Source organism: Heterocephalus glaber, unplaced genomic scaffold (assembly GCF_053883595.1).
Source record: "Heterocephalus glaber isolate CG9 unplaced genomic scaffold, H.glaber_assembly_v1.0 deba00001606, whole genome shotgun sequence".
Lineage (NCBI taxonomy): Eukaryota > Metazoa > Chordata > Mammalia > Rodentia > Bathyergidae > Heterocephalus > Heterocephalus glaber.
In genome coordinates this window covers 38,970,079-39,257,788 of record NW_028258377.1, presented here as the reverse complement: position 1 = coordinate 39,257,788, position 287,710 = coordinate 38,970,079, and the positions used below count along the sequence as shown (strand labels likewise).

The 287,710-nt window shown below is 44.9% G+C and overlaps 4 protein-coding genes and 4 long non-coding RNA genes across 34 annotated transcripts; 4 read left to right on the top strand and 4 right to left on the bottom strand.

Annotated features, from left to right (window-relative positions):
* Positions 1–6,342: 6,342 nt before the first annotated feature.
* Positions 6,343–28,153, bottom strand: LOC147823016 (uncharacterized). The gene is made up of 2 exons (XR_015444869.1): positions 24,086–28,153; positions 6,343–22,865 (listed from the first exon to the last, which is right to left on the bottom strand). It is a non-coding gene; the product is annotated as an uncharacterized LOC147823016 (long non-coding RNA).
* Positions 28,154–71,763: 43,610 nt separating this feature from the next.
* On the bottom strand, positions 71,764–102,885 carry P4ha2 (prolyl 4-hydroxylase subunit alpha 2). 15 transcript variants are annotated; one of them, XM_021241601.2, is made up of 17 exons: positions 102,792–102,877; positions 102,215–102,329; positions 101,186–101,340; positions 94,477–94,576; positions 93,773–93,869; positions 93,245–93,396; positions 90,731–90,868; positions 87,303–87,542; positions 86,022–86,215; positions 85,246–85,422; positions 81,535–81,605; positions 81,214–81,313; positions 76,910–76,963; positions 76,266–76,331; positions 74,241–74,309; positions 73,754–73,850; positions 71,764–72,238 (listed from the first exon to the last, which is right to left on the bottom strand). In XM_021241601.2, exons 3-17 carry the CDS (start codon positions 101,234–101,236, stop codon positions 72,168–72,170), a joined length of 1,677 nt encoding a protein of 558 aa, XP_021097260.1. In that variant the 5' UTR covers positions 101,237–101,340; positions 102,215–102,329; positions 102,792–102,877; the 3' UTR covers positions 71,764–72,167. The 15 variants fall into 15 exon arrangements, with proteins under 15 accessions (XP_021097260.1, XP_087051108.1, XP_021097258.1 ...); XM_087194982.1 differs by lacking the exon at positions 101,186–101,340 and adding an exon at positions 96,086–96,253; XM_021241599.2 differs by having other exon boundaries at positions 102,215–102,326; positions 102,792–102,873.
* A 19,608-nt stretch (positions 102,886–122,493) lies between these two features.
* Positions 122,494–133,566, bottom strand: LOC110345157 (uncharacterized). 3 transcript variants are annotated; one of them, XR_015444868.1, is made up of 3 exons: positions 131,858–133,564; positions 128,020–128,082; positions 122,494–124,819 (listed from the first exon to the last, which is right to left on the bottom strand). It is a non-coding gene; the product is annotated as an uncharacterized LOC110345157 (long non-coding RNA). The 3 variants fall into 3 exon arrangements; XR_015444867.1 differs by lacking the exon at positions 131,858–133,564 and adding an exon at positions 128,363–131,847; XR_015444866.1 differs by lacking the exon at positions 122,494–124,819 and having other exon boundaries at positions 128,019–128,082; positions 131,858–133,566.
* Positions 133,567–133,735: 169 nt separating this feature from the next.
* On the top strand, positions 133,736–147,343 carry Pdlim4 (PDZ and LIM domain 4). Of its 2 annotated transcripts, none has more exons than XM_004836625.3 (7): positions 133,736–133,892; positions 138,016–138,167; positions 141,882–141,960; positions 146,094–146,275; positions 146,494–146,657; positions 146,830–146,947; positions 147,044–147,343. In XM_004836625.3, exons 1-7 carry the CDS (start codon positions 133,800–133,802, stop codon positions 147,246–147,248), a joined length of 993 nt encoding a protein of 330 aa, XP_004836682.1. In that variant the 5' UTR covers positions 133,736–133,799; the 3' UTR covers positions 147,249–147,343. The 2 variants fall into 2 exon arrangements, with proteins under 2 accessions (XP_004836682.1, XP_021097245.1); XM_021241586.2 differs by lacking the exon at positions 133,736–133,892 and adding an exon at positions 135,216–137,345.
* Positions 147,344–165,034: 17,691 nt separating this feature from the next.
* On the top strand, positions 165,035–223,275 carry LOC101721755 (solute carrier family 22 member 4). Of its 4 annotated transcripts, none has more exons than XM_013079055.3 (10): positions 165,035–165,625; positions 192,811–192,914; positions 195,026–195,180; positions 203,422–203,593; positions 208,403–208,529; positions 212,068–212,168; positions 213,491–213,705; positions 214,559–214,741; positions 219,922–220,057; positions 222,827–223,275. In XM_013079055.3, exons 1-10 carry the CDS (start codon positions 165,041–165,043, stop codon positions 222,915–222,917), a joined length of 1,869 nt encoding a protein of 622 aa, XP_012934509.3. In that variant the 5' UTR covers positions 165,035–165,040; the 3' UTR covers positions 222,918–223,275. The 4 variants fall into 4 exon arrangements, with proteins under 4 accessions (XP_012934509.3, XP_012934512.3, XP_087050682.1 ...); XM_013079058.3 differs by having other exon boundaries at positions 165,038–165,625; positions 222,842–223,275; XM_087194556.1 differs by lacking the exon at positions 165,035–165,625 and adding an exon at positions 169,292–170,286.
* Positions 213,042–235,569, bottom strand: LOC106010945 (uncharacterized). 3 transcript variants are annotated; one of them, XR_001184634.3, is made up of 3 exons: positions 234,922–235,569; positions 224,210–229,716; positions 213,042–216,674 (listed from the first exon to the last, which is right to left on the bottom strand). It is a non-coding gene; the product is annotated as an uncharacterized LOC106010945 (long non-coding RNA). The 3 variants fall into 3 exon arrangements; XR_002388299.2 differs by having other exon boundaries at positions 235,119–235,569; XR_002388298.2 differs by lacking the exon at positions 234,922–235,569 and adding an exon at positions 232,471–233,037.
* On the top strand, positions 232,254–236,243 carry LOC147823015 (uncharacterized). The gene is made up of 2 exons (XR_015444668.1): positions 232,254–232,439; positions 233,035–236,243. It is a non-coding gene; the product is annotated as an uncharacterized LOC147823015 (long non-coding RNA).
* A 10,024-nt stretch (positions 236,244–246,267) lies between these two features.
* On the top strand, positions 246,268–285,193 carry Slc22a5 (solute carrier family 22 member 5). 5 transcript variants are annotated; one of them, XR_002388290.2, is made up of 11 exons: positions 246,268–246,870; positions 255,184–255,287; positions 263,411–263,565; positions 264,537–264,708; positions 265,989–266,115; positions 268,260–268,360; positions 270,501–270,715; positions 272,478–272,660; positions 273,884–274,019; positions 276,635–276,767; positions 283,203–285,193. XR_002388290.2 is itself a non-coding variant. In XM_004836616.3 (10 exons), exons 1-10 carry the CDS (start codon positions 246,478–246,480, stop codon positions 276,681–276,683), a joined length of 1,635 nt encoding a protein of 544 aa, XP_004836673.1. In that variant the 5' UTR covers positions 246,268–246,477; the 3' UTR covers positions 276,684–278,267. The 5 variants fall into 5 exon arrangements, 3 of the variants coding, with proteins under 3 accessions (XP_004836673.1, XP_012934498.1, XP_087050679.1); XR_204819.4 differs by lacking the exon at positions 283,203–285,193 and adding an exon at positions 275,728–275,803 and having other exon boundaries at positions 276,635–278,267; XM_004836616.3 differs by lacking the exon at positions 283,203–285,193 and having other exon boundaries at positions 276,635–278,267.
* Positions 285,194–287,710: the final 2,517 nt, after the last annotated feature.

The window sequence follows — 287,710 nt, the reverse complement described above, 5'->3', positions numbered from 1 at the left end:
TGGATCCACTTTTCAAATTATAAGCACACATTGCAACAAATAGAATAAGTTGTGATCAAAAAACTCCTATAAGAAAACTTGCCCAAACAAGCCTTTTTTTCTGATCAGTGACGCTGTTAATAAAAGATCCGCAGAAGATCATATTATACCAACCTCAAATTGGGTAAAGGAATACAACAGAATTTTAATATTGCCAATAATGACCTCTTTTAAGAAAAGAGCCAGAGGGGCTGGGGATTTAGCTCAGTGGTTCCAGTGCCTGCCTCACAAGTGCAAGGTCCTGAGTTCCATCCTGGTACCAAAATAAACAAACAAACAAACAAACAAAAAGAGCCAGAAATCCTTCTCTTTTAACAGATAAGAGGAAAATTCTCTAGAGCTCTTACCCACAAAAGTGGAAGTCTAAGCCTGATATAAACATTGGAAATAAGAAATCTTAAAAGTAGTATGATAATATCTGAACATTATTTAACACACTTTTGGGTAGAAAGGAGCAACAGCAGAAAAATGTTTGGCAGACGTGTAGGTAGCCTGAGGATATTTCCCCCTTCACTGCTCATTTCAAAAATTAGCTTAAAATAAAATAATTATTTTAAGAATTTAAAAAAATCAGTTCTATTCCATATGAGGAAATTACACTTGATTAGCAAAACAAATGGTTTTGAATCTTCACTCCTCAGTGGTGCCGCCACCTGCCTCCCAAGCGCAAGGTCCTTAGTTCGATCCCCAGTACCAAAAAAAAAAGGAGGAGGAGGAAGAAGAGGAAGAAAAAAGAGAAGGAGGAGGAGGAGGAGGAGGAGGAGAAGAGGAAGAGGAAGAAGAAGGAGAGGAGAAGAAGAAACAGAGCTCTGTATAATAGGAAAAAGTCCTCTGGGTGATTCGGCAGTACTTTCTTTTCTCTCCCTCCTCCTCTTTCCACCTCTAATTATCATGTGATTTAGGTGCTTTATGAAGTTAATCATTAGAATTATGCAATGTGATATAAGCCAGGCATAAAAAGGTGAATATCACACCTCTCTCATACGTGGACGCTTAAAAAGAAGTTGACTTGAACTTAAGATAATGACTACTGGAGACTGGGAGGGGTAAGGAAAGGGTTGGAGGTGGTAGAACCAATACCAACATGCAATCAAATAGAAGGAATAAATTCTGGTGTTCTGTAGCACAGTGAAATGACTCATTGAGAATAACCTGCTGTATATTTTACAAAGCCACAGAAGAAAGGAGCTCAAACACTCTAAAGAAAGAAATGATAAGGAAAGAGAAATGCTAACTACTGATTCGATCAGTGCGCATTGTATATGCATGGACCGAAATACCACACTGAACCCTACTTATATGTACAACTAATACAAATTAACAAAAATAAAATAAATTTAAAATAAGTTTTCTGGGGAGTTCTAAAAAATATAAATCCTTGGGTCTCAACCCTCAAGATTTTGATTCACTACAAACCATTCCAGCCAACGCACGATATGCCTGTGGGGCAGTCCAGCATATGGCCATACATACATAGATCATGACTGTGGCCAAACAATTCCCCATTTCAACAGGCTCCAAAGTTCATTCTCAAATCCCCATAAATTCTAAGTGAAAATAAATATGCAGATCTTAGACATACCTTGTTAAAAAACATGGAGAACAGTTACTTTGCAATCCATTATAATTTAGGATATAAAGTGAAATTGAGAAATCCTCCCAGCCAAAAAGTGATGACCCCACCCCTTCAGGATGAAGGACATACACAGACAGGCAGGTGAGAGTGGAACCCAGGCAGGAAGAGCAGATACAGGAACTAAATATTGCATTCACAGAACAAACACCAATTTATGCGTTTGTCCATAATGGAAACAAAATTCAACACATGAAGTGGGTCAGAAAAGTTGGCTGAAAGGAATGCCACTCGTAGAAAACATTTTATCCTAAGGCCTGCCAGGTGAAGAACAGTTCATAGACTGGACCCCCCAGAGGGGTCTGCCCATAAGAAGCTGGCTCTTGCTTTCAAGCCTATGTGGTTTTCTCAGAGAAGGCTGTTACTGCAGCACTAAGTATGCGCTTTTCCAGACCCAGTCCAGGGATTCTGAATGCAGTCATCTGCTTTCAGAACTATCCTCTGGCAGTAGCGAGAGGGGTTTGATTCAGGGACATCTTCTGGGGGAGAGGATAAGTCCAGCGTAGACTTAGCTCTTCTAGGACCCCCCACACACAAATGCTTAGGCTGCATATCTCTTTTTTTAGTTTTAAAAATGATTTTCATTTTTTTAAAGTTAATATGTGCATCACAGGAAACAGAAATACAAGAAGCAAAGAACAAAGTCATTTCGCAGTCATAAGCAGCTTAGCTGGATGTGTTCTTCTAGGTCCTGGGTGTACCTGCATGACATGCCGTGCCATTTTGTGTAACTGAGGTTGTACAGTGCGTGTCATGCTTTTGCACACATCATGAATATTCACCAATTCAAAATCCCAAAGCTACAAGAGTATTTTTTGGGCGGGGGGGGGGGGGCGGATTCCAAGGATTGAACACAAGACCTTGTGCTTGTGAGGCAGGCACAGCACCACTGAGCTAAACCCCTGACCCCCTACAAGAGTATTTTGGATAACCAAGAACACACTACACCAACTCAATCTGTTAGAAAAAAACTATAATCCTGCCCTTCTTGGGAATAAAAATTTCACTAAAGATAAAAATGGCAGCAGGCCTCTTGATAGAAGTACTGGCAAAGTTACAATTACAATACTGCATCTACTTAATGCTCAATTTAAAACGAGACATAAAGCAACAGAGTACACCAAGCATGTGTCTGACAGTTATCAGATCGCTTCTCTTAAAATATTAGCAAAAACATATGTTCCCACTGAATTATTCAGGTATTTCTACAATACAGCCAGAAGATGCACACACACTGATTCCTCTCACTAAACTACATCTGAATACTCTGCACACATCTCTCCTTGTATGCTTATTTCCACCCCCTCTCCAGCCGGCCTAATGGCAAGTCCTGATACACACTGGTTTGTAACAATTCCAAGTCCAAGATGCATCTTTCTCTCAATTATAATAAAAACGTACTTAAATGTCTAACTCACTACCTCTAGTTTTTATCATACATTTCCACCTCAGTACATCTGTAAAGCTTAGATGCTGTGCAATAGAGTATGAACTTTGGGCACAATAAGCCCACGTACTTCATCAAAAATGCACATACAGGCGCCTAGGGTTATAATCTAAAATCATCTTCCAGATACAGAGATACTAGCAAAGAGCTCTTACCACCCTCACCCACCCTTTTCCCTCTTCACCACTTCAGTGACTAAGCTCAGGAACACATCTAGCTCCAAGAGGTGGCTTTATCAAAGGTCACTTCCAGAAGACAATTCTTCCTGAAAACTAATAAAAGAACATTTATACAGAGATTATTTTGCTACTTCTAACATCATTTGGGCAGAAGGACCTCCCCTTTAATACTCAGTAATATTAACTAAAAGGTACATATTTATAAAACAACAGCAAAACAATTTGAACTCACTTAACTTCCCCCTCTGCATACTTCTCCTCCCGCACCCCATGAATAGCCAGCATACTCTCCAAGACATCAAGTTTGATAATTCCATTCCCAAAATACAACCACTCCTGTGAAGCAACAAAATATATTTAAAGCACGTTACACTGGCCCTTGACTTTTACATGTGTGAACTTTGAACATCTAGAAAGACTGGATGTTTCCAATAAGCCTAAAAATGTCCCATATGTCCAGTGGCACTGAGTAAACTGCACACATATACTGTATGTACTTAACAAGGGCTATAATTTTAAAGAGTTATCTAAATAATTTTCAAGTGTCATCTTAAAGTATTATCTAAATAAGAACACTCTGGTCTAGAACCCTTTCCCCTTTCCATCTTTTTTAACACAGGGGACAGATACATGCATATGTAATACTAAGAGGAAACTTTAACCATTTCACTTCCTAAGTGGTTTTAAGAACATTCTTTCTAATGAATTTTAACACAAAGCATACTCAACATGTTAATTTACTAATTCTACTTCTGTCATACACTGGCAACCTCTTTAACATCTAGAAAGACTAGATATAAACTAGGACTCTTTTGTCCTTTCTATTCAGCTATACACATAGGAAAGTAAAACAAAATGCACAGACATAAAGGTCAGTGGTCAAACCTGCTTCACCAAAGCCACACTGATTTGCAGCCCTTTGCACTTTCTTTTCCTCCCTCCTCTCTAACTGGCACAAATATATTTACTGCTCAGATCAGTGATGTGATCATTCCATTTCCTAAAGAAAGTATTTCATTATTAACTTTAACAAAAGGATATCTACAAAATGTGTTGTTTACTATCTCTACTTTTAACATGCTTTGTGCACTTCTATACATCTAGAAAGACTAAATGTTTCAAATATGGACTTATGCTTGTCTACTATATCTATAGCATTGTTAAATAAACTACACACATGTAACAATGGTTATATCTGAAAGTGTCTTCTAAGCAGGAGCATTGTGGCCTAGAATCCTTCATTTCTTCTCTCCTTGTCACATGTAATATAGACATATGTGTCACTCAAATATGATTTTACAATTACACTTCCAAAGTCCTTTTCAGAAGACAGCCTTTCTATGAATTATAACACAAAGTATACAAAATGCATTAGCTTACTAACTCTACTTTTATCATATATTGGCAACCTCTTTAATATCTAGAGACTAGATAGTAGAAAATTAGAACTCATATGTCCAGTATATACACTGTATATACAGTATAGCAAAGTTAAATGAAATGCATGTAACATAAGAGCAATGGCTATGCTGAAATTTTCTACCATACACTTAACACCTTTCACAATTTCTTCCTTCCCACCTCCCTCAACCCAGTGACCAAGTACACACAGTATACTGTTTAGAGGTGGTTTAACCATTCTATTTGAAAACATAGTATTTCCTATCAGTTCTTAAAAGCTATTAGCAGAAAGTGTTATTCTACTACTTCTACTTTTTAAAATATCAAGCAAGGGACTTCTACATATCTAGAACTAGATTTTTCATATAAGAACTTATCTACTATCATAAAGCACTGAAAAAAGTGCCCATGGAGCAATGGTTTCCATCTCAGGTATCTTCTAAATATGACCATTTTGGCCTTGAACCATGCCTTCCTCGCTTCCTTCTCCCTTCAACCCAGTGGACAAGTACAGACATACATAATGTTAGAGATGGCTGAATCCAAACTTCATTTACAAAGGACAAGCTTTTCTGTGTGTTTCGACATAAAGTATACAAAAATGTGCACTAACTACTTCATCATACACTGGCAACTTCTTTAACATTTAGGGACTAGATGTTGCAAAATTTGGACTTATTTCCCCATGATATTCACTATGTACACAGCAAAACAAAACTCACAAAACATATAGAAAAATGATGTCTGAAAATGTCCAAGTACAAACACACTAACATACTTTTGGCAATTGCTTCCCTTACCCCTTCCCCAAACCACTGAGCAAGTACAGACAGTACCATATTGCTCAAGAGGTGGTTTAACCATTCCATTTCCAAAAGACAATATTTCATATGAATTTTAGCAAAAAAGACATTTACAAAGTGACGCTTTACTACCTCCACATTTAATATACATTGGGAACTTGTAAACATCTAGATAAGACTAGATGTTTCAAGTAAGGACTCAATTTGTTCCTTGTATATACACAACAGTCTTGATTAAACTACACATATGTAACAATAGTTGAAAGTGTATTGAAAATACGAGCATGCTAGTCTAGAACCCTTCCCTTCTCCACTAATCCAGTGGGCTAAAATGCTCAAATTTTCAGAAGACAATCTTTCCTAGGAATTTTAACACAAAATGTACAAAACAGTTTAGTAACTCTACTTTGTCAAAACTGACAACCTCTTTAATATCTAGGAAGACTACAGGTGAAAGGTCTCATTTGTCCTTTGCGTGTCCTACATACACAGCAAAGAAAATCAAAATGCACAGACACAAGCAACAATGGTAATTTGCCTTGCTAGGGTTCACTAGCACAGCACTGTGCATTTCCTTTTCTTCCGAGAACCAGTGCACAAGCACAACACTTCCGACTCAAGAAGGGTTTGCCTATTCCCCACACAAAATAACGCTTGATGTGAGTTCTAACAAAAAGAAATTTACAGAATGCGTTATTTTACTACTTCTACCTTTTAACATGTATCAGGCCCTTTAGAATATCTAGGAAGAACAGATATCTCAATAAAGCACTTAGCACTGTCATATTCATATACATATATATAATCAAATGCACACACAAAATAATGGTTACAGTACGAACCATATCTTCTACATGTGACGAGTCTGGTACTGATCCTTCTCCTCTGTCTCCTGCTTCGTGTCCTCTAAGCCAAGGTACAAATGTGGACAAGTACCAATCCTCGCGCCGCTTCTTCGGAGGTCTAACGAGCTCCATTTCAAAGAGTCACTTCCAGAAGATGTTTCTTCTCTGTCATGTTTTTCAAACAAATGGGCATTTCCAAGGCGTGCGGTTTTTCTAACTACTTTGTCATACGTTGGCAACGTCTTTCCATCTATACTGTCCACAAGCAGCAAATTTTCTTTTAAAAGGTTGGGGGAATGTTGAGAGCAGCTTTTTCACATTATATTCACAGGCCTTCTAAAACCGGCCAGTAAATCTTCCCAGGGCTGGTGGGCATTTCCAGTTACCCGAACGTGGGTGTCACTTTACGGTTTCTCTTCGGCGACCGCCCATGGCCCGCTGGCCATTCCACCGTCCTCTCCTGGGCTCCCGAGGCCTGTATTCGTCCTCATGGCAACCAGGTGCGGCCTCCTCCAGCCCAGACACAGCCGGCACCCAAACCGGATCGACACAGTTCTATGACCGGAAGTGGCCGAGCTTTCAGACCCTCTTCCGGCCCTCTGCTGGGCTCGGGGGCAGCCATTTTCTCACCAGGCTGGCTGCAGCCGCTGCAATGCACGGCATCCTCCAGGCTGGCAGGTTTGGGCCCGGAGACCCCAGTGGTTGTAGCTCCAAGGCCTCCACTTTCATCAGGTCATTGAGGTGGGCTGGGGGAGCGGCTCACCTGTGCTTCAAAGCCTGGGCCCAGCCAGGGCAGGCACAGCGAGATGTCCGGGGGCCTGCAGGGCCCCGGCGGAGCAGGCCGTGCTGTCTTTCTCCTTGTACTCTCTGCCAGCCAGGCTGCACATATATTCTCTGGGCCTCAGGAGTACTGTCTACATCCTTCATTTATAACACGTATGCAGATATTTTGAAAGTGCCTGTTTATATGTACAGAAGGAATCCAACCACCTCCATTCTGGTCTGAACAGAGACCACTTTAAAATCCCTTCCGCTTCCTACGCTTTTATATCTGCTGTAGATGTATAGTTATGGGCTGATAAGATCCAGTCAGCACAGCTAGACCCTGTAATTCCTAATCATCGGTCAGCCCTGCTCTTGACAAACAAAATACAACTCCTTGTACGTTTTCAAGCCCTGTCCCAAGAACATAGCCACAATTCCATTGTACTGAACTCTTCCCCCTCGAAAGTCCCATTGTGACTTTTTTCCTTTTTTTATGCTCATGACCCTATAAAGACCTTATAGCCTGTGTGAGAGTTAGCTGGTCTAGTCTCTAGTGCCAGAGCTGACCCTCTCAGGTTTGTTCTGAAATAAACCTGTCCTATTTAGCTTATACCTGTGAGGCTTTTTTTTTTCTTTTTTCTTAGCATGTACATCTCCCAAAAAATGATGGTCTATGTATGGCAACACATATTGTCTTCTTTGCCTTCCTAGTCCCAATTCTCAAAAGAGTAACCAGAACATTCCAAGTGCTAAAGAACATTTGTTGTTTTGTCTATTGACTCATTTTGTCCTTTCCAAAGCTTAAATTGTCCATTTTCACTGCTTACCTCAGCCACGCTAGAGATTTGTGCTGGGTTAAAGTAGTGAAGGTCAGAGCAACAAATGAAGGGCATTGCCTGTCAACAGAAGACTGGGGTCTTCCTGAACAAAATGGCAGGAAAAGCTAGCACAGGAGGGAAGAAAGGACCTTGTGTGGGCCTCTCCCCATACCAGGAACTAATATCAATTCCAGGTGTCTGGAGGGGATAGCATCATGTTAGGAGTAGGGAGTAAAAGGTATTTTCTAAGTCTAATTTTAAAATAGTCCCCCTGCCTCACAAGTGCAAGGTCCTGAGTTCCATGGTACAAAAAGAAAAAAGTCCCCAAAGATTTATCCTTAAGAAGTTAAAGGTCCCTAGAAGCCATATGAGTTTGAACCTTTTCCTGCCACTTGGGACACAGTCAAATGAATAACATCCTGTCCTTAGAAAAAATAATCTAAATCTTCCAACTATAATCAACAACCTGGTAGTAAAAAAAACAAACAAAGCCAGACGGGTTGGGAAATGAAGGAAGTGGGAGGCTGGTGGATGTCCAGGTGGGGACCCGGCCCCCAGGACTAATGGCTCATAGTGGCCAAGGCCCAGCAGTACTAGCAGTTGAACCTAGTACCTAGACCAGAATGAAACTCTCACATGAAAACATACACATATCCCAGGATGCACTACAAAGAGAAAGCCACCTACAAAAGGAGAAACACAAAAAGTGGAAGAGACCTTCTGCCCAACAGTTCTATAAACCTCAGTAAAGAAACACAGCTAAAATGAGAAAAACAAGCAAGAAGAAAGATGCCTACAAAAAAAACCTCGCAAAGCTAATCCAACAGACACTGAAATGGATGAAATTCCAGGCAAAGAATTTTAAAAACTGTTAATTATCAAAATTAAACTACTCAATAAGAAAAAAAACCTGTTAAAATGATCAATGAGATCAAAGAACAGACAAGCTGCTGAATGAATCAGTTACTAGAATGATCACTGAGTTCAAAGAATATGCAAATAAGAAGCTGGTTGAGTTAAAGAAGACAAGGCAGGATATGAAAGACCACTTCAGTAAAAAAAGAGAAGTTCTGAAAAAGAAGTAAGCAGAAATCCTAGAAGTGAAAACCTCAACAACTCAAATAAAAACTTAAATTGAAAATCTAGGAAGTAGACAGGATCATTCAGAAGAAAAGAGTTTAGGGAATTGAAGACAGGGTAGAAATGCTAGAGCCTTCAGACAGTATCAAAGAAAAGAAGATAACACCAAGCAGACTATAAAAGAGATCCTGAATAAAACCCAAAAGAAATAAGGCTCACTGAACTGGAAGAAGGCACTGAAAAAAAGACTAATGATTTTTAAAATCCATTTACCAGAACTACAGCAGAAATTTTCCCAAAACTGGGGAATGAAACTGATACCCAGGTAAAGGAGGCATTTACAATCCCAAATAGGTACAGCTGTAAAAGAACTTTTCCATGTGATGTATCACACTTGAAATATCAGAAATCCGGAAGGAAGAATGTTAAAAGTTGTCAGAAGAAAGAGCCAAATCACTTACTAGAGCAAAAAACACCAGAATAAAGGATTTCTCAAAAGAAACCTTAAAGGCTAAGAGCACTTGAAGTTTTCCAAGCCCTGAAAGAATAATTGCCAATCCATATTACTATATCCTGCAAACCTATCCTTTAAAATCAAAGGAGAAATAATGACTTTCCATGATAAATATACAAGGTGTAATGGAAGTATACAGTGCGTGTTTAACTTTAAAATTTTTATTATAGTAAGCCCCCTCAAAATATTCCTCCTCACTTCAATCACACTTACGCCATACTTCTTGCCACTTTCTCTCATCCAAGTACTAACTAGGCCTGAACTGGCTTAGTTTCTGAGATCAGACAGATTGGGTACATTAAGGGTGGTACGACTAGGCAGTTCTTGCCACTTTCTGAAGCAGTTCTGGAAAGTCCTCTTTTGTGCATGTCTTTATGAGGTGTGATAAGAACATGTTCTTCCTACTTTCCAATATCTATCCTCCATTGTGCTACTTATTTACCCTTTGGGTTTCTCACACAAGAGATTTAAATTTGTGTGTCCAATTTATCTCACTTAACATCATTGTCTCAAAGTGCATCATTTTCCTACAAATGACTCAAGTTTATCATATTTATGGCAGAGTAGTACTTCATTGTTCATAAATACCACGTTTCTTCATTCATTCATCTTTTGATAGGGTTATGGGCTGTTCCCATGATTTAGCTATTATAAATTGTGCTGCTATAAACATGGGTATGCATATATCACTGGGTTATGACACTTTTAACTCTTTCAGGAAGATATCTAGAAAGGGAATACCTGGGTCAAATGGAACCTCTAGTTTTAGTTTTTTGAAGAATCTCTACACTGATTTCTATAGTGGTTGTACCAGTTTGCACTCCAGCCAATAATGGAGAAGGGTTCCTTTTCCCCCACAGCTGCACTAGCATTTGTTACTGGTTGATTTCTTGACAATAGCCATTTTTTTCTAGAGTGAGATGGAATCTCAGTGTTGTTTTCATTTGCATTTCTTGATTGACCAGTGATGTTGAGCATTTTTTCATATAATTATTTGCTGTTTGTATTTCTTCATCTGAGAAATGTCTATTCATTTCAGAGGCCCATTTTTGGATTGGGACTTTAAATTTGGGGGTTTGATTTTTTTTTTTAATTCTTTATGTATTCTAGGGGTTAGTCATTTGTCTGAAGAGTAGCTGGTAAAATTTTTTTCTCATTTTGTCTCTTCACTCTGTTGGCGGTTTGTTTTGCTGGGCAAAAGCTTTTTAATTTGATGTGACCCCAGTTGTTGATTCTTTGTAATATTTCCTGTGAATGAAGGTTTTGTTCTTAAGGTCTTTGCCTACACCTATGTCTTCTAGAGTCTTACCTGTTCCATCTTCCAGCAGATTGTTTCTGTTTTTATATTTAGATCTTTGATCCATTTTGATTTTAGTTTAGTGCATGATGAGAGATGTGGATCTAAGTTCAGTTTTTGCCATGTGGAAAGCCAGTTTTCCCTGCACCATTTATTAAAGAGGCTCTCTTTCTTCCAGTGAAGGTGTTTGGTCCCTTTGTCAAAGATAAGGTAGCTGAGTGTGCTTGGAGTTGTTTCTGCATCTTTTCTTTGGTTCCATTGATTCTCAGATCTGTTTTGGTTTTTTGTTTTGTTTTGTTTTGTTTTGTTTTGTTTTGCCAGGACCAAGCTGTTTTTATCATAGGAGCTTTGTAGTATAACTTCAAATCAAGGATTGTGATGCCCCCTGCATTGGCCTTTTTGCCCAGAATGGACTTTGCCATTCTAGCTCCAAATAAATTATAGAATTGTTCTCTCGTTCTGTGAGGTGTGCTAATGCTGATGGTATTTTGACTGAGATTACATTAAGTGTGTATAACAATTTTGAAAGTATAACCATTTAGTATATTGGTTCTTACTATCCAAGAACAGGGGATAGCTTTCCATTTTCTCATATCCTCTTTGACCTTCTTTTTCAGAGTACTATAGTTTTCAATGTCTTTCACTTCCTTTGTTAGATTGATTTCTAAGTATTTCATTTTTTTATGCTGTTGTGTAAGGTGTTGTTTCCCTAATTTTGTTATTTGTCTACAAGAATGCTATTGTTTTTTGAGTACTGAATTTGTATCTTTCTCTGCTGGTGAGTTTGGTTGTAATTATAGGAGTCTTTTGGTGGCGTTTTGGGGGTCTTCTATGTAGAGTATCATGTCATCAGTAAATAATGATAATTTAACTTCTTCGTTTCCCATCCATATTTCTTTTATTTCTTTCTCTTGTCTAATTGCTCTGGCTAATGTTTCCACAAATATATTGAACAGGAAGGGTAATAGTGGGCATGCTTGTCTTGTTCCTGATCACAGTTTTTGACCATTTAGTATGATGTTGGCTGTTGGTTTGTCATAGATGGCTTTTATCAGATTGAGATAAAGACTTATTCAAATTTTCTGTGGTGTTTTTATCATGACTGGGTGTTGGACTTTGTAAAATGCTTTTTCTGCGTCTATCGAGATGATCAATTTTTCCTTGGCTCTGTTAATATAGTGTATTCCATTTATTGATTTGCATATGTTGAACCCTCCCTGCATCCCTGGGATGAATCCTACTTTGTCATGGTGTATAATCTTCTTGATGATTTGCTCCATTTTGTTTGCCAGTATCTTAATGAGGATTTTTTTTGATTTATGTTCATTAAGAACATTGGGCTGTAGTTCTCTTTTTCGATTGAATTCTTCTCTGGTTTTGGTATCTGGGTAGTGCTTGCTTCCAGGAATGATTTTGGGAGTACTGCTTTACTTTCACTTTCATTAAAGAGTTTGTGGAGTAATGGCATTAGATTTTCTGTACAGTTCTTATAGAATTCAACAGTGAATCCATCAATACTTGGGCTTTTCTTTGTTTGTAGTTTTTAAAATTCCTTCTTCAGTTTCATGACTGATATTGGGTTATTTAGAATTTTTATATTTTCTTGATTCAGGTTTGGTAATTTATATGTATCTAGAAATCTGTACATTTCTTCTGAGTTTTATATCTTATTAGAGTAGCGGTTCTCAAGGTATTGATGATCTGGATTTCTGCAGGATCCATTGTGATTTGCCCTTTTCATTCCTAATTGCATTGTTTTGGGTCTTTTCTTTCCCTTTCTTTTTTTTTTTTTTTTTTTTTTTTTTTTTTGGTACCAGGGAACAAACTCGGGACCTTGCACTTGCGTGGTAGGTGTCGGCACCACTGAGCTAAATCCCCGGCCCGTCTTTCCTTTTTTTAATGTAAGATTGGCTAAAGGTTTGTCTATTTTATCTTTCAAAGAACCAATTCAATTCATCGATTCTTTGTATTGTTTTCTTAGTCTCAATTGCATTAATTTTTGCACTGATCTTTATAATTTCCTCTCTCATACACACTTTGGGTTTAAGTTGCTCTTCTTTCTCTAGAACCTTGAGGTTCAACATTAGGTTATTTATTTGAGCTTCCTCTTTTTCTGATGTGGGAATTCACCCCTATAAATTTCACTTGTAGGACTGCTTTCATTGTGTCCAATAAGTTCTGGTATGTGATACTGGAATTTTTGTTTAATTTAGAAACTGTCTAATTTCTTCTTTATTCACCTGTGACCCATTGGTTGTTCAGGAGGGTGTTACTTAATTTCCATGCGTTTATGTAGTTTTTGTTGTTTCTTTTGCCATTGATTTCCAATTTCATTGCACTATGGTCTGATAATCTGCATGGGATAATTTCAATTCCTTTGCATTTACTTAAGCATGTTCTATGAGGTAGTATGTGGTCTATTTGGGAAAAAGTCCTGTGTGCTGAGAAGAATGTGTATTCTGTTGTTGTAGGATGGAACACTCTGTAGATATCTGCTAAGTCTATTTTTTCAAAGCTTTGGTTAAGCTCTGATACTTCTTTGTTGAATTTTTTTGTATAATTGAGCTATTTGTAACAGTGAGGTATTGAGATTCCCTATTACAATTGTATTAGTGCTTATCTGATTTTTCATATCCATTAGTGTTTGTTTTATATTTAGGTGTGCCAGTATTTGGTGCATATATATTTATGGTTGTTATTTTTTCCTTTTGGATCGTTCCCTTGACAAGTACGTAGTGACTTTCTTTGTCTCTTCTGATCAGTCTTGGCTTGAAGTTTACTTTGCAAATAGAATAGCTATCTTGCTTTTTTCCAGGTTCCTGTCACATGGGGTACTCTTTTCCATCTTTGACTTTCAGTCTATGAATTTCTTTTTGAGTTAAATGTGTTTCTGGTATGCAACACATTGTTGGATATTGTTTCTTGATCCATTCCGCCAATCTTTTTCTTTTTTTTGATTGGTGAATTAAGACCATTTACATTTATGGTTATAACTGATATGCATTGACTTATCCTTGACATACTGTGTTCCTATTGTTGGTTTTCTTTCTTTTCCTTCTGTTTGATTGCTTGCCTTTCCTGGTCAATTCACTGTATTGAGATCTTTGGAATTGTTGTTTTCATTGTCTTTTTTCTAGGATATCCTTCAGAACTTCCTTCAGAATATCCTTCAATCTGGTTTGGCGATTGTGAATTTCTTTGGGTGTTCTTTATCATGGAAATACTATCAATTTTGTAAGATAATTTTGTGGGGCACATCAATCTGGGTTGGAGGTTGTTTTGTTTTAGGGCTTGAGATACTTCACTCCAAGCTCTCCTTGACTTAAGGGTTTGTTTCAAGAAGTCTGGTGTGATTCTGATAGGTTTTTCCCTTATAAATGATTTGTTTCTTTAACACTTTTAAATATTCTGTTCTTGTGTTGAATTTCTGGAATCTTGACTATCATATGCCTTAGTATAGTTTTTTTCTGATCATGACTATTTGAAGTTGTATATGCCTCACTTATCTGTATCTCATGTTCTTTTTTTTTTTTTTTGTACCAGGAATTGAACTCAGGACCTTGAGACTGCAAGGCAGGTGTGGTGCCACTGAGCTAAATCCCCAGCCCTCATGTTCTGTTTTCATGCGTGGAAAGTTTTCTGCTACTACTTCTATGAACATGTGTTTTATGGCCTTTGTGCTGTCTTCTGATTCTTCATTGATTCCAGTTACCCTTATATTAGTCTTTTTTGCATCATCTAGCAGCTGTTGGATTGATTTTCATGGTCCTTTGCTATTTTTTAGAGGTCTTTCATTTGATGAGCACCAACTACACGCCTGTCTTCTAGATCTGATATTCTGTCTTCACATTGGTTGACTCTGCTGCATAAATTTCAGTAGAGTTTTTAATGTCCTGGATTTGAGTCTGTTTTATAGAATTCAATCCTTTTCTAGGTTGGAAATTCATGGTTTCCATGTCTTTTTTTAGTTATTGGTTTTTTGAGACAGGGACTTCCTTTGTAGTTCAGGCTGGCCCTGAACTCACTATATGGCCCAGGCTTGCCTTGAACTTGAGATGATCCTCCTGTCTCAGCCTCCTAAGTGCTGGTATTACAGGCGTGCACCACCATGCTTGGCTCTTCCATGTCTTTTCTAAGATCCTCTATTTTTAAAAATCTGTAACTGCTCTAGAGTCACGAATCAAATCATTGCCTTTATTATGATCATCTTCTTTTTTATCTCCATTTTGTTTTTGTCAAGAGACTTACTGACCTGTTTTGTTACTTCCACTGCTACAATTTCATAAAATTCAGCTGGGTGGTTTTTTATTTCCTCCACTTCAATGACCCCTTGATTTGCCTTAGGCAAGTTGGGAGTTATGGTTTGCATCTTGCTTCCATGTTTTCTCATTTTCTTTTTTGTTTACTTGTTTGTTTTCTGCATTGAGGCTTTTAAATTGCCTATGGTAGGTAGCTTCACTACTAGCATTGAGACCACTTTAGGAAATGACTACTCCTCAGAGATGTCTTCTAGGCATAGCTGACCTTTGGCTTCTGAGTCTGTCCCAAGATCCTGTCTCTTCAGTTTATTAGTGAGGAAAGTTTGCTACCTATTTGGCCTAGAACCCAGTTCTTTGGTACTGGACTGTAGTGTTGTTTATGACACACAGACAATCAAGGTATTGGCATACAAGGAATACAAATTGACCACAACAACTATGTTACCTTGGCTAATGTAGCACAATAAGTGATAACAATAGTGTCAAGCGCCTACTGGAAAATAGCAAACTGTGATAACTATTAATTTTCAGCCTTTAACCATAGGTACAAGATTTATAGTTATATAACAAAATGTAAGACAAATTAGAAAATTATATACAGTAAATATCCACACGATAGAGTGATTTTACCCTAAGGGGAATAAAATTAAAAGGGATAAAATGAAATAATAGAAAAATAAAAGAAGAGAAAAAGATCAGAAGCAAGGCTGAAGGACAAAGGAAGATTATTCAAGCCTCAGGAAACTGGTGAAGAAAATAGGAGGGAAATAAAGAAGGGGAAAAGAACCAACAAAACAAAACAGAAGAACGAAAAACAAAATGTTCACACCCACAAAAGCACAAAAACAATTTTTTTTTTTACAAAAACAATTTTGAAAGAGAATAAAAGGAAAAATGGAAATAAAGCTTTTGTAAATAAGGAGCAGAAAAGAGATTGAAGGGAGGGAAGGGAATGGGAAAAAAGAAGAAGCAAGATATGTACAAGTACAAATTCCCTGTCATGAATGTTATTATGTACATCTAAAATGTGCCCATAAATGTTTTGCTTCCAAAAAAAGAGAACAAAACAAAACTAAAAACAATGTTCATACTCATAAAAACACAAAAACAATTTTTTAAAAAACACCAAAAGTGGCGGGGGTGGGGTGGAGCCAAAAGCAAAAGAAAAAAGCCAAAAGCAAAGGAAGAGAGAGAGAGAGAGAGAGAGAGCGAGAGAGATTGATTTTTTCTGTGCATTCAATCCTGTGGTTATCTTCTGGAGTCTACAGTTTTGTGGTAGTGTCCGTTTCAGGGTGTGACTCTGCTCTCATTGGTATAGAAAAGAGGCAGTCAGAGTCCAGATTCATGCTGGATAATCCTAGCAAGTCTGCAGTAGGATTAGGGTCGGGTGATGGATAATTCCAGCAAGGATGCAGTAGGATTAGAGTGAGGTACCTGGTTCTGGTACTTTGAAATCCCCAGAAGTTAAGGCTGATCCTAGCTTCTAGTAGTGGGGTTGGGGCCTGGGTCATTCCGCCTACAACACTCTGTGCACCTCTTGCCAGCCTGACCATGACTTCTTGACCCTGGATGTCTCTCATGGTTACCCCTCACCCAGTCACTGCTGGATTTCAAAACTGGAAGCCCTGAGATGAAGCCAACGCATGGCTACTTCCAAGTCCCAGTTTCAGTTGGCCAGTCTTTAAAATGGCATCCAATCAAGCATCCTCTGCAGGGGACACAGCAGTCACTTGGACTGGAGTCACTCACCAGCTGTTGTAGGGGGCAGTATCCACTACTCGATTCTACTGGTTCATTTCTCCCTGGAGGCCCCTGGAGTCACCCACCCTCACTGTGTCTGTAGATTTGATCCATCTCTCTCATGCCAGGAGCCAGGAGCAAGGCACACTGACCCCTTCTTTTTCTGCATTGAGGTCTGTCTCTTCACTTTTTCTGTGGTCTGCAATTTTCCCTTCAAACCCTTCCTGGGTCCTTGGGATCTACTTCTCTCTTTCTTTGCTTTCCCAAGTTGTTATTTTCCAGTGTCTGGATTCCAGATCTTAGAGAGGTTGATTTGTTTCTACTTACTGCTGCACTATCTTTCCAGAAGTGTCTCTCATTGAGTGTTTTGATCACACCTTATAAACTATAGAAATTCATGACTATGAAGTCAGCATTCAGAAAATGCTTAGGGAAATCCTAAACACACACCAAGAAGACAACTGCAGGACAGAGGGAAAGAGTAAAGCTCATTGGGAGAGATGATAAACAAATAAATAAGAGCAATCAAACATCAGAAAAAATCATTTAAAAAATTATGGGAATTAGTAGACACCTTTCAATATAACAATTTATGTGAATGATCTTAACTCTCCAGTTAAAAGGTACAGATTGGCAGACCAGGTCAAAAAACAAAACACATTCATTACACTTGCAATGGGCCGGGGATTTAGCTCAGTGGTTCGCTGCCTGCTGCCCAAGCGCAAGGACCTGAGTTCGATCCCCAGTACCAAAAAAAAAAAAAAAAGAATTACACTTGCAGACAACTTAAACCTAGCCCTAACCCTAACCCGGATCCTCACAATATGCACCAGCATATATTAAAGTCCAGACCACCATAATTTCCTTTTTCAAATGTTATGCTCTGTTATATGATATAGCATAATTATCATATTCAGTAATTCTCAAAATACAGTATAACTTTTCTAACTGTACATTTACATATGGTTTGGCATATGTAATGTCTCATATTTTCCACAAAGAAATTTAGCTCACGTTTTTCCTTGTGAACTCTCATTCCTTTGTTTTATAGTAGAGTCAATTACCTCTTCTATGCTACTGCTATATTTTGTACATACCACTACTGTATAAAAGTTATTGATTTGCATTTTAATTAACAGAGTATATGCCTCTGGGCAAGGGCCATATTTTATTCATTTTTATACATGTATCACTAATATTGAGTCAGAAACAGTTTGTATATACTACGGTTACTCATAACCAAATATAGGCAAAGAAAAACTTTCTAAAAGCAGTAAACTAACAAACTAAAAAAAAGTCCAAGAATTAATCAAAGTATTGTGCAATAAAGATATGATAAAGGTCTGAAAAATCTCTCCCCCATAGGCACATAATTAAAAATGGTGAGGGCTGGGGATTTAGCTCAGTGGTGCTGCCACCTGCCTCAAAAGTCCAAGGTCCCAAGTTCGATCCCTGGTACAAAAAAAAAATGGTAAATACATGTAATGCTTTTAATTCCTAGCACCCAACTAGCCATTAAAAACTTTGTTAAATATAACTAACACTGAAAAAGACTTAATGTGCGTTCAATGGCTAGGTCCGATTTTCTCAATCAAATCTGCCTTTCCAGGAGTCTCAGAGCCCCAGCATGCACACTGCCAAATGATTTGAAGGTTTTTCAAGGACTCTGAGTAACCTCTTTGGTCCTATCAATGCCCTTGCCATTTAAGTCCATCCAGAATGCTATAACAAATATCAGAGACTGAGCAACTTACAAACAACAGAAATTTATTTCCCACAGTTTTGGGAGGCTAGAAAGTCCAAAATCTCCAAAAGCCAGGAGATCCAGTGTCCAATGAGGGCCGCTTTCCTCATTCAGAGATGGCACCTTCTCACTGTATCCTCCCAGGTAGGAAGCAGCAAACAAGTCCTCCCTGGTTATTCATTATCCTGCCATGAGTCTATTTTATAAAGGCACCACTCCCACTCATGAGGGCTCTGCTCTCACAACTTCACCATCTTCCAAAAGGACCAACCTCCTGACACCATCGTCTTGGGATTAGGATTCCCCACAGGAATTCTGAGCAGGCGCAAACGTTCAGCCCACAGCAGCCATCAGTTTGCCACCCTCTCCACAGCAGAATCCCTCATAGAACTCCTGCGGGTTCGATGTCCCAGGGAATCCTCAGGGACTGCTCAGTGACTTCTTGGTCTCCTATGCCCCATTGGCTAACTTTCCTGCCCTTAGTCCCTCCAATAATCTCACATGTTACAGATTCAACTCAGCTTGTTCGTGAGAAGGGTCTGGTCAGAGAAAAGAGAAGGAAGGAAATGGCTAACAATCAGGGAGGTCATTTAAGGAATCCCTGAAAATCCCCTCTTTCAAATCAGTCTGACAAATGTGTATGGAATTTGAACACCATCCAGAATAAGAACTTCGAGATAAACAAAGCCTAGTGTGGAGAAAACTACCAGTACTGTGAATTCTAGGAACAGACAAGTAGCCAGAGTCCTGGCTGTCACAACTCAGCCTTATGCTGATCATACCTGCTTGCTGGTAGATTAACATTGTGATGCTACACATCATGCACTCACCAAAGTTAGAATGTATGCCAGAATCTCAGATATATCTTCCCAGAGAACTTCTCCAGGTGCCACGACCTCCTGGGCCCTCATAAGATCCAGAAGACCAACTGTGGGCAGGATTTTGAATCCCCATTTCTCAGATAATAAAATGGGATCCCACAGTAATCAAAGAACTTAGGTCAAGGCCATACAGAAAAAAGAGAAAAACAGCAAATCGTAACTAGTACCCAGATGTTTAACTCCTAGTCCGAAGCTCTTACCAAAATACTCAGTAAATCTACAAAGCTTATTTCAAATAACAGTCATGAAGGAACTTCCATGCTAACCAGAGTCAAAGAAAGGGCTCTGTAATAGTGCCAGCACAAGATTTTCTTCACCTGACTCAGCGCAACAAAATCTAACAGTGAAATCTTTCTAAGCTTATGAATATAAAACAAGTTTTCGTGATGGTGTAACTGCTCTTAAAGAAAACATATTACAAGTTAGAAGTGGCCCATTGGTCATGAGAGTGTTATGAATCCAGCATCAGAGTACTGTTCTCTGAACTCTTACAGTGCTCTGAACCTTCATCATAGCATTTTTGACAATCCATTGGACTGGTCTGTCTACATACCTATCCCACCCCTTTCATCCCCATTAGACTAGATACTCTGGGCACAGCTCATAAACATTTCCCTTTTGGGGACTAGTACAGCATCTAGCATGATGCAGAACTCAATAAATTTGCTGATTAAAAAGTAGGTGGTTCCATAACGTCCCCACTTGTTGGATGTCTACTCCAGGCCTGAATATCTCTTTGCAAAGGAAGAAGGGGATGCTCCATCTGTCAGAAGCTCCCTGGCTTCCCAGCAATTTTGTTAGATTTCTCTTCACAAAGAACCCAAGTATATTTGTCTGCTTATTCCACTCACATTCTTTAAACTCTCAACTGCTATGATTCTTTAGTTCACCCTTCCATCAATAACTCAATGATTCATTTAATACATATAAAAGTGTTTAGCACTACAATGGGGCTTGAAAATGCAAAATGACAACCATTACTTACTACTTGGGAAAGCAATTTAATAAAGGTGAGCTGACATAAAGGAACAATAAAAATAAAACATATCACACTTTTGTGGTAGAAAGAAGTACGGGCTAATATAGTATATCTTTGTGAAGATATATAGGGGAAGAAGGATATCAGTAGATTTATCAGAAGACAGAATGCCTCCGTTGTGAGCCCTGTTATTTGAAACTTTATGCACCAGTTGTTTCTTTTCCTTACTGTATGTCTGTTTCATATGCTGTTTCTTGTACTACGTTCACACAGTCATTTAACATCCAGGGTTTTTCTCATGAATTTATGCTGTTCAGCTATGAAGTGTGATGAAAATATGCATTGAATGTTTAAATTTTTAAAACACTTATTACAGTAGGAGGCACTTTGGCACTAATCACCCTCAAAAGACTCCCCACCGCTTGGAAAATACTTATTCCATTGCTTTTGCCACTTTCTGAAGCAGTTCTGGAAGAACTCCCTTTTTTCGTTTGGTTTTTTTTGTTGGCGGGGAAGAGACAAGGTCCTGCTATATAGTTGAGGCTAGCCTTGATCTCACTATGGAGCCCAATTTGGCCTTGAACTTGAGGTGATCCTCCTGCCTCAGCCTCCTGAGTGCTGGGATTACAGGCATGTGCCACCACACAGGGCTTGTAAGTCCCATTTTGTGAGTGTCTTTATGAGGTATGATTTCTTTTAAATGTGGTTAACGCCGTTGCTGAGTGTCATCCAATGGAAAGGGAGACCCATAAAATCATTATGGTGAGTCCTCATCCACCTATTCACTAGATCTGCAACATATGAATTCTAGTTCTTCCCCAAAGTCAAACTGACCGTGAAAGATAAATATCTTGAATCAATTCAGGACACCAAGGCAGCCATCAGAGCACAACTAAAGACGCTCAGTGAAGGCACACTTGCTTGGGAAAGAACAATGGGATCAGCGTGCCTGAAGTGAGGGCAATATTGGGAGGGAATATAATGGTATTGTCTTTAACTGTAATAAATTTTTAAAAATTTAAGCGTTCACTGTAATTTTGATGACTATATATAGATACATAGATGATACAGATACAGACACAGGTATAGATATCTATATGACTGAATTGGGAAACTGCCACCTCTTCTCCATTGTAGACAGCCTGTGGAAATTGTCCTTTTCCTTGTTTTGAAAATCGTATGACACTTGCCAGACTTACTCTTTTAGTATATTTCTCATTGTCTGTAATACTCAAAGGTCACACAAAGTCCTGGCTTTTTAATTTCTAGTGAAATTCATTTGTCCAGATGAAAGAAATGCATTTAAGGCAATCTTAGGCTTTCTTATAAGAACTTACCACATAATAGACAACTATTTTCCTTGACAACATTTATTCTGCTCTTTTAAACCCTGCTCATGCAGTTACAGAAGAGGGCAGAAATCAACCTATGAGGTCTGCCTTTTCTGAACCATCCATTTACATTATTTCACAATCCCAAGCAGAAATCTAATGCAATGGATGGTTTGAACATTATGTCCCTCCAAAATTAATGCTGAAACTTTATTTCCAATGCAACAGTATTAAGAAGTGGGGCTTTTTAGGGAGGTGGTTAAGTCTTGTCTCCTTTGGGAATGGGGTTGAGGCCCTTCTCAGAGAGGTTTCCCATGGTATCCACTCCTTTTTTGCCCTTTTATGTCTTCCCTCATATGAGGACTCAGTGTTCACTCCATTCTAGGACACAACAGGGCGCCATCTTGGAAGCAGCTCTTACCAGACATTGAATCTGTCCACACCTAGATCTTGGGTTTCTTAGCCTCTAATACATTTTTATCATTTATAAATTACCCAATCAGTAGGTATTTTCTGATAGCTGAACTAACAGACCAAGACAACTGCCATAATTTTAATATCTGAAACTAATTTTAAAAACTTGGGAGGAGGATGCTAAGGATTGAACTCATGGCCTTGCACATACTAAGCACCGTGCTCTACAAACCTCTGATTTTAAAAATAAGCCTCTGACTTTAAAAATATTTTGATGTTTTTAACAAATTTTGGCCTTGTCTTCTTATATTAATTGCTGACTGGGTGCACTGTGAATAATTTTTCATATTTTAAAATAGAAACTGTCCATTCATTCATTCTAAAAATAAATACTGAGGATGTATTTTAAGATCTAAAAAAGCCTAAACATTTCAATGCCATACACAAAGAAAGAAGTTAAGTTCAGGGTGTTTGGTATACAAAGAGATGACTATTTAATTCAATTTGGAGGGAAAGCAGTTGGATCCCAAATTTCAAGTAGTTTTTTTCCTAGGCCTCATTTTCTTCTATGCATTTTTTGAAATCTGCATTCCAAAGGTGTGGATGCAGCCTCTGTCTTACCAGCAACTAATTGTGGTTTTAGATCAACAGTTTCCTCCTCAGGTCTGCAGTCTGTCTTCGCAGTCTGACTGCCAGCTAGAGAGAGGAAAACGTGACTGAATTATTTTAGTTCCTCCATAGTCAATGGCAGGCATCAATGAGGCTTCTGAAATTGAATTAGAATTAAAAGTACTCATCATCTATATGCTACTAATCCTCTCCCGTTGCTTTAAAGGTAAATGGAGAAGATAAACTAACCCCCTCCCTCCCTCCTTATCCCTCTCTTTCACAGTCCTGGGGACTGAACCCAGGGGCTGTGGGCACGCTGAACTACACCCTGAGCCCCCTTTTCTTTTTATTTTGAAACCAGGTCTTGCTAAGCTGTTAAATTGCCCAGGCTGGGCTTGATCTTGTGATCCCCTGCCTCAGTCTCCCAGAGTGCTGGGATCACAGCTGTGCACCACCACGCTCAGCCCTCTTTTCTCTTGAAGGTATAATTCTTAGCAAGTCAATGTGCTGTGCTCACTTAATTTTTCAAGTTTACTTAAGCGTCCTAACCACGGCGTGTAGACTTCATGTCCTTCCTTTCTCCCTTCTTCCCGCCTTCCCTTCCCTTCTCTTTCTTTTCCCTCTCCTCCACTCTCCTCCTCTCCTTTTCCTTCTGTTTTCTTTTCTTTCTTTTTGTTGTGCTTAGAATTAAATCTAGGGTCTCGTGCATGTTAGGCAAGGGCTTTAGTGTCCCGTTACATCTCAAGCTCTTGTTTGTTTGTTTGTTTGTTTGTTTTGAGACAGGGTTTCACTAACTTGACAGGCTGGCCTTATAGTTGAGATTCTCCTGTCTCTATCTTCCTGGGAACAGGGATTAGAGGAGTGCACGACCATACCTGGGTTCCTTTTCGTTTTCTTTTCAAATTTCATTTTTTATCAAACTTGTACATGCCTGGCTATGGATGCAGCTCAGTGATAGAATACTTAGCTAGCATGCACAAGGCTCTGGGTTTGATTCCTTGCACTGGAAAATATTGTACATGCCTGTACATTATATTGTGTACGTTTATATGTATTTTCCAGGACTAGGGCTTGAATCTAGGACCTTTATGCTAGGCTACATCCCTAGCCCTTTTTTTTCATTTTTAAGACAGGGTCTCATTAAGCAATGCAGTTGCCCAGGCTGGGGCCAGAGTTGTGCACCTCCCACCATGGCCTCCCACAGTGTGGGTGGGGATCACAGGTGTATACCACTATACCCAGGCTACATCTCTATATTTTAAATTCATTTGTCTCTAAAGATGTGAAGCAGAAAATTGTCAAGTTACCATTTGTGATAGTTAATTGTGGCATCAACTTGAATAAGAAACACCTAGCAGGTTGGTTTAGCACAGCTCTGGGTGTGTCTGGATGACTGACTTACTGAAGAGGGAAGGCCCACCTTGGACGTGGGTGGCACCAGCCAATAGCCTTGTATCCTGGATGGAATAAAAAGGGAAAAGAGAAAAAAGCCTCACTTCTGCTTCTTTGGAGGAGCCCCGGTCCTCACCATGGCCTTTGGACATTGGTCACCAGGCTTCTGGTGTAAACTCTTCAGCCTTTCAGTGCAGATGTGTTAGCTTTCAAATGCAGTCCTTTTGGGTTCCCAATACAGACCTATGCGGGACTCTGCAGTGAGCTCCAGGTCTTTGACCTGTGAATAGATCCTCTGGCTCTCGAGCACACATATGGCCCTTTTGCATTGTTCCATACCTGACTCTGCAGAAAGCCATTGTAAGCCTACCTTATAAATCCTGTACTTATAAATTTTTATATTAAACCTGTCTACGTTTATTTATGGCCTTAAAAAACAGTAAACTTCTACAGCAACCATGTTTTTAGGAGGACGATGCATGAACTGATTATGACCACACCAAAACACAGAAGTTTTCAGTGTACATACAGCTCTGTAATAAATTTCTCCTAGTCTGTCAAAGACCAGCTAATCACCAATCCTGTTTCATTTCCCTGGGAGAAGAGACGCTCTTCATTTCTCAACTTACATTGAAATGAGACAGATTAACATGTCTCCTGAAATCCCCCAGGTTTCTAGGATAAAGGGCTTCAGTGCCTATAGGATCCAAAGCATTGAGCAGGGGAACTCACTTGTGCTGTGGACTATCTGACCCAATGTGAAGCAATCATCAATGCTCAGGATGGAGCGATACAATGATGTTCTTGGGGAAAAAAGAACATTTAGAGTGGTCTTTGGGATAGATAATAAAGACCACTCATCACATTCCATGACCACCCCATAAACATGGCCAGTTTTTCACCAGTTTCCTTTGCACATTTTGTCTCAAGCACGTATGTCTAGAAGTGATAAGCTTCTCTTTCGAACTATGTTTGGTTAAGGTAAGGGATTGAGCCACAGAAAAGGCACTGAAATGAGAGCTCATGAGCCAGCTTTTTATGGGGATGTTTTTGTTTTAAAAAGTAGCACAGGGTGAGAAGAATAAACTGAATCAAAACATTTGGGTAGGTTCTTATTCAAAATATGTCCTTCTCTAATTTAAAAAGTCCATATTTGATGAAGAAAGGTCTTGTTAATTGTCTGTCTGTCATAAAGCCACTCAGGCAGAGCTTTTCAATTTCTTTTGAATTTCCTACTCAGATCACAGCACAAAGGTCCTAGTTTCTCCACATCACTGTTCACATTTGTTACTTTATGTTTTTTAAGCAGCTATTCGAATTAGATAGCTTTCCTGCCACTGAGACGCAATACCTGATACCTGCACCATAAGGAGGAAAAGTTTAATTTGGCTCAGAGTTTCAGTCCTTGATCAGCTGACTCCAGGCAGAGATTGGTAGCAGAAGGGCCTGGCAGAGTAAAGCCAGTGAGTTCATGGCAGCCAGGAAGCAGAGCAGAGACAGAGTGTCAGACCAGAAAGGCCAAAAGAGGGCCGGGGATGTAGCCCAGTGGCACTGCACCTGCCTCACAAGCGCGAGGTCCTGAGTTCGATCACCAGTACCAAAAAAAAAAAGGGCAAATGACCAGAGTGGATTCCAAGGCCACGCCCACATGACCCGCCCACCTAGATGGAGCTGATACCAAATCCAGTCAAGTTGAAACTCTGCCCTAACCACCACACCATCCTAATGGAACGAGGTGGTGTCTCCCTGTGGCTTTTTTTTTTTTTGGTACCAGAGATCGAACTCAGGTCCTTGTGCTTGCGCAGCAGGTAACAAAACCACTGAGCTAAATCCCCGGCCCTCTCCCTTTGGTTTTGATTTGCAGTTACTTTATGATGAATGATGTTGAAGATCTTTACATATGCTGGTTGGCTATCTATTTTCTTTGGTGTCTAGGCAAGTTCTTTGACCACTTCTCAATTGGGTTACTTATTGCACATTTAACCTTACGGCATGCATGTCACTCCTAATATTACCTGCATTTTTTCCTCTTTTTTCTTGTCCAAACCCTGGCATAGGGTTGACTATTTTGTTAGTATTTGCAAATAGTACCAGCTTCTGGTTTTGATGATTTTCTAAATTGCATCATTTTTTCTTCTTCATTAATTTCTGCATTATTCTGTTTCCTTTCTTCCACTTTCTTGGGAGTTTTCTATTGCTATTTTTCTCACTTTTTGACAGAACACTGTGGAAATCAATAACGATAAACCCCCAAATTGCTAACTCAGTTTGCCTGTAAAAGTATATCTAATGTAAAGTCAGGAGATGTAGGACTTCACTAATGGCTGTTACAAATCTTAAAAGCATAGAAGATTGTTAACAAAAGTATTCTGAAGAGACAATTCCTAAACTATGACTGAAATTAGGTAAATGGGCAAGGAGAAAGTGTTCAAATCTTCAGTATCCATTTTCACAAAATTTAACTTGTTTCTATACCTATTGTATAACTTATCACCAACAGTCAAGGTTCTAACTTGATTAAAAGTTCCTTTTAATAATCCCAAAGTATGTTTAACTTATAATTTTAAGACTTTAAGTGCTTCCTACAGAAAGGACAGTTGTTAAAATAATTATTGTAGAAAAAAAGAGTATTCTCACTGAAGTTGTAAACTATGTTCATCATAGGAGACTTTATTTTCCTTGGTAATAGAAATATGATGATTAGGTCTTCGTATTCTAATTAAAACCATTTAAAAGAATTTATAAAGATTTTCCTCAAAATGCAAAATCAGCATTAAAAAAATCAATAGCTTTTTTACATACCAATAATGAACTAGATGAAAAAGAAATCAGGAAAACAGTACCATTAACAGTAGCCTCAAAAAAATTAAATACTTAGGGATCAAGATAACTAAGGCGGTGAACAACCTGTACAATGAAAATTACAGAAGACTTAAGAAAGAAATTGGACACTAGAAGACAGAAAGAACTCTCATCTTCAGGGATTGGTAGAATTAATATTGTTTAATTGCCATATTACCAAAAGTGATCTACATATTAATGCAGTCCCTATCAAAATTACAATACCATTTTTCACAGAGCTACAAAAAACAATCCGGAGTTTCATATGGAAATTTGAAGACTCAGAATAGCCAAAGCAGTCCTAAGCAAAAAGACAGAGGCAGAGACATCACAATACTCGATTTCGGGCCAGGCGTTTAGCTCAGTGGTTCTGCTGCCTGCCTCACAAGCAGAAGGGCCCGAATTCAATCCCCGGTACCAAAAACAAAAAATGACAACAAGCCCGCTGCAGACAGGCAGGTCTGCACACGCCCTACCAAGGTCCCGAGTCGCATGGAACATGCAGAATCAGCCCACGTCCCGGCAACAATCCACTGGACACCCCACCCCCGCTCCTCTGTACAACCACCTGGTTCCACACTACAAAGACGCAGAGGACACTGGACCACCAGACCACGGTACTGAGTCCCGCTGCTCCCAGCCCAGAGGTAGGGGGTTCTGAGCCGCCATCCCGCTGCTCCTGGTCCAGAGGAAGGGGCTTCCTGGCTACCATCCCTCCCGCTGCCCCCAGACCAGAGGATAGGGATTTTGGGCCACCTTCTGTCCCGCCACTCCTTGCCCAGAGGAAGGGGCTTCTGGGCCACCATCCCTCCCACCGCTCCCGGCCCAGAGGTAGGGGCTGCTGAGCCGCCATCCCACTGCTTCTGGACCAAAGGAAGGGGCTTTCTGGCCACCATCCCTCCCGCTGCTCCCAGCCCACAGGAAAGGGCTTTTGGGCCACCATCCCTACCGCTGCTCCCGGCCCCTGTCCCACCTCTCCCAGCTCAGAGGAGGTAATCCATGCAGGTGCCAACAGCCCCCACCCCAGTCGAAATGAGAAAACATGTAAATAAGTCTCAAAACCAGACTTCCAGATCACCTACAGCAATCCCAAAGGGAAATGAGATGGAACACTCTGATACTCAACCACCTGGAACCACTGAACTGGCAACAAAAGGGGATCTGGAAAAAATGAAATCAGAAATAATTTCTCAGATAACAGGAGAAATTGTGCTCCTAGTGCAAGACATGATTAATAAATCTAGAGAGGAGCTCAGGAACATGATGGAATCCCAACATAGGAAACAAATGGAATCCATAAAACAGATCCAAATAGATTTCCAGGACATGAAAAACTCCACTGAAAGTCTACACAGCAGAATGAGCCAATGTGAGGACAGAATTTCAGATATAGAAGATAAGATTGCAATTAATGACCAGGAAAAGAAAAATTGCTTCAAAATTATAAGGGAACTTGAGAAATCAATCCAGCAGCTGCTAGATGATGCAAAGAAGAATAACATAAGACTGATTGGAGTCAATGAAGAAACAGGAGAGAGTGCAGATGACATAAAAAAATCTCTTCACAGAAATAATGGCAGAAAACTTCCCAAGCAGGTGAAAAGAGCTTGACATATAGATAAGTGAGGCATATAGGACTCCAAATAGCCTTGATCAAAAAAAATGTACACATAGGCATATAATTGTTAAGATTCCAGAAACTCAACAGAAGAACAGAGTTCTACAAGCAGTTAGAGAAAAGACACAAATCACATACAAAGGAAAGCCCATCAGAATCACAGCACACTTCTCAACACAAACCATCAAGGCAAGAAGAGCTTGGAGTGACATATTCCAAGCCCTAAAAGAAAACAGCCTCCAACCCAGATTGGTGTACCCTGCAAAACTATCTTTCAAAATGGATGGAGAAATAAGATACTTTCATGACAAAGAGCACCTTAGGAACTTCATGAATACCAAATCAGCACTCCAAAGAATTTTACACAATAGCCTAGGAACAGACATGGAGGATCACAACCCCAGGAAGCAAAGCAGAATGAACCCATCTGGCATGACAAGAAATTAAATCGAAAGGGGGAGAACCCAACAAAAAGAAAAAGTCATGGCAATGACAAGTCAATACGTTTCAGTTATAACCATCAATGTTATAGGTCTCAATTCACCAATCAAAAGAAATAGACTGGCAGAATGGGTCAAGAAGCAAAATCCAACAATATGCTGCATACAAGAAACACACTTAATTCAAAAGGAAACTCATAGACTGAAAGTTAAAGGGTGGAAAACAATACTCCATGTGACAGGAACCCGAAAAAAAGCAGAAGTAGCTATCCTCTTTGCAGATCAAGTCGATTTCAAACCAACACTGATTAAGAGAGACAAAGAAGGACACTACATCCTTGTAAAGGGAACAATCCAAGAGGAAGAGATGACAATTATAAATATCTATGCACCAAACACTAGTGCACCCAACTATATAAAGCAAATACTAACGGTCATGAAAAGTCATATATCCACTAATACAATTGTAGTGGGGGACCTCAACACCTCACTGTCACAAATAGATAGATCAACTAGACAAAAAATAAGTGATGAAATACTAGAACTCAAGCAAACTCTTGAACAAATGAACTTAACAGATGTTTACAGAGTTTTCCACCCCACAAAATCAGAATACACATTCTTCTCAGCTGCACATGGGTCATTCACCAAAATAGACCACATACTCACACATAGAGCACGTTTAAGTAAGTGCAAAAGAATTGAAGTTATCCCCTGTATATTATCAGACCATAGTGCGATGAAATTGGAGATCCATAGCAAAAGAAATTCATAAACACGTGGAAATTGAACAACACACTTCTGAATAACCAATAGGTCACAGAGGAAATTAAAGAAGAAATCAGACAGTTCCTTCAATTAAATGACAATGACAATACAACATATTGGAATCTATGGGACACAATGAAAGCAGTCTTATGAGGGAAATTCATAGCAGTGAATATGCATATTAGGAAAACAGAATGAGCCCAATTAAACAACCTGATGCTCAACCTCAAGCTTCTAGAAAAAGAAGAACAGGACAACCCCAAAGCTCATACAAGGGAGGAAATTATAAAGATCAGAGGAGAAATCAATGCAATGGAGACTAAGAGAACAATACAAAAAATCAATGAAACCAAGAGTTGGTTCTTCGAAAGAATCAACAAAATTGATAAACCCTTAGCCAACCTTGTCAGAAAAAGGAAAGAAAAGGCCCAAATCCATGCAATTAGGAAGGAAAAGGGTGAAATGACAACAGACCCAGCAGAAATCCAGAGGATCATCAATACCTACTTCCAGAACCTATATGCCAATAAGATGGACAACACAGAAGAAATGGAGAGATTCCTAAATACATATGAATTACCAAAGTTGAACGAAGAAGACCTAAAAATTCTGAACAACCCAATATCAACCAATGAAATTGAAAATGTAATTAAAAACTTATTAACTAAGAAAAGCCCGGGCCCTGATGGCTTCACTGCTGAATTCTACAAGACATTTAGAGAGGAACTACTGCCACTACTGTTTAAACTCTTCAATAACATTGAAAGGGAAGTAATACTCCCAAATTCATTCCTGGAAGCAAGCATCACCTTGATCCCCAAAGCAGAGAAAGACCCAACCAAAAAGCAGAACTATAGTCCAATCTCACTAATGAACATAGATGCAAAACTCCTTAATAAGATAATGGCAAACAGAATGCAGAAGATCATCAAGAAGATCATACACCCTGATCAAGTGGGATTCATCCCAGGGATGCAGGGATGGTTCAACCTACGCAAATCAATCAGTGTAATACACTATATCAATAGACCCAAGGACAAAAACCATATGATTATCTCCATAGATGCAGAAAAAGCATTTGACAAAATCCAACATGCATTTATGATAAAAACCCTACAAAAAATTGGAATAGATAGTCACTACCTCGAACTGATAAAAGCCATCTATGAAAAATCAACAGCCAATATCATACTAAAGGGTCAAAAACTGAAATCCTTCACACTCAAATCAGGAACAAGACAAGGATGTCCACTATCACCACTCTTGTTCAATATAGTTCTGAAAACATTAGCCACGGCAATTAGACAAGAGAAAGAAATAAAAGGAATAAAGATAGGAAATGAAGTCAAATTGTCATTCTTTGCAGATGACATGATACTCTATATAGAAGACCCCAAGAACTCCACCAAAAGTCTTCTAGACTTAATAACCAAATTCAGTCAAGTAGCTGGTTACAAGGTCAACACACAAAAATCAATAGCTTTCCTCTACACCAATGACAGACTCACTGAGAGAGAAATAGGGCAAATAATTCCTTTCACAATAGCATCCAAAAAACTAAAATACCTAGAAATCAACCTAATGAAAGAAATCAAAGACCTCTTCTCTGAAAACTATGGCACTCTGAAAAGAGAGATTGAAGATGATATCAGAAAATGGACAGACATCCCCTGCTCATGGGTAGGAAGGATTAATAGAGTGAAAATGGCCATACTTCCAAAACTGCTATATAGATTTAATGCAATTCCAATTGAGATCCCAGCAGCATACTTCATAGACCTCGAGATTAGAATGAATAATCGATAATGCAAAATAGGAAGAAAAGGTCCAAAGGGGTAGGGGTAGTGGGAGGGGCAGGGGAAAGGAAAGAAGGGAAAGGAAAAATGCTGAGAAATGGAAAAAATGGAAATAAAGTCTTTGTAAATAGGGAAGGGTGGAGGGTGTGAAGGGAGGGCTAGGAAGGGGGAAAAAATAAGAACCAAGATGCATCATGTAAGGGTACAATTCCCAATGAGAAATGTAATTGTGTTGTATACCTAAAATGTACCAATAAAAGAATTTAATAAAAAAAAGAAATTATCCTACAATAATCATGTGAAAGTTGATGAGCAAATGACAAAAATAAAATAATTTTGATTAAAAAAAGACAACAACAACCAAAAAAGTACTTGATTTCAAATTATACTACAAAATCATAGTGATATAGGGGAAAATATGATATAGATGTCAAATACGCCGAGTTTGTGTCTCTTGAAATCGAAGAATGAATTTTAAAGGACAAAGGAAGTTAAGAGTAGGAAAGGTTCATTGGGGAATAGGAATAGCTTCTGAGATATAGGAGGGGTCCTGGAAGTGGGCTGTCTCCAAAGCCTTTTGTTGGGGGTAATTTATATAACAAAGTCACAATGTGAGTACAACATGGGTTAAACTACACTCAACCTATTACAAGTATAACTGCTTAGCTAATATTGATCTAATAAGGAGGTGTGTCACGGAGCAAAGGTACATGGAATGAACAAAGGCACATTTGGGAGGGGATGGGTCTGGATTCTCTGGTCATCCACTGGGTGACTGATGTTTCTCTGGACTTTCTGGACCAGGTGGTGCTAATTATAGTATAATTTCAATTTACTGTTTTTCCCTTAGGAAGGCATATGGGCCTGACCATCCTATTTTTACCTTGAGGCCTGGTCTGCAGATGTGCCTTTAGCCACAACTTTGATGTCTTTAATTTTTCTGCTGACTTCCTTGAGAGCCTAGTGCCTCTCTGACTGTATATTAATTTCTATCCAACTTAGCTGCCTATAATATTCCCTGCTCTGAAGAGCAATGTCTAACTGTAGTTAGGGGAGAACGGGCAAAGTTTCAATCTAGCTCTTTTAAGCTGAGAAGCGTTGGTGGGAGACTGCAGTCAGGGCCCTTTTCTAGTGGGCTGATCTGATGGGCTTTGCTTGGATAGCAGTCATGCTGTAGTTTAGCAGTTATGAACTCTCTTTGTAAGGTTCATCTAGTGGATCTTGGTAAAAGGAGTTTTGCACATTTGCTGTTGATTCCATCTCTATGATCATTTGGAGTTTGTCATCCTCTAGGCGAGAATAAACAAAATTCTCAAGAAACTACAACATGTATAATCAAAGCACAAGCACTAGAATGGGAAGGCAGATTGGGGAAAAGAGCCATGTCTAGAGGCTATTTTAAAAGGACTGAAATACTAAGTGTAGCCAGCTGGCTCTTAGGCTGCTCTATTGGTGGAGCTTACCTGTAAGTCTGGTATTTTGTCACAAGTCTCTAGTTTTTTGTGTACCGGGAATCCAACCCAGAACCTTGCGCTTGCGCGGCAGGCAAGGGAACCACTGAGCTAAATCCCTGGCCTTCTCTTTAGTTTTAAGAAGATGGAGAGTTAGGTGGGTTTGAAGGACAATTTTAGCTAAGGAATTTAGACTCTTGTTGAGCTTTTCTGGCTTTTATTGTAGCTTTTTGGCCTCGATGAACCATGACAGTGGTCAGCTACAGGCGGAAACTGCCAGCAAGGCTCAGTGATTGAGTCCCCTTTTTACATCTAGACTTTATGATTATAGGGGGGTTTTTTGGTACTGAGGATCAAACTCGGGACTTGCACTTGCCAGGCAGGCAGCGGAACCACTGAGCTAAATCCCCGGCCCTATGGTATTGCTTTATATATCTTCTGGTTATACTTTTTGTTGGATGTTTAAGACCAAGTTAAAGTGAGAGCTGTGTTAATCAAAATTAATCTCTTGTAATTTTAAAAATGTATAACTGATATCGTGTAACAGGAAAAAAGGTCTAAAAGAGCAGGGGAATTGGGAGGGGTAGAGGAAGGGAAAAAAGGGAAAGGAAAAAATATGAGAAGAGGAAAAAAATGGAAACAAAGTCTTTGCAAATAGGGAAGGGTGGAGGGGGTGAAGGGAGGGCAGGGGAAGGGGAAACAAAATAAGAACCAAGAGACTCATGTAAAGGTACAAGATCCTAATGATGAATGTAACTGTATTGTATACCTAAAATGTACCAATAAAGTTAATGGGGGAAAAAAAGAAAAGAAAAGAAATTACATTGATTCCATTAAAAAAAAAGGTATTAAATAACATAAAGAAACTTTTACTTAATTTGTTACCTTTTAACTATTTTTTGTTACCATGGTAACATTTAAGTAGAATGTATTTGTTGTTTGGGGGTTTTTTTGGGGTTTTTTGGTACCGGGGATCGATTGAACTCGGGACCTTGCGCTTGCAAGGCAGGCGCCAGAACCACTGAGCTAAATCCCCAGCCCCAGAATGTATTTGTTTACAGATATACTTTATAGATTATTAATGTCTAATCTTTAATCATTGTAGGGACATTGTCTGGACTGTATAGTGGTTAGGTACCTCTAACTTATAACACAATTACATAACAATCATACAGGCACAAGCCTGAAAACATATCTGCCTCATCCTGCTATCTGTCTCACGCTGGATTGGCATGTATATTACATCATGACTAGCTGGAGCACAAGTAAGGGAACGCTAGATGTTTGAGCCTAAAAAGTTTACCCCAATAAACAACTTTCATGAGTAAGATATTTTTAGTTTTGTATCTTTGAAGGCTTGTATACTTGGGAAACACAAATGTATCATTTAATATATCATGAGGTTAACAGTAATTGGTATGATAGCTATACAGAAATTTGTATAGCTCTGATAAGTTTAGGAAACAGTGCTAAGGACCACAAATAGACTTATTACCCAATGTACAAGCGTATCTCATTTATATAATAACAAAATGTTTGTTTAATCAAAACCAGTATATGTAGATCAAGTTTAAACGTCAGGACTAAATTTAATGAGATGTCAAATTTTGATAATTTTACATGTTTAAGGTCTAAACATATATTGTATAAAAGAGAGTACCTGTTAGTTATTTTGTATGTATTAAACTTACATAATCTTAACTATCAATTTAACATTAAAACTTAGACTCATAGCACATCTTGTATTTATCCATTTATTTATTTATTTTTGTACTGGGGATCGAACTCAGGACCTTGCACTTGTGAGGCAGGCACGATGCCACTGATCTAAATCCCCAGCCCTCTTGTATTTAGATGTATACCTACATATATCTAAATATGTTATGTCATAAACTAAGATAATAGTTGTTTATTTAACCAATGATGAACTGATTATTGAAAACATTTTGTAGGCTTAACACTTAAATATTCTTTTACTCTGAAAGCCCACTTTTTACTAAAAGCCTAATGAGGACCAGGGATTTAGCTGTGGTTCAGCTGCCTGCCTCGAAAGCACAAGGTCCCAAGTTTGATCCCCAGTATCAAAAAAATTAAAAGCCTAATGATGTGAACCCAAGATACTTATTTTAGTAAAATATACTACCTTTTGCTTTTAAATCTAGTTTTGTAAGTTTAACCAAGAGCATCTCAATATATTAAGAAAATCTTGGTTCAGGGATTGAGCTCAGTGGTTCCGCCACCTGCCCCACAAACGCAAGGACCACAGTTTGATCCCCAGTACCAAAAAAAGAGAGAGAGAGAAAAAAAGAAAACCTTATTATTTTAAACCTAGAAAACTTAACCTTTTAATTACAGCCAATTTAAATATATCTTTATAATAGTTTTAGATGACTTATGAGAACCAAATCATAACATTTAAACACTTTAAGCTATAAATATATATTTTTTTTTAGTGGTAGAGGGCATATGGTCAGACTTGAGTTTTATTTTTTATCATTAAGTTTATTGGTACAATTTAGATATACATAATGATCACATTTATCATATGGAACTTGGATCTGTACATGGTATATCTTGATTCATATTTTTCCTATTCTCCTCCACTCTCTTGTACTCCTCTGCCCTATCTTATGTACAAGAGTATTGTTTCCATTTTATCATTCTTTTCGCATTTTTTTCTTTTCTCTTCCTTCCTTTCTCTCTCCTCCTCCCTTATCCCCCTTTTCATTTGAACATTTTCTTCCTATTTCATAAGATCTATTATACAATTTGATCCTTATTTACACTTTCAGTTTCTCACACCAGAGAAACAATGCAATATTTACAAATGTGTCTGATTTGTTTCACTTAAGAGTGTGGTGTCTAGGTGCATCCATTTAGCTATAAACGTCTCAAGTTTATCCTTCTCTATGACTGAGTGGTACCCCATAGTATAAAAAAACTACATCTTCTAGGGCTGGGGATTTAGCTCAGTGGCACTGTGCCTGCCTTAAAAATGCAAGGTCCTAAGTTTGATCCCAGTACCAAAAAGTGCCCCCCAAAACAAAAAAACTACATCTTTATCCATTCGTTGGTTGTTGGGCATATTGGTTGTTTCCAAGATTTAGCTATTACACACTGTGCTGGTATGAACATGAGTGTGCATATATCACGTTGGTATGATGCTTTTAATTCTTTTGGGAAGATACTGACAAGGGGAGTAGCTGAGTCAAATAGAACCACTAGTCCTAGTTCTTTGAGGAATCTCCATACTGATTTCCACAGTGGTTGCACCAGTCTACACTCCTATGAACAGGGGAGAAGGGTGCCCTTTTTCCCACAGCCCCGCCAGCATTTGTTACTGATTGAATTTCTTTTTTGTTTGTTTATTTTTTTGGTACCAGGGATCAAACTCGGTTCCTTGCGCTTGCAAGGCAGGCAGCAGAACCACTGAGCTAAATCCCTGGCTGATTGATTTCTTGTTTAAAGTTTTTATTTATTATTTATTTATTTTTTCCCCATTAAGTTTATTGGTACATTTTAGGTATAAAATACAGTTACATACATCATTGGGATCTTGTACCATTACATGAGTATCTTGGTTCTTATTTTTTTTCCCTTCCCCTGCCCTCCCTTCACCCCCTCCACCCTTCCCTATTTGCAAAGACCTTGTTTCCATTTTTTTCCTTTTCTCATATTTTTTCTTTTCCCTTCGTTCCTTTCCCCTACCCCCCCACTTCCCTGACTCCTTTAGACCTTTTCTTCCTATTATACAATATCAATTATACATTTTAAAACTTAAAATATCAAGACCTAGGAGACATTACCACAGATTTTTCAGAATTTAAAAGGATATAGAAAGCATATTGCAAAAATCTTTTTTGAAATAAATTGGACAACTTCTAAGAAGTACCTTGGAAGACAAATTAATGAAACTAACTCTGGAGGAAATATAAAATTTAAATAGCACCTATTAAAGAAAGTATATTCCTAGCTTGAAAAGCTACCTATATGACAACAGGCTCGTATACATTTTAACTGATAAATTATATCAAACATTGGAAGCAGAAAAAAAAGGAACACTTCTCCCCTCATTTTAGAAAATCAGCATTGTGCTAATCCTAAAGCTGGATAAAGATAATAGAAAAAAGTATGAACGTAGATAAAAATTTGTTTAACAAGACAAACTATTAGAAGTCAGATCTGGCAGGATGTAGGAAGTGGTTTTGTTATAGGGATGGCAGTGTTGGTTCAGCATTGGAAGATCCACCCCCAAAAGTCATCATTTTAACAGAGGAAAGGAAAAAGCCATACGATCCTGTCACTAGTTGGAGAAAAAGTATTGGGCTAAATTCCACAGCTGTTCATGGTAAAAGCTATCAGGAAACTAGAAGTAGAACAGAACCTTCTCAACAGATTAAAGACATGTACTCCATACTTCCAGTGAGAACACCTTATATGAATGGAGAAGATACAATGCTTTCTCCTTAAGGTGAGGAACAAGGGCAGATATGCTTACTCTTTATCTGTCCATTAAACTTTGAAACCTAGGCCCAAACCAAAATAGTCTGGCAATAAAATGACACAATTAGGATAGGATTGGCAAGGTAGAAGCAAAATCTTTATATGTAGATGAAATGATCATCTACAGAGAAAATACTAAGAAATCTCTAGGAGCCCCTAGAACTTGTACTTGAATTTAGCAGGATTAGAAAACACAAGGTATATATAAAAATTCAGGTCTGTGTATACTTGCTATAAATGAAGAATTGGATATTGAAATTTAAAAGTTATGTAGGAGTACAAAAGACCTAGAAAAGTAAAAAGAGAAAAAAAACAAAAAACCAGTGTTGGAAGACATTTAGTACCTAATTTTAAGACTTCTTCTAAAGCTACAGTAATCAAGGCAGTGTTGGTGTAAGGAAAGACCTATAGATCATTGGAATAAAACAGAGAATCTAGAAATAGAACCACTCATATATGGTCCACTGAGTTTTCAAAGATTATTTAACCTTAGCATCTTATAGAATATAAACTCAATTCAAGAGCCGAGGAAGAGATAGTGTTTTCAGCAAACGGCACTAGAACACCTGGTATCCGTATATAAAAAATTAACCTCAATCCTTTATTTCCATACATAAAAATAACTTGAAGGGATCTATGAACCTAAATATGAAAGCCTAAAGGTATAAAACTTTAAGAAGAAATTATAAGGGAAAATGTTCATGAACTTAGAGTAGGCAAGAACTACCTAGTATACAAAAGACATGATGTATAAAAGAAAAAAATTGATAAATGAGATTCCATCAAAATTTAGAACTTTAAATGACATCATTAATATGAAAAGTAGTCCTTAAATAGAACATATTTACAATGCATATAACCTATGACCAGAATATATAAAGAACTCTTACAGCTCATTAATAGACAACCTATTAAAAAGTAGACATAAGAAGATGATAAATAGCAAGTACAGTACAAGGAAAGGTTAGCAACTCTAGAATCAGAAAAATATTAATCAATACAATAACAAGATTGAATTATACCCTCATTAGGGAGATGAAGTTAAAAGTTTTAAAAGCCTTGTCATGACTTTTTCTTTTTGTTGGATTCTCCTCCTTTGTGTTTAATTTGTCACGCCCGATGGATTTATTCTGCTGGGTTTCCTGGGGTTGTGATCCTGATTGTCTTTTCCTAGGATACTGTCTAAAATTTTTTGGAGTGCTGGTTTGGTATTCTTGAAGTTCCCGAGGTGCTCTTTATCATGAAAGTATCTTATTTCTCCATCAATTTTGAAAGATAGTTTTGCAGGGTACATCAATCTGGGTTGCAGGCTGTTTTCCTTTAGGGCTTGTAATACATCACTCCAATCTCTTCTTGCCTTGAGGGTTTGTACTGAGAAGTCTGCTGTGATTCTGACGGGCTTTCCTTTGTATGTGATATGTTTCTTTTCACTCACTGCTTGTAGAATTTTGTTCTTCTGTTGGGTTTCTGGAATCCTAACTATTATATGCCTATGTGTAGATTATTTTTTATCAGGGCTAGTTGGAGTCCTATATGCCTCACTTATCTGCATGTCAAGTTCTTTTCCCCTGCTTGGGAAGTTTTCTGCCATCACTTCTGTGAAAAGTTTTTTTTATGTCATCTGGACTCTCTCCTCTCTCTTCATTGACTCCAATCAGTCTTATGTTATTCTTCTTTGCATCGTCTGGCAGCTGCTGGATTGATTTCTCGTGTTCCCTTACAATTTTAAAGCAATTTTTCTTTTCCTCCTCACTAATTGCAATCTTATCTTCTATATGTGAAATTCTATCCTCACAGTGGTTCATTCTGCTGTGCAGACTTTCGATGGAGTTTTTAATCTCCTGGAAATCTGTTTGCATCTGTTTTATGGATTCCATTTGTTTCCTATGTTGGGATTCCATCATGTTCCTCAGCTCCTCTATTTTTTTAATCTGTGTCCCCTCTAGATTTATTAATCATGTCTTGCACTATGGGCACAATCTCTGCTGTTATCTGAGAAATTATTTCTGATTTCATTTTTCCCAGATCCTCTTTTGTTGCCAGTTCAGGGAGCCCAGGGGGTTGAGAAATCAGATTGTTCCATCTCATTTCCCTTTGGGGTTGCTTTAGGTGATCTGGAAGTCTGGTTTTGAGACTTGTTTATATGTCTTCTCATTTCAACGGGGTGGGGGAGGGGCAGTGTGCTGCTGGTGCCCACGTGGCTCACCTCCTCGGTACTGGGGGGGGGGTATGGCCACCCAGGAAATTCACCTCCTCTGCACTGGGGGCAGCTCTACTTCTTGGAGCTGGGAGGAGTGGTACTGTGGCAACTACAAAACTTATATGTATATGTTACTTCAGTGAACATCTGCATTCCCAGAACTCTAAGTTTAGTCATAAGCAGCCACATTAATCTGGTGGCTGTGCCAGGGACTCTGTTGCAGGTAGCAACACCTCTGCTCCACCAGAGCACCATGGAGAACTGAGGGGTATATAATCTTCTTGATGATTTGTTGCATTGTTTCCCAGTATCCAATCAAAGATTTTTTCATCTACATTCATTAGGGAGATTGGCTTGTAGTTCTCTTTTTTGGTTGGATCCTTCTCTGGTTTTGGTATCAGGGTATTACTTGCTTCAAGGAATGAATTTGGGAGTATTGCTTCCCTTTCAATTTCATCAAGTTTTTTTTTCAATTTCTTCAAGTTTGACTAGTGGTATTAGATCTTCTCTAAATTTCTTATAGAATTCAGCATTGAATCTAATGAGACCTGGGCTTTTCTTTGTTGGGCAGTTTTTAATTACCTCTTCAATTCCATTGACTGATATTGGGTTATTTAGAATTTTTATGTCTTCTTGACTCAACTCTGGTATTTCATATGTATCTAGAAATCTTTCCATTTCTTCTGTGATTTCTATCTTATTAGAATAAAGGTTCTCAAAATAGGTGTTGATGATGTTCTGGATTTCTGCAGGATCCATTGTGATTTCACCCTTTTCATTCCTAATTGCATGGATTTGAGTCTTTTCTTTCCTTCTTTTGATAATATTGGCTAAGAGTTTATCAACTTCATTTAATCTTTAAAACAACCAACTCTTTGATTCCTTGATTCTTTGTATTGTTTTCTTAGTCCCAATGCATTAATTTCTGCTCTAATCTATAATTTCCTCCCTTGTACAAGCATTGGGCTTGACTTGTTCTTCTTTTTCTAGAAGTTTGAGGTTCAACATTAGGTTGTTTATTTGAGCTCACTCTGTTTTGCTGATGTGAGCATTCACTACTAAAAATTTCCCTCATAGGTCTGCCTTCACTGTGTCCCGTAAGTTCTAGTATGTTGTATTGGCATTATCATTTAATTGTAGAAACTGTCTAATTTCTTCTTTAATTTCATCTGTGACCTATTGGTTGTTCAGGAGAGTGTTATTTAGTTTCCATGTGTTCATGTAGTTTTTGTGGTTTCTTTTGCCATTGATTTCCAATTTCATTGCACTATGGTCTGGTAATATGGATGGGATAATTTCAATTCCTTTGCATTTACTTAAGCATGTTCTAGCAGCTAGTATGTGGTCTATTTTAGAGAACATCCCATGTACAGCTGATAAGGATGTATATACTGATGTTGTGGGGTGGAACATTCTGTAGACATCTACTAAGTCCATTAGTTCACAGGTTTGGTTCTGTTCTGATATTTCTTTGTTCATTTTTTTGCCTAGTTGATTTGTGACAGTGGAATATTAAGGTCCCCCTTTACAACTGTGTTAGTGCTCATTTGATTTTCCATGTCCATTAATATTTGTTTTGGTGCCTATATATTTATTGTTATCTCTTCTTCTTGGAGCTTTCCCTTAACAGGTATGTAGTGACTCTCTTTGCCTCTTTTGATCAGTCTTGGCCTGAAGTTCACTTTGTCTGCAAATGGAATAGCTACCCCTGCTTTTTTCCCAAGTTCCTGTCACATGAAGTATTGTTTTCCATCCTTTGAATTTCAATTATGAATTTCTTTTTGAGTTAAATGTGTCCTATCTGCAGCAAACTGTTGGATCTTGTTTCTTGATCCATTTTGTGAGTCTGTTTCTTGTCATTGGTGAATTGAGACCATTTACATTGATGGTCATTACTGATCTGTATTGGCTTACCCTTGTCATATTATTTTCCTGTTGTTGGTTCCCTGCCTTTCCCCTCTGTTTAATTGCTTACCTTGCCTGGTAGCTTCTTTCTATTGGTGTTCTTGGAATTGTGGTCTTTGTTATCTCTTTCTAAAATATCTTTCAGAATATCTCATAGAGCTGCTTTGGTGGTCATGAACTTCTTCAGTTGTTCTTTGTCATGGAAGCATTTTATTTCTCCATTGATTCTGAAAGATAGTTGTGTATGGTGCATCAATCTGGGTTGGAGGTTTTCTTGCAGAAAATGTTACACACCTGTAATCCCAGATTGGAAGGATCACAAGTTCAAGTCAGCCTGGACAACTTAGTGATTTAGGGAGAGCCTGTTTTAAAATTTAAAAATTAAAGAGGGGCTAAGGATGTAGCTCAGTGTAAAGTCCTAGGTTCAATTTCCAGTAAAAAAAATAATTCAAGAAATAAATGGGGTTTTTTACTAGTACATGTTTGCACTACATAGTGATTACATTCCTTGTGGGGAGTTGGTACACATACACAACACATCTTAATTCTTTTTTACCCCCTTTCCTGCCCCTCTGCTCCCTATCCCCCCCCCCTTGATCTCCTTTCCTGTTTCTCATCATCTATCTTTTATGTTGCTCTTTCATTTATTTTTACTTTGAGTTTGTCATATAAGAGAAACCATGCAATGTTTGAGCTTGTGTCTCTGATTTACTTCACTTAAACTTCTGGTCTCAAGGTGCATCCATTTTCCTACAAATGACTCAAGTTTATCTTCTTATGTCAGAGTAATTCTCCACTGAATATAAATATTTTCTTTCCTTTATTTTATTTATACTTTGGTTTATTCATTTTAAATTTTTTAATAAATTTTATTTTATCCCATACCCCCTTCAAGCCCCCTCCCCTCCCTATGTGCAAAAGTGTTGTTTCCATTTTTCCCTTCTATTTTTACTTTTTTCTTGTCCCTTCCTTCCTTTCTCCCACCCTCCTCTGTTGTTCCCCTTCCCATTTGAACACTTTCTTCCCATTTCCCAACATCCATTAATACATTCTAGTACTTATTTCCACTACTGGTTTCTCACACCAGAGAAAAAATGCAGTATTTAAACATGTATGTCTGATTTATTTCACTTAAGAGTATAGTGTCAAGGTCCATCCATTTAGCTATAAATGTCTGAAGCTCATTCTTCTTCGTAGCAGAGTAGTACTCCATTGTATTAAAAAAAAAGCACATCTTCTTTATCCACTTGTCAGTTGATGGGCATTTGGGCTGTTTTACTTCGGTTTTCACGTATGAGGGAAACTATATAGTATTTAAGCTTGTGTGTCTGATCTATTTCACTGAGCATTTTATTTTCAAGGTACACTTATCTTCCTATAAAATGGTTCAAATTTATCCTACTCATAGCAGAATAGTATTCTATTGTGCAGAAATACCATATTTTTAAAAACTGTTTGGCTACTGACGGACATAGAGGCTGCTTTCAAGATCTGGCTATTACAAATTGTGCTGCATGTATTGTTGTAAAATGATGTCTTTAAGTCTTTTGGGAAGATACCTAGAAGGGGAATAGTTGGATTGAATGAAATTTCTGGTTTTAGTTTTTTGAGGAATCCCCATACTGTTTTCCTTAATGGTTGTACTAGTTTACATTCCCATCAACAATACTGGAGGGTTCTTTTCTCACTACAGTCTTGGCAACATGTTATTATTTGATTTTTTGATGTTTGCCATTCTAATTGGAGTAAGGTGAAATCTCACTGTTGTTTTAATTTGCATTTCTCTAATAGCAAATGATGTTGTATATCTTGTCATGTATTTATGGGCCACTTAAATTTTTCCACAAAGTGCCTATTTATTTCAATTGCCCATTTTTTGACTGATCCTTTTATTTTGGAAGTCTAGGATTTTTAGTTCTTTAGTCTAGATATTAGTTCTCTGTCCAAGAGGTAGCTGGCAAAAACATTCTTCCCCATTCTGTAGGTTGGGGTTTTTTTCCCACTCTGTTGGCTGTTTCCTTTGCTGTGCAGAAGCTTTTGATTTGATCCCACTTTTTGATTCTTCATGTTATCTCTTGTACAGTTGGTGTTCTGTTAAGAAAGTCCTTGATTATGCCTGTACTTCAAGAGTTTTGTCTGTCTTATCTTCCAGCAGATCAAGTGTTTCTGTTTTAATATTTAGATCTTTGATACATTTTGATTTTTAATTTAGTATATGGTGAAAGATATGGGTCTACTGTCAATCTTCTATATGTGGGTGGCCAATTTCCCCAGCATCATTTGCTAAAGAGGCTATCTTACCTCTAGGGTATTTTTTGGCCCCTTTGTCAAAGATCAGGCAGCTGAGTGTGTCTGGGATTTTTTTCTACATCCTCTAACTCTGGTCCACTGATCCATCTGTTTTTGTGCCATACCATGCTGTTTTTATCATGGTAGCTTTGTAATATAACTTCAAATCCAGGATTGTGATGCCTCCTGTTTTGCTCTTGTTACTCAATATTACTGTGCTATTCCAGATCTCTCCTGGATTCCATGTGAGTTTCAGGATTATTTTCCCTATTTTTGTGAGGCATGTGGTTGGCATTTTGATTTCGATTGTGTTAAACCTATATATCAGTTGTGGAAGTATGGTTACTTTGATTACATTGGTTCTGCTGATCCAGGAACAGGGGATATCTTTCTATTTTCTGATGTCCTTTCTAATCTTCTTTTTCGGAGTACTGTAGTTTTCATTGTAAAGGTCTTTCACCTCATTGGTTAGGTTAATTCCTAAGTAATTTTTTTATGCTGTTGAGAATGGTATTCTTTTCCTAATTTCTTTTTTGGTGTGTTCATTATTGGTATACAGAAACATTGTTGATTTTTGTCTGTTGATTCTACATTGATGAATTTGGTTATTCTAGCAGTCTTTGGTGGAACTCTTTGAGTCTTTAATATAAAGGATCATGTCATCCACAAATAGTGATAATTTGACTTCTTCCTTTCTTATACATATCTCTTTTTTAACTCTCTCTTGGCTCATTGCTCTAGCTAATCAAGTAATATATTGAATAGGAGTGGTGATATTGAACATCCTTGTCTTGTTCCTGATTTTAGAGAGAAAGCTTCCAGCTTCTCCACATTTAATATGATGTTGGCTGCTGGCTTACTGTAAATGACTTTTGCCTAATGGAGTTAAAGTCCTCCTATACCTATTTTCTTCTGGGTTTTTTTAAAAATCATAAATCAATGTTGGATTATGTCAAGAGTTTCCTGCATCTGTCGATATGATCGTGTGATTTTTGTCCTTGCTTCTGTTCATGTGGTGTATTACATTTATAGATTTATATATGTTGAACCATCTTTGCATCCCCGGGAAAAAACCGACTTTGTCATAATGTATGATCCTTTTGATGATTTGTTATATTCTATTCATCAATATCTCATTGAGGATTTTTCCAACTATGTTTAAAGAGATGGGCCTGTGGTTTCCTTTTTCGGTTGAGTCCTTGTCTGGTTTTGGAATCAGAGTGATGTTGGCTTCCATGAATGAGTTTTGATTCCCTTTCAATTTCATTAAAGAATCTGAGGAGCGTTGGTGTTATAACCTCCCTGAAGTTATACAGAATTTAGCAGTGAATCCATCAGGTCCTGGAATTTGCTTAGTTGTTAGGCCTTTTATGATTGCCTCAATGTAACTGCCTATTATTGGATTGTTCAGTGTTTTTATGTCTTCTTGGTTCAACTTTGGTAATTCATATGTGTCTAGGGATGTGTCCCTTTTTTCAAGATTCTCTAATTTATTGGAATTCAAAGTTTCATAAAAGTTACTGATGATCTTCTGGATTTTGGTAGTGTCTGTTTTGATTTCACCTTTCTCATTTCTTTCTTTTCTTTTCTTTTTTTTTTTTTTTGTTACCAGGGATCGAACTCAGGTCCTTATGCTTGTGCAGCAGGCAGCGAAACCACTGAGCTAAATCCCCAGCCCCCACCTTTTTCATTTCTAATTGCATTGATACATGTCTTTTCTCTTCTTCTTTTGGTAAGTTTGACCAAGGGTTTATCTATTTTTTCTTTCAAAAAACCAGATCTTCAATTCAATGATCTTTGCATTTTTTAAAGTCTCAATTTCATTAATTTCTGTTTTGAATATTACAATGTCCTCCTTAAAATATGTTTGAGTTTAGGCTTTTTTAAAAAAAAGTATCCTGAGAGTCATCATTAGGTTATTTATTTGAGTTTACTCTGTTTTCATAATGTGAGTATTGACTGTAATAAACTTTCCTCTTAAGACTGCTTTCCTCGTGTCCCATAGGTTTCGGTGTGTCATACTGACAGGAATTGTTTAATTTCTTCCTTGATTTCTTCTATGACTCACTGAGTATTTAGGAGCATGCTATTAAGTTTCCAGGCGTTTATAAAGTTTCTGTGGTTTCTTTTATGATTGATTTCTAGTTTCAGTGCATAATGATCTGATAGCATACATGGGGTGATTTCAGCTCTTTTGTACTTATTTAAGATGGCTTTGTGGACTAGTATGTGGTCTATTTTGGAGAAAGTTACATGTGCTGCTAAGTGTAATATGTATTCTGTTGTAGCAGGGTAGAACACTCTGTAGATATCTCTTAAGTCCATTTGTTTGAAGATGCACTTCCACTCTGATATTTCTTTTTAATTTATCTGTCTCTTTGTGAAAATGTGGTATTGAGGTCACCCACTATGATTGTGTGGGTGTTTATTTGATCTTTTTTATGGCCAGTAGTGTTTATGAAGCTAGGTACATACTCCAATATTTGGCACATATATATTTACAATTGTTATCTCTGACTGTTGAATTGTTCCCTTAACTAACTTGTAGTGACCCTCTTTGCCTCGTAGGATCAGTTTTAGCTTGAAATTTACATTCACTGAGAATAAAATTGCTACTTCTGCTCGCTTTTGGGGAGTTGGTGCATGGATATTGTTTTCAAGCCTTTGATTTTTAGTCTATGGAATTCTTTTCGGACTAGATGAGTTTCTTAAGTGCAACAGACTGTTGGATTCTATTTTTGATCCAGTCTTTTTACTGGGGTACTGAGGTCATTTACATTGAAATGAAAGCTATTACTGAAAGGTATTGATTGATTCTTGTCATTGCATTATTTTTCTGTTGATGACTAATTTTTTCTTTCTTTGTTTTTTAACTACTTCCCTTGCTTTATGTATTCATTCCATCTGATTTTTTTAGCTTTGTTGCTTCTGTCTAGGATATTCTTGAGTATTTTATTTTTGGAATGCTGGCTTGGTTTCATATATCTCTTAAGATGTACTTTGTTGTTGTTTTTAAGGTGTTTTGATGTCCTTATTTCTCCATTAATTTTGAAAGATAGTTTTGCAGGATATATTAGTCTGGGTTAAAGTTGTTCGCTTTTAGGGCTTGAAACACTTTGCTCCAAGCTCTCTTGGTCTTTAAAATTTGTGTTAAAAGGTATGCTGTAATCCTCATGGGTTTACCCTTATACTGTTTATGATTTTTTGCTTTTCTCTGACTGCTTTCAAGATTTTGTTGGACATCTGGGATTTTGACCATGATGTTGTGGGGAGGTTCTTTTTTCACTGTAGTTAATTGGTGTTCTATAAGCCCCAATTACCTGTGTTGGAATCTTTTTTTATACTTAGAAATTTTTTATAATGATTTCTGTAAATAATTTTTTAATTCCATGTGTGCTGCCTTCTAATTTTCTTCTAATGCTAATTAGCCATAGATTAGTCTTCTTCGCATCATCTAGTAGCTGTTGGATAATTTTTTCTTGTTCTTTCATTGTTTTTAAGGCTTTGAGTAATTCATTGTGATTTTTCACTTTTTCCTCAATTTCAGAAACTCTGTTTTCACACTGGCCATTTCTGTAGTTTATGAATTCTATATAATTTTTTACCCCTGAAATTTGTGACACTTTCTCATAGATAGCTTTGGTTAATTTATCATTCATGGATTATTTCACTCAGCTCTTCCAATTTTTTATTAGTTTCTCTCACATCTACATTGGTCATTTTGTATGTTAGTTCCACCATCTTTTGGGTTGAGTCCTCTTTGAACTCACCTCCTTTTTTTCACTCTTCTTTAATCATTTTGTATAGCTTCATTACCTGGTGTTTCCGCTCCATCAGTGCCCTTTGACTCTGTTTTGGGAGTGTTGGGAATCTCTGAGGGCTTTTTGTTGCCTTGTTTTTTTCTCATTCCTGTGTAAATGTAAATATATATTCAGAATACATATACATATTCTGGTTACAAACTGAATTGGATAAGAATCAAATCAAACTTCCCCATAAGGTCATTGAAACTAACCATGGAATTTGATTTGGCTCTTGTACAATCCGGTTTGTGACAAGAATTGTAGAAAGAAAAGTTGGTGAACTGACGTATATATATTTGTTGAAGTTTGAGGTTAAATAGAGAAGAATTGTTGTTGATACAAGGATGTCTTTGTTAGATTCTGTTTTCCAGTGATGTATTCATAGCTTTATTTGTCTAGGGATATTTTTCACCCCTACAAGCCTTTCAATTTAATTAAGTTGATCCTGTCACTATGTCATAACAAAAAACTTCTACTGTTAAAACTACATCAACAGAACCAGGCACACATCAATCATAAACATAAGAGCTTGTTTTGATAATTTCATTCTTTTGTTATACCCCTTACAGACTATACTGTGCTGGGACAGGTGAGGTGTGGGGATGTGAAGAGGAAAGGTAAATGGAAGGGGATATGTCAATGGGAACAGAGCGATATAAGAGATATGTCAATAGACAAAAAGAAACAGGATGTCAGACTCTGTTGGAGTTATTTTATAGCTAGGCTAAAGGGCTGATGTAGATGGGTTTGGGAGAGTATTTTTGAAGTCGACAGGATGTTTGTAGATGGGAGGGAATGTATTTAGAGTTTGAGGGAGGCTCTGAGTCTGCTGCTGCCTATTAATATGTTGGTAGTTTCATTAGTTCTTCTAAGTCCAATTTTCTTGAGGATTGCCCTGACATACCCTTAAATGTCACTGTTTAATTTACAGCACTAGTTATTTCTTATTCTCTAATGCACTTTTAGAATCCCATTATATTATCCTGTTAGATGGAGGAGGGGGAAAGCAAGAAGGCATGATAGTGAGGATTAGAGGGGGCCAAACAATAAAGCAGGGAGAGTTGAAGAACAGAAGGGAAGACACACTACAAGAGGGAGAGGGAGCAGGTCAAAGAGGAAACTTAAAGCTATAATTATCCAATAAAAAACTTAAAGCTATAATTACCCAATAAAAAGAAAGTAAGAAAAATGAAAACAATAGAAAAAGAAAAGAAAAAAGAAACAACAAAAGCCAACCAGGATAGCCCAAGTCTAACAAATTAATAAGGTCTAACAAATAACAGTAAGAATAAAAACCTTCACACGGTTGCTACAGCAACAACTCAGATCTCCCACACATCGCCCCCTCCGCGAGCGTCGGGCTTTGCTTAGCCGCGCAGTTTCCCCGTGGGTGAGGCGGTGGCCTGCCTGAAGCCTTAGGCTCTCCTGGCCCGCGTGCCCCGGGGGCCTCTGTGGAGGCGGTGGCCTCGCTCAGTTTCTCCCCTTCCTCTAACGGGCCTTTCTCCTAGGAGAGCGAAGGCCTCTATCCCCGGTGCTGACCGCGTCGCGTCGGCGCCGCGAGAGGGCGCCCGTGCTCTCCCGGCGGCGTTTCCTTTGGCCCCGAGCGGGGTCCCGCTCCCCGCGTGGGAGGCCCACGGCCGTGCGTGCGGGAGGGATCGGCCTTGTGCACGACCCGACTCGCGCCCGTGTCCGCCCCGCCCCGGCCCCTCCTCACCCGGCCCGGCCGGCCTCCCCGCTCCAGCTCTGCGCTCTGGGTGTGATCCCGGCCGGTTTCCTTTCCTTTACCGGCCGCGTCAGACTCTGCCTTTCTACCGCGCCTGCTGCTCGGCAGGGCCGGGTTGGAGGGGCTCACCCTCACGGGCGCCCCCTACGGGCCACCGCGAATATAAATCAGTAACAAAAGACCCTGTTCTTCACTTCTGAGGCTGACGTTAAAACCAGCGGCGGGAGGGCTTTAAAAAAAAAAAATACTCACTGCGCGCTTGAGTTGAGCCTGCAGATTCTATACATGCCCATTTTTTCAGACTTGCTAAATGTATTACTCAAATTACCTACCATCTTAATGTGTTTTGATTTGCTTGGTCTATCAGACTATGATTGGCACGTTAAAATATTCTACAATAATTACAGCTTTATCAATTCTTCCCCACAAGTTTGGAAGTATCCATTTTAATGTTTGACGCTGCCCTACAATGCTCGAACAAGTTTAGAATCCCTAGTACCAGGACTTGTCTTAAAGACCTGTTGTCTACATTAACACTGACATACTGATGTTTTTACTATTTGTCTAGCGTATATTTTATAATTTTTACATTCAACTTTTCCAAATTCTTAAGTTTTATATGTCTGAGAATACAACATTAAACTGCAAATTCCTAGCATCTCCAGCCTCCCTCTTTTTACCCTATTTCTCTCCTAACGCTTGTTATATTTTAGCATATTATGTGACATACTTATCCAGGATATTTTATTCTCTTTTCTCTTTAACTAGAATGTTAGTTCCATGAGCATGGGAATTCTATTCTGCTTGCTGACGTCAAAGTGCTTAAAACAGAGCCTGGCCTATAATGGACACTTGGTGATATATAATAGACCTATATAGGTCTAATAATAGACACTTCATAAATATTAGTGAATATTTCTCTTCTAATTGCTAAGTTTGACGCATTATATTTCCTGTGATAAGTATTCAGAGTTATTTCTACAATCTTTTTTTTAAAGAGAGACAGTCTTGCTGTGTTGCTAAGGCTGGCCTCAAACTCCAGGGTTCAGCTTCCTGAGTAGCTGGGACCAGAGGCACAACCCATTATGCCAAGTGACAACCACATTTTTAGTGCATATTTCAGAATAGTAGCTGAGGAACAAAATAATAAATTTTTGAAGAAATATAGCTTTCTCTTTCCTAGCCAAGATGTAGTTTCTTCATCATATAATTCAAGAATTGATGGAATCCTTCATCAAAATGTTCTTTGGTCAATGTATGGACTTGTTCCAATGTATGGAAAGGTGCTCTGGTATCTACCACGATTGCAGATCTTTAATAAAAAAATTGAGTGGATTTACTTTTTTCATGACAGCTTTGTTGGCATGTATTTTACGGACATAAAATGCTTTTATCTAAACAATTTAATTTGACAGTTTCTTAGTTTATTCACAGAGCTGTACAACCATCACCTCAAAAATAGACCCTGTATTTATCAGCACTCTGTCATCCCCCATCCTCACCCAAGCCCTAGGCAACCGCTAATCTATATCCATCTCTATGGACTTGCCTATGCTAGATATTTCATACACATGGATTATACAATGCATGTTCTTTTGTCTCTGGTTATTTCACTCAGCATAATTTTTCTATGTTTCATGCGTGTTGTAGCATGTATCAATAATTAATTCCTTTTTAATTGGTGAATATTGTGGAGATATATTTTATTGATCAGCTGAAAAACATTCAGATTGTTTCTACTCTGCTATGAATAATGCTGCTATGAATAGTCGTGTACAAGTTTTTCTTGTAGGCGTATGTTTTCACTCCTCTTGGAATACAGTACATCTAGGAATGGACTTATGGGACATATGGCAAGTCTATGTTTAGCCTTCTGAAGAACGGTCAATCTGTTTTCCAAAGCGACTGCACTACTTTACAATTCCACTAGCAATAATGAGGGCTCAAGCTTCTCTATGTCATCACCCTTATGTTTATGTTTCAACCTTCATACCAGTTGTGAAAGTGTCTCACTGTGCTTTTGATTTGTACTTCTTTAATTGGTCATGTTGAGCAAAATTTTAAAATTTTTATAAAGTCCCAAATATCTATTTTCTTTGGTCTGTGTACTTCCCATGTCATATCCAAGATACCACTGCCTAACTGAAGGTTGAGAAGATATACTCCAATATTTCCTTCTAATAATAACTTGAATCTTCTGATTTCTTTGCCAGTCTAATTAAAGCTCTGTGAAATTTGTTGATCCTTTCACAAAAATCAATTTTTGCTTTTACTTTTTTCTCTTTTTTTCCATTTTATCTAGTTCTGCACTATGCTTTACTATTTCCTTGTTTCTGTGTGCTTTGGGTTAAGTTTGTTCTGTCCTAATTTCCTAAACTAAAAGATTCAGTTATTGATTGATAGCTTTTTTTTTTTTTTTTGGTACTGGGGTACTGGGGATCAAACTCGGGACCTTCTGCTTGCGAGGCAGGCAGCGGAACCACTGAGTTAAATCCCCGGGCCAGATAACTTTTTTTAAAAATAAAGGTGTTTATACCTATAAAGTTCCCTTTAAGCATGCATTAGCTACCTCTCTCAGGTTTTGATATGTTCTATTTTTCCTTATCTCAAAAAAATTTTTTTAATTTCTTCTTTGATCTACTAATTACATAAGAATATGTTAATTTCCACATATTTGTGAATCTCCCAAATGTATATCTGTTCTTTATTTCTAATGCAGTCCATTGTATGGAAACATAGTTTGTATTTCAATTTCTAGAGCACTACTGCCACTTATTTTATGGCCAGACATGTGATGTGTTCCAAATGAACAATGTTCCATGTACCTTGAGAAGAATGTGTATCTACTGTTCAGCAGAGTTTTATAGGTGTCTATTAGTCTATCTGGCTCATTATGTTGTCCATCTCTTCTGTTTCCTTACTGATCTACTGCCAAGAAAGTGAGGTACTGATGTCTCCAACTATTATTGTTGAATTCTGTATTTCCCTTTAATTCTGCCAGTTTAAATGCTTCATGTATTTCAGGGCTCTGCTCTTGGGTGTATATTATATTTATAACTGTCGTATCTTCCTGATGAACTGACTTTTCTTATAAAATTTTCTTGTCTCTAGTAACTTTTGTCTCAAAGTCTATTCTGTTAGTATAGCTTCTCTAGTTGTTTTTTGAAGAGATGTTGCATCCTATATCTTTGTCCAACCTTTTAAATTTCTACCTATTTATGCTATGTTTATTTCTTGTAGACACCATATAGTTGAGATGTGCTGTTTTGTACAGTTTGTCAATTTCTGCCTTTGGACTGTAATGTTACCCAATGTCATGTAATTGCTGAGAGGATTTATATTGGCTATCTATGTATGTCTCTCTCTATCATGTATCTATATCCCTGTTTGCTCTACTCTTTCATTAATATCTTTTGGATAGTTTTTTAGTACATCATTCTAATTCCTGTATTATTTTTTTACTATGTTTTTTGAAGTTCTTTTTTATTAGCGTCTGACTTTGGGACTGAAATCTGCTAGTAAACAATTCTATTTTTATTTATCCAGGAATATCTTAATTTTTGAAGAACAGCTTTGCTGGACATAGGATTTTTGGTGACAGTTTTTTCCTTTTAGCTCTTTGTGTATGTCATCCCACTGCCTGCTGGCCTCATAATTTCTAATAAATCAGCTATTAATCTTAATGAAGTTCCCTGCTTCCTTCACTTTCTGTACTGAAGGTTATCTCTTGATATTTGGCTTCCAAAGCTTGACTGTAACCTCTGTAAACTTTATCCAGTTAGGAGTTCTCTGAGCTTTTCAAGTGTGCAGATTAGTGTTTCCCATCAAATTTTCAAAGTTTCCTGGAATTATTTATTAAAATATTATTTCTTCGCCTTTCTCTTTCTCTTCTTCATAAAGTGCCTTTATGCAACACTTGCTGATTTCCCAAGTTCTGTAAAGCTCTGTTCATCTTTCTCCATTCCTTTTTCTTTCCATGCCTCAGGTTGGGTGATTTCAACTCACTTGTCTTCAAAGTCACTGATTTTTTCTTCTGCCAGTTAAAACCCGATGGTATGTTTTAGTTACAATATTTTCCAACTCCCACGTTTCCATTTGGTTCTTTTTTATAATTTCTATTTTTTTACTGGCACTCGCTGTTTGATGAAACATCACTTACAGTTTAATTCTTTAGAGTTGCTTTTAGTTCTTTGAAAATATTTATAACAGCTGGTTTAATATTCTTGTTCAGTAAATTCAACATCTGGGCTTCTATTTTTTTCCCCCAAGAACCTTGCTTCCCTGTTTGTTCTGCATGTCTTGTGCTTCTGACATCTGGGCATTTTAAATAGTATGATATGGGAGCTCCAATAGATTCCCTGATGTCTTGCTCCCCATGATTGATATTATGGTCAGTACTATGTATTTATTAACTTTGCTGAACTTAAAGCTTTATGGACTTTTTGTCATATGTGGCAAATGAAGTCTCTGATCAGATTAGCTTAATGGTCAGCTAATGATTGCCCAAATATTTCCTTAGATGCCATGAAACCGTAAGTTTTTTGGCCTCTGTCAAAGGGTACGTGCATTGGAGTATGCCTTCATACTCTGGGAAGCATTTTCAACAGTCAAGAGGGAGTGTTGGTCCAAAACAACCGAGTTCAGTTTTGTTGAAAGAGGAACTCCTGGGCCAAGGATTTAGCTCAGTGGTTCCGCCGCCTGCCTCGCAAGCGAAAGGGCCCGAGTTTGATCCCCGGTATCAAAGAAAAAAGAAAGAGGAACTCCTCAGAACCTGTTACCCTCATTCTTGGTTTGTTTGGGGTTTTTTTTTTTCTTTTTTCCTTGGTACCAGAGATTGAACCCAGGTCCTTGCGCTTGCCGGGCAGGCGCAGAACCACTGAGCTAAATCCCCTCCCCCTCCCCTCCCCCACCCTCATTCTTATTTTCTTTTTATCTCTTCGTACTACACTGATTAATTGCCCTAGGAAATCTTCCAGGTCATTCATTCTCTCATCAGCTCTCCCTAATCTAATGTGTATCATCCTGCTGCAAAAACAGAAGCCATATAATGAAATCAAAGAGAAAGAAACAGGGAACACACCATGCAACCAAAAAGAATTCACTACAGGGAATGAAAAGGCAGAAAGGCAACTCTGATAAAAGACACAGATACAACTACTGAAAGCAGCTTCCACTCTTAGGAGTAGGGAGACAAGAGAAGAGGTGTAAGTGTTAAACCTGGGGCCATGATTGCAACCTAAGGGTTCCACAGAGCTGTAGGCTGGACCTCTGAAGAGTATGATACTTTCTAAACACTCCTGGAGCTGGTAAGGGGGACATCAAAGGTGTTAGAATTGGCCTCTAAGGAATCAGCACCAGACTTAAGGGCACTGCCGTTCATGAACAGGCACAAAAAAGTTGCTTCTTGAAGATGGGAAAATAGAAAACTAAAAACTACCCTCCCAGTTGGGGTGCAGGACTATTGCTGGATTAATCCTGACAGGAATGGCAAGCAAAACAGAAGGAGCAGGCCTTTCTTCTTTTGCTGCATTTCAGTCTAACGCTACTGCCCCCTTTTGGCAGACTCTGACAAGAAGCCGAGTGATGAAGGAGAAATGTAGTTTGCCAAGAATTGGTTCCAGTATCTACCATAGCAGAGTCTAGGACCGTAAATTTGCATCCCAGAGACAGCAGTGTAATAACTGGTATATGCTGTTTATCCCTTCAAGGGAGTTTTCAATTTCAAAAACTGTTTTTCACTTTTAGAAAATATATTTGGGGGCTGGGGATTTAGCTCAGTGGTCCCGCCGCCTGCTTTGCAAGCTCAAGGTCTTGAGTTCAATCCCCGGTAACAAAAACAAAAACAAAACAAAACAAAACAACAACAACAAAAACTGCATAGTCTTTTTGATAGATCTGTGTTGCTTTCTTATATTTTTATGTCTTTTATATATCAAATCTTTTTTTTTTTTTGGTAGGGGGGGATCGAACTTGGGACCTTGCACTTGCGAGGCAGGTGGCGAAACCACTGAGCTGAATCCCCAACCCTACATCTAATCATTTTAAACATAGTTCTCTTAGACGCCTCTATTACCTGAAGTTTTGGGGAGTATAATTTTAATTGTTTTCTGTCATTTCTGCTAACACTTATGCTGAACTGTTTTTGTCATGTGGGATTGTGACCTGGTGTTCAGTAAGCCTGGAAGGCCTGGCTTCAGTGTGTGTGACCCTGCAGAGATCCGCATTTACTTTTGCTCGATACCCTAAAGACTGCTGTCTTGAACTGTCTCACATTAATCCCTTTGGAGAAGGAGAGAAAGGAAAGGTCCTAGGTACACTGTGAGACTAACAGATTGTGTTTACTTGCACCATAGAAAATTTGGCTTCATCCAGAAGGAAACACTCTTCTAAATGTTTTCCCACAGAAATTAACCCAGTCGTGTGCCTTGCAAAGAGACAGAAGAATCAGCCAGAATCAGATAAATTCTAAACTTGCTTCACTGAACACAAGAGCTCCAATGAGAGACAGGTCCTCTGCCCCAGAAGAGGTTCTTTCTTTATTATTGGATCTTACAGCTAAGAAGATCTGATGGTCAAATTGTTCTACTCTCTGGCTTCAAAAGGGAGAGAGAAGGGCCGGGAATTTAGCTCAGTGGTTTCACCGCCTGCTGCACAAGCGCAAGAACCTGAGTTTGATCCCCAGTACCAAAAAAAAAATAATAATTAAAAAACAAAAAGAGACAGAGAAGAACTCTCACAGAGATATTTAAGACTTCAAACTTCACAGTACACTCAATCTTAAAGGAGGGACCTATAACTTAACCTTTCTTAACCTTTCTATATCTTAACCTAATTATGTCATATGGGGCATGGTAATTCTGAGGGATAAAAACACTTCACCACACAGGAGTAAACTTTTTCAGGAAAGGAAAAAGAGCAGACAGGGCTCTTGTGCCACAGAATATATTCTTCCCATAAACAGTAACATTCCACAAAAAGTACCTGAGTATTTCTAGGAGCCTGGAGAATATCTACACTTCACAAAAAAAGAATATACCTCAGTTATTTGTTCTCCACCAAAATAAACAAAAACAAAAAACCTTGGCCTGTAAAGATCCACTCCCTTATTAACATGCAAAAGAAGAAGTATCAACATCTGGAAACTTGTCCCTGTTTTCTCACTGTGGGTGAAAATACTTGGGTGAGACTCTTCTATCCTGATGGACAGCAGGTTGGCTATGCCTGGTGTGAGAGCTAAGAATCATTTGTACAAAATACTACCCAGCCAGGCCCATGCCAACATATACAAAGACATCAGCCATGTGCAACCCAGGAGGCTGAACCAAGGAATCACCACCATGAATGTCTCCTATGATTCCTATGATCAGCATCTGCAAGGCATTTAGTAGCATTCATTATATCATTATATCATTATGTTTTTTAAAAAGTGACTAATATGGGGCCAGGGATTTAGCTCAGTAGTTTTGCCTCCTGCTGCACAAGTGCAAGGACCCAAGTTCGATCCCCAGTACTCAAAAAAAAGTGACTAATATGAGGAGATTAATACACAAATACATGCATGTGTGGAAGCACACACACACACAGAGTCCAAAATAACTGACTTACACTGTAAAAGCTTAAAGGAATCCATTGGATTATATGCCCCTCAGAAAGCCAGACAATACAGGGGGAGAAACTAGCTAGGATGCAGATGTAGGACCAGGAGTGTTTTAATGTCAGGGTGAACAAGGTGAGCTGGCTGCCGGGAGCCATCACTAAAACATGTTATGAATAGTTTAGTCTACAAATGAAGTAGGCAGAGCTGAGCAGCACACAATTCATACCAAAGTCACCTCCAATCTGTTAACTGGAACTCCGGGCCCTCAAAGTCTATGATTATCAAAAATGACAGAGTTCAACAAGAAAACAGGTCACAATAGACAAAAAAATTAATCTAGATTTCACAGATTACTAAGCTTTCTCTATTTTTTAAAATAGAGACAATTTTTTGGTCCCAAGGTCAAGGGGGGTGGGGCATATATTAGAAAATGTCAGCTCTCATTGACAGAATAAGCAGAAATATGATAACAGATTAGAGCCATACAATTAGACCTAAGAAATACAGAATAGCCACCTACCCTTCAAAGGAAAAAATTCTTCATCAGTATCCAGATATCATGATCACCAAGGCCACCTCTGGTTCATACAGTCTATCGTTGTCAAAACCCAGTTCAAAGAAGAAATACAGGTATATACTGTGGTAGCTCTGGAGTAAATTTTTCATTTGCTAGTGCCGTGTCTCAAGCAAGTTAATTCGCCTTTATAAGATCTGTTTTTTTACTTTCAGTGTGGTTAGTGTAATGAAGATTAAACAACAGATATAACTGGTACACAGCCGTCCTTTCATTATTATTATAATACCTGGTACACAGCCATCCTTTCATTATTATTATACCCATTATTGTTTCATAAATGTAGAAAATATCTGATTTTTAATAACTTTTAGTCATTTCCCAATTGATGAGACAAAATATCCAACACCCACAACTGAAAGGAAGAGAGATTTATTTGGCTCCCAATTGCCAGTGGGTCTAGTCTTTGGTTGGCTGGCTCCAAGCCAGAAATGACATGGTAGAAGGGCGTGGCAATAGAAGGCTGCTCATCCTGGGCCGCCAGGAAGCAGAGAGAAGTTAGGAGCCAGGCACAATTTACCCCTCCAGGTCACACCCCCAGTGACCCACCTCTTCCCACCAGGCCCCACTTCCTAAATAGCAAGTCAGCGAGAAACTCACCAGTGACCACTCCATAGTGACTGTGATTTCCCTGTCAATCAATCACGTGCCTAAGCCCCACCTCTGAATACATAAGACTTGAGATCTAAACCACACACATTTCTACATTTCCCAATTCTCTCCTTGGATCACTCCCTCTTTATATTTTTAATAATGAGAGCAGCTAATCTTTACTGAGTGGTTACCACAAGCCACTCAGTATACATACACTGGATACACATACCTGGATAAACTCATTGAATCGTCACAATTCTATAAGAGTATAAATTCCTATTATCATCATTTTCTAAGCGTGGAGGCTATGCAAAGAGTTTAATAACTTATTCAAGGTCACATAGTAAAGTGCCAAAGCCAAACGATGGCCTTCGTGTTTTTAAGCATTATGACATAACTACCTATATTAGTTAGGGTTCTCCAGAGGAGCAGAAAAAATATAAATTATAGGTATAATTATACAGAAGAACTTATTGGGTAGGCTTACCGAATCCAAGATGGAAGGGTCACAATGGCCAGCCTGCGGGGCCATAGGTATAAGAATCCAAAATGGCTGTTTGCATGCTAGAGAGTGGAGGATCCAATAGCAGTTGAAAGCTGAAGGCTTGAAAGCTCACTGTAGAGTCACCAGCACAAATCAATGTCATTAATAATCAGAAAAATGTAAAACAAAGCCACGAGGTAAAATTACACACCACCAGAAGGTTTGGAATTTAAAACTCTGACAAATAACAAAGATATTGCTAAAGATGCAGTGCAGTGGGATCTCTCACACACGGCTGGTGAGAGTGACAACCACTGTGAGAAGGGGCACACACTGGTTAATGTCCTTGGCTTGGCAATTCCATTTACATGTATGAACTGCACATAAATACATATATAGAAGATAAATACAGGGCCCGGGATTTAGCTCGGTGGTGCTGCCACCTGCCTCGCAAGCGCAAGGTCCCAAGTTCGATCTCCAGTATGCCCCCAGAAAAGAAAAGAAATACAGAATACTCATTCCACCATTTTCTTTACATCCTAAAACTGGAACCAATTCAAATGCCATCAAGAATAGAATTAATATGAAGTGGTATAGTCATCCAATAACTACTATATAGTACTTAAAGGAATAAACTATATGCTTTATTCAGCCACCAGTAAAGGAAAAAGAAAAAAATGAATGAATTATATATATAAACAGCACATATACATCTTAAAAATATAATATTGAATGAAATAAACCAAAGAAAAGTTCAGTACTGTATAAGATTATATATACAAATTTTCCAAAAGGCAAAAGTAATCTATACTGCTTTAAATTTAATAAATTCAATAAAATATTATAAATTTAATAAGACTGAATAAATTACATCATGAGTCTACTAAATGTAATCAGTTTTATATATATTTATAAAGATGGAAGATCTTTAAGAATTAAGAAAACTATAGACAATATAATGATTCTATTCATGTAAAACAAAATCTATTTGTATGATATATAGCTAAAGCACTATTGAATTAGTTCAATTTGTATCACTATGATGAAATACCTGAGAACTTTATAAAAAAAAAAAAAAGGAGGTACAAAGTCTAGGAGTCTCATCTGGCCACCTCGCTTGGCAGAGTCCCAAGGCAACTCGGAGCAGCACACAGCAAGCAGAGAACTTGTGTGTGTACCTGTCTGATCGCTCACTCTTCTTATAAAGTCACCAAACTCAATCGTGAGAATGATATCCAGATGACCTTATTTAACCCTGACCACTTCCCTAAAGCCCTACCTCTAAAAACCATAGTCACATTAAGTTTCTGCTTTCTTAATAGCTCACAATAAATATTAAATATCAGCATGAATTTGGGAGTGACAGACCACATTTAAAACCATAGCAACTGTCCAATAAAACTTACTATAATAAAGGAAATGTTCTATATTCTATACTATTTAATTCAGTAGGTACAGTGGCTATTAAACCATTAAAATGTAGTTAATATCACTGAAGAACTGAATTTTAATGTAATTTTATACAATTTCAATTTAAGTAACCTTGTGAGGCTAATGGGTAGAGTATTATACTGGGCATTTATGGACAATTACATACAATACAGTGATTACTTCTAGAACAGGGTTTCTAGACCTGGGTGTTATTAACAGTAGTACAGCACAGTAGTAGTAGGAATGATTTGTTGTACAGATGCTGTCCTCTGCACTGTACATGTTGAACTACCCAGACTTCTACCCTCTAGGTTTCAGTAGTAACCCTTCTATATTAATCAACTTTCCCATCAATAAGGCACGATACAGTACTTAACAGCACAACTTGGAGGAGGAGAGGTTTAATTGAGACTCATAGTTTCAGGGATTCAGTCAATAATAGCTGGCTGATTCCAAGGGAGAGACCTTATGGCAGAAGGTGTGGCAGAGCAAAGACGCTTAATTCATATTGGCCGAGAAGCAAAGTGGAGGACCAGTGTCAGAGAATAACAAAGAAGGGACCATATATAGTATCCAAGATCATGCCTCCATGACCCTCCCAGGCATACCCAGGGGTAAGCTTTAATCTGCTAGGTATTTCTTAATCCAGTGAAATTGACATATCAAGGTTAATAGTCACAATACAACCCCTGTCAACTTTATACCCAAACCTATCCCCTTAAACCATACTTAATTTCCAAATAAAGACAATAGCAAATTCATAATTCCCCATAACATAATGCAACTATGCCATGTACAAGTGGAAACACAATAATCCCTTCCCCAAAGTCTCAACAGTTCCAGCATTTTTCAAAAGTCCAAGTTCAGGGCTGAGGATTTAGCTCAGTGGTTCCGCTGCATGCCTCACAAGCGAAAGGTCCCAAGTTTGATCCCTGGTACCAAAAAAAATAAAAAAGTCCAAGTTCAAGTCTCTTCTGAAACTCAGTAGTGAGTGCTTGCCTGGCATGCACAAGGCCCTGGGTTCGATCCCCAGTACAGGAAAAACAGAACATAAACATATATAAAAATGAAAGACTACTATAATTCTTTTGTGCAATTAAATAAATTCACAATATTCTTATGTGTTTAATTCTGTTTTACAGAACTATGTTTTGATTTTTGCAAATGTCTGGTCATTAAGCAAGATTATTTAATGTCTACTGTGTAGATAGAAAGCTTTATTAGATGTGGTATACCTAAATTATTTTTTATTTTGCTAAAACATGTATACCAATTCTGCATATACCCAATTCATGTTTTTCCAGAGAAAGTTGATTTCAGTTGTTACTTGTTGGTTTAATGTGTTGAAATAAACTGCATCATAGTCACACACACAAAAAATTAAATTAAAAAAAAATACATCATCATCTAGGCATGGTGGTACACACCTAGAATCCCACCACTTGGGAGACCGAGGTAGGAAGGCTGCTGCCAGTTCAAAGTAGTCTGGGCTACACAGTGAGTTCAAAGCTGGCCTGAACCACATAAGGGAACCCTGTCTCATAAAAACCAAAATAAATAAAATAATCTACATGGTCAGGTACAGTCACAGAAATGACCCCATTTCTCTGGTATAAAGTTTTATATTAGTCAGCTTTCCCATTGCTAAGACACAATACCCAACATTCACAACTTAAAAGAGGAAAGCTTAATTTGACTCACTGTTTCGGTGACTCAATCCATGGTCAGCTGGCTCCAAGGCAAAAACATCATGGTAGAAGGCATGGTGGAATAAAGATGCTTAGTTCATGGCAGCTGGGAAGTACAGCAGAGGAACAACACCGGAGAGGAATAGGCAAGGGACTACATATAGAACCCAAGGTCACTCCTCCATCACACACACACACACACACACACACACACACCCCTAGCCTGCTAAGTGTCTCTTGACCCAATGAAGTTGACATATCCAGTTTAATGGTCACACTCTCAGTGAAGACAATCAAAATCTCCAGATCTTTCTAAATGTAACCTAAGGGGCAAAAATGCCTTCAGTTGAGAACCACTGCTCTAAAAGTAAGACAGAAAAAAGTAGGGAAAGAGTATTGTTACATTTTGTCTATTTTTGTTTTGCCTTAATTTGTTTATAGGGACCATGTACACACATACTATTTGTACAATAACAATACTGTAATAACAATTTCAAAAGAAAGCATGACTTCTCTTGGGTAAAATGGGAAATGTATACTTCAACCTTAAGATTGTTCTAAATATTGTTCCAGTGCCTGCCATGCAAGCGCAAGGTCCCGAGTTCAATTCCTGGTACCAAAAAAAAAAGATTGTTCTAAATATTAAGGGAAAAATATAAATAAGTGACCAATTTATTGGTATAGTGGGGAAAAAACAATAAAAGAAAATTCACATGAACAGTTATCAAAAGCAGTAGAGAATAAAAGGAATTTCCTCCTCTCTGAGTCTGTGGCTTAGAGAAATATTCAATTATTTTTGCCATTCACAAAGCTAGGTAAAACAGAAACAAGAACTATTTATAGAAGAACAGTTGACCTTAGTATTCACAGAGGATTGGTTTCAGGACACTCATCAACCATACCAAAATCTGAGGGTGCTCGAGACCCTCATAAAGAATAGAATGGTATTTGCGTATAACCTACACACATTGTCCTCAACACTTGAAATCATGTCTAGATGACTTCTAATACCTAAATATGATGTAAATGCTATGGAAATACTTGTTATGCTGTATTGTTTAGGGAATAATGGCAAGGAAAAAGTCTGTACATGTTCAGGACAAATGCATTTAATTTTGGGGGGCGGTACCAGGGATTAAACTCAAGGCCTTTCCATCAAACTATATCCCCAGACCTTCCACTCCACTTTTTTGGAGTTTCTTAGGCTGGGCTCAAACTTGGGATCCTTCTGTCTCAGGTCCTCAGAGTGCTGGAATTGCAGGCATGTGCTACCACACCTGGTTTAAAAAATATTCTCAGTGCACAGCTGGTTGAAACTGCAAATGCATAACCCATGGATACAGAAAGCTAACTATATAATATCCCTAATTTGTGATGTATTAAAATGGAAGAATGGGAAATGCAAATCAAAACTTCATTGAGATTCCATCTCCCTTCAAGTCAGAATGGCTATCATCAAAAAACAATAAATACTGACAAGAATGCAGGGAAAAAGAAACCCTTTTACACTGCTGGTGGGAATGAAAATTAGCATAGCGATTATGGAAATCAGTATGAAAGTTCCTCAAAAAAGTAAAGTCAGAGCTACCATTTGACCTGTTATACTACTCCTTGGTAAATACTGAAGCAATTAAAGTCAGCAAACTCTAGGGATATCTTCATATCATGTTTATTATGACATAATTCACAACAGGCAAGACGTGAAACCAGTCTAGGTTCCCATCAACAGATGACTGGATAAAGGAAAACCATTTTTAAGAGGGCTTCTTGATGCTTACCAAGGACCATTCAGTGCACTAGGGTAAAAAGCCCCTCAGGGGGCTTATGTACCAGTTGGGGGAAACAGACCATACAGTGATATACACATTTTTAACAGGTGGCAATGAGTGCTATAAAGAAAAACAAAGCAGGGTAAAGAGGCAGAGAATGAGGCACAAATCATTCACAGTGTCACCAGCTTACACGGGTCCTTGATTCAGTGATGATGGAAATTAAAACTGAAGCAACAGTACAATCTTTAATTGGAAAGTTTATTATAGGAAAGCAAAAAAGGAAGGAGAGGGAGGGAGGGAGAGAAGGAGAGAGAAGGAGAGAGAGGGAGAGAGAGGGAGAGAGAGGGAGAAAGAGAGCATGCCTATAATCCCAGCACTTGAGAGGCTGAGGCAGGAGGGTCCCAAGTCTGAGCTCAGCCTGGGCCACTTAGTGACTTAGCAAAACCCTGTCTCAAACTAATAAAAAAAGAAAAAAGAGAGATGAAAAGGGCTGAGACTGTAGCTCAGTGTGAAGGCTCTGGGTTCAATCCCCAGTACCACAGTAAATAAATATTTTTAATAAGTTTATTGATAATTTTAGGCATACAATATGATGACATTCACCATTGGGAATTTGTACCTTTACATGATATGTCTTGGTTCTTATTTTTTCCCCAAAGTGACAGAGAAGTGTACTGAGAAAAATTTGTGAATCAGTTTTACAGGATCTAAATATGATGCTGATATTATAAGTTATTGATGTGGAATGCTTTGTAAAACTACTTCAGATGAAATATCCACAGGATTTAAATCACCAGGATATTAAAAATAAATAAAGCACTGGACTGCTGAGAGTCAAATCAGTGGCTGCCTTTTATAAGTCAGAGGCATTCATAGAAAATAACTTTTTCTAGGTAAACATTCAAAATCTGAAGGTACTTCATTTGATTTTTTATATCTCCATAGATATCTATAATGTCTTTAATTTCTATTTGATAAACTTTCCCCCCAGTAATCAATACATTCATCCAGTGACTCGTTCATTTCCAATTTTTCTTTTTCTTTTTCTGTTCAGGTACGTCAACCTCTCTTGCTAAAGTTTTACATTAATCAACACATTTTTTTTTTCTGGCACTGGGGATTAAAACCAGGGCCTTTGCACTGAGCTACATCCCAGCCCTTCTTTGAGACAGGGTCTTCCTCAGTCTCTAAACTGCCCAGGCTGGACCAAACTTGTGATTCTCCTGCCTCAGCCTTCCGGAGTGCTGGGATTACAAGTGTGCACCACTATAGCCAATTGCAACACACTTCCAGAGTTACTTTCTTTCATTATTAGCAAAAGGATAAGCCATTATTTGTGCATCCAGTTTTGTATGTATTCATTTTTTAGTTATAAACCTTTATTTATTTATTTATTTTTGGTACCAGAGATCGAACTCGGGACCTTGCACTTGCAAGGCAGGTGGAGGAACCACTGAGCTAAATGCTTGGCCCTAAACCTTTATTTTTTTACCTAGTTCAAAATATCCCATATGGGGCCAGGGATTTAGCTCAGTGGTTTTGCCACCTGCTGCGCAAGCAGCAAGGACCCAAGTTCGATCCCCGGTGCCAAAAAATAAAAAAATATAAAGAGAAAATAAAAAACAAAATATCCCATGTGGATAAGTTGCACAAAAATTTGTGACCTATTTGCACCAAGATGTTTTCTATTTCAGGATATATTTTTTATTTGATGTTATATTTTTAAATATTTGACAAACATCTTTAATTGTGTAAAGTGCTTTGATTATATTTGATTTGATGATTTTCAAGATTCACATGTGGTTTTTTTTTTTGGTACTAGGGATCGAACTCAGGTTCTTGTACTTATGCAGCAGGTGGCAAAACCACTGAGCTAAATCCCCAGCCCTCATGTGTGTTTTTCATGTACTTTTTAGAATATGCATAATATTCCATCTGCTCAATGAACTCACAAGAAATTATACAGCCTTTGTATAATACTAAAATTAAGACTATATTGGAATTCATAGCATAATTTTGATAATTAGAAATATGAACTTATTTGGCATAATTGTTGGGGGCAATGGCCTTTACATTCGCATATGTACACCTGCTATATTTGTTCCATGGTCATATTCATGGCTTCAAATATATTTCATGTCAATATCATTTTTCCAGTTTATTAGTTTCACGAGATAGCCTATATCACCTTTCAAAATTTCATTTCAATAAAAACCAATAACTTTGTTCTAGTGTCATGACATTATTCATATGCAAAAATTACTTAATAATTTGACTTAATGTACTTATTTAAATAATTTTTTCATGATGCACTATATCCAATGTATGAAGAGTAAGGAAATATATTTTTGCTTCTTTTATTCACAACAGTATTTCAGATCTAACAAAATTTCTTAGTAGCATTATGGTGCTTTTTGGGTTTTTTTGGTACCGGGGATTGAACTCGGGACCTTGCACTTTTGAGACAGGCAGCGGCACCACTGAGCTAAATCCCCGGCCCCTTAGTAGCATTATGTATTCCTCCAAAATTCATATGTTGAAGTCTTACCTAGTCTGTGACTATATTCGGAGACAAGGCCCTACAGATGTAGGCACAGCCAAATGAGGTCAGACGGTTGAAACTCAGTCTGATCAGACTGGTGTCCTCAGAGCAGATCAGAACACAGATAGCACGTGGTCCAGGGGTGACCATCTGCAGGTCTCAGAAGACGCCCAAACTCCTGACACCTTCGCCTTGGACTCCAAGCCTCTAGAATGGCGAGAAAACTTTTCTGCTATTAAACCTACCTCATCTATGATATATTGTTATGGCAGCCCCAGCAAAACAATATGCATGTTATGAACTTGGTTTTATTAATTAAAAAGTCACAGATTCCTTTCTGTGCTTAGCTATATCAACATTATAATTACTATTAGTTCAACTAAACTAAGAAACATAGCATTTAGGATTTCAACTTTGAGAAGCAACTTATCGTGGACACTAAAAGTCCAAAGGATAACTGATAGAAGTTTAAATGTGACAGTTAAGTTTATGCATCAAGTTGGTTAGACTATAGTGAGCAGTTGTTTACTAAAATGCTAGTCTAGATCTTCTTCTCGCATATAAAAATGTCAGAGATAACATCTCAGGTTTATCAAACAAAAAGAAGATTTATGCTGCCAGGAAACCAAAAGGAATATAGATAATATAACTATCAATAAGTGGCAAAGGGAGAAGAGAGGTACAATGGAGATAGTGAATATAAGTTAAATGATTAACTCTCAAATTTCTAAAATAGAAAAATCAAGGAACAGCACTTTATAAGAATATAATTTATAGCTTGGAAAATTAAAATCAAAGACAATTATAACAGTTTCCTCCAGGAAGTGGGCCTAGGACTGGGGAGCACGGTGGACAGAATTTTCCATAATAAACCAGGCATAGTGGCACAAACCTGTAGACCTAGTACTCTAGGAGGCTGAGGCTAGAGGATCGTAAATTCAAGCCCAACTTGGGCAGTTTAGCAACTAGAGAGACGCTGTCTCAAACCAAAAATAGAAAGGTCTAGAGATGTAGTTCAGTGCAAGGGCCCTGGGTTCAATCCTCAGTACTGTAAAAAGGAAAAATATTATAATAAACTCTTTTGTCCTTTATTTTAAAAAACCATTTGTATCTATTTTAAACAAGGTTAGCATAGAAAGCAAAGCTTACTCATTCTTTAAGACTGAACCCCAATGCCGCCTCCACAGTGCCCCTTCCCTGGTTAAAGTGAACTGTCCCTCCACCGTGCTTCTTAAGCACAAGGCCCTCCTGTTATCTGACCTCTCTCATTCCATACATCTATTTGTGAGTTATTTCCGTTTCTCTTAATTCTTTAAAAACAGAATTTATCTTTCTTTTCCCATCAGACCTTTAATAACTAACTGTTGAATGAATAAAAACTTTATTTTTTAGAGTTTGGCTCTGGGGATCTACCAGATCAGGGTTTGGTTCCCAGGTTGTAATTGTGAGCTTTCCCATTACTAGCACAAAATAACTGACATTGGCAACTTAAAAGAGGAGAGATTTAATTGGGCTCATGGTTCAGATGGTTCAGTCCATGGTCAGCTGGCTCCAAGGAAGGAACATCAGGGCAGAAGGGCACAGCAGCTCTGCTAAGCTGCTTAGTTCATGGCAGCCTCCAGGAAGCAGAGCAGGAAAACAGTGCCAGAGAGGAAGAGGCCAGGGACCAGATACAGAGTCCAAGGTCAGGTCTGTATGACCCACCCGGACACCTAGGTGGCTCTCAAGCCAATTGAGGTGACAATCCAGCTTAACTGTCACACAGGCCTTCCACCTACCAGTAATGGGACCTCATGTGACTTCCGTGACATTGCCTAACCGTTCTGACCTTCAGCTTCTTCATCACTTATTCTGAAGAGCTGCTGTATGAAAATAAGACTGTAACATCCCTATAACAACACCAAATGCACACTGAAAACATTCAACTCTTGGGTGCCACAGTGAACATGTTAATGCCAAGCTAAGTAGGTTTACTTAAAGGATTACTAAAAGCAATGCCCTGCTTCTAAGGTAAAAGTTATCTTGTGTTACCCCAGGACCGTGCTGAGATTGACGAGCAGTTACCAACACATACCAGATTCCTCACTGGCTGATTCTATGATCAAGAAATGCTCAAATGAACGTGTAACTGCTTATACCGGATAATAAAGGAAGGTATCAAAGACAGGGTTTTCTGTATTTATATTTTATTTTACATCAAAAAAGAATTTTTTTTGAATCAAAGTAAATGCCTATAATCCCAGCACTCCAGAAGGCTGAGGAAGGAGGATCATAAGTTCAAGCCCAGCCTAAGAAACTTACTGATTTGGTGAGACCCTGTCTCAAAATTTTCTAAATAAATGAATAGGGCTAGGGATGTAGTTTAGAATGAAGGCCCTGTGTCTAATCCCCAGTACTGAAAAATATATATATAACAACAACAACCAAAAAAACCAAAAACTGGTAAGACTTCCACTTCAAGTCAACCAATTCCACTTTCACTTCCAGTAAACCAATTTTCATGCCAAAAAGCCCCACCGAGGCCCCAAAAAATGTGAAATACAGATAAAATCTCTTAAAAATCTGTTTGAAGGCATCAATGAATTGCTTAAGCCAAACGCACTTAAGTATCAAGACTGTGGTGAAATTAAATCAAAAAAAGCTTTAGCAGAAGATAGAAAAGTATAAGACATATCAATAGGAAATATGTAGTCTAAAGAATAATGGAAAAAAGAGCTAGAAGACACAATGAAAAGTTTTTAACATCCACATTATTGAAGTCTCAGAAAGTGGAGAGAAAAAAACAGGACAATACCTGGAAGATATAATGTCAGAAACAAACAAAAACAAAAAGAAATTTCCAAAATTCATCAAATTTAAGAAGCTCTGTAATGCCAAGCAGGAAAATAACAAAAAGAATACCATATTAGGTACATCCGTAGTTAAACTACTGAAAACTAAAATAAAGAGAAACATCTTAAAAGCAGTTAGAAAGGGGGGGGCGGGGATTGAGCTCAGTGGTTCTGCTGCCTGCCTCACAAGCACAAGGTCTGAGTTCGATCCTCAGTACAAAAAGAAAAAAAAACCCAAACAGCTACAAAGGAAAGAATGGGTCACCTTCAAAAGAGCAGCAAACAACCAAGATAGTGGACTTTTTAAGAGAAATGATGTAATGCAGAAAACAATGAAATTGCACCTTTTACGTCTTTAAAGAAAAATTCCAAAATGCAGTTAATAAAATTTTTAAACTACAAGAAAGCTATAAAAAAATCTGAAAATAGAAAATAGAAAAGACAGGTTAAGAGACAAGTGTAGCATGATACGGTCTAGCATTTAATCAGAGTTTCAGATGGAACACACAATACTGGAAGAGAAAATGTTTTACTAATTTTCCAAAATTTATTAAAAATAGCACTGAACAGACTCAAGAAGCCAAAAAAGGTCTCTAAGAAGGGAAAAAAATCCACCTCATGCACCAGGTGTTTTCTGTCATTTTCCAGCTCAAGCCCACCTTCCCATTCTCTAGTCTGATTCACTGGAGCAGTAACTGCAAATTACATTTCTCAGAGTCCCTTACCACTGCTTTCTTTTTGGGCTCTGCCAATGAAAGCCACCGAGGCATTAGATGGCATAGCTCTAGACCCCATGGTTTTCTGCATGAGAGATAGTTTTATACATTAAGCCCCTGAGACTTAAGGATTATTTATTACTGTAGCATAAGCCTATCTTAATAAAATACACAACAAAAAGTGACAGACGAAGACTCACCTATTAAGACTCCACATTCCACTCCAAGGTACATATCCTAAAGAAATGTGTTTATGTACAGCAGAAATCATGTATAAAAATGCTTACCACAGCATTAATCATAATACACAAAGATCGAAACCAATTCAAATGTTCAACAATGTATTGGTTGCATAATGTTATACTCCTACAATATACATCAATAAAACTAAATGAACCATAAAAATCAAACTACACAATATGGTCTTTTTTTGGGGGGGTGCACTATGTACGAGAGATTGAACTCAGGGCCTTCACACTGATGAACATTCCCAGCCCTTATTAAGTTTTAAAATTTGAGACAGGACCTGAGTTCGATCCCCAGTACCAAAAAAAAAAAAGAACCACCAAAATTTGAGACAGTTTTACTAATTTGCTACATTGCCCAGGCTGGGCTCAAACTTTTGATCCTCTTGTCTCAGCCTCCTAAAGTGCTGGGATTACACACACGCATGACAATGTCTAGCTAGAAACTTTTAATCTAATTTTACTCTTCATGTACTTCATTATTGAAAATAGTTAAATTCATAAATGTATGTACTGCAAAAAAGTGATGATATGGACAAGGTAAAAATGTGAGCCAAAGGATATTTCTTTCTGGGAAGAGAGGTCTTATAAAAGTCTAGTCAAAGCTGGGCATGGCTGCAAATGTCTGTAATCCCAACACTCTGGGAGGCTGAGGCAGGACCACAAGTTCAAGCCTAACCTAGGCAATTTAGCAACTTAGCAAGATACAGTCTCAAAAAAATAAAAATAAAAAAGGGGCCGGGGATTTAGCTCAGTGGTTCTGCCGTCTGCTGCGTAAGCGCAAGGACCTGAGTTCAATCCCCAGTACCAAAAAAATAAGAAAGAAAAGGCCCAGGATATAGCTCAGTGGGAAGGGCTCTGGGTTCTGGGTCAATCCTCAGTATCATCAAAAAAAAAACCCATAAGCAACCATTTATTTCTGTAGTACTAGTGATGTTGTTCATGTAATCATAAAAATGTCATACACACAAAAAACTATTGGACACATTTTTGTACTTCCTATACCACTAAAAACTATTTTATTTTATAAAAGTCGGCCACATATAAAGTATACAATATAGTTCACGTGTATAATAAAACTTTCTTTATTTTTATATTTCAACTTATTAAATTATCTTATGAAGACAAATCAAGTTTAATAATTAATTAAGCAAACACAATGTCTGTGAATACCAATGAACACCTGGCTTCACAGCCACATGGGTATGTAGAACCAAACACTGTTACCCGGAACTTCAGTGCATCTGGCCAGCTGAACAAACACATTTGCGACAGAAGTGTGGTTTTGATCTGACTGTGTGTGTGGGCACAGGACGTGGAGTCTGCACTGCACTGTGCCCTGTCCTACACAACACAACACTGTTGCATACCAAGTCCACACTGCAGTACCACACAAGTGAGTCCTGCAAAATACAGCTCAAAATCACATCATAAGGTTCAGAATTTCATTGTCAGCTGCACACAGGCCACAGGCAAAGACAAGCCTGCCTGAAGTACACTCCATGTGCCATGAACAATTCTGCATGTAGATCTCAAGTTTTAAGAATTTCCAAATAATAGCAGCATCACAATCATGAACATTCATGCACTCTACATTCTCTGGGAGACAAGAAGACATCATTTACCCCTGATTTCCAGGACACAGAAGCTTGGAGAGACGTGTTAAAGCCAGGTCTAGAATCCAAGGCCACGGTTTCACCACTAAAGCATTCTCAGGCACACGGACTGCTGAGTAGGGCAAAAGCTCTCTGGTCTTAAAAAAAACCACTCCAAATAAGGCTCTTTAAGGCTTCTGGCAAGGACATTTTATTTTCTGGTTAAAGCCACAACTTATAGAAACACTATAAAAACAAACATGTAAACAAGGTATCAGAACTTTGGTTCACTGAAACATCTCTCACCTACAACATCTGAGGTACAAAGGCACCTTCTGAGGTGCCAGACAGCCTGGCTCTGCTGCAGCTGCTCCAATGCTACCCTTGGAGCCAGGGGTGGCACAGGCTGACAAAGAGTCTGGGACCAGGTCATACAGGACCAGCGCAGTGTACTCGCTCCCACTCCAGACAAACATGGACTCCTCCAAAGCCCTGCCTGACAGGAGCTGGAACACAGAAAGGTGTCTGTCGTGCTGAACTTGAAGATGACTCCAGCTGCGGGGCCAGGGAGGGGAAGGGCAGGAAAGGACATCAGTCAACTTCTGTTGATCCACAAGGCCTCAAGAACTCCTGTCCTCGTTCATGGAACCACTTATTGGAGACTGTGAACAGAAAGCAAGTACGTTACAATCCCATTGGTCAGTTCAGCAGCAAAAATTAACGACTCCACCATGATGACCTCTGCTCTGTGCTTTGGGAATCAGACTTGAATTAAGACATGGTCTCAAGCTCAAAGCTGCCCACGAACTATTGAGAAAGACACATGGTGAACAGGTTAAGTGTTCAAACTTCTACGAGGAACATGATACACATGTGCAGGTTGCCATGGGAATAGAGCCAAAGGGCATCTAACCATGTTAGGGAGGAAGTGGCCTCAGGGCTGGAATATGAAACTGAGCACACATTATCTTGGGAAGAAGATGGACACATAAAAACACACAAAGATGTTGCCACACCAAGGGGGGATGCAGAAAGCAGGAACAGGATGAGAAAGTCCTCAAGGCAGGAACCACTCTGACATATGTCAAGGAGCTCAAGAAGCCTGATATTACTGGAAGGTGCCAGGTGAAAACAGAGAGGCAGGGGCGGAGGGAGCTGTCTGCACTGCGGAGGTTATGGCCTTACACCCCAGGCTCTGCAGGCCAAGGAGATACAACTTCTATAAAAAACCAGAGCTGGTGCTAGAGTGCTCACTTAAAGCTGAGTCTCAAATACATATGAACAGTTCACTGTTCCTAAACACAGGCTCTCTCATAATGAATACAAACTTATTTTAATGCACTTCGCAAGTCACACAGACTAAAGTACAGCTGAATTTAAAGTAACATGTATTTAACACTGGAAATGCCTACAAGGTTTAGAACAGCATATACAGTTAAATAATAAATTTTAGCTAACATTAATAGGGAGTGTTCACATCGTTATGTAACATTAATGCTATATTGAGCCATCTAGATTATACTCATTTTCTTTTTGTACAACTGCCCCCCATCAGCAACTTCATCTTCTTTTTCATTAATTTTCTGTAAATCCATCACTATTCACCCTCCAAACTCCAAAGGGTTATAAACTGGTGTGATTACTTCTTGTCACATTCCAGTTCCAGCCTCTTGCTCACCACAGCCACATAAAAGACAAGGTTCAAGCCTCAGCCTCTGGAGTCCAGCCCCACCCTCTAACATCATGTCTTGGTCCCTGTGCCACAGGCCTTCCCTTCTTCAGGTGACAAGGTCCCCCAGCACCACACCTACGAGGGCCTGTGCCTTGTCCCACAGGGGTCTTGCCTGCCTGGGACAGCCCTTCCCCTCTGCTCCCTCAGAACCCCTGCCAGACCCTACTCCTCTGCAGAGCCCCTGGATATATGCCGCTGTGTGGCTCAGGGTTTCTGCAGCTCCCTGGGCATCACTGAGAGTTCCTAGCCAGCTGTCTAGGCACAGAAGCAGCTGAGCAGATACGACTGCATGGTACATCATTTCACAGAGAGAACCTTCAGAAGGGAGACAGTCATGCCTATGTGCGAACTTGGCAGCAGTTGTCTGCCGGCTCTAAGTCTAAAGCCAACCATCGAAGTCCAGGCTGAGACCACCATGGCCAACACCACCTCCCAAGCCACTCACCCCACTTGCAACCCACAAGCACGGGGCAGGCCGCATGTCTTGTTCGGTAGTCACCTTCTCCACTTCGCAAAAGGTTGTACCAAAATACAGCTGTGCCCTAGGAGGAGACAGCCTCCTGTCAGAAGACATCCTTGGACACCAGGTTCAGAGACCTGACCACAGGCACAGAGGAACCTCTGCCCTAAGCAGAAAAACCCTCACTTTCCTGTGTATAGGAAACAGGGCTCTGGGGCTCTTCTGATAGAGAAGATTCCTGGAATGTACTTCCCTTCATGGTGACTTGGGAGGTTTAGAAATTCACCCACCCCTGAGGAGACTTCCCTCCTGTCCCTCCTGCCTAGGTAGAAGCTGGACCACAAGTCCACAGTGCGTGTAGGAAGCGCTAAAGGCGCATCACAGCGACAGTCAAGTCGGGCAGGAAATGGGGCTGGGGGTCACACACAAGATCTGAGCCCTGTGACATCTGACCACAGGACTCAGAGCTTACCTTCTTAGGCCAAAGTGCAGCTCCCAGATCCGGGAAGACGGTGGCTCCACCAGCTTCTACATCACTCATCTGAGAACACACAAGGCACAGAGCTTGGCCCCTCTCCCCAAGGATCTCCGAACAACGAGCCCTCAAAGCTGCGACGAGTATGCAGAGCGGCACCCTCTGCGCATGCGCGGCTCTTCCGGGGCCAGGAAGGCCCTTTTCACCCGACTCGGTCTGCAAGGCCCATTGGGACAGTCTTGCGCTGCGGGCTTTCAGCGCTGAGGCCCACTGGAGACTCACACATGAGCTCTGCTTGAATGGAACAACCTGACCCTGTACGCAGAAAAGGCAGATCCTGGCCCCACCCCTGCGGTCCCTATCCAGCCTGGACCTTGCGTACGCCACTGCCCGGCAAACTGCCTGACCAGGAGCTCCCTGCTGCTTCTAACACCAGGTGTCCTCCCCATAGGAGCTGTTTTTCTGGCTCTAGCAGCCCACTGCTCTCGTCAAACCCCCACTTTCCCAGAACAGCCACCCTCAGGTGGGCGGGGGCCTCAGAGGCCCTGCTCTGGCCCACAGTGAAGCTTCGAACCGAACTCTCTGCGGAGCCAAACGAAGGCCACACTGGCCCACAAGGGCGCGCCTCGACTCACACTCAAGTACCACTCCCTCCTCATTTCTCTTTCACTTCAAGCTATTGCCGATTGTGTCCGAAAAACTGGAGCTAAAAAACATTTCCGCAGGACACACACCAGACGGACTGAAGGGCACTCGACAGACACACGGTAAACGAAAAACACGAAAAGCCCCTGGGGCCTCGCACAGCCCTGGGGATCCGACGCAGGGAAACCTCGAGGCTCACTCACTAGCTTCTCCCTTCAGAGCACTGGGTTTCTCTCTTTGCAACATTTCAAGCTCCTTCTCCTTTCTGCCAGAAACAGGTTCCACCAGCTGACTTCCACCCAACCTTCAAGGGGGGCCTTCTCTGAACTCCAAGCCTGAACTGGTTTTTCACGGCACTGTCTCAATGGAAACTAAACATCGATCTGTCCTCTGTTCAATGAAAGCCTCCCATGTGAGACCTCACGCGCCACAAGAGGAGACGTGCACATCCCGCTCAGCAGCGTGCACACCACGTGCACATCCCGCTCAGCAGCGTGCCCTCAGCACAGTCTCTGTAACCACATAATGAAAATTTAAAAGGAAAAGACGAACTTCTGGTTCTAGGTTTCTCGACAGCCTCAGCGGTGTCTCTGTAGAGTAGGCTCTCCTAGCAGGGGAAGGGAAACTGTTCCTCACGAGAAAGGGAAAGACGACAGCCTTTGGAGGGAGTAGAGGCAGCACTGGGCACGGGAGGCAGGCACCAGCCTCTGGGGAAACCAAGGCCGCTTTTACCTCAGAGCACCTCGTGGCTGCCTCTTCACGCTGCTACCAAGAAGTCACCCTCTGAAGCGCTCACCCAAGAGCCAGTGTAGCGCCGGGCCCACCAAGAAGCCAGCATAACATGCTACAACACGGGTGAACTTTGAAGAGGTTACGCTAAGGGAAATACGCCGGTCACAAAAAGAGAAATACTCTCTGACTCTATGTGCACGAGGTCATGTGGTGTGAGCTACCAAAATCACAGAGTGGTGGCTGGGGCGGGCAGCCTGGAATCACTGTTTAGTGGGAACAGAGTTTCAGTTTTACAGCATGAGTAGGGCTATGGTGATGGATGGTAGAGATGGTCACGTTAACATCAGGAATATATTGAATGCTGCTGAAGTACACTTTAAAATGGTTAAGGTGGTAAATTTTAGGGTGTATGTATTTTACAACACATTTAAAAAGCTGAAAACAAGTAGCCAGGGATAGCCTTGGGGAGTGTGGACGGAAGGCTACGCAGACGGGAAAAGGTGCCAGCTCCCTACTCTTCGAGAGGAGGTGAGGGACAGAGGAAGCAGTACGCAGCCGCGGTGGGTATCAGCCCTGATGGGCTGGGATATGAGGCCTCTGGATCAGGCCCCCTCAGACCCCGAGAGCTGCACACATCATACTCACGTAGTTTAGGAATGTGGCCACACGGTTCCCAGTCCCTAAACGCTTGAAAGCATCTCGCTCATGGTTCTATAAAATTAAGTGAGAGTGAAACAGGTGGGCCTGGACCCAGTACTTACGTAGTTAAGAAACGTCGCTAACCTATTCCCCTCCGTTTTGAGGCCGCTGTCAAAAGGTCGCTGCAATAGACAACAACTTTCACCCAAGTTTGCAACCACCTTGCTCCCCACCCAGAGGTCTGGGGCCTAATGGGTCAGGGGAAGCCAGGAAGCATGCACACCATTCAACAGCCTACGACGCAGACCAAGGCGACACTCGAGACTCTGCCTAGGGCACGGGGCAGGGGAGGAGTACAGGAAAAATTTTCACAAAGACCTAGTGAGGTCCTTTGCCTTAGAATCCGGGCAAAGAGCACCGTGTTAGGGCGGGGGAAACACTCCCACATCTACAGGAAAAGAGCCAGGTTCCCCCGGGCTCCCCAGGCCCTGTGGTTCCAGATTTGGGCTTCACCAGTAACAATCAGTTTCCCCTGGTGAGGCAGGAGGTCGGGTGGAGTGAAGTGGAGCCTGAAGTGGTTCTAGGAGCTCCGGCCTTCTCTAGTCAGTCAGGGAGGGGCCACTGGGCTGCACCTGTGATTTGGACCTTACCCTGGAGAAGTCAAAGTGTGGCTCATACTGTCCTCCCATTCCATAATTTGCAACCTGGTGAGAAACAACAGCATGGATCTTGTCAGCAGCATGAACAGCCTCACAGCAACCCATCTTCCCAAGGGTACCATCTCCCTCAGCCTGAAGACAAGCAGAGCCCAAGAGCAGCCTGTAAAGCAAAGGATAACCACGTTCAGCCAGCACAGGCAGCTCAAGGGTAGCAAGCATCTCTACAGCCACGTCAGAGAGGAGGGCCGCTGCAGGACAACTGTGGTTTCCAAGAACAGAGGATTGACCATCCTCAGGCGCCAGCAGCAGCAGAAGCTTGTCTCCTCCTCTTTCTCTCTCTCTCTTCATTTTTTTTGAGACAGAGTCTTACTACATAGCACAGGCGGGCCTGGAACTCACAATCCTGCCTCAGCCTCCCAAGTGCTGGGATTATAGGCATGCACCACCATGCCTAGGTAATGGGGCCTTTCTGGAGGCAAGCCCCAGCCTAGGCCCTGTTTGGGAGACAATGAGAAGGTACTCCTGAGAAAATCTCACAATAACCTCAAGACTTGGGTTTTTTGTGTTTTTTGTTTCTTGAAACACGGTCTTGCTATGTTGCCCAGGCTGGACTTGAACTTATAAGCTCAAGAGATGGTCCTGCCTCAGCCTACCAAGGAGTAGAACCACAAGCACATACCACCACACCAGGCTTGAGGCTATTCCTTTTATCTATTTATTTATTTATTTCTATTTTTTGGTACTGGGGATCGAACTTGGGTCCTTGAGCTTTTGAGGCAGGCGGCGTGACCACTGAGCTAAATCCCCAGCCCCTGGGGCTATTCTTTTCAAATACTACTTTTCCACCTACTCTGTATCTGGTACTGCCCCTGCCACTGTCTCCCAGCGTCTCTTTATAATCAGCCTAAAGGGGCAAGCATATCTCACCCTCCCCTCCTGCAGGGTCCACCACATGTAGTACTTCTGCATCCAAGCAAAACAGCAGGACAAGGGTGGCCAAGAACTGCTACACCATCTCACCACCCCAGAGTGAGCCTGGACCTGCAGGGAGACCTGAGCCACGGCAGCCTTGGCAACCACCCGGAGTCATTAATAGGGCTGGAAATTGTAAATGCCTTTGAAACGCTTACAGCACAATGCACATTCTAAATCACAATGGTTACTTTCTACAGCAGATACAATGAGAGATGAGGTTAGAGACTCATGGATCAACTTGGGACCACCAATGTCTACCAGGAAGAGCTACTGTGTCTCGCCAGAACCCTAAAAACCTTTGGGGCTCTGCTATTAGTTCTCAGAAAGTTGGTATCTTTCTGTATGTCCTTTTTGGCGATTCCAATAGTCAAGTAAGACATACTAAAACTGGGGATTTAGCTCAATGGTTTGGCCGCCTGCTGCACAAGCACAAGGACCAGAGTTCGATCGCCGGCACCAAAAGAAAAAAAAAAAAAAGAGATACTAAACTGGCACTAATGGACACCTTTAGTTGTGGGGGAAAAACGGGATGATGAATCTTTAAGAAAGGAAATCTTTTTGTTGCAGTACAAACACTATTTGCGAAATATGAGGAAATGCAAAGTTGGACATTATTATCTTCAGCACCTATAAAAATCACAATTTTGATATGAAGAATCAGTGGATGAAAATATGCTGTCATCTCTGGTGCATCAGCCTTCGAGTTCCTGTGCACAGGACAGGCAGGTGGAGCAGCAGGTGGACGTAAGGCTGGGGAGAGTTTAAGAAGGGAAAAGCTGGATAGGGCAGATCATAAACTCCTACTAGAAATGCTTCCACAAAGACATCCACTGTAGTCCAGAACTTGAGGAAAATGTTAGGCATGCCTATGACTGGTATGCCCCAGCACTTAAGAAAGTAGCTGCTTGTTGCTAGGGCCTCAAAGCACAACCAGTTTGTAACACTTCCACTCACTGGATAGAGTGCTTAAACTTTCAGATCCTAGGTAGGGAAAGAAGTTGGTCGCTATAGCTGGCTCACCTTTTAACAGTTTGATCACGATGCTGCTGTCACTGCACCTACTCTCCTTAAGAATATCCCCAAATAAGTACAAAAGCTATGGGAACTTCTGGTTTCACACCAAGCAGATTCTTCACCCTAGCACACCCAAACCCCAGATTCATACCTTTAGTAACAAGCAACTGTATGTCAAAACTGATTCCCATGAGGTGGTATTCATGTCAATCTTTATGCTTTTGTTGTTACAGGATAGAGTCGGTCATGTGAAAGACATGGGCATTCATGATGCGGAGGTCAAGTGAAGGCAGAAAAATAAAAGGATTAGAAATCACTTTCCTTATGAGGCTGAGACATCTTTGAGCCAGAAGTCTTGAGTCTTAGAGAATTATGGAGGCGCAGCATCTCCTCTATGAGACAGGCCCTCAGCCAACTCCCAAGAAAGCCTCAACTGCCCATCTTCCCAGAGGTGCACAGCTGACATCAATTAGAGCGGAAACAGCGCTGACAGCAGGAGAGCTGCAGCTCCTTCGCAGAAGCCTGCAGCATTCCCAAAGGGACCCTGAGGCGGGCTGGTGCTGGTGCCTCACCGCTTGCCACACTGCAAGCAGTCCCTGTTGAGCGAGCATTCAGGGACAGGTGCTAAGCCCAGATCAAAGCTTTCATAATACTATTGGCTGGCAGAGGAAATGCCAAGGCAGCTCCTAGAGGAAAAATGCAAACAAAATGGTGTCTCAGCACCTGGCATTTATGGGCAAGATCTCCTCAAAGAGCCATGAGTGTAAGAGGCCCTCCACCGAGAATTTGCACATTCAGACCCCGGTCCGTAGAGAGGCCTGACAGGGGAAGCCAAGGGTGTAGCAGAGAAGCCAGTCAGTCCATGGCCAAAAGCTGCTGTCTTCTGAGGCTGAGGGTGAGAAAGGGTGACAGGCAGCTGAGAAATTAGCCAGGAAAGCAAGTGGGACGGGTCTTGTCTATTCACCCCCACGGTCAGGGTATGAAACCAGTCAATCAAGCCGACTGCTGTCTGATCAGGGCCACGAGAATCCTCAACACTGGCTTTGACATGAAAGAAGCAGTGGCTGATGTCTTAAAACAACCAAAAACTAATTGTAAAAACATTAAAAAACCAAAACTGCTCCAAGAAGACATGATTCAAGATAAGCCCACAGGGACGAAATGGTGACAAGGCAAGTGGGGGGAGCAGCAGAGGTCCTCTATTGATGAGCTTGTCTGGAGAATTTATTCAGAAATTAGAGAATACTAAGCTAAGCTGAACTAAATTATTTCAAATGTTCCTAATACTGTTTTCAAGGTAATCAGCATGTTTTTGAAAACTCTGGTGGGCTTCATACAAATCCATAATGATGGCCTTCAAAATTGGTTTTCTGATTGCTGATGCAGCTACCTAAAGAAAAAGAATGACTGCTGATTTGCTTCAATGTGTCCAGACAAAGGGTCAGTAAATCTTTTCCAATTTATCATTAGTCAATATCCTAATGAATCCACGGCTGTTCAGACCCAAATGCGAAGTCTAAAGGTGACAGCTGCTATCTTTTTTTTTTTGGTACCAGGGATCAAACTCCAGACCTTGCGCTTTCGAGGCAGGTGGGAGAACCACTGAGCTAAATCCCCGTCCCAACAGCTGCTATCTTAACAGGAAGTCTGACCCGGGAGATGCAGAGCACTGTAGAAAGACACCAGAGAAGCTCTGCCGTGTCTCAGGGCATCAGTGTTAGGAAGGACCCAGAAGTCCCACTGCTCGGGAGGGCACACAGCCAGCGCTGAGACACACTGAAGGAGCTCTACCCAAAACCTCCTCTCATCCAACGCTGCCACGTTTCTCCAGTCACCTTTAAAAAACAGCAGAAAGCCAAGGCCCCAGCAGGAGTCCTAGGACAAGAGCATTCCACCTTCACCAGACAGCTAGTCCAGGCCTCTCATTCTCCTAGCAACGGAACACTTTGCTGTCTCTCAAGTGCATTTGACTATGACACAACCATAACCTCTAGAGGTATTTTTAGTCCTCTTAGAAATGTCCCTGGAACAATTCAGAATTTGAGCTTCTGAAATCAGGAATATATGAATGAGCCTGCCGTGCTCCCACTGGTTGTAGCTCCTAGCATACTTGGGCACACGGTAGATGCTTAATTGACCCCCAGAGCACTAAACTGTTGAATGTGGCAGGCGTGGTTAATCTTGGTTTCCCAAGATGGGAGGTACCGTGCAGTTGTACAGTTTATTAGCTAGCCTTCTGACCTTGGGAGCCCACCTAGACAGATACGCCCCCTTCCCAGCTCCCACAGTCCCAGGGACAGCCGTACCTGTAATAGTTCTGCAGTCTGTACTGTTAGCCCTGTGATATACTGCATCCGGCGATTGACTCGGGCCACAACAGGGTCATCGTCTTCCTCCAGCCAGGAGCTGGGCCACAAGAGAGCAAAGACAATGGGGAAGGCGGCCTTAGACGGGGTCCTGTGCTGTCTTGCCAACCTCAGGGCCAGGACTGGGTACAAGGTGAGTGCTACAAGACGATGAGGGGGTCCCAGCAGGCAGGGTAAGCCAGGCCACCCTCCCTCAAGAGGCACGGGGAGCTCTGGAGCTGGGACTCGAGCAGCCACCCCACCAGCACCACCTCTGCTTACCTTTTGGAAACCCTGTAGCTGGCGACAGTGAGGACCCCTGTCTTGGGATCACGTACGGTGGCTCGTGCAAGCTGGAAGTAAGAAGAAAAGGCAGACTTATCCTTTTCAGCCTCGTGTGTCTTTCCACATAGCACCAGCACCAGATCTGCCAGCCACATTTGTTGCGGGGAGCAGCTTTGTATGACGTGGCTCAAGCCAAGACCCTATCGTCCTTTTTGTAAATATAACAATAAGACACAATTTCATAACAAAATAATAAAGTAGTAAGAAGACACAGACAAAAGATTCTACCTCACAAAAAAGAAACACACAAACAAAGAAACAAACAGATAATTACACAAAACTTTCTTTTCAGGGCCAGGGATTTAGCTCAGTGGTTCTGGCAATGCCCTCACAAGCGCAAGGTCCTGAGTTCGATCCTCAGTACCAAAAAAAAAACCTTTCTTTTCAATGAACTAAGAAAAATGAGTACTACAGATGAAACAAATTCATCCTGTACGTCAGATTAGAGCAGCAGTCTGGGGCAGCCACTTTCCCTCTCTGGCCACTTAGCCCAGTCTCTCAGGACTCATCCTTCCTCCTACCTAGGTCTGAGCTGTCTGCACAGTTATGCCAATGTCTCTCCTCTACACATCCATGCATCTTCCCGAACAGCTCCCTTCCTTGCAGTCCCACATACCACTGAGCTTAGCTGTTCCCGCCGTATTCAGAGTCACCATCCCTGGGCCTCAACTTGTGTGCTTCTCTTGACTCAGTCAAGGCCCACCATCCTTCTGAGCCACCGAGCACTCTCCGGCTGCACCACCTCACACTGGCCTCCCACTGCTGCAAGGAGGAAAGGCAGCACCGCTTTCCCCCACCCGGGAGCCTCACACGGTCAGATGACAAAACCACAGAACTCAACAAGTGAACCACTGCCTGGAAGCCATGCACCCACACACTTGTACGTACATGACACACACATACTTGTCCCTCATCTATCTCAGCTCCCCAGTGTCCTAAAGAGGCTTGATGACGGTGCCAGGAGGAACCTACTGCCTCAAGCCAGCCCTGAAGGACTGACTGCCCTAGTGCTCTCGCCCGGGTGAGACCAGAGGCCCAGATACGCCCCCCTCGACAGCACTTCCCTTGATTTCAGTGCATATTTGGGAAGTGCCTGCCGTGTACCGGGCACTATGCTGGGTGACAGACATGGCCTTTTCCTCATGTAACTCGATCAGGTGGGGAAGGCAGAAAACCAGCCAGGTAACTGTACCCCAGCATCACAGAGCTTCATGTTCTGGAGAAACTCAGCCAAATGCTCAATTATGTTTTCCTAGAGGAGGGGGCCGCCTGGCTGAGATCTTAAAGATAGAGAGGCGTCAGCCAAGTACGGGAGCACGGCAGGAACAGGGAAGGAGCAGTGATGCAGAGCCTGGCACTGACTACAGGTCACTGGGGATCAGAGGTTACGCAAAGCAGTGAGAGGAGAACGGCCTGAAGGCACAAGCAGGACTAGAACAGCCTCATGGCAAATGGAAACAAGGAAGACTTTGCAGGTGGGAGGGATAATCACAATTAAATGTAAGAAGGATCGAGTGTTGACTATGGAGGGGCTGGAGTGGGAAGAAGCTAGAGAGGAGGCCGCAGCAGTGGTCAGGGCAGGAGATGACAGTTCCCTGGGCCAGGAGGTTACTGAGGAATGAAGAGGAAAGACAGATTAGACGTCTTGCCTGGGGGTAAAACCGGCCCGCCTGGACACTGCACTGCTACACATTCTAATAACACGGCCAGCAGACTCGGGACAGACGGCTTTACCTGTGGGCCCTTCCTGAGCTCAGCTGAATACAGGTCCTCCCCGATGACAACTACTGCCACAAAAGACCCCGGCTAAACAGCTGAGCTGCAGCATGGGCCTGGTGCCCACAGAAAAGACTCCAGGCAGCTGCCCTTGGGGACAATCAGAGCTATTTTGAAAGAGGCCTGGGGACGCACAGGCAACTGCCAGACATTCCCCACAGGCCAAGTTAAGCTCATTGGCCCCACTTCAAAGCCAGAATAGCATCTGTCCCTCATGGCCTCTGGAAAGGGGAGGTCAGCTTATGACAGCCAGCAGGTTTGGCTCTTCACAGGGCTCCTGTTCAAAGAGAAGTTTTCCCAACGCTCACCCCTGCCCCCATCTGTCTGTCTGTCTGTCTGTCTCTCTCTCTCTCTGTCTCACTCTCTCTCTCTCTCTCTCTCTCTGTCTCTCTCTCTGTCTCTCTCTCTCTCTCTCACACACACACACACACACACACACACACACACACACACACACACACAGAAAGGTTCTCCATGCCTAGGACTGAGTGACAACAGGTAAGGAATACTTCGGGAGATTTGGTATGATAGTGCCTCCCTCACCTGGAAACCCAAAAAGCAGTTTTCTTCCCTGGTGAACTTTGGAGGCAACCCTGAGAGTGGAAAGAGGGGTCCTGGCCACCATTCTCCACATCCCGACTACATCAGCAATGCCAATCATCAACCCTGAGGGACCCAAGCCAAGGCAGAACAGGGACTATGTCAGGTCTCTCCAGGAGTGCTAGGGCTCCTGGCCGCTCCAGTTCCATGAGGAGCAGAGCAATAAAGAATCTAGCTATGCTGGCCGTGGTGCACGCCGGTAATCCCAGCACTCTGGGAGACTGAGGCAGGAGGGCAAATTTGAGCCCTGCCTGGACAACTTAGGGAGAATCTGTCTCAAAAAACAGATATGGGGGGGGGGCCCTGAAGATACAGTAAATGACAGTGAATTTTTTAGGAACTAGAAACAGAAGAATACTTGTATAACATGACATATATAGAAAACCAATAGCCAAGTGCTTGCTTACCAGCAAAATAGTAAAAGAATTTCCAGGAAACTCAGAAATAAGACAAATATGCTTATTGTGATAATGCTCTAGAGGTTTTGGGCAGTTCAGTAAGACAATAAACACAAAAGGAACTGTAAGTATGAGGAAGGAGAAAACAAAATTTTCCTTACTTACAGGTGATAACACAATGTGAGCAACCCGAGAAGGTCAGTGTAAAACCACAGAAGGACAAAGTAAGCTCAACCTCTCCTGTGACTCAGCTTGCCTCATACATGTGATAGTTAACGCATGTTAGCACTGAAGACAGGTTGGCCACACGTAAGAACTCAGTAAGAATCAGCTACCACTATGGGATCTATTTTAAAATCAATAGCTAAGCAGAGAATAGTAAGCTAATATAATAATCAGTTTCAACATGGAAAAAGAGTAAAGTTACAGTAACAAAAATAAACTACCTAGAGATAGACTTAACAAAAAATGTGCAAGGCCTATACAAAAAAGAGAAAGAAATGAATAAACAGAGCGGCCTGGAGAGTCCCTGGGGAAGAAGGCCCCAGCTGTACCGACTCTCGCCCCTCTGGGCCGCTCGGGTCACCTGCAGTCCTGAGGACAGAGCCACAGGGCCCAGCCGCACAGCGTACCACGCTGAAGTTTCTGAACACTCTTCCCACAGCAGCCCCCAGCCAGGTGAGCGCACGCTTCTCACTGCGGGCCTGCCCTGTTCCCATCACGACCCGCAGTTGCAGCACCTGGCTGTCCACATCGCTTCCCGGGTTTTTCTGCCCTGCTGGACCACGAACCCAGTGATACAGACTAACAGTGCCAGAGACGAGGCAGAGGAGCCGGGCCTGCAGGGCCCAGGGAGGACCCCAGGGATACCCACCTTGGGCTTGGCGAGCTCCTTGATCCTGTCGATCTCCTCGTCGGACATGACGTTGTAGTACCTGACGATGTGCGGGCTGTCCCACTCGTCCTCTTCTTTGAAGGGGGCAATCAGCAGCTCTGGCGCCCTGTTGCCATGGTGGTACCTACAGAAGAGCCTTTTCTGCCTCTGGGGTGTCTGGGGAGCACAGAGCGGCACACAGTGAGCTGAGTGGATCCTGGCCCTCGGTCCCAGTCCAGCACCTGCTCCCGCCCATACTGCCGCAGGAGGACACCAAAGCTCCTCCCCTTGACTGCCATGAAGGTGCCACCCCCACAATCACACCACGTTTCTTCTCCCTCAAGGTCACCTCAGGCTCCCGCGGCACAGGGTATTTGAGACCCTTTCACAGAGACCCAGCAGGTCTGCGGGGAACAGGGAGAAGCTCTTCCAGCTGAGGACCCGTGGGAGCCAGGTGGAAGGCATGGAAAGGGCAAGCACCTGCCTCACGGCCAGGCCTCTGTGAGGAAGCACTGGGACCGCAGGCCACATCCACACCAAGTCCAGGAAGAGCTTCGTCTTTACCACACAGGCTTCTCCCCACTTAGGACTGAAACTCTACCTGGGGCATTGGGCAAGTTAGTCTCCTATTCTACATCACGCCCACATATCAGCCTCAGCAATGCTGTCACTGACTTACAGTGTTAGCTCCAAGAACTGGAGCAGAGGCTAAGAGAGGCACCTACACACCGACCTGTCCGCCACAGCCCAGGAGCCCTGCCCGCCTCTGCTCTCACCAGTTTGACACCCTCTCCGCGGCAGAGGCTCTCGTACACCTCCCGCTCGGGCAGGTAATCCATCGGCCTGTCATACACGCCTTCCTGGGCTGCAAGCGTAGCTTCTGTCTGATTGGACAACGGTTTTCTTCTTTCTTCCTCCAACAACCGCTCAAAGTACCGCAGATTCCCTCCAGCTCGCTCATGGCTCGGGTCTAGAAAAAGCAAAGAACAGGAAGGAAAAGGAAATCGCAAACATCTGTTAGGTCACTTAGAGAAATTATCTGTACTTGGCTACTCTTGGTCACAGGGGAGAGAGGAACATCATCAAAGCAGAGGACACCTCGCCAGCCACCAGGGGGCATGCTTCTCAGGCATCCCTAGGGGGCCCCAAGGTCCCAGGTTCACAGCAGCAGTCCTGAGTCCTGTGTCCTCCTCACTCCTGCCTCTGTGCCACTCACAGCCACTCCCTGGAGTGAGTGCTACACGCGGCTCACAGCTATAAGGCAAGCTGAAATACTGACTATTCACAGCTCTCCGTGGCTATTCCAGGATGCTAAAAAGCAGGCATGGATTTCAGTGCCCCTCCTTGGATAACTGACTTAAACTGATGTTACATAGAACAAGAATTCAGGTATCCTGACTCCCTGGCCACAGCTCTTAGGAACTCACTTGACAGAATTTACAGAAGTCTTCTCACTGGTCATATGCTAGCTGACATCAGACTCGGGGCCCCATGGAAAGCAGCAGCCTAAGAGTCTTTGCTGGGGATGACAGTCCCGTGTTTTAGCAAGAGATTTTTCCTGTTTCTGTTTACAACAGATAGGTTGTAAAACTACACTGCTGTTGGCCTCCTTCAGTCCCACATCATAAGCAACAATGGCATGGCAAGTCCTGCTCTGAGACTCTGGGCCACTAACATAATAGCTGGGTCACTGTCACTGCAGCCACCCCGAAGTGCAGCTTGCCCCTCAAGCTGCTCTCGACACAGTGAAGGTTCCCCCTGCATAGTCATGGATGCACCACTGGACCAAGTCCTTACTGAAAAAGGAGCCTGCAGGGCCGGCCATAGATGGCACAGGTCTGGTCTGAGTATACCTGTCAGCAACGAGGCAAGAGCTCACACCAGGCCTGGGGTGCTAAGGAGGTAGCTGGCAGCTGGTTTAGATCTGAAGTCATTACAGGCCAGATGAAAGGTCAAACTGATTCAGTCCCAGGAGCAGGATCAAGGAGTATAACCGGCAGCGTCCAGTTCCTCTCCCAGCTCCCCAGTCTCATCTTGCCTTCCCTTAATCTCCTTACCCAGGGAGACCAGGCGCCGGGTAAGTTCCAGGGCACGGTCCAGGTCACCCAACTGGAAGACAGCATAACTAAGGTAGTCCAGCACCTCAGACTTGGCGACAGTGGCCTCTTCCCCAGCATCAAGCTGCTTTAGCACCTGTTCCATCCACAGCACCGTATGGTAATAGTCCCCTTCGTTGTAGGCTGAGCGGCCCATCCCAAAGCAGTCGTCTACACTCAGCATTGCCTGGTACTTGGTTCCTGCCGCAGAAGCCAACAGTCAGGCTCCAAAGAGCTGGAGGAAAAGTCCAGCCCCTGAAGGAGAGCATTATCCAACCAGAACCCCCACCAGGGCCTTAGACCTCACATCCTGGGGTCCCACTGACACCAGTGAGCAGACAGGTTGGTCTTGCCCTGGGCCACCGTTCACAATCTCCTAGCTTTAGACTCCCCTTTTCCCAAGGGGCCAAGTGCTCTGTCATGGGGGAGCTAACGAAGTCCAACAAGCAGTAGTACTGAGGACAGCAGAAAGGTGCTGTGGTTCAGGGATGTGTGGTTGGCAGCTGACCACGAGTCTGGGGTCTAGAAAAATTAGCCGAATAGAAGAAACAGAATTTAGGAGGCACCAAAAGCCACAGATGGGAATAATCTCTTGTAGGGAAGGGTCTGAGGAAAGAGTAGACAGGCGGCAGAGGCTGATACCCCGGGAATACCTGCACAGAAAAGACAGAACGAGTAACACCAGGAAGAAACTACGAGGTAGAGGAAACAGAGGGCGCAGGAGTGGAATGACAGACACCACGGCAGGCAAAAGCCAAAGCTGTTAGGTAACAGGAAGCTTGGTGAGCACCAGCTCGCCAGGCCTTGTGACCATGGATCACTTGCTGTGGGCTGAGTACTTAGAGTATGACCCTGAAGACAGTTTCAGGCCAAGAAGAAGCAGCAGGAATCAGGACAGGCTCGAGATGGAAAGGACTTCGCATACATGTGCGTTCCTCAGAGACTGAGAAAGCAGATCCTAGGGGGAGAAAGAGGCCTGTGACCCACCCTGAAAACAAACTCCCTTAACAGTCACCCGGACATGGCTGGCATGAAAGAAAGGCCTCAGAATGGGCGCTTTCTGCCGGAGATCCAAGACAGGTCTTTATGCAGAATGAAGTCCTTACTGCAGTAGGTTATCTACTTCAGAGACCAAGATCTGGTCACCCCAGGGGCTCAGAAGCACCCATGTGGGACAGGAAGTTTGGGAGATTAAACACAAGATGGAGTTGTAGGTAGGCCACGCAGTAGCAAGTTCCTGGGTCCCCTTTCCCCTCTCTGTGGGCCTCCACAGATCTCCTCTGGCCCAGGGACCTATCCTGATGGAGACTGCATAACACAGAAAGGTCGGCTGAAGCTCTGCCACGGCAGAAAGGTAGGTGTGAATAGGTCTCACCGTGCAACCACCCTCCTGTGACTATGGACAACTTACCGGGTCTTGGTCTCAGGCTCCTATCAAAACAGAGATAACATCTGTCTAAATCTATCAAAACAGAGACAACAGAGATGAACTTTTAGGCACTTGTGCCAAGGAAGAGATGACCTATGATCTTCAGGATGCTAATGACCGATAGCTATTACCGCCATGTCTCACCAAGAATGCCAAGAATGGTAAGAATGGCTCCCATGTGCCAACTTGAATGTCTACTCCCTTGAGAGCGACAGCCGAGCTGAGTGCCCAAGGGCAATCAGACATGAAGTAGTCCACATGTCATGGGTAAATTGCTCCTGCAGAGGGGTGGGGTGAACAAGAGAGCTAAGTGACAAGGAAGCTGAGAACAACAGGCAAGGAGGGAGGGGAGACAATGGAACCCCCAGGCCACACACAGGAGAAGTTTGCTTTATCCCTCAAAGTGAAGCATGGTGATCAGAACGCACGTGAACAGATATGTGCGGAAGACCACAGCAGGAGATCTTAAGTGAGCTGCAGGTATGACACAAGTCAGAATGGTATCTTAATAATCCAGTTGAGAACGAAGTAGTCGTGAACCTGGAGACAGAGGACAAGTACAGAAGACATCAGGCAGGTAGAATCCATAGGCCTTAGAATTCTGGCTTAGGCTGCCACTAGGAGTTGCTTTTTGCTGAGATAAGGGGTGAGGCAGGAAAGTAAACAGTTCAAAAGGAGATGGGGATTCAATTTGGGACATCTGAAGTTTGAGAAGCCCATGGAAGACCCAAGTAGAGACATCCCAGAAGCCCTTGCTTTCACTGGCTGGTAGCTGAGGAGACATGCCACAGAAGGAAACACACTGGAAGAGCTCACCGTGAACTCGAGTAGGGCTGGAGTCCTTCTGCTCTCTCACCCACTCAGGACCTCAATGGGTCTGCTAACTGAATGTGAAAGGTCAAGGCTCTCCTTTCACCCACCAGTCTCACAGCTGTAGGGGAACAGATCTTGCAGGTACCCTGAGCTGCCTTCTCTCTATGGCCTCAGGCATGGCTTGGTCCAAGACTCACTGAGGCAGGAAAGAAAAGTCCACACCTCTTCCTGCTAGCTCATCAGACTCCTTCACACCTACATCTCAGACCTTGGCCAGCCAATAACAGAATACCTGAAGAGGAGGAAAGCTTCCACATACCACGGATCTCTCTGCTTGAGTCTCCTCCGGGGTTCCCATTGACTAGGTGCATCCTAGTCTATCCAGTTGGGGTCCAACTGAATACCAGCTATTACTGGGGCTCGTTTAAAAAAGAAAAAGGATAGAAAACAAGAAAGAATGACCAGAGGGGTCTAAGATTAATGCCTTGGTTTTATCGGTCCAATGGTCACTGGTGACTTCACAGGGCTTGGATCAGGGGATGGTAGGGACCAGGGCACTGTGGGTTCAGGAGTCCACAGGAACCAGGAAAGTGAGAGCAGAACGTATATCACTCTATCCAGCAGCCTAGCCAGGAGGGAAGAAAAGACTGCCCAGCAGCAGAGACTCAAAAGAGCCTTGGACTTTAGGGAGAAGTCTGAAACATAAATGAGAGCAGAGTCTATGTGTAGGCTCAGGAAGAGAGCCCAGCAGGTGGGAGAGAATGAAAAGGGGTTCAGACTATAACAGGGCAGGGCGGGGACATAGAAGAAGGGGAAAGAGTCCAGAGATCAGCTTCGGACAAAGAGACCAGAAGGTAGGGGATGGAAGTGGGTTGGCAGCAGACCTGTGGTGCTCTGAAAGCAGAGGCCGAGGGATCCCGAACAGCAGCCTTGGCTTTCTCTGAGACACAGGAGGAGAGGCCTTCGGCTATCACCTGGGGCGGAGGGAAGGCAGCTGCCATGGAATAGGAGACTGGCACCAAAGAGGGATGCAAGAAGGGTCAGTACCAGAGGGAACAGAGCACCTGAGAGACCGTAAGTTGGTCTCTGACTCATCCAGCCACCAGAGATGCACACAGCACAGGCAAAGCTTACAGGGGTGAGTTACCTGGAAGTTCCCCTCTGGAAATCATGCCTGGATCTAGTTTATATGTGTCCTGAAGTCTCAGCAGGGCTTTGGCAGCTCCCGACTCATCCTCATCAGTGGGAAAGAACTGCCGCTGCACGGAGAGGTTGGCAATAAAACCTGCCGAGAAAGAATAAGAAGAGCTGGTCACCTTTAATCCAGGGGTAGAATCCCATCTGGGACCAGAGAGGCAGCTACTAGAAGATCTCTTGCTAATAGAATCTCCCTGTCCCTTCCCAAAAAGTGTTTTGGTGGGCTGGGAGCTATCAGTGGAAGGGGACTTATCTAGTATGTTCAAAGCCCTGGGTATGATCCCTAGCATTGAAAAAAAACCAAAAAACTTCCCTGATCACAAGATTTCTCCTTTCGTACACTTCTTTTCTAACTGCCTGTGCTGCTCATTTGGAACTGAACAGAAACAGCATGCATACTGCTTAGCATTTGGGAGTCTAGGAGTCACAATCAGGGGATAAAGCTCCCCGCTTATGGTGCCAAATTCCACAGCCTGGAGCCTGGGAGAGTCTCTGACCCCTCAACACCCCAAGAAGGCTCTTCTGGGACTCCAAGCAAGAGATCACCTCTTACAAGCCCAGGACTCAGGTGGGGCCCCGTCCTCCCAAACTCACTGAGGCCTTCAGTTCTGCTGAGAATGAGAATTAGGAAGAGAATTAGAGGGAGACTTAGAGCTGAGAATTAGGAGGGAAACCCCAAGACCTTCCTTCTCTGGCCCTTTCCCAAGAGCAGCAGCACCCACGGTGGGCTACTCTTACAACATGAGACTCAAACACCCATTTCTAGCCAATCCTTCAGACCCAGAAGGTATCAAGAAGCTGCTATCTTGTTTTCCTCGTGGCCAGGGACTTAAGAGTTTAGAATCCAGAAACAGAACGCATGACCCTAGAAGGAAACACACTACACTATCAGTGTGTCCCCCTTATTTCAGGGGCAAGAACTCAAAAGTCAGAGATGAAAACAACCTAATCCTCTCTGAGCCTGTCTGGTCCCCTTCCAGGTAATTATGAGGCTTTCCAGATGTGGACGGGGAGGGGAGGACGCACAGAACAAGATTAGAGTGGAGATCCAGTGCGCAGGCTCGGGCTCCTGCAGCGCAGGCGGAACAGCCTGTTCTGAGCCACAGCCCCGGCCGGGAGGCGTCGGCTCAGAAGGCAGCAATGGTTTCTGGAGACAGTGAGCTCACTGGGCACAGCTCCAGGCTGGCCAAGCTCACCAGTCCCTCCCTGGAGGCGTTCCTGCCCAGCAAAGTCCAACCCCGCCTGGCCACATGGGCTAGACTGTCTCAGCCGGAGAGACAGCTCGTCTGAGGTTCATCAGCACTCCCAGCTCAGGGACAGGACTCACGGCTGACCAGGGCTGGGCATCCACGAGGCCTGCTTCCTGGGCCGCCCCACCATCAGTGCATGTTGACAGGAAAGTGTTAGAGCACAGAGAGTGCTACCGCAGAAAAAGCTTTTTTAAAATTTGTGCTCTGACCTGTAAATACCATTTCTAGTTTCTCTAGAAAAATGATCTGAGATAGATATCAAGACATACATAAAAAAACGCAAGGTCCCGAGTTCAATCCCCAGTACCAAAAAAAAAAAAAGACATACATAAAAGATTGCTGATAATTTGGAAACAATCCCATGCCCGATGACCTGACCAATCTTACAGTGTAACGTCATGACAGATTATCATCCAGCCACTAAAATCATGCGGCAGAAGAACAGTTTAATACCACACAGAGAAGCTGGCGCTGGGTGTGGTGGCACATGCCTATAATCCCCAGCACTCGGGAGGCTGAGCCAGGAGGTTGAGAGTTCAAGGCCAGCCAAGGCTACAAAGCAAGACCCAGTCTCAAACCTCTGCTACTCCTTCCAACCAAAAAGAGATTCAGGGAAGAGGACACTCTTGTCACAAACCCACCAAAAGATCTGTTTTGTCTGTAAAAGACATAAATAGTTAAGAATTCAGATGGGGCTTAGCTTCCCAGCTTGCCTTGGTCCCAACACCCAGCTCAATTCACTAATTTTAATTAATTTGTCTCTTGAAGCAAATGAGTTTTCACCCCCTAGTAAATGCACGGCTCCTTTTTAAAAATGAATGTGTAGGAAGATTATAATTTTAACACTGCTCATCACCAGGCACTGCATCACTCCAGGCACCAGGAGTAAAAATACAATTTTCATGTGGGGTTCCGTCGTGTTTCCTAATGTTTCTATAAAAACATGTATAACTAAAGTATAATCATAAGAAATTCATTACAAAAAAATGGTACGTGAGGTGGGGGGAACAAAACACTACAAAAAGGCAAACACTGATTACTATTGTACATCTGCAAAAAAACAAGGACAGTCAACTGGCAGGACTCACGGAGAAGGGAGACAGCAGGACAGGCAGGTCTGCGGGCCCACACTGCCCTGTGCACAGATCCAAGCCCGCTCGGCACGACAGCCCAGGCAGAGGCACACACCTGGGCCACCTGCTCCCGGCCCTCACCTGCAGCGGAGTCCTGCAGAACAAGGTCCTCCAGGGCAGCCCAGTCTGTGTTCAGCCGCTTCACCAGCTTGTAGGCGTTCACAGGGTGGGCCACGTAGCCCTCAGGGTCCGCAGCTGACTTGCTGGTCAGGGCTTCCATTTTGCTGGCCCAACTGTGCAACCAGAGGAAAAGAAGAATAACACTCCACCCCCACGAGTCCTGTAGCAACTTTCCTGGTGAGACTGTTTTACCTTCATAAAGAGATAATAAAACATGAATATAGTAATCCCCACAGATCTCTCCAGCTCCTTCATCTAGGTAAAAGCTGGGAACTCTAATATAAGTACAAAAAAAAGTCTTAAGTAGAAAGGAAAAACACAGCCACTCCTTCACCTGCGTACTTAGCTATTCCGGAGGACTGGCAGGAAGAAACCTCCAGGCCAGCCTCACGTCCCCCAGCTCTCTCCTATCCTGGATTCCTGGGTGGGTTCGGGGTAGGGGCAGAAGGCCCGGCTCAGGCTGGCTGTAGGGCCTTAGGACACTTTCACCTCTTAATCTTGGCGAGCTTGGCTTCTTCCACAAGGATGTACTCCTTCAGAGACTGCACCAGGTCTTTCTCTGCATAAATGAGGTCAGTCATGTGCCCTGCAGGAGGAAAGTAAAGGCCAGTATGAAACGGGTGAGGGATGTCAGCCCCTTTCCTTGGGGCATAAACATGAACACAAAAGCAAGTCCTTTGGGCCAAGGGTGTAACAGCTCTCTGGGAACCATGGAGATTTGGAGGAAAGGGGTCCAGGCACACATAAGGTCTCGGGCCTAACTCAGGAAGAGAAAGGCAGAGGTTCCAAGAATACAAGCAGGATAAGTGCACCAGGGGCTGCTCAAAGCAGAAGCCCCAAATCTCACTCTCCTGCCATTGCCCAGCTGATCTTGTTACTGGCACGGATATCCTAGGGCTCTGAAACTTCAGATGAGAAGGAGAGGAGGAGCTAAATCCTTAGGACACAGAGTTCACCACTCTCTGGCCCAGGGGAAGGTGGTCAAAGAGCCAAAGAGCCCATGTGTGGGTGCACTTCCCGGACGGGAAGGCATCATTCAGAGAGCTGGCTTGCAAGACATCAAGACATCAGGATCGCTGCTGGGAAAAGTAACTTTGAAAGTTCCACTCTCCTAAAACTGGGCAAAACCAATGGACGAGGCCATCCCACCCGAAGTGAGAACAGGCAGTGACAATAGTCTCGCTGCCACGTACCAACAGAAGTGAAGAATTCAGCCTGCACGGAGCTCAGGACACCAAACCAGGCCATCAGCAACGCAGACACCTGGAACTTCATGGTCAGAGAGGGCAGCATCTGCAAGGAATTCGGGACATTCCTTAGATCAACACAGTGAAAAAGAACAACTTAGATGAGGAGACACATACACTTGTGCACATAAACTCCTGGCCTAGCAAAAACTTCGAAGGGCATTCAGAATTAGCATGGAAAGAACACAGGGTATGAAATCAGGGATGTGTGCTCAATTCTGGCCCCTGCTCTGGGAAGCCATGTGCCCTTGGGAGGCCCCAGCCTCTCAACTCCTGGCAAAATAAGAAGACTGAATCAAGATGGGATACAGTCACTTATCAGTCCAAGACTGTGGCCCGCCCACCCCTCCTCATTTCACAGACTGTGTCTCTGTTTCTAACCTTCAACACATGTGTCAGGGTAGCACCAGGAGATCGGGATTTACCCTCTGCCAAAAGATCCTAACAGAACAGGAGAGACAATGACAGAAAGAGAACTTGATACAATACGCTCTGGGGACCCGACCCAAACTGAAGTGTATGGCAGATGGTCAGCCAGCAGAGAATAAACAGACTCTGCCAGTCTGCACCTGCAGAGACAGGGCCGTCCGGGGAGTGGCACTCCAGGGCAGACACTGCTGTAGTGAGCTCTTCCTGTAGTGAGCTCCTTGGCAGACACTATCTTGTCCTCATGGTCAGTTACCATTCATTCACAAATATCTACTGAGAGATGCCAGGCACCGAGCTAGGTACTGGGGATACAACCATCCAGCAGCCACACATGGCCAAAACCTCAGGCTGGACTGCTGACATGAGAAGAGGCCAGCTCCTGACATGCAGTGGCCTAGAAATAGACACAGCTCTGGGGGAGGCAGGTACAACCTGAAGCAACCCTCACTGGCACAGGGACTACAGGCACAATGGAAGCTTCAGACATCATCTCCCAGCTCAGCTCTCAGACTAGAACGTGCTGGAAGCCCAGTACTCATCTAAATTCCTGCTCTGTCTGTCCTTCCCCTTCTTGCTCCACTTCAGCCAAGTCCCATGGGAATGTTCAATTGGAAATTTACTGAGAAAATAAAGGAAATACAAATGCTTTGCCCAAAAATGTAAGCCTTCTCCAGCAGAATTCTAAGCCTGAGCTAATGTTCACCACTTTCTGCCTGCCATGGTCAATCAGACACACAGTCACTCTTACCATTCCTCATCTGACCCTTGCAGAAGAAATCCCAACCTGCTATGGCTCCAGGTTAGGCTCAAAGATCACCCCAAACCCCCATCCCCAAACAAGTTGCTCTGTCAGGAAGAGGACAGCATAACCAAATGGCCCTGTGTTCAGAACTGACTGCATGCCTATCACAGCCCAGCTGTCGGGCTCCAGAGACACACAGGGGAATTATCTTCCAAGCCAGAACTTGCTGTTGGGCATGGCCTACTGGGCTAAGGGGTCCATTATGGGATAAGGGCAGCAGAACAAAGCAAGTCACTGAGAGACGATAAGCAAGCCTGGGCGAGCCCTGCGGCAGACCCAGGCCCTCTGGGTCCGTCTGGTCTGCTTCCAGGCCTCACTCCTCACCTCCTCCAGGCCAGGATTCCAGAAGGCACTCTTCTTGCTTCCCTGAGGCCGTTTCACTAAGGGAAATGGGTTTCTGTTTCTTGTCCTTGAAGACACTTGACCATCTCAGGATAGTAGCTTTTGTGCATATACAGGGAAGGCGCAGGAAAAATTCAGAGCCAGGAGGATCTGTGAACAGTGGGGGACCAGCCAGCTGCCCCTCAGAGCGGGGGCGGTAGGAGAGCAGAGTCTAGGCAGGAGACCAGACTAGACAGGGTTGGAAGAGGAAACCCCAGCACTTCTTCCCCGGTGTGTTGCCACCCACAGTTGTATAACTCACAGAGATTAGGCAACAAATTCATGCGAAAGGGAAGCTGCTCTATTCCTTTCAAATCACCCCAATGATACCATCCATGATTTGTACCTTACAGCATTCAGGAGAAAGCAGCCAGGTTTCTTTATTACAAGAATACCAGCTGTCATTTCTCTGGAATGTGCTGTTTGGCTTAGACTAAGCCCATCTATGAATCCAGGCCTGGACTCAGGGCCTCAAAGAATCACAGATGGGTTTTAGGAAACGACTTTCCAAGAGCCTGCAAAGTCCTGCTCTGGCAGGAGAGGGGGAAGATGACTCTGCCGGCCCAAGCACCTGCACACCTCCAAGCAGCTCCCAGACTGCCACATCCACACTGCCATCCCAAGCAGGGGCATCTTGGAGCCTACCCCATTCTGATCCTGGGCCCCTGAACTCATCTTGGAACAAAAGGTCACCTCAATTAGGGTCACGCTGGGAGAAGGATCCAAGAGGGACTACGTCCTACACTATGGGAAAGGATAACCCCCATCCCACCTTCCACCTGCAGCCAAAGCTTGTTTAGGATAAAGCAGGTTGGAATATCCTTCCCAGTTCCCCACAAAGTATCCAGTGCTGTCAAAAGCAACCCCAGGAACCCTCAGAAATCCATGCAGAGGGCTGGGGATATAGCTCAGCAACAGAGAACCTGCTTAAAATGTTTGAGGCCCTAGGTTCCACCCCGAGCACAACAAATTAAAAAAAGATAAGGAAGAAGAGGAGGAAGGGGAGGGGAGAAGAAGACAATAAATAAATCTAGGCAGATTAGGTCTGAAGATGGACAATGTCAAACCCCCTTTCATGAGAACCAAAGTGGTACTAAGCCTGAGCAGAAAACCTGGACAGAGCTTTATCTGACCTATATTTAGAGTAATAGAATAATGCCTGTCCATATCATGTGCCTGACAAATAATTCTTCATCACAGATTTGTTCAAATTAGGAACTACAACAGATTTTACATTTCTTCCATACAGTGAATTCTTAAGGAGTACATAAGAACAAAAACATGCAGAGATCAAAGCATACTGTGAGAAAAGCAGGTTTCCCCAAAATATTGATTTGATTTTGGTGAAGAAAAACTAATGCGTGCATATATGTGCAAGTAGAGAGCTGTCTTTTAACTGTGTCTTGGTAATTTTATTTTTCTTTTTTATGCTGTTTATTTTCCTAATCTTTCTACAAGGAATTATACAAGAACTTTAAAAATATTTTATAATATGCTTAAAATGTAAAGGAAACAAAGCAGGCCCTTCTCAGGCCAAAACGGGCCCTGGCAACTCCAGATTTAGAGCCCCCACAGGGAGGTCCTGAAAAACCTGCCAACACCCAGCAACAGTGATTCACCCACCAGGCAACTGGCACTGTTTCTAAGCGCAGGACAATTCCAAGACATACAACCAGAGGTCCTCCCAAGCCTGCTCTTTGGAAAGGACATTTACAAGCTGGCCAAAGACCATGAAAAGATGCTTCCAGCTGCAAACCAGGAGAATTCTTAAGCTTCTCCCCTTGCCTCATCAGGCAGGGCCCTCTGCCAGCCTCCCAGCTGCAGCCCAAATCCAACAGCCTGAGTTGTAACAATGTACTTAACAGCCTAGAGACAGAACATGAGTTTGCTGAGAACAAACAGGTCTTTCTCAGCACTGAATGGACAAAACCCTGCCTGCATTCTGTGAAGAGGCAACCTCTCTGAACAGGGCTCCTGAGGCCCAAGCCCTGCCATACACCACGCACCATGGCCCTGCCTCCCATTGCTGTGGCCAACTCCAGCACTGCAAAGCTGAAAAGACCTGCACGCTCAGCCTAGAAGGAGTTATACAAAAGCTCCAGGAAGGCCCACTACCAAAGCACACGGATGCCCATTCAGGCCTAGAAGCTACTGGCACTGGCTCCCTGGGGAAGGGTGAGAGGCACCAACTCTTCTCACCTAACGTCGTGCCTCAGTCACCACCCTGATGTGAGCCACCCCAAACCCCCTTACAGCCAATGTGCTCTGACCTCTCCACATCTCATCCGGCTTTGCTCCCAACTCTGTCCCAGGAAGTACTCAGCACGGCTTACTGGATGGAGCTCTCGACCAGCAGCAGAATAACGTCCAAACCCCTTAGCCTGAAGGGCCCTTGTAACTGTGTGGCCTTACTCTGCTGGCCCCGCCAGGCCCAGTTCACAACCCCAGGTATCCTATCTTCAACAACTCCTTCACCAAGAACCTAGTGAAACCTAGATCTGTGCTCAATGTGTGTTCTTCCCTTTCCCCAAATGTTTTTTTGAATCCCATCCCTTGCTCTGTAAGTAGTCATCTAAGAATTATCAGTGGAGCAACTCCCTGGGGTTTGACTTTCCCCCTCATCAGTAGAGGAAGAAGGGGCCTGACAGGCCCTGGCAAGGATGGATGAGGCTGCATATGTCTGATCACAGGTATCTGTCCTTATACCTTCTCTGTCCAGTACATGAACATATTGATTTCCGCTTCCCCACTTAGGTACCATCAACTCCACAGAGCTCCTGCTTCAGCAATCAGATGATGAAGCAGCAGTGAAGGCTGTTAAAGTCAAAGCGCAACGCCAAGTTGCGTTTCCAGGCAGGGTCTTCGCAGAGACTTGCAATGTGGGTGGTCCTAACTTATGAGGAGGATTTACACCTGAGGAGAAAATCCATGCACCGCTGTGCTGAAGGCACCTTACATACTGCCTCATCCTCTTGTGACCACACCCATGTCCTAGGCCATGGGCTACTCCCTCTGCCTCAGTCCAGTGGAAGAGACTGTGCAGACCCATTCTGGAATCTCTAGAACCTCCCACCACTCCAGACTGGCCTCTGCAGTGGCCCCAGAAGGGATCTAGTGCAGACTGAGGGAAAGTTAACTCCCCATGAGCCAACTCTGGCCAAGGAAGAAGATAAGTCGGCAGATAAATTCTTTCTATAGGCCTTCTACAAGAAACTCTTCCCACGCACAGAATTCCTACAGCACTTGCACATAGAGTCCCTGAACAACGTTATCCCTCTCTACAGCGTGGCCAGCTTGCTAAAGCATCGCCTTGTATTTGCTTCCCGTTCTTCCAGACCTTGCTTTTCTTTTCCCTCACCTGGCCTGCAATACACTCTCCAATAAAGTACTAAACACTGACGTTCTGCCTCAGGCTCTGTTTTCCGGGACCTGGTCTAAGATAACCACAATTTATGTTTCCAAAAAATATTTCATTTCTATCACCTAATTCTCACCAAAGCCTCACAGGCTAGATAATCATCTCTACTTCAGATAAAGTAGTCCCCCTTGTCTTGGAAGGATACAGTCCAAGAGCCCCCATGGATACCTGAAACTGCAGCTAGCATCAAATTATGGATAGTTTAATTTACAAATAATGCACAAAGATTACCAACAATAACTTTTAAAATAAAATAATTACAATAATACACTATAATAAAATTGCTAGTGTTGCTACTCTTGCACTTTGGAGCCATTGTGAAATAAAATAAGGGTTACTTGAACACAAACACTATAATACTGTAACAATCAAATTGATAAAACAGAATAGCTTCAAGGTGATGAAGTGACTAACAGGTACTCCAACCTGCTCGTTCCAGGCTCTTTCAAGTACCATGCCTTGGGATCTTCACCACTCCCGGCTCTCAGGCGTACCAGGTACAGAGCAAGTGTTCTTAGCAAGCACTTCCTGAGAGGTTTGGAGCAGAGCCTGGTCTATGACCAGGCTCAGACAAATCCTATTAAAACTGGGGAACACGTTACCCAAACAATCCTCTGCCCTGCAATGACACCAATTCAACAAATATGCTCTTCTAGCGCTCCAAGAAGTCTAGTTCAGACTTTTCATCCCTCTCCACTCTTTTTGAGAATAAAAAAACTATCTTCCCCTCATGACATGTCCCCGACAGAAAACCCACAGACCACAGGCCTCACCGGCCCCCTTTGCTCTCGGGTATGCTGATGTCTCACTTTCAGGCACTTCAAAAGTTCACATTGAAAGCTTTGAGCAACTTTTTGAAAGTTTAGCTTTCACTCCAGGACTCTGCTGGGCTTACACGTGTCTGCGATACAGCATTTCCTGCCAACCTCCATCTGCATAAAATTAAACTCTTGACAGATCCCAAAGGCCAGGGATACACCCACCAGCCCTTTGCACACTATCAGCCAGCGTGGCCATGAGTTGTCCAAGGCCTAGCATCCAACTTCAGACCCTCCCAAAGATGTGGGGGGAGCAGAGTCAAAACGGGAGGCTTTCTCAGGAAATGAAAGGACCCTGGATTCCTGTACCCTAGTCATTCGTCAGAGCTGCACACCCCCTGTTTCTCTTTTGATAAGCACTCACACGCCAGGTTCCTCCCCTGGTACGTGGCCAGCTGCCAGCCTGAAATAGCAATCTCAGAGAGATTAGGAGCTACCATGGGCAAGAACTGTTCCTTGGCCAACTCTTCCCCATCCTCCCTCATCCCACCCCCTGGCACATTCTAGACAGAAACAAGCACGAAGGAGGAACCCAAGGAATGAGCGGACATCAGCAGTTGCTGGTCTAAGCAAGTGGCAAAGTAAGCACTCTCTGGGACACTCCGTTGTAAAGCCTGAGACAAGACAGGAGAGCTTATTACAAACCACAGACAATGCCTCTGTTTGGTTGTCACCGCGTCTGCCTGCTGAACACTCCTCTCAAAGAACTAAAGAGGGTCAGTATGACAACATCTTTGGGTTAAGGCCCCCAGCCAATTCACATCTTTCCTACGTGGCTTTACTGGCTGAGACACATAATGGACATACTTGGTCATGTGAAAAGAGGCCTCTGGGAGAATTCATAGACCAACATCCCATGAGTGAGGAGAAGCAGAGAGCCTGGATCCTGCGGCACAGCACCACAGTGAGAGGCTGCACTCTGGACACTTCATGGGCAGCTTAAGCACCAGCCAAAGGAACTCCTGGGACATGTAACAGAGAATTAAATCTTGGAAGCTGTTGTCTCAGATGTGATACAGGCTGACAACAAGCAGCAGCCTGCAGGAACATCCTCTGCAGGTAGACAGGTAGACAATGAATCTGTGAAGTCTGGGGCATCTGAGAAGGCCTAAAGCTACAAAGTGATGCCCCAGCCCTCCATCTTAGGGCCAGGATCTCCTCCCAAAGGGCTAGGACTGACAGGCCCCAGGGAGCTGCATCAAGAAGCACAAGCCTAGGGCCAGGGGTTTAGCTCAGTGGTTCCAGCACCTGCCTGGCAAGTGCAAGGTCCCCAAGTTCAATCCCCGGCACCAAACAAACGAAGCACAAGCCTCAAGTGTCACTCTACAAAAGACACGATTGTCTGGGGAGCAATCCCAGGGCTGTCCTACAGCATCTTTTTTTTGGTACCGGGGATCAAACTCGGGTCCTTGTGCTTGCGCAGCAGGTGGCGAAACCACTGAGCTAAATGCCCAGCCCTATCCTACAGCATCTTATATGTGTCACATTATAACAGAGCTGCTCAGCCCCGCTCAGCAACCCCTGAGGCAGAAAGTCCCCAGTTCCCCAAGGCACATCCCACAAACAGGGCCCAGCATCTGGGGCTGTCCTCGCTCCGGGCTCCTGTCGGGGGATCCGTGGGTAGCTACTGCACAAAGTGTGGCTTCCTCGGCACCTTGCTTCCACTAGACAACCACAGATGCTGCTGCCCCAACTCTCGCACTCACAGGGGCTGTTCTCGGGGCAGGCTCCCTTCTGCCAGCCTCTGCCTGACCTCTCAAGGAAGCCCTCGGCCTGAGGCATCCAGACTTCTCCCAGGTCCTCCCAGCCCTCGCTCCGCGCCACCGCAGGACTCACCACACTGCTCTGGGCCTGGACTTTCCCGGTCTTCCGGTCGCTTGCCCACTGGACTAGCCGCTCCTTGCAATTTCTGTCCAATCAGTTAACTAATCACCGCGGGTCTCCGCAACTGCTGAGGAAAAGCAAGCAGGTTGAGGTTCACCAAGGGTGTCCAGAAGAGAAATGTTTTCTTATCCAGCGGCCCCCTAACAGGCACCGAGCTGGACCCCGCCAGGCGTGGGCTGAGGGGGGACCCTAACCCTGAGCAGCCCCGGGCCTGGCCGACGCCCTGAGCCCGCCTCCGACCCCGGGAGCCCGACGGGCTGGACGGCCAGGCGCCCCGCCCCGGCCGCCGAGGGACCGGCAGGAAGGGCGCCGCTGACCTCACGCCCTGAGCTCGGGAAGGGACGCGGGCGGGACGGGAACCCGGCCCGCGCAGGGCAGGACGGAGAGAGGCGCTGTGACCCCGGACTGCGCCGCGGGCAGACCCCGGCCCGGCCGCCCGCTCCCGCCCGCGCGAGCAGCACGCAGTGTCCGCGCCCCCGCCGCGGGTCCCGGCACCGACTCGACCCGGCCCCGCAGGCGGGGCGCGCACCTGGACGCGCCCGCTCCCCGCGTTTCCAAAACCTCCCGCGGCGCCGCCGGCCGCTGTGCATCTGCACCCCCTCCCCTCCGCCCCGCCTCCCGCCGCCCGGCGCCCGGCGCCGCCCCTTGAGCCGTTGCCACGTCTCCACCTCCGGCCCCTGGGCCGGCTCCGCGCGCCTGGAGTCCCGCCGCGGGGGAGGCCCAGGCCCGGCCCCAGAGCCGAGCGGGCCGCGCGCCAGCCCCGACCCGGCCCGCCCTGCATGCCGCGCGCCGGCCGCCGCACGTCCGCTGCGTTCGCTGCCTCGGGCGCCCCCACCTGTGGGACTGGCGCGCCCGCGCTGCCGGGGAGCGGGGAGCGTCCGGGGCGCTGGCGGGCGGGGCCTCGGCTCCTGCCCGGTCCCTGCGGGCGCTGCCGGGTACAGGGCCCCTTCTTCCCCTCAGCACCCGTTTCCACCACCAGGTTACGGGAGGCTGGGGCCCCAGCGGCGGGAGAACTGGGTGTCGGGGAGGGGACAGTCCACTGGAGAAGGCCTCGAGGAAGACGCGGACCTGGGGCGCCTGCCCTGGAGACCAAGTCGAGAAGAAGGGGCACAGACCCAGTCAGTGAGCCCGGTGGACTGCCGAGCAGTCGGGGTCAGCGAGGGAACGCCACGCCCGGGGACGCGGCGGGGCAACCCAGCGCTTCCCAAACTCTCCTCACCGCACAGGCCAGAGGACTAAAGCTCGCCTGAGTGGAGGAAGCCCTGGCACCCGGCGGTTCCCACGCCTGCTCCGTGAACCTGCCTTCCCATGAACGAGGAGAAGCGCAGCCCGAGAATCTCATCAGGGAGCACTGCCCAGCCTCCACCGGGCCCAGTGGGACGTTCCTTGTGGCATACCGGCCAGGCGGGCAGCCCAGGCCCGGAAAAGAGCCGCGTGGAAACACGGCACACGTGAGAAACAAGCCATCATTGCTCGCCCAAAAGCAAACAAACTTTCGTCCATCTGCTACCTTCTGTTATGCCACAGAAACCTGCCCTCAGCCTTCCCAGAACCTCCCATTCCCTGCCCCTTTTGAGGATCTTGCCCTGTGGATCATCCCTTCCCTCTCCTGAATGTTCAATTTCTTCCTCTCAACTGGATCTTCCCCATCGGCCTACAAACATGTTGAAGCCTCCGTTATGGAACTAAAAACGCTCATCTGACCTCACCAACTCCTGGGTGTCTCCCTTCAACCACAGAGGGCAAGAAAGAGCTGTCTGTCTCCTTGGCTTCGCCTCCCTCCCTGTTCCTCAGACCTTGCAGTTAGCCTTCTAGCTCCTTAACACAAAACCAGATCTTAGTAAATTCTCAGTGATCTCCAAATGTCTAAAATCCAACAACCATTCCTCAGTCTTCTGCCAACTCCCCAAGCTTTTACACCCCAGCAGTGACCCTTCCCCGCTTGGAACTCTCGGGTCTCTTTAGATCACCTCTTTAGATCATCCTTTTTTTTATTCTGTTCACTGAGTTGCTAAGTTGTCCCAACTGGGCTCGAATTTGTGACCCTCCTTGCCCAGCCCCCCAAAGTGCTGGGAGTGCAGGCGTGCACCACCACACGCTGCTCCTTCATCCTTTGGCTCCTTGCTACCCCTGCCCAGGCTTCTTCCTGTCATCCTTCTGTCCCACTCTTCTCATTAGTCAGCAATGGTTGGAGATTCTTCAAAGCTCAGCCTTAGGATATCGCTTTCCTCTTCTTGTTCTATAATTCTTCCCTATGCACAGATGACCCACAGATTACTCTCTTTGTCCCTGTCATTCCTCCTCAGCTGCAGACTGCTCAGTCTACATCTCCAGTTGAGTGTCCACACATACCTCAGTAGCAACAAGGAGAGATTATCCATGGCTTAACTCACCAGAAGCCTTGGAGTCATAAATAGCTCCTCCCTCTCCCTTGTTCCCAGACCCTATCTATCCATATCCCAAGACTGTTCAGTTCTGCCACCTAAATCTCTCTAATCCACCATTTTCCTCTCTTCTGTTTCACTTGAGTGATTACAACTCTTTTTCAGTCGGCTGCCTCTCCGAGTTTGCTCCTTCCCACCTCTCCTCCAATGGCAGTCTCAGTAATCCTCACAAATACAGATACGCACTCATGACTTGCAGCTAAAGAAAGTGTACTGCTCTTAGGAAAAACCCTAAAAATGGTCTATAGGGCCCCATATGCTTTGTGCTTATGTGTCTAAGCACATTGATATTCCTCTGGTCTCTCTAACTGACCATACCCTCTCCAGAAAAATTTCCCCCTCCCTTATTAAAGCCTTCAGAATCCTTCAGATTCTCTCAAACAGAAGGATTCTCCTCACTTCCCTGACCAGGCCAGAACTTGCCATAACAGCCTTTCATGTCCCTGTGTGCTCTGTAACACTGGCCATAGTGGGTAGTTGAGTAAGTGAATATTGTCTTCCCTCATTGGCCTTGGAGCTCCAGAAATACATAAACTATGTGTGTCTTTGTCCATCACCCTTTTCTCTTCATCCGCTACAGAAATAGACTCAAACTATTTCCTGACTACATGAAGGGATGGATATACTCTATAGACCTTGTTCTGTGAAGTAGGTTTTGGTAGGCTAAGGTCTCCATAGGGTCTCAGAGTCCCAGAACCTGAAGACCCCATTATGGGTCAGATATCCTCCTAGAAATCTGAGCCCCTGAAAAGAGGAAGGACTTGCTAAGAGTAATGTCTTGGTCTCCACTTCCCCCTGCTTTGCAGGAGGTGACCACTTATTCATTCATGTGTTTTGTCCCTCTAATTGCCCCTACCTGAAATATACCATCTCTAATTTTGGCCTTATGGTCCCACTTTATTCACATAAACCACAGAATAAGATCTTCAGCCTCCATCCTAGTCCCTTCCTAGGAATGCCATAACAAATTACCACAAACTGTGTCTTAAAACAATGAAATTTAGTCTCACAGTTCTGGAAGCCAAAAGCATGAAATTAAGATTTTTTACAGGACTGCACTCCCTCTGAGGGATATAGGGATATATTCTTTTCTGTCTTAGTCACTTTCTTGTTGCTGGAAGAAAATACTCAACATCCACAACCTAGAGGAGAAGTCTGGCTCATGATTTCCATCCATGGTCCACTGGTTCCAAGGCTTCTAAATGGCAGAGTGCAAAGATAGAACAGCAATAGTTGTTCCACCCATGGCAGCCAGGAAGCAGAAAGAAGGGAGGAGCCGGGGAGGGAGATATAACTGTCCAGGTTCCCAATGACCGACCTCCAACCAGCCCCTCTCCCAAATAGTACGTTCAGCTACTGAACTCAATAGATGAATCCACTGATGAGTGTAGCACTCCCATGATACAAGCACCTTCCAAACACATAATTTGAAGGGAACATTTCAGACCTAAACTATAATATTCTGCCCTTGCCACCCTTGCCCCAAGACTCATGTCCATCTCGATATGCAAAATGCATTTAGTTCATCTCTAAGAGTCACCAAAGTCATAATAGTTTCAGCATTGCTGAAAAGACCAAGTCCAAAGTCTTTTCTTAGACTCAAGGCAAACTCTTAGCTTTGATCCCCTGTAAAAATCAGAAAGAAAGTAACATACTTCCAACATACAATGGCACAGGGTAAACATTCCCTTTTCAAAAAGGAAAAATAGGGATATAAAAAGCAATCAGACCAAAGTAAGACCAAAATCCAATAGGGCAAATCCCGGAAGCCCAACATCTGGGAAAAGTTGTGGTGAGACATGAGTTCCAAAGGGCTTGGGCAGTAATATCCCTATGGAAGTGCCAGTTACAGCCTATACGGCCTCTGTCGTGGGTAGACTCCACTGGTTGCCTGTGGCTTTCCTCAGCAGATGATCCACATTTCTGGCATCTCCAATTTCACAGAGTCTGCACTGCACTTTGACCTTCACTCTCGCAGCCTTATACACTGTTCTCTCAGGTACATATTGGCTGGCCTCCCAGGCCTTCTTCTTAAATCTGGGTGGAAGCCTCTTTGAGCCCACAACGCTTGCATCCTGAATGTCTGTAAAACTAGCACCACATGGATGATGCCAGGGTCTGCCACCAGCTCAAGCAGTAGCTAGGTCCCCTCGTACTATCTCTGCAGTGGCTTCTGAGTGCCTGTGTGGCTGAATTCCAGGAAATACTTTCCCAGGCAGCCCTGAATGAGCTGGGCTTCCTGGGGCTCTCTTCTCAAAGTAAAGGTTTACACTTTTACAAATTTGAGATTGTATTTGTTGGGTCTTGCTGATTCCTGAGATGCCTTCAAGCCATCTTTCTCATTGTCTTGATACAAAACACTTGGGTTCTTTTTAATGCTAATATTTTTAGAGACTACACTCTCCGTGGCCTCAACCTTGTACCTGCTTCCTTTCTGATGAAATTGCAAACTTTTCACATCTGCTTTTGGTTCCTGATTTTCACTGTAGATCTGGGTAAGAGCAGCCAGCAGTACCCATGCCACAGTCTGAATGTTGAGCTGCTTTGAAATTTCATCCATCAGAATAATTAGTCCATTGTCCTAAATCTCAGTCTCCGACAAAATCTGAAGACATGGACAAAATGAGGACAAATTTTCTGCCACGGTGTAACACACACGGCCTCTAGTCCAAATGTCAGTGGAGTTGTCAACCCCTACAGAAAACCTCTTGAGCCTGGCCTTTACTGTCTGCATTCCTTTTAGCATTGTAGTTTTCTGAGCTCTGACAAGAATCTCCCATCAATCTTTGCTTACTCTGTGTACAGCTTTGTAAGGCTTCTCTAGCTAACATCTCCAAATCTTTCCAAACTCTTCCCACAGGCCAGTTCCAAAACCTTTTAAGCTACATGGTGAAGTACAGTCACAACAAAAACTTCACTTCTCTGGTAACAAGATCTATCTTAGTCACTTTCTCCTTGCTGGAACAAAATACCCAACACCTACAACTTAAAGGAGAGGTTTATTTTGGTTCACAATTTCAGAAGTTTTAGTCCATGGTCGGCAGGCTCCAAGGCAGAAATAGTGTGGTGAAAGGGTCTGGGTGGAACACATGTGCTCATCTCATGGAAGATAGGAAAAGTGAGAAGAGAAGACCCAGGGGAAGGAGATAGTACCCTTCCAGGTCACTCCCCCAGTGACCCACCTCTAACTAGGCCTGACCTCCTAACAGCGCATTCATCAATGAATGAATTCACTGATGACTATAGTGCCTCACTCACCTTCCAAACACATGAGACTATGGGGCAGAGGGAATTTTAGATATAAACCATAACACTTGCTCCTTTCAGCTTCCGGTGGCTTCAAGTGTTCTTTGGCTTTCTGCTACATAATACCAATCTCTGTCTCTGTCTTTGTGTGGCCTTCCCATCAGTATGAGCATCTTCAGCTCTTCTATCCCTTATAAAAATGCTTGTCATTGAATATAGAATCTAAGAAAGTAATTCAGAATAATCTTATGACTGGTAACTTAATTATATCTGTAAAGTCTTCTTTTCCAAATAAGGTCAAATTCATAGTTTTCAAGAATTAGGAAAAAAAAAAAGAATTAGGACATGGATACATCTTTCTGAAGGACCACCATTCACCCAACTACACACAACATTCTCTCCTGTCCTCAAAGGCTGCTGGACCCATGTAAATCCATGACTCTCAGTTCTGAATCTTCAGCATGGCCCCATTCCAGACTCACACAGTCACAATTTTTTCCTTGTGTCCACTCGTTCCTGAACTTTTTCCTCTGTCCTGAATAAGAAATATGAAGTGCCTTGATCACTTCATGACCCAGCCAGCTGCATGTTTTTTTCCTTGGAGTCTGAACTTAAGATGGAGCCTTGAACATTCTCAGGGATTGATAAAAGTATTTAGGTTATTACCCCAAAACAGTGAAAGAAACTAGCCCTGACTCTCTCTCTGTATTCATGCCTAGGTAGAACATTCCCTGTCTCACTATCTGCCATGAGGATGCACTGTAGCCTCCTCTCATAAGTTCCCTAAATAACTTCTTTAGATTTATCACCTTGTGCATTTGATGCTTCTTTCTTCAAAATCCCAACTTATCTCGTCTCTGGATAGTTTGGGTAGTCCCTTACAGGAATTCCCTTGCCACCACTCTTAGGGTAATTCCAATCATAGGTTTGCCCAAGTAAGATGAAGCAACTACCCATACCCCACTCTACCCAAACTGCTTCTGTTCCAGCATTTTCTGTTACCTCTGGAAATCTCCCAGTCATTTCCCTGTTCATCCCTACTGGAGATCGTACCTGGTAAATCTCTCTTAATCTAGTCACTTCTCTCCATGCTGCAGCCACAGTCCAAATTCAGGACACACCACCTCTCACCTGGATAATTCATCCTGGCCCACCACTTCTACTTAGCCACCTTGACCTTATTCCATTCCACTGGCAGGGTGTTATTTTAACAACAGTTCTGATTACATCATTTCCATATGTAGAAGCCCTCAAAAGTGTTCCACTGCCCCAAGGATAGACAGACGTAAGTCTTACCAAGATTACCAATTTCCTTTATTGAGTCCTGATGCCATCTTATATCATGTGCAGCTTCAAACTTGATGTTCCAACCACTCCGTGTACTTCTCAGTTTCCTAGCCTTTGAATGTGTCATTTCTCCCGCCTGGGAACACTCCCCTCCCAAAACACTGTTCCTTTCAGGAGCCTTCCCTGGGCCCAGCCTGAGGCAGGTCCAGCCATAGGTCCCACAGCTTCTCATGGGTGAGTTTCATGCATGTTACTGACATCATTCAATGTCTACTTTCCTTCACCATTATGCCTCTGTCCTGTTCATCACTGTGTCTCTAGATCTAGCACAAGTTCTGGTGCCAAGGCCCTGCACAAGAAGCAGTGAACAAAAATACATGAATGGACACCCTCACACCTACACTGTTGTGGCTTCCAGGAGAGCTCTCTGAGCACACTAGTCTATATCACTTAGGGAATCCATAACCATTTTGAACAGTCACACATTGTAGACTCACAACCCTTCTTCCTAAATCCATTGTATGAGTAAAGCCACACCCCCTTCCCATGGGAGCTCTATTGTGTTCATTTACTCAATAAACAGCTGCTGATTACAAACTGAGGCCCAGACTAGAGATTCCAGGGTCTATGAATGTCAAAGTGGCTCTGTATAGTGGGGAAAGTTGGCAGGTTAATGAAGGCCCACACAGCAACCTTGTCCAGAGAAGGAAAGGTACCACCCCAGTGGTGAAGGACACTAGATGAAGGTACTGCATGCCTAGACTCAGTCCTAGAGACATCCTCAGGTTCAAGGTCAGACTTTGATCCCAGTATGGCCTGGAAATTGCCAAATGAGGCTCCAACCCCATGCTGTCCCTAGGTAACATCCCTTACCAATAGCTCTTTGAAGCAGGCTGGACTCATCTTCCTGTCACCCCGTCCCTAGGGAAGGACCTGGTGTTACCCTACCAGGGATGGCAAGACATCCGTGTTGGGTGCACAGGTAACTGGTTAAGTGGGAGGGGGATATAGTTCTCCCCTCTAAACAGGGGCCTCCTCAACCTGCCCTGCCTTCCCTCCCCCAGCTGGCTTATACAATAATCTCTATCCTGGGGAAGGGGAAAGGGGTGCGTTCTGCTGCTTCACCCTGAGGCCTCTCTGACTGCTGATGACTTTTGCAGGCCCTGGTGGCCACTTCAGCAGCTTGAGGCCAGGTTAGGATTTTTGAATACTGGCATTGTGTGGACTTTCGCAGAGCAGGGTCCCCAGGACCAAGCAATGCTATATAAAGGGAATTCTGTATATCGATACCTGTCTCTATCCTTCAGCACATTTAGCTGTCCACTGGACTCTGGGATCAACCTTCTACCCACCCCAGCTTCCTTCCCTGAAAGGCTGAAGAAAGACTGGATGTGAGACAGGGGGCAGGAGATACAGCTTGAGTGGGGTCACCTAGTGGTGGCCCTAGTCCTTCAGAGCCATGCTACTCTGGCAGAATCCCCAGAAGGCAGCAATGCTAACCCTGGGCAGAGCCAAGTTGGTCCCTGGAGAGCCCTCTTCCCTGTCTCCCAAATCCCTGAACTATTTGGTGGCTACAAAATCCAAAGCAGGCTCCTAGAATGACTAGAAGTTCCCTCTCAGGGGCCTCCCACATGGGGCACCACCACCCAGGACGGCAGAGCCAGTACAAACTTAGCTGTCATTACGGAGCTGTAATTACCCAGCAGATCTGCAGTGCGTCTCCCAAGGGGTAGATAGTGATCTTGGAGTTCAGCTTCCCTCAATTATGCCTCCATCCTGGGCAAAAGGCTGTGCACAGTGCAAACACCCATGGGCCAGGAGTTAAACTAGGTGCTTACAAATCCTGAAATGCTGATACTCTAAAAATTATTATTTTAGCCAACTTGTCCTTACTCCTTCAGCTCTGAGCCTTTGTTGAGCCTGGGTGGGATTAGGGACTGCTGAGGATGAGGTGAGTGTTTGAAGACAGCTATTGGACCTCTGACTTAGCTACTATTTAAAAGGCTGAAGTTCACTGGTTTTTACATTTTTGAGGTGTTATCAAAATGCCAGGAAGCCAGTAGAGCAGAAGGTGAAGGACTAAGAAAAGATAAAGGTGCAGAAGTCCCAGGGGCAGATTGCCTAGGACTTCATGGGCCACAAAAAAGGGTTGGGATCTGATGCTGATCAGGCAATGCCACCCCAGGGTGACACAAGAGGGGAGCAGGGTCAGATTTGGGACTTCGGAAGTGCTCCTTGTCTACAGTGGGGGAGAAGGAGGGGAAACAGTTTGGTGGTGTCCAGGGAGGGGGCATGTGGAGTCTTGGTGACAGCTGATGGGGACCTGAACTGGGGAATGGCAATGCATATAGATGGAATTGAGTAGATTTAAGAATCAGTGATGTCATCCCAGGCTCCTAGGGCAGAGAGGGTGAGCCGGTCCCGGCACCCAGAAGGAAGCTCCCCAGCTGCCATCCCAAGCTCCTAGGGCAGAGAAAGTAAGTCATGTGGGCGCCAGAAGCACCCCCCCCACCCCGCTGTGGAAATAAGACGACACATAAACAAGCCTCAAAAACAGACTTCCAAATCACCTACAGCCACCCCAAAGGGAAACCAGATGGAACACTCTGATACTCAACCACCTGAACTCTCTGAACTGGCAACAAAAGAGGATCTGGGAAAAATGAAATCAGAAATAATTACTCAGATAACAGCAAAGATTTTGCTCATGGTGCAAGACATGATTAATAAATCTAGAGAGGGCACAGATAAAAAAATAGAGGATCTGAGGAACATGATGGAATCCCAACATAAGAAACAAATGGAATCCATAAAACAGTTACAAACAAATTTCCAAGAGATTAAAAACTCCATCGAAAGTCTGTGCAGCAGAATGAACCAATGTGAGGATAGAATTTCACATATAGAAGATAAGATTGCAATTAGTGACCAGGAAAAGAAAAATTGCTTTAAAATTGTAAGGGAACATGAGAAATCAACCCAGCAGCTGCTAGACGATGCAAAGAAGAATAACATAAGACTGATTGGAATCAATGAAGAAAGAGGAGAGAGTGCAGATGACATAAAAAAACTCTTCACAGAAGTGATGGCAGAAAAACTTCCCAAGCAGGGGAAAAGAACTTGACATACAGATAAGTGTGGCTTATAGGACTCCAGCTAGCCTTGATCAAAAAGAATCTACACATAGGCATATAATAGTTAGGATTCCAGAAATCCAACAGAAGAATAAAATTCTAGAAACAGTGAGAGAAAAGAAACAAATCACATACAAAGGAAAGCCCATCAGAATCACTGCAATTCTCAATGCAAACCCTCAAGGCAGGAAGAGCTTAGAGAGATGTATTTCAAGCCCTAAAGGAAAACAGCCTCCAACCCAGATTGATGTACCCTGCAAAACTATCTTTCAAAATGGATGGAGAAATAAGATACTTTCATGATAAAGAGCACCTCAGCAACTTCATAAATACCAAACCAGCACTCCAAAACATTTTAGGCAATACCCTAGGAAAAGACAATGAGGATCACAACCCCAGGAAACCCAGCAGAATGAATCCACTGGGTGTGACAAATTAAACGCAAAGGGGGAGAATCCAACAAAAAGAAGTCATGACAAGGCTTTTAAAACTTTTGACTTCATCTCCCTAATGAGTGTATAATTCAGTCTTATTATTGTACTGATTAGTATTTTTCTGATTCTAGAGTTGCACACCATTCCTTGTGCTATACTGGCTATTTATCATCTTCTTATGTCTCCATTTTAATTGGGTTGTCTATTAATGAGCTCTAAGAGCTCTATATATTCTGCTCATAGGTTATATGCATTGGAAATATGGTCTGTTTAAGGACTACTTTTCATTTTAATGATGTCATTTAAAGTTCTAAATTTTGATGGAATCTCATTTATCAATTTTTTTCTTTTATACTTCATGTTTTTTGTATCCTAGGTAGTTCTTGCCTACCCTGAATTCATAAATATTTTCCCTTATAATTTCTTTTTAAAGTTTTATACTTTTAGGCTTTCTTATTTAGGTTCATAGAGCCCTTCAAGTTATTTTCATGTATGGAAAAAAAGGGTTGAGGTTAATTTTTTATATACGGATATCAGGTGTTCTAGTGCCATTTGCTGAAGACACTATCTCTTCCTCGGCTCTTGAATCGAGTTTATATTCTATAAAATGCTAATATTAAATAATCTTTCAAAACTCAGTGGACCATCTATGTGTGGTTCTATTTCTAGATTCTCTGTTTTATTCCAATGATCTATATGTCTTTCCTTACACCAACACTGCCTTGATTACTGTAGCTTTAGAAGAAGTCTTAAAATTAGGTACTAAATGTCTTCCAACACTGGTTTTTTGTTTTTTTTTTCTTTTTACTTTTCTAGGTCTTTTGTACTCCTACATAACTTTTAAATTTCAATATCCAGTTCTCCATTTATAGCAAGTATACACAGACCTGAATTTTTATATATACCTTGTGTTCTCTAATCCTGCTAAATTCAAGTACAAGTTCTAGGGGCTCCTAGAGATTTCTTAGTATTTTCTCTGTAGATGATCATTTCATCTACATATAAAGATTTTGCTTCTGCCATGCCAATCCTATCCTAGTTGTGTCATTTTATTGCCAGACTATTTTGGTGGGGACTAGGTTTCAAAGTTTAATGGACAGATAAAGAGTAAGCATATCTGCCCTTGTTCCCCACCTTAAGGAGAAAGCATTGTATCTTCTCCATTCATACAAGGCGTTCTCGCTGGAAGTATGGAGTACATGTCTTTAATCTGTTGAGAAGGTTCTGTTCTACTTCTAGTCTCCTGATAGCTTTTACCATGAACAGCTGTAGAATTTGGTCCAATACTTTTTCTCCAACTAGTGACAGGATCGTATGGCTTTTTCCTTTCCTCTGTTAAAATGATGACTTTTGGGGGTGGATCTTCCCGTGCTGAACCAACACTGCCATCCCTATAACAAAACTACTTTCTACATCCTGCCAGATCTGACTTCTAAGAGTTTCTTTTGTTAAACAAATTTCTATCTATGTTCATACTTTTTTCTTCTATTCTCTTTATCCAGTTTTAGGATTAGCACAATGCTGATTTTCTAAAATGAGGGGAGAAGTGTTCCTTCTTTTTTCTGCTTTAAATGTTTGATATCATTTATCAGTTAAAATGTTTATGAGCCTGCTGTTGTCATATAGGTAGGTTTTCAAGCTAGGAATATACTTTCTTTAATAGATGCTATTCAAATTTTATATTTCCTCCAGAGTTAGTTTCATTAATTTGTCTTCTAAGTTACTTCTTAGAAGTCGTGCAATTTATTTCAAAAAAGATTTTTGTAATATGATTTCTATATCCTTTTAAATTCTGTAAAGTCTGTGGTAATGTCTCCTAGATCTTAATATTGTAATTTTAAAAATGTATAACTGATATTGTGTAACAGGAAGAAAAGGTCTAAAAGAGCAGGGGAACTGGGAGGGGTAGGGGAAGGGAAAAAAGGGAAAGGAAAAAATATGAGAAGAGGAAAAAAATGGAAACAAGGTCTTTGCAAATAGGGAAGGGTGGAGGGGGTGAAGGGAGAGCAGGGGAAGGGGAAAAAAATAAGAACCGAGAGACTCATGTAATGGTACGAGATCCCAATGATGAATGTAACTGTATTGTATACCTAAAATGTACCAATAAAGTTAATGGGGGCGGGGGGAAGAATCAGTGACGTGGTAAAATAGAGAGGGCTGTATTCCTTCACTCATTTATTCGATAAATACCTGTTGACTGCTCTTCCCCTCTTCTGAGCTCCCCTTCAGGGAAGGGGCTTTATTTCTCAACCAGGTCCCCTTAGCTTTGCCAGCCACGGTAGGCTGTGCTGACGGAAATTACTGACAGCCCTGAGGGAGTCAAAGATTGAGGAATGAAATTTGCCTACCCAGGGAAACCCTCTGGGTGGGTCCGTGCTGACTTGGAACCCTAATCACACTGTCTGCGCAAGGCCTTCTGATGACAGGCTCATCTCTGCCTCTCCCAGCACCACCCTTCCTTCCTTGCACCTCACTTCCCTCTCCTTTTTTTTTTTTTTTTTTTTTTTTTGGTACCGGGGAGCGAACTCAGGTTTTTACGCTTGCGCAGCAGGCGGCGAAACCTCTGAGCTAGATCCCTGGCCCTCCCTCTCCTATTTTTAAATGAAAGTGCCTCATCCTGCTGGAGTGGCGCATTTGCGTGTAAGGCGCCTTATAACCTTGGCGATATAAGGAGTAAGACTGGGGTCAATGACTCCACCCAGAAATGACTGCAGTTGGATCAAGTGCGAGCCTGGGGCTCGCTTCCACCACAGACATGCTGGGTTTGCATATTAGTTACAATGCTTTCCATTAGATGGAAATAAAGTGAATTGGAAAAGGCGTATCTTCGCTAATTTTTACCAAAATCACGTCCACTGCCATTTAACCACAGGAGCCTGAGTCACCGTTGCAATTGAGGGCTGCTCACACCTGCCTCCAGCACTTATTCCCTTTGTGGCCCCACCCCTGCCTCAACTTCCCTACTCATCTCAGCTCTGGTTGCAGCTCTGATGCGCCCCCCGCCCCTTGAGTGAACACCGTCATCTGAACTAGCAGGCTAGCCTTGTGCTCTGTCCCTGTGGGGCACTGCCCTGCATCTTTGACTTGCTACAACCAGGCCAGGACACTCACTTCCCTGAAGGTCCTACCACCTCATACCACATGTGTCTTATTCTGGCACATCCACATCCCACTTAAGCACATTTGGTACTTACCCATATAAGAATATGGCTGAGCTTCAGTTGACTGGTTTCTGTGACATTTGCTATCATTCAGTATTTATACTTTCGTTTTTTGTAATTCTCTGAGAAGCTTGATGATCTTTTTACTTCTAGTGTCTGAAAACAGAATGACTTGGCCAGAGGGTTGCATGCAACCAACACACAGACACACACCATGCCCGTGTGTGCACGTTTGCATGTGTATGCAGGTGCACACATGCACAGAGGGGTCACACACACGATGAGTTTATGGACCTGTTCGTTCACATATGAGGATGAGGTTCTGTGAACTTTGTCCTTCATCCTCCAACTCTGTCCTTAACATTGACCCTGACCCAGAACCTAATGTTGACTTTAAACCAGAATCTGACTTATGCCTCCCTGACCTGAAACAGCTGTCCAAGGGGCTGGAATCAGGAAGCTGTCTGGCTTCATCAACTGCAGAAATCAAAGCCCATAGGGAGTAGGGACAGTGTGGACGGTATGTTTCTGTGGCTGAAGGTTGAATGATCCAGGGGGTGAAGATGGACAGATGGTCTTCTCACAGTGGCTGAGCCTTCAGACACTGTCGCGAGGTGGTTGTTTTTTTTTTTATTGGTACCGGGGATCGAACTCGGGTCCTTTCGCTTGTGAGGCAGGCCCCAGAACCACTGAGCTACATCCCCGGCCACTTCAGACACTGTCATTGTGGCCGCAATCTTGGGCACAAGCAGTGCTCTCGGGTCAACAGTCACCCAACAGCTGGAGGCCAGGTCAACCCTCTGCCCTCACCTAGACCTGGCACTTTATCTGTATTCCATCAGAGGAGACCAACGGCTATTTGTGTCCCAGGGCAAAGGTATCTGGGGTCTTTGGGGAGGATCCTTGGCAAATTCCTCCCACGGCTCCCTTCCTGCCAAGGGCTGCATCTGCAAAACTAAGGATGGCCACGAGAGGGTGCATGGAGCCCACCGTGGAACATTCGGCTGTAAGAACCCCTCAGGCTTGCTCAAAAAGCCTTTCCGGGTCTGGTCTGGCACACCATCCCGCAACCTGCCAACGTTTAGTGGGACCCTTAGTTATAGCTATGTAATCATAGGCAACTGGGCAGATAGAAAAGTTTTCCAGACCCTAGAGAATGACCCAGTGCTGGGACCTCTATGGAAGGGAAGGCAGGGATGGTGTTGGGAAGGTCTAGAATCCTTGGCATGGCCCATGGACAGCAGGGCTCTTCACAGCCAGCTAAGTTGACTGGAAGCTTTGGGGGCATCTCAGGCTATAGGAGTTCTTAGCCAAAATCAAGAGCTAGTACTGCCGTGAAGCTAGGAAAGGAGGTGGGAAGGCCATTGGCAGAACTCTCGACATGCCCAGAGTATTCTGGCTCCTGGCAACACGAGCCCTAGAGGAGAGAGAGGGGCTGGAGGAGCAGGACAAGCTGTTCTCATCTGGTTCCTATGATGCTCTTGCATGCTCCTATGATTGAGCAACTAATTTATGGAATTCTTTCCTTATCCCAACCTCACACTTGCCCCTTGCCCCTTCCCTGGCTGCTGGGCTATGCAAACAACATCAACAGGTTCTCCTCCCTGTAACTTCCAGTTGGTTCAGCCAATGGTATTAGCAAGTATTAGGTGGGTTTTGAGGAAGCTGCCGGCAACTATACATGAAGGCCTAGCTCACAGTTCTCTAGTTGCAGGACTGACTTTGAGGAAATTCGCCAGCTGTCCTTGTCTCACTGAAGGGCAGCAGACCCATCTGCTCTGAAAGTCTTCCCTACTAAATCGCTCTGCGCAGGCCTTGGGAGCTTTCTCCGCCTTCACACAGTCATTACACATTCATTGACACTGCCTCTGTCCGCAGTCCTGGATCCCACGGACATGGATAAGTCAGACAAAAAGCCCTGCCTTCATGGAGCTCCTTTTGTTTTTGTTTTGTTTTTGTTGCAGAAGTGGAACACGGGCTGACGGAGCCTACGGAAGGGGCATCTCACTTGGTGAGGTCAAGTCGGGGCACAGGTGTGGGCTCCCTGCGTAGCTGGCCAGGGGAAGAGCTAGGTGTCTGGAAGAATGATGGTATTTCAAAACAGGACACAGAGTGAGCAAAGGCTGGAGTTAAGGCATGGGTGAATCACATGGAGACGCAGTACTGGGTTGTGGAATTTATAACACACAAGATGTCTGTCAGACATGTTATAAACTCCACAGTGTATTATTGTGAGATTGTACATTGACACGTTAGTCAATAGTCATGTATTTTACCCACATATTTTCCCCTTCTAATATCATTCCTTCCTCCCTACAAATCCCTGTTTAGAATTTCTATAGGGATGTTCTGCTGTCCACAAATTTGGCCTTTGTCAGAAGTATCTTTCACTTGCCTTCATTTTGAAGGATATTTTCCTGGAAAAAGAATGTTAGCAGGGCTTTTTCTCTAGTTTAAAAATATTCTAGGGGCTGGGGATTTAGCTCAGTGGTGCCACTGCCTGCCTCGAAATCGAAAGGTCCTGAGTTCGATCCCTGGTACCAATAAATAAATAAATAAATAAATCATTCTATTGTGTACAAATTTCATCACTTCTGTTGAAAAGAGGGTAGAATGTTATTATGGCTCCCTTATGCCCCATTTGGACTACTTTGAAGATTTTCCCTTTGTTTTTCAGTTGACTATAATGTGCTTACAGGTAGTTCTTTTTGTACCTATCCTACTTGAGTTTTTTCTTTTTCCTTTTAATATTTTGAAACTGCAAGTTGATGTCCAATCTGCTGTTAAATCTGTACCACAAATTCTTAATCTTATTTATTTATTTATTTTAGGAACCAGGGATCGAACTCGGGATCTTTCGCTTTCGAGGCAGGCAGTGGCACCACTGAGCTAAATCCGTGGCCCACAAGTTCTTAATTTTAGATCTATTTTTACTTTTATGTGTCTATGTGATTCCTTTTGTTTTGTTTTTTGAGACCGGGTCTTACTATGTAGTGCAGGCTGGCCTTGAGCTTGTAGCAATCATCCTGCTTCAGTGTTGCAAGTGCTGGGATTAAGGTGTATGCTACTACACTTGTATTCCTTTTTATATATTGAAATTATATTTTTAATCACTCTTTTCTTAAACATTTTAATCATATAAATTTAAGTCCTTTACTTCTGAGACATTGATTTCTTTTTGTTTTCTCTTAATTTTTTATTGGGCTTTTTCTTTTCTTTTTTTTTTTTTTTTTTTTTTTGTTACTGGGGATCGAACTCGGGACCTTGTGCTTTCGAGACAGGCAATGGAACCACTGAGCTAAATCCCTGGCCCTTCTTTTCTTTTTTCACTGGTACATTTTAGGTATACATAATGATAACATTTATCATAGGGAATTTGCACCTGTATGTGATTTATCTTTTTTTTCCATTCCCCTCCCTTCCCTTCAACTACTCGTCCCCGTCTTATTTACCAAAGCTTTGTTTCCATTTTTTCCCTTCTATTCTCTTTTTTTCCTTGTCCCTTCCTTTGTTTCCCTTCTCATTTGAACATTTTCTTCCCATTCCCCAATATCTATTATATATTTTGGTCCTTATTTCCACTTTCAGTTTCTCACACCAGAGAAACAATGTGGTATTTAAACATGAGTGTCTGATTTATTTCACTTATGAGCATGGTCTCAAGGTCCATCCATTTAGCTAGAAATGTCTTGAGCTTATCCTTCCTTACAGAAGAGTACTCCATTTGAAACATCTATTTCTATTGTTTACCTATATTCTTGATTTTCAGTCATCTAGTTATGTTTTTGAGCATTACATGTGATTCCAAATTAAACATATTTTGGATAAAAAGTTGGAAAGGCTCTGTGTGATGTTATCTTCATCCAGGAAAAAAAAAAGGATTGAGTGGTCTTCTGGCAGGCAGGGTACCAAAAAATTACCTAGCTCCTACCAAGGCTAGGTTTATGCCGTTTAAACATTTGTACCCTAGAGCCTCACTCTCTCCCTAAGACACGGCCCTCTCTCAGTGTGACTCTGCCAGGACTCAGCTGGAAATGTGGGTGTTTACCAAGGCCTCTCTTTCTTGAGGGAACTTGAACTCCGATTTGTCTCCCCAGTATTTCTGCGGCTGTTAAAATCTGCACAGTTCTTTAGCCTCCAAGCTGCTGTTTAAAAGTAGGCCAACAAATTCAGGGGAATCTGAATGTGATTGTCAGGCTCCTTCTCTGGTGTTTCTTCCTTTCTGACAATTTCCCTCTTAAATTCCAGCCTCTTTGACATCCCTGAACTCGGACCTCTGTGTCCTCAGACTGTAAGACTGGTACTTTCTGCCCAGCTCTTATTCCTTTATGAACAATATGTGAAATGCACCTAGGGAAAAAGGGTAAATGTGCAGCTTACGATATGTTATTTCCTTTTCTCAAGGAACACAGCCCTCAATCCATACCTGTATTGGTTGTTCCCCGTTGCCTTCAAATGGTTGTTTTATATATTTTGTCTAATTTTGGTATTTGCTTTTTTTTTTTTTTTTTTTTTTTTTTTTGGTACCAGGGATTGAATTCGAGACCTTGCACTTGCGAGGCAGGCGGCAGAACCCTGAGCTAAATCCCCGGCCCTGATATTTGCTTTTGACAGAAGGATTAGTCTGACACATTCTGCTGTCATGGGCTGAACTGGACGTTTTATTCAATCCAGTCTGGATGCCAGGTTAGAGAATGCTGGAAGGATGGGCCCAACTGACCCGGCTGCTGTCACCTGGAGCCTAGACTCTTAGGTACTTGTGACATCAGATTAATCCAGAATTAGGGCTCACTATTTTCTTTTCCTTTCCTCCTTTAATTATTTTGTTTTTGGGGGTTTTTTTGGTACTGGAGATCGAACTCAGAACCTTGCACTTGCCAGGCAGGCACTGGAACCACTGAGCTAAATCCCCAGCCCATCCTCCTTTAATTATTAAACTTTTCTTGGGTTCCAAACAGGACCAAGTGGTAGTAAACTTACTCCCCTCAGTAAACAAATATAAAACCAGATAAAATATGTAGAGCAACTGATGATAGGCCTTGGCCATCATATGCCTTTCATCCTTGAGAAAAGGGAAATACATAACAGGAGCTCCAGAGAGTGCCTGGTCACTCTGCAAACTAGGGAAGAGGGAAGTGGACCCCAAACAGGGAGCAAAGGTCTCAATTAATAGAAGAAACAGAGGGCCAGAGATTTAGCTCAGTGGTTTCGCCGCCTGCTGCACAAGCGCAAGGACCCGAGTTTGATCCCCGGTACCAAAAAAAAAAAAAAAAAATAGAAGAAACAGAAATCAGAGATGGCGGATGCCGAGGTAGCTGAAATCTGTGAGGTTCCAAAGAAGAGGAGGCTGCAGAGAGAAGGAGATCCAGAACGACACAGGCGTCCTCTTGAGGCTTTGTGTAAGTTGCACGAGTACAGGGCAAGATTCCATGAGGCCTGGCAGATAAAAGCTTCTCTAGGCCTGGGACTAAATGGGAATTCCACAGGTCACACAGTGCTGACCCCTGTTCTGGGAACACCTTGTGGAAAGACGTTGCTCAATGCTCTAGACATTCAATTGAAACCTTCAAAAGGCCACGTCTTAGGGATAGGGCTATTTTATCCCTACAAGGTGTGGTACTTTAGATCTGCCTGAATAAAGCCTAAAACCAAGCCTCAGTAGGACCAAATTGAGTCTAATAAATTTACTGCCTGATGAAAGACTTAACACTCTTTACAAGAGACAACAAAATCCAGATTCACAGTAATGAAGTAGCCGCAATTCCCAACAGACGGTCAAACATTACCAGATATACGAAGAAGAAGAAAAATATGATCCATAACTAGGAGAAAAAGTAATCTATAAAAACAGATCCAGGGGTAACTGATATTGGAATTAGTTAGTGAGAACTTTAAAATAGCTATTATAAATATGTTCAAGAATTTTAAATTGCCAGGTGGACAGACATAAATGAACAGAGAAATCTCAGCAGAGGAATATAAACACGAATTAAATGGGGCCAGGCGCAGTGAATTCAAGGCCAGTCTGAACCACATAGCGAAACCCAGTTTCAAAAAAAAAGAGGGAGGGACAAAAAAGGAACTCTGGGTCTGAAAAACACCATGTACAAAGTGAAACTTTCATTAGGAAAATTTAAAAGCATATTGGACCCTCCAGAAGAAAAGATCAGTACACTTGAGTTAAGTTAATAGAAGCCATCTAAATGGAAACAAAAAGGATTGAGAAAAATAAATGGCTTCAATGAAGTGATTTTGAAATAATATCAAGCAATACATAAAACTGGAATCCAGAAGGAGAGAGAAGAGATTGAGGCCAGAAAAAAAAAAGTTTTTAAAAATAGTGACTGAAATTCTAGATTTGATTTTTTAAATTGTTACCATCCCAAGAAGCTTGGAGTTATAAAGCCCTAAGCAAGATAAATACAATGGGAACAACATCCAGGTACATTATAGTTAAGCATCTTAAAGCCAAAAACGGTATTTTAGAAACAATGAAAGAACAAAGACATATTACATAAGGGGAACAATGGTAAGATTTATCATTTATTTCTCACCAGGACTAATGCAAGTCAAAATACAATGGAATGATATGTCAAATATTAGCTATGCACGAAGGAAAAGCCAACCTAGTAGTCAATATCTAAAGAAATTATCTTTAAAAGAGAATGAGAAATCAAGATTTTTTTTAAATTAAAAAATAGCTGAGAAAATTCACCACCAGTAGATCTGCAGTACGGGAAATGTTAAAGGAAGTTCTTAAGGCTAAAGGGAAATGCTATCTGACGGAAATTCAATTCTAAACAAAGGAACAAAACTACCAGTAAATATAACAAGTAAATAGAAGATAGGTTTTCTGTTTTCTTAGATTATTTAAAAGATAATTGACTGTTAATGCAAAAATAATTTTTATGATGGAGTTTATAACATGTAGAGGTAGCATAAAGAAGGAAAAAATAAATCGACCTATATTATTGCACATTTCTTAAATTATATAACTAGTGTCTATCCTTTTCTTATTTTTATTTTCTTTTTTATGAACTTTATTTTTCTAGTCACAAACGTTATACAAATTTGTTTACATGAAGTTAAAACACCACAGAAATATAGTATATAAAAAAAGTAAATGTCCCAAGACATTGCCACCAGAAATTACTAATGACAGTTTGTGGCATATTTCCATGACTTTTTTTATCCATGTGTAACAGGAAAACATATTTAAATACTCATCTTGATGAAAAAAATTTTTCACCCTAAAATTATAAAAAGCTATGCATACTTTCTACCAACTCCTTTAAGTATACGAATAATTTATGAAAACATTTACACTGTAAAAACTGATATATATAGATCATTAATCCATTTGGGGTTCATTTTAAAATGTGGAAAATTTTATAGCATATAGGGTTAAAAGCTTTTCTTCTGCATAGATAATAAATGGCCTCAATATGAATTTTTAATAATAAACTTTACCCTTTATCTCCTGAATTAAGATGTTCCTCTAATCACATGCTACAGCTCTCTTTTATTCCAATTATATTTTTTGTCTTATGGTGCTACCACATACTTAACTATTTTATATTTATTGCACATGAGCTTTGATATTTATAAGGCCAATCTCATCTTACTACTCTTTTAATTCAATGTTTGTGTTTTTCCATATTAACTTTTCAGTTAATCATTAGAATTATCTTGTTTATTCCTCCCATCCAAATAAATTTTGATTGGAATTGTATTGAATTTATCAATTAGCAAATTGAACATAGTGAGTTTTCTAGGAAAATAACATATGCTTCAATTTATTTTGTCTTCTTTTAAATCTGTCCTACATCAACATTATAAGCTTTTGATGTACCCTAAATTCATTTTTAGATATTTTACATTTCACTGTCATTGTGAATGGTAAATTATTTTCATTACTTTTTTTTGGGTACTGGGGATTGAACTCGGGTCCTTGTGCTTTCGAGACAGGCGGCGGAACCACTGAGCTAAATCCCCGACCCTTCATTACATTTTTAACTAGTTATGGCTTAACACTTTCAAAAGCTATTAAACTCTACATACATATGTGAATTTATCTTATTCTGCTACAGCTGACTGGATCTTCCTATTAATCGTAGCAGTTTTTCAATTGATCTTCTTCAATGTTACAGGGGGACAATTATTATTAACATCTGAAAATAAAGACCATTCTGGGACGCCGAAGCCACACGCAGACCCCGCGCACGGCCGCTCACCTCGCTGGACGCACTTGACCAGCAGCAGGCCGGCGCAGTGCCTGATGACCGCAGCAACGACCCTGCTGGTAAGCCCCGCCACCGGGGTCTCGGGCACCTCCAGGAGCAGCTCCTCCTACACCAGCCTGCTGCTGCTCTCCGAGGCCACCTTGCCGGGCTGCACGTCACCCAGGTAGGGGAACTGGCTGTTCTCCGCGTCCCCCTCATGGACTTTGCTCTTCCAGTGACTCTTCTTCCTCAGGCTCCTGGACATGGCAGTGGGCTGGGTCGCCACGGCTCCCGAGGGCCTGGGGACAAGGACCACGAGGGTGCGCTGTGGCGTCACTGGCTCGGAGGAAGCCTAGGCGGTGCCCGAGCAGCATCGGGCCCAGTACCGAAGATCGAATTCGGGACCTTGTGCTTGCAAGGCAGGCGCCTGAACCACTTAGCTAAATCCCCGGCCCTAGGTTATCTTTTTTTCAATCTGAGCAATACAGGTCCCGATTCCATTGGACCCGTCTTATAAAACTGTGGACCAGCGGGAGAGAGAGTGCAGCTCCAAGCAGCTTGTGAAGTGACTGGGGCCTGGGCAGTGTGGCGAAATCTGGGAAGGCTGTGGAACACCACCGCTCCGGGAGCTGTGAAAACATGAAGACCAAGTCTGAGAATACGGTCCTTGGCTTCTCGGCATCTGCTGTGCACCTCCTCCCCACACTGCAGAGGAGGTCACGGTGCCCAAGTTGGGGACAACATCCTGACGTCCAGGATGAAGACTGGAGGCCATGCTCCTGGGCCACACCCAGGAGGCTGTCACAAGGGAAACCACGTCAGCCACATCAGCAACCTGGTCACAGTGTGCAGAGCCAGTTGCAGTCTGGACTATTGATAACTGTAAGGCTCAGAGGTGAAGACCTCTCCTAGGCTGTCTGCTTTCTTTGTACCATCACGAAAGGAAGGAGCCATGGCGGGGCCCGCACTCTGCACCGCCCCCGTGTGGCTGCTTGTCCGCCTGGCAGTCCTGGCCGTGAGCCTGGCAGGCTCCCTCGCACCCAGATCTCCACTCTGGACCCCGCCGGAGAACAACATCGACCTCCAGGGCCCCACGCTGTGGACACCCCAGGCCAGCCACCACTGCTGACAAAGCCTGGGCAAGAAGGAAGGGGTGCCAGTTTGCCCGGGGCTGTGGCCACTGCCTATAGGCTGCCAGGGAAGAGCCCTGCAGGCCTGTGGGACAAGGACCTGCTCCTGGGGCTGGCTCTGCCCTACCCGAGAAGGAGCACCAGTCTCCGCAGTGGGAGAGGGCGAGGAGCCTTAGACAGGAGCACAAGAGGCACAGGGACAGAGCAAAGCTGCACAGAGGTAGCTGGAGGTGGGGGCCGGGGTGGGCCAGGCCTGGATCTCAGAGGCCCAGGGCTGGCGGAGGGGGCCTGGTGTGGGATCCCAGATAAAGGAAGGGGGTCTCACTAAAGTCAGAGGGGTCTACTAAGGGAGGAGAGGCCCGGGGTGCGGGAGGTAACATAGAGGCTGTCCGGGCCAGGACAGGGTGAGGGTGTGCAGTCAGGGAGGGAGCCCAGGACAGCCCAGTGCAGGTCATGAGCTGTGAGCCATGGGTGGTAACTGATAACATGGTTCGTACAGCATTCATGGGCACAGGCTTAGGTGTGGGGCTGTGTGAAGCTCCTACACCTTGGGAAGGATTCTTGGGGATAGAGCAGAACAGGCCTCACTGGGACGGGCTTGTCCTGCTCCCTGCCCAGCTGACCGTGCTCAAAGGTGAGAAAGAAGTGGGGTCTCTGCACACCAGGGGAGTGTGGGAGGGAGGTCAGGGCAAAGCCTGTGGTCACCATGCAGGCTGCGAGGCCCTGGTGGCCTCTCAGGGAGAAGCACCCTGCTGACAGAGTCCACACCCCTCACCAGAGCTAACAAATTGATCCCAGTCCTAAAGGTTGATACCTAGGCAGAGTGGTCGATTTCAGAGTTTGTTTTTTCAAAATTGACAGTGGAAATCTGTATGGAGATACCTCAGAAAACTAGGATTAGAGGTCCCATTTGACCCAGCTATTCCCCTGCTGGGGATCTTCCCCAAAGAATTAAAAGCATCATATCACAGAGATATATGTGCACCCATGTTCATAGCAGCACAATCTGTAATAGCTAAAACTTGGAAGCAGCCCAAGTGCCCATCAACTGGAGGCTTAAAAAGAATCTGTGGGGTTTTTTTAAAAATAAAATGGAGTACTACTCAGCTTTCAAAAACAATAAATTAGAGACATTTTTAGCTAAACGAATGCGCATTGAGGTGATACTCTTAAGTGAAATAAATAGGATACACGTGTAAATACCACATAGTTTCTGTAGTGTGAGAAACTGAAAGTGTAAGTAAGCACTAAAAGCTATAACAGATGATGTCAAATAGGAAGGAAAGGGGTAAAAGGGAAGGGGAAGTGGAAGGCCCTGGGGAAAGAAAAAAGGGTAAGGAATACATATGAGAAAATGGAAAAATGGAAACAAAGTCTTTGTAAATAGGGAGGAATGGAAGGGTTGAAGGGAGGGCAGGGGAATGGTGAAAAAATAAGAACCAAGAGAGGTTACGTAAAGGTGCAAATTTCCATTGATGCATCTCATGATATCATATACCTAATATGTACCAACAGAATCCATTTTTAAAAAACTGCTTAGTGAAACCTGTTGAGGTGGTGTAGATCTATAATCCCAGTACTCTGGGAACCTGGGGCAAAGGGATTAGAAATTCAAGTCTACATTGAGCAAATTAGATACTTAGTGAGATCCTATGACAAAATTACAAAGAAAAATTAAATGGCATGGTGATGTAGTTCAGTGAGAAGGTCCCGGAAAATGCTCTGGACCGGGTCAGAGGTGTCAGGTTGACCACACTGATTATGCCACCAAGCCGATCATGTTACACGACAGTAAAGCTTTAGCTTTTATTTAAAAAAAAAAAAAAAAAAGACCATTCTGCCCCTTGGTATTACTACTTAATTCCTTTACTTACCCTTATTTCTTGTTTTCAAGTTATTGTCCTAGTGAGGACCTTCAGAGCAACACTGAACAATAGCAGTGAAAGGGACATTGTTTAGATTCTCACAATGGAACTTTCTAGGCAGTTAAGCCCAGTACTAGCTTTGGTTTTTTACACACATTCCTTAAAATGTTACAGACATTTCCTTCTTCCATGCCTTTCCAACTGTCTTACTGTGAACGGCTGATAAATTTTATCAAATTCCTTTTGAGATAATCACAAGGTTCCTTTTCTCTTTTTAGTCTAATAATCATTAGATTTTATAAGGTTAAGATAAGCTTATCATTCCAGGGAAAAAATCCCCAAACTGGCAATAGTGTTTTGACATACTATGGAAGCCAATTTGCTATATTCACCCACTAGATGGCCATGCCATTTTCTTAAAAGGACTATTATTGGAGTTAGGATAATAGATGTTCACAAGGCCTCATGGAAATGTTCCATCTCTCTCTGGCTCTGGAACACCATGGTTCTTTGAGGGAAATGCATGTGCTCCTTCTCCGGGCCAACAATACTTCATGCTTCAAAGCTCAATGTCACAGCTCTTTGTAGTCAACTTGTCTTAATCCAAAACACGGCTACTTCCCAGGGCCTGCTGGTCCCAAAATGCTGGCCAGGCCTTTCCAACATTCAGTGCACCTCAAGCCCCAACGCTCCATTTTCTTTCTTTTCCTGGAGATGAGATGGCTTCTTAACTTTGAACACACAGAAGTTCTCCTTTCTCTTGTAGCTGTCTGACTTCTCATGTGGAGAGGTACTGCTTCACTCTTCCTCAGGCAAATCTACCCTTCCACTAACCTCGTGAATGCTCGCGCAGTCTGACTGGAGTCCTCTCGGTGGTCTCAATTCACATGACTGCTCCTGCCATCGAGAGAAGCAGGGTGTGAGGATTTCAGCCCCACTCCCACAGAGTGCTCTGCCTCCCACACTCCAAAGCTACGTCCAGATCTGGACAGTTATGGACCTGGCTTTGGAAGAGGAAATGGGAACACATACTAAAAATTCTTGGGAGCCAAGAAAATAGCCACCCAGGACACAAGGTCGACTCATTGGCTCTGCTTCAGCCCATTCACCCTCACAGGCATTAATCTGGCCTTTCCTCCTCTAATCCCCATGGCCCCCTGCACCTGGATTCCCAGACCTCTGGGCCAGCTGGCAGCCACTGGACTCCAGCAGCATGGCTCTGCCCCGTTCTCCCAGCAGCACAATCGCCAGGCTCACACCAGGTGGTCACAGTTGGGATGTCCAGCGGCGAGGTCTGTAGGTGAGGTCAGCCCGAGCAGTCCTCGACAGCCTGTGACTTAGTCACGGTCACCACTAGGCAGTGCTGGGCACCACTGGACAGAGCATTTCATGAAGACCAGCCAGTGAGTAGTGGAACTTGAGGGGTCAGTGCCATCCCTAAGAGACTGAAGGGATAGGGCTGGAAGGGAGGCTGGGGACAGGCCACAGCAGGCTTCACCACTTCGGCCACACTCTGTCAGAGCCCGAGGAGCCGCAGCAGGAGACAGCCTAATCTAGATCATCCAAGAAGTCATAGGCAACAGGGACTCGGGGATCCATCTTGAAAAGAGGACCAGGGGCCTGGAATTTAAATCTCTGACGTTACTTCCAAATGGGGTGATGCATTTTGGATGTGTTACAAAGACTTAATTGTTCCTTGTTCTCAGTGCCTGCTACACTGGAAGCTCTCAAAAATATCGGTTTGAATACATGATCAAAGCATAATAAAATGTGCCATGATTTTGGAAACACTATTTTTATATTTCATCCATTTTTATTTTACTGGAAGCCTGGAAATACAGACGTGGCTTGGACCTCTCCTGCCATCTGAGTAGCCCAGGGGTCAGAAAGTGGAGGGTCCTCAGGGCTGAGGCCACACTGTCCTGGCACGGCCACTGCTGCCGGGGTGTCTGTGGACACGCACACTGAGGCAAGGCCAGTGGTGCTGGTGTCCAGGCCCAGATGGCCAGTGAGTGGCTCCACATATCCAAGGAGGCCCAGGAACTGGACTGAGGGGGTGCATCTCACTCTCGCCTCCTCCTTGCCATCCCAGTACTTTTTGGTAGAGGCTTGCCTGCACCTCAAGGCACTGTCCCTCTCTCTCCTGGGGTGGTTGGCTTCTGGGCCCTCGCTTTCATCAGGCCACGGTGATGCTCAGGCCACGGGCAAACACACCCAGGGCACACATCCCAGCTGCTCCCCAGCCTTCTGCTGGAGGAGCTGACTGATAAGATAAAGAGCCTTCTCCTCACAGCGACCAGTGTGCTGGGCTGGTGGAAGCCTGCAGCTGTGAGGGGAAGCGGGAAAGTTAAGGAGTCCTGGGTCTGGCCTCTGTCTGGGTTCTGCAGGTCACATTAACACTTGGTGCTGGAGGCCAGGTGATCTTGGGCAGGCTGCCTGTTCCCTCGGCCTGAACGGCAAGTGTGAGGGTGAGAGAATGGGGGTCTCCTGGGGGCAGGTGAGGCTGGGGAGCCTTTGTAAACTGTCTTCCCAAGGCCCCCTCATGCAACCCCAGCACCTGGGCCTCACCCCACCTCCCTCCTGGGCTCTCCCACCTGGCGGCTGCCTCCAGGAGGGGTGAGGCCTCACGCCTCCCAACAGCCTTCTGCTCCCAGGCCCCAGAGCCAGGGCCTCCCTGGGCTCAGCTGGGCAAACCTGTCCCACCCTACCACCTGACGGCCCCTTTGTGGGATGCCAGAGCAGACTGATTTTCTCTGTGAAAACACAGAGCAGGCCTGACAGTGGTCCTGGAGTGACTGCAGATGCGGCTGAGATGCTTTGACCTGGCACAAGGGGCACCCAACAGGGTCCGATCTCTGGCTCGACCTCCAGAAACTGTGCACGCTTGGGACGGTTCCTCACCTGGACCCCAGGCCCAGTTTCCTGAAGGGACTGGGCTCTGCTCTTGTATTTGTGCTTGACTCTGGCTCAGGGCCGGTTATGGGCCCCACTTGGCAGATCAAACTCTGTTCTCGATTGGCCCCTCGGAAGCTGGCCCCTCCAGAGCCCCCCACAGCTCAGGCCCCAGAAGGGCGCCACCCCTCCCCTACGTCTGTTCCCTAGGTCTAGGCTGGACACATAGCGGGTACTCAGTGTTTGCTTCGGGACTGAATGGCACAGAAGCGGAGCTGGGAAACTCCCCTTGTCACAGACGCGCCCTCCCCTGCGTCCTGCCGAAACAAACACAGTTTAAAGTCCAGCTTTCTTGCCTCATCGACTGACTCCTGTCCTCCCATGACGTGCTGGGCACTGGGTCTCAAACTGCCTCACACCAGCCCTTCCTTGTGGATACCGCCTAGTGCCCATGCTTCTGCCTGTCTCTGCACCTCACAGAATCCCGGAACGCTGCCTAGGGTCTGCCTTGGCTCCCTGTCACTCTAAGGCCGGGAGCTAACCCAGGAGGAGGTCCGAACAGCCCCTCCCATCCAGCTGTGCCCTCTCACTGACCGTGGTCCTCTCCACCCTGCGGACACCAGCCCCTGACCCTGAAAACTACGTTGGGTGGCCAGATAGGCCACACTGGAGTGGGGTACTCTGAAGTCCTCTGGTCTGGCTTGTCTCTGGGACCCTGGAGTGGTTACTAGTGTGGCTGGGCGTTCCAGGAAGTGGGGATGGCAGATGTATTGGCTCCAAGGGGCCACTGGGGGGCGAAGAGGGTCATTAGGGCCATGACCTCACAAGAAGGTCCCTCAAGTGTGAGCCCATTCTTCCTCCCACAGCAAGGCTGCCCCTAGCTCTGGACAGCCTCCTGGGTTGATTGTGCCCTAAGCCTGAGGCTGTTCTTGCCTCACCCTTTTCTTTCCCTCCCCCTAAACCCGGGCCCAAGGGCATCTCCCAAGGGCATCGTCCTCCTGGAGCCTGCCAGTCCTGCTTGCCCATCAGGGAAAGAGCACTGTGGTTTCTCCTGACCTTGGACTGGCCTGGCCACACATGGCGGATGTGGGCATCGTGCCCTGAGCTACTTGGAGCTCCCTGGAAGGACAGGGCCATCAACTGTGGCCTCTAAGGTAGCAAGAACGGATGTTTTCACCCACCTAAGCCCCCTCAGGCCCTCCCTTCCTCTCTCTCTGGATCGTGGTCAAGGGGTGGGCAAGGATAGTAATTCCTGTAACAGAATCCTGCTAGTAGCAAATGTAAGTGGCCAGGTTCTCTCCTGGGTGCTGAGAAAACACAAATGAGACAGTCCCTGAGGACTCAACCAGCCGCAGGCAGGCACAGGCCTTAGCGTATGGCGAACACTCAGTACATTTTTGTGGAATGAGTGAAAACTACGTGAAACAGGCCGTCTGTCTGGATACACCCAGCAGCACAAATGCCTGGTGGGGTGTGTGACAAATGCAGGAAGGCCTCCAGGGCAGAGGTGAGGCTTCAGCCCACCACCACCCACCCCCACTTTCGGGTAAGGAGGGTTCCCAGTCCCCATGGCCACCTTGTCTTGGTACCTCAGCAGCACACGGGCTCAGCAACAATTCCCCAGGGCCAAGACATTAAAGGTAGAAAGGAAACTGTTTTCTGGAGGGAGTCTTTGGAGAAGAGCTGGAGGAACCAGAGGACCTGAAGCTTATCTGACACGCTGTCCCCAACCCAGGGTACCTCAGGAGTGGCCCACACTGTGGGCCCTAAGAAGGATTACCTTCAGCCTTCAGGAGCGCAGCCTGAACCCCTACAGGGGGCGCGTCACAGGTGGGCCCCTGCTGTTCTCTTCAGTCAGGGACAGTGCCAAGAGCCGACATGAGCCTGGACCTGGACATCCTGCCAAGATGCCAAGACTATACACCAGGTTCTGGACCCCTGCTTCCTTGTCCCATGCCCAGCTCCAACTGTGTGCGGGCCACCTGTGGGTATAGATTACACTGCTCAGAGGCTGACAGGTTAGAAGAGGCATACGTAGGAGGAGCAAAGGTAAATGTAGTGAGGGGATTTCAGGGAGTGGGGGTGGCACCTGGAGATGTGTAAATTGGGAGAACCAAGCAGTGTCTGAGCAGTCCCAGGAATCCTCTCCCAGATGCACTGCGTGGGAACTTCCACAGCCTCTCGAGAACCTCCTCCCTTTTCCCCAGCAAAGTTTTGGACATTTGCTATGGATCCCAGAGTCCAGATGAGAGTGGCTGACCACAAGCCATGCTGTACACTCAACCCTTGGGACAGCAATGGTCAGTGGGGGTCACCCTACTCCACACCTTGAGCCTCTGGCCTGTGGACCTCAGACTGTGCACAGTCCAACTCTGCATTCTTCCACCTCCGTCCTGAGGGGGCAGAGCAGAAACCTCCCCCAACACCGCAGTGAGGCCCACGGCTGGTACTCTGCGGATCCAGACACACCGACATGCACCCCGCCAGCACCCTGGGCACGCTACTGCTGCACGAATCCCTCACGTTTCTCTCCTCCACGGTCCAGCCCCAAGCACCTACCCCTTCCTTGGCCTGCCGCAGGCTGTACCTCTCCAAGCAGCCCTCTTCCTTGGGGCAGAGGAAGCCCGTCTGGCCCCACAACCTGTGAGCATCCCGGGCGGGGGGGAGGGGGGGGTCCTTCCCAGATCTCGGCTAAGGGGGCACACGTGGCTATCAAGGCACTGGCTGAATGAAGGGCCTCCTCGGGGTCTGGAGAAGCGCAGGGCATCTGCGCTGTGGCCCCGGCAGACGCTGTTCAAAGGCATTCCTGCAGCAGAGAGGTTGGGCGTGGAGGAAGAGACCCGGGGAGAGAGGGCCCCTAGCAAAGGACTGCTCATACCTTCACCCCTCCCACCTGCACCGCCATGCTGCAGTCCTCTCCTTTCTCAGCAAGCATGGGAAGCAAAGGTCCTTGCAAAGGAGGAGGAGGCGGCCTGCAAGGAGCTGGCAGAAAGTCCCCCGGGAAGCAGGGAGGCCTGGAAAGACAAAGCACCCTACTTCCGCCTCCAGTCAGCGGTCACCTCCTCCAGGCAGCCGCCCTGATCGCCGTTTCTACCCCCATAAAAGGCACCTTTGTATGGTACGGTCCTGCGTCTGCGTTCCTGACCCAAATCTCACGTCAGGGTTCGGAGCTGATCGCTCAGGGTGCAGAAGGCTCCTACCCTGAGGGGCGGGGCAGGTGTGGCTGCTGGGACCCTAGGAGGTTTCCGAGCGAGGCGAGGCCCCATCTCCCCTCCGGCTGGGGCACCGCCCCTAGAAGCGACTTCAAAGGGCCCGGGCCTGGGCCTCCGCAGCCAGGCTAAGGTCTGTGGCGCCCAGATCCAGCCCCGGCAGCATCCTCGCCGTCGGGGATGTTCCAACCCCGGGTCTCCGAGGCGTGGGTGCGAGTGCGGGAGGGAGGCTGCGGAGACCGACCGAGGGGCGCGTTCTGAGCCCCGCCATGGGAGGGTCGGGCGGCCGCGGGCCAATGGCACGCGAGGGGCGCGGGGGCGGGGCGCGGGGGAGGGGTAAGGGGGCGGGGCGGCTGGAAGAGGGGGATGGGGCGGGGAGTGGGGGAGGGGTGGGGAGGGCGGAGCGCGGGAGGGGCGGGGTCCGGGAGGGCGGGGCGCGGCGGCCAGGCGGCGGCGGCGGCGGCCAGGCGTCTCCTCGGCGTCTGCTCCGTCTCGGCTGCGGCTCGGCCCGCGATGTCCCACTCGGTGACCCTGCGCGGCCCTTCGCCCTGGGGCTTCCGCCTGGTGGGCGGCCGGGACTTCAGCGCGCCCCTCACCATCTCGCGGGTGAGTCCGAAGGCCACGGGGCGGCGGGGCGGTCCCGGGACTGAGAGCCGGTCCTCGCGGTTCACCCGACGTGTCGGAGGCTTGAAAGCCGAGGCCTGGCCCGATCGACCCGCAAGCGGTAGCGGCTGCTTCCAGCGGGGCAGCGCCGCCCCACCCCCTCCCCGCCGGCCCTGCCGCTCTGCTCCCCGGAGAGTTCCCAGCTAGCCCCCTCCCCGCTGGCCTCCTTTTGGGGGAGTCACTGTGGGCCAGGGGGGACCCGCAGACATAGGTCCAGGGTCTAGATAAGATCTACAGGGACCCAGAAACTCTGCTCAGACTCGACCCTGCTGGAAGATTTGGGGCAGTGACAGAAGTTCCCTCCCCTATCAAAGGTCACTGCTAGCAGAGCCGGGTGACCGACCCCGGCGTGGTCTGGGGTCCTCTTGGAGTCTGAGAAAAGCCACTTCGCTTCCCCACTCTGGACTTCTTCCCCATTCTTCTGTGACCTCAGTCACCCTTAGGGGAAGTGGCCGGGATCTTTAGCTTCCAGGGAAAGCGGAGATTTGACCAGGAGGTGTGAGACCTCTGTTTTACAAGGCGACACAAGGCCGGGGACCAGGCTGTCCTCAGCCCAGGTCCTCGAGGTTCCCGGGCCTGTGCCTTGCCCCAAGTTTGAGAAAGACGAAGAAGAGGATGGGCGCAGAGATGGGGAGGTGCAGGAGCAGGGGAGGTGACTCAGCCTGGTTGCAAAAGGTACCCAGGGGGAGACGGGATACCCGCTCGGCCCTGCAGCTCCCTTGTGTGGAGGGGCTCGGCCTCTGCCTTTGGAAACCCCCAGCCTAGAGACGGAAGAACGTAAGCCCTGCCCTTGGCTCCCAGACCAGAAGGAGCACAGGACAGACTTGGGACCAGCCGAGGGCTAGCCCTTTCCCCCACAGGGGCTGCTTTGGTGTTTGGGGCTTGTGTGGGGGAACTGAGAACCACCTTCCTCCAGGTCTACTCCCTCTTTTCGCCCTGGGGGCTGGGCCAAATTTCAGACTTCTGTCCAGTTCTTGGGAGGGGGTGGGCACCGGGTGGAGCATGGATCCATGGAATCCCGTTTCTGGGGGCCAGGGTGATGGGCAGGACCAGCTGTACTAGGAGGCTTCCCACATCTGCCCTCACCGCTAGTTCCCTGGGGCCTGGAGAGATGGGCCTTCAGTACATCCGGGAGCCTTTCATCTCCATTCCTGATAGATCCCTGCCGGGTGTGTGTGTGCGTATGCAGGAGCATTTCAGTGCCTGCCTGTGTGGATCAAGCTGTGTGTCCTCCAGGGAGGGCGGGTGGGAGTGTTAGGCCTGCCAGCAGGCCAGGCACTCAGGGTGTGAGGCCGCTGACAGGCTCAGTGGCAGGGAGCTGAGACATCTGTTGTCCACGCGCTGCCTGCCTTCCTGCCTAGGAAAGGCCTCTCATGTCACGGGAGCAGCAGTGGCCTTGTTTGGCCAGGGATGCAGGACCCTGGCAGGCAGTCAGGCAGTCTAGTGGAGGGGTGTGTTGAGAAGAGCCCCTCTTTTGTCCCACAGAGTTGCAGGGCAGCAGCTCAGGCCCGAGGAGCCAAGATGACTGAGCCTGGGTTTGGGTGGAATCTGGGAGGATTTACAGGGCTGGGGAGGCACAGGCCACAGCTTGCCCAGCAGGTACCTGAGGGGCAAGTCTGCAGGCCTCGGGATGTGTGGGAGTGTCCTGACCAAGGGGGCTGAAGGTCCAGGCCTACCCTGTACCCAGCAGGAAACCTCAGCCTCATGCAGACAGGGCCGAGGTGCTGCTACCAGGAACCCTCAGCGATCCCGAAAAACACCATCCAGGGCCCCTTCCTCACAGACAAACTACTGCCTTTCCTGAGTCCAATGTGCCGGGCCTCGGCCTAACACACACTGGTACCAGTGCCTCTGTGGGGCCCAGGCCCTAACGAGCAACACTGTACACCCGGCCTCCTGTGGAGGTCTCACTTGCCCCCAGATGTCTCAGTTGGTCCACAAGGCAGCCCTTCAGAGGACTCCCTCTGACCTCACATTGTAGATGGGGCCCCTGGGGCTCAGAGAAGTTAGGTTGACGTACCCAGGGAAGCAGGGTGAGAACAGGAATTCAGGCCCGGGGAGAGCTTGGTGTGCCCATATGGACGACAGCATCCTCTGTGGTTCCCAGGCCACCACTGCATCGGGCAGGGTGGCGCAGGGGCTGATGTGCAGCTCCTACAGGTGGCGGCCGACTCACACTCCGGCCTCCCCCAACCTCACTGCACCCATCTCTTTCCCTGTGTTTATTCTTCACTCTGGTGTAGTTAGAGGGATCAGCTTGGATTCAGCTCTGTCCTGTGACTTCCTGCTTGGAACCTTCCGTGGTTCCCAGCCACCCCAGAGAAGTGCTGGCTCCTTGTCTGGGCCCACAGAGCCCTGAAGATCTGGTCTCCTCTGGGACAGTCTCTCTTCCTTCCCTCCCTTTTTGCACAGAAGCACCGTAGTTAAGAATTTAAGTTTGGATCTGGAGTAGAATCCTGACTCAGCCATTTACAGTGTAAATTGTTTCTCTGTACTTCTCTGGACCTCAATGTTCTCATCTAGGAGATGGGTTTGCCTTGTGAATTAATGAGTCAAAGCACATCAGGGCAGCTGGGAGAGTCATGGTTTCCTGGCCTCCTGCCCTCCCTGACCAGAACACCCCTGGCTTAGGGGAGCTGGCAGCACCCCAGCCATCCCTGCTTTCAGGAACCTCCACTGCCCACGGGGACCTGAATGCACCCCTTGTGCCGGCTGAGCCATCTCACAGCTAGCTGCCCCTGAGGACGGAGACCTCTTTAGTGGGGGACCAGGGCAAGCCCCGGGGCCCTGAGCCCCTCCTCCTCATGTGTTGGATGAGAACAGCCCAGCCCTCCCCAGTGACTGAGGGGTCACTATGAGCTAGTCATGGCTGCGGCACCCGCTCTAGCCCCAAGCAGGTATCATTGAAGGGCAGGGGCCCAGAGTGGGGCCTTGAGAGGAGGGACGGTGCCCAGCGGCCACCTGCTGCCAGATGAGCCTGTGCAGGTGCCTCGGTCCTGTGAGTGGACATTAATGGTGGGCTGGACATCATGCTTGCTGTGAGGACCATTCCTTGAGCCAGGTCAGCCCGGCAGGGCCCACCAGGCTTGCAGTCAAGGAGCTGCCGGCACCTCAGGTTTTTCACTTGTTGCTGTGAAGAAACTAGCCAGCTGGGCTTCCAGGAACTCGCACTCCTACTGATAGGATCGAGATCATCGGCAGCCTCTGACCTACAGGAGCAGGACACTGGCTGGAGAGGCTGGGGTGGGGCCGAGACCGAGTGAAGGGGCCACTGTCACCTGGCTCCCCTGCCTGCCTGCCCTGCATCTCTGTGAGTCCTCACCAGCCCTGCACGGGCCCTGGTCAGAGGATCAGCATCGTGAGGGTCTCCAGATGTGAAGCCCACTGGACTCTGAGGTCAGTGGTGACACTGGGTGCCCTGAAAGGGCAGCAGAGGTGGAACTGTGACCCCAGAATGCAGGCTGGCAGCTAGAACCGAGTGGCCCTGGGATTCCCTGAGGAACTGATCCCCCAGTTGAACTATAATGAGGTGTTAATGGGGGGGGGGCAGAGATACTGCCAGAGTGGAGATCTCTGTGCTGAGGCCTGCAGGAGGAGGGACAGGCTGGCAAGTAGGGTTTGGGAGTCAAGAGGGAGATGTTCCAGGTGGAGGGAGCAGCACCTGTGGGAAGCATGGAGGTGGGGACTGTCCGGTGTCCCTGAGTCCCCCGCAGCCCCCTTCCAGACCTTCGAACCCCACCAGGCCTCAGGGGCTGGGGCTGAGCTTTCACACTGAGCTACACCCCCAGGTCTTGTTTGTTTTTTATTTGGGGACAGGATCTTGCTAAGTTGCCCAGGCTGGGCTTGAACTTGTGAAGAGGAGTACATCACCACACCCAACTTGGAGCTGGGGTTTTTAAAGTGGAGGCTGCAGCAAGCCACATGGGGGCCTCCGCCAGCCCCTCGCCCTGCCCACCCACCGGTCCCTCGTGGCAGATCTACTCTGGGCAGATGCTAAGGTTGGAGGCGCTTTAGAGCAGAAGGTCACATAACAACTGTGCCAACCGTCTTTATTGTCTGCCCCAAGGTCCATGCTGGCAGCAAGGCCGCGCTGGCTGCTCTGTGTCCCGGAGACCTGATCCAGGCTATCAATGGTGAGAGCACAGAGCTCATGACGCACCTGGAGGCGCAGAACCGCATCAAAGGCTGCCACGATCACCTCACGCTCTCTGTGAGCAGGTACGCACTGGGCAGGCTGGGCAGGGAGTGTGCCAGGAGACAGTAGGACCAGCTGGGAGCAGCCTTGGCCCTGGGTGAGCTGGGCTTGTCTGCCTCAGCTCCTGGGCACCTCACCCAAGCCCAGACCTAGGGTTAGTGCTGTCATGGGGGCCTGGAGGGCACTGATCAGAGCTGGAATCGCTTACAGAAGGGAAAATCCCTTTCCACTCAAGACTAGAAGTGTTCTGAGGCAGGCAGGTGTTGCTGGCAGCAGAAATGAGACCTTCCTGGGGCTTTGCTTCAGTCCCTTCCCCTTCCTGTAAGTGACCATCTTAGTGACCATCTCAGAGCAGTTATCTTCAAATGAATTTAAAAGTTAAAAAGTGATGGAGCCGAGTGCAGTGGTACACGCCTGTAATCCCAGCACTCAGAAGACAGAGGCAGGCGGATTGCCGTGAGTTTGAGGACGGCCCAGGTTACATAGTGGGTTTAAGACCAGCCTGAACTATATAGCAAAACCCTGTCTCAAAAAGAAAAATCCCTAATGGAAGCCCCACTTTACAGATGAGACAACTGAGGCTCAGAAAGGTTAGAGAGTGCTTAAAGCCACACAGTGAGGCAATGGGGAAGCAAAATTTGATCTCATGTGTCTCTTATCCTTGAAGACTCCAGTACCTCTACTGTGCTGCTGGCCACTGTCACCAGCCCCACATGGCAGCTGCCCTGCCTCAGCTGTCCCCACCGTGGCCCGCACCTCTGCTCTGGTTGAATCTGGATTTGGAACAGTCTTCCTGCCATGAATTGTGTAATGCTGTCAGCCCATCTCAAAGGAGAGGACGGGGGTCCCGAGCTAGGATGAAAGTTCCCCCTGCCCTGCTCAGTGCTAGGTCTTTACTCGGCTTTGACAGGCTGTCAGGCTAATCCCAGCTGAGTGGGATCTCCCTACGCCTCTGCCCCACCTGGATCTGGAGAAGTCACATAGCTGCTCAGCTCTGCCTGGCTCCCTGTGAACAGGGACTTTCCATGACCCCCTGTGGAAATGTGTGGGTGAAACCTCTCCAAACCACAACACAGCTAACCATGCCTTAGAGCTGGCAGGGCGGATGTGAGGTGCTGGGTGGGAGCCTTTAAACTCTGTGAGAGGGTTTATGAGGTAGGCCTGTTTGTGCCTGGCCCGAGACTAGGTCCAGGCTGGGGTCAGGTTGTGCTCTTGGTGCAGAGTAGGCCAAGTTGCAAGTCCAGGGCCTTCCCCGCTTGGTACGTAGTGAGGACACCCAGCCTAGGAGCTCAGCAGAGCGAGGCCTCTTCCAGATTGTGCGATCTTAGGTACCCAGATGACCTCCGTGAGCCTGGGTTTCCTTTCCCATAAAACAAGGTCACATGGATCACCCTGAGCCAGACTGAGGAACTGCGGGTTGGGGGAAGTATCAGCATCGCTCTGCCCACAAGTGGCCTCCGAGGCCTCCCACCTTGGCTGGGTTCCTGGGCCCTGACTCACCTCTGTCTCTGGCTCTGGCTTAACAAGGGCAGCCCCAGTGGTGGAGGAGCTGGGGGAGGCTCACAAGGGGCCTGAGTCAGGAGATTCCTAGAGAGAATGATGTCATGGGAGGCTGGCCGGGTGGAGGTCCCCCTTCCTTCCTTCCTTTCCTGGTCATTTGTTCCACGCCAGGCACGGATGGAGCCAGGGATCTACTGCCCTGCTGCACTCCGGGTGTTATAGTCTCCAGTTGCCATCTGGCCTCGGAGTAGGGAGCACATACATTGTCCACAGTCGCAGAGCTCCATTCTAGACTGGCTCTCCACTTGAGAACCATGAGAGAGCTTTGCTCTCTGAGCCCTGACCTCCCTCATCTCTAGAACGGGAGCTGCTTTGAGGTCTGGCCACTGAAGGATGATGGGGTTCTGAGTCTGCTCAGTCAGAGTGAAAAATCCCAAGTCCTGCCTTCACCCTCCCTCCAGCCCTCACACACGCAGACTCTTGGGGAGCAAGACATACGGGCCACTCTGACGCTCTGGCCCAACGTTCCTCTTTCTGGACACCACCCCTGCAGGACTCCTGAGCCCTCTCTGCCTGCTATCGCAGGACCAGTGCCTGGGCCCCAAAGGCCCTTCCACCTGCAACCTGGGCTCCTCTGAGAATCAGCCTGGTGAGCAACTGTGCACTCTTCACTGTACCCAGGCCAGCCTCACTGCCTGCCTCTACAGAGAGCTCTGATCCCCTGCAGATTTGCCCACAGAGTGAAATGTGCAGTTAAAGATCCAGCTTCCCTTCCCAAAGCCAAGCAACCATCATCCGAGCTAACCCAGACTTCGTGGGCGTGTTCTGCAGGTCCAGGGCCTTCCCAGCATCGACGTCAGCCCTGCCACAGTTGGGGGTCTCTGTTGCCCAACACGTGTGATCCAAGGCGCCTTGCCATATCCCACCCTTTGGTTCTCATTTCATCTGAACGTGGGCACATGGAGCCACCTCCCTGGTCTGAAGCGCAGGTCTTTCTAAGACCTTAGACCTTGGAGTGAAGGCTGTCTAAGCCCTTCTTTCTTACCGGATGCCTTGGGCCACTCGAATGGCTCTGGGCATTTGGTGTCCTCTGACCCTTAGACCTCAGGCTTGGACTCCCCTCCTTGGCAGAACTTCAGGGGAATACCAGGCTAGATAGCCACATAGGATGTCTCAGGTGTGTCCTAGCAGTTTTGAGAGCAAACGTACCACAGAGCTGTGAGTCAGGGCAGTCTCTTAGGTGCCTGGCTGAAGGTGCTGGATGGGGAAAGGGTTTTCCTGGGCCAGCAGAACCTCGATGCCAAGGGACCCCTGAAGGCTTCGGTAGAGAGTTATCTGCAGGGAGCCGGGGAATGGGCAGAGCCAGCGTGCACTGCAGCTATAAAGGGATTATTAAATCCCTCAGCTGACAGAAACAGGATCAAGCTGTGAGGCCAGTTGTGAGGCCCCAGGAAGTCCCAGGAGGCCTCTTGTTGAGGGATCCTTACTTCCCTTTCGTCTAACCAGACTCCTTTCACCCCACTGCAGTCCAGGGTCCATGTGCCCCCCTGGCCTGCCCTCCCCTCGCTGGGAGCTAGGAGCTACTGAGTTGCAGGGCTGGGCCCCAGGCCACAGCCTCTAGGACTGCCCGCCCTGCTTATGGCAGGTTTACGATGTTTTTCTCCCTCCTGAGTGGTGTTTGGTTTTTGGTTTCTATGGCGATGCAGGAATTTCCTAATGGCCTGTTTCCCATCTGGGCTAGGCAGACTTCGGTAGTGATGACTCTGCTGGCTGTGGTGGGGCGGCAGCAATAGGGAAGGCACACCCTTCAGAACCTCTATTTCACCTCCCCGAGGGCCGACCCCGAACCCCGGGCAGAGGCTGAGGACAGCCGAGGGATGCGGGGATGAGCTCCTAGCAGACCCACGTGTGCAGTCGCTCCCTCCTGAGCTGAGCCTCTGAGCTGAGCTTCTGCAGGCCACCGAAGGGGTGGACGAGTGGGGCAGTTGCAGGGCCCCTGTGACCACCTCTCTTCAGGAACCAAATAAGACAAGGATGGGCAGGTGGCAGGAAAGGGCACCCACATCTCCGCCCCAGAGGGTGGCAGACCTAGACTTGGGGCTCTTTGCCACACTGGGGTACAGGGGAACACACTGGGTTGGTGTCCTCCCTCAGCAGATCAGAGCCCCTTTGTCCTGCTTCTTGGTATGGTGAGCGTACTAGACAGACATGCATGACCACTGGAATTCTTGCCACAGGCCTGACAGCAGGAGCTGGCCCGGTGCCGCTGATGACAAAGCCCAGGCGTACCGGATTCACATCGACTCTGAGGCCCAGGTAGGTACAGACGCTGCCTGGCCTGGCCTAGCTCCGTGTGAGCCCCCAGCAGAGGAGCCAAGTTCAAGGAGCCATAGGGTCACCTACCCTGGTCATCACACTGTGGCTCTCAGACACACAAGACAGAGACCGAAACAGACAGCTCCTCTAGGCCGTGCCCCGCTGCATCCCGTGGTCCTCAGACAGTGAGCCTCGCTGGAGTTCATTCTGATACCCAGCAGTGCTGCATTGAGAAGAAGCGAGCAGCGCGGCAGAGGAGCAGACGCTTGGTGGCTGCTGATCTCAGGCCACAGGACACGTCTGTGTGTCATCCCAGCCTTGGGCACCCCAAGGTTGAAGCTCTCTGGCCGCCCTGTGAGTGCGGCTGGTAGATTTCAGGCTGCACATCTGTGTGCTCAGTCACCTTTTGTGTGTACGGTGGAAGTCATGGCTATGGCTATGTCCTCAAGGAAAGTGCGGGGACTGGGCTGCTCTAGGACTTTGCTTTGCCATGGACACGAGGCTAGCCGAGTTGCCAAGAGTGAGCAACCTGGACCTAGCTCCATGCATCTGGGCCACTGAGTTTGGGCAGGGTGGAGACTGGCCCAGAAACACGGGGCCCAGCTCGTGGGCAGCGTCCTGAGCCTCCTTTCGCCCACTCTGTCTCCGCGCACGAAAGGGAGCAGGGCAGGGAGAGGAGGTGTCACCAGATCAGAGAAGGGGTCTGGCCGGCCCTCCCTCGCCAGCTCCCCAGTCCCTGCCTTGCCTCAGCCGGCATCCCACAGGGCACATGTTGCCACAGCCACAGAGAGCGTGTTCCCATGAAGTGGGACACGTAGAAGTCCCGAGATGGGGGAGCCAGGGCCAAAGGAGCCCCCGGTAGGTACATGAGTCAGCCAGGGGTCAGCGAGGGCTTCCTGGAGGAGGGGTGTTCCTGGAAAGCACAGCCAGGCACAGGGCTGTGCAGAACGGCAGTGTCTCCTCAGGATGCATGTACAAAGACCCAGAGGTGAGGCTGTACATCACAGGATCAGGGAACAAAACGGCCTGGGATGTGGTTCTGCCCCTGCCTCACAGCAGAAGGTCCCGAGTTCGATCCCCAGTACCGCCCCCCCAAAAAAACAAAACAAAAGGCCTGGGGTGGGGGTGGGGTAGAGGCCTGGGAGATGCTCTCGGATTCACAGAGATTCATGTCCACTTTTTTTTGCCTCAGATGCTTTCTCTGGTGGCCACATGGACCCAAGGCCCTAAGGGCTGGGGAGGGGCGTCAGATTTGGCATAGACTTGTCGTCCCACTGCTCCTGGTCCAGAGGAAGGGGCTTCCCGGTCACCATCCCTCCCGCTGCTCCCAGCCCAGAGGAAAGGGCTTTTGGGCCACCTTCTGTCCCGCTGCTCCTGGCCCAGAGGAAGGGGCTTCTGAGCCACCATCCCACTGCTCCTGGTCCAGAGGAAGGGGTTTCCCGGCCACCATCCCTCCGGCTGCTCCCAGCCCACAAGAAAGGGCTTTTCGGTCACCTTCCCTACCACTGCTCCCGGCCCCTGTCCCACCTCACCCAGCTCAGAGGAGGTAATCCGTGCAGGCGCTAACAGCCCCCCGCCCGAGTCAAAATGACAAAACATGTAAAGAAGTCTCAAAACCAGACTTCCAGATCACCTGCAGCAACCCCAAAGGGAAATGCGATGGAACACTCTGATACTCAACCACCTGGACCCACTGAACTGGCAACCAAAGGGGATCTGGAAAAAATGAAATCAGAAATAATTTCTCAGATAACAGGAGAAATTGTGCCCCTAGTGCAAGACATGATTAATAAATCTAGAGAGGAGCTGAGGAACATGATGGAATCCCAACATAAGAAACAAATGGAATCCATAAAACAGATGCAAATAGATTTCCAGGACATGAAAAACTCCAGATTTGGCATAGACAAGTAACCGGGTTTGACTAGGGGCGGGCAGAAGGGAGCAGCAAATCGAAGACATGAGTGCATGTTCAAGGCCGGGTCTCCCTCCAGGGTAGCAGATCCAGGGCAGATGGGAGAGAGCTTCCGAATCTCAAGCTCAGTTGTGTTCATTCCTCCCCAGGAGGCTCAGAGCCGCTAGGTGAGCAGGCTGGGAGCTGTGGAACATCTCCCCCTGCCCTGTGCTTTTCTTCATCATTTGCTTTGAAGACCAGGCTGCTAGTGGCTTGGGCTGGAGAGGGACAGGTTTTCCATAAACAACCAGGCCGCCCCTCAGCTGCTGCCCCCTTTTTGTGCTTCAAAGGTCATGGGCTCCATAGGTCATGACAAAAAAACCCTCTACCCGACCCCTGCAGGGCTGTGTCCTCACTACAGACACAGGGCTCATTGTCCCCTTGCCGTTCCCACCCTCGGCCCGTGGGGGCAGGGCTAGCTGGAGCCATCAGAGGAGGAGGAAACCACAGTGAGCGGATGACCAACGGGTACCCCTGGAATATGTCCCCCAGGCGTGGAACAGGGCCAGCTGAGGCGTCAGGCCCACGGGGGACCCTCCCAAGACGTCCTGTGAGAACATAGGAGGCGCTTGGCCTTCAGGATGGAGGAAGGGCAGTGACAGGAAAAGCCTTGGAGGGCTGAGGATGGGGAAGGGGTGGAAGCAAGGGGGGAGCCTGCAGGCCTGCACTCCAGGCCTCTAGCCTCCCTCCAGCCTCGAGAGGTGCCACCCGCTCACCTGGTCTCCATTCGAGTTGAGGATCCGGAATCTGACTTAGTCATGGGGGGCCGATGAGCAAGCGGGGCACTACTCCCCATCTGCTGCAGAGCCCGCTGCAAATCTGCAGCAGGTACTCACTCGGAGCTGGGGAGCTGTGGGGTGAGATGCACCACGACACGGAGGGGGCCATCTGGGAAAGGGGGCTCGGGGGCTCTGATGCGAGCCCTTAAGCTACCGGGCATTTGCTGTGCTGGGCCTCGTATGTAATTGTCATATTTCATCCTCACAAGGAAGCCGGGATACAGAGAGCATCACATCCCCGGTTCACAGATGATGGAGCCAAGGCTCAGAGAGCCTGAGTGACTTGCCAAGTTAGCAAGTGGTAGAGCGGGCACTCAGACAAACACTGAGGCCTCTGCTGTGGTCAGACCTACCTAAGAGGCCGCTGCCTGGGTGGCCAGGGGAGGGGCGGTGTCGCTGATGACCCTGCAGGAGACTCCCACGCCCTACAGTGGCATGGGGAGGGCCTCGTCCTTCCAGCCTCTGGCTCCTCCAACTCCCATTCCCCCTTCCCACTGAAGCCTCCTCCTGGAGGCGAGCACCACCCCCACCAACCACAGCCCAGCTGGCCCCCTTTAGGGGCCATTGCCTGCCTGCTTGCCCAGCAGGCGCATGTGTGAGAGTGCTCAGGTTTCTCGGGCTTCTCTGGGGTCTGGTGGGGACAGAGTCTTGCTGCTGCTGCTGCTGCTGCTGCTGCTGCTGCTGCTGCTGCTGCTGCTGCTGCCACCTTGATGGGGGCCCACCTGGGTGGCAAGACCCTACCCTTTGTGGATGGGGGAAATGGGAGGGTTCCCACTCCACTTTGGCCTGCCCATTCCCCAAGCTCTGACCCTGCAGAAAGTGGGACAGTTAGGGCAGAGTCCCCCGGGCTCCACTGTGCCCGTTCTGGAGGCTGCCTGAGGCCACATCCAGCTCTTTCCCACTAGGATGAGCATCCTTTCCTTCTCACCTAGGCTTCCTGTCCACACTATAGAGGCTCACAAGTCACCCCCAGGGCAAGGCTGGGGCCTACCCTGTGGCCTGAACTTGAGCCTTACCCTAAAGTCAGGCTGCTCTGGCTTCCAGCCCAGTTTGTCACAGGAGTCACCGTGGCCTTCCCCACTGGGCCAGCGAGTACAGCCATGTACGTGCAGTTATGTGTTTGGAGGTGGCTGCTTACTGTGTATGTGTTGGCCTTACACGTGTGTGTGTCTTTAAACACATGTGTGTGTGTGTGTGTGCATGTCCCTGTTCACGTTATGGGTGTGCTTGTGTGCCTGCAAACTGGGCTAGCACAATACTGGACCCTGAAGGGAGGGACAGAGACCCTCAGAGCAGAGACAGCCAGCTGGCATCCACCAAGGCCTGGGACAGCGGAGTGGAGGTGGAGTGGAAAGGCAAGGCCAGGTCCTCTCCCAGTGCCTGAGGCCTCACTCTCACAGGATGGCAGTCCAGTGAGCAGCAGGCGGCCCTCAGCCAGCACCATTGGGCCGGAAGACATGAGACCAAGCCTGGGATGTCCATACGGGCAGTCACCTCGTCTTCCAGTCCCTCAGAATGGCAGCAGCAGTGAGGCCTCCCTGCCCGCACAGATGAACACCCTGCACGTGTCTCCACCCCCCAGGTAGTACAGTCTTGGCCTTTGAAGCCACACCCAGATCCCATCCTAATTCCTCATCCCTCTGATCTCACCTGGTCCCATCCTGACCCCTGATCCCTGACCCTTGACCCTTGTCCGAACTGGCTGCGTCCTGACTCACAAAGCCTCACCAAACCCTCCAAGCTGGCGGAGTGGAGGCTGCAATGGCAGCCTGTCTCTCCTCCACATCTTTTCTTGCCCAGCGCTGATCCAGCCAGAGGCCTCCCACGCAGCCTCGACTGCAGAGTGGACCTGGGCTCGGAGGTGTACAGGATGCTTAGGGATCCTGGAGAGCCGTCGACTGTGGAGCCCAAGCAGTCAGGCTCCTTCCGCTACTTGCAGGGCATGCTAGAGGCCGGCGAGGGCGGTAAGACTCCCCACTCCCGAGGCGCATCCCTCCGACCTGCCAGCCCTCTGCCCCCAACTCCACTCCCCAAACTTCCCCCAGTCTCGGTGCGGATGGCCCGAGAAGCAACGCCCTGCAGAAATGGAGGTCTGACCTCCTCCCTGGGCTCATCCCACCGGTGCTTCGGTTTCAGGGGAGCGGCCTGGACCTGGCGGCCCCCGGAACCTCAAGCCCACAGCCAGCAAGCTGGGCACTCCGCTGAGCGGCCTGCAGGGACTGCCGGGGTGCACACGCTGTGGCCATGGGATCGTGTGAGTACCCCCACCCCACCTCTGTTCCAGGGCCCCTGATGGGGGCACGCAAGGGTCTGAGGGTCATCTGACTCTGTCCTCCCGGTCCCCCGTTAGGGGCACGATCGTCAAGGCCCGGGACAAGCTCTACCATCCAGAGTGCTTCATGTGCAGCGACTGCGGCCTTAACCTCAAGCAGCGTGGCTACTTTTTCCTGGACGAGCGGCTCTACTGTGAGAGCCACGCCAAGGCTCGCGTCAAGCCGCCCGAGGGCTATGACGTGGTGGCCGTGTACCCCAACGCCAAAGTGGAACTGGTCTGAGCCGCGACCGCCTGCCCCTGCCCGATTCACTTAATGCCCCGCGTGCCTGTGTAAATACATTTCCCGTTGCCTCTCTAATAAAGTGCCTTCGCTCAGCCTCGAAGTGCTCAGCGTCCTGGCCTGCCAACCTCCAGTGCGGGCCATGGTGCCCACGTGCCGTAAGGTCAGCCCAGGTGCCGGGTGTCCTAGGCGCTGGGTGCAGTGGGGAACAAGACAGGCACCAGCCTGCCCTCAAGGGACAGCGGTGTGAATACGGAGGCCTGACAGGGTGCAGTCAGTGGAGATGTTGGGACGTGATGGAGGAGGCGGGAGCTCTACGTGGTGAGAAACTACAAAGGTGAGAACGGACAGTAAGGGCCCTGTGTGGTCCCCATCAGTATGAGCAGGGTGGCCCTCAGGCCCCAGGACTGAGATCTCCCCAGGGGAGATCGCAGCGGCCATGCCCACTTCAGTCTCTGAACCCTTTTCTTTGCCCTTCTCTTTCCCTCCAGTAGAGGGCGTGCTTGATTTTTTTCCAGAGTGAGATCAGGGAGGTTTTTGAAAGAATTCTTGCCTGGGGCAGCTGGTTTCCCCAGATGCTCTGTTTTATTTCCAAATTCGAGGGAAAATTTCCCTCCCTCGTTCTTGAGGGATACCTCATTGTTCCCTCACGTTGGAGCTGCCCTGGGCCTTTCATAATGCCTGCATGTACTGATACAGACACATTTTTAAAAAATATAGTGGCCCCTCAAGTTACAACCGGCCTGACATATGAACAACTTGGGTTAATTAGATTAATGGAAGATTCATCTGCCTCTTGTTATCTATAGTGTGTACCCAGGTAAACCAAGTTGAGTTACAGCCAGCCCTCGGGAACCGATTGAGTTTGTAAGTCAAGGGTCCACTGTACGTTTATAGTATATAAATAGTAATAGAGTTGCTACATGGCTTTTCATAGCTGTGTGTCCTGGATCCTGGGTCTGGGGGATCTACTCTCTACTTTGCTGGCTCTGGGTCCCAATTTATGTAGTGAGCCTGAGAGTATGTTTTCAATTTTGTGCTGTCACAAAACAAAAGGCTGTTATCAGATCACATTCTCACTATCAGCGTACACCAGTACCTGTTTCCTCAAGCTCTTGCCAATATCCTGACATTTTCAATTTTTAAAATGTGGTAAGAAACATAGCATGCAGTTGTTTTAACTTTTCATTTCTCTGATAACTAGTGATGAGCTTTCAGCCATTCAACAAACATTTAGAGTGTGCTTGCGGGGAGAACAAAAAGACAATGTTTCTCCCTCTGAGTTGTTCCTGTGCAGATTACTCTGGGCCTTGCTCTTGTCTTTCCTAGGGTTATTTAACTTCCTATTAATGATTGGTAGGAACTTTTCACACTCTTGTAAGAGGATTTTAGGCGTCTGACCCTGTGTCGCTGTTCTTGTAACCACATCACACTGTTTTAACTGCTTCCATGTTAGAGTTTAATAGCTAATCACCCCTTGTTTGTCGTTTACAAATATGTTACTCTTGTGCATTTCCAGTTGTCAGTTTAGACTTGTATGTCAGACTGTGGAAAAACAAACCTCTTTGAACGGTGACAAGGGTTTCTCTGAATCTAGGGAGGGAGCTGGCAAGAATCTGCAACCTGTACTTACGCTGCTTTTATTCAGGTGTCATGTATGTATTATAATTTATTCTTTCCATTTTCTTCTCATAGAGTTGTTTTAGGGCTCTTTGCACAGTGCCCTCTCACTGCAGAGCAGTGGACAGGCCTCTGAGAGAAGTGAGGCCAGGAGAGCAGGCTGGGTCCTTTGAGTTGGGGCCTTGTCTTGTGGGCAGCCTTGTCCTCCCTTGCCCTTGTCGCCCTCCTGTTGATGACCAGCTGGGCTCCGGTCCCTGCCCTCCACACACACTCTAAGACTCACACTCCCTGAGCAGGGTGAGAGAGTGGAAGGGCCTACCCTTCCCCAGAAGACTTGGTCCAGGCTGCAGCAGTCGTGGGCCTGAACAAGTATATGACTAACAGCCATGGAAGCCGTTGGGCCCAGGGGTGCATGGGAAACTCCTAGAAGCTGCCCTCCCCCTGCAGACACTGGGCACCCAGCCTGAGCCTCATGGGCGGCTTGCAGCCACCAGAGCAGCCCCAGCCTGAGCATCTGGGTGGGAGGTGTGGAGGTGGGCTGAGGACAGGAGATGCGGACCAGATCTGCCCATTGCTGGCTTCCAGGCCCAGTCTCTACCCAGTGCCCTGCCCACCTCTTCTGCCAAGGGACCCTAACTGGGCCCAAGGGGTGGTGGATCATGAAAAGCTGCACAGGGTCCCTTTGGGACAGGGTCTCTCAGGCCCAGGGCCTAAGTCGGGAAAGGGACATCAGAGTCCCTCTCCGAGAAGGGGAGCCAGATTCAGGACCCCATCTCAATGCCTCCAGCCCACCTAGCCCAGAACCAGTTTCCACTGTTGTCCTCCCCAAACGTACTCCCACCCCCAGATCCTTACCTCGGGGGCCCTGGAACCAGACACCTGGACATTAGCCTCTCCCCTCCACCCCATCACCCCATCCTGCTGGTCACTGTGCCTAGAGTTCTGCCCCTGCATTTCTAAGGCTCGTTCAGGCCCTTCAGAGTGTGGGCCTAGCATTAAAGCCTTCTGAGTGCAGGCTGCTGACCGCTTTGTCTCACTTCCTCCATTATATCACATGAGTCACCATTCTCTGAGCCTTCTGCCATACATAGCCCTCAGCCCATCTGTCAAAATCAAGAGGCCCTTCTGTCTTCATCCAGCAAACTTCTACTCACTCTTCAAGGCCCAGCTCAGTCTCCACCCCAGCGCAACCCCCACCCACCTCAGCCCCAGCCCTGCACAATCAGGAGTTCCCATCCACGGCCCCTTTGCCCCACTCCTTCAATTCCTGCCAGTGCCTCTGGCCCAAGCTGTTCTCCCCTTGGTCAGAGCCCTGCCGAAACCTTCCTCTGTCCTGCCAAGACCCCGGGCCAGATCCTGGGCGAGGCAGGGCCCTGGATCCAGCACCCAGTGTCGCACACTCACTCCTGTACACACACGCACCTCCTGCCCCGCCTCCTGCTTCCCTACCCTCTGCTCCAGGTTTCTGCAAGCATCCCGCCTAACCCCCCACGGGGAAGTAAGTCCTTGAGAGCAACTGTCTCCCTCCTGCATCCTCAGCCTTAACTCTCTCATTCAATTAAATGTTTACTAAGAATGTCAAGCACTGTGCCACACACTAGGAAAACATTTCCAGTATAATCAGTGCTACCAAGGAAATAGAGAATATTACAATAGAGGACAAGGAGTTGCTTCAAATAAGGAACCTGGATAGATCTCATGGCCGAGACCCGAGGCAGAGCTGGAGCATCCTTGTGGCTGTCTAGGGGAACTGCATTCGAAGAAGCGCCCTGGTAAGGACTTGGGCTTTTACTCTGCGATGGAAAACCAGAGGAGCAGGAGTGGCGTGACCTGGACTCAGGTTTTAACCAGGATTACTCTGCCTACTGTGTGAGCAGACAGTAAGGAGCAAAGGTGGAAGCAGGGAGAGCACTTAGCAGGCATGACTGAATTTATCACTAACCAATTCCTAGCCAGCCCACTTCCTTCTGCAGCCCCCACCCAGGCCCCAGCCCAGACACTGTGACAGCTCATGCCCAGCCTCCCTGCGTCCTGCCATCCATCAGTCCTTTCTCTATGTAACAGCAAAGGGTGGTCTTTAAATGCATTACTATGTCACCGCTGGCTATTAAAGCTTCATGGCCCCTCCCTGCTCTCAGCTCAAAGTCTAAATTCCTGACCCCTGCTCACAAAGACCTGTGAGGTCAGCAGCCCTGCTGCTCTCTGCCCACAGTCCTGCTTCAGCTGAGCTGTAAGTTCAGTATCAAGACCTCCTCCAGCCTCCTCCAGATTTCCTTGACCCTCCAAGGCAGTTCAAATAAAAACAGTCCTTCCGGGCCAGGGATTTAGCTCAGTGGTTCTGCCACCTGCCCCGCAAGCGCAAGGACCCGAGTTCAATGCCCAGTACCAAAAAAAAAAATTGTAAATTCGGCCAGGGATTTAGCTCAGTGGTTTCACCACCTGCTGCACAAGCACAAGGTCCCAAGTTCTATCCTAGGTACCAAAAAAAGCCCAGTCCTTCCTTCTGGCCCAGTATGTGTCAGGCAAGCTTTATTATTCCTTGCCTTCCTCCCCAAGGACCAGAGACCAGGGCAGGAGGAGCCCAGATGCTGCTTCTCACCAGCTCTCCCTTTCCAGCCAAAGCCCAGGTCCTGGAGGGGGTCACAGCCAATGGGCAGCTGAGCTGGCGATGGGGTGCTGTGACACGCACCATGAGCCTAGGAGCCTGGGCTCTGGGCGCCACGGTCCCTCTGCCCCATCTTGGGCTCCCTTTCACTTCTAGACGCCCCTGTCTAGCTATGTGCACTCCAGTGCTGTCCTGGACAGCGCATTCCTACCCAGGGTCAGCTTCTTTCACCCTAGACCAACCACTGCTTGCTCTTCACAGCTCTATTAACTTCTTGCTTTATTCTTTCCCCACGCATTATCTGCTTTTTCAACCCTATTCCCTCAGCACCTCCAAATGGACATGGGGAGTACTAAAGGGGTCTCGGTCCTCCTGTGCCCTCCTGCTCCTCTCCGCCACAGTGGAGAGCTCTGTCTGGATTCCCACCAAAGCCAGCCCTCAGCTTTGCTAGCGTCACCCACAGATCGACTCTGGCTGTAAGGCAGAGACTGGTGATCCCAGGACAGGCTGCCTGAGGCCGTGCTGGCTCTTACATTGATACCAAGTGGGGATCCCAGAGGCTTCTTTCCAGGTAATGATGTCCTGAACAAGGAATTGGACGAGAAACACAGAAAAGGCGGCAAGGGTGTAGTTTGATTGGATGCAGAAAAGAAGTACAGGGTATGGTGGACATTTAACTTTTAAAAATTTATTATAGTAAAAGCTACATTGCCATTAATCCCCTCACTTCCAACTCACATGTCACTGTTCTCGTTTCTGCCACTTTCTGAAGCAGTTCTGGGAGTCCTCTTCTGTGAGTGTCCAGTTTCACTGTCTTGGCTGCCTCGGTGTCCTGAATTGATTTAAAACATTTACCTTTTGTGGTCATTTTGACTTTGGGGAACAACTAGAAGTCGTGTGGTGCCGGGTCTGGGGGATAAGCACTTTTGTGAGCCCGCCTTTCCATCGGATAGCACTCAGCAGCAGCTTTCACTGTTTTGTTGATCACACGTTGTTAGGACACTCACAGAAGAGAGCTTCCAGAACTGCTTTAGAAAGTGCCAAGAGAGTGTGATTAATACCAACATGTCTTTTACTGTGGTGAAGTTTTAAACTTTAAATAGTCACCATATATTTCGACCCACCTCAAAAATTAGAGAAATTTTTTATTATCTCAACCAGGAGAGCATGCTACTGAATGTAGTAGACAAAAGCCAGAGATGCTGCTAAACACACTAAAATTCACAGGACAGTCCCCTACAACAAAGAATTTCTGGCCCAAAGTTGTCATAGTGGTGAAATGGAAAAAGTCCGTTGACAGTACTTAGAATATATAAGAACAATGGTGATTATAAAGATTGCGGAGTGGACCAGCTTTTGTTCACTGCTTTTGAAAACCTGAAAAAAGAAAATGACAAGCTCAGGTCAACTGACTATTAAATCAGGACGTACTTTGGAAGTCAAGAGGCTTCTGTGGCAGATTTGAAAGAGATCTTATCTTCCACAGCCACAGGGCCGGTTATACAGGAAATCAAGCCCAGATGACAACGTTAAGGGTAGAAGAGCCACAAAAAAAGGTGGTGTGCATGGCCTTAAGGTTCTCCTATGACCGAGTCATGGCCCTGATAGGAAATGTAGGAAACCTTGGAACAGAGTAGGGCCATTTAGGTAGATTAATGTCAGAATTTTACAATCTGTGGGTTCCTGAAAACTTCAAGCTCAGTGGAAGCAGCTGAAATCCAGGGTGGCTCATTCTGTTTCAACTTCCTTCTCTGGAAAACCCTCCTCTAGATCTACAGCTATGATTGGGGTTGAGGAGACCCCTAGTCATGCCTCCTCACTCCTAGGCTCCTAGTTACTCATGTCAGTTTGTCGTGTCAGTTCTAAGGTCAGATGTTCAACCAGGAGTTTTTAATTACCCCACAGTGTCTCTTGCTAGGAAGATATTTACTAACAAAATTGGGGGCAATTCTCAAATTCCAGCAAAGGCCAAAGCTGATTTTACCTCTTGGGACTATATCAGGCCTCCCTGAACCCATAGCCAACAGGTGAGTCCTGCTGCCAATTTCCCAACTGAAAGCAATATTCAATCAAAGAAGAGGCCTGTAAAGGTCTCCGGCCTGGCATGGAGATTTCTTAAACACGGCCTTCTGTGGTCTTGCCAGTCCCTCACAACACTCCCATTCTCCCCACAGTAAAGCCTTCAGGAACATACAGGATGGTACAAGACTGTCACCTCATTAATGAGACTGTAACCCCAATCTACCCTCTGGTGGCCGATCCATACCCAATCTTCTCCGAGATTCCAGGAGAAACGAATGGGTTCTCAGTCTTCGATTTCAAGATTTGCCTTCTTTTCTATTCCCCTCCATCCAAATCCCCAGTTCCTGTCTGATTTAGAATGGAAAATCCTACTTCAAAGGAAAAACAACAGTATACGTGGACAGTTCTCCCACAGGGCTTTAGAGATAGCCCTCATCTTTTTTCTATTCTTAATCCTGCCTCACTGATGCCTGCAGGCTCAGGTCACCCACTCTTGTGAACAGGCGATTGCCTAGACCTATGCAAACAGGCAGGACATCAGTGACCTGTCCCCTGCAGACCCTGAAGAGGTATGGGGCACTGACGAAGGCAGCTTTGTCCAAGAAGGACATCAAAAGACAGTTGTCGTTTCCCAACTTGTTATAACTCCTTCACTCTCCAGCTTTTGTAATTAAATTTAGGGCATCTTAGAAATTTATTAGGCACTTTCTACTGTGATAGTGCTTAGTAGGGCAGAGAGTAAATGTTAAGAGTTCTACTGGCTTGATATAACTATTCTAGTTATTCACTTACGGAATGGGGAAAGAAAGAAAGGGGCTTGCTAAGTAATAAGCAATCATCTATAAAGCACAAGCAAGAAATTCTACAACTCCTAGGTGGAGTCTATCTTCCCAAGAAGATAGCTGTCATTCATTGCAAGGGACACCAAGGAGACATGCCTGCAGTCTCCTTGGGAAATCAAAAGGTTAATAGACAGGTAAGAAGGGCAGCCTTACAGCCCCTCAAGACCACAGCTTTATTCCCAGTTCCTGAGGAATCTTTAAAGCTGGTCTATGCCCCCCAGGCAGATAAATGGGCCCTAGGACAAGGTTCGGGAATTAAAGAGACTCAGGTGAGATTTTAAAAACAAATTTGGGGCCCGAGGTTTAGCTCAGTGGTTTTGTCACCTGCCTTGAAAGCACAAGATCCCGAGTTTGATCCCCAGTATCAAAAAAATAAAAATAAAAAAGAAATATGAGAGCATTACTTTTAGGCCAGGGATGTACCTCAGTGGTGCCACGCCTGCCTTGCAAGTGCGAGGTCCTGAGTTCAATCCCCAGTACCAAAAAATAAATAAATAAATAATAAATAAAAAATCAGAAGTCATATATTTTAGGGCTGGGGATTTAGCTCAGTGGTTCCAGCTCCTGCCTCAAAAGCTCAAAGTCCTGAGTTCAATCCCCGGTACAAAAAAAAATTTAAAAAACCCAAATTGGTCTTTCCACAAGGGACGCAGTGGAAGGGTATCTAAACCCTTAATGATTCTTTCCATATAAAAAGAGATGCTACAGCCAGGGATTTAGCTCAGTGGTTCTGGCACCTGCCTCAAAAGCGCAAGGTCCTGAGTTCAATCCCCAGTATCCAAAAAAAAAAGATGCTACATGGGAAATGGTCACTCGAGGGCCAGGGATTTAGCTCAGTGGTTCCACTGCCTGCCTCACAAACGGAAGGACCCGAGTTCGATCCCCGGTACCAAAAAATTAAAAAAAGGAACCGGAAATGGTCACTCGAATTTTCACAGGACCAGGACTAGCAGTGACCACCCCACAGGTCTGCAGAGCTTGCCCACTCTGTGCCTCCAATAACTGGCATATCCAGACTACCTCCTTTGTTAGAATATGTACAGAGGAGAGGGACACACCCTGGGGAGGACTGACAGTTAGACTTTACCCACATGCCACCATGTGGGGGATTTAAACAAGCATTGCTCCTAATTGACACTTTTACAGGCTGGATTGAGGCTTTCCCCATCTATTCAGAGACAGCTATGGAGGTAGTCAAGGTGCTCCTGAAAACAGTCCCCCAGTTCAGACTGCTCCAGTCCCTTCAGAGTGACAATGGGCCTTCTTTTACCTATCAGATACCTTGGGAGGGTGGTAGCAAAGGCTTTAGGAATAAAACACCGTCTCCCTTCTACATGAAGACCTTGGCCCTCTGGAAAGGCCAAGAGAGCCAACCAGACCCTAAAGCAAACTCTAGCGAAACTTTGCCAAGAGATGTCTCAGTCTTGGCTCCTCTTATTTCCAAAGCCCTCATTAAGATTCAAAATACTCCCCAACCTGGGCTAAATGTGAGTCCATTTTGCTGTTATATGGCAGGCCTTTTTATCTTCTGATATGGCAGAGCTCCAGAGACCACAAGACTCATAATATCTTATTAATCTGGGCCAAGTCCAACAGCCTATCCAACTATAGGGGAACAAAGTCCTGTCAGCTTCTGGCTCTGGGGATCACCTTGTTTCTACCCTGGAGACCTAGTGCTCAGTAGAAAGTAATAAAAATGGGGGGAGGGGACTCCTATCACCAACAAAAACCAAAACGAAGGGATCCCTTTTCAGTGATCCCTGCCACACCCATTACAGTAAAGGTCCAGAGACAGCTGGATTTGCCTCTCTAGGATAAAGCCAGTCCCACCTAAACTGAAGAAAAAGACCACCCAAAAGAAAAAAGCTACCTCTGGAAGACCTGGGTCTCCTCTTCAAAAAACAAGTTCAATTTAGACCCGAGTGGGCTAAGTGGAGTCACTAATGGTCCCTATTCCATCACAGGTTAAATGGGCACTGGAATCTAATCTCCCTCTTTGCCATACTGTCCTCCACAGGAAAGTTTACTCTCCTATTCTTACAATGAACCAGCAGTTCAACAGTTCTCCCCAAAGAGACACTGACTTTTTTTTTATTGTACACTTTGTTTAATACTCGCATTGTTCTATAGCACAGTTACAACATTTAAATTTAAATTTACTTCTCATTACAAATACTTGTCAAGTTTGGTTTCAGAAACATTTCTCCTACTCTCTTGCACATGCACCCAGACATACTACAAAATACTCATTCCTGGGCTGGGGGTTTAGCCCAGTGGAAACACGCCTGGCTTGCAAGCAAAAGGTCCTGAGTTATATCCCTGGTACCAAAAAAAAAAATTCATTTATAATACAGTAAGGGCAAACATTACTCATGTAAACATCTTCCATTAATTTTCTATAATTTAAAAAAAATAGAACTATAAATATTGAATAAGGGTCATTGAGGCAATACTCTTCAGTGAAATAAATAGGACACACGTGTAAATACGGAATAGTTTCTCTGGTGTGAGAAACTGAAAGTGTAAATAAGGATTAAAATGATTAAAATGAATAATTGATAATCTGAAACAGGAAGAAAAGGTCCAAAGGGTAGGGGAAGTGGGAGGGGTAGGGGAAAGGAAAGAAAGGAAAGGAAAAATTATGAGAAAAGGAAAAAATGGAAACAAAGTCTTTGTAAATAGGGAAGGGTGGAGGGGGTGAAGGGTGCACAGGTAATGGGGAAAAAATAAGAACCAAGATACATCATGTACAGGTACAAGCACCCAATGATAAATGTAAACATATTGTACACCTAAAATGTACCAATAAAAGAATGTAAGCAAAAAAAAAAATAAGGCTCATAGATTTAGTTCAAATTCCATAAAAGACCAAGGATGCTTGTTGACACTGTCGGGGTTCATTTTCGGTTGCAATGAATGCCAAAAGCAGACCCCTGGCTTCCACTTGTGAAACGTAACCTCTCAGGATAAAAAGAGAACACAGAAAACCCAGGAGGACTCTGAGCAGTAAAGAGCACAGAATCATGGACATAACTTTCTTATATGGTAAGTAGTCATCCCATAGTCCCTGCTGTTTCTCCATGCGTGAGTCAACATCAACCTAGTGTAACTCAAATGCAACTGAGTAGATGGGTTGGGACACATGGGCATGTGTGTTCATATCACTAGTGTACACAGTGAAAATCTGTCGTTTCATTATATCCAGGGCCAAAGTGAAAATAAAACAAACCAAAGCAACTCACTAAGTCAAATACCACTAGAAAGGATTTTGTTTTACAGGGACACAAGTCAGGAGAGTTGGGAGGTATGTCATAGGGAGGAGGATGGTGTTGATGACGTCCAACGACTGTGTGTCAAGTCACAGTCAGAGGCACCCAGGACTCTGTGACCCAAGGATGTCTCTGTCTCTGGTTGGAAGTTTGGTGCAAAGGTGCATGGTCCCCTGAGCTGAGACAAGAAGTATGCTGAGGGATGGTCCTGGCCAGCAATTGCTCCTCCTTCCTCCTCTCTGGAGGCAGAGGGCAGCAGGCAGAGGTGGCTAGCAAAACCATGAAGTCCCACCCAGGGTCTGGATGCCCCCTCCACAAAGGGTAGCCTCCCCATGTGTGGCTAGACAGTAGGGTGGCAGGTGATGGTGGCCAGAGACCCAGCTCCAAGGGTCACTGCCAAGTCTGGCCTCTAATTCTGCTGTCTCTCAGGGGGAAATGAGGCAGGAGATTAGAGTGCGGCAAAGCAGCTGGGCAAGTAGCCATAACCTGTCAGTCAGAGGTCCAGGACAGGTGCAAAAGCCCTGCCCCGGTACCAATCAGAGAATGCTATCTTCAATTCTTCTGGCTCAAAATCAAGCAGATCAAGTGGGGTTTTGATAGGACAGCTTAGATCTGATGTCAGAATGGGGGCATAAAAGACTGCAGCCATTGACCTCGTGCCACTGCTATCTTTCCTTCTCCGAGGCCCACTGCATGTGGGACACATTGCCTTTCATACTTTAATTGGCCCACACTCACTCTACAGAGCACTTCTTTTCAGGGCACTTTTCTTTTCTTACCTTTAATTCCTTTAATAAATGCAAAACCCTGCCACCTCATTTCTGGACTAATTCTTTGTTCAGGACAAGAGTCTGGAAGGGACCCCTGAAAAAGAGCTCACATAATATTCTAGTACGCTGCTACTTACAATAGGAGACAAGCCTATCCTTGCCTGGAATCCCTACCAAGAGCCCTCCAGAAGCTAACAGCCCCAAAAATGATGGAGTTTTTTCCCAAAGATTTTCCCCTAGCTCCCCTCACTGGGTCCAGACTAATACTTTCAGTTCGGTCTCACCACAGGCTAAGTGGGAAATACAGTCTGTGTTCTACAAGGAAACAGCATAATACTGAAAAAAATTATAGGGCTTATGTTCTGGCAGGAACATGGGTAACATGTATAACACTATTAACCTAGGAGTATGCTCTCATTATTTATGGATTAATATCCAAGCAAGGATCCTTCCTATCTTCTGAGATGACTCTGAAATTTGGATGTAATCATAGCCTACAGAAATTAGGCGGAGATGCCAGAACCTCTGTAGAGTACCAAAGGAGTCAGAAGGCTCAAGGGATGAGAACGTTAGATGTTGTTGTCACACCAAACTAGAGAGCCTACCACCAGACTACATTCCTCAGGAAGGTCCAGGGGACACGCCCTTCACTGAAGCAACACAAAACACAAAGGTGAGGGCTCTTTCAAATCAGGAGGGCAGGATTCTGGAATGACAGAAGCTAGATGGTGGCACTTAATTAACAGAGCCAGGGTAGAATGGCTGCAAAACCAAAGTGGCAACCAGAGTGCTTTTATACATAAACTCTGTGTGCAGTAACAGCCAACAGACATGGTGCTCCCAGGAGTTAAAGAAATTGGTAGATGGCCATGTGATACCTGACTGTATAACGGCACCCTCCAAATCAAAAGCTATTGAGTAGAAGGCAGATGCTAGCTGCCACTGTGGAAAACAGTATTTCCTCATAGAGTTCCCAGATCCAGGTCAGTTCTAAGGCTCAGAGTCCACTGATTTAAGGGAAGACCAAGTTTCATTCCAGAAGAAAACTTCAACGCTGCCAAAAGTACACGATAATTATTTCCACAATTTCTTTCTAGAAACTTCTTGCCTGTAAGTCTGGCCAAACTAAAGGAAAAGGACCAAACTTTTCAAGGTCGGTGGAGTACAGTAGGAGCTGAGAACAACACTAGGTGTGGCAAACACTGTCATGTTCCTCCAATAAAATTGGGGATCTCAGGGCCGGAGATTTAGCTCAGTGGCACTTCACCTGCCTGGCAAGCGTAAGGTCCTGAGTTCGATTCCCCAGTAACAACAACAACAAAAAAAACTGAGGAGCTCAGAAAGCCAGATGATAAATTAAGTTCTCAAGAAAATAGGTCTGATGACTCTGAATATCCGCACTAGTATTTCCCTGTTCCTTAAATGAATAATTGGAATAGTTATTCTTAGCAGCCAGTAGAACTCTTAAGATTTACTCTCTGTCCTAGTAAGCACTATTATGGTAGAAAGTACCTAAAAAAGAACATTTCTGAGATGTCCTAAATTTAATTACAAAAGCTGGAAAGTGAAGGAGTGTATTATATAGCTGTCTATTACTTTCACAAAATACCTGAGAATTAATTTATAAATAGAAAAGGTTTATTTTGACTTATAATTTTGGAGGTTCAAATCCATGGACAATTAGCCTCATTGTTTTGGACCTATAGCAAGGCAACCCCTCATGATGAAAGCAGGTGCCAAAGCAAACCCACTTATGTCAGGAGGTAAAAGAGAAAAAGGGACAAGGGTTACCATTATCATATTTTAGGGAATACCCAAATGATCGAATGACCTCCCATCTGGCCACACCTCCTAATGGTACCACCATCACGGGTCATCCTGGGAATCAAGTCTTTGATTGGAAGACATTTAAGATCCATACTATGGGGGGGGGGGTAAGAGAAGCTAGTCAATGAACAGCTGCAGGTGAAACAATAAATGACTATATTGAAAGCTTGACTTAAATTCCATCACTGCCAACTACCAGGCCACTGTCCCGTTTATGCAAACTTTCTGGGCGGTCAACTCCACTTCTCCCTCCTACCCCAAAGTTTCCTCCCCACCCTTCTCATCTAGAACCCAAGTTGTTTTAATGCAAATAGTGCTTTCCTTCCCAAATGTCTGTAGAACTAAACTTAGTTCTAGGTCCAGTGGACATATTTCTAACCGCTATCTGGCATTGCTGCTGGCAGTGGTGGGAATTTGTCCCGGGACTTAGCAAAATATAATGGCTCAATATACTCTTTTCTCTCAAGAGATCCTTCACTCTAGTTTTGGCTCAACAGGCCAAATGGAAGCCCCTGACAATAACCGTCATCGTTCTAGCCAAGGTATTAAATCATTTTCTAAGTCACATTCTAGATAGAATTTTGGAGGTCAGTAGTACCAACATCAAAGATACTCTTCTCAGTACCCTTCAGTAAGGATGATTATAGTTTGAATATCTTTTCTAAAACCCATGTGGAAATTCAAAAACCCCTGAGAGGGCTGGGCATGTAACTCAGTGGCATTGCAGCTGCCTGGGAAGCGCAAGGTCCTGAGTTCGAGCCCCAGTACCAAACAAACAAAAAACCCTGAGATGGTATTGGAAGGTGGGACCTTTAGAAAGTGATATGTCATGGGGGCTCCACCTTCACGAATGCATTAATCCATTAATCCTGTTATTGCAGGAGTGGGTCAGGTGTTTCAGGAGTGGCGTGGTCATAAAAGCAGGCACACACAGGCACTCGCATGCCCTCAAGTGGTGCCCTCTGCTCTGTTATGATGCACAAAGAAACCACTTAATAGATAGCAGCCCCTTGACACTGGACTTCTCCTCCAATCCGTGGGACTCCATTGTAACAGCAGGAAACAGACTAAGACTTGCCCGTGGCTGTTAACTTGCCTGCTTTCTGTCACAGCACTTACCAACTGTGACTGTCTCGATATTCTACAGGACATCATGGTAGCCCACTGTACTAAAGACATAATGCTAATCTGTCCTAGTGAACAAGAATAAGCATGTACTCTACATGTCCTAGTGAGATACATGTATGCCAGACGATTGAGAAAAAAGTATGAAGGCCCTTCCACATTGATGATGTTTCTTTTTATTCTAGAAAAGTTAAATGCATATAAAACTAGACAAGTGAGTAAAATGAACACGAGAACCACTATCACTGGCAATCTTATTTCGTCTATATCCCCATTCACTTCTTCCATCCATATTATTTTGAAGCAAATTTGTGAAGCTAGGACTGCAGTACTCTGGAGCATGCCAGGTTATCCCCTGTAAAGACAGGTTGTTTGCCCTAACCTCTGAACACAGCACCTGATGGATTACTACTCTGACCCATCTATTGGGTGGGTGTGTTGGAAGCCCAGAGTGAAAGAGCTACAATGTGTCCCACTACAGTACAAACATCCCTGCTATTTGGTCCACATGCTCTAGAGGTGCTCTTGGTGAATAAGGGTGCTGGGTAGTCTCTGATAAGCCCTCTTAAATTTCAGTGCAGACCTCTGGTGTTCTGCAACAAGACCATTCCTTTGCAGTACACAGTTATTTGACTTCTGAAATGCAGCTATTTGCCTCCATTAAAACCAAGAGCATGGCAGTGGGGCATCAAAGGTCTGTGCAACCAGAGATACCTAGTATAGCTGAGTACTGTCAGAGTCTATCAAGACATAGTATCAAGTGGGCCAATCAGCAATCCATCATCCAATAGAAATGGTAGATTCAAAATCAGGGCTAAGCAAGTCAATAGTGTGCAAATCAATAACAGATAGCTCAGACTTCTCTGATACCTAACCCACACATAATGCCAACACTTCTCCCTCAACTCAAACATGTAGCCTTGTGGGGTGACTTTCTGAAACCAGTTGATAGAGGGGAAAAAAATGGGTTAGTTTGACATGCTGGTACTAGACAAAAAAGAAAAAAAAAAGATTGTTACTGCAACACAGCTCCACTTAGGGGGTGGTCCCGAAAATGGTGAAGGGAAATCCTTCTAACAGGCTGTGGTGGAATCAACACGGTTGAGCATGGAAGACTCACCTGAGGATTGTTGCTGACAGCATAAAAAGAGAACTAGAGGGGAAGATTGTGGACTGCTGATTTTCTAGAAGCTTGCCAAGGCTGGATTTCCTGGTGGGAACATGGCTGTTCTTGTTGGAGGAGGAGCTCGGGGCTTTACCGTCTCTGGGAATGGCTGGTGTCCTCAGGGGAGCTCTGATCTTCACTGTGAGCATCACTTCCTGGCTCTAGCGTGGCTCCCTCTGCCAGGTGGCACAAATCCTTCACCCCACCAGTGCAGGTTTTCTGGCTTCCACCACAGGACTTTGGGCTTTCCAGGTGCAGATCCTCAATACAGACAAGCATGAGACATTGCCATGGGCTCCAGGCCACTGGCTAGACTCGTGGTGTACATTGCCTTGGACTTTAGGCCTTCGGCTGGACTTGTGTGGGATACTGCTGTGGGAAGCAGGCCCTTGGCTGGATTCTTTGGGCCTCTAGTACATGGCTAGATCTCTTGCACTCCTCTGCATCCGACTTTTTGGGTGACTATTATAATCCTATAAATTATGTGTCCTGTATAAAATCTATTTCCCTTGCAAGCCCTGACTACAACACAGGCTAAGCTGTAAGCAGTACACGTGCTCATTCATTTTGTGCAGAGAACAAAACAGTTTGATTTACATGTGTAAGCAACAACGAAGAGCTTGGCTGAGTGGTGACTGTGCAGCTCTCACATGGCACTGGAGTGTGGAGGAGCTAACCAACAGCCATAACTAGGGGACAAAGGCCTCTTCTTCAGAAGGCTCTGGTGGGGCTGAACCCCAGGCACTCCCACAGACGAGGGCAGAGACTCAGCTGAGGCAAATGAAGAGCGGAGCCTCTATGCGAAAAACATAAAGAAGCACCAAGAAATTCAGTAATCAAGATAAGTATCTGAGCTGGGCACAGTAGTTCCAGCTACTTTCGAGGCTGAGGTAGGATTCTGAGACCATCCTGAGCAACAAAGCAAGATACTCACAAATAAATACAACTACTATTTTAATGCAGTATCATAAAAAACAAAAATGAATGCAAAAATCTATGACGAACACAATATCAAAAGGTGGGGTCAGTATTGCCAGTCTTTCCTTTGCCTCAGGCTGCAAGAAAACAGACTGTGGGCTGGGGATTTAGCTCAGTGGTTCCTCCACCTGCCTCGCAAGTGCAAGGACCCGAGTTCAATCGCCAGCACCCAAAAAAAAAAAGAAAAGAGACTGTTACTGATACCAGTCACTGCCAATGACCAGCTCAATTTTAGTCTTCGGCTAGTTTTCTCTGCTTCCCTGTTCATTTTCCTCACTCCCTTACTTTTGTTTCCTGGGGACCATTACTCAAAATAAACTACCTCATGTAAGTTCTTGTTTCAGGCTTTGCTTTATTATTTGAATTTGGGATGAAGGCATGAAACCCAAGCTAAGTAAGACAATGAGTAATAACGCACCATTCAAACAATACTTTTGAAAGTAAAGGGAATCTGTTGATTTCACTGGATTAATGGGCACACAACAGAATTGTTGTAGCACATGAGGACACAGCCTAAAATTACAGTAAGGAAACCTAAGCTCCCAGCGTGGTGGGAAGCTATAAAAAAAGGGGAAGAGTGTCCCTCGGCCTCTTTAAAGGGGGCCTGGAGAAGCAAACTCACTCATACCAGAACCTCCACAGAGATGATCCCTTCAGCCTATCAATCTCATTTGTCCCACGAACCCCAAGACTCAGGCTCCAGCCCAGGCCAGCCTTAGATCTAGGCACTAACAGGAAAAAAAAAAATTAACTTAAAAACAAAGAGGAGGCTATGATCCTTGCTTTGGTTACCCCGCCAGATCTGAGCACCAAATGGAAATTTCTCCTCCTTCCTCCCTCTTTCCCTCCCTCCTTCCCTCCTCAGAGCCGGTAGGGAGGGCAGCCCTTTCTACAAACACAGGACCTTTCGGTCCAAGAAGGGCCTGGCACCCTGCCCCAGGAGGGCGCTGGGGGCGTGGGGAGAGGGGATGACAATCAGACCCCCCGTGCGTGCGTGCGTGGTGACTGTGCTCCAGGTGGGCAGAATGCGCCTACGCTTCGTCCAGGCCCCAGAAGTCCTTGTGGCGACACTGGGACAGCCCACAGCCCTCGCCCCCACCCACGTCGGTCCAGGGCGCGTGTCTGGAGCAGCGTGACCTTGCTCACCCCGCAGGCTGCGGGCCTTAAAGTGAAGCTGGCAGTCCGGAAGACGCCTCCGGCTGATGACAGATTCGCGCGCTGCTAAGACGAGCGAGAACTGGGCTCCCGCCGGCGGGTGCCCGAGTCAGGAGAGGCACCCGTGACCCCAGCCGCCCGCCCCGCGTTCTCAGGGCCCCGAGGTCACCAGCCCCAGGCTGCGCCCCGCTGGACGCCTGCCTGGGTCCAGGCCTGGCACGAAGCAACGCGAACCTCAGCTTCGGTCCTCCACTCCGCCCTTCCCTCTGGACTTCTGAGCTCGGGGGTCGCTAAGACACCGAGCCTCCGGGCTGCGTCTCCACACACACGCGGGCGCCACACCCGGCCCCGCCCTGCACGGTCCGCAGCCGTGTGGGCGGGAGAGAGGGCGGGGCCTGCGCGGAGCCCCGCCCCATGGCCCTAGGCCCTCCGCGGGCCCCGCCAGTGCCCGGGGGTGAGGTCCGAGTGCGCAATTTGCGTTCCATCCCCCACAGCCCGTGTCCCGCCGCCCGCTGGGCCCGGAGCGCGCGGACAGCCCGGGAAGGCGGCACTGACCGGGAGCGCGCTGCCACCCTCGCTGCAAGGTACAGAGCAGCGGCGGGAAGCATGCGGGACTACGAGGAGGTGACCGCCTTCCTGGGCGAGTGGGGGCCCTTCCAGCGCCTCGTCTTCTTCCTGCTCAGCGCCAGCATCATCCCCAATGGCTTCAATGGGATGTCAGTTGTGTTCCTGGCGGGGTCCCCGGAGCACCGCTGCCGGGTTCCGGACGCCGCGAACCTGAGCAGCGCGTGGCGCAACCACAGCATCCCGCTGCTGCTGCGCGACGGCCGCGAGGTGCCCGACGGCTGCCGCCGCTACCGGCTCGCCACCATCGCCAACTTCTCCGCGCTCGGGCTGGAGCCGGGGCGCGACGTGGAGCTGGGGCAGCTGGAGCAGGAGCGCTGCCTGGATGGCTGGGAGTTCAGCCAGGACGTCTTCCAGTCCACCATCGTGACCGAGGTGGGTGGCAGCCGGGCTCTGGAGTCGAGGCTGGGAACTGGGAAGAGAGCACCCTCCTTGTGTGTCAGCCCCTCTTGAGACTCCCTGGCAATGCTTGGGTCGGCGTCCTCCTTCCCCTCAGAACTGCGGTTACCTAGCAACAGGTGTGCAGTCCTGCACAATCATTCGAAGCTTTCCTGTCCAGTGTGGGGCGAATGGAGAAAGGAACATTGTCACCAACTGTCTTCCTTTCCGAGTTTCACAACACGTAAAATGATTTCCTAAGAACCTAGAGTCCCGGCCCAGGCTGCCGTGATGTACACAGCCTAAGTCACCTTCCTGCCAGGGATGAGGAGGGGGATGCGGAGGACTCTGCTCAGTCCGAGTGCAGGCACAGAAAAAGGCTCCTGTCCCGAGACCCAACTTCTCCAAAAGGGAGTAGACCCCCAACCCCACCCTGCCCCATGCCGGTTGGGTGCCAGGAGCCAGAGGAAGTGGAACCTCCCCGGGCATTCACGGAGAGATAGGCTCTCAGAGACCTCTGAGCATGGTGCTCGGTAGGTGGGGGCCCTGCAGCATCCTGAGGTTTGGTGGCCCGTTCCCTCAATTTCCGGTGTCAGGGCTATGCTCTGCCACTGTGTTTTCAGCTGTGTATCTGATACGGAGCAGGGGCTTGGAGGACGAGGCACACCCTGCTTCCGAGAAAGCATCCCCACCAGCTGCTGGTCCTTCCTGCTACTGATCAGGCATGTGCGATTTCCCACCTTTCCACCCCTCTTCTACTCTACATTCTTCCTGAAAGTTACAAGCCTCTGCTAGTTGCTTATCTCTCTCCTGCAGAGCAAAGTGGCACTCATCAGAGCTTGTATCTGGCCTAGTCCTGGGCCCTAGGGTGTAGACATCTGGGCCGTGGTCAGATGCCCATGGGGCACACTGGCTGTTAGAGAAGATTAACATTAACCCTGCGTGGTAATCAGTTCTGGAGCCCAAATTCAAATAATGGCTTGCTTGCTGTGTGATCTGTGTAAATAAATAAATACATACATACATACATACATACATACATACATACATGCATACATACATAAACCTTTCTGTGGAATAACAAGATGAAAAAACACTCCAAGAAGGAGTGGTAGAATTTGAGCTGAATCTGTTCATGCAAAGAACATGGAAGATTCTGGCAGTGGAATTCCCACACCTGAGGATAGCTGGCTGGAGCTCAGAGGAGGACAGAACGCTAGGAATCCCTGTAGGTCCAGTTCATAGGCACACTGAAGAGCTGACTTTATTCTGAGGACAATGAGGAAATAACAACTCCAGGTTTATGTTTTAAAAAGCGCTTTCTCTCACTGCTATGAAAAGCAAGAAGACCTGTGAGGAAGATGTAGAAGCCACCTGTGTGAAAGAATAGTGGTCAGCAGGGCTGCTGGCTCTGGCATCTGCAGGACTGGTGAAAAGCAGTGTAGGCTGTGGGCCACCTCTGGATGCCCCCAGCATTAGCGCTGTGTCTTCCTTGGGCCCCAGAGTGGCTATGTTCTCTGGCTTTGATTCCCTAGCAGGTATTCCTACTGCTAGTCTAACCCTGCCCACAGCTTTGGCCCTGGGGGACATCTGAGGCTGGAAGGCGGCTCATTCCACCTCAATTCCTGACATGCCCTCAGCACCTGGACCCACAGGCTGCAGTCTTCCCAGACAGCAGGGCTGACCACTCTGCTTTTCCCTTCCTCGCTGGCTTTGTTCACCTCAGGATGTGAAAAGAGGTGACAACGGGCCTCCAAGTTCCTGTTCACAGGGTCCTGTGGGCAACTCTAGGAATGCACATCCCACACTCCCACGCATGCACTAGGATCTGCTTTTGTGTGTGGTATTGCCACTGTGGGTGATGGGGTCCAGGCCGGTTTCCTAGACTCTTGTGCACAAGAAACAAGGAATTGGATGTGACATGTGAGGGTAAGGAAGCAGCAGCAAAGTTTATTAAGGCAGTAGTATGCTCTGAGTGAGCAGGCTCACGCTGCAGAAAGGAAAATGCCTCGAGCACAGAGGGTGCACAGCACAGGGGCAAGGTGTTGCCCGGGCTCTGCGACACCTCCCCTTGGAGTTCTTCAGAGCCTGATTGACAAGATGCTGAGTCATATCAGCTGTGTCTATTGTTCTGAAATTCACTCTGTTATCATTGGATGTCGGCAATGCAGTTCATATGCATGAACCTTCAGTGAGCTCTAGCCGACAAAGGGTTACTGTGGGTCGAGCTGGCAGATCTGGTGCACCTGCATTCTGGTTTGGAATTTTGGAATTTTCTGGACAGGATTAGGGAGAGAGGTCTTTGTTTTTTCTTATCTCTGACTGTTAGTAAGCCTTAGGACAAAGGTGGGGGGTTGGCTCTGGGGCATTGCCCAGGTTCAGGTGAATGGAGGGGAGTGGCTCCCTAGCCCCTATCTATATCTGTATTAGTACTGGTGGTTGAACCCGGAGCCCCATATGTGTTAGACCACTGCGCTATACCCATATCCTTTTTCATTTTCTTTTGAGACAGGGTCTCATGAAGTTGCCCAGGCTGGCCTCAAACTTGTGACCTTCCTGCCTCAGCCTCCCCAGTAGCTGGGTTGACAGATGTGCATGGCTAAGCCTGGCCTGCTTTTTACTGGTCTTTCCTTTCCTCACTTGCTTTTTGGGTTCTATGTAGGAGTAAAATAAAAGGCAAATGGCCACCAGGAGGGGAGTAAGCACTGGGTTAAGGTGGGGTGGCTCTCCCCAGAAGGTGGCACAAGGAATGCTGGGTAGCTACTAACCAAAATAAAAATAGAAACTAACCAGTGTTGATGAGGACATGGAGAAATTGGAACCCTTGTGGATGGCTAGTGGGAATGTGCGCTGGTTGGCCTTCTGTTACTGTGACAAATCCTGAGGTAATCAACCTAAAAAGAGACAAGGTGAAGGGGATTTTAGCTCAGTGGTGCTGCACCCTGCCTGGCAAGTGCAAAGTCCAACGTTTGATCCCTGGTATGAGAGATAGATAGAGAGAGAGAGAGAGAGAGAGAGAGAGAGAGAGAGAGAGAGAGAGAGGTTTATTTTGGCTCATGGTTTCAGAGATTTCATCCATAATGGACTGGCTGCCTTTGGGTCTGTGGTGAGGCAGCACCTCATGGTGGGGAGTGTGTTGTGGAGCAAAGCTGCTCACCTCATGGTGGAGACACAAAAGAGAGAAGAGACAGGGCCCTCACAACCACTTTCAAGGGCAACCTGAACCCCTCTCCAGGCTTAAAGTTTCCACCACCTCACAATAGCAGTGTTGTACTTGAGACCGAGCCTTTAACATACATTCAAGAACCAAAGTAGAGCAGAGTGTAAAACAGTACTGCTGCTGTGGAAAGCACTGTGGTAGTTCCTCAACTAAATTAAAAATAGAATTATCGTATGATCCAGGATTCCACTTCTAGGCATACACAACAAAAAACTGAAAGCAGAGTCTCAGAAATATTTGTACACAGCAGCATTATGTGCAGTAGCCAGAAGCACCTTAATGTCTATCAGCAGATAAGTGGATAAACAAAATGTGATATATATTCCGCCAAAAAAATGTATACCCACTTCAGCAGTTCACTGTACTAATAAATGCCTGAAAGCTAACAGCCACCACTCTGAGCACCTCTTGTAATTGTAGAGGCCAAAGGTAACTTGCATTAATCTCATGATGTCTGAATAAGTTTAGTACTGAAGTATTTATACAAGCTTTTCTTTTGGTGCCAAAATTATGTATATATCAGGAAAAAAACATGTATATATATTCATTCAGGCTTAAAAGGAAGCAAACTCTGACATATGCTTCGAGATGGATAAACCTCAAGGACATAGTACTTAGTAAAATAAGCCAGTCACAATAGGACAAATATTGTGTGATTTCACTTATACAAGTTTTAAAGAATAGTCACTCATAGAAACAGCAAGTAATAATGCTTACCAGGGGCTGAAAGAAGGGAGGAATGGGGAGTTCTTTAATGAGTATCTAGTTTCCAAGTGTAAGACGAAAACAGTTCTGGAGATTGATTGGACAACCATGTGAATGCTCTTGGACTGTACGCTAAAAATGGTTAAGATGGCATAGTTTATATTATGTGTGTTTTGTCACAGTTTTTGAAAATAAGGACAATAATGGCGCCCACCTCACCTGTGTCATTGGGAGGACTCAGGGAGATCATGCCCCTGTGGAGACTGGATCTCATGGGACCAGCACACAGGCATCGTAGGTAGTGCTGAACCACAGTAAGGACAGGACCTCATCGCCATGCGCCTGCACCTCTGCAGTGCCCTGGGCATCACAGGAGCTTTCCTAAGGCCCGTGTTCACCTGCTGGAACATGTGACTGGACCTGCTGGAGGCGGAGCCCTTTTCCCCCACAGAAACATTTCCAAGGCTCAGAGAACAGGACATAAGTCCAAACTTATGCTGACTTGGCCAGTGCCAGCAGAAAAACATATCCTAATCCCCCTCCACAGGGTAAAGCCCACAGTTCCTGACAGGTCTCGTCATCCTGGCTGGCATAGGTAAAGGGCTGTCCTCAGACTGTGTCTCTGCTCCACCACCCCCTCTGCCAGGATGTCCCAATAGGCATAACCTTGCCGGAGGACCTGCCTTCTGACATCCCCTACCACAGGAGGACAGTCAGCCAGAACCGGAAGATGGTATGTTCTGCCCCAGAGGTGCCTTTCATATACCAGGAGGCAGGAATCTGGCGTCTAAGTTGACTCATGTGAACATATATTTTATATGGTTTCCTTCCTTACAGGCTATTTGTGAAATCTAATTCCGTCCTGTGCAGACAGTATGCATCAATTTAAAATTTCAAAACCTTTTTCGTGTATGTTTTTCAAGTCAGTCTCACCATGGAGTCCAGCCTGGCTTTGAACTCACTGTGCAGCCCATGCTGGCCTTGAACTCCTGCTGTAGCCTCCCAAATGCTGGGATTAGAGGCCTGTGTCACCATGCCCAGCCTTGATGATGAGTTCAGAAAAAAAATGATAAAAATTGTACAGAGAATTCACATATATCTTGCACAATAGCTTCCCCTGGTGTTAGCTATTTAAATTACCCCTAACCCATTTACTAAACCAGAAAATTAACAATGGTTACAACAGCATGAAGCCAATTTTCCCACTAATGTCCTTTCTCTGTTTTAGGGTTCAATCCAATCCAGAAGCCCACATTATACTTAGTTGTAATGTCCTAGTCTCCAATCTGTGACAGTTCCCCAGTCTTTTCTTATCTCTCATGATGTTGACATGTTGTATGAGCTATGTTGATAAATGTCTCTTATTTTGGGTTTGTATGACTTTTTTTAGATTAAGTTTGTATTTTTGGTAATAATACCATAGGAGTGATAGGTTCTCAGGGCATCATACTGATATAAGGCACCAAGTAATCCAAAAATGATTTCCAAACAAGCCAAACTAATCCAAAGAAAGGAAATATTACAACTCCTAATCTGTTCATGTTCTCTAAAATTGAAGAATGAATTCTAGGAACAACAGAGGCTAAGAATAGGGGAAATTTATTGAGAAAAAGATAGCTTCTGTCTGAGAGAGAAAGAGGGGGAATGGAAAGTGTTGCCTGCCCACCTTGCTTTTTTTTGGTACCAGGGATCAAACTCAGGCCCTTGTGCTTGCGAGGCAGGTGCGGTGCCACTGAGCTAATTCCCCCACCCCCACCTTGCTTTTCAAAGGCGTTTTATTGAGCAAAGCCCTGAGCTGAGGCGAGATCAAGGTGAGACAAAACTATAAGACCCAGTGGAAAACTACAAGGTGGGCATGAGGTAGGACAAAACCATGATCAACCAATAAGATAGTTACCCAGATAATATTGATTAAATGGGATTCAAATGGAAAAACAAGTCAGGTACAAGGAATTTCCCGAAAGGAAATGGGCCAGGGAGATTGATGTCCATTTAGAATGTCAATCACTGCTGTTCATCTCTAGGCGAGGTAGTACCTCTTTCCTTTTCATAATGCTAACCAATGAGTGTGCCTCAGTTGTTTTTTTATGCTGAGGGCCAGCTTTGTCTAACTGCCTTATAATAATTTCTAACTAACTTAGCTGTTTGCAATTGTACCAGCAAGTGCATGATGGCTGTGTATCTTTTTTTTTTTGGTACCCGGGATTGAACTCACATCTGTGCGCTGGCAAGGCAGGCAGCGGAACCACTGAGCTAAATCCCCGGCCCTATGGCTGTGTATCTTAATTACTGGTGCTACTAATCTCCGTCACACGGTTACATTGACATCTGCTGGATCTCTCCACTGTAAATCAGTGTTTTTCCTTTCATAGGTGATAAATAGCTTGAGGATGAATGGCTCTGGAATGGCTTGAGATAATACAAAATCCTGTGTCTCCTTGAATTTTTACTCACTGATTTTAACACCCGTAACTAGGCCTTGATGGAGACTGTTATTACTGTGGTATTTGTCTAGTGGTGATTTGGAACTCTTCTGGAAAGAAGAGCTTCCCCTCCACACTCATTTATTGTTTATATATTATTAATTTATATCAGTATAGGCTCTTGTGATATAGGGAAAGAGATATAACTCCCAAACCCGCTAGATATCCGAAGTGCAAGTTCACGTTCTCTAAAACTGAAGAATGAATTCTAGGAACAACAGGGGTTAAGAGTAGGAAAAATTGATTGAGAGAAAGCTTCTGTCTAAGACAGACAGAAGAGGGACCAGAAAATGGGTTGCCTGCTGACCCTGCTTCTCAAAGGTGTTTTATGGGACAAAGCCACGGGGTGAGGTGGGTTCAAGGTGGGACAAAACTATAGTCAACTAGTAAGATTGCAAGTACAGTCCCTTAGGTAATATTGATCCAATGAGAAATCACAAGGTGGGTAAAATTATGATCAAACAGTAAGATTACGTTGGGGATTTATTTAGCTCAGTGGTTCCGCTCCCTGCCTCAAAAGCACAATCTCCCGAGTTCGACCCCCGGTACCAAAAAAAAAAGATTAAGTTATTCGATCCCTGGTAACAAAAAAGAAAAAGTAAGATTACGACGAGTATAGGCACCTAGGTAATATAGATTAAATGGGGATCCAATGGGGAAGCAAATCACGTAGCAAGCCTACAAGGATTTTCAGTCAGGAGCATTCCTGGAAAGGGTCGGTAAGAGCTTGGTCCCCCACCCAAGTGATTGATATCTGTTAGAATATCAATCACTGCTATTCATCCTTGGGGATAGCAGGCAGGCGTGGAAGCTCCTCTTCTTTTACAATGCTGGCTTTCAGTGAATGTGTTCTTATTGTCCTCCACAAGGTATCTAATTAACTTACCTAACTACAATACTTGCATATTTCTTTTATTCCATCAGTTATAATCTAATACTTTAATTATTTTGTTGCTCCAGCTGTCCCAGCTTGAACTAAATTATTTTCACTTTAAGGGTAAAGAATGTAAAAATGCAGGGTAAAGTCCTTCATCTGTCTCTGGAATCAGGGGTGGAGGGGACAGAGTGCCAGTTACGTCTGGTGACTAAGTTATCTACAGAGTGGCAGCTGAGCAGGAACTGCAGCACAGGTGGGACCTGGGATGGGCCTGAAGGTTCTGTGGGGGAAGAGAGGGACTCTGGGCATCCCAGTCTGTCCAGTGGAACCATCTTTATCCCTGAGATCTGCTGGACTGTTCAGACCTTGATCCCTGAGGCCTTGGCCCTCCACATAGTCTTCAATTCCACAGACTCCAGAAAGCAGAGACCTTGTGTGTGAGCAAGCTCAGAGGCTTCCTGCCCAAGGCTGAAGGAGCAGGGAGGGTAAACCAGTGCAGTTCTTCGAGAGGGACTTGGTTTACCAGCAGGACCTCAGGGTAAGCAGAAAAGGTGAGCCTGGCTGCTGACCAGGGTCCAAGCCTGGGCTGATCTTGATTCAAGCATGGCCTCTTTCCCTATGGAACATCATCCCATAGCTTTGATCGCCGTCTCCCAGTCCATGGGCTGGGAAAGTTGAGGCAGCCGCCCCTCAGCTGTCCATGCCCTTACACAATAAAACCCTCAGCAAAGAGCCTGTACCTCTGGTGGCACTAGCACTGTGCCACCTTTTCTGAGCCTGGCATCGGGACGTATTTATTCCACCCACCACCCATGAGTGGGCAGGGCATTGGGAGAAGCCAGCAAGGGAGTGATGAGTCTGCCTAAGCCAGGCATGTGGCCGGCTCTGTGAGACTCCATACATCAACTTGTAAGAATGTACCTCCTCTGGCATCCGGGTGGGCAGGGCAAAGGGAAGGCCTCAAGTGAAAAGAAAGTTGCCATGATTTCTGTCAGGCCTGCAGGCTGCCTTGGATCACCACTGGCCGAGGTGGATTCTGGCGATGTCACTGTCAAGATAGCCGAAGTGAATATTAACCAAGTGCCCAGGCAAATCCACCCTCAGACTTGGCCGCTGGCAGACTCCAAAGAAGATAAGGAGGCAGAGCCTCATCTCCAGCCAGCACCAAACAGACTTTCATTTCCAGGCAGTGTTTCAGAAAGCGGATCTTGCCAGGGATCAGATAGGAGACTCGAAGCCTCCCCTGGCTCTGGCCTGAAAATGCTTTTCTGGTTGTGTACCAGCTGCCTCGCCTCAAGTGGTTTGCCTGTTGCCTCTCAGATATGTTCCTCTGACACAGCTGCCAGGATCTCAGAGGGTACATCCATTCCCGGGTTTCTTCACCTGCACCTCCTACCTGGCCTCCGGATAATCAGACCTCAGACGCAGTGCACGGTGGCAAGGTGACAAAAAGGCTTTGTCAGGGCTTGTCAGGAGGAGCCTCCGGAAGGACTGTGACCCCCCGTGTCAAACTACCATCAGTTTGTGCTTAAGGCTAATTTATGTCTGCCATGTTATCTGAAGCCTTGGTGCCGTTTAAGCGTGACTCTGGTGCTCAAAAGAAAGATAGGGATCCCCATTAGGAACAGAGATGGTGTGGAGGGAATAGAAGTTCTGGGGAAAGGCTGGATTCACACACCACCCCCCAGACTCCTCTACCCCAACTCCCTCCACCCCCAGGTCTAACCCCCACCCTGTTCTAGCAAGAAGCCAAATATAGCCCAAAGCTAGTAGCTCCTGCTCAGCATTTGGAAGACTGGAGGGGAAGCTCACACTAGCACTTTCCAGGGCTTTCTGAAGCCTACATGGGGAGAGGCAAGCCCAAAAGACCAGAGACTGCCGCCTATACCCAGTGTCCTACTCGTGAAGGAGAAGCGTTACTCTAAAGAGAGATGGGCTGCTTTTGCTGTCCACTGCTCTGAAGCAGGGGTGAGATTTTGCCTAGTGGGGAAAATAGTCCAAAAGAACAGAGAGCTCTGAAGCTGGCCCTACAGGAACTCACTTTATTTGAAACAGAGGGTATAAAAAGTCAGGCCTAAGATTGTTTTGGAAAGTAATGGAGCTTTTGCAGATGACAACAACTAAGAGGAGACTGGTAGCGTCATTAAAGCAACAAGATAGGCCACGAGGCGTCTAGTTTACCAGAAAGAATCAGCAGAAGAGATAAGTAAGGGCAACCCTTTTGAACTCAGAATGAACCTCAGAAATTTCCCTAGAAAACTACTGTACCCACTGTCCTAATTAAAGGTAGCCTAGTATAGTAGCAAACATCAGCAAAGCTGAACTTTATTCCATTAGCAAACTATGCAAGTTTGTAAAAATGAATGAGAGAAATTACCTGGACTTGTGTCTCTTCAACTTAGATGAAGGTGTTGAACTATAGATTCCAAAAAGTTTGCCTATTTCATATTATATTTATATTTTAAATATTATTTTGCACTATATCTGAATTTTTGTCTATGTTTAAACACCTGATACCCCTGAAAGATGCATTTAGGCCACATGTCCTTATTACAAGTCTTAATTGGATATTCATATCATTGACTTAAAATTTGAGTATTTGCTACAGTTCAGGATCTGTATACCATTAATAGATTTAGATAAAATGTACAGCTTTCATACTATTTTGTTTTTTAAAGATTTCATTTTAAATGGAATAGAACCATATCCATCACATATGTTGCTACTTAAAATAGCAAAATAAAGATATATAGGTTTTTAACAAAGTTAAAAGAAAGGCCCTACTTCTACAAAGAGGCTTGACTTCAATTGGATTGGACTATTGTGGAACAATTTATGCCCTGGGTTACTGTCAAAACAATAAAGCAATCACTCGGCAATTAATGGAGCCCAACAGCCAAGTGATACTTACAGAAGCAGTCAGCTTCATAGAAAGCTTGGGGAAATGGGGGGCAGGGGGTTGTTATTAGTATCCAGAGTCTCTACAATATTTTATCTAAAGTAGCCAGTTTTTTTACCAAAAAAATTATAAGACGTGCAAAGAAACAGGAAAGTATGACCCACTCATGGGAGAAAAAAAGCAGGCAACAGAAACCATTGGAAAAGGCCACATGTGAGACTTAACAAAGACTTAAAACAACCGTTATGCATATGCTTAAAGAACTAAAGAAAATCATGCTTTTAAAGGTAAAAGAAAGTTTGAAGATAATATCTCATAAATACAGAATACCAATAAGAAGAAAATAGAAATTGTAGACTAAAAATGTGTAATAACTGAAATTTAAAATTCGCCAGAAGATCTTAGCAGAAGATTTGAACAGACAGAATAAAGAACCAGCAAACTTGCAGGTAGAGGATTGGAAATCATATGATCCAAAGAACAGATGAATATAAACATTCTTACTGCAAACATGTACTAATAAAAAAATGAGCAGTGTCTCAGAGAAGTGTGAAATATTAAGCATACCAATATATGCGTAATGAGGATACTTGAAGGAGAGGAGAGAAAGGACCAGAAAAAATACTCAAAGAAAGAATGGTTGAAAACATTCCAAATTTGATGAAAAATACTAACCTACACATTGCAGAAGATGAATAAACTTCAAGTACAATAACTGTGAAGAAATCCATAATCTGATACATCATGCTAAAACTACTGAAAGACAAAGAGAAAGAGAAAATTTTGAAAGAAGCAAAAAATATGACTTCTCACAAAGGAACACAAATAAGATTAGCTTTTGACTTTTCATAAATTATGATGGACAGAAAGCAGTGGGGATAACGTATTCTAATTGCTGAAAGAAAAAAATGTCAACTAAGCATCATATATCCAGAAAAACTATCTTTTATGATTTAAGACATGCAAAATACACAAAAACAAAGAATTTGTTTCTAGCAGTGCTGCTTTACAGGATAAAATTTAATCAAAAAATTTCAAAATTTTGTGTTCAGTAATCTATAGAATATCATTGAAAGAATTAAATACCTAAAAAAATGGAAAGATATTATCATGTTCTATTCGGGGAGCAGAAAACTTATTATTGTTAAAATGGAGTATTGTTAAAATACTCTCCAAATTGATACAGATTCAGTGAAAATGATGTACAACATTAGTCATTAGGAAATACAAATCAAAACCACAATGAGATACCTATTTATACCCAGTGGAATGACCAATATTAAAAAGACACACAACAGCTAAGATTGTTACTACTGTAAGTACTGGTAAAGTAATGTTTACGATAAACATTACTATAAGTAAAATATGTAGAGATGTGGAAAAATTGAAACCCTCTTCATTATTTTTGGGATTGTAAAATGGTGTAGGTACTTTGGAAAGCAGATTTGGAAGTTCATTGAAAGGTAAAACATAGATTTACCATACAGCCAAACAATTCCACTACTAAGTATATACTCAAGAGAAATGAAAATATATGTCCATGCAAAATCTTATACATGAATGTTCATAAAAACATTATCCGTGCTACCCAAAGAATGGAAACAACCCAAGAATCTATCAATTTAGATAAGTAAATGTGGTATATATGAAGTATAGGGAATATTACTCAACTATAACAGGAATGAAGTATTATTAATACATCTTATAACCATATGGAGGAAGCTTGAAAACATTATGCTAAATGAAAAAAGCAAAAATAACAAATGATAACATATTATACGATTCCATTTATATGAATGGAATCCATAAGCAAATCCATATAGTCACAAAGTAGCTTAACAGTTGCCAAGGGCTGGGAGAAGAGAATGAGGTGTGCCTGTTAATCCTTTTAGGAATGGGATAAATATTCTAAAATTAGGTACAGTAGTGCTAATAATCATACAACTGAATATACTAAACTATGCACTTTAAAACTTTATAACATATAAATTATATTTAAATAAAGTTGTTGTAAAAGGCATTAAATACTCAGGGTTTTTTGGGTTTGTGTTTATTTTATTTTGCAGATGGTCAAGAGATTTCCAGCCTTAAGTCACAACCAAGTTATAAAGAAGGAGGCCAGGGATTTAGCTCAGTGGTGCTGCCACCTGCCTTGGAAGTGTAAGGTCCCCAGTTCAATCCCCGGTACCAAAAAAAAAAAACAAACAAAAGGAACTGAGGGAATGTATATTGTATTATGAACTATTACTTTTTGCTTTCCCCTGAATGAAGGGTAACTATAAGTGAATGCTATAGAAATCCATTTTTCATTCTTAAGTGAACCATTGCTGATTTCTCACTCACAAGCATCTCTGGGATTGAAGTCTATTTATAAAAGGATTTTATACCTTGTGGTAAGAGCTTTTCCAGCTTTTAGTAACTGAATGGAAGAATGATTTCTAAGACTCTCTTTGACATAGTCAGGTGTAAGTGTAAAATTTGCTTATTCATCCATGTCTTTTAAGTCACGGTTTTGCTTAGTACAAAGGCATGAGTAGAAGGGGAGCTACCATGTAAGGAGGCCTACAATGTGTCAGATGCTCCAGTTACATTTCCTGTCCAATGCCAACGGAAAACCCAGAAGTATTGTTGTTATTTCTTTAAAGATGAAGACTCAGGCTGATAGAGATGAATCAATACCCAAAGGCACACAGCCAGAAGGGCGGAATCCAGGGAACAGCTGCCTCCCAGAGTTCTGGTTAGAACTGAATGGACACGCCTATCTTTATGCTCCTTTATGGCTCTGGGAATGGCTAAAGCTGCCACACTCTGGCTACTTTGAGAGTTCAAGGTTGATCATGAGTTTCAAAGTACAGTCCATGGAACTTCCCAGCCACGGAGCCACATATTTTCCAAACTCATTTTCTGTCACTCCTAACCATTCACCATTCATTCATTAACAACTTGTTCAGCATCCATTGTGTGCCTAGCCCTGTGTAATGTGTCATTTAAAATATGATTCTGATTTTAGAACTCTGTCCCTCCAGATACAGGATGATGAGGAAGGGATGCCTTTTTTCCTCTTTAGCCAGAGAGCAAGCACAAAGTGATCCAGAGCAAAGCCCACATATAGGATTGCTGAACTCGTGTGTGTGTGTGTGCGTGCGTGCGCGCATGCACCTGATCTCTCCCATAAAACATGCTTGACCTATGAAGACAGTGGCTACGGTGTCTGGCCTGGAGCAGGTACTCAGTGTCATCTGAACAAATGATTAAGCTATTCCTTTGACCAGACCTCTAAGAGAACTTGGACTGCTTACTTCATTGCTCTGTGCTCTCATTTACACATTTGTAAAATGAGGGTGAAAAGAGTATCCATCCCCCATAAATACAAAACACTCAGTAAGTGCTCAATGCACCATAGTTGTCATTCCTCTTACTGTTACTGTTGGGAAGCATGAGAAGTGGAATACAATTCCATCCCTATGACTTTGTGGCCTGGATTTTTGTCTCTTAAAATAGAACTGAAGGACTGTGGCCCAGCTCACCCTGCTCTTTTGTGAGAACCTTGGCCTGAGGCCCTGAGGATTATCTGGATGTAGCACCTGGGAGTGCACATCCAGTGCCTCCCCTGCATAGCCTGGAATAGCTGGTTGCCACACTCCGCTCTTCCGCAGAGGTGGAGGACAGGTTACGTAGCACAAATATTAGCTTACAAGAACAGCCTGAAGTAATCCTAGCCAGCTTCTCACCAGGACACCCACCACGAGCCTCTGAGCCCCTGGCACATGTGTGTTTGTGCTCATGTGTGGAACCCACAGGGATAGCTCTACCCCATCAAGAAAAACATGTTCTCCTACTGGCTCTACCGTGTCATTGTTAGCCACAGCAAATTCTCAGTGTCCTGGCTAATGGGACCTTCAAGACACACCCCTCCAATCCCAAGGGTCTGGGGAAGACCTTTTCCTGGCTCCCCAGACCAGCCCTTTGAGGAAAGGCCTTCTTTTGGGGCTGGCAGCTGATTTACTCAGCGTCATAGCTGAATTTTGCCTGCCAGTCCTGTGTCCCATTACCAGGCTCCTCACAGCTTTCCAAAAAGATATCTTGGGCACAGTAGTGTGGGCAAGCCATGAGGTCTAGCTACCTTTCTCAGGGTCCCCAAAGTAAGATGACACCGCATGTGGGACTGAAACTGATGGCCACTGCAGGCCTATGAACCTCCTATGGTACAGGATGCTGCTAGGGCTTCTTGGACCTCTCTCTAAGGAGAGAATTCAGGCCTAGAGCCATAGCTGCACAGCTTCCAGAAAGAGAGTGACTAGGAGCTGGCTCTCACCTTGTCCTTCCCTGAGTGGTGGGGAAAATAAGTCCCCACCTGTTAGCTGTCAGATGTGCTGAGTTTGTATTTTTCCATATCAAAGAATGGATTTTGAGGACAAAAGAGGTTAAGAGTAGAAAAGATTTATTGAGAGAAAGCTCCTGAGAGACAAGAGGGTTCTGAAAGTAAGTTGGAGCTGGGGCTCTTTGTCCAAGGATGTTTTATATGGCAAGATCACAATGTGGGTACAATGTGGGTAGCTATGGGTGAAACTACGATCAACCTGTAGGATTATAGCTAATATCGATCCAATAGGGAAACGAGATGCACAGCAAGAGTATGTGGCAAGCATTCCTGACTTTAGCTTATCCATAACTTTTAGCATAGAACAAAGGTCTTCCTGGAAAAGTGGAGGAATGTGGGCTCTGATGTTCTGGTCACCCAGCTATGTGTCTGATGCCTATCTGGGCTCACTGGACCAGATGGTGCTGATCACAGTATAACCTCAGCCTCCTGTTTATCTCTAGGGAGGCTTGCAGGCCTGGCCATCGTGTCTCCATCTTGAAGCCTGGCTCTCTTCAAATTTGCCTCCAGCCACAGTCTTGATGTGTATCATCTGCACTGATTTCTTCAAGGGCTGGATCTCTCTCTGACTGAATATTAATTTCTACCTAACCTAGCTGTCTGTAGTATCCCTTTCCCTCTGAAGAGGTATCCCTAACTGCCATTAGTTGCCATTGGCAACTTCTCTGGCCGCTTTTGACTTGAAGGGGTCATAGTCATGGTAGGCAGTTAGAGGTATTCCTCAGAGGGTCCATCTTGAGGCCCTCAATAAACATCAGGCGTTCTCATCTGGATAGCTTTAAGTCTGGAGGAGACAAAGCCAAAGAAACAGTATGGTCCAAATAATAAGATGAACAAGACTGTTATCAATATGGTCAACAAATTATTCTACCAGGAAAAGCCAGTGTTTTCCTCCCACAAACAGGGTAAGGAGAAGGTCCAGGAGCTTTGGGATCTGACATGGCATTAACCTGTCATCTTATATCTTGAATGGCCATCAAGATGTCAGCAGAAGGATCAGGAATGTATGCACAACATTTAGCTTTTATAATGTCACCAGTTCCCCCTTTGTGCTGCTATTAAGATTTTTAAAGCCATCCAGTTTGGGAGAACATCTTGCCTCATTAATCTGACTTTTTATTTAAAAGAGAAATCTCACTTAAGATGTCATTAAGAGAGCCGGGGATTTAGCCCAGTGGTTCCGCTGCCCGCCTTGCAAGCACAAAAACCTGAGTTCGATCCCCGGTACCAAAAAGAAAACCCAAAAAAAAAGATGTCAGTAAGGCCTTAATGTGGTGCAAGACATCTCTTAAAACTAGGGAAGGCACAAAGATAGCAGCCAAATGATCACATCAGTGAAACACACTCCTAGACCATCGATGTTGTAGATGGGGTAAGTTTGTGAGTTGATCAGTATTTTTGACACTCCTGCCTTGTAGCCACGCAAATCCCAGCATGCATTTATTTACCCAGGGAGTAGCCAGGTCCACAAATTGATTTTGCAGGACTTATAAGTGCCATGGGGGGGCTTTTCAGTTAATCCCAGGATGATTAAATCAGTCTGTTGCAAACCAGTTCTCGACCTGTACAGTTAGAATATGTATACATTGACTGGGGAGTGTCCACCCCAAGTATTTAGTAGTTAGATCAATGAGAGTAGAAGTGATTTTTTTGTTCCCAACATAAGAGGACTTTTTTTCTAAGGCCACATATATTCATCTCATGTCTGAAGGTGGCCCTCTTGATATCTGTGATTGTTGGCTCTCATGATAGGTCCAGTATTCTTAGTTACTAGGGGTTTTATTGGAGCCAATAGAGAGGCTTTAGTGGAATTTGAGAAAAAAATTTGATTTTATCAGAGGTCATGAAGGGTGGCGTTTATAGGCCACTCAGTTACCTTCAACAGTGGATTAAACTATGAACTACTGAGCCTTTTTGTTTCATCTGTGTAGTGTGATAGCTTTTTAACCATCTCCTTGAGATGAGGATACCAAGAGAGTCTTGAAGTACTTGACAAAGGGAGCGAGTCACAGATGTAGCAAGATGTTTGTTGCACCGACTCTGCATATTCCTATGCCCACACTAGAAAGAAATTGCACTCTCCTCCCCCAAGTAGTATGAAAGCAATTAGTAAAAGGGCTAAGGATAACATCTTAGACCACTTACCTGAAGATGTTGCTTTTTTTGTTTTAACAAGAACTTTAAATCTTCTGTGGGTTTACGGGTGTATCTAAATGGCCGTTGACCCTCAGGAATGGTCTCTGGCTCCGAGGACTTGAGTTGAGTCCTGTGTATTCAGGAGTCGTGGCCTGCTACCTTGACAGCCCAAGGGGTTGACAGGATCATGGTGTGTGATCCTTCCCGATTTGTTCCAAGGGAAAGAGATGATGAGTTTACCAACACCAGATCTCCAGGGTGAGAAATGGGATTTCTTCTTTTTTTAGGCTGAGTTTTTATTAGTTGTTAAAGGGTCTGTTGGAATTTAGCCACTGAGGTGAATCTTTTATTAAGGCATCTATTTCTCTATCAAAGAGAAAATTGTTAGTGAGAAAAGGACATCCATAAAGTTTGAGACATATCTTTGGTTGATTTTTTTTTTTTTTTTTGGTACCAGGGATTGAACTCGGGTCCTTGCACTTGCAAGGCAGGCAGTGGAACCACTGAGCTAAATCTCCGACATATCTTTTATAAGAGCTAAAGGTCGTGAATTGGGGCACTGTAGGTGTGCTTCCTGGGCCATTTTGCATTTTGTGAAGGTGTCTCTTTAGGGGCTCTTTTTTTTGCCTTTTTTAATGACTGTAGTCTTTAGGACCAATGAAGGTGACAGAGAATGCCCAGTGTCTGAGAGATATCTTATGTGACTATTGTTTTTAAAGAAGGCTCATTATTACTGTAAACTCTTAGGGAGTCCAAATTTGAGGATGATTTTTGAGACGAAAACCTTTAACATCTCCTGTGCTTCTTTTGTTTTGCAAGGGAAGGCCTCAACCCAATTAGTAGAAGTATCTACCTAGAGCAATATGTACTGGAGTCCTTTACTTTTTGGTATACGGGTGAAATAAGATGCTAGTTTTTCCAGGATATTCCCATGTCTCTGCGTGCCTGGAGGAACTGTGGTCCAGTTAAGAGAATTGTTTATTTTAACAGAGCTCACGTGCCTTAACTATCTGTTGTGTTGTCAGACAGAGCCCCTTTCCTATGAATAATTCTGAAGCCATCTGGTAGTGTTTTGTTTTGTTTTGCTTTTTGAGACAGGGTCTCACTGTGTAGTTCAGGCTGGCCTTGGACTCACTATGTAGCCCAGGCTGGCCTCAAACTCACAGTGATCCTCCTGCCTCAGCCTCCTGAGTGTTGAGATTACAGGCATGTGCCACCATGCCTGGCAGTCTAGTGTATCTTATCTCTCCCCCAGCAAAAGGTTGATGTAAAGTCTTAATAATTTTCCATTGATTAGAACCAGGAAGAAACAATTTACCATTGTCTGATTATAACTTTCCCAATGGAAGAAATTGACATCCATATGAGATAGTCCCATTTTTGACTAAAAATATTTGAGTCAAGTCTGACCAAGGGACCCTTCCCAATCAGGCCTGATGGGAGGGGCCTTGAGCAGCTTCTTTTGCAACTGTATCAACCAATTGGTTATCTTGGGATATTTTATCAACTCCTTGTTGGTGCCCTCTGCAGTAAAATACTGCCACCTTAGAGGGCAGATAGACAGATGATAAAAGTTTATCTATCTCCTTCTGACATTTTATGGGAGATCCATTGGCTATTGGATAATTTCTCCCTTTCCACATGGCTGCATGAGCATGTAGCACTAGGAAAGCTTATTTTGAATAAGTACAGATATTAACTTTGTGTCCTTTACTGAGTTGTAAAGCTTTTGTTAGAGATATGAGTTTTGCCAGCTGGAGCAAGTGAGAACCTTGGGAGTGTCTCACATAGTCACTACAGCACATCTGGCCTTTCTTGCCCCATTCCATGAAGGAACTGCCATCAAAAGAGGATCAAATTAGGGTCAGCAAAGGGTGTGTCTAGCAAATCTTTCCTGGCTGTGTAAGTGTGGAGAACTACCTGTTTATAGTTGTGTCTTTTAGCCTCAGTTTTGTCCTTTTCTGGTAGAAAAGTAGCAGTATTTGAGGAGAAGTGGTCTTTACGTGGATGGCTGATCCTTCTAAAAGTGGAGCCTAATATTTGAGAAGCTGGCTGTCTGATGGCCCTAGGCTTCCTTTGGAGGAAAGAAGTCCTGCCACATTGTCAGGGGTGTATACAGGGAGCTCTTTGCTAAAGGTCAGTTTGGATGTTTTTAGTACCAGAAGAGCCAGGGGGGCCATAGCCCTAAGGCAAGCAGGCCATCCCTTTGCTGGTGTGTTTAATTTTCGACTCAGATACCCTAGGGGCTGCTGGGCACCCCCACACCAGTCATTCCCAAGACCATGCCCTGCCTTTTATTGACATATAGATTGAAACTGTGTCCCGTGAGGCGGCTCAGAGCTGGGAAATTTAGAAGCGCTTGCTTAAGCTTCTGGAATGCAGTTTGGGAATCACATTCCCAGGTTAAAATATGGGTATGTGCCTTTTGGGTTTTCTTTACAAGCTGGTGAAGAGGTCACACTGTCTCACCATATTCTGCTATCTAAAGGTGGTGAAAGTCTGTAATTTTTAGGAAACCTCGTAGCAGTTTTAGGGTCTTGGGCTGTGAGAAGAAAAATATAGGTTTAATTCTTTTTTCCCTCAGTCTTTGGGCTCCCTTGATATGATAAGGCCTAAATATTTTACCTTAAAGATGCAAAGCTGTGCCTTAGACCTAGAGACCCTGTAACTTCGGACTGCCAGAAAGTTCAGCAGAGCGCGAGTGCCTGGCTGGGGAGCTCTTCTGAGGAGGCACATAGCACTATATCATCTACATATTGCAGGTCTGGGACTTGGGAAGATTGAAAAGGCCAAGTCATGGAAGAATACCTGTCTAAAGAGATGGGGACTGTCTTGGAACCCTTGAGACAGCCCAATCCGAGTCAGTTGGGAGGCCTGATCATGAGGATTTTCAAAGGCAAAAAGAAACCGGGAGTCCGTATACAAAGGAATATAAAAGAAGGCACCTTTTACATTTAACACCAAGAACCAACCAGTGTCTTTTTTTTTCTCTTTTTAAAATTTTGTTTTATTAGTACAAGTTTGCAGTACATGTATTTTACAATCCTCTTGGGCAGTTGGTACCTGTACATACTACAGCTTGTTTCTTTTTTAATTCCCTTCCTCCCCCTACTTTCTTCCTCCTCTAGTTCCCTTTCCCCCCTTTTCATTCTTGTTGATATTATTAATCTAGTTCCAACCAGCATGTGGGAAAGGAGAGTGTACGGGTTAGGTACCCCTGGGTGGGTGGGTACTGCTGCCTCATTTACCAATCGAAGATTCTGTACCAACCTCTACTCTCCATTGGGTTTTGGGGCTCCCAAGAGTGGAGTATCGCAGGGGCTGTTATGAGGTGTAAGTAAACCTTGTGCCCTTAAATTGTCCATTACAGGCAACAGTCCTTTTTTAGCTTTCATTCTTAGAGGGTATTGCCTCTGGTGAGGAAAAATAGCGGGGTCTTTAAGATGTATTTGTACTGTGGCAGTTGTTATTGCTCTTCTAATTTTGACTTTAGTTGCCCCTACTTTAGGGTTTATTTCATTCTCCACAAGCAGAAGGCTTTGTGCCGGACCTGAGTGAATGTATATTATAGCATTTAAACAAGATGTCTCTTCCCACATGGAGAACTAGACTTTCAGGCATGATCAAAAAAGGAATGGGAGAAGAGAAAGCCGCCCCAGTTACAGCCTAAAGGTTGGGAGAAGTAGTGAACCATCCCTCGGTGACTCCTTTCACTGTAATAGGACAGCTGGAAGGAAGGCCACGTGGAAAAGGACCAAAACAAGGCTGGCTCCCGTCTTATCGCTCTACCGTCATGACTACCCACGGCTCCTCTGTGGAGATGGCAGCCCAGCCAGAGGGAGAGGATGTAGAGTGCCCTCGAGGCCCTTCAGTCCCGCTGGACTGGCTGATAAGACGGGTCTGAGCTCTGGGCCTCGTCTTAGAGGCCAGTCCAACTTCCAGTGGTCACCACTGCATGCAGGGCATGGCGTAGGGGACCTCTTGGTGTGATGGTTTTTATCACAGTTCTTTTTTAAATGCCCTGGTTTCCCATAGCCATAGCAAGTGGGTTTAGTCCTTGAACTGTTCTTGCAGTCCAAGCAATCAGACTCGGAGATTACTCCTTTTAAGGACACGACCGCGGCAGCTGCTTTCTCTTGGTCTCTGTTTTCTCCCTTTGGCCCCTTTTCAGCCTCCATTATAAAGACCAAGGTAGCAACTCTCACTAGAGCAGAGTGAACTGTCCAGAGTGAAAGCCATCTTTTGCAGCTTTTTCTTGACATCTGAAGTATAACAGAGCTGCAGAGAGCAGAGAAATCACCCAGGCTGGCCTTGTATGAGCAAACAAAGTTGTTCATTCACTCAAGCACAAACAGGCAGGCTGACTCCGAGCGGGGTATCGGTGTAGGGCATTGAGAGGGCATAGATTTAAGTAGGGAGGTGGTTGCCAGGCAGTTGCCAGGCGTTGGTATGAGAGAGCTGCAGTCTTGGGGAGGTCAGGAGGCAGAGATAAGTGCCCTGTGCTCCCCAGGCTGGCAGTGTAGATGTTTCCTGGAGCCGAGGGCTGGGATGTGATGGTCTGTGGTGGTCTTTCCCGCAGGCGGGCTCCAGGTCGCACCAGCGCACGGGGGCGGGTCCTAGTGCCCTGTAACAGTCCTCTCCTGCAGGGCCTGACAGGAAGCTGACTGGGTCATACAATTGTCTTTAAGAATAATCTGTCCTTGGGCCGGGGATTTAGCTCAGTGGTTCCGCAGCCTGCCTGCCTCACAAGGCAAGGACCTGAGTTCATCCCCAGTACCAAAACAAACAAACAAACAAACAAAAAGAATAATCTGTCCTTGTACTGAATCAGGGGACAGAAACGTGTACCTTCCTAGAGCCTCTTGTAAATGCTCTAAGAGGGCAGAGGGGTTCTCATCTTTCCCTGATTAATAGTTGACAATCAAGAATAATTGAAGGGCTTAGTTTTGTCCTTCTTAGGCTTTCAAGGATATAAGTTTGGAAATGTTTTCTATTTCAACCTCCTGGCCCGCTGGGAGGCCAGTAGGGATCTTGTATAGGGGCTTCCTGGGCTCCAACAGGAACCAGAGGTTTCCATTGCTGTCTCTCATCCAATCTTTCAAAATGAAGAATATTATTTTCATCTCCAAATGTAATAGCAGCCTGTAGTGCTGCTTGTTTTGGTTTTTTTTTAACTAGGAGTCAACGTATGATTTAAAAGCAACATTACATCTTTCTAGCCTAGTTTAAAGGTCTGAGTTAGTCCCCTTAAGACCTCAGTGTATTTACCAGGATTATCCGAAAACTTTCCCAGATCTTGTTTGTTCTGTTTGAAGTCACGGAGAGCAAAGGACACATATACATGGGTAGGGCCGAATTCTCCACCCACCTCCCATGAAGTATATTGTCCCTGAGGAGCTTCAGTGAAATCAGATAGAGTGGATATAGACCAGTGGAGGCTTTCATTAGTGACTTTGAAGTCTCAGCCTTGCCAGGCATGGTGGCACATGCCTAGACTCCCAGCAGTGGAGAGGCTGAGGCATGAGGATCACTGTGAGTTTAAGGCCAGCCTGAACCACGTAGCAAGACCCTGTCTCAAAAAAAAAAAAAAAAAAAAGGAGGACAAGAGAGTGGAACTTTAGGCTCAGTAATGGTATATGCATGACTGAGGCTTAAGGACCAGAGGCATTTGTCAGTGGTTTACATCCACACTTTGAACATAAGTCAGGATTCTCTTTTAAAGCAAAAAAGGTCTGAATACAGGGTACCTCGGACTATTGCTCTTCTCTCTTGTAGAACAAATCTAGTTGCAAAATAGTATTATAGTCAATATTTTCCTTGGAGTTTTATTTTCTCTCAGAGGATACCCAGGTGTAGAAAAAGAGTAAAAAAATTGCAGTGTTCAAGAATATGCTCTAAAAGAGCAAGAGAATTTGACCTTGAATCTTCCATTTGAAAAGCCACAAGGGGAGAAAATTAATCTCTTTTAATCCCACCTACTTTTTATGCCCTCAAGGTGTTCCCTGATGTTTGCTGCTCTGGAGCAGGTGGCTGCTAACTAGAGAGTGACCTATCAGAAGATTAGTCAGACTAGATTATCCACCCTTACTGGGATGCACCTACTTCCTCTGAATTGCCATTTCTGTCTAAAGCTCACATTTTCAACTCCAAAGCATGTTTCTAAATGCAAAAGCTACAATTGAGTCCACTGTAACAGTGCTGTTTTAGAAGGGAAGCCTCACCAAACAGAAAATTAAACCAATGATCAAGGGACCTGAATGACTATTTAAGAGAGAGAGACAGAGAGAGAGAAAGAGGCTCAGAAGGGCAGATTGGAGGGAGTCCTTTAGGCTATAGTGTTTAGGGATCATAGATGTGCGTGTCTTAGAGACAGCTTTCTGTGGTGTCACCCGGAGATCTGTTTCCCCACAGTGGCTCTGGATGAGTTTTCCCAGCTGGTCCGGCTGATCCCATGAGAGACACTTGCTCAAGACATGGATGGACTGCATCCTTATGGTGTATCTTCCTGGATGACCATGACTTTCCTGTCCTGTCTAAGCCAGGGATGTTGTCTATTTTAAAGGAATGCCTTTCAAGATCACTACACATTCCCACTTTAGGGAAGAGAGAGTAAGTGCCTCTTACCTTTGCTGTCCTTAGCTACACGCACACATTTTCCAAGGGTATAGGAGCCTGCAATTGGAAAGGGAAAATTCTCAGGATTGCATTTACCATTTTCTAATAATATCAACAGCCACCCTATACAAGTTGTACTTCCAAAACCTGTTCCATCTGAATCCTCAGACACACCCAGGAGCACTGAGCTGTAAGCCAATTAGAGGTTCAAACACCATCCCAAAGAGCTGTATGTAATAAGAAACGAGGTCATCTCATAAAGGCAAAACAAGTCAACGCAGGAACACAAAGCCTTGTTCACAAAACGAAAGATGTCCCATCAAAGAAACCCAAACATAAAAGGTGACACAATCTTTCCATGCCCTCAACTTAAGCCTGTTATCATTTTGACAAAAAATACAGGGAGTAAGGAACTGACAAAGGATGACAGTTCTTGATTACCTAAATGAATCGCAATCCAGTTGAAACACTCTAAGGGGGTTCTATGGAACAAAAGCAAACTCTTACCTCTTTCCAAAGATCTTGGTGGAACCTCCAGTCTGCTGTGGAGAAAATAACTCCTAGCCTGTTAGATGTCAGCTGTCCCAAGCTTGTGTTTTCTGATACTAAAGAATGGATTTTAAGGACAAAGGAGGTTAAGAGTAGGAAAGGTTTGTTCAGAGAAAGTTCCCGAAAAAGAGGAGGGGACCATTAATTCAGGCATATGTCTTCTGGGCCTCTTCTGATCTGGGCTGGCAGAGCACGTGAGCCTGCTATACAGTATTACAGGGCCGGGTGCCCTCGCCCCTGCAGCCCATTCAGGCACCTCAGGTGCCTTAGTCCCAGAGCAGTTGTTAAAGAAAAAAGGTTTGGCCAGGGATTTAGCTCAGTGGTGCCACACCCGGCCTCGAAAGTGCAAGGTCTTGAGTTTGATCCCCGGTACTGGGGGGAAAAAAAAGAATAAAGGTTTGTTTACAAATAATTTGGAAAGAATAAATTTTTGTTCAGTTCAAGGTTTGAAGGCTGGGAAATTCAAGATTCAGTGGCTGCATCCGGTGGGGTCCTTAGCTTACCAATTTAGATCTCTCTCTCCCTCTTATGAAGTCACAGTCGAAGTAAATTAAAGCCCCACCCTCATGACCTCATTTACCTTGTGGGCCTTAATTTCCTCCCAAAGGATACCATAGTCAGATTAAGTTTTTGCCTTCTTAATACTTTACGATGGGAATTAAATTTCAACATGAGTTTTAGTGGGGACATCCTAACCATAGTTCCAGGTGAGCCAACCCTACTCTGAGAATGGTCTCAGATGTACCCTTGGATTGTGCCTGAGGGTTGGAAATCCAAGTTCCTGGCCTATACTGTTTTTCTTCTGCAGAGCCATGCTTGAGCGCCCTGCTGGGGCCGGCACTGTGAGCTCCAGGAGAGGAAGCCTCCTGGCCCTCCCTCGCTATTGTCTTTAGAACAGAGGTGTCCTTGAGGACATTATCTTCTACATCTGAGCAACTCTTTTATAGAAAAAGGTATATAGGAGAGACTTTCAGGTCTCAGTACTCAGAAAAACTGTGCCACTATGAAATAATACTGAGAATCAACAAATGGGATCAAATTAAAAAACTTCTGCACAGCAAATGGAACAACCAACATAGTGAAGAGTCTACCTACAGAATGGGAAGTTTTTGCCAGCTTTTCCTCAGAGGACTAGTATCTAGAATATATAAAGAACTCAAAAAGCATTAGCTCCCCCCAAATAAAAGACTCCATCAAAAAATGAACAACTGAAATGAATAGACACTTCTCAGAAGAAAAAGTACAAATGGACAATAAATACATGAAAAAATGTTCAATATCACTGGCCATTAGAGAAATGCAAATTAAGACAACATTGAGCTACCATCTTACTCTAGAAAGAATGGCTGTCATGAAGAAATCTAGTAACAAATGCAAGGATGTGGGGGAAAATGAACCCTTCTGTACTGTTGGTAGGAAGGTAAACTAGTATGATCACTGTGGAAACCAGCGTGGAGATTCCTCAAAAAACTAAAACTAGAAATTCCACTTGATCCAGCTATTTCCTTTCTAGATATCTTCCCAAAAGAGTTGAAGTCATCACATTACAAGGATACATGCATACCCCTGGTTATAATTTATAGTATCTAAATCTTGGAAATGGCTTGAATACCCATCAGCAGATGAATGGATAAAGAAAATATGGTACTTATACACAATGGAGCACTATTCTCCCGTAAATAAAGATAAACTTGAGTAATTCACAGGTAAATGGATGCACCTGATGACCCTAATATTAAGTTATGTAAGTCAAACACATAAGTTTAAATATTGCATGGTTTCTCTTACATGAGAAACTTTAGTTATATATATTTACTTTTTAGTTATATATATTTTTAAAGTAAAATAGAAGATGGATAAATAGCAAGTAGGGAGATCTTTTTCAAGCTGAAGGGGGAACAAGAGACAGAGCGAAGGGGGAGGGAAGGGCAGAAAAGGGATGGGAAAAGCATTGAAGAAAAACAATGAACACAGGTTTTTCAAATGGGAAAGAGACCAAGGGTTGAAAGGGCCAGGGAGGGAAGTGAGGGGCAGGCCATGAAAAAAGAAGAGCTAAGACGCATTATATCCGTGTACCGAGTCCCCGTGATACTGTGGTCGTTACGTATTGCTAACATGTACCAACAAGCAAATAAAATGAGAACAGAAAAGGAAAACCGCGGCTCTGCAGAACAAGTTGATCACTGTGGGTTGGCCGACCCTCCTGGGAGCTGAGCTGCTAGACAGCGAGGGACTTGGGGCCCGACTGGCGGATCGGCGGGAGGACAATACCAGGTCGGCCTCACCCCCGTCCTGGCTTTTGCACCTGCCCTCCTGTTTACTTTCTGTGTTCTCTTATTCCCCTCAGCATTTTGCTTTACATTTCTCTTTTGTATACGTCTTTAGAAACTCCTCTCACTGTGCAGAAATGAGGTGAGGTATAAATATAAAAACGTGTGTTTCCGTCGGTGCCGATTTCACCGCAGCTGTGAGGAGAAAGAGTTGAATTGCTTTGCAAATGCCGTGGAAGCAAGATCACCTCCGGGGGCTGGGTGGGAGGCTGGGGGACTTTCCTGTAGGCTGGATCATCACAGCCGCACCCCTGTTCCAGGCCCCCGGGCCCAAAAGACTCATGGGTACCTGCTTTTTTTTTTAATGAGAGGTAATTACACACACACCCTTAAGATTTTGCTGAATTGACTTCAGTCAACAGCTGGAACGGAAACTCTGGCTGAAACTCATTCTGTGGACCAACCAGCAGGCACTTGTCCCTGGGGAATGGGAGGAACCATGCTGCTGAGAAGGCTGGATGGCAAGGAGGGGACAGGAGTGTAGGAAGGGGAGATAGGAGCCCTGGGGAGAGGGCAGGCCTTGGTGTGAATGGACCAGGGCACACAGAGCTTTCCACAGGAGTCTGCCCAGAAAATAAAAACAGAGTCCCTGGGACCCCTTGCACTATGCAAAATGGGGGAGGATGCTTTATATCCCTGGACCAAGTGACTATGCCTTTGCCCTGCTCCCCAAGTTTTTCAAACACCTTCCTTCCTTCCATGCTTGGCTGCCTCCTAAAAGGGCAAGGCCTACTTTGCAAAGCAGCATGAGGAGTCACCAGGTGCAGCGTGGCCTCTCCTGTGTCACATAAGCAGAGTAGGAGCCACCAGCCTTCCTTTCAGAAGATGTTGCTTGCCACTATGAATGGTAGGCAGGAGTCAGCCTCAGAGCTGCAAGGCACAGGGGAGGAGAATGTGCCCGGTGCCACCCAAGATTCCCTAGGAGCTGGGCTGGGCTTGAGGCCTGCTGCAGGGCTTGGCTCATGCTTTGTGCTGTCTTGTTGGCAGTGGAACCTGGTGTGTGAGGATGACTGGAAGACGCCCCTCACTGCCTCCCTGTTCTTCGTGGGCGTGCTCTTTGGCTCCTTCGTGTCTGGGCAGCTTTCAGACAGGTAAGGACCCTGGAGAGAGAAAAGCTGGGTAGTTCCCTGACTTCCTAGGGGTTGCCTTGGATTCGGGGTATTTCTCCCCCAGAAAAGGGGAGGACTCTCCGGCCACTAAGTCTGTGATTGGAGGAGCCTTGTCCTCAGCACTCCCTGCCTTACCACTTGTGTTCTCTCCCCCCAGACTGTGCTTTCAGCCTGTGCTTTGGCTGTGGTCGGTGCGAGGCCACCTATCCCACCGGAAAGTGAAGTCCCCATTCCACAAACCTGTTTTCAGAGCACAATGCTGTCATCCCATTGTCCCATCCCAACTCTTGAAAGTTACGTCAGGGGCAGGTAGTGGGTGACATGTGATTGATCCCCCAACGGTCACCAACCAGAGGTCAGGTCACAGGGTGAGCACTGGCTGTGGTCTCCCTGGGTCTGGATTTTGAGACCACAGAACTGACCCAGGCTCCTGAAGCTCATAGACTGGAATAGATAGCATCGCGACATCAGGCCCAAAGTTTCTAGCCTCACTCCAGTGGCTCTGCTCATTGCCTATGACTTTCCTTAGCAAACATACCATGTTCCTGGCATCTCCAACTTCCTGGGGTCTCCAGTGCACTTTTGGCTTCACTGCCACATCTTCATACAGTGCTCTCTCAGGAGGCACACCATCTGGCCTCTCAGGCCTTTTTCTGAAATCTTGGTGGAAGCGTCCATGACTCTGTAACTCTTGCATTCTGCATGCCTGCCGAACGAGCATCAGGTGGATGACTCTACGGTCTGCTGCCAGCTCAACAGTACCCAGGCTCCTTTAGATCATGGCTGCAGAGGCCACTGAGTGCCTGAATGGCTGAGCACTGTGAAAGAAATCCCAAAAAATGACTCTAGCTCCACTCCAGCAGGGGGCCCAAAGACTCTATTCTCAAATGAAAGCTTTGTAGTTTAACATTCCAAAACCTGTGAAGAGTGGGGTCTTGCTGATTCCTGAGATATCTTCAAGCTATCTTTTCTATTGTCCTCATGCAAAGTACTTGGCTTCTTTTTAATGTTTATCCTTTTAGCAACTACATTCTTCACGGCCCCAACTCTGCAAGTGCTTCCTTTCTGATAAAACTACAAATTTTTCACATCTGCATTTGCCTTTTGATTTTCACTGTAGATCTGGCTAAAAGCAGTACCCACACCATAGCCCAAATGTAGGGCTGCTTTGAAATTTCCTCAGGCAGATTAATTAGGCCACTGCCCTTACTCTCAATCTCCTGCAGTCTCAGGACATGGGCAAAATGAAGACACATTTTCTGCCAGAGTGTAACACACATAGCCCCTAGTTCAACTGCCAATGGAGTTGTTCACAACAGAAACTTTCTAAGCCTGGCCTTTATTCTCTGCATTCCCATTAGCATTCTGGTCTTCTGAGCTCCAACTAGAATCTCCTACCAATCTGCTTACAGTGTTTTAGGGCTTTTCTATCTGGGTTCTTCAAACCTTTCCAAACTCCTTCTGTGAACTAATTCCAAAGGCTTCTGGGGGCTGGGGATTTAGCCCAGTGCTTCTGGCACCTGCCTTGAAAGCACAAGGTCCCGAGTTCGATCCCTGGTACCAAAAAACAAAAACAAAAAAACCCATAATGACCAAAGGTTTCTGAACCACATAGTTATGTATAGTTACAACAATGACCCCACTCGTGGTACCAAAATCTTCCTTAGTCATTTTCCTATCCCTGGGATCCAATACCTGGCACCTACAAAATTTTTTAAAAGAGTTTATTTTGACACAAGGCTTCAGTCCTTTGTCACATGGCTCAAGGCAGAAATGGCATGAGGGAAGGGCCTGGCAGAAGAAAGCTGTTCAACCCATGGCAGCCAGGAAGGGAGGGGCACTGGGCCTGAGAATACACCCTTCCAGGTCCAATACACTCTACCAGGACCACCTCCACCCAGGCCCCACCTACTAAGAGCCTGTCTAGCTACTGAACTCACAGTGGATGAAGCTGCTGGTAAGTATAGTGCCCCTGTGACCCAAATACCTTCCAAACACATGAGGCTTTTTAGATCTAAACCATGACACACTCTGAATTGCTGCCCAGCTGCAACCTGCATGTCTCATGTTTTATGTTATGCTGTATTCCACAGGTTTGGCAGGAAGAGTGTTCTCTTTGCAACCATGGGTGTGCAAACTGGCTTCAGCTTCCTGCAAATTTTCTCCATCAACTGGGAGATGTTCACAGTGTTATTTGTCATCGTGGGCATGGGCCAGATCTCCAACTATGTGGTGGCCTTCATACTAGGTAGGAATGGCTTCTGAGACACAGGGTTCCTCCTTCAGCTTTCTGAAAGGCCAGGAAGGAGGGGGACACTAGGATACACTTCCAAAGCTCAATCAGCCTTATGTACATGTGCATTGAGGTGTGAGTTGTAACCAGGGGCTCCTTAGGCCAGTCATGGACAGGAAAGGTCCTCCCAAGGAGCCATCTCTGTGCTTGCCCGTGAAAGGAGTCAAAACCAACCACACAACCACTGAGATCCATTCTTAGGAGCACAGGGCTTGGGAGAAAGATAGAGAAGGGGGAGCTGAGGGAAGAACAGCCTGGGGATATCTTTGATCTAGGGTGTGAAGCCTAGACACTTCTGCCTGACACCGTAGGAAGGGACTTAGGACAGTTGGTGGGGCTGCTACACAGGTGGGAATGGCACTTGTCATACAGGAGGAATTAACAACAGTGTATCTAGACCAATCTGGTCTGACCCAAATCAACACCAACCTTGACTATATCAGCTGTGTGTAAGATCAGTCTCATGGTGCTGATAGTAGCCTGCAACTGCTAGGCTGTGGCTAGGAATACCAGGCTGCAGAAGAAAAGTCATCAGTGACAAGGCTATGAAGAGGCCCCTAGCACCTTCTCCAGCTTCTCTGGGGGAGGAAGTGAAGGGAGCTGTAGATGGGTTGACCAGGGCCATCCTCAGGAGTGAGCCCCCGACATGCTCTCTGAGCCCCCAGCATGGGCAGGTGAGAAGAGGGGCGAGGAAGGGCACCTCTAGCACAACTGACACCAGCTCCTATAGCTTTGGTGCGATCATTCTCGTTGGCTTGGCACTGCCCCGGTTTATATCTATTGTCACTATTGTCACGGTGTGATTACGAATGGTGCCCCTTGAGTTGGAGTTCGAGCTATGATTCTTCTTGTTTCAAAAGTCTGCATCTGGCTGGGTAACTCATAGCTTTCAAGACTTTGATGACTCTTTGGCTTTGGAGATGCGATGTTCTCTTAGTTGAAGACATGTACAGCGTCTGTCAGACTGCCAAGACGTAATTTTCCAAATTCTACTCCTTTAACTATTTATGAAGGGTTGCTTGCCTCAGGCCAGTCTAGGCTTCTACTGAGGGAGGAGAGAGGAAAGGAGGTAGGGAGAGCATGCTGAACCCACACAGTCCCAGCAGATAGCAGACTTCAGTAGACCCGGGCAGGAGGAGGCTGCTTTCCTTCCTGCAGGGGACAGGATTTACTTTAAGATCATTTGTGTAGAAAGCACAGGGAGCTAGCTACATGCCACTGGCACTAGGAAGTGGAGAGTAGATGGACTTGGGACAGAAATTATAGCCTCCTCATAGCTCCAAAGCCAAACTAGGTGCTCTCCTTGGGCCAGACCCATCCCAGGAACTAAACAGGCCTCCCCCTACAGAGGATTCAGCCCATGACCAGCTGACCCACATCACAGAAGGCCTTGGAGACTCTGTGGGAGGGACAGAAGCCAGAGCATCCCATCAGGAGCAGGAGCAAGGTGGGGGTGCTGGGCAGTGGTACCCCCAGATTCTGCAGAGCTAAACCCGCCTCTGCCCTGCACAGGATGTTTCTGAGGCCCCGGAGTCTCTCCTCTGACAGTGGATGAGGTAAGAACAGACCTCGGGCTCCTTCAGGAAAGATCTGCCCCTTGAGGCCTGGCAGTACCATCCTCTGCCCTCCAGGCTCCCCCACAGTCTGTGGTCTCAAATGCAGGGCTGAGAAGTGTATGAGCGGAGTGTCAGTCTGAGCCTAGATGCGCTGAGTTTGTGATGGGGCGGGATGCTGGGTGCACCACTCCTGTCAGCTCCTGGCATGCCTGTTGCACCAGGGACTTCGGTCCTGATATGAGATTGCTGTGTGGGGTTCTTGAGTCTGAAAGTTTGAAAGTCACTGAAAGCCCAGCCTGTTCCAGAGCGGCTGGATTCAGCAGTCTGGGCCTGGTATGAGGGGGACTGACAAGGCAAGGACTTGGGGGCTGTTCGCGTCCCACGGCACAGGAGCGCCCTCTGGTGTTTCAAGCCAAATTTCAGATTTCATTTTATTTAATTCTAATTATTTTTATATTTTTCCTTGGGCTGGGACGAATCATCCAGGTCTGATTTGATTAAAGTAAACCAAAAGATAGCGTCTGGGCTAAGAATTTCTGTTTGCTCCTTCACTTTTGCCCCCTGGCTCTTCAGTAATAACTCCAGTGTTAGGAATCTTCCCATTAAACTAGAAAACTGACCTAACCAGCTTTCATGGTTTTACATCGTAAAGAAATGCACACGCTGCAGGTATGGTGGTCCATGCCTGTCATCCTGGGACTCTGAGGTATGATGAGGTATGATGAGGTATGATGAGGTATGATGCTGAGGCAGGAGGACTGCAAGTCTGAACCCTGCCTGAACAACTGGGCAGCTTAGCAACTTAGCAAGAGCCTGTCTCAAAATAAATTTTAATAGAAAAGAGAGTGAGTTCATCCTCCAGGGTTGAAAACAAAAAGCAGAAATGAGTCCTCTCCTAGTGCTGCTTTAAAAAAATCATCATCGGGGGCGGGGATTTAGCTCAGTGGTTCTGCTGCCTGCCTTGCAGGCAGGTACCAAGTTCAATCCCCAGTACCAAAAAAAAAGAGAGAAGAGAAAAAAAATCATCATCAAATCCATGAGAGTCATAGGATTCTAAAAAGAGGCATGGAAAAACCAGTGCGGTCCAAAGCAGTCTAATGGAGATACACCTGCAGGGGTCGTCCTGCTAGCATGTCACTGATGTAAGAGGAAATGAGGACTCAGGACCAAGGACACTAATCCTACCCAGATCCAACTCCTTCACAGTCTTCCATTGTTTCTCATTTACCCAATGAGCCTGTTCGCAGCTCATAGGTGTGATTCACAGGTGGCCAGGGCACCTTACATCCTCCACAACTAACTGCTTACCTGTCTCCTGCCCGGAAAGTTAACTGCCTCCTATCTCATTAAGCTGGACTCATTAATTCGACATCTTCCAGTTCTCCTAACCTCAGCCTTCCATGTGACATTTCTTTGGACATGCTGAGCTGTTTAAAGCTTTCTTTCCTCTGATACCTAGGTATTTCCCCTTTTGATGAATGTATAGCTGACGGCATCTTCCATTATAACTTTGGCTACCAGTAAGCTCAGGCAAGTTGTAAACTGAGCTACATTAATTGTTCAGTTTTTATCAGCAGCTTTTATATGTAGTTGGGTTTTTTAATTTAATTTTTATTTTTCTTGCACTGCTGCAAATGGAGCCCAAGGCCTTATGGATATTAGGCAAGTGCTATACCACTGAGCTGTAACTCCAGCCCCAGATGCTTTTAAAAAAAAAATTTTTGGCGGGGTGGGTACAGGGGATCGAACTCAGGACCTTGCGCTTGCGAGTCTGGCAGTGGAACCACTGAGCTAAATCCCTGGCCCAAAATGCTTTTAAATTACAATATAGTTCTGTTTTAGTCACTGAAGTAGGACATCATAAGCAAATACCATAGGCTGGGGTGGCTTCAACGAGAAAAATGCAGTTCTCCACAGTTCTAGAGAATAAAAGAAGGCTAAACTGAGGGAGCCTTCGGGCTGGGGGCTGGTGAGAGCTCTCCCCGCTGGGTTGCACATGGCTGCACCCCTATGTGCTCACATGCAAATGGGTTGCACATGGCTGCACCCCTGTGTGCTCACATGCATCCCCTCTGTGCAGCACAGCGGGGATCAGGAGAAGGGCACAGCCTCTCTCTCTCTCTCTCTCTCTCTCTCTCTTTCTTCCTTCCCTCCTTTCCTTCCTTGCTTCCTTCCTTCTTATTTTGAGACAAGACTCACTAAGTCATTACGCTGCCCAGGCTGGGCGTAATTGCAGTCCTCCTGCCTCAACCTCTCAGAGTGCTGAGGTCATAGGTGTGTGCCGCCATGCTTGGTGGGTGTCTCTTCATAAGAACAGCAGTCTCATCAGATGGAGGCCCTGCTCTTAGGCCCTCATTTAACCTCTGGCAATTATTACTCCACTTTGTCTCTATGGGTTTGCCTATCCTGGGCATTTCATACATAGGGAATCATACAGTGTGTGGCCTTTGAGACTAACTTCCTTCACTTAATATTTTCAAGGACAGGCCACATTGTACCATGAATCAATATTCCACTGTAGAAATACAACACATTTTGTTCATCAGTTCATCAGTTAGGAGATATCTGGGTTATTTCCATGTGGCAGTATTATGAATAATACTATGAGCATTTTAATATAAGTTTTGGTGTGGACATATGTTTTTAGTTCCCTTGGGTATGTACCTAGGATGGAATGGCTGGGTCATATGGTAACTCTGTGTTCAACCTTTTGAGGAACTGCCAGACTTTTTGCAAAGTGATGTTGCATATTTGTGTTTTTTGTTCAAGATACAAGTTTTTACTTTTAAAAACATTTTACCTAATAGTGCCATAGTTTTATTGTATTTAAATTATAAACAGCCTCAAAATCTTCATGGAGTAAGTTGAGTACAAATACATGAACGTGGTACAGAAATTGCCTTATTTGCACTGCAGTCTCCTAGGGAAGAACTAGGCGGGTGCCAGGGAGCAGTAAGGACTCACTCCTGGCTGAGCAGGGATGGGGGCCGTGGTGGAGAAAGTGTAGATAACGTTGCTAGGTATAGGCAGAGACAGGAAAAGCCTGGTCTAGAGCGCCCTGAGCAGAACACCCCCTGACTTGATGAGATTTCTAAGCAGTTTCTAGGGAGCAGAGAGGTTCTACAATTTTCCACCGGGCCATTCCCTTGAACAGTGCTTGCTGTCTCCCCGCTGCCATCTACACATTTCAGCTGTGGCACTGGGATAAAGGGATAACTGAGCGTACTGCTAGGCACTCCACATTCATTATCTCTGTCCTTATAACTCCAGTCACTGTAGCCAGGACTTAGCATCGAGGAGCCATGGGCTCCACACACCACCTGGGGATGCTCCTCTGCCCCCAGACCCTGGCAGCCGCACTGCAGTTTCATTTCTTGAGCTGGGGTCCTCTGCAGCCTTTGGGCCCTGATGGGCGTGGGAGTCCCCCACGTGGAGTGTGCCTGTGGCTCTGGGACTGACTGTCTCAGAAGGGCCCTGAGCTGCCTGGCCCTGCTCAGTCCTTCTTAGAAAGTGCTCTGATTCAGGAGGAGGTGACAGCTAGTGGGAAAATTCTCCTAGAACTACTCAGGCCCTCGTCCTAGCCCAAACAGGCCCCTTTGGCTGAGACGTCAGAGTTTCACTCTCAGGAGACCGAGGCCCAACCAGACCAAGACCACCCAGAGTTTGTCCTGGAGCAAAAATCTCCACTATGGCCTGTGTCTGCTGCTCACCAGGGAGCGAGCTTCCCCCACATTGCCAGGAGTGAGTCCTTGCTCCTCCCTGGCACCCGCCTAGTTCTCCCCTAGGAGACTGCAGTGCAAATAAGGCAATTTCTGTACCGCATTTATGTATTTATACCTCAACTTACTCCATGAAGATTTGGGGAGAGAGGCAGAAGGACAGGGATTCCCGTCAGCAGAGACCGGAGTGACCACTATCAACTGTCACATGGCCAGTTAACTTGGGGTGTTTGTGGCAGCTGCAGGCCGTGAGGTCTGCAGGAACCAGGATTCCCCTCCTAGTGTTCCTCAAAGGGGCTCCGGCTGGTGGTACAGTGACAAGCCAAGGACAGGAAGACGAAAATCCTCACTTCCGAGAGGTGGGGACAGCCCCTCCCATCTCCCATCGGGGCTCCACTAGTTTCTTAGTTCAAGAACTACTGCACAGGACCAAGGCTTTGCCCTGGGGGTTCATTTCTTGGAGACTACACCAGTATCCATAGGTCAAACAGATATGATTTAAACCCTGAGTGTCCCACTTATTATGAGTTTATGTAATTGGCATTAGCTGCTTAAGTCTCAGCTGAATCAGTGTAAAACAGTGGTAGTAAGGGCTGGGGATGTAGCTCAGCAGTGTCACCTGCCTGGGAAGTGCAAGGTCTTGAGTTGGATTCCCAGGCCCAGAAAAAAAATAGTGGTAACATTAGTTCTTCTATAACTGTTTTGAAGAGTTCAAAGATATAATAGATGTGAATGCTTAGCCTAGAACCTGGCTCACAGTGCTTACTCCAAAATCAGTGCCATCTGTGATGATGATGATGCTGCTGATGATGATGATGAGATGATGGTGGTGGTCGTGGTGGTGATGATGGTGATGGTGTTTTAAGAAGTGTGATTGCCTAAGTCAGAGAGCAGAAGGTAGCGCTAATAAGGAATTGTCTGGGTTTGAACGACTCACGTTATTCCACAGCAAGGCAAAGAGGTAAATTTACAAAGCTTCTTCTCCCCCTGGGTACTCTGTAATTGAAACAGCTCTGTTCTGGTCCCAGCATAGCGGAGGAGTTTATCCCGAGCCCAGTGGTAGCCTTCTCTCTCGCTTCTCGTATCAAGCCTATGAAGGATGAGGCGCCTCTGGCCTCGCAATCCTACAAGATTCTCACTTGCATTTTCCTTTTCCATGATCAGATCCTCCGCTATTTCACTTGTGAATTTCTGCTTAGGAACAAAGCACACCCTATTCATTTTCTTATTGTCCTCCCAGCTAATGGGCTTAGAAACCATGGCATGTTAGGAAAGTCATTCATAAAGTACGAAAAAACCTGAAAATCACATGCATGCTCCTCCAAGAAGTCAGGCCCTGTTAGGGTTTCTATCTAGATGTCCCCCAAAACCCCATGGGATCATAAGCAGGACCTTGACAGGTGACTGCATTACGGGGTCTTCTAGCTGACTCGCTGTCCAGAGAGGGGCGTGACTGGGAAGAGGCACTCACCGTGGGTCTGCCTTCCTGGCTCCTCCCTTGGCTGTCTGCCCTGCCCCTCTGCCAGGCCCTCCTGCCTGGGAGCCACCTACCATGGACTGAAACGTGAGCCAGAATAAACCTTTCCTCCCTTAAATTGTGAATGTCACATAACGAGTCCCAGCCACAAGGGAAGTGACTGAGACAGCCTCCATCCTTAGAAACAAGTTTATAGGCTGAGAAATGCCCTGGGCAGCTGGGAGGCAGAGGCACAGCGCTGGAGGTGCAGAGCAGGGCTCTTAAGTGGTTGCTTATGATGGAACCGCTGAGTTCTGCTGAGTGGGAGGGGAACGGGGAAGCTGAAGCAGCAATGTTGCTGCTTCTTTGGATTAATCTCTTAGTGTTTAGGGCATACAAATATGATTAAGAAAATCTTTCTTGAAAGCTATGCGACCTTTGAATTTATCTGTGTTGTAGTCCTCTCCTGGGGCAGAGGACCCAGAATGGATTCTGGGAAGGCCTGGGGCTCTATAACCGGAGGAGCTTGCTCGTGGACTCCCTGTCTCAAGCCCAGAGCTCTGAAGGGTCCTGCGGTGTGGAAGAGCCAGTGCTGAGCAGTCGGTCCACTGTGGTGGTGAACAGGGCAGGGTCCCACAGCTGCCAGCGTGTCCTTTCCCAAAAAACACCCGGACGCCTCGGCCTTGGGCCGGTGTTCTGGGGCTCTGGGAAAGCTCAGCAGAGTTCCCTGGGTGTGTGGCCAGCTCCTGTTTATGAGTCAGGACGCAAGGTGAGAAAGGGTGTCCTAACAGCTAGGAAACTGAGTGTCCTTGGTTTCCCGTTGGGCCAATGCCAGTTTACTGACAGTTAGACATGTGGAACAGAATAACCGCACCTGATCCCACACAGCCCGCACAAGAGCCACCTTCCTGCAGGCTAGGCAGTCTCTGCTCCTCGTGCTGGAGCTCTGATTCTGGAAGTGCAGCATTCTCAGAAGGGACTGTCACATTCCTGTGACCTGAGATGATGGTGCGCACCTATAATCCCAGCACTGGGGGTGAGGGCGTGAGGATCACAAATTCAAACCCAGCTTTGCAACTCAAAATAAAAGAAAAAGAAAGGGCTGGGGATGTAGCTCAGTGCAAAGGTTCTGGGTTCAATCTCTAGTACTGGAAGGGTGGGTACTGAAGTGGGAGAATCACTTGATCTTACAAGTTCAAAACCCACCTGGGCAGCATATCAAGATTCCGTCTCAAAAAACAAACACAAAACAAAGCAAATCTATGGCTCCTTTAAAATTTTCATGAAAACCCATCTTGGACACCTTTCCACCTCCCCACCCTTCCACTCCTGCTCTGGCCGTGAAGTGAGCACCTTTTCCTTTTTCTAAGCGGCCACAGTTTGAACTCCAGCTTCCAGGTAATGACATGCAAAGCAAATATGAAAGCGAGTCCAGATGCTAATCCTCCTCCCTTGTTTTGAACAGGAGCAGAAATCCTTGGCAAGTCAGCTCGTCTAATATTCTCCACCTTAGGGGTGTGCACATTTTTTGCAATCGGCTACATGCTGCTGCCGCTGTTGGCTTACTTCATCAGAGATTGGAGGATCCTGCTGCTGGCGCTGACGGTGCCCGGGGTGCTGTGCGTCCCCCTGTGGTGGTGAGTGCACCGCCTCCCCTGTCAGCCCCTGGTTGTGCCCTGAGACACTGGGAGTGGGGGCCTGGTGCCAACCTCGGCCTCCACTCTGGAAGGCTGCGGAAAAGGGAGAGGCTCTGCCTCTGTGTGTGGGCCGTGCACTGGGGTGTGACCATCCACTACCCCACAGAGCCCTGTCCTCAGGCATTCCAGTCCCTCCCAGCCTCTCCTGCTCCAGGCTGTGGCTGGCTGTTGTTTGTGGCGACCGGATTGTTGGGTTTTCTTTTTCATTCTGCCCCCCGCTTTCGGCACTTTTCTTTCTCTAGAAAATCTCTTTGTTCAACCACACTGCCGTCGGCCCTCTGTGTCCTTGGGTTCTGTGGAGTCAACCAAAAGAGGATGGCAAAAAAAAAAAGGTTAAATGAATGTGTACTGAGCATGGAGACTTTTTCTTGCAATATTCCCTAAACAATATGGCACCACAGCTATTTACATGACATTAGATAGCAAGGAGCTAGTAGTAACTCGGTGGTAGAGTGAGCTAAGCATGTGTGAAGGTTCAATCCCCAGTACCCTCCTCCCAAAGTACACACCCCCACCCACCCCCACAGAAATGTATGAATATAAGGGTCTACAGAGGAGGATGCGCATAGATTACATGCAAATGCTGTGCTACCTTATAGAAAGGACTTGAACATCTAAGGAGCTTCATATCAACAGGGGCTCCTGGAACCAATTCCCCCCAAATACCAAGGAACATGTAAGTGCTTGCCATGAATAATACCAAAGGTGTGCCCTTTGTCTGCTTTGTCCTGAAGAGTGAGGGAATCGCTTTTGTTTTTGTTTGTTTGGTACTGGGATCAAACTCTGGACATTGCGCTTAGGAGGCAGGTGGCAGAACCACTGAGCTAAATCCCTTGCCCCAGAATTGCTTTGGTTTAAAGAATTGCTGAAATGTTCTCTTCTGTCTTCCCACAGTCTTGCAACTCAAAAGAAATTTTTTTCTTTTTTCTTCTGCTTTGATGCTAGGGATTAATCTAACCTAGGGCCTCATGCATATAAGGCAAGCATTCTGCCACTGAGCTATCCTCCCAGCTCCTCCTCAACTCAATTTAGACACAACAGTTATAGGAATAATAAAGTTTGGAGATTCTACCCTCAGTCTTCTCCAACATGATTAACTGGAAGATTTCAGGTGAAAGAACAGATTAGAAACAACAGAATATGGGCTCAGCTATACCCCCTTTTGCCCCTTCAGGAGATTTCCCATTTCTTTTTCACATTTAAACAAGGAAAAAGAAGAAACAAGAAGAAAGGATTTCTTCCACTGGCTTAGCTTCATTTTATAAAAATCGAATCTTCCACTAGTGAATGATTTTGCTGAACTGTTTGAGCTGTACCTGCTTATGTAACTATAACTACAGAATAAAAGTTTCTTTGATCATTTTCTGAATTCATGGTTTAAGACCAAACCTCCTGGTTGCCCTGTCACATCCTGCCTGGAAAACTATCAGAGAGAGAGAGAGAGAGAGAGAGAGAGAGAGAGAGAGAGAGGCAGACAGAGACATGGGAAGGGCCCTTCATCTTGCTACATGGTCAGACAGCAGTAAGAGTTAGCAGGCGGCCCCCATAGGCCTTTCTGTCCGGGTGGCTCAGATTGGACCACTCCCATGACTTGTCATCCTGTCACCTATAAGGCTCCAGTGGTTACCACTGTAAACTCTTGGCATGGGGAGGGTATGGAGAAAGAAAAAAGAAATTTTTAATTTCCTGGAATATGAGAGAGATTTTTAAAGACCAAATATTTCTCTGATTCATTGGAACTCTGCTGGAGCCCAGCTGAGGGTCAGTGCATGAGAGCAGCTCACTATCTGCACAGTCTGCCTCCAAAGGAAGCCCCCAGACTTACAGGAGCAGAGCAGTTTTCTGGCCTGAGGCATCATCCCCATCCTCGTCACGTGCCTCCTTCCTGCTTCCCACAACCCCCTTGCTACCTGAATTTATGGGAAAAGATGCTGGTGAACAGAAGTTCTCTGCAGACACAAGATAAGGTTATTTTCTGCCTTTTCAGATGGATAATTTTTTTCAGATGAATAATTTTAATAATCTATGTTCCCTGGCTCTAGTTGCCATTTTGGCTTAAGCAATCAGTACTTTTAAAACATGTTATAATCCACTTTATGACACTATGATTTTATGCACGCGCGCGAGAGAAGCAGACAGACACAGGAAGAGGAAGAGTAACAGTCGAAGGGCTCTGACGGCCACACACACATTAATACTCTGTGATCCACAGGGAGAACTGCCCTGATGGTTGGCCCCCTGAATTTCCAGCAGGAAAGCCCCATCCCATAAGACACTTCCTCCCTCTGCCCTTGGGAGAGTTCTTTCACGAATGCTCCTGGCTGTGGACTCGCTGTACCCAACAGAGGGCAGCTTCGGGTCACCAATAATCAGCCGAGTGTTCGTCCTGAGAGTTTGACAACAATCTTTTCGTTTTCCTACAAAAATAAAACCACTTTCTTCTAAATGACTGTTCCTTGAAGGGGAACTTTCTGAAGCGAAGCTCCTCAGCCAGAGGGCTGGGGTGGGATGGGGGTGCCTGCTCAGTATGTGACAGACGCTCCAGCCAAACCCACCCCTCTTTAATCAGAAGAGAACATGAAGCTTCAGACCCGAGTGTACAGCCTCATTTGGCACTCTGCTGGCTTTTGAAATGGTCCACCAGACCTGAAATTTTGTGCACCAAGAAAAGGAAGACAGTTTGAAAGCAGAGACCCCAGTGGCCCTGGAAATGGGAGGAAAACCCACATAGAGCACCTGCACATGGTCTGAGATTTACTTCATCCCAAATTCCCTTTCCAAGGCTTGGCGGTAAGGCCACAGGTGCACTGACAGTGGGTAGGGCACGGGGCTCTGGCTGGGAAAGGAGCCCCTTGGTGGAAGGTGGGGAAAGCTTTGCCATTTCTGGCTGACTCCACACTAGGACTTCGGGGGCAATGATGTCCCCGAGAGCCTGAGAAAGGAAGGAAGGATATTTCTGCGCAAAGCCTTGTTGGGGGAAGATATGACTCAGACGCACGGGCAGCCCAGAAGTACAGTAGTGGCTATGTAGTAAGATTAATTCTGCCCTAATCCAGTAGCCGCCAACCACATGGGGCTAGTCAACTTAATTAAAAGCAAATAAAGTCATATTTCCATCTCTTCAGTCCTACTAATTATACTAGCATAGTAGCCACGTGTGGTTAGTGTGTGCTCTATTGGACAGCATAGATTTGCAGATTTCAGAAGTTTCTATTAGACAACACAGCTCTAATTACTGAAGGTCAGTGAGAGAACATTGTCACAGTTCCTACAGGAACCAAGTGAAGGGAATATTCTGAAAAATTCGAGCTAGGCTCCTGTCCAACCTGTGTCCTAGGAGGCTGGGGAATGCGGTTGCTGGTTGGCTGTGCAATACTGTGTTTTGCTCTGAGCTAATTCCCACTGAAGCTTTGGGGTCTATTAATTATAGGGAGGTTCTGTGTGTGCTACTTGTAATTTATGTTCTAGCATAACTAAGTACTAATACCTAAGTAAGGAAAATAAAATCTGGCAGGAGAATAGCTAAGAGTGTCTAAGAAATTAAAATTAGGAAAAAATACAGTCCTATATTTGCAACTGCATTTGAACATAAGTTATAAGTATGTCTGGCAACATAAGTTATAAGTATATCTGGCATATATAATTTGTAGAAATTAAATTTTTAGATTTTTTTTTTTTAAAGACGACATGGAGACTCATCTCCCAAAAGGTGGCCGGATACTCACTGACCTGTGAACATGCTGAAAGCCGCAGGGGCAGCCCAGGGCAGCATTAGTCTCTGTCCACCCCTCTGGCTGTGGGAAAAGCTGGTGGACACAGGGGCCCTGGCTGTCCTTTACCCGGGGAAGGTGTGAGCACCCCAGGATGCCCCATGGCAGGGAAACACTGGAGGGACAGTCTCTTTGGGGGTTCTTACAGCCCGGGGACCGTGTCCTTGAGAAGCCCCACTGGCTCTTCCACTTCTGATGGTCCTCTGCAGCTCCCAGGGTCAAACACACCACAGCGAAGGTCAGCTTCAGGGTCTAGTCCAGGGCTTATGCATAACAATTTGATCAGAACTTTGGAGTTTGAAGATGCTTTTATTATTTCTATAAGACAGTGGAAATCTTATGAGGACTCCCTTCCAGTGGTCCAGCATCACACACCCATGACACAGTATGCCAGATGTGGTGGCTCACACCTGTTATCCCAGCACTTGGGAGGCTGAGGCTAGAGGATTGCTGAGAGTTGGAGGCCACTCTGGGCTCCATAGTGAGTTCAAGGCCAGCCTGCAATTACATAGGGAGACTCTGTCTCAAACAAACAAACAAAAAAGACCGGCTGCATATTACACATTGTATACCTGTATACTGTACCTCAGACATATGTATAATTATTATGTCTTTCGGTTTTGGGGGGTTTTTTGGTACCAAGGATCAAACTCGGGTCCTGGCACTTGCGAGTCAGATGGCAGAACCACTGAGCTAAATCCCCAGCCCTATAGGTCGATTAAAATAAAAATACAGGCATGGGATGTAACTTAGTTGTAGAGCACTTGTCTAGCATGCATGAGGCCCTGTGATCAATTCCCTGTACAAAAAAGTAAATATCTACCAAAAAAAGTAAATAAATTTTAAATAAAGACAAACTAGAACTTTTCAAAATTAAAATGGCCCCGATAGCCATGTCTCTGGGTGAGAGTGTCTGAGAAATGACAGTGTCAACCTCCACTGTGGTGAAAAATTATTAACTATTGAAAATGAATTCTAGGTTTATTCCTGAATCTCCCCGGTGGCTGATATCCCAGAAAAGATTTCGAGAGGCTGAAGATATCATCCAAAAAGCTGCACAGATGAACAACGTGACTATGCCTGCAGTGATATTTGATCCTATAGAGGTAAGAATTTGCAGATGTTTCCTCTTAAGGTCAGCTCTGAATTCTTGGTTTGATGGAATTTAATTTAATTCCGTATTTATTAAGTGCCTACCAAGTAGTAGACAAGGTGAGGAATACGATCATGATTATATTCTGGGATAAAATCCAGTTGGGCATGGCAGCTGGCATCAGTAGTCCTAGCTTCTTGAGGGGCTGAGGAAGGGGGATTTCTTAAGCCCAGGAGTTTCTAGTCAGCGTAGGCAACATAGTGAGACCCCTGCCTCATAAATCCACTGTAAAGGGCTGTTTTAGAATTACGTAGTATTCTAAACTCGTGCCTTCTGGGATTACAGGCATGAACCTCCCCTCCGGGGAGGCTCTTTTTAAACCATTGGGAAGGAGTCCTCATAAGATTTTCACTGGCTCATAGTGATAGCTGGGGATGCAGCTTGGTGGTAGAGTTCTTGCCTAGGTTGCATAGGGCCCTGGTTTTGATCTCCATCACTACCAAAATTTAAAAGAGAATTAAGTTCAATATATCCAATGATTGATGCAACTGTGTACTAATGACTCATAAATATCCAGATTAAGTGAGGAAAAAAATGTGTTTAAGGTTCGTTCACCCCAGTTTCCCTACTGTATCCTGACTCTCACCGCAGCCTGCTGAGGCAGCTGTCTTTAGTCTGGCTACAGGGCCTGTCAAGGGCCTTGTGACCTCTGAGTGCAGGCGTGGGGTTCGCCTCTGAGGGCGGAGGGCCGCAGGAACAGCTGATGCTCTGTGGAAGCACCCACGCTTCCTCACAGTGGGGACATGGAGGGTGCCATGCTCTGCTGGCCTCTAGAGACAAGCACCTTCGTGGAAGAAGCACAGAATGTGGTTAAGAGGGCAAGAAGATTAGATGAAAAGGCGAGTAATGACAAAAGGGAGGAAATGCTAAGGACCCAAGGAGTGGACACCACGTGCCAGTGGTACCGAGTAAGAAAGCAGGGTGGCCCAAGGGCAAAGAGGCAGGTACGTGCCAGGAGGACAGCAGGACTCACTTCAGTGACTGGCAAGGATGGGGAGGGCAGTCCCGGCTAGATGACAGGGGCCTCCAGAGCACCCGAAGGAGCCGGCGGCAGCTGCACTCTGAGCTACCTCAGGAAGCAGAACTGTGGAGCATGTAGTGGTGGCAGCGCCCCAAGAGGCCTCCTCTACCCCTGGCCGTCAGGACCTTTTCCTGAAGCACATAACCTGGCCCCAGCTGGAGGCATCATTACAGTGGCAACACACCAGGTCGCAGAAGCCTGCCCATGACAAAACTTCCTTAATTTTTTGCCCTTCAAATCAAGAAGTCCATCCCCAGTTTTAGTCAACTTCACTGGCTGCAAAAATTGCAAGACGTTGGGAGTGTCTAACACCACCACCTTTCAGGGCTGTGTATTTCTTAATATTTATTGGATTTGTAGCCTGTATGATTCCTATCTTCAAGAAATGTCTAATCATGGAGACCAGACCTACCCAGATGGCGGCATCATAAAACAGCTATATAGCTGTGGATAAATGAAAATAAAGACCAGCATCAAAACCTGGGCTTCTGCTCTGCCCTGATGCACATCCAGCCTGGTCAGCACAGCCCACCGAGGGAAGGAGAGCTTGTGGCTTCCAGACACAGGCTGCTGTAAGAGGACCTCCAGAGCCGGCGGACTCAGCTATGCAGTGATAACCAAGAGCCTCGCAAATGCTTGGCAGATATCTGACTCATTAGTCTCCTTTCTCAGGAGAGGGAACTGAGGCATGGAGAAATTAAGTGACTTGCCCAGAATCACACAGCCATTAAGAGGATTTGCAAACCAAGTCTCTCAGATATCAAAGTTCATGCTCTGATAAACAATGTTTTTTTTCTTTTGCATGTTAGGGGCAGTGGCATTAACTAGGAGAGGAAAAAATATAGTCTCATCACCTTGGAAAGCAATCTTAAGTTTCCCTGGCTTCAGAAGCACCTTCAAGCTGTTTATGCACCTTGTCTTTTGGCCTTTTGGTGGCTCGGCTCCATCCATGCCAGGGACAACCCCTGGACACAGGGAGACTTTTGTCCTGAGGTTTTCAACCCGGCTGCTCATCACAATTTTATATGGAGCTCTTCCTGCTTCTCTCCTCCTTTTCCCCTCCCCTCTTTTCTCCTCCTCCCTCCCCTCCTCTTCCTCCTTCCTCTGCTTCAACACTGGGATTGAACCCAGGGCCTCATACATGCTAAGCGAGCACTGTAGTCCTGACCTACATCCTGAGCCCTGGAATCTGCATTTTAGTGAGGTTCCTGTGGATGAGTCCCGTGTGGGCACCGGCCTGCCCCATGGGTCCTGTACGTGTTTGGCATCCCTAGTATCCCCAGGAGACTTCCAGCCCTGCTAGTCCATGCAGCAGCTTTGCTTCGTTGTAACAGCTGCGCGAGGTACTGCTGGGGGCCTGTTCTCCAAATGATGCAAGAGAGAAAAAACAATACAGCTATGAGCTGTGCAGGCATCTCACCATCTAGAGAGAAGAATGCTAATACTGAGGAGCCCCTGACCCAAAGGCGGGCCTGGCATTCGAAATCCTTCACAGCAGAACCCTTCCTGGGTCTCAGACTACACACAAGCCATCGGGCCATGATCCCCCTACTTCATCTCCAAGAGAGTCCCCCATACCCAATCTTACAGTTTTATTTCGGCTTCAGTTCTCATCATCTTAGTTATCTAAAGTCATAACTCATGGCAAGTAAAACTAGCAAATTAAAAGGAAGGAATGAGCTGAGCATCGTGGCACATGCTTGTAATCCCAGCTACTCGGGATACTGAGGCAGGAGGATTGCAAGTTCAAGGCCACCCTGGGTAACATAGCAAGGTCCTATCTCAAGGAAAAAAGAGAAAAAAGTAAAGGAATGAAGTTTACTGATAGAAATTGATAGAAGTAAGAAATTGTCTCTGGCTAGCATCTTCTCATCAATGGGGCAGTAATAATAATAACAATTAAAATTTAGTGGGCATCCACTGTGAAGTAGTGTGGCAAGCTTCATATATATGATCTCATTTAATCTTCTCACCTCCCAATTAACACACCCCACCCACTTCACAGAGAAGTAAACTGAGGCTCAGAGAAGGTAAATAGTAACGTGTCCAATGTCTCCCAGCTAGCCGGAGTCTGTCCTGACATTGAGAGACAAGCAAAGTGTAAAAAGCAGACATGATCTCCAGGCTACAGTTTGGGGATACATGGCCCTCCCCACTCAACAGCCCACAAGGATCACAGATCAGGGTGATAAAGGCCATCCACAGACGACTGTCAGTGGAAAATACATGAGAATTTAGGCTTTGAATGAAACTGGAGGGGCTGATGTTTTATATTTCCAAGCCTTCTGTCCCAAATGGGCTACAAACATTTTAAAGAGTTGGGGTAAACATCATATATGTAGATGACCTTATCTCTCCTCCAGGCTCGTAAGCACGTTCAAGGTGAAGTTAAGGGTGGCATGCCTTACACGTCATGGATGCAGAGGCATCTTTACTACTTCAAAACTCATGGTTATTTGCATTCTTTTAGCTACAAGAGCTAACCTCCTTGAAGCAGCCAAAAGTTTTCATTCTGGACCTATTCAGGACCTTGAACATTGCCAAAATAACCATTATGTCTTTGCTGCTGTGGTAAGTAATATGTGAGCTGGAAATGCAGATGCAGCACCTAGGTATGTAACCAATGTTCTGTAATTCAGGAAAGCATGGCAAGGCCTGGGTTATCATGAGGCAAAATAAAAACTACAGAGTTGTGAGGTACTTAGAAATGCCTCAATTCAATCTGTGGGACTAGATACTGAAAAAAAAATGCCAAAAAAGGAACAATATTAAGCTTGCAGTCCTAGGTCCCACAGGAGAAGAGTTTCCTTCCCTTCTAAGGCTATAGGATTAGGGCTAATGACATTCCTAATGCCTGAAGCAGAGGTGCCAATTCAGCTCCTGCTTCCTGAAGCTAAACCAGCAATTGAGCAAAAGGTTAGGATACCCTGGACCCCACTATGGGACCAGAATCTTGACAAGCTTCCTGTACTTACCAGTGGCAAACTACATGGTTTTTAGATGCAGCAATAATGGATTGGCTTTGCAGATTAGATTTAGTAATGTGCCTTCCAAGAAATGAGGAAGAAAACAAAAAGAAAAAGAACCTGATTGCTCCATGATGGCAGAAAAAAAAGAAAAGAAAAAGGAAATTCCTCATCCTCAGAACTAGTAGGTTCATTCTGCAGCTCGTCTATTTTTAGAACCAGCCTGTTTTGCAATTACAAAAAAAAAAATCAGTGACAGAGCCTACGCCTCTGAATTAAGCAGGTGGGTCCTAGGCCATCAGATGGCTGTCCTCACCACAGGCTGCCTTCATTCTTACCTGCATACACCACAGATGCAACGATGCGACTGCATCTCAGCAGTACCCCCACGGAGTCACCAACCAGTGAGTCACTGGTTCCGTCCAAGCTGCTCTGATTCCTCAGTTTGAAAATAATTAAGATGTCTAGGGCCATCTAGTTTATTTTTCCATTTTATTTTGAATTAGTGCTTGTGCTACCCCCAACTTGGTCTAATATATCCAAAGAGATCCAACAGTATTCCTGAAAACATCATTCAGACATTTCCGCTTTTAGTCATGTTAATAATGAGCAAAAGTCCAGATGGGAGGGGTGCATTTGTGGGCACTGGTGGCTCCAGACTAGCACTGTCCAATGGGACACTCTGAAAAGATGGAAGTGTTTCCTCTCCGTGTTGCCCAAAGTAGTCCCTGCTAGCATCTGAAGCATGGCTGGTGTGACAGAGAAACTTAAATTTTACTTAATTTTAATTTTTTAAAAAATAGCTGCCTGAGGCTAGTGGTTGCTTAGAGGAGAGCAAGATCTAGATGATCTTTTAACCATCACAAAAGTTTAGAGTGATTCAGGCTATGCTTTTGCCATATTTGTCTTCTGTCTTTTATCTTTCAGGATGCTAACCTCAGTGGGTTACTTTGCTCTGTCTCTCAATGTCCCTAATTTACATGGAGATATCTACTTGAACTGCTTCCTCTCTGCCTTGATTGAGGTTCCAGCTTATATTATGGCCTGGCTGTTACTGCGCAAGCTTCCCAGGCGCTATATCATAGCTGGCGTCCTCTGCTTCGGAGGAGGTGTGCTCCTCTTGATTCAGCTGGTGCCTGCAGGTAAGAAGTGAACCGAAACCCACACATTGGCGAGGCTGCCTGCCATCGCTGTTCCTTGATGATGTTGCCCGTACATCATAGGCCAATCATAGGTCAATTAGAGAGGTGATAGGTAACCGTGTAGTTTTCTGTGTTCAAAACAACTACTCTCAAATGGAAGAAGTGGCCTTGGGGAATAAGAAATCACCAACCACAAAAGGAGAGTAAGTCTCCTAGTTATCCTCTTCATAGAAAGACTCAACATAAACTCTCAGACCTCTCTCTTTGAGTCATACTCATGTTTCCAAATTTCTTGGTACTTTCGAATCTTTTCTCTGCAGTGTATATTGAGGTATTAACATAGGTAGTGCCTGGTGGTTCTGGAATAAATTTGGTGATTTTTATGGTCTGAATCTTCACGTAGTTAATTAGCACACAAACGAACTTAAACTTCCATTTTCCTCTTGTGTCTTTTTCATAATATTAAAATGTTAAGTCAATAAGTCAATAGACACATAGTGATATACATAGAAATGTACTTCTGAACAGTAATTAAGAGTGTGGAAATGACTGGCCTGTCTCTAAAGATTAAACTTAACTATATTAACATGTTAACAACTCCCCAAGAAACTGTTGGAACAAATGAAAAACAAGTGAGCGAAGGTCACTGGATACCTTGATGCTCTAAAATAACAGGAGGACAAAGTACAAAGACACCGTCACTCTCCATCCCTGCCCCGTCCAATTGTTAGGCCATTTGAATAGAAAACCTTATTGTGGGAATACTTTATGTTAATGAAAACTCCCCATCAAAGCAAAAGCAGTTATTATAACTCTTCAAGGCATGCCTGCATACGGTGGATCTCTTTTCCAGATTACAATTTCTTGTCCATTGGTCTGGTGATGTTGGGGAAATTTGGAGTCACCTCTGCCTTCTCCATGCTGTACGTCTTTACTGCAGAGCTCTACCCTACGCTGGTCAGGAACATGGCTGTGGGCATCACCTCCATGGCCTCCAGGGTGGGCAGCATCATCGCTCCCTACTTTGTCTACCTCGGTGAGATGCATCTGTCCATGTTCTCTCTTTAAATTAGTTTTAAATATGGAGGTAGTAGATTTTCATTGTGAAAAATTCAAACAGCATAGAAAATACTGGAGAAAGTACAAGTTCACCTCTCCTCTCCCAGTTCCCCAAATCACCTTAGCCAATTCTAAGGGTTTGGTGAATCACCCTTCACACATTTTGGTATCACAAATAAAATTATAAACATTGCTTGTAATTCTTTAAAACTTAACACTGTTACCAGAATATCCTTTCAAAAGGCTCTTTTGTTCTGTTTTTAGTAAGTTCATAGACTTCCAGTATCTGTACATGCATAATTTATGTAGCCAATTTCCAGTGAATGGACAATTAGACCATTTCCACATTTTTGCTATTTCAGGTTGAGTGACCCTAATCTGAAAATCTGAAATCCAAAATCTGAAACTTTTTGAAGGTCAGTGTTCAGATTTTGGAACATTTTGGATTTGGATTTTCAGATTATGAATGCTCATTTGGTAAAGTCTATGCAAATATCCCCAAACTCAAAAAGCTGTGAAATTGAAAACACTTTTGGTTCCAAGGATTTTGGATAAAGAATGTTCAACCTGGCTGAGTAGTACTCCATTTTATAAAAAAACCCACATCTTCTTTATCCAGTTTCCAGTCGATGGGCACTTGGGCTGTTTCCAAGCTTTAGCTATTACAAACTGTGCCACTATAAACATAGGTGCACATGTACGGCTGTGGTATGATTCTTTTAATTCTTTTGGGAAGATACCCAGCAGGGGAATAGCTGGGTCAAATGGGACCTGTAGCCCTAGTTCTCTGAGGAATCTCCATACTGATTTCCACAGAGGTTGCACCAGTCTGCACTCCCACCAACAATGGAGAAGGGTTCCTTTCTCCCCACACCCTCACCAGCATTTGTTATTGGTTGATTTCTTGATAGCAGCCATTCTTTCTGGGGTGAGATGGAATCTCAGTGTTGTTTTCATCTGCATCTCTTGAATAACCAGTGTTTTTTTTTATATAAAATGGAGTACTACTCAGCCATAAAGAATGAGAAACTAGAGACATTTATAGCTAAATGGATGCATATTGAGGCCATACTCTTAAGTGAAATAAATAGGACACATGTGTAAATACTGAATAGTTTCTCTAGTGTGAGAAATTGAAAGTGTAAATAAGGATGTAAATGATTAAAATGAATAATTGATAATCTGAAATGAGAAAAGGTCCAAGGGTTTGGGGATGGTGGAAGGGAAAGGGGAAATGGAAGAAGGGAAAGAAAAAATTATGAGAAAAAAAAAATTGGAATCAAACTCTGTGTAAATAAGGAAGGGTGGAGAGGGTGAAGGGTGCACAGGTAATGGGAGAAAAAATAAAAACTAAGATACATCACGTTCTGGTACAAACACCCAGTGATAAATGTAAATGTATTTTATACCTAAAATCTACCAATAAATATATATATATATTTTTAAAAAAGAATGTTCAACCTGTACAAATACTGTAACTTTACCACCCATGTTTGCCTGTGGCACTATACCCTTCAGGCATTTCTTTACCTATATTTGGACTCATAGATAGATTCAAAGAAGTAACATTGCTGGAACAGAGAACACCTTTTTATAACTTCCTAAATATTCCCAAATTGAACTGTAAATATTGTACCCACTTTCAATCCAGCTATCAATAGTGAGAGTGGTTGTCTCCCCATATCCTTCCCATCAATGGGAACTAGCCAATTTTTACATAGTTGGTAACCCATCATATGAAAAATGCACATCACTGTTGCCTTTGTTGCCCTTTCCCTAATTATAAATGCCATCGAGCATGTTTTCATTGAGTTTTAGCCAATCCATTTACTGTTCAGTGAGCCGACTGCACACTGCCCACTCTTCTACTGGTCTTTTCATCTTCTTTCTTTTGGATTTGTGTGAGTTCTCTGCAATGGAAGAAAAGAAAGCCTCTGTATCTACGTTCTAAATAATTTCCCTAGTTTTTCATTTGCATTTTGACTTTATGATTTTTTGCAATGCAAAAACTTTTAGTTTTTATGTAATCAAATGCATCAATCCAGAATAATACCACAGACCGGCTTTCCTAAGATGCTCGGTGGGATGTAGGGTCCCGCGTTCCATGCCTCCTCCTTACTAGGGACTCTATTGGTGAGAAATGTAGGCCCACCTCTCTGTCCTTCCAATCATCTATTGGTTACTTACTGTTTCAAACACACACACACACACACACACACACACACACACACACTCTCTCCAAAGACATACACATTCTCATAAAAGATACATGCTAAATTCTTACAGAGAAATACATTCCTAACGTAAACATTCTCTGCACAGCTCCTCTGAACAATAATATTATACTGTATTTTATTATACAGTGGTCCCCTCTTTGTTCTTCCGTATGCTTTTAAACTATATTCAGATGGTCCAGTTGGGGGAGCCCCAGAGCACCGAGCATTCCACACCTCAAAAGTTATTCTTGTTAGCAACACAAGTCACAGAAACACCTCAGGATCAGTGTTTTTTTCTTGTGTTTTCGGTCAAATAGAATACTATGTATGGGTGTATTTTTCCTCTATACTGTCTGTATGCAGAAAAGAAGGAAGATGAGGATCTGTTATTCCCCTGTCTTAAGCAATTCCACATAAAGAAGAAGTGGAATGACTCTTCCAATTACATATAAAATGAAGATACGTAAATGCTGTGAAAAGAAACCAATTCCAACTACTCAGATCTAAAGAATGACACACTTGAGACATTTGTAGGAAAATAGATCCACCTGGAAAATATAATGTTGAGTCAAATAAACCAGACACACAAGTTTAAATACCAAATGGTATCTCTCATTTGAGTGAGGCAAAGTACAGAAAAGTACAGAAAATGATAAAGGATGGGAAGAAAGGTCCAAGGGGTTGGATCTCTTGCAATAGATAAGTGGTCCAAGGGAACAAGGGTGAGGGGTGAAGAGGAAGGGAAGGGGAAATGAGAGGAATAAAAAAGTGCCATGTACAGGAACCTAATAACCTCAATTTATGTAAACACTATACACCGTAACATGAGCTAAGAGAAATTATATCAGCAAGTACAAAAAAACGGATAAAGGAACCTGAGGGGGAAGGGGGAGGGAAGAGGAAGTGGACTAAAAAGAACAAGCTGTAATATGTTCATGTAACCACTCCCCAAGCTGACTGTAAACTGCACGAACTGCAAACTTGTACTAGTAAAGTAAAAGAAACTAATTCAGGCACAGTACTTTGACATAGCCTGTCTGACACTTATTATTTATTGCTTTAAATTGGATTGAACATATTACTTAGATTTTAAAGAGTCTCAGGACTCTGTGGACCTTGCTTTCCACTGTAGCCTATGGGTTTACACAAAAGCAAAGTGACACTGGAATTATGACGGCCACAGCCTGTCACTGAAACATCCTACTCAACCTCTTGCCCCTTGATGCCCCATCTCCTGTTACCTCCACCTTAAGAGACGAACTCTGGTAGGCAAAGACTTCTGTCAAAGGGACATCTGTCACACATGACTAAGCAGTAACTTAAAAGATACCAGCTGGGGCCGGGGATTTAACTCAGTGGTTTTGCCGCCTGCGGCGCAAGTGCAAGAACCTGACTTCGATCCCCCGTACCAAAAAAAAAAAGATACCAGTTGACAAGAAAGAATACAAGAATCTTATGATAATGGAATATCAATTAGGTAAATGATTATGAAATTGCAGTCAAGGACATCTGCCAAGAAGAAACTGATATTTTGCTTCTGAAAATGTTTCAACTTACCTAGCACAAAGAATCAACAGCTGGGATCTCATCTTATTAAAAAGCTTCTGCACTGCAAGAGAAACCACCAGCAGAGCTCAGAGACAACCTACAATGTGGGAAAAAATTTTCAGCAGCTGTAACTCAGACAAAGGGCTACTATCTAGAATATATAAAGAATTGAAAAAAATCAGACCCCCCAAATTGAAAGACCCAATTCAAAAATGGGCATCTGAAATGAACAGACATTTCTCAGACAAAGATGTAAAAGCAGCAAATAAACATATGAAAAAATGTTCAACATCACTGGTCATTCGAGAGATGCAGATGAAAACAACACTGAGATTCTACCTCACCCCAGAAAGAATGGCTGCTATCAAGAGATCAACCAATAACAAATGCTGGTGGGGGTGTGGGGAGAAAGGAACCCTTCTCCATTGTTGGTGGGAGTGCAGACTGGTGCAACCTCTGTGGAAATCAGTATGGAGATACCTCAAAGAACTAGGATTGGAGGTCCCATTTGACCCAGCTATTCCCCTGCTGGGTATATTCCCCCCAAAATTAAAAGAATCATACCACAGCGGCATATGTGCACCCATGTTTATAGCGGCACAGTTTGTAATAGCTAAAGCTTGGAAACAGCCCAAGTGCCCATCAACTGGAGTCTGGATAAAGAAAATGTGGTTTTTTATAAAATGGAGTACTATTCAGCCATAAAGAACGAGAAACTAGAGACATTTATAGCTAAATGGATGCATATCCAGGGCATACTCTTAAGTGAAGTAAATAGGACACACATGTGTAAATACCAAATAGTGTCTCTAGTGTGAGAAACTGAAAGTTTTTCTTTCTTTTTTTTTTGTTTTGGTACTGGGGATCAATCTCCGGTCTTTGCGCTTTCGAGGCAGACAGCAGAACCACTGAGCTAAATGCCTGGCCCAAGAGAAACTGAAAGTTTAAATAAGGGTTAAAATGATTAGAATAAATAATTGATAACTTGAAATAGGAAGAAAGGTCCAAAGGGGTAGGGGTGATGGGAGAGGAAGGGGAAAGGAAAGAAGGGAAAGGAAAAATTGTGAGAAAAGAAAAAAAAAGGAAACAAAGTCTATGTAAATAGGGAAGGGCTGAGGGGGTGAAGGGTGCACAGGTAATGGGGAAAAAATAAGAACCAAGATCTATCATGTACAGGTACAAGCACCCAATGATAACTGTAAACGTATTGTATACCTAAAATGTACCAATAAAAGAATTTAAGAATTAAAAAAAGGAAAAAAAAGAATAAAAAAAGAAAATGTTCCAACTTAAACTGCTCTTGTATACTGTTTGCCACCTTCACAAAATGATTCTCAAGAGTGTTCAGGAATCTCTGGGTCTAACCAACGTCCTTGTGTTTGGTGGTTTGCAGGTGGTTACAACCGACTTCTGCCCTACACTGTCATGGGCAGTCTGACTGTCCTCATTGGAATTGTCACCCTTTTCTTCCCTGAAAGCTTTGGGGTGGCTCTACCAGAGACCTTAGAAGAGATGCAGAAAGTGAAAGGGTAAGTGGAATTTAAAATAATTTGAAAAATAAACATGAAAGACTAGCTAGGCAGCCTGGGCAACTTAGTGAGACCCTGTCTCAAAATAAAAGGGCTGTGGATGCAGCTCAGTGGTAGAGCGCTTGCTTGGCATATGCAGGACCCTGGCTTCAATCTCCAGTACTGGAAAAAAAAAAGGAAGGTTCTGAAAAAGGAGAATGCTAAGTAGAGACCAGCTCTGTCAGATAATGAAGCATACTGTTAAGCAAGTGAAGTAATGGTATAAAAACTCTGGTCAGTGGTGGAGGGTACAGTTCAAGATAAAACCCAAGAAAATAATAATTCAGTATGTGATAAAAAGTAGCAATTCAAAATGGGAGGAGTTAAATTATTCAGTAAAAACTGTTAGAACATAGACATTTTGAGGAAATAAAAATATGGAATCCTATCCATTATATCTAGATTAAAGTCAGAAAGGTAAAAAAAAGTTTGAAGTATAAAATCATAAATGTACCTAAAGAGAACATATTTTTATAGTTGTTTTTGTGGTGCTGGGGATGGAGCCCAGGAAATTGTGCATGCTAGGCAAGTGCTCACCACTGAGCTACACTCACAACCTGGAAAACACGAATATTTTTATAACCCTTAGAGCCAGTCTTTCAGAGAATATTGTCAAAATGAAAGAGCCATAAAGGAAAAGATTGATATACCTAGCCATACAATTTTTAAAAAGCAAAAATGAACCATAAAGAAAAAAGTAAGTAAGACTTTATAAAGTAAATATTTGCAACACAAAATGCAGATGTGGGCTAATACAGGTAATATACAAAAGGCTCTTAGTAATCAGTGGAAAAAAAGACAACACAGTAAGAAAACTGTTTAAAGACATAAACAGGCAGTTTATAGAAGATGAAAGTTAAATTTCCAATATGCACATGAAAAATTACTTGTCCACACTAGAAATGCAAAATAAAATACAGTATTTTTCATACTGCAGGATTGGGGGAGTGGGCCTTTCTGACACCTTTGTGACCCTACAGTTCCGTTCAATCCAGACACCACTTGGATTTCGCATCAGGCTCCACAGGTTTAAGGGCTCCCCCCACCCTGCCACTGTCCTCACTTCACGTGCCAAGCAAGCTCCCCACACTTGTGTCTGACCTGGCTGGAAAGTCAGCTTTTCCACAGTTCCCCACCTCATGTTCAGTGATTTGCCAAGAACACTTCCCAGACCTTAGGAAAACACTTCTCTAATTCTCAGCAGTGTGTGACAAAGGACACAGCGAGCGACCAGATGAGAGGTTCAGAGGCCGGCTCTGTCTCTGGAGTGGAGCTGGGTGCACCATCAGTGGTAGAGTGCTTGCCTAGTGTGCACAACGCCCTGGGTTCTAGTCCTAGTTCCACAAAAACAACAATGAAGCTTAGCAATATGGAGAAATTGCGATTCTAAGGTGAATCTACCTGGCTTAATATCCCACATGTACTGTTTCAATTCAGGGGATTTAGCTCAGTGGCGCCACCGCCACCTGCCTCCCAAGCGCAAGGTCCCAAGTTTGATCCTTGGTACCAATCAATCAATCAATAAATAAATAAATTCAGGGAAAACATTTACGTTTTCTTGAACCTCAGTATTCCCATCTATTATATGGGAATATTTATGGCTAGTTTGAGGTCATAAAAGTAGTGTTTAGAGTATTTGGCCATAATCAAGCTAAGTGTATGTGTACATGAATTTGATTCCTGACAAAACATGTACTACAAAGGTACCCATTTTTATATTTTCTTCTAAGGATATACAATGATGCCTCAGTTGTCAAGCGGTTCTAAGCTCAAACTTTCCACTGCTCAAACAGCAAAGTTCAAAAAAAATCTGCTTGGTGTTCATAACTTTGCTGATAGTCGAATCAAAAAACCAACCTAAAGAAACCTGTACAGGGCCACAGACTCTCACCCAGCCAACGTATAGTGCTTGTGTTAGTGGTTACAACGTTTGTCTTTTTTGTTTTGTTTTTTGAGACAGGATCTCACTATGTAGCCCAGGCTGGCCTTGAATTCACAGTGATCCTCCTGCCTCAGCCTCCCAAGTGCTGGGATTACAGGCATGTGGCACCGCACCTAGCCTGCTTTTGCACTATATTTGCATAAAATATCATAACCGTGGCTCCAAAGAAAGTGATACCAGCAGTAAAGCTAAAAGTTTTCCTCAAAGCAGGAAAACTTTGAGAACCACAATAGAGTTAAAGAAAGAAATTGTGAAATTTGTTGAAGTCTTGGAAAAATAAATTTATAAGTGTAATTTCGGGGCCTCGGAACCAATTATTTGGTTTTCCATTATTTCTTATGGGAAAAATATGTTCCGTTCTTGAACTTTTCAGTGTTTGAACATGAATTTGGACAAATTGAGTTTGACAACCAAGGTATCACTGTAACTACTTCAGTATCAACTTTAACTGTCAAGATATTCATCCCCACTCCTCTGTCCTTTCCTCAGGAAAACTGTGAATGAGTTTAAATTCTGGGTTTTATATTTAATTAAGAAAATGATCCCAGATGTTCAAAATCATAAAATAGTGGATCTATACTCGGAGAGCCTTCAATTAGAGTTCAAAGAATTACTTGTTCCTTGTTTGGAGAAATGTTTTTCAGTGTGGCTTTTTTTTTTTTTTGGTACCGGGGATCGAACTCAGGTCCTTGCGCTTGCGCAGCAGGCCGCAAAACCACTGAGCTAAGTCCCCACTCCTCAGTGTGGCTTTTTGAGAAGAATCTTGACTGTTTAATTTTCTTTAGCAGCAATTGTATTTTCAGGTTCAGATCTGGGAAAAAATCAAAAGACTCAAAGGAGAGAGAAGAAAGTCCCAAGGTTCTAATAACCGCATTCTGATAAAATTTGTTCTGCATTTGGCAAACCAGACAAACACCTAAGACTCTCTGAAGAAACCAAAGCCTCTCCTGCTGAAATGGACTCACAGTAACAAGCAACACTACAACAGACCTTGCTACAGAGAGAGAAGTGCTTATTGTCTTGTAAATGCTGAACCACTCTTCCAGATAACCCCCTTATTTTTAAACACAAACATTGCCAGAGAGTCCTCTTTACTAATTAATTCTATGAAATGTGTTTGTAAGATTTTTTGAAAATGTGTTAGTCAAGGACTGGCAAAATCCATCTAAAGAGTAACACCCTTTTCCCTGCGTACCAATTCCATCCAAATAAAAAGGTCACTGCGTTAATACCACTATGACATGACCACAGTGCGTAGCAATATGTAGATGTGTACATGTGGAAGACGATTACACAATGTGCAGGTTCTGAATCCTTAAACTCAACCAACCTACATTGACAGTTGCTGACCTGTACTATGCAGTTAAACCTATGATGGCTGTGTCTGTATTGAATATGTACAGACTTTTTTATTGTAATTATTGCCTAAGCAATATAGTATAATGGCTATTCAAATAACACTTACATTGTATCAGGTATTGTAAGTCATCTGGACTTAAGTGTACAGGAGGAAATGTGTCAGTTATATGCAAATGCCACACCATTTTATATGATGGACTATCGTTGTGGTATCCAAGAGGGTCTTAGAACTAATTTCCCAAGGATACTGGGGACAACTGTCTACAGTATTCATATCCAGAAAATGTTACACCCTCCTTTGAACATTATTTTTTTTTATACTTGGAATCAAACTCAGGACCTTGCATTTGTCAGGCAGGTGCAGTGCCACTGAGGTAAATCCCCGGCCCTCCTTTGAGAAGAATGGATGGATGTTAGAAAAATAAGCTTTTCCCTCTATCATCACACTCATACAGAGCATTTCTGTGTGGGGAGGTAGTTGTCCCCCCACACAACACGAAGTTCTCCAGAAGATGCCTAGGTCTAAATGAAGACTTCAATCCAATTCTGACGCTAGCTACCTGGAGAGAATGTCAAAGCCCATAGGACCAAGGGCTCGGTCCATAAGATGGCCCCGCTTTTGATGCCTACTGCAAGACCAGGCCACCATACTTCTGACCAATAAGGTCAGGGCTCCCAGGACCTCCTGGTCATATTTGCTAGGAGGACTCACAGAATTCAGGGAAACACACTTGCCAGTCTGTTAAGCAGGATGCAGATGAACAGCCAAAGAAGACATGCAAAGGGCCCTTCCTGCAAATGGATGTGCTCACCTGTGCACCTTATCCCAAAAGCTCTTCAGATCACCATCAGGAGTTGGACAGAGCTTGCTCTCCGGCACCCCCATCCCAGAGGTCAGTGGGTGAGTTGAAAGTTCCAGTCCTTTTATCTTCTGTCACTTGGTCTTCTGGTGGTGGGTCCCTTCCTGAGGCCACAGCATAAGTAATTAGTATAAAGTTACCAAAGGAGTTTATGATGAATAACAAAAGAACTCCTTTCTAGTCAGGAAATTCCAGTGGATTTAGGAGCTCTAAAATAAGAACCAGGGATGAAAATCAAATATATTCATATTATATCACAATGGCGGATATAAATAGTGTTCTGCACGTGAAATGCAGCAAGAGATTAATAAATAAGTTTCTGTAGCTTATCTGCCTTCAAGAAGGAGTCCTAAATTATCTAGCTACAATTGCAGCAGTTGTGCCTCAAAGCCTATTGAATGGTCCCTGTCTGCTATGCTTTTTTTTTTAAGAGCATGTGACAAAGCCTTCTGTTTCCTAAAACTAGCTTACAATATGATATATTTTGCCAGGAAAAAGAAAAATCAGGAAAACTGGACAAACCAGTTAGATGGGTAGAGAATGCTTGCATGCCCCACAGCTGAGAGGAGCGAGCGCTGAGAAAGAAGGCTGCCAAAGTTTAAAACTGTTCCTTTCCCGAGCACGTACCTTCCTGCACACCTCATTCCGTGTATCCTGTGCAATGGCAGAACCTCAGAGCCAGAGTGAGCAGTGTCCAAAGCAGAAGGTGGAAGCCACTGAGAGGATAATATACTGCTAGGCAGGCTGAGATCACTTAGCCCAGTTACTGCTGCAGGCCTGGAGCAGTGTGCTGTCCTTTCAAGTGGCTTCTGCAGAGCAGCCCTGTGGCGAGGGACTCGTCCTCGATCATATCCAGAGATACAGCCTCCCCTGGGCAGGGAAGCCACTAGTTTTGACACGCTGCTTGTTATTGGCATCGCCTCCTAAAAGCGATTACCATTGCTGTAACATCTCAATAAGCTGCTCAGCTCTGCCGGTTCTCTCTGGATATTTTCCCTATGTCGTCCACATTTTCTATCTTAGACACTGACACACTGATTCTCATTTTGGATTGTTGCTTTAATCCCTGCACGATATCATGCTCAGCGGTTGGCAGGGCAGGTGCCTGGCCTGCAGCTGGTCTAGATGCCTCTGCACCAGCCCGCCAGCCGCCATGCCGCCTGGGTGCGGGGAGCAGACCGTGGAGCCTCCTAAGAAGCTGTCCTTAAACTCTTCCCACTAGACTAGCAGGGGCTGCTCATGCCTCTCCTCTGTGCTCGTCTAGGACTTGTCACCCTTGCTCAGTTGTCCTTGTAGGTGGCTCTCGGCTCTGGGAGGCCAGGCACCTACCTGGCTCATCTTTTCCTCTTCCCTAGTGCTGTTCAGCATAGTGCTTCCATGGTAATAGCCACTTGATGTTTATCTTCACTAAAATATAACTCTAGGGGCCAGGGATTTAGCTCAGTGGTTCTGCCGACTGCCTCGCAAACGCAAGGACTGGAGTTCAGTCCCTAGTACCAAAAAAACAAAAACAAAATAAAATATAACTCTAACTTGGTTGAAATGTTTTTTGGGGTTGGGGAGGGGCATTAAGACAGGGTCTCACTATGCAGTTCAGGCTGGCCTTGAACTTATTATTTAGTCCAGACTGGCCTCAAACTCACACTGATCCTCCTGCCTCAGCCTCCCTAGTACTAGGATCACAGGTGTGCGCCACCATACCTGGCTTGGAAATGTTGTTTAATGGGTAGACATTTTAATTTTTATGCACCTAAACATTAAATGCTCTTAAAGTTTTTGTAAATATAAAAAGTAAGGGTGCGTATTTGGGGGGGGGGGGGGTACCAGGGATCCAACTTGGGACCTTATGCTTTCGAGGCAGGCAGCAGAACCACTGAGCTAAAATCGCTGGCCCAGGGGTATGTTATTTAACTTGTATTGCTGTTTGTGTGGGGACTCTGTAATAGTAAAAGATGACTTTTTTTAAAAAACCAGGATCTTACTATGTAGCCCAGGCTGGTCTCAAACATGCTATGATCCTCCTGCCTCAACCTCTTGAGTGCTGGGATTATAGGTGTGCACCACCACGCCCAGCTAAGAGACAATGTTTACAAAAGTAAACAAGTGCACAAATGATTGTGTCTCTGCTAGTTCAAAGACCAATTAGACAACACACGTCAGAATAGATATTTGATTAAATTCAAATAAACTGCTAATTTTTTTTTTTTTTAAACTGCTAATTTTTAAAACTGCTTTTTAAGGGCCAGGGATTTAGCTCAGTGGTTCTGCCGCCTGCCTGAAAAGCACAAGGTTTGGAGTTCGATCCCTGGTACCAAAAAACCCCCTGCTTTTTAAATTCATAGTATCTCTTCTGGGAATTAAACATAAGATAAAATAAATAGATTTTATTATGAACTTTTAAAGAAATCTATACATCAGAAAATCTTAAAATTAACAGAAATTGGAAAACTATGAACCAAAAATATTATATGTGCTGCCAAAGCAAGCACTGAACCAAAAATATTGAGCCAAGTTACCTTTCTGTATATGCACCATTAAAAAACTTTTTATTAGTATATGTTTATGGTACATAGATTATGTTTATCTTGGGGAATCAGTATATATACATATTATGTCTTGGTCATAGGTAGTAAGTTTTAGGCCAGGGATTTAGCTCAGTGGTTACGCTGCCTGTCTTGCCAACACAAGGACCTGAGTTCGATCCCCAGTTCCAAATAAATAAATAAATAAATAAACAAACATAGGTAGTAAGTTTTAAGATGCTCATTCATGCTCCAGTTAAAGCAGATAGTAGGAGGGCTAAGTAGCCTTCGGAGACAGCCTTGGGTCTGTCACTTACCAGCTGTGTGGCCTTCAGCCAGTTATTTCTTCATGAACTTCAGCTTCTTTGTCCATATTGGGAGTAATTCCGTGAGATAATGAATGCATAGTGTCCGCAACATGCCTGGAGCAAGTGTTTTCTCTATCTCTGCTCTCACGTATCCTCACTTCCTTTCTTGTCGAGTTTAAATTTCATGCTTAATTATTATGATCAAATTCCTTAATTTCTTTTTCTTTTTTTGGTACCGGGGATCAAACTCAGGTCCTTGTGCTTGCGTAGCAGGAGGCAAAACCACTGAGCTAAATCCCCCGCCTCCTTAATTTCTTAATCCAACTTACCTCTCGGACGAAGGATGACCTGACTCCAGTTCGGTCCTACCTACACACATCTTTTCCCTTCACCTGCCCAGCTGAGTGAAACTGGAAAAAAGTACGCAAACCTGGTGACCAGCTTCACTTTCACCATCAGCAACTTCCAGAGGACCCGAGAGCCCTGGTCCATTCCCTATTTGGGATGACCTTTTCTTCACAAGCTCACAAGCCCAACACCTTCTGTGCCACACTCACCCACATCTGGGCTTTTGCTTCCTGCTGCACTAGAAACTAGAAGCAAGGGGAAAGAACATCATCCAGAAGCCCTTCCCGTCCCCCCTGGCCCATGTGCCTCACTTCCTGTCTTTCCTCCATTGTTTAAGATCAGCGTTTGGTCCCCCTAGCATGGGCCCTCAACCCCTATGCACTTGTAGTCCTCCCTGGCTCTTCTCCCAGCCCTGACCCACTCCAGGACCTGCTCCCGACTTCTCCGTCCTCAGTCTTCTCCCTCGCGGGTGGATCCTCCTCGTTCAGCGGGCAGGCAGCCGTTCCTCTACAGTGCTGAAAAGTTCTGTCAACCCCACTGCTGCCTTTGGCTGCTGCCTTGTTTCTCTCTGTCCTCTTACAGTGAAACTCCTCGAAAGATGGCTCTAGACTGCTGCTTCCAATTTTTTGCCTTCCAGTTTTCTCTGGAACCCATTACACATAGGCTTTAGCCCCCACTTTTCACTAGGAAGTTTTCTCTGGTTCCCCAGTGACCTACATGTTTCCAAGTTTAATGATTACTCCAGTCCTCCTCTTACCTGAGCTCTCCAGGCGTTTGATGAATCCAGTTCTCTGTCTTCCAGGAAATGCTTTCTCGGACCCCACACTTGCTGGGTTTCCCGTTCACCTCAGTAGCTGCTCCTTCCCCATCTTCTCTGTCCTTTCTTGTCTCCCTGACTGCTTAGCACTGGAGTGCTCAGAACTTAGTGTTTGGTTCTCTTCCTCTTTTGAATACCCAGTCTCATGGTTCTAAATATCACCTCCACATTGACAACCACCAAATGAAAATAAGCTCACAGACTGCGCACTCAGTATATCCTCCCTTGAGTGCATGCTACACATCTCAAATCGAGCAGTCCAAATTTGACTGGTACGTAATTGCATAATTGCCTGTCCTCATCGTCTCTACCTAAAGTCATCTCCATCTCAAAAAGTGGCAACTGCACTGTTTTTGTTTGTTTGTTTTTGTTCTTTCTCCCCATAGCCCAAATCCAACTTGCCCGTACATCTTTGGCCATAATTTCAACATATCTAGACTCTGGCTTCTTGGCTGGATTCTGCTGGCTTCCTAACAGGTCCCTTCTTGCTCATTCTTGGGCTGCTCCCCTTTGACCTACTGTCTCTGTGGCAGAGTCACCTCAATCAGATCATGATGCTTTTCTGCTCAGAAACTTCCAGCAGCTTCCTATTTTAGATTTTTTAAAAGTACAGTGCCTGCTGGGCATGGTAGCGGAGCCCTGTGATCCCAGCTCTAGGGAGGCTGAGGCAGGAGGATTGTTGTAAATTCAAGGCCAACCTGGGCTACACAGTGAGTTCAAGGTCAGCCTGAACTAATAGTGAAACCCTGTCTCAAAAACAAACAAGCAAAAAAAGAGCACAATGCCTCACACTGGCCTGTAAGTAGGAGGACTACACATCACTCTTGATCCAGGAGGGTCCCAATTTGTATTTATTGACACAGTGTAATTATCCATAGCCCTTCTCCCACCTTTCACTCTCCAAGTCTCCCAGTGTCGCTGGGCAGGATGGGCACGTCTCTAGGCACGTCACTTGGGAGGCTGAGGCAGGAGGATTATTTGAGCCCAGAAATTTGACTCCAGCCGGGGCAACATAGCAAGAACCAGTCTCAAAAACTAAAGTAAAAAGATAAATTAAGTCTCCCAACCTGGATGCGAAATTATATATGGTCACTGGTTCATAGGGCCCTACTCTATCTGGCCCTCTGCCCATCAGCCCTCCATCTCTCTCCCTTGCTCTCTTCATGCAGGTTGCCCTATACCCTTTGAATACGTGGACACGCTTCCCGAGTTCCCTCTGCCCAGGGCACTCTGTGTACTTTGTCCCATTCTGTCTGTCCTAACCTTACTCATCCATGCTTCATTTTTCTCCACAGTTCTTTCCACTCTCTGACTCCCTCGGTATTTGCTTCTTCCTCCACTGGAATGTACGCTCCATGAGGAGCACCCAGCGATCCTCAGCATTCAGAAGTGTTCAGGGGTGGGGGTAGCTAGTGGTAGAGCACTCGCCTAGCACGCCCAGCGCCCGGGCTTTGCTCTCCAGGACTGCAAACAAAGCAGAACAAAACACAGTGTTTGGCACAGGATGAATGCTTAGTAAATATCTGCTGAGCAAATGAGTGAACATGTCATCATCATCATCATCATCATTATTTTTTTTTTTTGGAATGTACTTTTTTTACGAAATCAATATTGTGAGGAGCTTTGTTTATTTTTTGAAAAATTTCCAGTCCATAATTTAAGAGGTTGTGTAGCTGCAGGCAATTTCCATAGTTCCCATTGTTCTGGTCCCAAAAAAGCATTATTTAAAACAGTCCTGGGTTGAGGGGGAGAAAGTCCACCGTCATGTCATGTCGTAAGACCTTTATGATGATTTCTATCCAAAGAGTCCGTGGTTTGATTTCAACTAACTTGTGTAACATAATCACATGACAAAGTTTTAATATCATCACTACAATTATTTAAAAACATTCCTCTTGGACCCCAATCTATTATAGAATAATTACTTAATGAATATAATGTCATGGGGAGATGGGCGTCAAGATCACCTAGGCTTACATTTATATACATTGTTTTGATAAGAAAATCCTTTACACACTGGATATGACCCTCTTTTTGAATTATAGGTATAGTTATAGGATCTGGCCAATGACATTGCTGAAAGCATGTCCATAATCGTACGGGAACCCAGAACAGGAAGGAAGATGTAAGCCCACCACTGTTCTTGAGTTTTAAAACGAGCAGGATCCTCCCCTAAACAAAGAGACAATGATTCATAACCTAAAGAAGTATTAAAAGGAGTTCCCTCTTCAGAGCGAAAGGTGGGAATCCCCATTCCCAAAGGAGGAGGTAAATAAGTAGATTCATTAGTATAAACCAAGGGGCCAACCTCATTCCGTTTTACAATTTCCAATAAAGGTGGATGGGGGACATAAGCCCAATAATATCATCATCATTATTATAGTTGAATGGGAAAAGTAATTTATTAGTTTTCAAAAGAGAAAACATTGGCTAATAAACCTTCCAAACTGTTCTGCTTGACAAGTAACCAGTTGAAAGAATACTGTGATGGTGTTTTCTATCCTTGGCTTTTTCTTCTGGGGGTGGCTGGTACTAGAGATTGAATGTGGGGCTTTCACGCTGAGCTACATTCCCAGCCCTTTTCTATTTTTTATTTTGAGACGGTCTCGCCAAACTGTCTTGGCTCAAACTTCCAGTCTTCCTGCCTCAGGTGCTCAGAGTGCTGGGATTACAGGTATGAGCCGCCTTGGCCAGCTACACCATTTTCCAAGTAACACATCAGCAGAGCACAGAAACTGCACAATTCAACACTGATGAGATTTTTAAGGAGGTGCATTCTCATACTCCTCTAAATTGCTTTTCTTTTTTCTGGAAAACAAATTGGCAGTGCTTCCAGAGGCTTAAAATGCTTGGTTTGTGGTTTGATTTGTTGGTTTTTACTTTTTGAATTATTAAGTCCATAACTATGAACAATCAAAGGTAGGGAAGTGCTTAGGAATATACATGTTTATTACAGCATTTTTGTAATTTAAAAAAATTAAGTATAAAAGCAGTTAAATGATGTCTTTATGAAGGAATATTATGCAGCTTTTAAAGATAGTGTTTAATAATTATTTTTAATAAAATGATAAAGTGTTTGTGATATAATGCACATATTTAAAATCCGTATGAGTAGGCTGGAAGCATAGCTCAGTGTACTTGCCTAGCATGCACAAAGTGTTGGGTTGGGTTCAACCCCCAGCATTACACACACACACACACACACACACACACACACACAAACATACACACATGGGCGCCAGTATTACCTAAATAATGAATGAATGAATAAACTATGTTTAAAAGGCATGAATAAAAGACTGGAGAAAGAATGTTAAAATATCTACAGTAGGTATGTTTAGATGTTAGAAAAATAGATGACTTTTGTTTTTGCTTCTTTTCTGTAGTTTTCCACACTTTACAGATGTTTCCTGAATAATATGTATTATCTTTTTAATCATAAAGAAACTTAAAATTTTTTAAATTGAATGTCTACTGAATGCTAGGTTATGGTAATTTTTCCCTTTTTTCATTTGGCTCTTTTCTTTCCTTTCTTTCTTTTGTGCGAAGGATAGAACCCAGAGCCTTGAGCATGCTAGCAAAGCGTTCTATCACTGAGGTACACTCCAACCCCTAATTCCAGTCTTGGGAGTCAAAGAGGAAGAACGGGAAGAATGTAAAATGCGAACCCTGGGAACGCGGTCTGGAGAGATTCTAAAGTCCTGCCTGCCGTCCCAGCAGCCAGCCCTGAGCTCCCATCTTGAACTGATCTCTGAGGAGGCTGAAACCCAGGTCAAAGTCATTTTCTGCAGCTCAGAGCTGGCTGTTTGTTCAGCTCCCATTCATTCTTCTGGAGCAGCAGTCACCTTTACCCTAGTTTAGACCAAGCCAAGTTGGATCTGCTGAGATGAATCACCTTGTCCCAAGGTTACATTTAACAGATTGGTAAACAGATTGTAAAAAAAAAAAAAAAAATTATGAGGATGTGAACTCTCACCCAGAGGATCTATCTGTGTTGACACAGAAAACTCTAAGCCTGATTCTGAGAACCTTGAGACAAGCATCCTCTAGCACTGCCAATGCCGTCCTCCTTGTCAGAGCTCCTGTCCCCAAGGCTGCAGTCCCTCCCGCCTGCTCGCCCACCTGCTCACCCTCCCGCTGGGGCTGCTCCTGGTCCTGGGCCTCTGGAAGCCCCTTCCTTTACCCAGGTACACCCCCGGTTGGCCTCCCTCTCCTGACCTGTGCAGAGGCCTGTTTCCCCGAGAACTCTCCTGTCACCGGGCTCTGTCTCTTGGAGGGAGGCTGCTCCTTTCTCACTTGGCCAGGAACTTGAGGGCCAGAGGCGCTGTTTTCCTGGTTCCGCACAGTGGTCTCCAAACCATAGCTCCTCCACTCTCACCTTCACAGGGTGCCCCTTTGGGTCTGTCCTGTGCCTTCCGGCTGCTGTTACCAGCAGCTCGCCTGGCTGTAGTCAGAGAAGCCTCTGGAGTCCAGCTCCAGGTGTCAGTGGCTGCTCACCAGGATGAGCGACGCCACTCCTGCTTGTCTGTACTTGGCTTTACCTGTACTTCACCCCCTCGTGGCTGGGGACACACCCTGGGCCCTGTCATGGCCACACCAGCCCCGCCTCACTCTGGGACCTTTTGTTTTCCTCCCAGCCCTTCAGCTCTGACCTGACATCATCTCTGCTCCCCTGCAGTTTATTCTTCTGAATCCCCCAGTTCACGCATATGCTTGCCACTGTCCTGGTTCTTTTCATTTTTTCCCATTCACCGTCCTTAATCACTTTAATTTCTCTTCCAGGGCAGTCACACAAACTAGCCTCTTTCCATGATGAGCAAAACAACAGGAGACCAATTCAAGCACAGAGTGAAAACTGGGCAGCTAGGCATGGTGGCACTCACCTGCAATCCTAGCTCTCTGGGAGACTGAGACAGGAGGGTCAAAAGTTCAAGCTCACCCTGGGCAACTTAGTGAAACCCTGCTCAAATGAAGGAAAACTAAGAGACTCTGTCACTGCAAACGTGAACCAATAAAAAATAAAAACAGAAAAATATTTACAACTTCTACACACAAAGGTGCAAAATAAATGAATGTAAAGGCAACCCATGAACTGGAAAAGAATAATTGCAAACCATATATCTGATAAGGGGCTAATATCGAGAATATATAAATAACTATAATTTAATAAGAAAAACAACTTGATGAAAATTGGGTAAAAGACAAAGTAGACATGTCTCCAAAGAAAATATACAGTGGCCAACAAGCACATATAAATAAGATGCTCAACATCATTAATCATTAGGGAAATGCAAATCAAAGTCTCACTGAGATACTACCTCACACCCATTAGGATGCCTACTATCAAAATAAAAACCTCAGGGGCCAGGGATTTAGCTCAGTGGCGCAGCACCTGACCAGCAAGCCCAAGGCCCTGGGTTCGACTCCAGTACCAAAAAAGAAAAGTAAAAAAAAAGACCAAAAAAAAAAAAAAATTAATTAAAAATTAAAAAAAAAAAAAACCTCAGAAAATAAGATGTTGGTGAGGACGTAGAGAAATTGGACCATTGCTGGTGAAAATGTATAGTGGTATAGCTAACATGGGAAAAAAATATATATGAAGCTTCTTCTGAAAGTTAAAGACAGGATTGGGGAATATAGGTCAGTGGCAGAGTGTTTGCCTAGCATGTGTGAGGCCCTGAGTTCAAACCCCCGCTCCGCAACAAAACAAAACAAAAATTTAGATGTAGAGTTACCACATGATTCAGGAATTCCAATTCTGGGCATATATCCCAAAGAATCAAAAGCAGATACGCAGATAGATATTGTATACCTATGTCCATAGCAGCATTATTTACAATAGTAACTCAAGTGTCCATTAATGGATAAAAGGGTAAACCAAATGTAGTATGTACATTTAATGAATGGAACATTATTCAGTCTTAAAAAAGAAGGAAATTCTAATACATGCTATGACACATAGGAATCTTGAGGACATACTAAGTGGCAATAAATCATTCACAAAAGGTCGTATGCTACCGGGCCAGGGATTTAGCTCAGTGGCACTGCGCCTGCCTCGAAAGCACAAGGTCCAGAGTTCAATCCCCAGTACCAAAAAAAACCCCAAAACATGCTACCTCATCTATGATGTGCCTATAGTGGTCAAATTCATAGGGACAGGAAGTAGAATAGTGGTTGCCGAGGGCAGGAGAGAGGAGTTACAGTTGAATGGGTAAAGCAGTTTTGAGAGATAAAAAGAATTCTAGGTGGTAGTGGTTGCACAATAGTGCACATGTAACTAATGTAACTAAACTCTATGATTAAAATAGTTACAGTGGCTGGGCCTGATGACACACACCTATAATCCCAGCACTCGGGAGGCTGAGGCAGGAGGATCACTGCCAAGTTCAAGGCCAGCTTGAGCTATACAGTGAGTTCAAGACCAGCCTGAACTACATAGAGAGACCCTGTCTCAAAAAGTCAATCAATCAAACAAAATGGTTACAGTGGTAAATTTTATGTTACATGTATTTTGCTACGATTTTTTAAAAATGAATGTAAATTTTAACTTCCCAAAGCCCCATCCTAGCAACCTTGTGCTTTTCTTATGCTGGTCATCAAAGCCAGGGTCTTGCACGTGCTAAGCTTGTGTTCTACCCACCACGTTGTACTCCAAGTCCCCAAACCTACCCTAAGTTCGCCACTTGTCTCTTCCACGGCTGCCTTGCTCCTCGGGGCCGTCATAAACTCGCTCTGATGCCGCACCAGCTTCCTACCAGTCAGCCCATCCTCATTCTTCGTTCTCCGTGCAGCAGCCAGAATGCTTCCTTTCCGATAGAAATCAGACCCTATCTGTTCTGTTCAAAAGTACTCTGAGAGTTTCTCACCTTGAGTAAAATTCGCCCTCCTTCCCACGTTGTCTCCAAGCACCAGAGCAGCCAGCCTCTGCATAAACTGGCTGCGGGCCGACCGGTCCGCCTTCCGTCCCTCACCGTGCGCTCTGATCACTGTGTTCCATTCACGCTCCGTTACTACACTTTGGCCGAGAAGCGATCACGCTCTGTTACTCAAACACCCAGCTGTGTCCCTGCCTCACAGTCTGCACGCACTGCTGGGATGCTTGGGACACTCCCTTCCCGCGGCGTCACAGGAGAGGCTCCGTCTCCTCCCTGTACCTCAGCCTGGAAAGCACCTCCTCAGAGAGCGTGCCACGGACCATTCAGTCTCCAGCAGCCGACTCGGTCACTGTACACCAGCACTGTCTTATTTCTTATCGTCACTTACCACTACTTGAAATTTGTATTTAGTTTTACAAGTTTATGGCCAGCCTCTCCCTTCCCCAGCTAAAATGTGAACTACAAGAGAACAGATTGCTTCCTCAATACCCAGAACATCTCATTTGCCAAATGAATGAGGAATTAAATAGCACCGGTGACCCAGTGTTCCTAGGTAGATAGTTGATAGATAGACAGACAGACAGACAGATCTCCTTTAGGAAAACTCATGTTTCTAACATCAGCTCTCACTAGACTCTTTCCCATCTATTCTAGAATGTCTTTCGAGTACCAGTCTTCAAAGTGCAAGTAGCATATTTCACATTTGATTTTATGCAAGGAGAGAATGAGTTCACTGCTAATAGGATAGGCAAATTTATTGCAATGTATAATTTTTCTGTGGAATTCAAAAACTGCCTTGTATCTCTTGAAGCCAAAATGTGAATTTTCATATTAAAAATTATACTCCTCTAAAGAAAAATTCTGAAAATCACAGTCCTTACAGAACTGTTCACAATATTTGTTTATAGATTTTTCTTCTAGTCTTCTGAATGTTTCAAGGCCCTTTCTCTTTATGATTAGCTATTTGTTCAAGCCAAGAGAGACCAAGGTTAAAATGCAGGATTATATAGAGGAGAAATGTGAAATGTGATTTCTCTGGCCCTTTTATTGTGCAGCCAGCCCCCTTCCAAGTCTACCCCCAGGAACAGGGGGCTCATGAATACAGACCTCTGTGTAGTTTTTTTGTTTGTTTTTTTTTTGCATTCTTGTATACAGTGAGCAGTGATGAACTCAAGGTTTAGCACATCTATCACCTTAAATTTTTATCATTTCTTTACGGTGAGTACATTCAAATTCCTCTCTTCTAACCATTTTTGGACAACTTCTCCTGATCTTCAATCAACGTAGCTGCTTACCACTTGCCACCAGGTGTACACCGCTGCCCTATCCCTTTGAGAAGTGGCGGGCACAGATGGCTCCATCTGGGTGCAAGTCCCTTTTCTAGTTATGCATGGATATTCAGCAGTGCAAGGAAAAACTGGGTAGGTTCTCTGAGGGTCCTGAAAAGTTTGCTGATGGTTTCCATACACTAACAATGGCTTTTGCTCTGACCTGGCGAGATGTCCAGTTCACCTTGGCCTCTTGCCGCACAGCAGTAGAAAGGAAGAAGATGACAAGGGCTGCAAACAGTCTAATGATGAAGCCTTCAAAGCTTCATCCTCTGATAATCTGCCAGCTGCTGCGTTATTTGGGTCCCAAGAGGGGCCTGGGCGGGATTATAACACGGGGTGGAGAAGCCAAACAAAAGTTATACATCAAGGTCATCTTAGCTATGCAATGAGGAATGCCCAAACCTGTGAACTACGATAAGCTCAGGTCTATTAGTCAAGGTTTTGATGAGAATCCAGTTGCTTTTCAGCTCCAACTTTAAGAGCCACTCCGTAAATACACTAATTTAGACCCAGAGTCCAGAGAAGGTCAGATTATCCTAAAGCAGTATTTTAGTAGTCAGTCAGCTCCAGGTATTAGGAAAAAGCTCCAAACTCCAGCTGGGCCCACAAACCAAAATAAGTCAGTTGGTCTATGTAGCTCATTCGGTCTTTAATAACCATGATGAAGTAGAGTACAAACAAGAGGTGAATAAAGACAAGAGGCAGGCTAAAGCCATGCTCGCCCTATGTGGTAAGGCTCAGGACAAAGCCTGCAGCGCTAAGGGAAGCTGAGGTAATGCAGAGGGTGATGGAAGCACCAAGTGCTCCAAGTGCAAGTGAAAGGGGCACTGGGGAAGAAATGCCCTCAGAAACGCCCTGACCCTTGTCGAGCCTGTCACAACAAGGAAGAAGACCCTTGACTTTGGAAGAGGGACCGTTCTCATTCCCAGAGAGGGATGAGGTCATCCTTCACCGTGGTGGCCGGGGAAGACAGCCCAGAAGAGAACGATGGTGCCTGAGACAGCCTGCATGACACCTGCCGAAGAGTATTCTGATCAGTGTACAGGAGCCTCAGGTAACCCAGAAGTAACAGCCAAACAAATTATATTGCTCTGTGATGCTGGGGGAACTTATTCAATTGTAATTTCTTCTTGAGGTGAGCTTTCATCCCATTCTAAAGTTGCTGTGGGCCTTGAGGGAGTTAACAGGACACCTTTGTTTACCCCCACTCTGAACTGCCACATGGAAGATTTGCTTTTCCAAGCTGTCTTTGTTGTGATAACCAGATCCCCACCCCAGTGATTGGAAGAGTTATACTGTTCCTACGCAGGGACACTCTAACATTCAAACCTCTGGCAACCTATGGCCTAGTTGCTAGGAACCTAGCCAGCCTGATGCCACAGGGCCCGATGCCTTTACCAGGAATTGATCCCCAACCATGGTATGATGGCACTCCAGAGAGGGCTGTTAAGGCCACTCCAGTAGCAGAGTGTTCCGAGTCAGCTGAAGGACCCTAATTGATATCCTCCCAGAAAACAACCTTAAGAAAGAAGCTAGACAGAGTTAAAGCCCATTATTGATAAGCTTTTGGCTACAAGGTTACCGGTGCCATGCCAGTCCCTGTGCAGTACACCCATTTTACCAATAGTCAAGCCATTGGGAGAATATCACCTAGCTCAAGATCTCAAAGCCATCAGCGAGGCAGTGGTACCTACTCACCCATTACCCTTCAGCACAGATCCCAGGAGACACTAAATGCTTCTCTGTCCTTGATCTCAGAGACACCTTCTTTTCTATCCCCGTGGACCCTACCTCCCAATATTTATTAGCCTTTGAATGGGAAGATCCCCAAACTGGACTTCACCAACATTGCACTTGGACTGTCTTGCCTCGAGGCTTTAGAGATAGCCCCCTATTTGCATGGGCTTTAGTTCAAGACTGAGAGATTTAAAGTTCAAAAAGGGAGGCCTGTTACAGTACGTAGAAGACCTCTTCATTTGTGGCCCCACTATAGGATTATCTGATAAAAATACCTTTAAGATTCTCAATTTTCCAGCAAAAAGGTCTTAAAAGGTATCCCAACATAAGGCCCAGATTTCTCAACAGCAAGTGACATATTTGAGATATATTTTAACTCCAGGACAAAGGTAGCTGTCCCAAAGGAGAACAGAGGCAATTTGCTGTCTGGGCCCTCCAGAGTGTGAATAATAGTTGAGGGTTTTCTTGGAAATGGCAGGCTTCTGCCACATATGGTTACTCCATTTTGGAGTAATAGCCAACTCCTGTATGAGGCAACTCAAGGACCAGAAAATGAATTCTTAAAATGCACAGCAGCCACTCAATAGGAGTTTAAAGCCTTAAAGTGGGCCCCAAGGCAGGCCCCACTTGCCTAGTTAGGTCTAGGAATCCCAGACCTAATTAAGGGTCTGTTTTTGCGGCCAAAAAATAAGGAGTAGCCACAGGAGTGCTAACTAAGCCTCTAAGCCAGGAAAACCTACCCTCTGCCTACTTTTCCAAGGGACTAGATGGAGAGACACAGGGCTGGTCTAGCTGCCTTGGGCAACATCTGCTATGGCACTCTTAGTCCAAGAGGCTTCTAAGATAACCTTGGAACAAAAGCTTGGTAAGGCTCTGTTAGAACTCAAAGGACATTTGTGGATGACTGGAAAAAGGCTCACTATACACCAGGCTGTTCTTATTGAAAACCCAAATGTCTCTCTTCAGTCTCGTACCATTTTAAACCCAGCCACCCTCCTCCCAGCTAACCAACAGGTAGAACATGAATGTGGACAAACCATCACCTAGAATTATGCCAGCTGTCCTGATCTGAGGGACAGCCATTAGCAGGGCTGGCTGCCATGTGGTTCACTGACGGCAGGAGTTTCATCAGGGATGGCATTAGGAGGGCGGGCTATGCCATAGTGGGCCCTACCCAGGTCACTGAATCAAGAAGACTCCAGCCTGGAACTTCTCCCCAAAAGGCAGAACTTGTTGCCCTCACTTGGGCTCTCCAACTTGGCCAAGGAAAGAGGGTCAATATATATACTGACTCCAAATATGCCCTTCTGGTCTTAAATATATACACATGCAGCCATCTGGAAAGAAAGAGGACTTTTGACTAGTCGCCAGTCTCCAATAAAACATAGACCAGAGATCCTCAACCTCCTCGAGACAGTCAATCTCCCAAGTGAGGTAGCAGTTGTCCATTGCCAGGCATATCAAGCCTCCTTGGACCCCATCTCCCAGGATAATTCTAAAGCAGATTCCACAGCCAAATAGGCCACTCTTCAATATAATTCCAGTGCATCAGTAGCTCTGCCCACGGTCCCATTCCAGGATCTTTACTTGGAGCCAAAATACTGTACAGAAGAGCTTCAAATGGTCCATAGTGAAGAAGGAATTCAAAGGGGCCACTGGTGGTATTGGGACCCTGATTGTTCTTGCCACAATGAATGCAATGGAAAATCATTAAGTCCCTACATGATCCCTTCCTCCCAGAGTGAGATGCCTTCACTGTTATGGCACATAGGCTCTTGATAGGGCCTGGAGTCCGTAACATTGTAACCCAGCTCTATAAGAGGTGTGCTGTCTGTGCCCTCCATAATCCACAGGTTCATCCTCCCCCATTCCCTGAACCAATACAAAGATGTGGGTCCTCCCCTGGAGAAGATTGGCAAATAGACATCACCCACCTGCCTATGTGTAAGGGGTACATTCACCTCCTGGTGTGCATTGACACCTTTACTGGGTGGACAGAGGTTTCCCTACCAGGTCAGAATGGGCCTTGGGGTGGGCAAAAGTCCTTAAAGCAGTGATCCCTAGGTTCAGACTGCCTAGGTCTATCCAGAGTGATAACAGACCCTCTTGTACACCCAAAATAATGCAGAGAGTTGTCAAAGCGCTCGGAGGTAAGTACCATCTCCAAACTATATGGAGACATCAGTCATTAGGAGAAGTCAAAAGAGCCAATCAGACTCTCAAATGAACCTTAGCCAAGCTGTGTCAAGAAGCCCACCATGAGTGCCTAGATCTCCTTCCCATTGCTTTAATGAAGCCTAAATTTGACCTCAGTCCATTTGGGATGCTTTATGAGAGACCCTTTTTGACATCTGACTTACTGATACTGAAACTTCCCAGCTCCTTCAACATATGACCCACCCGGGAACTTCTTAACAGGCCTCCTGGAATATAGAAAATTATTCCACTCCCAGGAACTAACAGTAATTGTCAGCCTGTCTTAGTTACCTTTCTCATTGCTAAGACAAAATACCCAACACCCAAAGTTAAAGGAAGAAAGATTTATTTCAGCTCACAGTTTGTAGAGGTTTCAGTCCATAGTCAGCTGGCTCCAAGACAGGGTGGCAAGACAGAGGGGTATTGCAGAGGAGAAACAGTCAATGGCAAGCAGGCAGGAGACAGCAAAGCAGCAACAGCAGCTTCTTTCTGTCCCTTCATATTCCATCCAGGCCACCCACCTTTTAGACAGTGCCATCCGTACCAGTGTGGGTCACCCTTAATCCCAGCATCACACCCTTAATTCAAGCATCATGTCCTTAATCCTAGCATCACATAACCTAGATCCAGCCGCCTCACCTATGATCCAGCCTCACCAATGAGTTCATAAGGCTTTCAGGGAACATCTAGATATGAGCAATAGCACAGCCAAACATCTGTCCTGGTGATCAGGTCCGAATCAAGACCTGGAAGGAGGGTGGACCCCAGGACCAACTCAAACCCAAATGGAAAGGCCCTTACACAACCCTATTAACCACTCCTTCTGCGATTAAGGTACCAGGAACAGATAGTTGGATTCACCTCTCTAGAGTAAATCCCAAGGCACCTCAGATACCAGAAAATGCATAAGAGGGACTACAAACTTCATATACCTGTGAACCAGTGGACAATCTCAAGCTTCTTTTCAGAAAAGAAAATACCAACCACCCTGTTGACCCAGACAAGTAAAACATTTTGTTCCCTCTAAGTAAATTGTGTGGCTAGTCTTGCTACTCTTACTCCCTTGAGATCCTTGTCCCAAGTTATACCATGACCTTTCTTGGACTTTTTCTTTATTTGCGGGCGGGGGGGGGGGTCCTCCTGGATGATTAAAAAACTAACTCTAGTAGAAATAGTAGTGACTACTTACATAAAACTTTAAAGCCAATTGCATCTTTCTCCTATCATCAACAGCTACCTAAGAACTTGACAGTCAGCCTAGATGAACTTGCCTAGAGCACTGCTGTCCTTCAAGATTAAATAGACCCAGGGGACGGGGGTTTAGCTCAGTGGTTCCACCGCACCTGCCTTGCAAGCACAAGGTCCTGAGTTCGATCCCTGGCACCAAAAAAAAAAAAAAAAAAAGATTAAATAGAACCACTATCAGTGGTAGCTATACAGCATCGTAGGAGACCAGATCTCCTGATGCTGAAACAGAAGGGTTATGTTTATCTCTAAAAGAGAAATGTAGTTCCTATGTCAATCAGTCTGAAATACTGAGAAATACAGCACAAAAACTGGCTGACTGTGCTTCTAAGATCCACAAAGAATTGTCTGAGTCATGGATATCCTGGCCAAATACCTGGAATTGGGGGTGTTGGTTACTGTCCTGGGCATGGCCTTTATTAATGCTTTTTGTAACCTTACTACTTAGATCTTACATACTTAATGTCTTGGTCAAATTTGTTTCTTCTTGTTTGATAGCTATTAACCTACTGGTGACAGCCCTAGCTCAATATTGGAACCTGCCCCCACCTCCACAATTCATCAAGAAATCCCTGGAGGAAGAACTCACCTCTCTTGAACTCATAGATCAGTTAGAGCAAGGGTTCCTTGGTCTCCATGTATGTAGAGCCAGCACCCTTATTCAGCCAGAAGTAGCCAAAGAAGATGGAATTTCCTCTTTCAACACCCACAAAGATTTTGGGGGACCAGAGCTGGGTGTGGGGATAGTACAGTTAGAAATAATGTAGCTGAGGGACTCATTCCCTTACACCCATTTAATTTTAAACAGCATTCTATGGCCATTCTTCTTTCCATCGTTGTTAAGAGAGTTAGAAAACAAAGTAACAAAAACCTAGGAGCTCTCTGATGCTCTAGGCAAGTGCACATGCGTCTCCTAGCCTGACCTTCAGTGGCCTTCATTCTACTCCCACCTCATTAAGGGTTGATTTATAAATATTTACTATATCTCATGCATATAATTAAGATCAGAGTGAATTCTGGGACAGGGATGCAGGTTGAGAGTCCCTAAGATGACACAGCATCCTGTCCATCATGTCTGTCAATCATACTTGTCAATCATGCTTATTCTTTAAATTCCAGAAGCCTGATGTGTCAGGGGCTGTTGCTGCTTCTGTGTGTGTGATCTGTGAGCAGTGCTTTTGTTTCTCTCATCACCCTGGCCCCACTTTTCCGTCTGTGCCATGTCTTTTGTCAGCACGGGCTGGTCCTGAGCACAGCTTCCTGCAATCTTCAATAAATGTGGCTGCTTACCTCTTGCTAGTGGGTGTTACTTGGCAATTCTTTGCTCATCTTACATCATACCTGGATTACACATGCTCTTTACACTGTAACACAGGTGTCCAGTAACACTGTCTGCCATATAAATCAGTTTGTTTCTCTTATATATAAAACAGGAACATCCTAGGCTGGGATGCAGTTCAGTGTCAGAACACTTGTGTAGCATGTGGACTTAAGTTTGATCCCCAACACTGCAAATAAATAGATAGGATCACCCTAACTCAGATTCTTGAGGGTTAAAAGGCCTTAGGTAACTGATTTGGATTCTGAGTCCTTTCATTCTTTAAAAGATACAATTTAAATAATTACATTCAGATAGTAGTCATCATCCTAGGTAGTGCTTTGCTTTGTGCGTGAGAACAAAGCCAATTGTGACAAATGGTTTATTCTATTCTTAAGATTTACAGCTTCTTTTTAGACTCATTAGACTATAATCCCAGGGAATGAGGAGGCAGAAGGATGTCCATTCTGGAAACTTAGCAATACCCTGTCCCAGAGTAAAATTTTAAAAAGCCTGGGAATTGGGGAGGGGGATGAGAATGACTGCAGTAAGAAACAGCGCAGACTGGCTCTCCTCGGGTGACCAGAGGGGCTTGGGGACAGGCTGCATGCAGCCTCTGCCCTGCAGGCCCCAGAGCTGTCACTGTGGCTGCCCACTGCCAGGCCAGGCTTTGAAGCACAGGGAAATCACTCTTCCACCCCAAGAAAAGCAGGATTACAACTTTTCCTAACCGATTTGAGTTGGTGTAGTATATTCTGCCAGGGATTTAGCTCAGTGGTTCGGGTGGCCACCTGGCAAGTGCAAGGTCCCAAGTTTGATCGCCGGAACCAAAAAAAAATACTCCAGGAGCTTTGGGATTTTGGATTGGTGAATATTCACACTGTGTGGAAAAGGATGACACACACTGTACAATCTCAGTCACACAAAATGACACGATGTATGTATAACACAGGACCTCGAAGGACGCATCCAACTAAACCAGTAAAAACTGCAAATGACTTTTCTCCTAGTATTATTTATTTCCTGTAATGCACACATTAACTTTTTTGAAAATATTGTTTTTAAAACTCAAAAAAAGCCAGGTGTGGTGCTGCACACATGTAATCTCAGCACTCAGGAGGCTGAGGCAGAAAGATCACCTTGAGTTCAAGACCAGCCTGAACTGCATAGCAAGACCTTGACTCAAAAAGTCTTTTAATAAATAAATAAATAAATGGCTAGGGATGTAGCTCAGTCTCGAAGCAAGCATGAGATCCTGGGTTCAATCCCTGGAACCATACACATGCACACATATGCACACGCATGCACACACACACACACACACAATTATTTTTGCAGATTCTTTGGTAGTCTACTGAATTGTTTTTGAACTTTTCAGAGTATTTTCTGATGCTCAGTTGATTTTTTTCCAAGGTTAAGGTTAAGGTTCACCTTGTTTGGTTTGAACAGGAGAGCATATTCTGATCATAGAAGCTTTCACTTATTTTGAAATGTTTAAATAATATTTTAGGATACAAGAAACAGGTTTATTTTCAAAAACCTTTGCTTTCTTTTTCAGTTAGCTCCAGAGAAGAACTGGCTTTTAAGATATCAAGAAGTATTCACTCCACTTCTGAAGGCCTAGCCACCCATTGTCAGGAAGCAGGAACAGTAAAGTGTAAAGAGATCACCAATACTTGTGATAACATTTTTATCATATTCTTTTAAATCTATGATTTTGGAAATGTTTATATTTCTCTTGTATGAAACCTGTTGGCAATGCTAGCTTCTGCTTCTGATTTTATTTTCAATTTAGAATATAGTCTCTATTAAATAATACTTATCCAACAGATTACATTTTTAAAATGTAAACCCTGTTCTCTTTCTGTCACTAAGTCAGTAGTATTGTTTTAAATTTTAAAAAGTTTCCTGGCTGTGTGAGGCCCTAAGCTTGATCCCCAGCCCTGGGAAGGAGGTCTTCAAAGAAAAGGAGTATCTTTTATTGTTAAATTTAGCAGCTCAAAGCCTTTGGACAGTGCCGTCCAGTAAGATAGTCCCTAACTCTAGCCACATGTGACTACTGAGCACTTAAAATATGACTAGTTAGTCCCAATTGAAACATGCTGTAAAACATACACTGAATTCTTTTTTTTTTTTGATCCTGGGGATCGAACTCGTGTCCTTGTGCTTGTGCAGCAGACGGCGAAACCACTGAGCTAAATCCCCAGCCTCGTACACTGAATTCTTAAGGGGGGTTGATGGTACAATGATTTCTACATAAGGATGTAAAGTATATTTTGATTATATGATGAAATGACAATGTTCTGGTTACACTAAACAAATATATCATCAAAATTAATTCATCCTTAAAAAAATTTAAATATGTATCATTGTCAGAATAGAGGAGACCCAATTACATCTGAATTTCATATACTTATACTAAAAAACCCTTTATCTAAAATTTGAATTTAACTGTTTATTTTTAATTGCTAAACCTAGAAATTTTATTAATATGGCTGCTAGAATATTCAGAATTACAAATGTACCTGGCTTCGGCAGTATAGATAATCCCAGTGACTGGGAAGGCTGAGGCAGGAATATGCTTGAGCCCAGGAGTTCAAGACCAGCCTTGAGCAACATAGCGAGACCCTGTCTCTACAGCCCCTTACCCTACTAGACAGTGCTGCTTTAGAATCACGTACTGTAGCTCCTTTTCTTTTTTAATCAGTCAGCTCTTGAAATAATCTGAGTAAACTACGCAAAAATAACTAACTTGAGTGGAACATTTAATCCTCGGCTAGGATTCTTAATAATCTTGAAGTTAAATTTTTACACTGGGTTGAACAAGTTAAAGAACAGATAGATGGTTTCTTAAAGAACAAAATGTAGAAAAGGCATTTGAGTTAGAATTAAGTCACTGCTCCCAGCCTCGCTGTTGAGGTGGTTAAGGCCCAGTTTCAAAAGACTCCTTTACCCCTACTTAAGGACCCGCGGTGTCAGGGACAGCTGTCGCTGTGATCTCCCGGGCCAGTCAGTCCCTCTCTGGGCCTCGGCAATAATAAATCGGAAAAAAAAAAAAAAAATAATAATAATAATAATAAATCGGGAGGGGAACACTTTTAAAGTCAAGTCTCCGTGTCGCTCGGCCACGGGACACCAGGAGACGCCACTGGCCCTTCCAAGAAAAGCAATGTCAGCCTCGCACTCCAAGGTCACCGAACTCTCGGCCCAGGAGGCAGACCCGGGTCACCTTGGCGACCGCTCGGGATGTGGTCCGAGGAGGCCCCGCCCCACAGCCCCCTCACGCAGCCGCCCGCCCTCTGCGTCACGAGGCTCCGCCTCTCACCGCCTCGGGAGCCGCGCTGTGGGCTGGCGGGGCGGGCTTTGCGGCCCAGGCCCAGGCCCAGAACCCGCCCCGGCCTCGCGCACTATGTAAGGCTGCTTGCGGGGCCGGGGCTGTGGCGGAGCAGCGGGAGCTCGCGGGCCTGACTGGGGGAGGACGGTCTGCGGGTGCCGTGCACGGCCGCATCCCGCTGAAGGCGGCATGCGGGACTACGAGGAGGTGACCGCCTTCCTGGGCGAGTGGGGGCCCTTCCAGCGCCTCGTCTTCTTCCTGCTCAGCGCCAGCATCATCCCCAATGGCTTCAATGGGATGTCGTTCGTGTTCCTGGCGGGGTCCCCGGAGCACCGCTGCCGGGTTCCGGACGCCGCGAACCTGAGCAGCGCGTGGCGCAACCACAGCATCCCGCTGCTGCTGCGCGACGGCCGCGAGGTGCCCGACGGCTGCCGCCGCTACCGGCTCGCCACCATCGCCAACTTCTCCGCGCTCGGGCTGGAGCCGGGGCGCGACGTGGAGCTGGGGCAGCTGGAGCAGGAGCGCTGCCTGGATGGCTGGGAGTTCAGCCAGGACGTCTTCCAGTCCACCATCGTGACCGAGGTGGGTGGCAGCCGGGCTCCGGGGTCTGGTGGCGTGGAGGGACTGTAGAGGTCCTTGCACCTTCCCAGGTGTGCGCTGGTTGCTGTCACTCCCCCCTTATCATGGCTCAGAGCTCTAGTGATGGGCATCCTTCAGCCAAGTGGCTCGGGAACTCTACAGTGACTCCCAGCCAGAGTGTATCACACAGTACGGGTGGCAGGGTGGCCACCCACTCCTTTCTAGCCACACTGCCAGAAAGGCTCTGGCAGCCTGGGAGATACTCTAAGCCCCTGAGTGGCCCAACTTTCTCTAGATGGTGGTGGGAAAGATGAGAAAAACCAGGGCTTAAACCAAGGGACTGTCACCATTTTTCCTCAAGCCTCATGGCATCTATTGAAAAAAAAAAAAAGGAAATACTACTCTTTCCAGAACTTTTAAAGTTAAAGGAAGCATAAAACTATTTCTCTCTTTTCTCTAGTTACTCCTTCCCCCACTGTTCCTCCCTCCAAACAATTGTTTTCCTTTTTCCCATGGTCAGTTGTCATTGTGTACACATCTGTGCATCTGAAGATCCTGGAGTGTCTTCTAGGACCTTCAAGGCAATGTCACTGGCCAGATTTAGTTGAAGCATACGACCTTAGTTTGTAGGGACTGGAGGGCGGGGCCACCTTTCTCATTCCCCAGCCTCTTGGGTTTTCCTGTTGGGTGGCTTTGTCCCCCAGCGAGTCTGCAGTCATGTGAGCTGAGTGTATGACAAGATGGTAATGGGGCAAGTGGATGTGTTTGGGGACTACACTAATTCCCAGGAGTCTTAACAGAACCAAGTAAGCAGGGCAGTGAAAAGAGCCCTCCTCATTAGGCACTGGGTAGTTCACTGAGTGTCAGGATTAGAGGTTTGCAGTTTAGGAGCGGCTTCCTGGAGGAGCAGGCCTCTGACAGAGTCCATGGTGTTGAGCTAGAGGCCCAGATGCAACAGCAAGAAACTTTCTCAGGAGGGCAAAAGAAAAGGAATGATAAGAAGCCCTGGGTTCTGGTGTGGCATAAAGGCTACTGGAGGGGGCACTGTTATCCCCTCCAGAAGCTCTGAAGGGCCACCACAGAGGGTTGTCACCTTTCAAAGGTAGAGTGTGAGAGCTGACCGAAGAGACTCACTGCGTGCGTTTTCTCTGTATGTTTGGAAGTTGGATGCCCCAGCCCCTGTGCCTGCTCACTTATCCCGCACAGAAGTAGTAGGAGTGTGACCTGAGCCTCTGCTTGATTGCACATCTAGTGACATCATCCTAGTGTCCTGAAGCATTGTTCCTTGACCAAAGAGGCATTGACAGGAGGCTGCCTTCTGGTTTGTATCCATAGAGAATGAGAGCTTTCAGTTGCCCCAAATCCTGATTTCTAGCCTCAAAAGTGAGTCTGCCACCTTCTTGGAAGCCAGAGGGAACTGTGAAAAAAGAGGCTGTGCCCGGGATTTCAAGCAGAAGACACACAGAGGAAGACAGGCTTTGTGACATAGGAGTCCCTACAAATTCTGCTTGTGGCTGCTCAAAGAAGGGGAAGATGTGAAGTCAGAAGCAGCTCGTAGCAGCTCGCGGGTTTGCCCTGACGTTTAGGGCTCCCCTCTTGCTGTAGCCACTGGTACTTAGTTCTCTGTCCCCATCTTGCCTTCTGCAGAGAGTGGTGGTGGCATTGATAAGCTCCCAAAGGCCAGATTAACAGGAAGTATGTCAACCCTTCTGACCCGACCTTATTGCCAGTGTTGTCAGACTTTTTTTAATTACGTTCGGACTCTATTCAGCTATTCAGCAGTTTTGTAAGAGCTATGTGCCCTTTCACCTACTTACAGGTTGTCAGTCTTTGCAGGAAGGCAAGATTAATACTTTACTTAGCCCTTTGTTTTGAGATTCTGAAATGCCTGACTTAAAGTTTGAGTCTGCTTGTTCCTGTCAAGTGTACAGTCACTGTTGGAAACTGCTGCATCAGCATCCTGATGACTTTTCTAAAGCACATTTTCTTTCATCCAGACTTGGTCTATTGACCACTGAAGCTCATTCTGTGACTATTAAGTGTCTTCAAGCCTCCCCTCTGCCCTAAATCAAACATAAAGTAGTTTATAAGTGCACTGGTATTGAATTCCTATTCATATTGTTTTACAGAAGACTAAATCTTCAGGTCTCCTGTTTGATTTCTTTTCTTTTCTTTTTTTTCTAGTAGGTTAAAGTACATACATGTAGCACCAAACTTGGGATCTCCCTCAATTTCTTTTTTCTTTTTTTTTGGTACTGGGGATCAAACTTGGGTCCTTGGGTCCTTGTGCTTGCGCAGCAGGCGGTGAAACCACTGAGCTAGATCCCCGACCCCTCCCTCAATTTCTGACACAATGCAGGGGAATTTTCCACTCAAGAAAACTTCAACTGAATGGTTAATGAATAACCTAGTAAATCTCTAAAATTTAAAAACTAAAGAAAAATGAGTAGTTTAATTCATAGAAGAGAAACTTGGAAGTAGCCTAAAAGGATTTACAGCCATCTTTTAAGGAAATCTTATTCTCTATCCCTTTGACTGGAACTTGGTGCTATGTCTCTGGAACAAGGCACCAAGATGGGCAGAAAGAAGTGAGAGGTTTGTGTGCCCATGTTTCTGGACTAGCTTGGTGATCCACATACTTCTAGGCTGGCCTCTCCTTTGGCCACTCTGTCATCCCTAGGCACTAGGAAATCAGCCAACCCAACCTGCTGTGCTTTTGAAACCACAGCTGCCCCTTTCCTCTGGAACCTGGGTGATTTCTCAGGTTGCTGGGGTACCTGTTCTTTGGTTTCACCGTGTCCCAGCCCAGCATGTAGGCAGAAAGTTACCCTTAGTAACTTCTAAGGCTTCTGGCCCCTAAGTTAGGGCTCTTTCACCTGAGACCTGGCAGTCTTGGTTCCTGCCTCTTTCTGCTTTCCAGAAACCCCCAGCCCAGTGTTTGGTGGGACTCCTGTTTCCTCTGGTCATGGACTAGCTTTTTCTATCAGTCTTGTCCATGTCTCCATATTCCTGGTTGATAGGATAGCCCACTGTTATCCACCAGCCTGCCTGGATGAAAAGCCTCAGCATCCTGGGAGGTAGGACCAGGGCTAACTGTGGCCTAAAGAGACCAGAGCGACCTGGAGCCTGTGCCTTGCTGTTGTACCTTTTCTGACTTCTCTCAAGAGAAGCACAGACCCTCATCTGTGCCTTTGCAGTGGCATAACAAACTAGACAAGCCTCTTGCCAGGCTCTGTGGCCCCTCGTTTATGCATAGTGTAGTAGACACATCTGGCCATGAGGTCAGATTGAGCCCCTTTCTACTCTACCTGGCTTAGAACTATCATGCTGGGCCCATGTTCTGACAGTTGGCACAAGGCTGGGAGTCAGGGAGAAAAGAATTTATTCTGGACTTTGGGCATTCAAGGGCAAGAACTAAGTTGTAAAGATACTATTGTGAAGCAGCTGTCATCATATAAACCAAGTCTGTTGTCTCATAAAGTCGAAGAATGAAATCATGGACAGAAAGAAAGTTAAAGGGGAAGTGTTTATTGGGAATATAAGAAGAAAAAGAGCTCTTGGTGGACATCTAAGAAGACTCCCAGAGAGTGGGGTGCCATGCAGTGCCTCAGCCCAGAACTTTTTATGGATAGGGGGACCACAAGAATTATTCCGTTATTTAGTGATCACAAGCAGCTCTTTGGGTTTAAAATGACCAATTGGAATTCAGGATCTCTAAACTATACACTTATAGAGGATATAGGCTTTTTGTTTTTGTTTTTTTTGGTGTGGGGGAGGTTGGTACCAGGGATCGAACTCAAGACCTTGCGCTTGCGAGGCAGGTGGTGGCACCGCTGAGCTAAATCCCCGGCCCGTATAGAGGATATGGTAGCAAATATCTCTTCTCTATGCCCCGACAGTCTTGGGGGAAAGATTCACCATTAAATTTATTTTATTTGGAGGCTGGGTCCTCTGTCTTCCAGGCTTGCCTTCAACTCCTGGGCTCAAACAGTCTTCCTCCCTTAGCCTTCTTAGTACCTAGAATTGTATAGACTTGTGATACTGTGCCCGGTGAGGATCCACCATTAGTAGTGAGAGGCAGGATGAAGTGTATGTGGGGCTTCATGGGCTTCAGTAACACGAGTTGCCTACCAGTGAGTTGACCATTGAGGCAGGCAAAGTAGGTGCACCTCGGGGAAAAACTTATGGGCACATATCCTCTTTTCCCTAAGTTAGTTCATGGGTAAGACATTTAGTCCCAGGGAACTATGTCCTCTCTACATCCCATAACTGAAAAGCTGCTCCAGTTATGCACAAGATGCAAAAGACACAGCTCTTCTTCTTTTTAAAAAGTTTTATCAGCTTTATTGAGGCAGATAAATGCTATAAAGCAACTACACAGATTTAAATTGTACAATTGAAAAGCTTTGACATGTGTACCTATACACCCTGAAGACATCACCCTGGAGCACATTTCTGGGCAGGAAGAGGGCAAGGCAAGGCCCCTTGCAGCATCCCTCCTGCGTTCTCTCAGGTTGGCCCTGCTTTCACAGGCCACTCAGGTAGATGCTAGACTTAGGACCCAACTCTTAGACCCATACATTTATCTTTAACATGGATACCTGCTGTCATCAGCTGTTATAAGCCATCTCATGTGCCAAGCAGGGACATCAATAAGCAGGTCTGCAGCTGCCTTAGTCATAGATGAGGAGCCAGGGGATCAGTGCAGGGACACTAAATGCCTTTGTAAGCACATTAAACAGGGTACTTAGCATGGACTCTGTGAGCTGCTCACCCCTTCCCTCCTAAGGAAGATTCAGGCCAAGACCTGGAACCCATTGAAATCTAGTGGTTGTCAGTTACGTGGATGGATTGGCTGGGTGTGACCCGTTCTGTGCCTGCCCTTACGTTAATCTGAAACCTATTGCCTTTCCTGACCCTTCTCACAGACCCCTGGTGGCCACAGGAAAGAAGTGTTCATGATCCTTCCTTTTAGAGAGCCCAGAGCCAGCCCCTGAGCTGTCAGAGACTTGATAGATCGTGAGCACAGTTACTCCAGGGAGTTACACATGCGCCCAGACTAAGGACAGGCTGGACCGAGTGCAGAGAGACGGGATGAGAAACCTAAGAGATACTCCAGGGCTCTCTCAGGATGAGCACTACCATCATTCTGTCCTCTGAACAGCAGTCTGAACTAGTTTTAGATGTCACTCAGCCTTGCCAGTGTAAGATTTCCTGGAAGTTTGTTTTTAGGAAACCCTATTGGGGTCTGCAACCCCAAGACTGCAGAAACCCATGTGGATCTCTTTTCTAACTCAGCCATACGATCCTCCAACTCTCATGAAAGAACTGTTGAAAAAAACAGGCGCTGGCCTTTGATTCATTTCATTTTTGTTGCTGCAAAAGTAATAGAGTGGCAGTAGCCATAAAGCAGCCCCTGCAGCTAGGCCGGACACCCAGAAGCTGACACCCATCTTTGTTTCTCTTGGCTGTGTCTCCCCACCACTCCAAGTCCTGGCTCTCACAGCGCTGGGTGGATGGGGGCTACGCTCAGAGTGCTCTCCCCCCGCCAGAGAGGGAGCATTGGGTGCTGGGGCACTGACACTGCACGGGTAGGAAGGCTGCACCATCCTGAGCTACCAGCTGTGGTGCTGTGTCCTGACTCCTGCCAGTCTGGGCTTCCTCCAGATTTGGGAGTTGGACACCCCCAGTCTTCCCTAGGTGGGGATCGCCATCCCACTTAGCCTATCCGGTGCATGTTTATTCCAAAGTAAAGAGCCTGCAGCAGGCCTACGTGAACCATGTAGGCTACAGGGGGCTCTTCATGTCTGGCCAGGGGCCGCCCTCCGATCCCTCTGAGAGGTGCCCAGAGGCTGTGTACACAGCCTAGCAGAACAGAGAAGCAGACTTGTTTTTCCTTGTCAGTGGCCTGGAAGAGATGCTTTGTTCTGGGGAGCTGCATGCCCCTATCTCTGTTGGTTACTGGGGAGCTAACAGTCTCTATAGCAGGCTGTACCTCAGGGCCAAACAGGTAGGCTTTGAGTACCCAGAATGGTGGCCCAGCATGAGAAGTCCAAAAATGTCACGCACTAGTCTGCACATCTCTGTTCTGGGAGACATCTTCCTGGGAATCACGGAGTTCCCTGATCTGGCTTTCTTCCTTCATCTGGCTCTTTGTTAGGGTGGGTGTCTGAGTGTCTAACTGCTTTCCCCATGAGCCAACACCCTGGAGCTACACATTAGGTCCTGGAATCTTGAACTGGCCACCCTGTTCCCTACCCCAGTCTCTGTTTTACAAACAGAAAAATCAAAGCAGGGTGTGGTGGTAGGGAGTTGTCTGAAATTGGACAACCAGTTCACACTAGAATGGAATGTAAAACCCAGGTGCCTCGTGCCAGATCCTGTGATCCAAGACAGGAGGGAGGGCTCCAACCCAAAAGAGCATTTACGGAGTTGTCTGCTCTGCCCTATCCGTGTGGATCTGCTCCAGAGCCTCCCAAAAATCAGTTTGTGAAACTGTTAATTTATATACTATTCTCACAGGGATATAGATCTCTCTGGCTCAAGGTTGCTGCTTCTTTTGCAGCCACCTTAGCATCAGCTTAAGCTAGTCCGATCGCCAGTGTAGCAAGCACCACCACACCCCTTTACTGTAGCATACGATATGACCCTCCAAGTCCTGCTCTGTTCTATTAAAAATATATAAACATTGTATAGAAAGGACACAGAGCTATTCTAAAAGAGTGGCTACTTCTGTCAAGCAGGTAGAAGAGGATGGGATGGACCAGGTGAGCTGTTACCTGTAACCTTGCACTGCTTCTTTTTTTGGTACTGGGGATCGAACTCGGGCCCTTGCGATTGTGAGGCGGGTGGCAGCACCACTGAGCTAAATCTATGGCAAAATAGAATAACATAGGCCAGGGATTTAGCTCAGTGGTTCCAGTGCCTGCCTCACGAGCGCAAGGTCTGGAGTTCAATCCCCAGTACAAAAAAAAAAAAAAAGAATAGCATGGAAGGTACAAAATAATTTATGTTATCTTCTGCTCTTGAATGTGTCAAGTATGCTACAATGAACATTTATATTTTTTCAATGATGTACTTTGAAGATCATATTCTGATTGTTTATCAGCAAGTTGTAGGATGTCCTTCGATGAATCCATCATTCTCCAAGTTCTGAGCTGACTGTACTTGGTCTCCAAGGGAAAGTAATCATGGATGCAGCTGTAGGTGGACGAGATGGTTTTGCAGTTCACGATGGTGTCACCGTACCCAGGCTGGGGTGGCGTAAAAGCGAACCCACGGGGTGTTGCTACACAGTTACACATTATGTCCCTCCATCCGAGCACTTGCTTCCCCTATGACCCCACCTCCGTTGTTAAAATCTTCTCCCAGACTGCTTGCTTCCCTTCCGGGAAGGAGATGGGTTTTAATGATATATCTATCTTGCCACCCAGCAAAGCTGCAGAAGACCTCACACCTGCTGAACTTCCCTCGCCTAGGGAAGGAGCTGAAGGGTAGCTGCTCTTTCTTGAAGGTCACCGTGCTTTAGCTTGGGTCCCTGTTGAGACAACAGCTTGGGTTCACATGATGTGTACTGGTCTCTGGGAAAGGGGCTGAGGTTGATGTCGTGAGGCCTTGAAAGTGGGATCAATGGTATAAATAGGCCTATCTGAGAGAGATGAGAATGAAGAGAAGCCCCTTAACTAGCATTTTTCCTTTCCAACCCAAAGAACCCATGTTACTTTACATCCTATTAAAAAGTTAAGCTTCTCCAAAATAAATAAAGCCCAGTCTCCTGACTTCTAGCTCAGAGCTCTCAGCCTTAATTGGGCCTAGCATTGTCGGTGTGCAGTACCAGGGATTCCAGCTCTAAATGTCACAAGAAGGACTGGGTCGGTGGCTCAGTGGAGGCCTGAGCTGAGCTGAAGAAGCCGGTCCATATGGTTTACCTTTGGACCTCTGGCCTCAGTTCTTGCTGGATGCTTTGTCTTCCTTGAGCTTCAGGGGCCTGAACCCCACTGAGTAAGGGCACCTTGCCTCTTCCACAGCTCTGAGCTCTGTCCACCTTGTTAGGTGTGCGCACGAGAGTCCTTGCTCACAGGAGGTCAGTATCTGGGCAGAATGCTGTTCCCTGCCTATTTCCCCTCCTCAAAACAGAAGCAAGACAAGGAGCCCCATACTCTGAAAAACCAGATGGGGAGGGAGAGGCAACCTGCCCAAGTGATCCATTACCTTTCATACACCTAGCAGGGATGCAGGATATTCTGATTTCAGTTTTTAAATTTAAAATCTTTTTTAAAAAGAAGTGAGTGATACATCCCTTTGCTCCTCTTACAGTGGAACCTGGTGTGTGAGGACGACTGGAAGACCCCGCTCTGCATGTCCTTGTTTTTCGTTGGTGTCCTAGTGGGCTCCTTCATTTCAGGGCAGCTCTCAGACAGGTAAGTTATCTGTCTTCTGCAGCTGCAATACCCCAACACTGAGCAAGAAGTGTGTTCCCGGCCTTGACTCCATTAGTAGTGTTCTCTAAGACCAGGGCCTTGCATTTTAATAGAAGAGGAAACTGTGCCTAGTATAGACTTCATGCCAAGTAAAATGCCCAAGAATCTCCCACCCTACTCCTTAATTCTGATTGAGTAAAGAAAGCTGAGCTGCCCAAGCCAAGTGTAGCCATGATGGGGTGATCAGGTAATATGCCACTATCACTTCCACACTTGCATGGTTGCCTTCCCTGGGTGAACACAGCACTCTCATGTCCTTAAATGTGGGAGAGGTTGATACCATGCACACATGTGCATTCCCTGTATTGTAGATTTTTAGACAGTACCACCGTGAGCATCTCTGTATTCCCAAGAAGACCAGCATTTTTTTATGCAAGATAAGAGAAGATCTCACTACCCCACGGTTCTATAAGGAGCAGAACTCATGTCCACCAGGCTGAGGCCCCTAAGCTAAATCGAAGTGTTTTGTTTTTGTTTTGTTTGTTTGTTTGTTTGAGTACTGGGAATTGAACCCAGGATATCACACATGCTGACCTGAAACTCACACCAATCCTGGCTCATAGCTCAGCCTTCCACGTGCTTGGATTATAGTTGTGTCCCACCATGCCCGGCAGTTCCCAGGCTTTTAATTTAAAGTCCATCAGTGGTTTAGGAAATCCAGAAACCCTTGAAATTCCATGAAAATGGTAAAGATAGTATGTAAGCCTTTTTTTTCGAGCAAGTTTTCATGAAGTTCTCAAAGGGTTCCATTATGTTGTATCGTCCTATCCTGGACTTTCAGGGTCCGTCATGGAAGCCTGAGATGGGAAGAGTGGCATTCAGCAAGTCCTTGGCCACAGTGGTGCAGAAAGGACACCCACATAATCGGTAGGGCACCCTGTATGGAAGAGTCCCAGCATCCTCCGAGCTGCTTGGGCACTCATGAAAGTCGGAATGAGAGAACATCATCCTCCTACGGAACAAAGACACTTTATCCTGTACCTAGGGAAGTTAGAAGGATACCATTGTGTCAGTATTGACACCTGTGGATTATTGTCAACTTTTTCCTCATGAAAAATTTAATATGTGCATTTCTCCAAAGTGTTATGTAGTGACTAAAAACAAAAATTCCCACAGTCACCAGTGGGTATTAGACTCAGTAGGCCATGAGACACTTGCCTATGGGGAGAAGGCCTTTGCTTCTCTGGGTCTTTAGTAGGAAGCATCAGTTGTTTACTTACATTGATTTAACAAACATGCAGTATTTAATATGTGCTACTCATTGTTACAAGTACTGTACAATTAAAAAACTCATAACCCTATGACGTAGTATGTTAGCTTTCCATTGTGACAAAATACCTGAGGGAAATCAACTTAGAAGAGGAAAGATTTATTTTGGCTCATAGCTTCAGATAGCAGTCGCTTGGCTCCATTGTTTCTGGGCCTGTCGGGAGGCAAGCAGCACATGGTGGGATCAAAGGTGCTTTTGACCTCCGGGCAGCCAGGAAGCGCAGGGAGAGCTCACTTGTATGACAAAGTCTCTTCCCCAAGCCAGTGAAGTTAGGAATCCATAAGTGGGTTAATCCATTGATGAAACCAGAGCCCTTATCTTCCAGTCACCTGCATAGGCCTCACCTTGGAATACTGCTCCATCAAGGACCAAACTTTCAACACATGAGCTTTCAAGGGATATTTAAAATTTAAACCCCCGTGGGCTCAATACCCAGCACCAGCCTCCCCCCAAATACATTATTCCCATTTTATAGTGGGGAGAATGAAACACGGAGGTTAAGTAACATGCCCAAAGTCACAGGGCTGGCAAGTGGCAGGCGTAGGGTTTGGACTGAGACAGTCTTGCTCCTCTGCTTTGTGTAGATGAATACTTGAAGTCCCTGCTCTCCTGGAACTTGTCTTCTAAACAAGCAGGCGGAATGTATTAAACAACTGATTGAGAAAGTGATTATCGGTGGTGGTGGAAAGTGATATAGAGAAGTACAGGTGCTATAGGAGTGTCTAACCGAGGACTGGGGAGGCATCCCTGAGACGTGAAGCGGGAGTGGAGAGTTGGGAGATGAGTAGAAATTAGCCAGCTAACAGGGTGGTGAGAGATAAGCATTCTAGGCAGGTGGAGTGGCCCACACTAAAGCCTACAAGGGAACCTAGGAACAGAAGAAGTCCTGTGTAGTAGAAGTGAAGGCCGTGAGGCAGACAGATGTACAAACATAACAGGAAAAGGCTTAGTAGACCGCGATGAGGAGTTAGGCCTCATTGTGGAGGAGCTATTGAGAGTTTATAGAGTGTGGGGCCGGGGATTCAGCTCAGTGGCACCGCGCCTGCCTCACAAGCACAAGGTCCTGAGTTTGAACCCAGTAAAAAAAAAAAAGATGAGTGTGGCAGCAGATTTGCTTCTTTTTTTCTTTCAATACTAGGGGTTGGGCCCATGGTCATCACCCTGAAGTATATCTCCAGTTTTCTGTTTTTCTTTTCTTTTTTTTTTTTTTTTTTTTGGTCAGGGTCTAAGTGCCTAAATTACCCAGGCTAGGCTCAAATTTAGTAATCCTCCTGCCTCAGCCTCCCAGAGTGCTTATATTATAGGCATGTACCATGTGCAGCCAGATTATATTTTTTAAGGGATGGTATGACAGCCTTGTGGAGAAAGGATTGAAGAGATATTGTGGAGAGACCAGTTTCATAGTAGTTCATGCAAAGGATGATGGTGACTTGGCCTACAATGAGGTCGGTAGAAACAGAGAAAAATGGTGGGGGTCAGGTCAGTAGGACTTGCTGATGGGGTACAAGTGGGAAGTGAGTCAGGGGTAATGCCGTGTACCTGTAATCCCGGCTACTTGGGATACTGCAGCAACAGGATCTCAAGTTTGAGGTCGGTCTGAAAAATTTAGTGAGACCCTATCTCAAAAAGAAAGAAAGAAAGAAGTAAGCAGCTCAGGGAACTCAGTGAGGTCCTGTCATTTGATTAGCAGGTGGATAGATAGAGCGATAGGCAGGCAGGCAGGCAGGCAGGCCAGAGATGTAGCATAGTGCTCCCTGGGTTTAACCCCCAATACCACTAAAGGTGGTGGGTCTACAAAACCCATTGAAAGATGATACCCTTCCCTGAGACAGAGAATGTTCGCAGGGAATCTTATTTCCAAAGAAAGCATTGAGTTTGGTTGGAACATACTGAATTTGGGGGTACTGGGACCCCTATGTTGAGAAATCAGTTATGTGGCTGGATGTATGGATATGGTACTCCATGAGCGGTTCAGGCTGAAGAAGCAGATCTGAAAATTGTCAGCCATGTAGAACCCACATCAAAGCCCCAGATGTGGATGAGATGGCCAGGGGAGGGACAGCACTGAGCTTAGGGCCCTCCAAGTGGAGAGGGGGTATCCTCTCGTAGGGAGAGTAAGTGGCACCTGAGGCTCAGAGGAATTGCACTGGTGTGAAAAACAAGAGGAGTTACTCCGAGTTCAGAGTGGAAACTCAATACTTCCGTGCCTCAAATGTGTATCGGGTTAATAGATCTTAATGGGCCAGCTTAAAAACCTGTTAATCATGTAACACCACGATCACCCAAGGAAAATGTTTAAGTTCCAAAAGTATTACTCCCACAGAAACAGTAGAAACAAGATTCAGGAGAACGTTGAGAATTGCCTCAGCATACAAAAGGGCTGACATACACAATGTGTTCAAGTCTTTTAAAAAATTTGGCAGCGGAACTTTTTTTCAGTGGGGTCATTTAAGTCCAATAAATAAAACAGCAAAATAGGTATGACTGTGCTGCAGCAGCTCCCATCATGGCCCTCGAGCTTGTCTGCACCCCCATGGCAGGCTCAGGGCTCTGTGGGATGGAAGCGTCTCATCCTGTTATCTTTAAGTAAGTCAATTCTAAAACCTAAGCCAAGTAAATTACCCAAGAGCTATAGATTCAACTGCCCTCAACTGTTGTCCAGGATATCAGCGGGAACTTTTTGTGTGGGATAAAGGTATATTTAGCCTTCTTCCTGGTGTATTATTAAGTCTGAAATTCAAGAGTAATTAAAATAATCATAGGTTGCCAAAGCCTTTTATCTGACATTATTGTTAGATCTTTATTAATTGTGAGAGGTACAGCACTTGGAAGAAGTAGACCAGTATTTCCTGTTTTTGTAGATAGGTGTGTATTTGCCATTTGGTTGATGGATTTTTAAAAGTAGGCATTTCTGGCCACTTTTGACTGCCTAGGGCCAGTGCTGTGGCAGGGCTCTCTGAGCCTTTTCTTTACCATCCTAGGGAGCGCTTGGTGCAGAGGTTATGCCAGTCTGCCTTCTAGACCGCCCCTTGGTTGGCATGTGAACACCTTGGTACAGAGCAGTGCAGGTGGATTTGGAGTTTTCCTCTAGACCTGGCTTTCTCAGCCTGAGCTGTAGTGTTCCTTTGTTGTGGGGAGTTACCCTGGGCATTTACAATATTCAGCAACATCCCTGTCTTCTACTGACTAGAGGTCAGTAGCACCCACTGCCTGAGTTGTGACATTCCAAACACAAATAGCAACACAAACTGTCGCATCAAAGAAAAACAAACACACATAACTTCTAGGCCTTGTGCAGTTTGGCTCCTGCCTCCCTCTGAAGCTTTCTATTGCATGACCAGTGCCGGCCACACCAGCTCCATGTGCTTCATGTTCCTTCCAGCTGCAGCGGTGTGTACTCTTCTGTGTCTAAAGTCCCTGCCTTTCTCCCAGGACTCTTCTTCAACCATGCAGGCTGACGCAAGTGACTGCTTTACATTACCCTGGTTCTTGTGACTTTGCATCATAGCACATGAGAAATTGTTAAATAAGAAGTGCTGTCGTAGGATTAACATTGGTCTCCCCCTCTAGACTGAATATCTTTGAAAGGTCGGTTCCTATAGTCTCAGTCCCCCATTGTCAACACTGGCTTTTCCTTCAGGCCTCATCAGTGTCCCATTTCATATCTCAGCATCTTTTTAAAAAATTTACTGATTGCTCTAGTGCCTAGGATAATACGTGCTCAGTAAGTGTCCCTGAATGAAGGTGCCAGCCAGTTCTGGCCAGATTGAAGCTGAATTTACTGCTTACAGGGCCAGGGATTTAGCTCAGTGGTTCTGCTGCCTGCCTTGCAAGCACAAGGACCTGAGTTCGATCCCCGTAACCAAAAAAAAAAAAAAAAAAAAAAAAAAGAATTTACTGCTTAGCACTAAATGGACTTGTTCCACCTGTTTGTAGTACTCTCTTTAAAAGAAAAGAAACAAAAAACTCAAATTATTTTAATCTGAGTGCAGATACAGAAAATCATGCAGAATACATGTGTAATTTCTGAATTAATCCAAGGAAATGATCTTGTAACAACCAACAAGCCAAAATTCCAACAAGGAATTTTGCATCCACCAAGAAGCTGTCTATGTGCCCACCCCAGTTACAACTCCCACCCCTTCCCCGGTGTGTAACCACCAACCTGAGCCTTAACACCGATCACTTCCTTGCCAGCTGGATCATAATCCCTAAAGTCTAAGATCCCGAATGTTGAAATCCTGGAAGCTGAAATTCCTACTGGGGAAGAAAGCTAGATAAGAGGAATAGAAAGCCCAGTTCTTGGGAAGGGATTCATGCATTTTTGATGTGCACAGGGTAGTTGCACCATGTTCAGTGTGATAAAATCTAGAAAAACATCATCTGGGGTCTCTGTGAAGGTTTTCTGAAGAGACTAGTGTGTGTGTCTGAGTGGGCCTGGAGGGAGATCAGTATGTAGAACATTACTGCGAATGTGTTTATTCTCCAAGAAAAGCCATTCCCTAAAAGAAAAAAGTAGCTATTTATGACTTCAAACAATAGTTAGTGATTGTGAAAGTCAGGCAGCTCTTACGGGCCGTCTCCATGCAAATACCCATAATTTATCCCTGTAATGCACTTTTCTGAGAGGTGCTGGGGATAGAACCCAGGCCCTGTGTGTGCCAGGCTGGTGTGCTACCACTGTGTCCCCAGCTCTGTAATACATTTTTTTATACGTTGTTTTCTTTTTTCATTTGTGTTTTACTTTTTAAAGTTTTTTCCCAACTATTTTATTTATTATTTGGTCCTGGGGATTTAACCCAGGGCCTTGAAGATACTAAGCATGCAACCTATTTCTGATCTACACCCCCAACCCCTCCAGTATTTTAAATTACCAGCATTATTATTATTATTATTTTTTTTTTTTGGTACCAGGGATCGAACTCAGGTCCTTGCGCTTGCGCAGCAGGCGGCGAAACCACTGAGCTAAATCCCCGGCCCGCCAGCATTCTTTTTTATAACTAACTTTTTATGCTATTTTTTTCATCTTTGCACCATTTCCAGTACTGGAGACTTAGATTGTGTAAAGACGTTTAGAGAGTTCTAATTCATTTTCTGTACTTTATGCAAATTTGAAAGTACGTTAGCACACTTTTGTGTGTAAGCATTGTGCATGGAAGTAAAATTGTTGGAAACCTAACAAATGAAAAGATGTCATTTTTGTACATCTGCATTTGAAAAATACAGCTTCTCGTGATCTCAGCTCCTTGAGTGACTGTGTATACAATAGCAATACATCAGGGTTTTCAATCAATGAGATAAAAAGACTTAGATTATTGGGCAGGAAATGTAGCTCTGTACAGTTCTTCAGTAAACCACTTGTCTAACATGCACAAGGTCCTGCCTGAGCTTGAGCCCCAGCACCAAGAAAGAAAAGACCTAGACTGCCCATCACAGTGTTTGAAGTGCCTCAGTGAGAAAGCAGTGTGCACATTACCTGCTGTGTGTGTGTACATTTCACTTTTTGATGTATTTCTTTGTGAACGTGCTTTGTCTGCTTGTAACTGATGTGGACATGTGACTTGTTATCTAAATGTTTATGCTTGCAAAAAATGTTGTTATTTTCTTTTATTGTGTAATGTTCTGACATTTTTTAATGTTTTTATGTTTCTCAAACTCTTCTTTAAAAATGTAAATTAATGTATTTTAAGTAATTGAAAAAGTTTTTCCCCAGAATTATATTTTCATGATTTTGATCATTTGAGATTTTAGACTTAGGAATTTTGATCTGTCAGATTTTATCATTCAGGATTATGGAGGTCAGGACCTTTTTTTAAAATATAGTTTCATCATCCTAATGTGCATCTTTAGACACATTTAATTTTACCAACTAAGAATTTTGATGTCTTTTAATGTACTTTATTTTTGTGGTTCAGGGAATTGAACCCAGAGATTTGTGAATGCTAAGCAAGTGCTCTGCAATGGAGCTCCATCCCTAGCCCTAGTCTGCTTTAATCTGGATTTTCCCTCCATCCCTTTGTTTGCCATATAGTTTATCTATTGAAGAACCTGGGCGCTTCTACGTACATAATTTCCTACTGTGGAGTTTGTTGGTTGTGCATTTCTGGTAGAGTACAGCATATTCCTCTTTTCTCTGCATTGCTTAAGATAGGCAGCTGGATGTAGACACTCAGTCACTCAGATTCAGTTCCTTGGGCAGCACTGTAGGAAGCATACAGCATCTGTCTCTCCATGTTAGCAGTCATTTATTCCTAGTGCCTGTGGCTGTTAATTCATGGGAGGGGGAGCTCTAAAATGGCAATATTCTAATTTTATCACTTTTCGTTTAATATTCAGAATACTTTTATAAGTGATTCTCCCCATCTTCTGTTATTGGTTACTATTTACATAGTTTACAAAGGAAAGTCAAGACTAATGCCTCTTTCTCTTTATTTACCAGTCTTCATTTATAACGAATTGTTTCTCTGTCATCCTCCGAAGTTGACTAATACTTTTTTTTGAAATATCATTGTGAATGTATGGATTTAAGTATAATTGATGTGGTTTAATCTTCTACAGATATTATCATAATGGTGGCCCTGTCTATTGGTACCCAGGCTGCATGTTCATCCTGGGGAGTGGGGAGGGGAGTAACAACAGGGAGACTGGGAAGCTGAGAGAGTCCTGGCTCTGGGTACCCAGGGGACACTGTCCATGAGCCCTCCCTCAGTGGGTCTGGGGAAAGCTCCTCTTGGTGGAGCCCTTCCTGCTGGCTTTCCCAGCTAGCTCTCTGTGACTCTCCTTTCCTTCCTAGGTTTGGTCGGAAGAATGTGCTGTTTGTGACCATGGGCATGCAGACTGGCTTCAGCTTACTGCAGGTCTTCTCAAAGAACTTTGAGATGTTCACGGTGCTCTTCGTCCTTGTTGGCATGGGCCAGATCTCCAACTACGTGGCAGCATTTGTCCTGGGTATGGCCCTCCAATTGGAGTTGAGTACTCGATCCAGTGTTTCGCCATCATCCTGCCACCCACCTTTCTGGAGACAGCTGTGATGCCCTTGGGTTTGGGGGTGGTTTCCAGCACCTCTGGCCAGAGCTTCCTGATGAACCCAATTTACCAGGAGGGAAACTGAGCCAGGCACATGACCAGCCTTGGGTCCCAGTGGCACTCTAGCCTGACCTCTGATTTCTGCTTTTCTGGCCTCTGAGGTGTGGTCTCTTGGACTTATTAGTACTTGAAGCTATTGTACTTCACCAGAGATCATCCGTTTAAAAAGTCCTACACCTGCTGAGGTAGCTGGCAAAAGAGGGAAGCAGGCTGTGAGGAGGAAAGGCTATGATAGACAGGCTCACCAGGGAGAAGTGCAGGGCGTGGTGGCCAGTGATGTCTATGAAGGAGAATGGTTGGACAGGAATGGGCTTTACACAGCTTCAGATTCAATTCCAGGTACACACAGCAGGGCTCTAGCTCAGACATGCCAGCCGTTCTTACTGAGAAGATATGTCTCACTGTTTGGAGGAGTCTGACTCTAGCTAGTAAAGTCTCTGGGTTCCTTGGGTTGTATCATTGAAGGGGTTATTTTTTCTTCTCCCATTTAATAGAATATCTTTTTTCCTCTGAGAATAATAGCCTCAGTAATGACTTCACCCCTAATGAATTCTCCCTTGTGTGAGGATGCAAGGGGGCCTAACGTGGCATTATTAGCATATGGCTGAGGAAAGTGATGAACTGTTGCTGAGGGGTTGAGAGGCCTCAGTGAAGCACCCCCAAGGAGATGGTTGGATTAGACTGTGTTCAGATCCAACTGCTCCCCTGGACTTGGAGCATAGAGATGATTCTGGCTGCCTTCTTGTCTGTGTGTTGAAAATGATATCGTGCAAGATTAATAAGGAAATGGCCCAAATTAAATGCTAACTCAACTCCTCCCTTGTTTTGAACAGGAACAGAAATCCTTGGCAAGTCAATTCGTATTATATTTGCCACGCTAGGAGTGTGCATATTTTTTGCATTTGGCTTCATGCTCCTGCCACTGTTGGCTTACTTCATCAGAGATTGGCGGATGCTGCTGCTGTCACTGACGTTGCCTGGGGTGTTGTGTGCGGCACTCTGGTGGTAAGTGTGCCCAGGGCTGCCTTCCAGCAAGGTGGCTTCTGCCTGGCTTCACTAGAGGGCAGCAGCAGTCCTCAAATCCCTGCTAGGGCTCCCAGAGATAGGAAGTGTAAATGAATGTAAGTTGTTTCAGAATGTCTCTCCATGCTCAGAAGAGCCAAACAAAACAGAGTCACAAGACATCCACAGATTTGTTCTCAGCCCTGTGCCGGGTAGATCTAAGTGCAGAGAGAGGAAGAAGTGGCTGTGAGAAGGTGGGGTCCAATGTGACCTCCAGATCTCAGGGCAAGACAGTGAAGCTCTGGTTCTGCGTATTGATGAGGCTTCATGCCACGGCCATGAGGAGAAGAGGACGATCTCCAGAAGAGAGCTCTCAGGATGACTGCAGGTCTGTTGGATAAATCAGGGGAGGCAGAGTGAGGAAAAAACAGAAGAGGCCAGTACAGCAGTTTCTGTGGATGCCAGAACAGGGCAAGGGTGTAGCAGGTTGTGGGTGGGCAGAGCCATCCAGGGAAGGCAGGCTTCAGGAGCCCAGCAAGGGGGACCATCGTTCAAGATACCAAGGTAGCCACCGGGTGTGGGGATCCCCTGAGACAGTCTGGGCCCCCAAGTTCTGTATACTTCAGATGCTCCAGAATCATACCTGGGTACGGACCGACTTGGCTTCTGGCCTGTGAACAGGTATCCCACAGCCTAGCTCTGCATCTCCAGGCTCACTTCCCACTCTCACGTGTGCTCTCCCTCATCTTTTGGGCAGAGGCCTCACTAAGATTGTACTTGTAGATGGCTCAGGGGCTCAGAATCATGGAAAATGTAGCAAAAGACTAATAGAGGCAAAGTCAGTTAGCACATGGTGCAAGTAAAAACAAATGGAGGCCTTGGGAGAAAACTTCCATAAAGATCATTCTTCTTGTCTCTTGTGGGATCATCCAACTTGACTCTGGCAAGCTACAGTGCATACAAAGACTGAGAGACTGGAATGCTTCAAGCCATGATTCCCATTACCAAGCCTAGGTCAAGAAAACATGTCTAGGCCTGTTTGGGTTTGCCTTGGAGAGCCAGGTGGCTGTCTCTTCTGTGTAGAGAGGAATTGTCCTTCCTGACCAGATGTACTGTCAAGTTTTGGTTCTAGCACAAGCAGCGCCTTTTCTAGTTGACATTAACTTGAAGCCATTTGAAGTTTATAGTTTTCTGAGCCAAACAGTTCAGAGCTGAGCCTAGAGAGTAATTAAAGCATGAATTTCTGACCATCGTAAAAAAAAAGATTGTACTTGTACTTCTAGGTTCATCCCAGAGTCCCCGCGATGGCTCATCTCGCAGGGGCGATTCGAGGAGGCAGAAGTGATCATCCGCAAGGCTGCCAAAATCAATGGGATTGTGGCACCCTCCACCATCTTCGACCCGAGTGAGGTAGGCACCACGTGGGAACTGGTTGAGGAAGGGGCCACCAGCCATGATTTGAGGGCAGCCGCACATAGTCCTCAAGTCTTCCCTACCACACAAGTCCAGCCCTTGCCCTACCTGAGCTCCAGCTCTCCCCAGGCAGCACTTATTAAAAGTTGGCTGGGTGTGGGGATGCCTACCTATAATCCTAGCCCTGGGGAGGCTAAGGTAGGAGGATTGTAGTTGATTGTATCTTGAGTTGGCAAGACCTTGTCTCAAAAATCAAAAAAGAGTTAGGGATACAGTTTAGTGGTGGAGCACCCCTGGGTTCAATCCCCAGTTATATGCATGTGCAGGCGGACACGCAGATGCATACACACACAGCAACTCAGACCTTGAGTAGCTCCCACCTGCCTCTCTGCACCTTTCCCATAGATTTTAGACAGCCATACTTTACTTCCTTTCTAGGCAATCATCTTTTAATCATCACTTTTAATAATGAACACCCTTTCTAAGAAATGAGCTTTCTCCAACATCAGCATTTTGGGGGGGGGTTGGTTTTTTTGGGTACTGGGGATCGAACTCAGGACCTTGTGCTTTCGAGGGAGGTGGCGGCATCACTGAGCCAAATCCCCGGCCCAGCATTCTTGTTTCTTGTGCTTAAGGTGATTTGTCATTTAAAAAGATAATCTAGTGCCTAACGTATAAAGCCCAAGCAAGTATTCAGTCTCTTTTCACCCTCCAGTGGTTGGTTGTTGCATGTCATGTTGGAGCCGGGTCCTTTCTGAGGTCCACTTCTTCCTTCTTTTTTTGTCCATTTCTTCTTTCTGCGCAACCCCTCCCTGCAAGCCCTGTTCTTAGACACCATGAGTAATTTCTTGGCTCTGTCTAGTTGCTAGTTCTTGCTTCTCCCTCCTGTTCCCTCTCCTTCTGCCCTCTCTGCAACAGGCAGCTTTTCTCAGACTCAGTACTATAAGAAGAGGTTAGAAGCTACAAATGCTTAGGGCCGAGGATTTAGCTCAGTGGCACTGCACCTGCTGGGCAAGCGCAAGGTCCTCAGTTCAATCCCCAGTACTGGAAAAAAAAAAGAAGCTATAAATGCTGGCTGATATGGTTCTGGAATGTGTCTCTAGTCTGACGGGAAGACAAGGGACTGGCTGTTGGAACAGCCGTGAGGACTCATGCTGAAGTGTGACAAGCATGTTAGAGGACACACAGGGCCAGAGATGCAGACTTGAGACTTTGGATGGAGAAAGCAGCCAAGAGGCCAGTGGCTACTGAAAGTCCTGCTGCCCTCCCACTTAAGTGGTGGCTACTCAATGGCTGTCACTCAGACCTTACTGGAAAGGGCTCTGAAGCACATAGGTCAGGGTAGGGTGTGGCAGAGAGGGCTTTTAAATGAGGTGGCTTCAGTGGCTCATAAGTAAGGGGTCAATCTGGGTGAACCCATAAACCCCATTGGCGTCTTTGAGGAAATGAGGGTATTTCAGGGGATCCGTTCAGTCTGCTGAAGTTGACCTTTTGTTGAACTGCTAACTTGGGAAAAACAAGCTCCAAAGCTGGGTTTGCTTAAGAAAGCTCCATCAGTATGTTTAGACATGCAGTTTATTAATGGCCTTGGCTGTGCTGAATTTCATAGGAAGTTACTCTGGGTGAAGCTCAGGTCAATTTTCCTGTTTTTCAATCTTAATTTTTTCCCCCTGGAAGTAAACCAATAACTACTTAGCATGAGGACTGAAAACATTAATTTTTTGTAAACGTCAGATCAGTAAACTGCACAGCCTGTTTCTCTCTCTGACCCACACGGAAGGGAGCCAGCCTTGGAAGGAAGGCCTAGAGGTCTCTCTGGAATGTGGCTGCTGATAGGTGGGCCAGGCAGTCGCAGCGAGGGGGCTGTCAGCCTGGCCTCTGCCTCTGGCTCTGCTGTGCTCTCTGAAAGACTTGTCACCTCCCTGTTCCCTTCATTCCCATTCACTCTAACACGTTATCGACAGGCCCGGGGAAGCTCTTAGAAGACCAAAACCAAGTCACTAAACTTACTGTTCTTTTCTGAAAGAGCCTGAAGCACTCCCTAACTCTGGAGAAGACAGCTCAGAGGGCAGGTTTGGGGTATGCTGTCCTGTGCTCTGCATCTCTAGGCTTCTCTCACCCATACCATTCTGCCTCTGCAGTTACAAGATCTGAGTTCCACGAAGCAGCAGTCCCACCACATTCTGGATCTGCTCCGAACCCGGAACATCCGAATCGTCACTATCATGTCCATAATTCTGTGGTATGTAAGAACCACCCAGGGCTTCCAGACAAGCTTCTAGGAATGGCAGCTGGGCCTCTTGTTTACAGACATGACTCAGACCCAGATTGCAAGATAGCCCATGTCTCCACAAGCAAGAGGGATGCGTCTTGCAATGGATGTATAAATGGGCCTGTCACAGTTCTTAATGTGACGGAACCTCCACAAAAAGAATAAAACAATTGCAGAGGCTGTTTTGGGAATCAGGGATCTTTGGGGATGTCATCAGGTCTTTGGGTCCTTGCTCAGTTGTTCCTGTCCCTAACCCCCTTGTATCTAGGCACAGACAGTGACTAAAGAGGACAGGGGAAGCTTTAAGAAGGATCTGAGTGAAGATACCTTATCCTTTAAGCCATAGAAGCTGCTGAGAACTTTATGGACATGTTCCTTCTGGGATGTTCAGAGACCGTCCTGGAGTCAGGGCTAAGGCCTAGATGTCTTCTCCAGATTCCTTCTAACAAGGTATTTCACAAAATACCAGGAAGGAATTTGTGAATTACTGAGGAGAAGAAAACATGTCTTTATGCCAGGGTATCTTTGCTTAGTGAGCAGAGCACTGGGATTATAGACTTCCTGAACCTGCTGAGTGAATGATGAGGAGGTGAGTGAGGACAGGCTTTATTTCAGAGTCCTTACTACTAGATTCAGCTGGCTTTGGGGCAGCTATCATTTTGCTCACTGGTAGGTATTGTGAGTCACTTATTTCCAATGAATTTCCAAGTCACTCATTTCCAGGGTGCCTCAGGGCAGTTCACCACTCTTTGAATCTGCCACAAGACAGGACCAGCATGTAGCCTGTGCCTCAGACTTGCCATTCTTTGATGAGTCATCCTCTCTATGGTTCACCTGGGGTTTCTTCCCCACTCTGGAATTCCTTCCAGAACACAATCTATTCTCCTTCCTTGTATCAGCTGTGTTTCCAACTTGCACATATGTCAAAAACAGTCTAATCCATAAAGGTCTGGTCTGCCAAAGAGTATGAGTCACCAACAGAATGCTGCTGGGGACAGGACCCAAGCACGCTGAGGGCATATAGACGAGCTAACATGGCCCCACCGCTGGGAGCTCCCTCTCATCTCCATGGGTATAGTGGGGCTGGTGTCAGCTGCCTCTGACCATGCTCTTCCTGGCTGGTCACACAGACAGTCTGCTGGGCTCTTTCTCCAAATGTTTGATGTAATGTTGTGCCTTATTTTGTGTTTGCTGCCTGATGCATTCTCAGTCTCCTGCAGTTGCGGGATTTTAGGGAAGTAGACTTTGTGAATGCTGCATCTTAGGATTTTTAAGGCTGAAAGGCAGACCGGAATTTTTTTAGTGAGGTAACTCTGTCTGAATTTATAAGCCTTTTTGCTGGGATACTTTGTATATACGATGCTCTGAAAGTACACTGGAGAAGAATTTGCATATACCATCTGGGCTGGGGGAAGTTATCTTTTGTTCAATGAAGTAAGGCTCAGGGTTAAATATGCTGCTTTCCTATGTTCTGCTTGTTGGGAGCAATGCTACATAATTCTAGGGAAAAATCATATGAGTAGGCCTAGTTCTCCTGCCTACAGACCAGCCACGACATTCCAGACATAATTGCATTTTGGCCTCGGGTCACAACTGAGACCTCAGTGATCCCCGGATGCTGTAATCTCCGGGACAAGACCACACCTGTGGGAGATGCCAGGGAGGAACCAAATCTTCATCTGCATAGTTCCTCATGGTCCTTAGATTTCCACTGCCCCCCCCCCCCAGTCTTTTTACACCTTGTTTATCCCAATGTGAAGTACTGAACTCCGCATTTTCACTTGTTACCTCTGTTTCCCCATGTACTGAATAAAAAGTGCTGCAAGCTAGGGGGCTTTTGTCTTTGCCTCCCAGAGCAGCACTGATCAGACCCAAAGCTCAGCTTCTTCTCAGTCTCATTTGTCTACCTTTCCTGTAATTCGCCGTGTGCTGCCGTGGCTCGCAGGAGACTAGGACTAACTGCAGAGGTTCTGGTAACATCCCCTTCCCCTGTTCCCTACACTGCTGAGGGAGTAGCTTGAAATTTCCCCCAAATAATTGGATTTTCCAAGTTGAGCTGGTTGGAGCTATGGATACTGCTTCTCTAGCTTTCTTCTGCACTTCATTTCAGGATGACCATATCAGTGGGCTACTTTGGACTTTCCCTTGATACTCCTAACCTGCATGGAGACATCTATGTGAACTGCTTTCTTTCTGCGGTGGTCGAAGTTCCAGCATATGTGTTGGCCTGGCTCCTGCTGCAGTATGTGCCCCGGCGCTATTCCTTGGCCACTGCTCTCTTCCTGGGCGGCAGTGTCCTTCTCTTCGTGCAGCTGGTGCCCCCAGGTAAGGACCGTGTGCATCCACAGTCCAGGATCTCCACTGAGTCACTGACTCTGTACCGAGGCTGTCTTCTCAGTTACTAAAGAGAATAAATCAAGCCCGTCAGAGTTCTCCCTCATGTATGCATTCTTAGCCTAAAATTTCAAGAGAAAGTGCTTTACGAGGTCAGAGCATTCTTTATGTCTTCATTGAAGGAGTGAGAAGGAACAACCACTGGGGTTGTTGGTTAATTTTACTCTAGATTTCAGTTAATATGCTCATATTTGTTTTCCCTTCCAGAATAAGAGGGCAGTAGAGGGCCGGGGATTTAGCTCAGTGGTTTCACCTCCTACTGCGCCCGCGCAAGGACCCGAGTTCGATCCCCGGTACCAAAAACAAAGAAAAAAAAAAAAGTTAGTTCAGAGGGCAATGGAGAGCCATCACCATTACTTTTTTCCTGGCGCTCTTTTGTGGTTCATTCAGCCAGCAGCTGTGGAGTGCCTGCTGGGGCTGCACTGGGCTGGGTGCCAATGACACAGAAGTAAACCCGTCAGGCAGAACCCCCAGGCCATCATGGAGCTAACATTCTAGTTGAAAAGACAGACAACAAACAAGCAAATAAATAAAATGCTCACCATTGTTCAGATTGTGTTACCTTTTTATCTAGGAGAGTGGGGAGCTAGTGTCCCTGAACAGGGGGAAGTTCAACGGAAGAGAACATGAAGTGACACAGAAAGCCATGACATCTGGAGAGCATTTCAGGAAGAAGAGAAGAAAGCCAGAGAGGCCTGACAGCGAGTGAGCCTGGCATGTTGAGAAAAAAAAAAGAGAGCTAGTAAGAGCTGCAGAAGGAGAGAGGGGGACAAAAAGGAGAGAGGAAGGGAGGTTCCCAGAGACCATGGACAGGGTTTTGTTTCTTTTCGGTGTCCCACAGGTTGGTGAGAGGAACTCTTTCTGACAACTGCTAAACACTTGATAGGTCCTCATCTGTCCAGCACTGTGCCCAGAGTCTATAGTACTCCCTGGAATTTGGGGGCCTGTGGTAGTCACTGGGGCCTCTTAGACTGGGATCCCTCTGTAGACCATGTGAGACATGGCAGAAGGAGCCCGGGAATGGATGTAGAGGATTCACAGTTGAGCTCAGCAACACTCAGGTCATTCAGTGTCTCCTCATCGGACAGCAAGAAGGATAGATGGTTTTGTGTGGTCTGTGGATTTTCTGAGGCTTGAATAAAATGAAAGCGTGAGTTAGAATTGAATTCTCCATTCATCCAAAAGTCATTAGTGCCAACACTTGGGAGGCTGAGGGAGGAGGATTGTCACAAGTTCGAGGCCAGCCTGAGCTACGTAGTGAGCTCAAGGAAAGCCTGAACTACATAGCAAGACCCTGTCTCAAAAAAACCAAGTCATTAGTAAATTCTGCCAATCCCTACAGTATGAGGTTCTGTAGTATGAGCTAACTCCCTGACAGACACCTCTGTAATGACTTTTGCACTAAAAGGCAGGCCGATTGGGATGTAGGGAACTTCCTCTGATGGCCTTTAGATCGAGGAAAATGCTTGTTCTCACATAGCTGCAGAGTCCCAGTCTCTTTTAAGTAATCAACTTGGAAATCTTGGCTATAGTCCTTTATCTCAGGAAGTTACAGAAAAATGACCTCAAAACACCCCTTCCCAAACAGCTGGGTAGGAAAATATGTTTGTTTCAGGCAAAACAGAACTAGAACTCTTAATAGCAGCACACTGAGCTGCTGCCTACTCCTACTTTCTTTCCTTTCCCTTTCCAGACTTATATTACTTGTCTACAGTCCTGGTGATGGTGGGCAAGTTTGGAATCACTGCTGCCTTCTCCATGGTCTATGTGTACACAGCTGAGCTGTATCCCACAGTGGTCCGAAACATGGGTGTGGGGGTCAGCTCCACAGCATCCCGCCTTGGCAGCATCCTGTCTCCCTACTTCGTTTACCTTGGTAAGTCCCATGGGCCAAGGGAACACTGGAGCAATGGCACACAAGCACTCACTGGCCTTCATGTGACCCAGAGATAGCTTGTTACTAGGAAAACAAGCATATATGGCAAATGGGATCCATCTAGGAATGGATCTGTTGCTGGGGAAGATTCTTATCCAGGTGCATTGTGAGGGTGCCATTAACTTGTGCCGCATGTGCGTGCGCGTGTTTGTGTGTCTGTGTGTGTGTGTGTGTGATATGTGACTGAAGATCAAACCCAGAGCCTCTTGCATGCTAGGCAAGTGCTCCTCCACTGAGCTACACACCCAGCCCCAAGGCACTCTTCCAAATGGAAACCAACCTGCAAACTAGCCAGAAATTAATAAGAAAATAGGTTTTGTTTCTCTTCCTGGTAACTCAGGCCTTCATCAGAAATTGCAATTTCTTTAGCCTGAGAAATTAGAGAGTGATTTCAGGAATTAGTTTACTTAATGGAGAAATTTCTTCTCAGAGTCAACACAAGGGGAAATATGTATTCAAGACTTGTAATGAACTGAGAATCACTGTACCTTGGAGCAGCTTATACAGTGGTTTTATCTGTGTGAAATCCTCCCTGAGGGCTGAGGTTATAGCTCAGTGGTAGTGAACACAAGGCCCTGTGTTCAGACCCTAACAGTGTAAAAAAACCCCCAACATTCTATCCTTGCCGTTTTTCATAGTGGGACCCCGGTATTCTCTTCCTTGGGTATTGCCTCATGGCATCTGCTGCTTCCCTGCACATCCCTAGCCATAACATCTTTGGGGAGCACTGGAGTGTACCCACAGTGCTCTGTGAGCAGGCCACATAGATCTAACAAGCCAAAACACCTTCTCGTCTAGCTTGAAGGCAAAGCGAACAGGTGGTGACACATCTGCAGAGGTGGAAGAGTTATTCCTGTCCCTAGATAAGTGCCTCATGTTCCTGGGAAACCTGATAGGACTGATCATCACAGCTTGGCTCTCCGGTGCCGTGAGAGTCTCCCGCTCATCCTGTGCACCTTAGGCGCCCAGTTGGATCTCTGGGCATGCCTGTGCCAGCATGGCTCTGAGTCGTGCTAGGATCCAGTCTGGCAGCTCAGACTAGGGGAAGTTCTGAGGTCCGTAAGGAAGGTGATCCTTTTTATAGTGCTGGGAGCATAAAGGGATGGAGAGAGACCAAGTCTCAGTTCATCCTGAGGCTTCAGATTCTGTCTGCTTTGCCACAGGTGCCTATGACCGCTTCCTGCCCTACATTCTCATGGGAAGTCTGACCATCCTGACAGCCATCCTCACCTTGTTCTTGCCAGAGAGCTTCGGTGCCCCTCTCCCAGACACCATTGACCAGATGCTAAGGGTCAAAGGGTAAGGAGGCTTCTTCACAGTCTGAGTGCACTGGGTCTGGGCCTGGCCACGTCTTAGGAGAGCCCTGAAGACTTTCTCTCAAATACCTTGGACTAGTTTAGCCATCAGAGGGCTATAAATAGCAATGGTCTGATCTTGTGTGGACGTGTCTCTTCGAACATCTCCATGGAAACTGCAGCTCTGGGATAGTACAGAAACCAGGAGAAACCTTTTTTTCAGAAGATATTCTCGTTTCTGGCTAATTTGTTTTGAGACTATTTTGAGGCTGCTTTGTTTTAGAACGTTACTAACATTTGTTTTGCTTATTTTAATAGACTAAAACATAGGCAAACCCCAGGCCTCACAAGGATGTTAAAAGATGGTGAAGAAAGCCCCACAATCCTTAAAAGCACAACTTTTTAACACAACTTCCAGTAAGCGAGAAACGGAAGAGGAAAGCCTGCATCTTGTCAGAAACGTCTTGTGCAGACCCTGGGTCCTTCAGTGACAAAGGGCTTTGCAGTCTTTTCTGTGACTCTTTGTCTGACTTCCTCATGGAAGAGAACTCAGCTTCAGAGAGTGTTTGTGGTCCTGGGGCTCCAGCTTTCCTCCAGGGACAGTATGGCTACCTACAGACAACTTAGATGTTTCCTAACTGTTAGCAGTGGACGTGGCACCTCCAAAAAAGTTAATGACTCACTAGAACCAGTGGGATTCGGAAGGATGTGAGAGACATCTGCTAGATACACTTTTTAATCTTAGACTACCTGAAAAGGCCCCTGGTAAAATTGGAGATCTTTAGTTTCCTCTTTTCTTTTCCTAAGTGGTGAATTTTAAAGGAAAAGAAATAATTTCACAGAGAATTTGATTTCTCACCTTTTCTCAGTTACAAAGGACATTAACTGAGATCATTGTATACCTACTGCAGAAGAGCACAGCATCTAGAGAAACCTAAAGATAGCTGAGAAGGAGAGGACTGAGCAGTTGCAGAACATGGGCAGGTGCAATGATTTGTGACCACTCGGTGTGGCTGCTGGGTGGACTTGTTTACATCTGACCAAAGCACTGGGCTTCTCCATGGGAAATGCATTAAGTCTACCCTTCTTGTTTTCCACCACTGTGTAAATCAAACCTCCTCGATACTAAGCTTCTGAGCTGTGGTTGGAAGGAAGTGTATTAGTGAGAAATTGTCTCTTTTCTCAGAACTGTAATGAGGATTCTGTTTTGTTGTTTTGTTTGTTTATCGTTATATCTCCTCCTTAAGTTATTTGCCCTTCAGCAGAGGCTTGAGAAAGGCTGGTTCCTGGTTTGTTTCTCTTTTGTTTTCGGCCCAGAATTGCTCTGGCAATGGTATACAGTTGCTGCTGCACAGGCCTTACCAGCCTTAGCCACTAGCACTTCTCTGAGTGCCAAAAACAATCTCATTGTGTGTATTCTTTTTGTGTTACCTAATCATGAGGAAAATTGTAAAAAAGAAATGTAAATCACATTCACGGTCTTTGAGAGTTGCTCACTCCAGTCAGGTAATATTGGGAGAAACTTGTGTTCAATGTAATTGTTGTCTTCTCTCTGATTATGTTACCATGGTACTCCTAAAGCATATGGTTTATTTGGTTTTTTAAAAATGTATTTTTGTGAAAGCTACTGAAGTGCCTTGGGAAGTGAGACAGTTTTAATAAATGAAATGATTTTTTAAATAATAGCAACCGTCTATAATCATTATTTTCAGAATTTGGTGAGCCTTTGCCACCCATCGCCTGACTCTGTCACTTTGGGCTAACTGTAGCAGTGGATTAGACTATAAGGTGAATATTAATCCCTGTGTACTGGAAATCTTCACTCTGTTAACTGACTTTGAACTGCACCAGCCTTCTTCTACAAGTGTCAGCTTGGTTCCCCTGTGATTAGCACTTCTGTGCAGTTAATTAGTCTTCATGAGAACAAGATTCCAGAGAACAGGAGTAAAAGGATGGGGAGAGGAACATGGAAGGGTGACTAGATACCAGATATGTCACCAAGCTGACCAGTGTCAAAGACAGGTGCTGCAGCCATCAAAAGCTCTGGTGAGGCTGGGGATTTAGCTCAGTGGTTTCGTCGCCTGCTGCGCAAACGCAAGGACCTGAGTTCGATCCCCAGTACCAAAAAAGAAAAAAAAAAAAGCTCTGGCCAGGGACGTAGCTCAGTGGCACCAAGCCTGCCTGGCAAGTGCAAGGTCCTGAGTTGGACTCCTGGTACCAAAACACTGTTGAAACCCATGTACTGCACCTCCAAACTATCTGTGCCATGGATTAAAGAGGAAAGCATTAATCTGTTGGCACCTGTGCCTCAGAGGCAGCCCCGCAGGTGCCAGTGGCCCACATTTCCAGGTGGCACAGGCATAAATCCCAACCCGGTTGGGTAGAAAGCAAAAGGTAGCACATTGCTGGCCCAGGGTGACAGGCAGCACCTCAGTGAAGCTGGCTGGGCCTGTGGACCTGGGGTAAATGGTGGGACAGAGAGAACTGGGGTTGAGGGGAGAGTACAAGAGGTGTCTGAAACCTACATACAGTTTGCCACCGAGTGACTTGGGCTAGAGTGTGGATGGGCCTGTGTAATAGCATCGGGTGTATTTAAGCAGAAATCACATGTCTTCCTAGAGTCCTGAGACACACCCCTGAAGATGTCATCTCAAGAAGATGGATCTAAGCTCAGAGACAAAGTTCTACAAGAACTCACCAGAGACATGTGGACATCATTTCTGTTTTGGGCCAGCTAGAGGGCAGCAGCCAGGTACCTGACTGGTTCTGTAACCCCGGGAGTCCCCCATGAAACTCTTCTTACAGCTGTGTACAGGAGGTGTGGGGATATGCTCTGCACATGAAGGACAGACTGCTAAAAGGATGCAGCATTATCACTCTCTCACAGGGCCAGTCTGCTGAAGAGATCTGAAAAATTTACTGTTCATGCAGAACAAAATAGTTCTGAAAATTCCAAACACCCTCATACAGTTGTCCTCCCCATAGCAAAAGACTAGCATAAAAGAAAGTAAATAATTACAAATATTTTCCACTAAAACTAACCAAATAATAAGTGAGCTGGGTAGTACTTGCCTGTAACCCTAGCACTTGGGAGGCTGAGGCAGGAGAATTGCCACAAGTTTGAGGCCAGCCTGGGCTACATGGTGAGTTCAAGGCCAGCCTGAACTACATAGCAAGACCCTGTCTCCAAAAAAAAAAAAAAAAAAATCAGCATAACAGTGTACTTCAGAAATTGAAGGGAAGAAGTATAAGATTCTAAACTTGTACCCAATCTCTTGAGCCACTGACATTTGCTACTGACTCCCTAAAACTACCAAATTGGGCCAACAGGAGACTGATTAAAAGCCTCTATTTTCTCTTAAAGATTTTTGGAAACCAAAAATGAATGAAATGGAGAAAATAGGCAATGGGGATGATTTTGAAAGAACTGAGTGCACTTAAAGGAAATACTAACTGGATTCCTTTAGGCTGAAATGAAAGGGCAGAAGACAGTAACTTGAACCTAAGTGAAGAAGTAACGGGAAAAGATGGCTGCCTCACTAAATATAAAAAACAATATTCATTTATTTTTCTTTACTTCTGTTTTTTCCTGTATGATTTAAAAGATAACTGCATAGGGCCTGGGATTTAGCTCAGTGGTTCTGCTGCCTGCTTAGCAAGCACAAGGTCCCAAGTTCGATCCCCAGTACCAAAAAAAAAAGATAACTGCACAAAGCAGTAATAAGTTTATGCTGCTGGGTTCACAATGTGTGAAGATGTAACCTGTGACAATAACAATCAAGGGCAGAGCTAAATAAGAGCAAAGTTTTTGTATATTATTGAAGATAACGGTATTAATTTAGACTATTATTTAATATATTGATACAGAAAAGTTTTAGATAACTTAATAGATTGAATATTAAGGTAGTTGTAGAAGCAAAATAAGTAATGTGTTCTTTTAAGATTTGCTTTTCCTGTAAATCCTTGTTTAAGGTGACGATTATCTGACTCTAACCTGTAACTTCATTAACCTAAGAAAGTTACCATGCTAGGGTGAATTTCCAATGTATATGGCCTATCTTGCATCCGTGACTTGTAAATAGGAACTAGAATTGTATTTACACATCAAAGACCACTAGGGATGAGATAATGGCTAAAAAGGATATAAAAAGGGAAACGCTGAACAAAGGGGGTCGGATACTGGCCAGACTGGTTTCTGGCGTTCTACCCGCCCGCTCGCGAAGCGAGAAGAAATTTTATTATTTTATCCGAATTCTGTGTCTCTGTGTATTTCTTTCTGAGATTTCTGTAACATTTGGTGCGTTGGCCAGGAGTTGGGAATGAAATAGCCCTTTTGGGCATCGGCCGAACCCCACTGGAGGGAGCGGCTCTCTGTCTCCTCGAGAGGAAAGGCGCGCCCCTGGGACGAAGTTCCTAGGCTCGCCAACAGGACACAGAGATCTGCTCACTGGGCGGCAGGGCGGCAGAGCGGCAGAGGTTTGCCCGAACCCGAAGAGACTACAGAAGGAGGACTGCTGTTCTTGGTGTCTCATCTGTTTCTTTCCTTTGCTGGGTGACAAACCCCGGGAAACCCCCTAGTCGTTAAACTTTCGGTTTCGCCTTGCGGAATTTGTATTTTGCAACTTTGGGCAAATACAGCGCAGGGGCTTGATCACTCCTCGTGCTTTGCCATTTGGGAAGATAGCTCCTCCCATTTGTTGGGTTCACTTTGTGAACTTTGGGCAAACTTAGCACAAGGGCCGGATCACCCCTTGTGCTTTGCCATTTGGGGAGGTAGCTTCTTTCATTTCTTTTGGGTACGGTTAGGGGGTCACCGGGAGGGAATGTGATAACTTCTGAATAAATGTGTGAGTGAAAGAGTTCTGGATAGGAGAGTGTGTGGAACGAGCTGCGGAACAAGATAGAGGGAGGAACCTCTTGTGCTTAAAGAGTCCTCCCCAAATCGCAGAATTTGTGTGTGATCACGTTTAACAAAGGCACAATGGTGAGCTTAGGCGACAGCCCACCTTAGCCTGAAGGGACCTTACCATGGCCCAGAAGCCCGCAGCCAGGCAGCGAGCGAGTGATCCCCCACCTTTGTTTGCCTTGCGTCTCCGTAAAGGGTACCCATATACGCACCAACACTCTGATTGGCTGATCGTGGGGACAGAGCCATCTCATCCTACTGTCTTAGAATGCATGCTTAGGAATTTTAAGAAAGGTTTTACTGGAAATTATGGTATTAAGATGAAACCCCAAAACTTAGAGCCTTTTGTGAGTTAAAATGGCCCAAGCTTTGCCTAGCTTGGCCAACTGAGAGATCCCTAGGTGAGGGTCTCGTCTGGTCTGTCTGGCTAACAGTCACCGCCCCTGGACGGGAACATCCAGATCAATTTCCCTATATCGATTTATGGCTCAAATTGTGCCACAGAATGCCTCCTTGGCTTCAGATGTGCGCCCCAGAAGCGAAAAGCAACATCCTGGTCCTCCGTCAGAAAGGGGACAATGCTGAAAAGTAACTGGTCCTTTCAGGTCCGGACCGAGAGAATTTAGACTTTCCCCCTCTTTTTGAGTTCCTAAATTCACAGGTTTGGAGGAGATGGGGACAAAAGCATGAAAACTGCTTGGCTTCAGAGCACCGTGCTGTGGTCAGACTCAGGATGGAACAGGGCTTACACTCAAATTTTAAAAATTAGTAAGAAAAAATAAGTAATGGATTAAAAACAGCTAAAACAGCTCTGAAGGACATAAAGCCAGAGAAAGTAAGAAATTCTACAAGGGTTACAAATTTTAGCTAATTGATAAAAGTCTCTGTGTTTCAGTTTGAAAAGTTACAAATTTTAGTTAATTGATAAATGTATCTATTTCAGTTTGAGTTGATGTTTAATTGGTGTGCTTAAAGTATTGTACGTTGCAAATTCTTCAATTGTAATTATAAGGTTAACTTGCTCTTTTCTGTACTTTGTTGATTAAAAAAAAAACCCTCAAGGTTACTACCATTCTATTGGCAGCCAACCAAATTTAAAGTGTAACAATCTGAGAAGAAAAAAGGGACACTTTAAAATTTTAACAGCTAATAACTAGTTTGTGATAAAAGGTCTATAGTGAGATAAAAAATATATATTTAAAAGCTATAAGTAAAAGAGATACAATTTTGACATAAAAAAATTTTGTATGTTTGTCTTGTTAAAAAGATATACAAGACCAGAAGGCCTAGGTATGTCAAAAGATGCGTGAAAGTGATTTATCAAAAAAAGTGTATGTTTGTTGGTTTCAACTTTGTTATAAAAGGTTTAAATATGTTTACCTTAGTTGTCATCAAAGGGTTAAATTCTAAATATGTTACTATAATATGTGTACGTTGGTCATCTTCAAAGGCTTTAAGAGCCAAGAGGTTACAGTATGACCTGCTTTATAGTGAGTTAGAAAAAACTGTTGGAAAAAGACACAAATATGTCAGACCAAGGTGCGATATTTGAGATTTGACTTTAAAAAGGATAAAAAAAGAGGCTTGGTCCAGAGAAAAAAGTCATTTATTCTCTGCCAAGACCCCTCCAAAATGCTTCAATTATTTGATTCCATCTTTGCTCTCCATTGTCCTAATTGGAAGGACTGTGAAAAACTTTGTAGAACTTCGTTAACCTCTTAAAAATACAGAGAGTTTTAGGAAAAATTAAAGAGTTAATGCCACTAGAATACCGGGTGCTATGCAGAATCCAGATGCTTGATATGAACAACAATTTCCAGTAAATGTGCAGCCCAATTGGGATCCCAGTACCCAAGCAGGACAGGAAAACTTGAGAAATTATCAGACAGCCCTTTTAGCAGGAATGCGGGCTGCAAATAAAAGGCCTACCAATATGATTAAAGTGCTAGAAACACAGCAGGAGCCCAATGAGAGCCCTGAGAGATTTTATGAGTAGCTCTGTAAAGTTTACAGAATGTATACACCTTTTGATCCTACTGTTCCTGAAAACCATCAGCTAATTAATACAACTTTTGTAACCCAGTCAGCGCCAGACATTAGAAGGAAAATCCAAAGGCAGGAGACTTGGGAAGGCATGAATATAATGCAATTGTTGCAATTAGCTGAGAAAGTGTATGAGAATAGAGAGACAGTGAAAGAGAAAGAGAGCCAGGAAGGAAGCTAACAGTAGCTATGGGAGCCAGGGAAGGGAAGGAAAAAGAAAGACAAGGCTCAAGGAAAAGAAAAAGTGGGACTTGAAGGAAAGGAAAGATACTGGCACATTGTTGCCTATGATGGAGGACAGTGATGGACACAGACCGGGCTCAATGCAGCTAGGCCCCCATGAGCCCATGGTCGATATATAGATAGGGGCCAAAACATGTTCTTAAGGGTGGAGAGTGGGGAGGAACATTCAGTAGTAACAGCTCCAGTTGCCCCTCTGAGCAGAGAGCGCATCCAAGTGATTGGTGCCACTGGAATTTCAGAAAAGCACCAGTTTTGCTATGAAAGGACATGTGAAATTGGAGGACATAAAATGAAACATGAATTCTTGTATATGCCAGAATGGCCTGGCCCCTTACTAGGAAGAGATTTATTATCTAAATTGGAAGCTACAATAACTTTCACCCAATGAGGAAATGCATCTCTGCATTTGGACCCATCTCATCATGATGGTAACAACTAAAAGAGAGGGTGAATGGCAGTGTTACAATGTGGATGATATTTTCCAGGCTCCACAAGAATTAAGAACTATGTTTCCTAGAGTATTGGCAGAGGAATCACCCCCAGGCTTAGCTAAGAATCATCCACCCACAGTTATAAAATTAAAAGACAATTCAGCCCCATTGGTGTAAAACAATACCCAATGTCCAGGCAAGCTGGAATTGGAATTAAACCCCATATCATGAGATTAAAGGAATTCGGACATTAGAGAACGTATGACACCTTGGAACACCCCTTTGCTGCCAGTTCGGAAACCCGATGGGGACTATAGGCCAGTGCAGCATCTACGGGCTGTAAATGACAGAACAGTAATGCTGCACCCAGTGGTCCCTAACCCCTATGCTGTGTTGGGTCTGAAACCCCCAGAAGCAGCAAGGTTTACTTGTTTGGACTTAAAAGATGCCTTCTTTTGCCTTCTCATCACTCCCCTCAGTCAACCCATCTTTGCATTTGAATGGGAAGACCCAAGTGATGGGAAAAATACTCAGTTTACTAGGACTAGATTGCCACAGGGACTTTAAAACTCACCCATGCTTTTTGGGGAAGCCCAAGCCAAGGACTTGCTTGCCTTCCTTGAGGAACAATATAGCTGTGTCCTATTGCAGTATGTGGCTGACTTACTGTTATCCAGCTCAACCCAAGAATGGTGCTGGGAAGGCACCAAAAAGTTGTTGCTGCACTTACAGGAAAACTGATTGTAAGGTATCATGGGAAAAAGCCCAGATTTGTGTACAGCATGTTAAATATTTAGAATTTCAAATAACAGGGCATGCGTTGCCTAGGAAATAAAAAAACAGGTTATTAGTGTCATCCCTAAACCCCAAACAAAGAAACAGCTGAGAAGGTTTCTTGGGGCAGCAGGCTTCTGTAGAATTTGGATTCCAGGTTTTACAGAAATCTCTAAACTCCTTTATGAAGCCCTAAAGGGACAAGGGGGGAATCATCTGCATTGGACTGTAGAACATGGGGAAGCTTTTAAAAAAATTTAAAATTGACTTAGACAGCCACCCCAGCCCTAGGCATACCAGATGTAAAACAGCCTTTTACTCTGTATGTGACTGAAAAAAACCCCATGTGGACCTTGGAATGTTGACCCAAGAAGTAGGCCCATGGAATCAACCGGTGGCATATTTGTCTAAAAATTTAGATTCAGTAACAAAAGGATGGCTTCATTGTTTTTGGGCCTTAGCAACTTCAATTCTGTTGATTCAAAAAAACAGACAAGCTGACTTTAGGTCAGGAACTGACTGTGCAGGTTCCACACCCAGTCCTAGAACTGCTGAACACAAGGGAGCATCATTGGCTCTCAAATAATTGGGTTGCTCAGTATCAAGCCCTTCTCTGAGAATCCCTGCTTGTGGTTTATTTCTACAAAAACTTTAAATCCTGCTACCTTCTTGCCCACAGAGACAGGCTCTCCCAATCATGACTCCTTGAGTGTCACTGATGAGCTCTTTTCCAGCCGCCCTGACTTGCAAATGACACCCTTGTCCGATGCTGACCTTGTTCTGTTCACAGATGGGAGCAGCTTTGTGGAAGATGGGGTTCATCATGCTGGATATGCAGTAACCATGAAGGATGAGGTGGTCCTAGCCAGGGCCGTCAGTGCAATGTGCTAAGCCCTGGGCACTCATACAGGCACTCCAGTTGGCAAAGGGTAAAAAAGGGGTGTGTGTGTGTGTGTGTGTGTGTGTGTGTGTGTGTGTGTGTGTATATATGGACTTTTGCTATGCATTTGCTACATTATACATCATTGGCATGATTTACCAAGAGTGAGGTCTTCTCACGGCAGAAGGGAAGCTAATTAAAAATAAACAGGAAATTATACAGTTGCTAGAGGCAGTGTGGAAACCTAGCAAAGTCACAGTAATATATTATTCAGGACATCAGAAAGGCAAAGACTTCGTTGCACAAGGTAACAATAAAGCTGGGCCGGGGATTTAGCTCAGTGGTTTCGCCACCTGCCTAGTAAGCTCAAGGACCCGAGTTTGATCCCCGGTACCAAAAAAAAAAAAAGGTAACAATAAAGCTTATGCTAAAAGCCAAAAAAGACAACACACTCAAACCCCTGCTCTCACTACTCCGGAGGCTGGTGAGTCAAGGCACAGCTGAAGAACTGAAGCACCAACAAGGACGACATGGATTATTGTGTTGTGCCAGATCACCACTGCCTTAAATTTCTTTGTTTTCAAACTACGGATGTTTAAGCCTAGTTATGAAAAGTTTGATGAACAATATGTGACTTTTTAAAACGGTAAAATGGGAACCGGAAGGCTATCCGTTTACAATATTCTTTGATAAAAACATTATGGGGGACCTGGGATAACTTCTGACTGTGGGGGGCTATTCTAATGAAAAATTATATTGCAAAGAAAAAACACAAGTTTAGATCAATGGCTCCCTTGTTGGATGAGGCACTGGTAATTGTAACAATTGTAAACAAGGTCAATGTAATCCTATATCTATGTATATGCCCGCCCCATGGGATCTTATTTGGCTACAAGGAGTAATATATTTCATTAGGACAAGAAATTTAAAAAGATCTTGAGGAAATTTGAGACACACTTCAGGCTTTAGAAACCTAATTAGATTGACTGGCCAATGTCATTACAAAATAGGCATGCTCTTGATTTGCTCACAGCCCGGAAAAGAGGGACTTGCTTATTTCTTGGTAAAAAGAGTTGTTAATATACTAATAAATCTGGTATAATACAAGAATCACTAGACAAATTAAAAGATCAGATCAAGGCTCTTGATGAGAAATTTGGTATAGGAGAGCTGTCCTATGAGATTAATTTTACTTGGGCAAGATAAAAAAAACTTGGATAGGACCTCTTCTGAGTCCCCTTCATGTTATAATATTAATGTTTGGTCTTTGTGTCATCCAGTGGATTTCAAAATTTATATAGTAGCGCAGTGCTGCAGCTCAGGACTACCAAATGCCAGTGTTAATAAATGTAGATAAACTGGATAGAACTTGTAATGGAGAGAAGAATTATCCCGAAGTAAACAGGGAGGAATGATATGGAAAAGTTTTAGATAACTTAGTAGATTGACTATTAAGGTAGCTGTAGAAACAAAATAAGTAATGTGTTCTTTTAAGATTTGCTTTTCCTAGGGCTGGGGATTTAGCTCAGTGATTGCGCCGCCTGCCTCGCAAGTGCAAGGACCCAAGTTCAATCCCCGGTACCAAAAAAAAAAAAAAAAAAAGATTTGCTTTTCCTGTAACTCCTTAAGGTGACAGTTACCCGACTCTAACCCATAACTTCATTAACCTAACAAAGTTACCAGGCCAGGGTGAATTTACAATGTATGCGGCCTATCTTGTGTCTGTGACTTGTAAATAGGAACTGGAATTGTATTTACACATCAAAGACCACTAGGGATGAGATAATGGCTAAAAAGGATATAAAAAGGGAAACGCTGAACAAAGGGGGGTGGATACTGACCAGACTGGTTTCTGGCGTTCCCGCCCGCTCGCGAGAAGAAATTTTATTATTTTATCCGAATTCTGTGTCTCTGTGTATTTCTTTCCGAGATTTCTGTAACAGTATAAATTTTAATCCCCGAGGCAACCATTGAGAAAATAACTCAAAAATGTACATAAAAAAAGATACAGGGCCAGGGATTTAGCTCAGTGGTTCCACCGCCTGCCTCGCAAGCACAAAGACCCAAGTTTGAGCCCCGGTACCAAAAAAAAGATACAGAATTTAGAATGGTACCCTAGAAAGTATATATTTAAGACAAAAGAAGGCAGTAATGGAAGGATTGAGGAACAAAAAACAAATGGCAGAAGTAAGCCCTTATCAGTAATCATATAAATGTAAATATAACTCTATTAAAAGACAGATTGGCTGAATGGATTAAAAAATAATGTCCCACCCCTATGGAATTCAGTTTAGATTCAATGATATGAATAGGTTGAAAATAAAAGGATAGGAAAAGATATTCCATGCAAACAGTAACCAAAAGAGAGCTTGAATGGCCATAATAATATCAGACAAACTTTAACACAAAAATAGTGACAAAGATAGTCATTATATTTAAAAAGCCAGTTCAAGAAGATATCACAGCCAGTAGCATGCCTGCAATTCTAGCACTCTAGGGGGCTGAGGCAGGAGGATCTCAAATTTGAGCCCAGCCTGAGAAGCTCAGCAACTTACCAAGTTCTTATCTCAAAATAAAACCTAAAAACAGGGCTAAAGATATAGTAATGAAAACTTTAGAAAGGGCTGTGGATGGAGCTCAGTGCAAAGCCCTTGGGTTCAATCCAAAGTACCAAAAAAAAAAAAAGTTTCCAAAAGTTAACACATAAAAAGCTAAAACTAGTTTTAGGAAGAAAGTGTGAGAAGGAGCAGGGAGGAAGGGGAGAAGAGGGGAAAGGAAGATGTGTTGTGTACATTTACCAACTCCCCATGATAAAAGGCAATCATTATGCACTACAAATGTACAGAAAAAAGGGTAGGAAGAAAGTTACAGTGTTGATTTGGCAATGATTTATTGGCTGTAATACCAAAATCACAACCAACAAAAGAAATAAATAGATAAATTGGACTTAAAACTGTGCATAAAAACATAATACATGGATAAGGCAACCCCTGTATCTGTATATACATCATGTACATAAATCATGTATCTGAAAAGCGGGGATTTAGCTCAGTGGCAACATGCCTGCCTTGCAAGCACAAGGTCCTGAGTTCAATCCCTGGTACCAGAAAAAAAAAAAAAAAATCCTGGAAAGGGGTTAATATCTAGAGTATATAAAGAACTCCTACAACTCAACAACAAAAAACCTTATTTGTAAAATGAGCAAAGGATTTGACTAGACATTTCTCCAAAGAAAATGTACAAATGGCCAATAAACACATGAAAAGATGCTCAACATCACTAATCATCAAGGAAAATGCAAATCCACACTACAAAAAATAACATTCCATGCCCATTATGGTGGTCATTACAAACAAATCAGAAAATAACAAGTTTTGGTTAGGATGTGGAGAAATTAAAATTCTTGCGAACTGCTGGTGGGAATGGAAAATGGTATAGAATGGTATTTCCAAAGAAAGCTAAACAATTACCATACAACTCCAGAAACTGCACTTCTAAACATGTATGCAGAAGACCTAAAAGCAAGGACCCAGATATTCAAGTTAGACATATCTATGTTCATAAGAGCATTATTCACAACAAACAAAAAGCAGGAAACAATGCAAGCATTTATTGACCAATGAGTGAATCAGATATATATATTGGAATATTATCCAGCATTAAAAAGGGATTGAAATTCTAATACGTATTACAACATAGATGAACTTTGAAAACATTATGCTAAGCAAAATAAGCCAGACAGAAAAGAACAAATATTAGCCAGGCATGGTGGTACACACCTGTAATCCTACCATTCAGGAGGCAGAAACTGAGTTTGAGGCCAGGCTAGGCTATATGATGATTTCAAGACCAGCTTGGGCCGGGGATTTAGCTCAGTGGTTTCAGCACCTGCTGCACAAGCATAAGGACCTGAGTTCGATCCCTGGTACCAAAAAAAAAAAAAAATGACCAGCCTGAACTACATAGTGAGATTCTGTCCCAAAACAAATATTGATCCACTTCAATAGGCCACCTGGATTAGTCAAGTTCATGGAAACAGAAAGCAGAATAGTGGTTAAAAGGGGGATGTGGGGGGGTGAGGGATTTAGCTCAGCAGCACAGCACCTGCCTGCCAAGCACGAGGTCCTGAGTTCGATCCCCGGTACCAAAAAAAAGGGGGGTTGGGGATAGGGGAAGGAGGTAATGAGTTATTGTTTAGTGGGTACAGAGGTTCAGTTTGGTATGATGAAAAATGTTCTGTAGATGGTTAGCAATAATAGCTGTGCATCAAATGTTAATGCATATAAGACCACTGAATTGTGCAACCAAAAAACAGTTAAAGTGGTAAATGTTATATATATTTTACCACAACAATTTTTAAAATGAATTTTATAAGTATAAAAGCAATAATTTTTTGTTTTTGGGGGGTTTTTTGGTAC

Bases quoted from the DNA above. Each gene is read 5' to 3' on its own strand.
- P4ha2 (XM_021241627.2), bottom strand. From the start codon at position 101,236: ATGGGATGTTGGTCTATGAATTCTCCCAGAGGCCTCTTTTCACATGAC. The intron at 76,332-76,381 runs GTAAGTACTGGG...TTAATTTTATAG, and splicing joins TAGCGACGTTTCTTAACTAC to AACCATGAGCGAGATGCTTT. The intron at 73,851-74,240 runs GTAAGCTCTGAG...GTCTCCTCCTAG, and splicing joins CTGCACTTTGGCCTAAGAAG to GGCACAGCTGTATTTTGGTA.
- Slc22a5 (XM_013079044.3), top strand. From the start codon at position 246,478: ATGCGGGACTACGAGGAGGTGACCGCCTTCCTGGGCGAGTGGGGGCCC. The intron at 264,709-265,988 runs GTAAGTGTGCCC...TTGTACTTCTAG, and splicing joins TTGTGTGCGGCACTCTGGTG to GTTCATCCCAGAGTCCCCGC. The intron at 272,661-273,883 runs GTAAGTCCCATG...GCTTTGCCACAG, and splicing joins TCCCTACTTCGTTTACCTTG to GTGCCTATGACCGCTTCCTG.
- Pdlim4 (XM_004836625.3), top strand. From the start codon at position 133,800: ATGTCCCACTCGGTGACCCTGCGCGGCCCTTCGCCCTGGGGCTTCCGC. The intron at 146,276-146,493 runs GTAGTACAGTCT...TTTCTTGCCCAG, and splicing joins CACGTGTCTCCACCCCCCAG to CGCTGATCCAGCCAGAGGCC. The intron at 146,658-146,829 runs GTAAGACTCCCC...CTTCGGTTTCAG, and splicing joins GCTAGAGGCCGGCGAGGGCG to GGGAGCGGCCTGGACCTGGC.
- LOC101721755 (XM_013079055.3), top strand. From the start codon at position 165,041: ATGGCCCTAGGCCCTCCGCGGGCCCCGCCAGTGCCCGGGGGTGAGGTC. The intron at 208,530-212,067 runs GTAAGAATTTGC...GCATTCTTTTAG, and splicing joins TGATATTTGATCCTATAGAG to CTACAAGAGCTAACCTCCTT. The intron at 220,058-222,826 runs GTAAGTGGAATT...TTTCTTTAGCAG, and splicing joins GAGATGCAGAAAGTGAAAGG to CAATTGTATTTTCAGGTTCA.